This window comes from Diceros bicornis, chromosome 21 (assembly GCF_020826845.1).
Source record: "Diceros bicornis minor isolate mBicDic1 chromosome 21, mDicBic1.mat.cur, whole genome shotgun sequence".
In the NCBI taxonomy this organism is placed as follows: Eukaryota; Metazoa; Chordata; class Mammalia; order Perissodactyla; family Rhinocerotidae; genus Diceros; species Diceros bicornis.
In genome coordinates, this window is record NC_080760.1 from 36,471,827 (window position 1) to 36,760,184 (window position 288,358).

Sequence of the window (288,358 nt, forward strand, 5' to 3'; positions counted from 1 at the left end):
CCTAGAAAATGAAACTTGAGGCAAGGATTAGATGCTGATGCTTTGTTTGGGAGATCCAATTCCAGGGCACCGAGAGTGAGGAAGAAAAGGGAACAAAGTCAGGGAAGGCGGGAAAGCAAGACAAGGTGACTGGACTGCACTGGCCACTGCTTCCTGAGGCCAGAGACACAGCCAGGCTCCCAGCGGGCCTCTTCTCAGCCACATGGGATGTCTCTGAGGATATATGGTGTATGAAGAAACCATGTCTCAGAGAAGTACTCAGGAGGGAGGAAGAGGAGGATTACTTATCTCCTTGACTCCTTCCTGTTATTGTCTCCTGTTTGGCCCCACAAGGATTTAAAGCCCCTACAGTTCTGGGTTACTCGGCTTATTACCTTTAGCAGCTGCTCAGGATACCAGTTCTGATGCCCTACAATGTGGCTTTTCATCCAAGTCTGAAACTGATGACAGAACCAAAAATTCAGGTATGCATCTCCTTAGCCTGCCTGGCAGCAGCCAAGGGGGAAGGTAGGGGAAGCAGCATTTCCAGGCAAGCGATTAGTTGGCTCTAAGTGGCAGAAACAGGTCAAGCAGAGCCGGCTGTGATGTTGCCTAAGGTTGAGTAAGCAGCTCAGAGTCTAGGAGACCAGACGATGGCATTGAGGGAATCTGGGGAGATACACAGGATGAGCCCAGTACATTAATATAACCTACATGCCCTCAGGATTTTTTTTAAATTGTTATCCGCTAACTGTAAGATAAAGAAGTAATGATAATAAAATAATATGCATTTCAGGGGCCGGCCTGGTGGCATAGTGGTTAAGTTCATGCGCTCGGCTTCAGCGGCCCGGGGTTCCAGGGTTTGGATCCTGGGTGCGGACCTATGCACCACTTATCAGGTCACGCTGTGGCAGGCGTCCCACATATAAAGTTGAGGAAGATGGGCATGGTTATTAGCCCAGGGCCAGTCTTCCTCAGCAAAAAAGAGGTGGATTGGCAACAGATGTTAGCTCAGGGCTAATCTTCCTCACAAAAAAAATATAAAAAATAATCATAATAATATGCATTTCAACATGGAGATGCTGGGGTACGACTACCCTAAAAGACAAAAGAAATAGTCAAATATTTGACTTTTGCCTAGACTCAGCACGAATGCGGCACATATAAAAGTAGTCAGGTGTTTTGTGTTGGTGACTCAAGTACCATGCACACAATTGCTACCAGTGACTTGTTTTTATAAAATAAAATGCCCTGAGCAAAACAAAAACACAATCTTTCTTCCATATACAGGTAGTGACATACCTAGAAAATTCAGAATACAGTGAATCAGTCAAAAAATATTTTCAGGTGTAACATATAGCCAGGTTCTAGGCTGAAGATAACATAATCATGTTTTTCACCTACATGAATAACTCAGAGAACGTAAAAATTGTGTGGGCAATGGTTCCATTGGATGTAGGGACTGTCATCACATTGCAGGAAGTTTACCAACTCTGGCTCCTGTTCAGTAAATACCGATAGCGCCCCTCCCCCCACCATTGTGACAACCAAGCAGCACTAGCACAGACCGCCAAAATGCCCTGCCAGTGCCGCTCTTCTTGAGAACCCTCTTTAAAAAACAAATGGAATGTATATCAATATCTATATCTGCATCTTGCAGAACTTGCATTTAGAAATTTTGTCTGTATTAGCAGTTATAGATGGGCCATTCTTTGTAACAATTGCAGAATGTTCTAATGCCTCAGTGTGCCGGGATTTATTTAGCTATTGATGGTCACATTGACCTTTTCAGCTTCTTGTTACAAGCAATACTGCAAAGATTGCGGTACACCAGTCTTTGTGCACTTGCGCAGTTATATCTCCAGGATAAATTCCCCAAGTCAAAAAGTACATGTATTTTTAAATTTTTATAGATATTGCCAAATTGCCCTCCAAATTATTGCCAAATATATACCTACTAATGAGTGTATAAATGTGCGTTTTCCCATCACTTCCCACTACTAGGTATTATGGAAAGTTTTAATCTTGACCAATGTAAAGATGAAAATGAGGAATTTTAAACCTCCTATTTAAAGCCATCTTCAGATCATTTTATGTGACCTAGCTGTCCCCAGCCTTGGTTTGTCTTTTTATATAGGACATTCATGTGGAAAAGATATTGGACTTTCAGTGTTTTCTTGGGCAGAACAGGGTGGTCATTAGGCAGACATAAATTTTGGCCCTAAAGATGTAACAACTTTCCAACAACTCTAGCCATCCAGCAATGGAATGGCCTGCCTCAGGAGATAAGGAGTTCCCTCCCCATAGCTGGAGATTTTCAATTTCAGGTGGAATGAACAACTCCAAGGGATGTTCAGGAAGAGATTCCAGAGTTTAGTAGAATATTATACGAGGTCAACATTTCCCATATAGTACCCGGACCAGAGTGTATATGGGATGACTTTAGGTGGTACAAACTTAAAAAAGTTGTAGTTGGTGTATATCCATTTTTATATGTATATACTATGTTGCATATTACTAGCAAATCATATACCCTAAGATACTAAGGCAGTATTACTAAAATTATAAATAAACTTTGGGCAGTAATGTGCTTGATGACCTCCAAAGTCTCTTCAAAACTGAAAATCTACAGTTCTGAATGTAATCTCAACACTACTAAATTTTAAAATAGTAAAAAGATTTTTCAACCCAGCCTGTTAACATTTATTACAAGCAATTTAAACACAAACCAAGTTCTAGTACTACAGAGAATTCAAGTATTTGAAGCTTGGTGTACAAGTCGAATCCCATGAAAACTTAGTTAAAAATGAGATCCCTAGGCCCCAGGTGAAGACCCATCCTGAAACTGTACACAAAAAAACACGCAAAAAAAATTGCTAGTGGCATCCCCTTTACCCATTGGCACCTTCCAAGGCCAAGCTTGGAGGAAGAGAACAGCAGGATGTGTCTTCACACTCCCATAGCCCTCCATGGCTATCATGAAACCAACAGCCAGCCCACCATAGGTAGAGGTGAATATTTATTTAATTCATATATAAATTTTACATGATATCCATGGCGCTATAAACATAGGCACATTTTTTTTTTAACTCAGGGTACATTCAAAAATTACTCTCACCCCAGCTCACTCCAGTCCCCTTAAGATAGACTATCTAATATTTGTAAAACAGGAGCAGGAAAGGCCCTGCTCATTAATTTTAGGAGAATCCTTCTGACCGTTAAGACCAATCCTTCTGACCTCAACCAAGCAGGGTCAACAAGCTTTTCCGCAAAGGAGCATGCATTTTTCAGCATTTTAATTCCGTCAATTGATAGAATTAATTAAATGCCTCTGCCTGGGTATTTTTTAATAGATTTATGGTTTTGTTTCTCCTACATAGTTCAAGTCAGAAAAAAAAATTGGTCTATATTCCTATTGGTCTTCTTTAAATCCCTATGGGATGGTTTAAACAGGGGTTAGCACACCAAAGGGTTGGCCTAACCACATCTACTAATAAATGGACAGTTTCCCACTAAGTATAGATTAAAACATCATTCATTTGTATTGGTTTGCCCCTAAAGGGACAAACATTGTGAATTTAATAATTCATCGATTCAAATAAGAAATGAACACAGAGTGAATTATACAAAACCAAATTCCCCAAAATGACTCAGTTGATTCATTGGCTGTATCCAGGCATGATCCAGATGTATGAGTTTGTGTCATTCACAACATTCATAATACACATCAAGACGAAATTAAAATCTACAGTGTAAAGTCATTGTAACTTCTTGAATTCAGAATGAGAAAAAATGAGTATTTGAAATTGATTCATCATAGCCACTCTGATATGATACACTTTAACTTGGAGAAAAAAAAATGATTCATATACACAATTCTCTTAGTAAAATTTTCTATTTCTTGCTAAGAACACCTTTTAATTCAGAAAAATGCATTAATTTTATTCAAATATATTTTTTCTAAAATATAAATATTTAAATTAAAATTTTATAAATGCAGAGAATGTAGTTTCTGTTGACTCCCCACCCAGAAATTAATCAGTCCAAAACTTAAGTGATGAAGAAATAATATTTGTAATTATGATCATTTTAATTTGTCTATAAATATATATGATCTTTGCAACTTAATTATAAATGAGTAATTAACTCATACTTCATGTAGTACTGAGCACCTTAGATTACATATTGTTGAATTAAACTATTGGCATTAATATATGTATTTTAATATGTTATTTACAATACACAAGTGTAATTCTCTTGTATAAGAACATTCCAGTGATTCCGAAAATATATGATGAAAGAGTGCAGTATAATTTACAAATGCATCAAAGCTTTCCCACAATATTCAGTCTGGGACTTCACTCTTCAGCATTTTAAAATAGGAAACCAAAAAAAAAAAATTAATGTCTTAAAGCTGCGTTTTCCAACATGTTGTGTTTTGTTTTTAAACACTAGCTTCACAAGATGCTCCGTTAGATAGGAGTTCTGTAGGTAAGTGCGAGGAATGGCATACGGGATCCCGCCATGAAGAATCACAATGTGCATTAAAGTGAGGAGGCCTGCGATTATGAAATCTGTTGAACATTTCTTAACTCAGTGTTTAACAAACATTTTTGACAACCAAACCTCTTATTTCACCCACTACAAAACACCTCTCAGTCAGTGACCCTTGGAACTAATGTTACATGATACATACTTTGGAGAAACGCTGATCTAAAATAAAACTTTGCAAATCAATAAACACATATGTCTCAGTGAGCAAAATCACATTCCTTTAAAACAGTTTCACTTGTTAAATCTCTTTGCATAGGTATTTGCTAAAATATGATTCTGAAAAAAACACACAAATCTAACCTAGAACATTTGTCTATGTAAACTACAGGGGAAAGAAAGGTTACAAATGCTTACAGAAATTCTAGCACTAATTTTCAAGATTTGAAGAAAGTGACTCCAAAATAAAATAATAGATGTATTTTTAGTGCATTTGTTTTGAAAGACAAAGCAAAAGTATTAAATCAGTAATATGCTATATGGTGTCTGAAAATATTCTTGTAGAAAAATATCAGGTCACTATATTATTTCCCTGGAATTCCACAAGAGCTGGATGCTATCAATAGATCTGATCATAACGCTGGGTGTATCTGTAAAACCCAGCAGTAGCCCGAATTATATGAGGCTGCTCTATTACCAATTCCAAAATGCACGCACACAAGCAGAGGCAGAAACGAGGGTCAATAAATTGCTCAGTACTTCCACTGCAAAGCACGAAATGGGGATGATTAGTTAACCCCATGTGAGTTGTTATATATATATATAGCAAATGACGATCTTTTAAAAAAATATCCATAATTTGCTTTTTATAAATAAAGCTATCAGTCTTGGCTCTAAGACAGCAGACTTTGGTGTGAGTGCAGTCCCAGAATTAATCATCTTCCACGCACACCACGCTTCAGCAAAGCTTTGCAATTTAAGCGGTCTACTTTGGCTCGGATTCCACCAGCTTGCAGCTCAGATCAGTATCTGATGCTTTATTTAATTCCCGCTCAGCATATGCTAATGAGAACACTTCAGAATAATCATCCTACATCACTGAAAGATAATTCATTAAGAAAAAGTAACAGCTGCTTCATACTTAAATAAAAGGTGGGTTTCCATTTGAAATGCTTTTCTTTCCTTACCAGCTAAACTCAACACAATTAGAAGTAGGAAATAAGTCACAATAAACCAAGGGATCATTGTCATTGGGGGGGGGAAAGAGGGGAACATGTCCATTTCTCATGTCTTCAACTCTTGCTTACCTGGGTGAACCAGTTGCCTAGAAACTGGTGTGATTAAGATCTGCACATGCTGTTCTAATTTCATGTCCTTGATTGTCATTATTTAAAAGCTATGCTGTGTATTTCCAATCTCCCTCACCTCTTTTCCCTTTTACCGTTCTAAAAAGACAGTTTTAGTCTGATATTCCTTGCGGTGTTTTCTCAGGGTACCCCGTTGTAGTTGATGAAATTGACAGAGCAGTCTGGGACAGTTACACAGGACTCTTGGGATCTAAAGCTGACTGTGGCATGCTACGGCTGGTGCATTGCTCACTGCAAATGGTGTCTGATGTTACTTTCTGGCGGCACCGCAGCCTTCCTTTTCTCAAAGGCAAGTCGCCCCTCTATTCAGGCGACCAAGCCCAGTCTCGTAATCTTAGCTGACAGGAAGGAATGAATGATGAAAACAATCGGCTTGGGGCAGGAATGAAGGTCCAGTTGCTGAAATTGAAAAAGAAGAGAGCATGAGAGATTTTACATTAATGCTTGATACCCAATAACGATTTACACATCAAACGGATCTGTGCTTTTAAGTGTTAACGGGAGCAATTATGTTTTTAAGTCCCCGCCCCACTACCAAGGGATAAAATAACTCTGAACTTACTCCTTACATCTCATATATTTCTTTTCTGAAATAGGTTCTGTGAAGTTTATATATACCAATAGCATAAATATTGAAGTTGCCTTTCTTGACTGTCTAAACCATTTATTTTTGGTATCACAATAGTGATAGTATCTCTGTTGGATTAGGGACAGCATGAAGGAGTACTGAATTTCACATCTGATGACTAGGTTTGAGTCCTGGTTCTAACGCTTTTTAGGTGTGTAATCTTGGACAAGTCACTTAAAATTTTTCTCAGTCCTGCCTAACTCACGGGGTAATTAGAGTATTAAATGAAACGCTGTATGTGAAAATTCCTTATAATTTCTAAAACACAGAACCCATGCTGCTAAGCGGCTGCATCGTCAGTGTCCTACACCCTGGATGGTTGTGGGCACATATATCACGCGTGTACCTTCTAAAGTCTTATCCTTCTCAGTGTGGTCCTATAGAGCCGACTCATGGTCAGAGCATGAGAGTCAGCTTCCATTTTTATCCCCCAACCTAATTCAGGAGAACTGGGGGAGTTGTTCTCAATTCTCTTCTGCTGTCCCCAATTCTGCTCTGATGATGACACTGTTGAGGAATAACAACCTGAACGTATAATAACTTCTAGCGAAGTTAAGATTTTACATATCATGAACCAGGCCCTGTGCTAAATATATTCTATACACTATCTTATTTAATTCTCACAACATCCCTACGAGGTAGCTGTTGTTCTTATGTCTATGTTTTATACGGGAAACTAAGATTTGGAGAAGTTATAAAACTTCCTGAGATCATAGATCTTATGGTAAAGAGAAAGCGTGAAGTCAAACACAGGTCTGATGCCGGAGTTGTGGCTTAACCACAACGTTCTGCTTCACTAACACAGAATGCAACTTTTGGAAGTAACCTTAATGATTACCTACTTCAGTCCCTGTATTTTATGGATGGGAAGACTCAGATCCAAAGAAAGAAAAGGACTTACCCAAGACAATTGGTGAATTAGTTAAAAGACAGAAAGAGAACATGAGTCTCTTGACGGTCAATTTAGTCCATTTCCCACACCTCCTCTCTGCTCCCTTCCCCCACACCGGAAAGGCCTGGTGCTTGCCTCCTGGGGTTGCTTTACTAGACCCTGGGGAGCTGGATCTGAACTTGAGCTTATCAGCCTAATGTACTGTCAGCAAAAAGTCAGTCCTTCCTGAATCTTCCAAGTCGGGTTGTAAGTACAGGCAGAAAGGCTGAAATTTAAATCTAAGTGATTTTCCTTATGGGTAAAAAGAGCCTTAAATTTTCAAGTCAAGGATAAAACAGGATACTGCTCCTTGTTCTTTCCTACTTAGCCAGGGCATAGTCACCTTCAGGAAAAAGTACACAGTTGGGTGATTGAGAGAGCAGCAACTGAACTACAAGTATTCTCAGGAAAATGGACTTTCTAATCACTTATTTATTCCCAAACCGGGCTTCAGGCTGAACTTGGATTTGCGGATTGAAACACGCAAATAAACAACAACAAAATCCTATAAAATTCTGCAGATCCGTTTTAAAGGTTAGAAAAATGACTGCCTGGAAATTGTTCTTAGAAAGTGAGTTGAGATCGACTGTCAGCCACAGGGCATCGACGTCTTCCTGTCTGCCTGTGGCACCATAGTAAGAAATCTGGTCCCGTATTGGGCCCAGTAGTCCTGCATGATCCAGAACAGTGGTGCTGAAACTTTGAGATCAAGGGTCCCTACACTCTTCTAAGTGTGGCCCTTTCCTTCAGTCAACACCTACTATGTAACCTGAATGGTTTTCAGAGAATTATTGATAAAATCCCACAGGAGAAATGACTGAAATAACTGTGGAGAGACGGGGGGGGGGATTTTGGAAGGCTAGTAGCTGAGTTGAAATTACTGGATTTTTAAAACTGAGATTTATCTCTGCATTTTACATATTCCCCACCCCTGTTATCAAGTGAAAGTCAATAAATATTTGTTGATTAATCCGGTGACTAGGGAGGACCTAAGTTATTACAAAATCAAGGTCCTCTTAAAGTTCTACATTTGACAGCTTAAATGAGATGCTATGTCCTCCTCAGAAATGCCTCGAACTACACTTGTTAGAAAGCAGAACATGCAATTCTCACCCTTCTGTGGAACTGAAGTAATGCACTTTTTATTGTAGTAGGCAGTAAGGGTCCCAGGAAATCAGGAACTTAAACATACGGGCTATTTGCATTGACAGGAGACATATAAATGTTACCTTAACTGACAAATTTGCTAATTTTGTTGGACATTATTTGACATTAGCCTAAAACTACTGGGCCCTTCTCTGGCCCTCTCTCTACGCGGGTAGAGTTGACCAGTTTGTTTCCCCTGCTATCCTTTCTAGTCTGGCCTTGTCCAGCCCCTCCCCTCTCTCTGCTTTCTATGCTCTCTGCTCCTGAGACCTCCCAGAACACCTGGACAGAGTACTTTTCATCCCTGCATCCCTGACACCTAGCACAATACCGAGGTTGGATCAGATGCTTGATACTATTAAAAAATGAATGGGGGGCCAGCCCCATGGCGTAGTGGCTAAAGTTGGTGGCCCAGGCTCGTGGGTTCGTCTTCCAGGTGTGGACCTACACCACTCCACAGCCAGGCTTTGGTAGTGACCCACATACAAAATGGAGGAAGATTGGCACAAATGTTAGCTCAGGGTGAATCTTCCTCATCTTCCTCAGGGAACAAAAAAAAAAAAAAAAAAAGAATGGTACATTTTGAAGCTAGTGGGACTCTATTTGAGAAGAATTTGATGCTGGCTTGTAAGGAATTATTTCCTTTGATGCAAGTATTTATGTAGTATTCCAGTAGAAAACGAGACCAAAGTAAAGAACTGTGAAAAAATTGGATCTAATCACCGTTTTTCAAGAATCAAGACATGAACTTGCAAATACTTTAATAGTCAAATGCTAAATATACATATGGCAGCATTATGTTTGTGAGCCATTATAGGTGTGTTGCATAATGTAATATACGAAATTACACTATCTAAAGAAAACTGCACTTACAAGCTCTCCATCTTTGCCTCCAAAATCTAAATACAGCATCCTGATTCCATCATCTGAAGACATTTTCAGCTTTTCATAAGGAGACTGTATGATTGTCTTGGGAAAGGCACCCTCCTGTGGTTCAGTGGTAATAGAAAATCCATTCTCATAATGTATGGTCAAACGGCACTCCTGGTTTTTGTAGGTGCAAGCTGAAAGAGAGAGACAGACAGATAGACGGTATGAACAACGGAAGTCAATCCATTTTCTCAGGCACTTAACTTTCAAGTCTACTCAGTCCCAGGAGCCAGCCACAAATTACTAAGTTAAAAATTAGTAATTGTTCATGAAAATATTTTCCATTGATTTTGATATTGTAATTTAACGTGCCCCATGAAACTAAGGGAAATAAACCAAAAGAAATTCATTTTGCTGGGATTTATTGAATTTTATCTGGGCTCTAACCGTCATCTGACCATCTGACAACACATTACGTAGATAGGTGTACTTGCCTTCCAATGGCCTTGCCTTAAGCCTGAAAAAACCTGACATTTGATTTAGAGTAAGCTACCTCTGAATCATCACACACACACACACACACACAGACACACACACACAATCAATGCCACATCTACTACCTGGTGAAAGAAGCAAGCATTTCCCCCATTACATTACCAAAGTTAACAAATGTAATACACCTAAAAAGTCAGGAATGAGTAGTTCAAAAATGATCTAATCTTTAATTTTAAAAAAGTCAAACAAAGCTCAATTTATAAATAGAAAGGGATGCTTTTTTAATTTCTCTGATGATCTGATGATCTTAGGTCCTGGAAAGGCTACCATGTCAGAGAGATGCCAGATGTGGCACGTTCCATGCTTCCTCCCTCTGCCCAGCGTGGCATGTGGGAGCCCTCAGGTCCACATGGTGCCCTCTGATCCAAAGGTACAAGACGAAAACCTCTTGATCAGCTTTTTATCTGTGGTCCTCATTACATTTAGGAAAAGAGACCAGAGCTTTAAGCTTATGAGCTGAATGGGGGACTGACACCAAATCCCAGTTCCCATTCAGGAAGACTTGTGAATGTTTAAAACCGTTGAACAAAGAATTCCGAAAAAGTTATTAAGCATCAGATTGGATTTTTTGCCTCACAAAAAAACCACATTTAACAGACTCTGGCATGTAAATTGCCTCAGGCCTTCATATGCATCTGAAAGCTCTTTAGGGAAACCAGGAGATTTTCTTTGCTGGGAATGGGGATTGGGAGGAATAAGAGTAAGGACGTTATTGACTACTCTGTACCATCATTAGCTCAGCTCAGCTTTATAAACCAAACTTAATTTCACCTTACCACAAACTTCTGACGCAGGACCTTAGCTTAATGTTGTAAGTGACAAAAGCAAAGCTCAGAGAGGTGAATATGTCACAACTGAGGTGGTTTAGATTTCAAAATTGAAGTTCTTTCTACCATGTGCCATGTATCTTTCTCACGCTCTGGTACTCAGGATATGGAGGGATGTGTGGAGGGACTTGGGCAAAGAGTCTCTCAGAGTAGTAACAGTGGGATGGGGGAGGCCTTCAGAGTTTGGGGGAATAAACAGGGGTCTCTATCTGCTCACAGAATGAGGTGGCTTTTAATTGAAGCTCTGGTTAAAACATATACTCCTTCTATGAGTCTTTCTGGGCAAAGCCCCTGGGTAAATCTTAAGTTATCCTCTCAGAAGTACCCTAGACTTCTTCCGCCCCTCCAGTGCAAGGATGATCACGGACAGTGGCATAGACTTAGTTATGGCTTCCCATCTTAAATCCTCGGTGTTGACACCTTCGCTTCTACTACCTGCAGAATATATGGGCGAATGGGCTCTAAACATATTTTTTTTTCCCTCCTGTACGTTTGAACTTTAAAGCTAGGCCATCAGATATTGTGAATTAACTGATTGTGATTACTTTTAATTCTAGTTGACCTCAAATGGTATTTGTGGCCTTTAATATAATGGAATTGGTTATCTGAAGATGTTCTCAATCTACACAGGATAAGTTGAACACATTATCAAGTTAACTGAAGCTCTGATTAAAACATAAGCCTCTTTCCCCAACTCTCTGGAAGTATCTTTCAATTTGAAACTGGGTTGCACCTTTGGTCATTTCCATAATTTCTTCTCTCCCACCACCCAGCTAGCTCAAGTCACACAATTCCCTGTTATTCTCCTTTGGCTGGTCTATCAACAGCCTTGTTGTTTTCCTGTCGAAGTAGAGTTCAGTTTATTGAGAGAGAAGGAGTTTACAAAATTTGTGGAATGTAAACTAAACCAAATCCCTTTGGCCATCTTCATTCTTTCCTAGAACATGCCTGCATTTGTTGCAAGGAGTCTGAACTTCTCTGATATTACACATATAACTACATTAAATTTAGTTTTCAGGTGACTTGGGCCTTTTCCAACTCTAAGGCTCAAAACTCCACTTTATCTTGCCATACACAATAGACCAAAAATAAAAGTTTCAATGACACTCCAAAAAGGTTTCCAACAATGATGGAAAATATTTGGGGGCACTAATTAATTTCAGGATAATTTTTCTTTTTTGGGGGTGCGGAAGATTGGCCCTGCACTAACATCTGTTGCCAATCTTCCTCTTTTTGCTTGAGGAAGACTGTCCCTGAGCTAACATCCAAGCCCATCCTCCTCTGCTTTTTATATATGACATGCCACCACAGCATGGCTTGACGAGCGGTGCATAGATCTGCTCCCGGGATCCGAACCCGCAAACCCTGCGCTGCCAAAGCAGAGCGTGTGAACTTAACCACTACGCCACCCGGCCAGCCTCATTTTCAGGGTAATTTTAAAAAGACATTGATTATCTTGGAGCAGAAGTTCTGCAAAACATCTGGTTTTTCATATTTGCACAAGTAGAGGAAATGTGGAGAAACCTCGCTACACACAGATGTGTGTCCCTTATACTGCTGGGTGCCTGAGGAAGTTGCAGCCTAGTGCAGTACTGCTTGAAGAGTGGTCCATGGACCAGCAGCAGCAGCAACACCTGGTATCTTATTAGGTGCAAATCTCAGGCCCCATCCCAGAACTGCTAAACAGAGTCTCTGGATGTGGGGTCAGCAATCTGAGGCTTTTCAGGTTAAAATTAAAAAAAAATAGCATTATAGACACCATTAACTGTATATTGTGCTGGCTGATGAAAACCACTGGAATCCACCTTAGCAAATGTAGATTTTACAGCACATATTTTGTTAATTAATGTACCTCAGATTCATATTACTTTTCCAGTCTCCTATTTTGCCATTGCCCAGTTAAAAAAATTAAATTATCTATATGTATATATTTATATATGTATGTATTTATATCTATCATCTGTCTATCTTCTATCTATATGTATGATTTGGAGAGTGGCATGAAAATTATTTATCACAGCAGCCTAGACAGAATTGTGTTTTGACCACTAGTATAACAGTAAGAAGTTCCATGTCTCTGTAGACATTACAGTGAATAAGGAATGGACTTTAGAGTGATACAGCCAAGAAGTGGAGTCAGTTCTGTCCTTTATTTGTTGTGTGATCTTGGGCAGGTTACTTAACCTTTCTTAAGAATTTTCTTGCTGGGCCCAGCCTGGTGGTGTAAGTGGTTAAGTGCGCGCGTTCTGCTGCGGTGGCCCGGGGTTTGCAGGTTCGGATCCCGGGCGCGCACCGACGCACTGCTTGGTAAGCCATGCTGTGGCGGCGTCCCATATAAAGTAGAGGAAGATGGGCACGGATGTTAGCTCAGGGCCACTCTTCCTCAAGGAAAAAGGGGAGGATTGGCATCAGATGTTAGCTCAGGGCTAGTCCTCATCACAAAAAAAAAAAAAAAAAATTTTCTTCCTGACTTGTAAAATCAGGTTGAAAAGGGAATCATGAGGATTAGATGAGATGAGGCAATGTAGTGACCTAGGACACACACACACACACACCCCTGAATCAAAAGTTTTACAAAACAAAACAATATTTACACTGATATTTCTATTCTAATTAATTTCATTTTTAAAATGTTGGTCTTGCCTCAATTAATTTATTTTTGGACCCAAAAAGAGTTGTTTCTCGCAGTATGAAAAACACTAAAGACATTATATAAAATGCCTGGCATCTAGCAAGTACTCAGTAAGTAGTGTAGTAGAGAAGAGTTCTTCCTTCTACACACATATCCCTTTTCTACCCCTAACTAGTCCTTTCTCAGAGCTCTACATGAATGTGGATCGCACTCACTGCACACTCCTTCCATCCTGCCTCTGCCTCTCCATTCACACCAGGGGAAGGGGTCCCTGGGGACTCTTCCCAGGGCTTTTCCCTTTGCTTTGCTGACACTCGCCTAGATGCCTTTGGTTCATGCTCTTTTTCCCAGCCCTGGTTCTCCAGTTTTCTGATCAATTCTGTGAGCTACCTAATACATTTCCAATGATTCCATTCGGTGATAAATTCATTTCTTTATAACAAGAACTTTACTAGTCTGTACCTCAAAGTTCATTCCTCCAGGAAGCCACCCAGCGGTTTTAGGTAGGAAAATGACATCTGACTATCCAAATTACCAACTTTTCTTGAATGAAGATGGGATGAGGCTTTTCACAATCAAAACCTTAGTTTCCATTTTAGTAGGGCATACAGTGCACTGATTTAGAAGAATTTAAATTTACCCCTGGAATTTTAAGTACCCCTAAAGGACAGTAACGGAAACTACTTTGAGGCCAGGGTGGAGTAGAGGGTACATTCCTAGGAGTGTGACATCGGTAGCCCGTAGCCAACAGTGCTCACCTGTGGTGACTTCAGTAATGAGTTCAGCTGAGTTATGGCAACCCTGTACTATGTTCCTTGTCCAATGGGAGAGGTCCCTGCTGATCTCGGCCCTGAAGAGGTGTGTTTCAATCCCCTGCCTGGTGCCAGTTCGCGTTGCAAAGGACAGATCCATACCAGCCTGGGGCGATCCTTTCCCTGGACCTGAATGGACCAGCCTATTGAGAGAGAGAGAGAGGTATCGATCATCAAAATGGAAACTACTTCATTGACATGTCACTTGGTAAAAGCTCCCAAATTGGTGATTTGCTCTCATTTTTCTAATCTTGAACCAAAGAATCCACTATACCCTACTGTTCACCATGGTTTTCTGCCATCTCCTCACCCAGTTCCTCTCCAATGGTAGAATGAGATTAAGACATTGCCCGAGAACACTGCTTTTGGTCGATTATGTAGAGGAGTTGAAATATGACTTTAACTATAGTTAGACAAATTCAAGTATACTCACTCAGCCAAAAAGAAAGAGAATTAAATAAATGAGAGAGGGAACAATTTAAATAGTGTGTAAAACTGCCCCCAACATTCCATTCCTGGGCATATATATGTCCCAGTGTGAACATGAGATGGGAAAGGGAATCTGTTCTTTTCCCAATTAGGCTTAGTTCCCCTGTATTTTTTGCAGTTGGGAGCATCTGGCTGCATTGAATATACTTCCGGGTATGCATTTTTCATGCACACAGCCTCCAAAGGCAAACAAACAACCACGGGACTCAAATGAAAACGTAGCAATCTCTGTAACTCTGTTAAAGCTTGAGAAAGAACTGGTGATGCTGGACTTCTTGAGAAACAAAAGAGAACTGCACTTTATGGGAGATTTAAGGGATTTTCAAGAGTGATTTTTTACCGCACACCATTTTCACACTGACTTTAGAACTTAGGCTCATCATAAAATGTGACTCCCATAGTAAACATTTTCTGAAGGACCAGACTTAAAACATGAGGAATCAAAGTCTCTGAGTGCTACCTACTGAGCAGGCACTGGCTCCCACCTCTCACTTGCCCCCTTTAAACAATGGGATCTCTCCTGCTCTCTCCTACTCTTCAATATCTCAATCTCTTTTTGGGAGAGACTATCATATCAATAATTTGCGGGATAGCATGAGTATAATTTAATAAATGTTACTTCTCTCCAGAGTCTTTGCATTTTCAGCCTTATCTTTTCATACAGAAAGAAATTCTTTACCGTTTGCTACAGAAATTCCAGATGTCTATTCACTTAGTGGATGGGAGAGTTATTTTCTTAGGCAAACTACTTATTACCTCTAGATTAAAAGCTGCACAAAGGAAATCCAAAAACTTATTTTCTCTTCTAAGCTTAAATATCATAGAATTATCAGCGGAATAAAACATATTGTAGCCTGTTGAATTTCTATCAACAAGCTTGTTGTGTAACTTTGAGGAGCTTTGTTTTACTTATAAAGTTGGAGTTAGTGGTGTGCAATGCCAACCTGAAGAAAAAGGTTCATTGAGAAACCTTTTGGTTGTAAAATTCTTTGAAGACAGAGAAGTTCCTAAGAGACGACAAATGTTGGCAAGATGTAGAAAAAAAGAGAACTCTTGTGCACTGCTGGTGGGAATGTAAACTGGTGCAGCTACTATGGAAAATAGTATGGAGGTTCCTCAAAAAATTAAAATTCGAACTACCATATGATCCAGCAATCCCACTTCTGGGAATACATCCAAAGGAAGCAAAATCAGTATCTCAAAGAGATATCTTCATTCCCATGTTCATTGCAGCATTATTCACAATAGCCAAGATATGGAAACAACCTAAGTGTCCATTGATGGAAGAATGGATAAAGAAAATGTGAGATATATGTGTGTGTGTATATATATACACACACACACACAACACACACACAATGGAATATTATTCAGCCTTTAAAAAGAAAGAAATCCTGCCATTTATCACAACGTGGATGAACCTGGAGGGTACTATGCTAAGTGAAATAAGCCAGACAGAGAAAGACAAATGCTATATGGTATCATTTATATGTGGAATCTAAAAAAAAGTTGAATTCATAGAAACAAAGAGTAGAACGATGTTTGCCAGGGGCTGGGGGGTGGGGGAAGTGGGGAGATGTTGGTCAAAGGGCACAAACTTTTAGGTATAAGATGAATAAGTTCTGAGGATCTAATGTACAGCATAGTGACTACAGTTAATAACACTGTATTGTAAACTTGACATTTGCTAAGAGAGTAGATCTTAAGTGTTCTTACCAAACAAACAAAAGAAAAGGTAACTATGTGAGGTGATAAATGTGTTAACTAACTTGATTGTGGTAATCATTTCACATGTATATCAAATCATCATGTTGTACAATTTAAATATATGTCATTTGACAATTATGCCTCAATATAAAATATAATAAAAGGTAGAGAAATTCCACGAATCTCATCGAGAGGAGAGTCTAGGACAGTGTGAAGTCTGCTGACAAGGGTGCCCACACACAGGGATTTAACATGTAAGACTGAGTCCCATTCGCGAGGAGGGAAGAAAGCATTTTGTAATAAGAAGTGAACAAGAGTAACTGACAAGCTGCTGGAGGTTTCAAAATCTGTGTGAGGGTAAAGAAAACAGAAAGCATTTTTCAAAAGCCCAATGTAGGTTTTAAAGGGATTGAGGGTCGGGTAAAAATTCATTAAAAAAAGGTATGTGTAAACAGCGTGAATTTATATTGTGTTTTCTTAACTGCTCAAAAGTGTTTTTATCCTCAAAGGTGTTTAAGTTTTAGTTGCTTTAAAAAATACATCTAGCTCTTCCTTTTTAAAATCTTACAATCTGTATCAGTGTGGCACATCTGGCCCGCTACATGGTAAACTGAAAAGAGACATAGGTTTGGGAGGCATAAAAACCTGCATTAGAACCCCATTCTGCTATTTGTTAATGTTCTAAGAATCACTACCTCATAAGGTAGTATCGTGAAGATCAAATGAAATAATCTACATGCTGTACGTAGCACAGAACCTAGCATGTCGTTTGTACTCAATAAGTAATATTTCCATCCCTTGCCCCTACTCTCACTTGTCTTATTTTAAAAATATAATTCCTGCCTCATATGATTAGGATTAAACATAATAAAATCTATAAAGCACTTAATCCAGTATTCAGTGCATCATAGTAAGCATTCAATAAAAATTAGTTCCCCTATGCCTTCCCTGGCCTAACATGTTCTCACTTTCTATCCCCTAAATTTCCATCCAGGGGACATCAACCTTGTCACAATTCAGGGCCATGTAAATGTACCATACAGGCACAAGTGAAATGAGAAAAAGATATACCACTCTCATGGAAAATGTTGTTTTTCTGTGAATTTCCTATCAATATTTATTTTTCTCCAGAGAGACTATAAAATTGAAGCCAATAATAACTGGAAAATGCAATTCCTTAGAAAATCCACATTTGGTAGGACTGGGTATGAAGAATGAAATTACTAACAGAATGTAACAAAGTATGAGAAAGCCCTGTATCTAGCTAACCAACATCATGCCCAAGAAGTCCTTGATGGGAAAATTCAGAGCGTTATAGGAGGTAATGATGTAAAAAGAACCTTTGCAGGAATGACTCTGGGTATACTTTGTTATTAGCTTCATTACCAAATTCTCACTGATTGAAAAGAAAAGGGAAGAGGAAAAATTGATTTTTCAACTAACCAAATGTGAATTATCTAATATTTATATTAAAAAATAAGTTGATTTGCCATCTGAAGAATAGCAGGCACGCTGAATTATGTGTTCTTTTAAATAGACCAGTATTGGTTAATGAAACTTACAGTACTGTATGCAAACTCTGAGATAAAGCAAATTGTCTTTTCCGCTACCATGTGTGCGTACTGGTAACAAAAGGATACTTTTTCTAGATTAAAATCAAGTGAACTACATCAGATATCCACAGAATGCATATGGGTACACATCCACAGACCTTGAAAATTATTTTATAAATACATGTGTAAATGTGGGGAAATGCATATATATCTTTTGAAAATTTCTAGATATACAATTCAACTATGCAAACAAATGGAAACAAATCCATTAAAATGTCAAGCAATTTTATGGGTGATTTCATTTCTTCTTATTTTTTTTTATTCTTAAAATTTTCTGTAAGCAACATATGCTACACAATTTAAAGATTAGCTTTAAAAGGCTATGAGACTGAAATGAACCCAAATCTTTCGCTTTAATTTTTAGAGTCAGGACTTCCATTGCACTGAAAAATATATGCGTTCTGACTCAGTGTGGCATACATGTATTGTTTGTTGTTTGTTTAAAATTAGTGGCAATTCAGTGGTGGAATACCAGATGCACTCATCTATGTCCTCTTGCATTTGTTCATATCGGGGTTATTCTAAATTGTCTATGTCTAGCTCCTAACACCTGCAGGCTGGGCCTATGGAATAGCCTTTCTCAGAACGAAGTTAACTGATCCACATGGGATGAAACCTACGCCTGTGGCCTCATTAATCCATTACACAAACAAACTGGCCTCCAGCAAATGAGACAGGAGAGATGCTGAGACCTGCCACTTGAAGTTACACGATGCTTTTAAATTCAGGGGTGCTCTGAAGGGCCTTAGAGGAGCTTCCTGCTCTGTTCAAGTCTCTTCTCCCCTCCTTCCAACTGATCACCAAAAATCACTCACTAAGTCATTCATTCATTCAATCAATCAATAAAGATTTTGCCATTCACCAACTGATATATTCCACAAACATTTATGGAGCACTGCTATGGACTGAACTCTGTCCCCCTAAAATTTGTATGTTGAAGTCCTAATCCCCAGTGTGACTGTATTTCGAAATAGGGCCTATAAGGAGGTAATAAAGGTTAAGTGAGATAATAGGGGTGGGGCTTTAACCAATAGGATTGGTGTCCTTATAAGATAAGGAAGAGATTCCAGAGATCTCTCTCCCTCCGTGCACATACAGAGGGAAGGCCATATGAGGACAGAGCAAGAAGGCAGCTCTTTGTAAGCCAGGAAGAAAACCCTCACCAAATACTAAACCTGATGGCACCTTGATCTTGGACTTCCAGCCTCCAGAACTGTGAGAAAATTACTTTCTGTTGTTTAAGCCACCCAGTCTGTGGTATATTATTATGGCAGCCCTAGCAGACTAATAAAAGTACCTGCTCTATGCACACTCAGGACTAGGCATAGTGTGAGCAGAACAGACATGGCCCAAGCCTTGAGGAGACAGAGTTCAAGAGGAGAAATACTCTCCTCCCTTCTAATTCCTATAGCCTCTTCACTCCAGATTCAGGCCCAGTTCCTGGGAGACTCATTCTTGGAATAGAGAAGAGAGTCAGAACCAGCCTCTGGTAGATGACAAATGGAGGATATGAGCCAGGGTTGGGTGAGTGGGTGGAGAACCATTCCTCCTCATTGGGACAACTCGATTATTATGAAGATCTTCCTCCAGAGGGTGAATCTGAACCTCCAGGAAAAGCAGTTCTATCACAAGAATGGAGAGCAGTGGATTCTGGCATAAGAACAAAGAAGGACCTCACATTTATCAACATATTTGTTGTTTCATTCCTATCAAGATGTTGGAAATAATAGGTTTCCTTTGTTGCTTACATCATCCCCTACTAATTGCTTTTGATTGTCAACAGCAATAAGTTGGGAATGATACACAGAAAAGTGGACATTCACCACTCTGCCATCTGGAGGAGACCAAACAAAGAGTTGATTGTCTTATAAATTATGACATTGCAAAGGTATAGGCCACTGGACAAGATAAGAGCAAGGTCCTTTCTCTTACCTCTTTTTGTTATGCGGGCTGCCACAGTGAAAGGTGTGGCAACTACTAGGAAGAGACAGAGAAAAATACTGGAATGGTTACATTCATAAATGCTCTGTGAAATCTTTCTCTTGAGATGAATTTGTATTGGCATATTTCCAACTCCAAGCCAATAAAATAATATTGGATATACAACATCGGATACTATACCATCCAATAGTCTGCTCACTGAGCATCTCCACTCAGAGGGCTCATAGGCACCTCAGACTCAACATAAGTAAAAGCAATATTGCATAAGGTCCTTAAGATCTTAAGAACCCAATACCTAGGTTCTAAGTTAAGTAACACCAGGATCCACAAGGGCCATGTCCACTGCAAAGGACAGGAAGTTTGCACTGGAAGTCAAAACACTATTCAAAAGAAAATAGTCATTTAAATGCAGGATTGAGGGTCCAAATGAGGAAAGGTTTCCTAACAATGCCCGAGACAACATGAGTTGCTGTCTTTAGATGTCTATGGTGCAAGAAAATAAGGAAGAGGCAGCTCTGCATCTTCAGGCTAACAGTGACATTGATGGATGACTGAGAGAAGATATAACTTATAAGTTCTTGCTTTGTTGCTTTACAAAAAGAATGGTTTTATGATTTGGGTCTGAGTAAGGCGCAATGGAAGCTGAGAAGGGAGTGGCATTTGGAAGAGGGCAGGCTGCTGCCTCAAATGAACTCAGGTCCTTGCTGAGAAGATTACACACCAAGGTCCTAGAAGGACGCAAACACTATGTAAGTGAAACGCTGAGAGAATCTTTGGGAAATCAGGGAGAACAAGTGCGATGTTGGAAGACTGGAAAAGTGGAAATTATATCCTGATTTTCAAAATGTGGAATAAGGTAGATTCTGTGACCCTGTTCACAGGCAAGATTCTAGAATGGATTTTTTAAGTAATCATTTTTTTTCTTTGGAAAAGAGGAAACAGTAGTTCATGAGGGTCTACATGGCTTTCCTATGTCCAACTGTTTCATTCAGAAACAAAATTACTAAAAAAGTAATAGATAAAGTGAATATTCAGACAGAGCACATTGATGAAGTTTCCTGCAATATTCATTTGGACTTAAAAGGAATAAGTGTTGGGTACAAAGCTTATCAGTCAGAAGAGTGCTTTGTTAAGTGACCATAGCCATGATGAGTCCATTTAATCCGGGATGGAGGCAGAGCTATGGCCTCAGACCTGTCCTGTTAAACGTTTTTATCAATGACTTGCGTGAAGTTGCAAAGGACATGGACATCAAATCAGTGGATGGTCCAAAACTAGGAAGAAGAAGAAATATAGAATCAGGATATAAGATCATTAAGCACTGCTGTTAGAGCCAGAAACCAACAACAAAAACAAAACTAGAATGGGGGAGACATGGTGTAGAAGCACTACTGGAAATTTAGTTGATGGGAGACTCAACCCAGAGCTACTAACAACACTAATGTGAGCTTAAGCTGCATTAGTGGAATGAAAGCAAGTCATGGTCCTGTGTTCCCCTGCACTGATCAGAACATGCCTGAAATATAGCATTCAGTCCCAGGCACCAAGCTTTAAGAGGGGGCTTCTTAATCTTTTTGTGCCATGAATCCCTTTGGCAGTGTAATGAAGCCTATGGACCCCTACTCTGAATAATGTGTGTAAATTCACAAAGTAAACAGAATTACAAAGGAAACTAGTGGTAGTGAAACACAGTTCCATTCAAATATCATGATGTTAGAAGACAATAATCGGGGCCAGCCCAGTGGCAGAGAGGTTTAGTTCGTGCATTTGGATCCTGGGCACAGACCTACTCACCACTCATCAAGCCATGCTGAGGCGGCGTCCCACATAGAAGAACTAGAGGGACCTACAACTAGGATATACAACTATGTACTGGGGGCTTTGGGGAGAAAAAAGAAGAAAAGAGGAAGATTGGCCACAGATGTTAGCTCAGGGCCCATCTTCCTCAAAAAATAAATAAATAAATAAACTTAAAAAACAACAACAAAAACTTAAAAAAAAAAAAAGACGACAATAATCAAAAGAGCAAAGTACCTGAAGCTACTTCATTAAGAGCATAGTTTGGAGATATTTTGTCTGGAAAAGAGGACTTTGTGTGAAGAATAATAAGTAGGAAGGGGGTAAGCATAAATGTCTGCAGTATCTGTGGAAGTGTTCAAGCATAGGCTGGCCAGTGACTTCCCAGAGATGGTAGAGTTCTCACCTTGAGAGTCTATGGTTTGATCAAAGCCATCTCTGCACCTTGGCTCATCCAGGGAGAACCACACTTGGAGCAGATCATTTGCTTCTTGTGATCTAAGGTGAGGTGGGAGCACTTCCAGCAAGGCTGAGACAGCCTAGGCTGGCAGCCAGCAGGTGTTTTTGGGCGCCCACCCTGTAAGATTTGTAGCTTATGTGTCAAAGTTGACAACTCCTGGGAAGGAAGATGTTGGAGAAGACACACTCGCCATTGACCACACAGCAATCTCTTGGAGCTCGAGACCAAGCATAGCATGATCTCCTTGAGGTAGGCGCCCCTTCTTTGGACTCATACACATCATCAATCCATTTATCCCACTGTTTTAAGATGACCACCTCATCTCTCTTACTCATCCTGGATGTCCTTCAGGGTATGAGCCTTGTCCTATCTCTCATTGACTGTGTGGTATCTAGCACCTTACCTGACATGCGGTAGGTGTTCAATACATGTTGGCTGAGTAAGTGAATGAAGGCAAGTTTTTCAAAATATTTGTAAAATGTGAGTTCAATTTTGCAAAGGAAAGTACACACAGAAACACACAAACACACACACACACACACACACACCATTGACCTATTTTGAAATGCTTTGAAATTTGGGGCCAGAGAAAAGGCCTCCTAATGGGCTCTTCATTTATATACTGCATTTGGGAACACATACCATAGCCAGATTCTGGACACTAAATTCCAAATAAATGTCAGCTGGACATTAAGATTTTAAGTCATCATCTGGACATTTGAAAAGGTAGGGCTAAGGAAAGACTCTCTAGGCCTGAGTTTTTCCCGTTCTGCTAGGAACAGCCTTTTTACATTCCTCCCAAGATTCTTCCCAAAGATCTTTCCTGATCTGCTGTCTCAGGGGGGAACTCTGAAATAGCTATTATTTATCTTTCTATTATTTTACATTTTAAGCTATTTGTGTATCCTTAAAAATATGACGATCTGTCTCTTATCTGTGGCAGGGACTAAACTATAGCAACCAAGAAAATGCTGTCTCCCAAGAGAAGATAACTTCCTTTCCCAGTCAGAAAAATATACTGGCACCCTGGGACAGGCTTTCAAGCTGCAATTCACACCCAATTGCTAAGTTTTATCTGAAATTGTTTGAGAAGCCCAAGGACGTGCTTTGTTCCCTGGTTACAAAATTGAGATACACGTTCCCATGGTTGGAAGCAAAGCCACAAACTCCAGCAAGATTTTACATTTCCTATTAGCCAGGAGTGTGAATAAGTGAAGAAAGGATATAATATAATATTAGAGAGTGGGGCAAGAGAGTGAAGCCATCCATGGAAGGGGATAGAGCAGAGAGTCAGACACCCCAACTTGGCTACTTATCAACTGTGTGACCTTGGGAAGTTTCCTAACCTCTCCATGCCTCAGATTCCTCTAATGTAAGATGGGGATAACAATATGCCTACCTCATGGTGTTGTTGTGAGGATAAAATGAGTTATATGAATACTGCATGAAACAGCTCCTGGCACAGAATATATAGTAATAGCCATTATTATCATTAGTTCCATCAGGACAGGACTCTTTATTAGATTATTCACTTCCGTATGCCTAGCACCTAGAACAATTCCAGGCACATAGTGGGCACTCAGTAAATACTTGCTAAATAAATGACTAAAGGAATAGCTAGAATACAAGGAGGACTATCTTCCAAGAAGTTTGTGATTCATGACTGCTATAAGGTGTTATGAATTCTCTCCCACCCTCAGTCCCTCAACCACACAAAATGGTAGCTAATGCTAAATCCAAAGCATTTAGGTTCACATCCACTAAATGCTAATGTCCAGGTTAATTCAGCCCTGAAAAATAATGATCTTGAAAGGTAACTGGGATGAGATGTTCTATGAGGTTAGCCTAATATCCATTTCCTGTTTCTGCTTTCAAATCCATCTTTAGCAACTGGTGTTTTTAGGAGTGACTTGGTTATTTAGAGAGTCAGAGTTACCTTTTTTGGCCTGGGAGTAGAAGGTGACCATTTTATCAAAAAAGTGAAAGTCATTAAGATTTCACATTATGGATCCAGTATACATTTAAGGAATTGTACATAAATGGGTCCCTAACTCAGATAAAAAGAAAGGATGAGAGGCGTAGAAATTAATTCAGATGCCCAAAGTGGTGGATTCTAAGAAGCTCACACAGCCCACTTTCAGGTCAAATTCTTTGTCCAAGACTTGGGGGAACTTGGCAGTAGAAATACTCATTCCTGCAAGAGGCCAGGCGAAATTTTTCTCTATTGATAACTGAGCTGCTAGGCTGCACACTGTCTTTGGATCCTCAGATATGCCCCTTTGCCTGACTGGTTATGAGAAAAACAAAAACAAAAAACCTGTCTCACAAGGGATGCTTATACACTAATTTAATTCTGGATAGGTGTTAGAAAATGCTGCATAAAAGGTTCCATACAAAAACATTATTATTAATATCCTTAATTAAAACAAAAACAGTTGCAGCACACAGAATCAGCCAAATTAGTAAAATTACATATTAGGTAACTGGGTTGCTAAGCAATATTACATCCTCATTTTACTTAATTGCTGTAATTAGCATCTCCCAGCATATGCCATAATGCAAGCCACAAAGAAAGAAAGAAAAAGCAACCGGTCAGATCGCTTACATGGTGCTGGTGCTCTTGAATACTTTCATCCATTAGCCACCCCTAATGGGTTCAGTCAACAGACGTTCAAGGAGTGAAGCGAGGGGAAAGAATCACTAACAAGCACCAAACTGTCAGGAGGGGCTGCCCAGGAATCAGCATGCTGCCCCTCAGCCAAGAAGAGCTGAAAAATTGCCTCATTTGTATCTTCCAAACTTCTTTCATCTGAATATGGTGGTGAAAGAGGCAAGGTCCCATCTCTCGGAAAATTGATATCATTGAGGGATATTGACTGTAAGCAAAGACCAATTTAATATAAGAGAATGAACAGCAATGCAGATTGGACCCAATTCTTGACTATTTAGTAGTATCTTTTGGGTGGATTTCCAAAGACAAGTGATTTTCCTCCACACATTCTCCACGGCCTTATGACCTTTCATTGCCAGCTGCCAGCAGTAATATGGAGGCAGGAAAATCGATGCCTATTATGTGAAAGGTTACATCGATACACTATCTCATTTAGTCTCCACAAGGACTCTTGATTTATGAGTTCCACTTTACAAACAAGGAATCCACAGTGCTGTGTGGTGAAGTAGTTGCACAGGATCACATAGTGAGTGTCCAGAATTTGAATCCAGGTCCACATGCATACAAAGTCTATACTCTTTCCATCATTCCAGGAGAAGGGGCCAAACTCCAGCTCAACTAGAGGTAGCAAGGAAATTCAAGTGAGAGAGTATAATGAAGACTTCAGGTCATCCACGGATGTGACTCATCCATGCACTTTCCTTCTCCAGAGACAAACAAGACTTACAATCTATGGATACTCTCACATCATGATAGCCCAATGTCTTGGGAAATTTTTCCTTTTGAATTAACTGTCTTTGTATCATTTAGCAATCTTAGAACTCTAATTTTTAAATAAGTTCTTTGAATTTTCTGGCTATTTCTTACATATTCTCTCATCTTATCTATGCTTTAATTAGTTCAACATGTGTATAAAATATGTATTATAAAAAGATTGTCAAGAACTTCTTTATGTAAGGTAATGACAATTAAAATTAGTCCTATTTTACCGGGAAAATGAAACCATGAGTGAATAACCTGAACAATTAGCTCCTATAACACTTGGCTTTTATAGCTCACATTTTGCTTTTTTTTTTCCCCCTACCATCAGCTGCTAATACAATGTTGGCCCTTAACAGGAACCTGTTAAAAATTTTTTAAATTAAACGGAACATTCTTGCCCCCAGGAGGAAGCGATCAATAGGCAACCTCCCTGCGGTGTTGTTACAAGTAGCATTCAGAACTAGCTTTGTGGTATGAGTTGAGGGATCCCAGTTTCCCCATTTCCATCTCACACTTCCCTCTCCCCACAAACCAACCAACAACTCTTTATTAACCCAGTCCTTATATCTCAATGACTTTTATTTAAGACACTACGTGTCCCTGATAAATGCAATATTACATGTAGGATCAAATACGTCCAATTACTTAGTCATTCATACATTAATTTCAATTATTTTTCTCCAATCTTAACAATTGCTAACATTTATCAATCACTTATTATGTCTCAGTCATATGCTAAACATTTACAGATTGTGTTTCAGTGGGTCCTATCAATAACTGTATGAAGCAGAAGATAAAACTGGCCCCTTCATAGAGATGAGGAGACCTGGATTCAGAGAAAATGATATTTTGCCCAAGATCACGTTGCAAGCAGAGGTCTCAGGATTCAACTCCTGGTTTGTCTGATTCCAAAGTCCATGGATTTCCTCACTCTGCTAGCCTCCCACCCACCAACTCGGAGGATCTCCCAGGTTGGTAGGAGGGAGGGCAGGAGGTTGGCCGTCAGTGTGAGCACTAGGTATATGGAGATAAATGAGGTGGATGGATGTGTAGGCAAACCTCACACTTTTCAGTTTGATGGTATATGAATCCTTGGGTGTGTAGTCCTTTTATGCCACCCTAGGGAATGCCCTTGGAAGATGCCCACATTCCCTAAGAATGAGGAGGCAGCCCAGGCTTAGTGTGAAAACCACAAGCTGATGGGAATGTAATATTTGACAAATACAATTGGCCCAACTTTGCCGGTGGAAAGCATTCCTAAAATTTCTGAGGCTGGCCTGAGGCAGCAACTACTTTTAGCCCTTAGAAACAGGTTAGTTCCTTAAGCACAAAAGATTACCCAACATGTTTAGTGGACGTGCCCAGTATCTTTGGCTCCCAAGTGGTATCAAAGCAGAGAGTGCACATTCATCAGTTCCTCTTTTTCAGCCACCCCAAACCCTTCTCAGGCCCAGAGGTCAGAGAACTGGGCTCAGAGCAGCGTCACTTTTTACAAGTTCTGTGCTTCCAAAACTTTCGCCAACCAGTGGGACTGGGTGTGCAGAATTTCTGGGTTAAACCTCTTCTAGAATTCCAGAAATATTGTGACCTTAGTCCTCACTCTCTGTAGGCCTATCTCGCTTGCCAATTATGACGACAGTGAGAAAAAACCAACACACTTACTCCATATGGGCAAGAGTACCTTTTTTTCCTTTAATGTTCAGCCACATCAAATAAGCTTTGGCTAAGCAAAAAATGTTTTCCCAAGGACTCATAAAAAGCTGACGGATGAGAATAGCTAAAATTACAACATCTTTGCAAACTTCCCGAGTGCACCACTATAAATTGCACCATCGACGCACAGAGGCACCATTGAAGTTTGTCAGTGGGAGAAGTGACTGCTCATAAACGTCTCTGCATGGTACTCGACACCAAGAACATGTTGTGATCATTTCTGGCGCCACTGCTATGAAACACAATCAAATTTTTCATCTTCCAGAAAAACACAAATTAGATGTGCCTGGGCCTAAAAAAAAAAAAACAACTAAATAAATAAACAAATCCACTATGAACTCTCTAAGAGAGTAACTTGATTTTAGAAGAAACCTGTTTCTTACTGGCTATAGTCCCAGCCAGTTCTTCTCGTGCAAGGGGGAAAGAAAGACTGTCTCTGACATTCTGAACAACGCTTCCTAGCACTGCTAAGGCGAAAGGAAGGAGACTGACAGTGCCAGTCTTGCTCTGTGGCATTAGGCTAAATATGGCTGTACTTATGTCATTGCTATGGATTGAATTCTGCCCCAATCCCACCCTGTTAATTCATACGTTGAAGTCCTAACCCTCTCTGTGACTATATTTAGAGATGGGGCCAATAGGAAGGTCATTAAGGTTAAATAAGGTCATAAGGGTGGGGCCCTGCTCTGATGGGATTAGTATCTATATAAGAAAAGACATCTGAGCTTGCCTTCTCTCTCTCTCTCCTCTCAAGCACACAAAGAATTCATGTGAGCACACAGCAAGATGGTGGCCATCTACATACCAAGAAGAGAGCCCTTACTAGAAACTGACCATGAGGGCACCTTGATCTTAGACTTCCAGCCTCCAGAACTGTGAGAAAATCATTATCTATTGCTTATGCCACCTAGTCTATGGTATTTTGTTATGGCGGCCCAAGCCGACTAATATTGTCTTCATATTTTAATTTTTGTAATCAGTCTGTAGTAGATATTATGATCCTAGTTTTCAGACAAGGAAACAGAAGATCAGAAAGAAGTGATTTGTTCAAGGTCATATAGCCAACCTGTAAACTGGGACTTGACTGGGCAAAACTGGAGTGTGAACCCAAGTCTGTCAAATCCAATACTGTGATCTTTCCCCTTTACCAGTAAATGAAGTGGTTTTTTTTTTTAAGTTTTTTAAGCTTTTTGAGACTTTGTATACTTGCTTTTTTTTAATTACTTTTTACTAACAAGATGGGTTTTAAAAGATTTCTTAGAAGGTGCTATGATGATGGCCTGTGGATTTTAGGTGGTCACAGTGTTCAGTGTGATAGAGTTGTTTTGAAAATGTGGCCAATGCACTTATAAACCCAAAAGAAGAGAAAAGGTTAAAAACTAAGAGTAATAATAGCTAAATTTGTCTAGCACTCACCGTGTGTCAGGCACTGTCCTATGTACTGGTACATTGTCTAATGTAATCCTTATAACAACCCTCTTAGCTAGGTACAGATATTATCCACATTGACAGATGAGGGACACGAAGCAAAAAGAGATTGCAAAATGTGTCCAAGGTTCCAAAGCTGGTGAGTAGCTGGGTTTTGGAGCCAGGTTATAAGTTTCCAGAACCTGTGTCTCGGAGCATCCACGCTATGAGACGCTATGCCGTCATTAAAACGAAGCTGAGGTAGACTGCAAAATACCAGTGGAAAATGCCTACAAAATCATGTTAAGCGAAAAAAAGCAGAGTGGCCATACAGCACATTTTAGGAGCTGCTGATGACTCGGTGAACACCTGGACCCAGGAGACCCTTTGAACGAATTCATCGGTGGTCACCACAGCTTGAGGCAAAATGGTCCTTCTGCAGAACCACAGAAGAGAAAGAACCAAGTCCTTGCTGTGGAGTTTCTCTCCTACCACGAACGGTGGCAGTATGCGAGGTAGCAGAGCATAGTCTTCTAAACCAGTGGTTCTCAAACTGTAGCCTGGGTAAGAAAGCCTGGAGGTCTTGTTAACTCCCAGACGGACTGGGCCCCACCTCCAGAGCTCCTGACTCAATTGGTCTGGAGTGGGGCAGAGAATTTGCGTGTCTAACAAATTCCCAGGTGGTGATCATGCTGCTGGTCTGGGGACCACACTTTGAGAAGCCCTGGTCTAAGCCATGGGGAGAAACTCGAGGTTTCTGACAGCAGCCACAGCTCTGTCCTCACTCTGTTGTGTGAGCTGAGTGGCCATCTACTGCATGCTTAAATTGTCAGGAGAGCTAAGAAAAGATTTATATGATACACTCAGCAAATTCAAAGAGCCATTAAAACTCCAGGGAATAAGAAGATGTTCTTGGGAGGCTGCAGAGAGCAGTGGTTAAGAAGGTGAACTCAGAATCAGAATCTCAGGTCTATCTCTTACTAGCTGTATGAGTGTGTGTAAATTACTTAACCTCTTAGTTCCTCAGTTTACATATCAGTGAAACAGGAATAGGAATTCAGGAATAAATAGGAACAGAAATAAGGTGAAATAGGAATAAAAGCTAAACTTCACAGGGTTGTGACAGTTCAACGGGGTAACCCTGAGGACTACATTTGGCTGATGCTTGCCAAAAACAAATACTTCTGACTCCCAACCCTGGCCTGCTGAGCCAGAATCTCCAGGGCAAAGTTCTCAGGACTGGATTTGAATAAGTGGCCAGATGATTCTTAAATTGGGCAAGTTTTGCAAACTCAGATAGAATCCACGTAAACTACTTGACCTTGATCTGTGCTCCCTCCACAGAGGCCAGCCACTGGTTTATTACCACCTGGGTCTATTTGCAAATGATACTACCGTGGCCTTCTTGATAATCTCATCCAGGGTGATTAACTAGTAGATACTTTATAATAAAATTTTAGAACACATGGCTGTATATCCATAAGTAAAAATTGAGCTGTACATTTAAGATTTGATTACATTACTGTTTATCAATTATACCTCAATAGAAGGTTTAAAAAACAAATTTGGGGGCTGGCCCAGTGGCGCAAGTGGTTAAGTGTGCGCACTCCGCTGCGGTGGCCCGGGGTTCGCCGGTTCGGATCCTGGGTGCACACCAACGCACCACTTGTCAAGCCCTGCTGTGGCGGCATCCCACATAAAGTGGAGGAAGATGGGCACAGATGTTAGCCCAGGGCCAGTCTTCCTCAGCAAAAAGAGGAGGATTGGCAGGTGTTAGCTGAGGGCCTATCTTCCTCACAAAAAATAAAAACAAATTTGAAAAAGACATGACCCCCGTTCTTTAGAAAAACGCACTCAAAGACAAATAATGATACAAGACAGGCTATGAGCCTAAATGCTCATGTACAAAGGACACAGAGCCACAAGTGACTGTATGGAACACATGGGAAGTGAACAAAAGAGTCACTTGAATTATGCGGCTAGGGAAGCAGCCAATGGAAGTACTGGGATAACTTCTATAATGGAAGGATCCAGAGTTTTCCTTTGATTTCCACCACTTCTGGTAGAAACAGCCTCAGCCCAGCCTCCCATCTCAGAGAGCTGGCTTTACCTGTAAGGACAGAATTGCTTCAGTCTTCATCTGGGGTGAACCTTGCCTTCGCAGCAACTCATTCACAAGCCCAGCCTGGAACCACAAAGGGCCACATCTCCCCAGCATCATTACACAGGGAAAGGAGGGGTCCTTTTTCTCATTGTTTGTTTGCATTCCAAAAGTCTTTTTCTAGGCACATCCAGAGAGTCACAGAGTCATGGAGAGGAGGTGACCATGACCAATGCATGCAAACCATGGTGGCTGATGCACAAACCAAAAGATCAGTTAAAAATCTATTTTCCCAAAGTATATCTCCCCCTGGGCTTTGGAGACAAAGGCATTCCACCAAGTGCATTTAGCAGATGAGGACTCTGAAAGAGGAAGCTGGAGGGCTTAGCCTGCGGTTAAGCACCATCCTGGTGGGAGGAAAACCAGGATGTGAACTCCAGCTCTTACGTTTCAGGAGCAGGCAGCAAGTTACCTACTAGCTCGAGGGGATGAAGTAAGAACACAGCTAGTGCCACTTGAACATCATGCGCAGACTCTGCCCCACAGGCTACCAGCTGGAGATCAGGGGCATGATTATGGGCCTAATTTTACTATTGCTCATAGAGCTAATAGACACACACAACAATAAATTTTTAGTTTGCAGTTAAGTGGCCAGGCTGGGTGATTTGGGAAAGGGGCAGTGATTTGGGAGGTCAAGTATCACCATGGCTTCTCCTTTACGTTTAGACGGTAGACACTGATGTTTTTATGCTGCGTCTTCTGTTCTAAACGAGCACAGTTTGCACTGAAGTGGTTTCTGTTTCCTATTTGCATATCAGATGCAAGCGTATGGTTTTAGGCTATTCACGCGCTTTGCTCACGACCCAGACCTGGCATCCCTGTGGCTCGTGAGCCTGTGACAGACACTTTCGATGCCCCACCCAAACCTATTTGGATGCCATTTCCCGTGTCTGCCCACCCATCCTCTCTTCTGGGGAATTGCATCCCAGAAGTCAAATCCATGACCTTCTTTGGCAACTGCTTTGAGCCACTGGCGCCCTGCTTATGCTGACAGCCTGAAGAGCTTGCAAAATGAAACCCCGTCAGGCAGTCTGACTTGCGGGACTGTGCAAGTCCAGTCGCTAGCCCGAATTGGGACAAATTCGGAGGTGGTCATTTATGTTCTAGGACAGTGCTGTCCAATAGAACTTTCTGTGATGAAGGAAATGTTCTAGATCTGTGCTGTCCAAAATGGTAGCCACTGGCCACAACTGCTGAGTACTTGAAATGTGGTTAGTGCAAGTGAGGGAAGGAATTTTTAAAATCCTGAATGAATGCACGCACGTATGCATGAAAAAGCAGCCTCCATGAGTTGCAATACTCAGAATCTGTGAAGAGAAAGCTATGTCCTAGGGTAAGGTTCATTTTCAAGTTGCCTGAGGGTTACCTAGCAACTCTACCTTATTTAAACTTTTGTTCCTGGAAATCATTCCAAGAGGCATAAGTCCAATTTCTCTTCTTAGTAACTGAAATGTAGTGACTGTGGTCTAATTTTTCTTTGGTTTCAGTTGGAGGAATGTCTCAGAATCTGAACATCAGTGCCCGTGGATGAGCATTGTGGATGTAAACTGTAGGAAGTGTTGGAGATTGGGCTGAATTCGAATGGACCCCAAGGCATGGCCTGAATCTTCATATGAACATTTTAGGATGTTTAGATTCTGATTATTGAAGTTTTATTGTAATTGCCATCTTCAGGTCACCCTTGCTGTTCTCCATAATCAACCATGAGTGGAGGAGGGATTTTACGGAGTTTCCGCTCTATTCACTATTGTATTTTAATTTCATGTTGCCTCTTGCACTGCTGCTGGGTCTCATTCTCTTCCTTGCGCCTGAGCCTTGACTATAAGCTGTTTGGCACCTCAGTCCCTCCAGAACAGAGAACTTGTCTTGTTTCTGTCCATATTTTGCTCAGAACAGATGCCCCAAAACCTCAGTCCACTATGCTCTGTTAGACCAAACTCCTTCCAGAGTTTGTCCCACATTGTTCAACAACTCGTTCAACAGACATTTAAGGGCCCAATATTGCCAGGCACTGTGCCGGGGAGTCCACAAATCTTACATTAGCATACCTAGCTTCTAGGTAAAGAAAGAGAGATATAGAAATAATGAAAACTGTGTCCTATGAGAAAGCACATACAGAAAGAGCTGGCAACAGAAGGGAGGTCTGGGAGTTGTCAGCTACTTGAAGGCAAGACTCAGGTTTGATTCCCTTTTGTGTTCAGGATATAGTCTTTCAAAGAAGAGGGTAAGCATATGACACAGTAAGATAATATTTCACATAAACAATAAATGTACATTGAAGGTCCTAAGAAACAGACAGACCCTGGCAGCCCCAATTCCGTAGGAAGCTTCACATAACTATGGAAGAACTTGTTATGCGGTCTTCTGTGCTGAGCGAGCTTTAAAAAGTATAGTGGGACAGTCCCATATGACATTCTTTGTGCCACCAAGTGAAGACCCTTGCTTGATGATTCAACCTGAACTTCAAGATTGTAAACACATGTGTATAGTTTATCTCAAAGGAATGGGATGTAGACCTAGGAAGGTGACCAGGCTGGGATTGTCTCACAGACATGACTTTCCTTCATGATGGATAAGCAGTTTGTTCTTTGTCTCTGTGTTGCCCCATGTTTGGCCATAAATGGTAATTAATCTATCTAGCTAAAAATGTGTGGCTATATTCTCAAGGAGCTCTCAGCCACTGTTGTAACAGTAAGCAGTAATATAATGTGTTGAAGTAATCATAATTGATTAAAACTGCAAACACAGCCTACCCAAACACAAGGCCATGGCTACCTGGTGGCAAGAAGCGGGTATGTGTGAACTGGGCTGAACCAGGCTTCCTTCCTCCGGGGCATGCTGTCATAGATTAAAAGGTCCTTCTCAGTCAGTACAACCAGAGCTGGCTTCCACTGCTTCTCACTCTCCCCAGGCACCTGAAACAGAAAGCAGAGGACTGTCAAACAACAGCCTGAGAAAAGAGTGACTTAAGGAGAAGTTGCATCCCCCCAATCAGAGGACTCAACAACAGGAGTGTCTTTTGGTTCAGATTGTAAAACAAAAGTGGAAAGAAACCAATCATAGTGACATGATTCCTGATCCTTGAGAATATGTTTTCTCAAGGGCTCTGGTACGTACAGTTAGTGCAGCCAAGAAGCAGCCCATCTGCCAAACATCTGTCACTGTTTCTCACCTGCCAGTCACCACTGAAATCTTTATTTCACAGTGGGATGCAGATGCTTGGGGGAATAAGCACTCCCAGCTGGTTCTCTGGGAGAGGGTATTTGTTTTTATTATGAAATGGTCAAGTTGTAAAGCTTTTGAATAAATATCCAAAGGCTCTGAAAATGTATTATGGAGGTGAATGTCTGCCTGGATGGGTATGAGACATCACAGACTCTTCCCCCAGTCTTTCACTCTTAGATTATTTCTGTGTTTCAGGCACCATCTTGAAATTCTCTTGTTCTACTGAATGTTTAGTTCCAACATTCATCGCAGATAATTCTTTAACTCAAGGGGTGAGATTACCTGGCAGGGATACAAGAGGATTCAAACATCAGTTGGATGACTGGACCACAGGACCTTTAAGGTCTCTTCGAATCCTGAGAGTCTATGTAGCTCAGATCTTATCTCATGAGCCACCCGCCTCTGCCCAGTGTTGATTCTCCCAAACTCCCTAAATGTTCTTCCATCTATGAAAACGCCCTCCTTCCAATTTGAACTCTGGGCCCTGGGATAAGTCTTTATGTTCAGTTGGGAAAACCTCAATGCTCTAGACTTGTTGCTCAAAGCATGGATCATGTTCCAGTAGCATTGCATCACCTGGGAGCTTGCTAGAAACGCAAAGTCTCGGGACCATCCTAGACCTACTGAATGAATCAGAATCTGCATTTTAACAAGGTCTCCAGGTGATTCATATGCTCATTAAAGATTAAGAAACGCTATTCTAGATGAGGTTAAGATTGTCTTTGACATTGGCAATTAATTCAGCGAAGATTCAACCCTCTCATAGCAAACTACTCTCCAAATCTACTCAGAATTAAAGTAAAGTAGACAGTTAGCTAAATAAATGATAAAGCTAATTTCTTCCCTTTCTATTCTTATCATTAGCTTTTCTGAAGTGCCACAGTGAGATCTGTATTGAAGTTGAAAGCAAGTATGTGTGGCTTTAGGAATGAGTGATCATAGTAGAGAAGACGTGCAGGGTGGTATGAGGGTTAAGTTTTGTAGGTATGTCGTTTTATAGTCTGCTTGAGTCTGAGTCTCTCCTCCATTATTTATTGCCAGGGTGACTTTGGGCAAGTTATTATTCTCTGTGCTTCCGTTTCCTCCCTGATAAGGATAACATCATAGACAACCGTGGTTAAGAGTGCTGACTCGGGAGCTAGAATGCCTGAACTCCCAGTTCCACAATTGACTAGCTGTGGGATCTTGGGCAAGTCAGCGAATGTCTTTATATCCCAGTTTCTGTATCTGTAAAATGGAGAAATAATAGTACCTATATCACAGTGTTGTTGTGAAGATTAAATGAGTTAAAGTGCTTACAAGGCTAAGCATGGCACACAAGAAGCAACATTTAGAGCCTGTTAAGTAGCAGGTACCTCGTGATGCTACAGTGGAGATGAAATGAGACAGTGCATGCAATGTGCTTAGCGTGGTACCTGGCAGATGATAAGGCCCTCAGTGAAACTTAGGGTGGGAAAATTGCAGCAGACTCACCAATTTTTAAACTTGTCAAAAAAAGGTGTTCTTTAGAAATGGCAACAATATGACTTGGGAATGATTTTCCTTGGGAAAAATTATAAGGCAAGCCAAGAATATGTTTGGTGCTGACAATTTCCATACATTCTCCTCCCATCCTTTGCAAAGTTCTAATGGGAAGAACTCATTGCACAATGATTACCTTTATTTTTCAATGCCCCACTTCCAATAATTCCAAATAAAAACTCCCTTTCTAGAAGGAAGAAATCCCCTGTGAAGCTATTTATACTAGAATGTGAATGACTGCCTGGCATATTTCTCCCTCTGTGCATGTTATGCATATAAAAAAAAAATCTACCATTAGCCTATTACTTTTTCCAATAGAACAATGGTATCTTCAAGTCATCAAAATGGATTGTTAGAGAAGGCAATGTACCAGCCCTACAAGGTGAATAAGCTATGGTCTCAAGGCATAAAGTGTTTGGGGGGTTTGGAATAAATTGTTTCTAGCCTCTACATTAAACCTAGTAAATTACTTTTCCAGCTCATTAAATAGGACTGGAGAAGCCACAGATGATTCTCCCAAAGTGCCTATCTTACTTACCTATTCAGTCATTTAAACGTGAATACAACTAAGCATCATTCTTCAAAAACAGTATTCCATTTGCAAAATAAACCTCAACAGTAAATACCAACAGTAAAATGCAGACCTTTCTACTGGTAGAATCACTTGACCACATGTCAAGTGATATATAGGTTTGAACCATTCCAAAGCCCTGATACATTTTGTAGTTTATCAAAGAGCCCTGTGTGGATATGTTAACTCTGCTGTGAGAATATTCAGAGTGGGCATTTCCACCATTCCCATGTCCAGAGCTTTCATTTGAATACTATGTGAATGCTCAAAGGTAGAATTCTGCCCCTGAAATTGAGGAAAGTAGCTATAAATGTATGAAATCAGTACAAATGACTTTCCAAGGAGAAAAATTTCACTTTGAAGAACAGGTTTTTAAAACCATGCTTTGTGTTCTGTAGCTTCACATCACAAAGCTTTTCAAGAACACCTTTCTTCAGGCTCACATATTTGTGCTGTTGTTCTAGTGACAACTTTCATTACAAATCCAAATCTCCTGGCACCCAAAGATTCTCCAGTGTTAATGCAGCTGTTCTGAGAATGTCTACATTTTATTAAAACGTGACCGCTAAAACAGATGATTCAGGATTCTGTCTCGATCCCAGCTTCCCACCACTGGATGCTGTAGCAGGCAGTTTGTCAAGAACTGATCCTGTTTCTAACGGAGAAGGCAAAGGGAAGGAAACAGGAAAACAGACATTCAAGTCTAAAATTATTCTGAAGCACGACTGTGGTGAGCTGAAGCCTGTCCCCATAGGTAGACGCTTCTGCAGAGCATGAGAGAAAAGGTTTACCAGATGGCAAGAAGAATTTAAGAGAGAGTGGAAAGAAGTCACTGGTAAGAATTGAGGAAAGTAGCTATAAATGTATGAAATCAGTATATTGCACACCTTAAACTTACACAATGTCGTATGTCAATTATATCTCAATTTAAAAAAAAAGAATCGAGGGAAGTAGGGTCATTGAATACTTGATTTGAGACATATCTCGTAAGTCATGTAGTTCAGTGACTTTCAAACTTTTAAAATTCATAGGACCTTCTGATGAGATTAAATCACAAGTCATAGAACAAAAAGTAAAACAATTGAAAGAGGGTTTGCATGAGGTTATAGCCTGGTTGCGATCCCAGACTTTATGTCTTTATCTACCACCACCCACACCTCTGAGTGGGGCTCCTAGCAACCATTGGAATACAGTTTGAAAACTGCTGACCTCGGCTCCTCTAAGACACCCAGAATCTGCAGATTACTTTCAAAGAGACAGTTTCACCAAAATTTTTCAGTGCCTTTTTAAAAGTGTCTTCCAAAGAAAAGAAGGATACTGTTGCCTCTTAGGCAGAGTTGTAAGGATTAAATGAATTAATACACATAGAGGACTTAGAAACGTGTCTTGCATGCAGTAAGCAAGCAAGCCTTTAAAAATATTAGGTATTTTACTACTACATTAAGGTAAGACTAAGTGAATATCAAATTAAAGATCTGGGTGTACTTGGGCAAGAATTACATACCTTTGTGGGTCTAATGTCTGCAACTGCTCAAGAATGGGGTGAAACTAAATTATTGCTAACAGCTTCTCCAACTTCAAAATCTAATGATCTTTTTCAGTTTAAAACTCCCTGCTAGTAGGCTGGGACTGCTTTAGTTACTAGGACTCTTGCTTTATACTCCCCTCTTCTTTGCTCAGTGGACTCTGTTCATAGGGCAAAGAACAATGTGTGGGTCTCTTTTTCTCTCCTCATGCCAACTCACTCTTCCCAACATACTTATTTTCTTCCTTCTACTTGAGCACAAAAGCCAGCCCCAGTGGTCGAGAGGTTAAGATCTGGCATTCCTCATCTACTCTCCTGGATTTGTTTTTCCCTCAGAGAACCACAGCACCCATCTGGCTGTGTGTTGCTGTGATGCTGAAAGCTACGCCACTGGTATTTCAAATACCAGCAGAGTCACTCATGGTGGACAGGTTTCAGCAGAGCTTCCAGACTATAACGACCAGGAAGAAAGACCTGGCCACCCACTTCTGAAAAAATTGACCACGAAAACCCTACGAATAGCAGTGGAGCATTGTCTGACATAGTGCCAGAAGGGGAGAGGATGGCACAAAAAGACCAGGCAGGGTTCTACTTTGCTGTACACAGGGTCACTAGGCATTGGAATTGACTAGATGGCACTAATAGAAAAAAACTTGAGCACAGGGTGGCAGAAAGAGCTCATAGTCTTCACAGCCAAACAGCAATGTCTTCAAAATCTGGCTGCTGCTTCAAAATCTTGCCACTTCTCAGCTGGGGGATCTGAACAGATTACTTAACTGCTATTAGCACTTGCTCACTGATGTGTAACATGCTGATAATGGCCTCCTATGCATATTTTATGAGAATTAAATGAGACACTGTATAAAAAGCACTTCCCATATGGCAGATGCTGGAAATGTTAAACTATCCCCATCCCCCACCAAGTACACTCTTTCTTCCAGCTACCCTGCTCAGCAAGAAGGTCTAGATGGAGGGGGAGCAACTAAGAGCAGAGTGAAAAAACTTTGTGAAGGAAGAAGGTCAACTACAACTTTTGTTTTGGAGATCAGGGTTCTCTCAACAACTTTTTAAGTCTCTTCACCTCAGGATGCTAAGTATTTAGGAAAAAGGAGAAGATACCAGGGTAATAATAATTAGCAGTTATCAACTTCCAAATGCTTTACAAACATTAGATAATTAGTCCCTGCACAACTCTCAGAGAGGCAGATAAAGATCATCTCCACTTTACCAAGAGAAGAAGAAGAAGTTTAAATGCGGCCACAGGGAACATGGGGACGCGCTAAGCAAGTCCCGCTCAACCTGCACCTCTCTTCTAGCCAACCTAAGACCCAGCAATTGGGAGCCAGATGGGACATCTACACCCGGTTGCAAAGGAGAATGGAAAGAAAGAGAAGGCAAAGGAGAAAGGGAAAGAAGGCTAGAAAAAGAAAGTTCAGAACAGGGTTCTGTGGGAACCTCAGCTTCAGAGGACTAATTTCTCTCCTCTCACACAATTCCCAAATTGTTTGGCACCTGGATCACAGGTTGAATTTAAGGGTGGCTTACAGTGGGGAGCAGACTGAGTGATCCATCCTGTTTGATGGATGTCAAGACAATGATGAAAAATGTTAGAGAAAGCAGAGTGAAAAATATGGAATGAAAAATATGGTCTGACAGTGGGACACTAAAGGGGGTATCAGTTTTATATGCCTCTCCCAGCAACCAACTGAGCAGCAGTCCCCAGTTTCAAGCTTGCTCCCTCCTGCCAAATTCTGAAACTGGCTCTGGATTTCTATAAGTCACATGTAACAAAGCCCCAGTTCTGGGTATATAATTGGAATACTCATCAGAGTCAACACACAAGGTAGGATGGTGAGACTTTGGGCCATGGGTTATAGATAAAGCAGCTCAGATGTCAGCAGGACCATGCTTCCTGTAAATGCTCTATGGAAAAATCCTTCCTTGCCTCTTCCCAGCTTCTGGTGGCTACCAGTGTTCCTTGGTGTTCTGTGGCTTGAAGCAGCATCACTCCAATCTCTGCTTCTGTTGTCAGATGGACTTCTTTCTGTGTCTTCATATGGCCTTCTTGCAAGGATATCTGCCATTGGATTTAGAGCCCACACTATCCTAATATAAACTCAACTAATTACATCTGCAAAAACCCTATTTCCAAATCAGGTCACATTCTGAGGTCCCGACTTTTGAATTTTGGGAGATGGGGTAAAGACAAGAAATTAATGACAGGAAAGTGGCCAGAACCCACTACATTTTCAGTCAGTTTTCCAGTTTTCTTTTTCCCCTTTGAACACTTGCAGACATGGAGTAGATTTTTTGAAATTTATCTTATTTACTGAGCATGCAGGAGGTCAAGTGCTAATGTACTCTAATAGAGGCCTTTGATGGCTCTGTTAAAAGTAATGCCTTGGTCCCTGGGTTTCATAATGAAGCCAACCTTAGGGCAGATCACACATCCAAAGTGCACAGCCAGGGTTTTAAATCTCCTCTTATCATACAGCATTGTGGAAAGAGGAGGCGGAAGGCACGTGAAGCTCTAGGCCCCATCGCTGCACAGAGCATTTCAACCACAGGAGCCTGGCCTTTCAATTGTTTTGCCTCATTTGCTGACTGTTAATGAGACAGTTCTTCAAAATAACAACATTCTAATGTACAATCCAGGGAGTGATTCCAAGGTCTCTTCATGCTTTAAAAAGATTGCTGGATTCTACTCGGGTTACTCTGTATCTCTGTCTTACTGTGAGTTTAGGCTAAACATAATCAAGGTGGACTAAGAGATCAGAAGAACCAGATCCATCCACCCGAGCCTGTGCCTTATTAAGTTCGGGATGATTTTCCACTTTATGTCCTTCTCTGCCTTGTGAAAAGCAGAATGACAGCCTGGCTGGAGCCCTCTACTTCCTGCTACTACAGGATGGAGGAGCGCCATCCCATTCCCCTTTCTGCCCTTTTGTCCACCTCAATCTAATTAACTCCCTCTCCAAGGAAAGAGGTGCTATTACTCAAACTGTTCAGATCCAGGAACTGTCATTGGGCCTCTTTTAATAGCAGGCATGTGGTGTTTGTCAAAGGTGGGTGTCCATGGTCCCTGCCCAATCACTCCAAATCCCTGTATCTGCATGGTGAGAACATACATGCCAGACTGTTTCCAGGGGCTTTCCCTGGATTTGTTTCTCCCTCAGAGAACCACAGCACCTATCTGGCTGTGTGTTGCTGTGATGCTGAAAGCTACTGGCCATTTTGGTCCATACTGTGGACTCATTTCCATACCCAAACATCCTAGCTTCAAGAGAGGCCACAGGAGGCAAGGTGCATCACTTGGGCCACGTTCTATACAATCCGACATTTATCATAGTTTGGCAATGGGCTTACTGGGCACTTGCTCAGCTAAAAATAAATGTGTTTTTTTTTTCTTGTTTCCCACTAGTATATCATTCCCTCTAGCTCTTTGTTGGGACCCCCAGAAAGGAGAAGGAGTGAGTAGTAACAATACCCAAATCCTATTCTGAACCCTCCACTACTCAGCATTCTGGGACAAATCCTGGCCATGAACTTAGACCCTAAACTGGATTCTGCTGTGTGTGCCGGTTGTCAAGCCCACTTCGAATAATTCTGCCTTCTTTCCTCCCTGCCTACGTTAGTTTTTACTACTAGACAACTTATTCTCTCCTTCCCTCCAGAGAAGCACTGGCTCCATGACCATTAACTGTTCTCACGGCCCTCACCCACCTTTCTGGATCTAGACCTGCCCACTCTGTCAGTCCCTTCTCATTAGTGAGCCTCAACTCCTAGAAGGCTCTCTCACCAACCATTCCTTTTTAGAGTCAAAAGATTTATTTGTCGCCCCCCTCAGTGCCTTGGCTCAAATAGGAACATCCTGGGTTTTCCCCCAGGACACGGCAACTTCCTTTGGACCACTTCAAAACACCAGCTGTTTGAAATGGAGACCTGCTGTTTGTATGAAAATGAGTTTCTTAGAGTGCTTCACGAAGAGTGGTTTATTCTTCTAAACTTGTAAACATTCCCTTTCATCTTGTTTACCTGTTTGCTCAGCTCAACCTTTTCTGAGAAAAGTCCAAAAGAAAATTTCAACTCCATGCCTTGCCTGAATTATACAATATCATAATTGAGTAAGGTCAGAATTTTTTGAGATTTGCTATATCTTGAATCTCTTAAAAATAGTATTAAGTTAGCAGGGGCAGTTAAGAGAGAAAAGTTTAGAAAGAACGTGACATTAGATTTTGAGTCATTTAAATCTGATGATTTAAAAATCTACATGACAGGAAAAGAATTCTGTTTATTAAGGGAGGATAAGGCTGGGGGCGTAAATCTGTGTGGAGAGCCTATCCTGTGATGGGCACTGTTATGCGTTATATTGTACCTCCTCCTCCTCAAATTCATATGTTGAAGTCCTAACTCCCAGTACCTCAGAATGTGACCATATTTGGAATTATGGTCATTGCAGATATAATTAGTTAAGATGAGGTCATACTGGAATATGGTGGACACTAATCCAATATGACTGGTGTACTTACAAAAGGGGAAATTTAGAAGCAGACAGACACACAAGGAGAATGCCATGTGAACATGAAGACAGAGATCGGGGTGACGCATCTACAAGAGATGGAACACCTAAGATTGCCAGCAAACCACCAGAAGCTAGGAGAGAAGCGTGGAGCAGACTCTCCCTCGCAACCTTCAGAAGGGACCAACTGTGCCAATGCCTGAATCTTGGGCTTTTGGCCTCCAGAACTGTGAGACAATACATTTCTATCGTTTAAACCGCTCAGTTTGCAGTACTTTGTTATGGCAGCCCTAGGAAATAATACAAGCATCGTGCTATGTTTCACCTCCCTTAATCCTTTCCACACTTTGAGGCATTCATTATTATCCCCATTTTACAGAAGAAACTGTGGTTCTGAGAGGTCATGTACTAGCCAAGGATACATGATTAGAGTTATGAAGCCACTTAGGTGCCCTCCTGACTTCAAAGCTGTGATATTTCTAGATCACAAAGCTTCCTCGCATAAGAAAGGAAAAGGGGGATGATGAGGGAAAATGAGAAAGGCAGGAGGGGAGACAGCTGGGAACCCAGTGGCAATGTCTCCCGCTGGGTGGAGTGCACGGGGCCCTGCTCTGTGCAATTGTCCAGCAGGCTACGTCTCCCACTGTGGTCCTTCCCTTTTGCCCCTTTTTCCCACCTCCTGGTGCATGGAGCTTCACTCAGGCCAGACATCTGTTTAGTCCAAGTTCCTAAATTCCCCTTCAAATAACCAAAGCTCTTTATTCCCCAAGTCTCACATCTGATTAAAGTAATTCAAGACTAAGGTGTAAATGACTCATAGCCCTTAATATATTGTTCCACTAAGGGATATTTCTATTTATAACGAGTAGCTGGGACAAAATTGCTTGCTTATGTTTACTCTTCATTGCACAACTGAAGAGCTAGTAAATGAAACATAGTAAATTTAATTTGCATGTTCTTGTTATTTCAGCAAATCCTCTTTTTGGTGGTGATGCTCACCCCAGTATATATGTTTGCAAATTCTAAGACACAGAGAAATCCAGCTTAATGTGCTGTGCAGTTTTAAATCAACCATACATCATATGCTCAGCAATGTATAACAAATGAATACAGGAGACAATGAAATAGCATTTGGATATTTGTAACCACCAAACTTTTCTAGATATTTGAACCACTAGGAAGTTGTGGCTCCTGACCCTTCCAGCTTATGACTTAGAAAAGCACACGCTTTCAGCAACATTCTAATGGCTATATTAACCACAGAATCTTCTAGACAAGGAGTCACAAATTCAGAGACTACAGAAGACCGGATATAAGTAAAAAACAACCCACATCCCACGTATTGGGTAGCTTCTTTTCAGCACTAGTCTGTCATTACCAGGAATGACTGTGGGCACAGCATTGCCAAATCTTCCAATGTTTCAACAGAAGCCAGAGATCTGGATTATTTTTTTAGTGAACTCTCCCTATTTTTAAAAGTTAACATATAAGTTTCCTATTGCTTCTCTAAGAAATTACCACAAACACAGTGGTATTTATTATCTTACAGTTCCTGAGGTCAGAAGTCCTAAAATCAAGGTGTTGGCAGGACTGCTTCCTTCTGGAGGCTCTAGGGGAGAATCCATTTCCTTGCCTTCTCCAGTTTCTAGAGGCTGCCCACATTCCTTGGCTCATGGCCCCACATGGCCTTCTCTCCCTCTGTTTCTGTCATTGCATGGCCTTCTCTCGACTCTGACCCTCTTGCCTCCCTCTTATAAGGACCCATTTGATTAAATTGGGCCCACCCAGGTAATCCAGGATAATCTCTCCACCTCAAGATCCTTAATTTAATTATATTTGCAAGGTCCCTTTTGCCATGTAAGGCAACATATCCACAGGTTCTGAGGATTAGGATGTGGACCTATTTGGGGGGCCATTATTCTGCTTACCTCAGTTGGTAATTAATTCATGTTAGAAAAATAATGTGTGGAGTGAAGTAATGTAAAGTTTGGCAGTTGTTTTAAAATCTCCAGCACGCTCTCTTCCATCCCACCCCCAACCCTCTGAAATGGGTAGATGGAGGAAACAAGATGGACAAAATATTAATAACTATTAAAACTGGGTTATAAGCACCTGGAGGTTCATTATTGTTTTTTTCTTTTCTTGTATGTAAATTAAAAAAATTTCCGTAGTAAAAAAATTAAAAAGTAAACCATATGGAGACCATGGAAAATACACCTGCAAGTAAGACATGGCCCACAGACTGCTAGTTTGCAACTAAATAGTGAGCTTTTACCTGTTGAGAAATACACAACACACATAAACACAATCACTGCAAACACATTCACAGATCTAACACACAGGGTATCGACGAGTCCCTTGTGTTCCTCAAAGGCCCCATCATTCTGCTGAAATGCAAATGTGACGTGAATTAACTGAAGCCTGGGGTATGACAGTGAGTATTAGCTATTGAGAGAGACTGGTTAGGAGCAGCCTCCGTCCTCAAAACTCGTGTGCATGTATGTGTGTGTTTCACTCGTAGTGGACGAGCTAGTGGCTCTCTTAAAGGAAAACCATCTTTGTCTCTATATGAAAAGTGGATACCAAAAAAAGTGGATTTCTAGTGCAGGTGATACAAGTAAAGGGACAGAGAAAGATGTAAGTTAGTGATCCTTCTTGGAAAACTGCAGTTTACTGGAGAAAATTTTTATACAGTGGCTTCAAGATTTAGGGACTCTCAAAGCTCTTGAAACACAGCTTTCACAAATGACAAAGGTCTCTATAATAATCCTCTGCTTCTAACATGCTACCATTCCCACCCGCTTACTCATTCCTTCTAACTTTTGAAAAATCAGCCTCTGGAAATTCTCATCTTGTGCGGGATGCCTGTCCTTCATGTGCTCATGGTTCTATATTTTATCTAGGAATGCGTGGTACCTACACAATGCCTGGGATGTAGGGGGTGTTCAATAGATTCTGGCTGGGGCTGGCCCTGTGGCTTAGCGGTTAAGTGCGTGTGCTCCGCTACTGGCGGCCCAGGTTCGGATCCCGGGCGCGCACCGATGCACCGCTTCTCCATGCTGAGGCCGTGTCCCACATACAGCAACTAGAAGGATGTGCAACTATGACATACAACTATCTACTGGGGCTTTGGGGGGAAGAAAAAAAAAAAAAGGAGGAGGATTGGCAATAGATGTTAGCTCAGAGCCGGTCTTCCTCAGCAAAAAGAGGAGGACTAGCACGGATGTTAGCTCAGGGCTGATCTTCCTCACAAAAAAAAAAAAAAAGAACAACAACAAAAAAGTAGATTCTGGCTGAAATCTGAACAACTGTAGTCATACGTAACTGTCATAGGCCCCCAATAAGCACTGTGAACTGTATCTAACCAGCGTTGCCTAAAGAGCTCAGAGGCCTAGGACCTATGTGCTCTCTCATGGACGTTCTTCACCCATCCATGGTTCCCATTCCCTGTTCCCTTCACTAAGCGTGAGCTGTCCATGCTCAGTTTCTAGAAATGGATGAAAGGCTGCTTCTAATCTGTGACGCTCACAGATAATTAAATTAGACTCCTCTCAGTCTGGTGGGGAAAGCTATTTTATACTTTCTTGAACTCCAAAGGGCCATTTCAATTACAGTCCCTGTTTGGTAAATAAGTTATCTCTGACTTACAGCCTTTACTTCTGTAACACCCAGGAAACATGCCCTTTAAAGGGATGCTGATATACAGGAGAAATTCTAATTTTGTAAAAAGTTATCTTTTGAAAGGCAGTTGACATTATCACTAAATCCAAAAGGAGCAAGTTCTTTAAAAAAAAAGTCTCTGCTTCAGTAGTCTCTGTTTTGTTTTCACTGGGTATGTCTGTGAGTTTCCTTGTCGATCTTCTCATTTTATTTATCCTTCAAAGGAGAAAGCCAAGAGTTCTTTGAAGGAAGAGACTTTTAAAATATAGGGAGTTTTGGCCTCAATACATCAGCATTTTCTAGAGTTATGTCCTGGTCTAACAGCTATTCAGTAATGTCAGGCACCATAACACTATTTACTATTTGAAAGAAATATCAACATGTTTGCTTTCACTTGGAGTTATCAAAGTTTTATAACTAAACAAACAAAAGCAAAAAAGAATTCATTTTAGAGATATCTCAGAATTTGTGTGTCCAAGGACCAAGTGACAAATTTCAAAGTCCACTTACCCTACTGTTGTTTACATGCCTTCATACAACCTGTCCCAACTGGGAAGATTCTTTTTTTTTTTCCCTATGACCTCCTGGTAGCAAGGAGGCAATCTAGTATTAAGAACATAAATCTTGCTGCCAGACTGTTCTAGTCCACAGGTCAGCTCAGTTATTTACAGTGTGATCTTGGGCGGACTGGCCCGGTGGCTTAGCGGTTAAGTGCGGGTGCTCCGCTACTGGTGGCCCGGGTTCGGATCCCGGGCGCGCACCGACGTACCACTTCTCCGGCCATGCTGAGGCCGCGTCCCACATGCAGCGACTAGAAGGATGTGTAACTATGACATACAACTATCTACTGGGGCTTTGGTGAAGAAAAAAAAGGAGGAGGATTGGCAACAGATGTTAGCTCAGAGCCGATCTTCCTCAGCAAAAAGAGGAGGATTAGCACGGATGTTAGCTCAGGGTTGATCTCCCTCACAAAAAAAAATAAAAAAATAAATATTTACAGTGTGATCTTGAATGAACTACTTATCTTCACCACACTTTAGTTTCCTCATCTGTAAAACGGGTAATAAAAGTCCCTCTCCCATATGACTAGAGGAGGATGGAATCAGATAATGTGTATAAATAGCTTAGAGCACAGTGCCCGACAAAGTAAGTTCTCAAAAAGCAGTGTTGCTCAAAATTTGGTCTGCAGATCACCTGCTTCAGAATCAGCTGGGCAGCTAGTTACAAATTCAGATGTCTGTCCCTTCTAGGATCCAATTATTCAAAAGTGCTGGGGGTGGCACCAGGAGCCTGCATTTATAGCAAGGGCCCTGGGTAAACCTTCTGTATACTATTGCTTGAGAACATCTGCAGAGTCAATTACCATCACCACGATCATCATGTACATAGCACTCATTTCCACCAGTGATTTCCAAAGACCAGTCCCCTTGGATTTCCTGCCTCAGGATCACTGGGGCACACGTCAAAAATACAGATCCTTGAATCCCAAACCCACTGAATCCTGATATCTAGGGATTGAGACTAAACATCTCTATTTTTGCAACTTCTTCTGGAGACTCTGTTGCACAGCCTGCTTTGGGATTCCCCGACCCACGTAACTCATTCTGACACTGGATCATAGCCTTGTATTTTTTAACCCTTTAGTCAGTGTCTACAACACTATGATAAATGCTTGTTGAAATGAGCTGACCTGAATAAAGGTGTGCCTGCCCAAGTTAACCTCTAAACTGTGATAGGTTCTGCTCAGAGATTTCCTCCTCATTTCTTCCTAATGTCATATCCATGAACATGTGATTCCTGGATAGTAGTTTTTCCAAACTCTGGTCATTAATGTACCATTTTCATGATTTTTGTTGTATCCACTTGTACTATTATAGAAATAACTACTAGCTGCCCACCCAATATCTATTCTCTCCTTCTTTTTCCTAAAAGAACTCCAAAATTATCAGGAGTGACAATATTCTCAGTTAAAAAATTCTATTTCCTGGGGCCGGCCCCGTGGCTTGGAGGTTAAGTGTGTGCACTCTGCTACTGGCGGCCCGGGTTCAGATCCCGGGCATGCACCAACGCACTGCTTGTCCGACCATGCTGAGGCGGCGTCCCAACAACTAGCAGGATGTGCAACTATGACATACAACTATCTACTGGGGCTTTGGGGAGAAAAAGGGAAAAAAAGGAGGAGGATTGGCAATAGATGTTAGCTCAGGGCCTGTCTTCCTCAGCAAAAAGAGGAGGATTGGCATGGATGTTAGTTCAGGGCTGATCTTCCTCACAAACACACACACACACACACACAAAAATTCTATTTCCTGGGGCCGGCCCCATGGCCTAGTGGTTAAGTTTGGTGTGCTCTGCTTTGGCAGCCTGGGTTCAGTTTCTGGGTGTGGACCTACACCACTCATCAGCGGCCATGCTGTGGCAGGGAACCACATACAAAATGGAGGAAGACTGGCACAGATGTTAGCTCATGGTGAATATTCCTCAGCAAAAAAAAAAAAAAAAAAAAAAAAATCTATTTCCTAGGTCCAGCTTATCTTTCATTTCACTCTCCTCCAACAATTCTAACCCAGACAATCTTCCACCTCCACCCCATTAGGCTCCTTTAAATACCCAAGTTCACATGTACTTGGTTGGATCACATGTACGGGCACCTCCTACACTGAAAAGAGATCTCGTTCATGCCTGCTGGGGGACTGTTTGTGGTCATTAAACAGGACACAATATAAACGTTCTTTCTAAACAGAAAAGTAACTGTGAAAACACAGGGTGAGATGTTTTTCCTCCTCTATCTAGCCTCATGTTTTCTCTCTCTGATTTGCCTTACGCAATGAACAGTATATTTGTGGCCAACACGCTCCTTTCTGGAGTAAAAGAATCACGAGCAAATTTCCAAGGATATTTGAACATTCTTTGAAAGCTCAGCTGAATTAAATGAGACATAGGAAGACATTGTTTCAAATGTAATACCAAGTCTGAATTGAAATCTTTCTGAATATAGACATTTTTTGGATGATCTTGGACATGCAAAGGCTTTTAATAACAAGTTTCATATAAGCAAGGGCTTTTAATAACAAGTTTCATATAAAATTACCCTCATACTAATTAAATATGAGACCAAGAACTTCAGATTTATAAAACTGATAATGTAGTACACTACTAAGAACCTAAAAAGAACATTGCTTTCTGAAAAAAAAGTCTGTGATATTTTTTTCTGTCCTGCCCTCAGAACTCATTCATTTATTTAATAAATATTTATTTAGTATAAATTGTTTCCTAGGCCATGCACTCAGTGCCACTTGATAGCAGTAGAGGCAGACGAGTCAGGAAAGGGAGAGAAAACAAGCATCAAGTATAAAAAAAGTAAACTTGGCAAGCGTTACAAAGGGACACAATAGTTTAATATGGTTTAAACATGCTACAAAATATCATAAAAAATTTCATTTAGCAACAGTTCAATTGCTGTCCAATGACAGTTCAATGTTCTAACTCTGTGAAGGATTTTTTTGTGTGTGGAGAATTTTTTAAATCTAAACTTTGGCCTCCACAATATTAATTTTCCCATCCGTGTCACTTGCAAAAGTACTAAGCATTTCCTTAATGTTTCTAAAATAGTGATAAAAACGTGTGAAAGGACTATGTTTACTTTGATTTACTAATCTACAGTCTTTGGAAATATTTATTTGGAGAGTTTTGAGTCTACAAAATATTTAAACACTTGGAGTCTACAAAACAATATGTTAATTATCTTAATGGATGTATTGTCATCCATTCATTCATTCAATCACATAAGAAATCCTTACCAAACTCCTACTACAGGCCAAGCATGTGCCAGGCTTCAGGGAATAAAAACTGAGCAAGACTTTACTCTTATATGGGAGGAGTTAATATTCTCAGTAACACAAGCAGTAGAAGCCAGCAAGTGCTAGGACAAGGAATGTCCTGGGAGCTCCAGAGTAGACGACGTTGATACTTTCCGGGTAAGATGAAGAGATCTTGTTTGTCCTTGAGTGACAACTGGAACTCTCCCAGTCACAGAAGAGGAGGAGGATGACACAAGTAAAGCAGCAGTACAGAGCAAAGCTTGAGAAGAAAAATAATGCATCCAGGGAATGGCTGTTGGTTCTATGGGACAGGTATGTTGGTTGAAGAAGGAAATACAGCAGCCATCTCATGAACATCCTTTAATCACCACACAGAGGTATACAGAACCACTGAAGAGTTTTTTAAGAAAAGTGACTTATCTCCCTTAAAGCTATATACTATTCTTGATCCAGGCTCTCTTTCCTCTTAAGCCAGGCAGTTGTGCAGTAAGTTGGTCCTCAGAAGAGTGTTGATGAGAGTTGTCCCCTCTGTGCCCAGAGCACAAAGATCAGACCAACAGCTAAGAACACACGTGTCCCCTTCAACCCTGCACAGCAGAACTGCAGCTCATTAGAAGTGTTTCTACATCTTTATTACCTCAGATATTTTAAGTTCTGTTACCTCGTTGTACCTCATGTGTGTCTGGGAACCACCGGAAATTTCTTCATAACAAGGCCATGAATTCATGCAGATTACAGAGCTGAATCCCATGACGTCATCTGAGCCCTCGATTTTTTTGGCTATTTGGAGTGAGTGAAGAAGAAAATTGGCAGAGGGAAGGCAGGGAAGGCATCGGGCCATCCAAATAATTGGCCTTGATGCTGGGAAAGACACTGGCCCTGTGGCAAGAATCAGATCTACAGGGGTTTCAGTTCTTTCCCCTCCCATCTCTCACCCCCTACTCTCTGCCTTGCCTTTCTCAATTTGCAACCAGAATCTCTCACTACATCTTTCCACGGCAGGGCTCATGGTGCTGTTAGCCACCCCATTAGCTACCTGCTTCCTTCTCAGGTAAATGCTTCCCAAGCTTAGCCAGCACTTCCCACTTAGGCAACACCTTGGACTTTTGTGTACATTCTGAACTTGCAGCTCATCCGCTTTTGCTGTTTGTGGCATCATAGGTAAAGATTATTTTCATAGACTGACCCTAGCACTCACCCTCAAAACAAACCCTCATGCCCAATCAACATTATTCCTACCAGAACGAGCTGCACATGTTTATTTAACTGCTCCCCTTTAGCCCCACTTCATTCCATGTAACACCAATTTTAATGAATGAGCATTTCAGCACTGCAGTATAAAGAGCTCTCTTCTTTTTGAGAATTTATCTTGGGTTTTAATTTAAACATATGGTAAACTATCTCCATAGCACTATCTGAATATGCATTTATGCAACTGAGTCTATGGTTTCTTATAACTTCTGTGTATTTATGTTGCTGCAATAACAATACCCACAAGTATTTGAGTATTTACCAAGTGCCAGGCATTACTTTATATTCATTACCTTATTTAATCCTTAAAACAACCTTATGAGGTATGTGATTATCTTCATTGTACAGTTAAGGAAGCTATTGCTCAGAGATCTTAAGCCTCATTCCCAGTTTACACAGCTATATGTTCATGTTTATTACACCGCCATACTTGATAGTTTATTATTGATGGATACACAAAGGGTGCAAGATCCCCAACACCTAACACGGCACCTAGCATACAGTAGATGCTCAGGATATGTTTGGTGTATGAAAGACCAAGTGTTAATATATTATAACAGGAAAATCTCTCCCTGGGAAGAGGACCACAGTTACAGAATGGTCTCCCTCCGTGTTTTCTCCCCATCAGAAGTAGAGGACCAGAATGCTCGTATTTCTGTAGGGTAGTTGGACAAGGCCAAGTCACTAGAATCAGGGCCGGCTTCATAGGCAAGCAGCCCATGCTTAGAAGGGCCTCACACTTCGTTTAATACTTTCTATTGCTGTCTTGAAATTCTTAATAATTTTTGAACTAAGGGCCCCACATTTTTATTTTGCATTAGATCCCACACATTATGTAGCTGGTCCTGGCCAGACTGTAAGCTCCATGAAGACAGACACTGTCCGTTTTGTTCACTGCTCATCCTCAGCATCCAGGACAATGTTTGGTGCAGAGCTGGTGCTTTGTGTGTGTTTGTGTATATGTGTGTGTGTGTGTGATTTAATGAAAGACTACATTGAAGTAGAAACCAATGAGTTACTCAAGAGACTCCAAATTCTTGGTGGGAAGTTCAAATTGGATTGAAGGTTAGAGAGTCTAAAGTGCTCAGGACACCAGACAAGAGCTCTTGGCTATTATCAAGACTACTAGACAGCAGGGCATGAGTCCCCAATACCTGTAGGCTTTGCAGACAGGATTAGAACTCTACCATATGGTTGAAGCTGCCATTACAACTATGTGCACACATGTGCTCACATTGCTTATTTATTCCAGTGTGAGCATCCTCACCAGACAGTGAACCACTCATTTGTCTGTTCTCTGTTCTATTTCTTGCCCTTCTCCAGTGTGATGGTTAGTTTTACGTGCCAACATGGTTAGGCTATGGTGCCCACTTACTCAATTAAACACTAATCAAGGTGTTGCTGTGAAAGTATTCGTAGGTGTGGTTAACATCTATAATCAGTCGATTATATTATATTCCACTATCCTCTGAGCCACCCTTGATGCTCAGTGCATCCCAGCCCATCCTCTTCCTGCCCCTCCATCTGGATCCACACTTACTCCCCCACATACCCAAAGCCACAAAGCGCACCCTGAGGGCTCTAGCTGTGCCCTCCTTCCCTTCTGGGGAAACCCCACACTCTACCCACCTGGACCAGGCCCCCAGCTCACGGTTGTCCCCCATGAGGGAAAAAAAAAGAGATTATCCTTGATAATCTGGGTGGGCCTCATCCAATCCAATCCATTGAAAGGCCCTATCAGCGAAACTGAGGTTTCCCTGAGGAAAAAGAAATTCACCTGTGGAGTGCAGCTTCAGCTCCTGCCTGAGAGTTTCCAGCCTGTCTTTCTTGATGGTTTACCCTATTGATTTCAGATTTGCCAGCCCCACAATCACATAAGCCAATTCCTTGAACTAAATCTCTTTCTCTCTGGCTTCAAGAATATAGGTAAACACCTGTTTTCCTTGACACTACATCCAAAGTCATCTGGAAAATAGTATCTACATTGAACATAATATAAATCAGTTTACTACATATAATTCAGGGTCCAATCAAAAAAACAAAGCCTTGCCTGGTAGTTCAGAGAGGATTGAATATACAGAACTAGTTTCAAAGGCTTGGGAACAACTGAAAAGCCAAAGTGGGAATGAGGAATCAACCCTGAGGGGAGCATTAGCTTGAAGCTCTTCCCGTTGTAGAGCTGAAGCGACCAAGGGAGGAGGTGACGTTAGCAGAGCTCAGGAGTGAGGCCACCTAACAAGGACCAGAACTGTGGTGGGAGCCATAACTGGGAACTTGGCCAACAGAAGAAGGGCTTGTCACATAGGAGCTGGAACCAGATGAGGCACAGCTACTTCAGGAGATGGTCCTTCAAAGCAGAGAGGAGGGGCCGGCCCCGTGGCTTAGCAGTTAAGTGCGCACGCTCTGCTACTGGCGGCCCGGGTTCGGATCCCGGGCGCGCACCGACCACCGCTTCTCCGGCCAGGCTGAGGCCGCGTCCCACATACAACAACTAGAAGAATGTGCAACTATGACGTACAACTATCTACAGGGGCTTTGGGGAAAAAAAAAAAGGAGGAGGATTGGCAATAGATGTTAGCTCAGAGCTGGTCTTCCTCAGCAAAAAAAAAAAAAAAAAGAGGAGGATTAGCATGGATGTTAGCTCAGGGCTGATCTTCCTCACCAAAAAAAAAAAAGCAGAGAGGAGGAAGAATGGCTTTCCCCTTGCCTTCTCCCTGCTCCCATCCTCTGTCACCTACCAGTGCCTCCCACTGGCCTAATTTAACTAGACAACAGTATCTACATCACAGCATAACTGAGCGTCAAATGAGGTAACATGAAAAGTAGGAAGCACAGTAAAAGCATTGAATGGAGTACTAATTGGAATATGTGTTGTAAAAGTGTACACTGTTATTAATAATGTTTCCTGGAATCCCTACTCTCCCTGCTGGCCTCGCAGGGCTCATCAAATCTGAAATGACATCCACTGTCATATCAGCACATCCTTAACCATGTCTGATCCCTGCTACCCCTGTGCTAATCACAGGTTTCAACCTAACACAATGACGGTACCTTTGATTCTCTGGAATGCGTTGTCTGCAAGGCATTATACTTCCCTCACGAACGGATCTGCAGAAATGAGTAACACACAAAACATACACCATAACCAGCCTGAAACTCAGCATCACGGGTTCTCAGACACTTCTCTCCTGGATTTTCTTTGGTCCTTGGATCATCAGTAAATTCTGAAAATTAGCCATTCCAAACTCCTCAAGAACATACTTCTTGTCTTTTCATCTTTTGCTTCCAACAATTTACTTCTTCCTACAGCGTCTTCTTATCTGCTTTTCATTTACCAAACTCGGTTAGATTTAGTCCACTTCATCTCCACCTTTTGACCCTTAGAGAATTGGTGACCTTTTTCATTATAGTCGCTTTTTTCCTCAATCCATCTTAAGACCTGAGGGTCAAAGGCACACAGGCTATTCTAGATAGATTTGCCAGAGATGCATAGCAACTCCGGGACCTCCTCACTCTCTGCCAGGAAGGAACGTCTAAGAATAACTCTGGCCTTATACTCACAGCGTAGGGAGTGTAAGGTTTTGGATAGAAAACACATTAACCATGACAACGCGATGAATTGTAGATGTACTGCAGCTGGTATCAACAACTACCCTGTTTTATGTGTCTATAAACGCATTTATTCTGGCCTCTTCTTTTGCCTCATACTAACCTCGCCTCCAACAAATTTGGGGGTCGTTTCCAGCCTCATGCCCCTGAGTGTCCTACACAGTCCTATCAGTACCCTTTTCTCTCCCACCTTCATAAAAACTCAGTTCTCTTTTCATCCTTATTGTGTGCAAAGGGGTGTGACTTAGGTTAAAGAAAGTGATTTCCTTAATACGCAAGCTTCTTGGCCACAGTGGCTGCAAAGATCCATTCTCATTAAATTAAATTGAAAAAGAGATTGTTCAGTTGAAGATGATGATGATGATGAAAAAAGCAAAAAAAACATAGACCACTTAAGTTTAATTTTACTACCTTCTCATAAAGAGAATATTAGCAGGCAATGTCTTCCTACTGCTTCTATTAGGATAGTCACTAATTATCTATAGTTGATCCTATTCATGAGAAAAGCCAAGTCATCTATGAACATAGATATATTTTTTTTAAATGTGAAAAAACAAGGCTGAAAGCTTTGCAGGAAAGCCACTCAGACAAAAAATGTAAATAACAGTTCTATGTCAAACTAAGAAGCTGACCAATTTAAAAAAGTCCATTCACACTATTAGAACAGGCCATCCCAACTAAATGAGGTAATATCTATTCATTCATGTGACAAATATGTTTTGAGCACATGCTATATGGCAAGCACTGTGCTAGGAGCTGGGCATGTGTGAGAGGCAGAACCAGACAGTACTCCCTAGACAGAACTTACAGGCTGGCGGAGGAGACAGATGTTACATAAATCATCAAACAATAAATATACAATTATAAACTGTAGCAACTGCTGCCCCTCATCATAAGGCTTTTATATAAGATTTGGAATCTACTGAGTCAAGTTCACTTCCTCCTACTCTAGAGGCTTTGCTATTCTTAATTCTGAAATTCCCTTTGCATGAAATGCCACTAAAGGCAAGTGGTAACATGGTGAGTACATTTGATGCACACACCTGGAATAACAGGTGCACGAATGTTGCCGGTTTTCTGTAAATATTTCTGCAAACAGCAGATTCCTTTGCATAGGATCCTTCACCCACACCCTGTTCCCATGGCTTTTTTGGGGCAAATGTTTATACAGCTGTTAAAAAGGAAAAGTGGGGGAAAACAACTTTTGGGACTAAAAAAAAAAAAAAAAAACCCCACCCCAAACAGACACTCCTCTCTTGCTTTGATTTTCTATCTTCTCAGACATTTAAAAAAATCAATTCCAGAGAGTTTTGATTCACAGGGTGGATAAATAAGAGAACTATGAGGTCAGTAAAGTTTAATTGTGGTGCCAGGGGTGATATTCAAAATATTTAACAACCAGCACACCCACCAGTTGAAGTAGGAGCTATCAGAAAGCAAGCCCTTGATCCCAAGCAGTGCACACCAGCTGAAGAGCAGGCCTGGGGGCAGTCTCACCCTCTCACATCACATTTCCTTTGCCTTCCATTACATTCCAGCACCCTTATGTCTCATCTCTGATTGCATTATTTCAAGGTCTTCCATCCAATCAAATATTTACTGAGCACATCCTGCGTCCTTGTACCCCAGGAACTGGACAGTGAAGAAGGCACAAGTAGTCCCTGTTCTCATGGAACTTAAGAGTCTTCGGTGGTAATAGACGAAAAAACAAGGAAATACACAAATGATTACAAATTGTGATAATAAACAAAGGTGATGAGGTAAGGGAGCAGGGAGAGGGAATGACAATTTAAATAAACTCATTCTTATAAGGATTGTTAGGGCTTACAGGGTTAGTCTTGTATGAGGCATTTGCCTCCTAAGAAGGGGCAAACCATTAAGCCAAAGAAATGAATTGTGTTAATGAAGAGATTTCAGCCATAAAATGGCATAATGAGAAAATTATTTGGGGAGATGGCGCATTGGGCAGAGGTTTTTCCTAATCCCATAAATCACCTCATCTAGGAAGCCATCTGGGGAAGTCTATTTTTAAAGCTGGCCCAAATTCACAAACACAAAAAAGTCCTTGTTTGGAAGTGGGGAAATACTGAACTATTCAAGAGGTTCCTTCTTAGGATGGATCAGGCAGGAAAAGAGGAAGGACGTTCACTGTTTATTTTACCCAGTTCTCTATTATTTGAGTTTTTAATGAGTTTTTATTACATTTGTCCCTCAGAAAGTGTGTGGGGGGTTGTTTCTACTAAAAAGCTCATGTCTTAATGTATAAATCTCAAATGATTTTGACATTTCTGAATTATTGCAAACTTTGAACTTGAGGTTTGTGGTAATTTGTTACAGCAGTACAGGAAAGTAGTATGACATCTGGGATGGGGCATTAATCTGCCTCCCACAAGTCGTGTGATGGATTTTTATAAGCCTGTGTGATTCGCACACGCCTGTTTCATAGCCATAGTCAATTCTTGCTAAATTGACATTTTTACAGGATGGCAGTTTTCAGGAGAACCATTGGAAAATGAGTATCCTTCACAACAGAACCAAGAAGAAGGATCCTAATTAATGAGTTTGCTAACCGACCACCACTTTGACTAGTAAGCTCTTAATGAGCAAGTAAGTTATCAGCTAATTATACAAGGCAAGAGTTTGGGAACACCACCGTCAGAGGAGGCAGAGACCACTAATATGCTGATCTCTGCAGTCTGGAAATGGTCCACTACTGCTGAGCCACACGTGCAGCAGCAGAACACAGCCCCCTGCCGGGGATGAATCAGTGCTTCTGGCCCCTGGTGCAGTCCCAAAGGCTTAAGACCTGCAGAGGCCTAAAGTTCTGAAAAGATTGTGGTTCTACTTATTTACATATAATTCAAACTAAAATCAAGACTTAACTTTAAAACAGATCTATACATTGTATGCTGAAATTAAAAGAGTTCGTGGTAGATTTTCCAGCTGCAAAATTCTTCATTAATTCCTCAAAGCTAAACCTGTCTCTTTTTTGGAGGGGTGCTACTTTGCTGGTTCTTATCACTGCCCTCTGGGTAAACCATCTGCTCACCAGTCCAAGGCCATCCAGCCTTCACCACATCCCTTTCTACTCCTATTAGCCTCTCCTGATGGTTTTCAAAGTCCTTCCTAATCTGGCCTCATGTCATCCCTCCAGGGAAGAGTCTCCCGGATTCTCAGTGGGATCTCGGCTTATCTGGCCATTTTTTCATTGGGTCCCCCAAACCCCACGTTAATTCTTCATTCTCACCTTTGCACGTTTGCTTATAACAGTGCCCCCTATCTGTAATGCTCTCTCCCACTTTGTGCCATGCCAAGCTTTACCCATCCTTTATCATCCATGATCCTCCTCCAAAAAGCCTTCTCCAACGTGTCCTTAGCTGCAGAATCACTTAGTGTACATTCACGCTGTGCGAAGCACCCAACTGAGTACAGTGGATACAGCAGGCAAGACAAACAAGGTCCCCACCCCCAGGAGCTTAGTGTCCAGTAAGAGAGACAAGAATAAAAAAAGGTAAGCAAACAAATAATTCAAATTGTGATAGGTACTGTATTGGTTTCCTGTGGCTGCTATAACAAGTTACCGCAAAATTTCTGGCTTAAAACAACAGAAATTCATTCTCTTACCGCTTTGGAGGCTAGAAGTCTGAAATTAGTGACAGTAGGCTGAAGTCAAGGTGTCCACAGACCCTCACTCACTCCACTGGCTCTAGAGGAGAATCCTTTTAACTTTGCCTTTGTAGCATCTAGAGCTGAATTCTTTGCATTCCTTGGCTCAGGGGCCCCTTCATCCATCTTCAAAGCCACCTTCTCTCTCAGACTGTTTCCCTCTGCTTCCATTGCACCGCCTTTTCTCTTCTGTGTGAAGTTTCCCTTAGCCCCTCTCTTATAAAGATACTTGTGATTATAGGTAGAGCCCACCAGGATAATCCAGGATCACCTCCTCATCACATGATCCTTACCTTAATCACATACTCAAAGACCCTTAATCATATATTCAAAGACCCTTTTTCCATATAAGATAACATTCACAGGTTCCCGGACTTAGGACCTGGATATTTTTGGAGGCCATTATTGAGGCTCTCACAGGGGATCTGTAGATAACAAACAAGGTGGGAAGAAAGGACACTGTCTCTATGGCCAGGGAAGGTGAACGCCATGAGGGACCTTGAAGTGAAGTCTTGAAGAATGAGAACAAGCCTTGGTCCTTGATTCTTCACCACTGCCCATTTTGAAATATAAATGCACATTAAAAATGAACCAAATTCTCTGTAAATAATGTGTGATAATAGTGAGCTGTATAATTGTGTGATTTCTGTCTCATTAGAGTCTAGCTATTACCTCTTGAAATAGTAAGGGGGACAAAATGACACTATGTGCATGTACAGATTTTTTTGTATGTTTCTAAAGCTATTGGCTGGTCAATGCTTTTGCTAAAAACCTTGATTTTATATTTATTTACGCCTCATTTCAAAACAGATTTGAAAAATTAAATACCGTTTTGACAATAATAAAAGCTTAGACAAGAATATAGGCCATTGGTCAATTCACCGAACCTTCAGACTGGCCATTCAACTGTTGGGAAAACCCACTTCTATTCCTTTGTTGCAAATTGTTGGATATTAGTCAATTGAACCCTGAAATCTATAATTTGAAGAATAGTTAAGGGTTTGCGGTTATTTTACAAATGTCAAAGATGTGTTTTACTTGTAAAGAATAGAAGATTGGTAAGAACTGTTGTTGTTGTTTATAATAGATGATTCTCTTTAAATAATAAATGCTGTTTGTCTTAGCAAAAGTACTAGCTATTGAAGAAGCTCTCTGGGGCGCTGCTTATGTTCTTTTTCCTTGATCTGGATGCGAGTTACATAGGCATTTCAGTTTGTTAAAATTCATCAAGCTGTGCTAATAACATATGCACATTTATGCATGTATTATCCTGATTAAAGTTAAAAAATAGCGATTTATTTATTGCCAGAAAAATCAGAAAATGCAGCAAAGCAACGAGAAGTACATATAAACCACAATTACCTCTCTCCTCAAAATTTTAGTTGGAATGTTTCAATTCACCTATTCTTTATCCATCTGTTTATCTGTCTTGATGTGGTAGATTAAAGATGGCCACAAATCCAACTGGAGGTGGAATCTATTTCCCTTTCTAGGCTGGCCCTGTGACTAGTTTTGACTAATAGGATAAAGCAAAAGTGATGCTATGTAACTTCTGAGATCGGGTTTTAAGAGATCTACTTTTGCTTTTTTACGCTTGAACACTACCTCCTGGGATCCAGCCACCAAACTGCGAGAAGTCCAAGACATATGGAAAAGAGAGGACGCAGAGAACCAAGGTTCTCCAGTTGACAATCCCAGCTGAGCTCCCAGCTGACAACTAGTACGAATCGCCAGCCATAAGTGTGCGCCATCTTGGATGGGGTAGCTCCATTAAGCCTCCAGATGACTGCAGCCCCAGCTGATAGCACGTGGAGCAGAAGTATTTTCCAGCTAAATCTAGTCAGCCCACAGAATCAGGAGAGATAATAAAATGGTTGTTGTTTTTAAGCCACTACTCCAATTAAAAAAACATTAAACTTGAGCAATAGACAGCTGAAATTCTCTACATCTCTGTTATTATTTCAATTTGTCATTCAGTTTACCTATAAACTGTCTTGCTCAGTATGGTGTAGTGTCTCTACAGCCTGACCACATGGTCTGGTAGTCCAGTTTCAGGCTGGCCATGAGATGGGGGAAAACTGGGCTTGGTCATCGGGAAGTGGGATGGGCCACAGCTGCATGACTGTGGAGTGAAGGAGGCAGACATACAAGCCACAGGGCAGGGCCGTCCTGGGAAATCTGACTGGAGAGAGGAGAGAATGAGAGCCCAACACAGCAATGCCCAATCTGGTCCAGCCTGGGAAAAGGGGATTGGTTAGACTGAAGCTGGAAGGAAAAGCAAACAGTTCAGATAGAAGGCAAAACATGCCACCTCTTCCCCACACTCTCGTGGGTAAAAGAGTTGGGTGCTCAGGAGACCCAGACAAATGGGGAGGGGCATGGCAGTTAGGCTGGCTGCCCGTGGGGTTAGATCAAGAGGGGCTAGCTCATAGTAGAGGGGCTATCTCATAGTACTGCTTGGAATACAGCTGGGTCAGGCCCCAGGTGCTGGGCACTCCCCATCTGGGGAGATCCCAAATCTCAGCAAAGAATGGGGCCAGCTCCTGTTGTCATCATTAGACTGGTCTCGGGGGTGTGTGTGTGTAGGGGGTGGTGGCCAAGATGGTTGGGGGGTGCTCATTATATGCCCAAGGATGGCGAATTTAAATGTCAGAATTTAGATTTCACTAGTCTCATGAGGATGGAAGCATCTGATATTCTGACACAGCTTACTTTGATGAGATAATTTGAAATTACCTTAAAAAAACCCTTAAATTGTGTGTTACCAAAAATACCTCATAGATATCCTCACCTCATACTGAGCCTGACCCCATCTCTAATGCCGCTGAGAGCCTCACCTTATCCTTCGTGCTAAAAAACCAAGATCCTTCATTTTAAAGGCCTTATAAAACAAAAAATAGATAGTAATGTGTATCACGGACAACTTGGTGCACTTCCTGCGTCTCACCCCAACCATGACTCATATGGTGAGCCCTGCCTGAGATGTAGTGGGAGGTTGGGACCATCAGCTAGGCACATAACTAGTTAAGAAATCACAGTGTTTTTATGTTTTGAAGCTGCCACGTCAAAACAGCTTCCTCCAAATGAACTGCTTTGGTCGCATGTTAATGAAACACGGAGGCTCTGCTTAATCATCTTGATCTGTCTACAAGACATGTCTGCCAGCTTACACGTGTTTTCCACTTGGTTCAATCATCCCTGGCTTGGCATTACAAGCCCTCAGACAGTCACGAGCATATGGCTGTCTAGAGTAATAAAGGTGATAGCCAGATAAGGCTCCCGGAGTCTGGAGACTACTTTCTTTACCCTGGCTTTTAAAGGGTGGAGGCAAAAAAGACCTCATTGAATTCCATTTAGTGTGCTTTCACCAAAAGTATTAAAGCAGGTTTTTTGTTTATTTTATTTTATGAAGTTTTCTAAAGCACAGGCTTTTGTACTTTCTAAACTGCTACTCACAGTGATGAAGACATTTTGAATTACAATCCAGTTCACCCGATGCATGCTGTGTGTGTGAAAATGGAAACCACAGTTTCACAAAATGTTATTTTTACTGTGTGTGATGGTAAATTTTATGTGTCAATCTCGCTAGGCTATGATGTGCATTTGTTTGATCAAAAACATTCTAGGTATTGCCATGAAAGTATTTTTCAGATGCGATTAACATTTAAATTGGTGGTCTAGTGGTTAAGATTTGGCGTTCTCACTGCTGAGGCCCAGGTTCGTTTGTGTCTGTGGTTGTCACACTGTGGCGGCTGTGTGTTGCTGTGATGCTGAAAGCTATGCCACCAGTATTTCAAATTCCAGCAGGGTCACCCATGGTGGACAGCTTTCAGCGGACCTTCCAGACTAGAAAGACTAGGAAGAAGGATCTGGCCAACCACTTGCAAAAAAAATTGGCCATGAAAACTCTGTGAATAGCATTGGAGCATTGTTTAATATAGCGCCGGTAGGTGAGAGGATGGCGCAAAAACACTGGGCAGGGTTCCGCTCTGCTGTACAGAGGGTGGTAGGAGTCAGAATCCACTGGATGGCACTAACAACAACAATAAAACATTTAAATCAGTAGACTTTGAGTAAAGTAGATTCCCCTCCATAATATGGTTGGCTTCATCCAATCAGTTGAAGGCCTTAAGAGAAAAGGCTGAGGTGCCCCAAAGAGGGAAGAATTCTGTCTCTAGCCTGCCTTTGGACTCAAGACTGAAACTTCAACTCTTGCCAGGATTTCCAGCCTGCCCTGCAGATTTTGGGCTTGTCAATCCCCACAATCACATGAGACAATTCCTTAAAATAAAATCCATCAATCTCTCTCTTCCTACTGGTTCTGTTTCTCTGGAGAGCCCTAATACACTATGTAAAACACACGCTGATATTTTCTATTTCATTCTAATTAATTAAAAGAAAAATGTTGTTTGCAACCCACTCTAATAAGTTACGATTTTTTAAAAACAGTTTTATTAACATATGATTTACATACCACAACACTCCCACTTAAAGTGTACAATTCAATGACTCATTATATTTATAGAGTTGTGTGGCCATCACCATAATCTAATTTTAGAATGTTTTCAGCATCCCCAAAAGAAGCATGGAACCCTTTAGTAGTCATTCACCAGTTATCATTTGTTTTTGGAAAAGCATTGTTCTAAAGCAGTGTTTCTCAGAGTGTGATTTGGTACCAGCATCATCAGCATTGTCTGTGAACTTGTTAAAAATGGAAATTCTTGGCCCCCAACCCAGATCTACTGAATCAGAAACTCTTGGGGTGGGGCCCAACCATCTGCATTTTAGCAAACCTTCCAGGTGATTCTGATGCATATAAAAGTTTGAGAACCACTATCCTATAGGACATGACAGGAAGGCAGGTGGGCTCTATGCCCGTGTGCTCGAGTGTTCTTTGTGCTCTCAGGATGAGAAGGGGCATCTGCTGAGTCCAATGTTGTCCAGAGGTTCTGTAGGATTCAAGTTTCTTTCACAAATCATCTCAAAATGTTCAGACCTAAAATTCAGTTCAGTGATCAACTCACTAATCACTTGGGGGAACAGAGCTCTTTCTAACAGAATCAAAAGTGGTTGAGTCAAGTTCCCTTCTCCCCAGTGGGGATTCTGACCACAGACGACAGAGAAGATGTGGCTGCAGCCCTGCTTAGTAGGAACAAAGAGAGTTGTCAGGCCTGGGCTTTGGGTGAAAGGAATCCTGCTTCCCTGGAGATTCCATGTCCATGTGTCTGCGAGTGGCAGGTTGCTTTGGTATAAACACTCCAATTACGCAAATGAAAAATGACTCATATGGGCCCAAATAAAGATGAGGGTAGAAGGTGAAGAAGCAAAGGTCTCATGGAACCCAAACACCAGGAGGGAAGCCAAGCCAGGCCTCTTGAGAACTAGAAAGCCATCAGAGGCATAAGCAGTTAGTCTCTTCCTCTTCTGGTATCGCATCTGCTTCTCCCTCTGTGCGTTCACCTGTCTTTGCACATAGGTGTCCTCTACTTTCTCATGGCTCACGTGGAGCTCTCAGGACCTGAGTCTCCATCAACGGTCAGTTGGGCTTCCACAGTTAAGTGGCCCACTCTCATAGTCTCCCCAAAGATCGATTCTTCTTTTCCCATGCAGTCTTATCACGGGCCACTGATTAACCTATGGATTGGAAGCCTATGACTTTTGTGTCTTATATTCATACATCCAACTATTGCACAAATAGAAGCATTGGACCTAAAGACTTAACTATAGTAACCATTTCTGGGTAAGACAGACAGAAACCAGGATTCAAAGTCAGGCAATTGTTTCCAGTAAGATGTGCTTCTTTCTTCAAGCCATCGCTCTTCTCGAGATGATGAATACATGCAGTATGCATATCATAAATTGTTATTGAAGGAATGAAGTGTTTGAAATTTCACAAGGAGTGGGATCTTGAATCCCAAAGTAGAGGTCCATACTGCATTTTAGTCTCCACTCTCCCGTCAGCAAGTACGTGATCTTGGATTGGTACAGAATGTTCCTGCACCTACATTCCTTCAGGCGTGAGGGGTGTAGAGGGGATGACGTATAAAATTCCTTCCACCTCTATATTCATTTGATTCATCAGTGCTGACTCAGCAGTTGCCTTTCTCTGATGCTTGGAGAAGCAGCAAAAGATGGGTTGAGTCCTCTGTGGTGGACAAACTCACAGGACTTCTACCTGCTTTCAGGAGTCAGTATGCTCCTCCCACTTTTCATAACTTCCCTTGGAGGGAGTTCTTCCTTACTCCCTCCCATGAAGACTGTCAAACTTCCAGGAAGTAGCTACAAGGCTAACAGATGGGAATGTGTGGTTTCCAGTCATCCTTATCATGTCTGATCACAATGTGCATTCATAAGATGATCTGTGACACATAACCACGGTTACTGCTTGTTAGGTAGCCGTGCTACGTTATGTGTTCAACTCTTTTTCCATCTAGTGCTTATTAGTGATCCATGCTTAGTAGATGCCCAGTAGATGTTTGTTGTTGACAGCGATGAAGATGCATAGTGTTTCAAAAATGAGAGTTACAAAAAGGAACTTCCTGCAAAGATTATGTCACATTTCTTAAAACAAAGTCCAGATGAGGCAAAACCCTGGTGCAACACTAGTGTGAGGCTGCACTGTAATTCCCATGAGCTGTGTATGCAATTATGCTTTAGGAGATTGAGTTTAACCCATGACTTAAACTATGCGTTACACCTAACGGACTCCTTAAGCGAGTTGGTTTCAGCCTAATGGACTCCTTAAGCAAATTGGAAGAAGGTGCCCTCTTCTGGGAAGACGTAGTACTGCAGGCACACCATTTAGCTACAGACTGCCTTTGTACTGAAGAAAAAGGGACCCCTTCCTCTGGCGGGGTCAGGCCTCTGTCACAGCCCAAAGCACAGGGGTTGGCACATAGAACGTCAGTTGGATTTTTCCCCAACGAGTTTCCATTGCTGGGCACCTTTTTGGAGTACACAAGTTGCAGAACCTTACACAGCAGCCCTTAGTGAATACCAACAACGGTGTAAACACAGATCAGTCCAGGCATCTGCAGTGTTTTATATAAGCCTCTTAAAGCAACAGGTGTTACTCTAAAAGTTTATACCGCAACATATCAACCCAAAACATTACACTGCTTCTTGATTTTTCTTAGTCACTTTTTAGTTAAAGAAAAGAAGACCAGATTTGGGGTTTCAATAAGAAGTCTGTGGGTAAGCAGGTCTCTTCACTACATCTGGTAACCAGAGTTGATAAAACTTCCACCTGCAGGTACAACTGAAGGTCACTGGCCACTCGGGTAAAATTTTCAATAAGTTCTCTTTAAAAGAAAATTGAGCAAATTGGGCATTTTCAGTGTCTCACAAAACCAGGTGGTGGCGAGAATTCAACATGACAATGTGCAAGAAAGTGCTTTTAAATTCTGAAGACCTACATAAATGTCGGTCACTTTAATCTGCAAGTTAGCCAGTGTCAAGCTTAACGAGAAACGATGAGTAGCATTCCTGTTTAAGTTAGAGAAAATAAAAGAGGAATCTCTATCCTTACTATTACACAACACTGTTAAGAAAGTACTATCAAAAAGTACTATCAAAATACAGCAAAAAAGTACAGCAAAAGAAATAAAATAAGGGCATAAAAAATTGGAAGACGGGGCTGGCCCAGTGGTGTAGCAGTTAAGTTGCTCACTCTGGTTTGGCGGCCAGGGGTTTGCAGGTTCGGATCCCGGCACGGATCAAGGCACCACTCATCAAGCCGTGCTGTGGCGGCATCCAATATAAACTAGAGGAAGATGGGCACGGATGTTAGCCCAGAGCCAATCTTCCTCAGCAAAAAGAGGAGGATTGGCATCGAATGTTAGCTCAGGGCTAATCTTCCTCACACACACACACACACACACACAAAATTGGAAGATAGAGGTAAAATTATCATATTTGGGAGTTCAGAATTTTTTTTGTCAATTTACTCTGAAGCTAAAATTTTAATCTGATGAAAAATAACTTGATATAAGTGGCATGACAACCAATACAGTGAAATGGTCACTGTCACAAATGGTAATAAACAAGGATGTGAGGGTTCCACACTCAAGTCACCTAAGAGTTTGAATTACTGTACATATTGTGATTATAAACCTTGCAAACCCAAGAGAGGCAATTGGAAAACTGTTATAAGCAACAGAAGAATTCGACAAGTTGACTAGGCACAAAATTGATATATAGAAATCATAGCCTTCATATACACAATCAGTAAAAGTTAAAACTGAAAAGATCCTATGTATGATAGCTAAAAGTAAATTAAAAATAAAATACAAATCCACATAACGAAAATTCAAAAAATCTAATGGAGCGACACAAAAAGAATCTAAGCAAATACCCAGTTCTTGGGAGGGACTATTCATCATCATAAAGATGTCACTCCTCCCTAAATTAATCTATACGTTTAAAGCAATTTCAATGAACCCACCATTTAACTTTTCATTCCAGCAGTGGAAGACTAGATATCTTGAAAATGCTATGTTGTAAACACCTAAAAATGCCAGATAGAATCTAACACGTGTGCTTTTAAACAAATACCTGCAAGTCTCAGGTGCAAGAAAAAAAGAGGGAACTCTTGAGAAGCAATGAGTTGATGCTCTGGCCAAGCTAGGGTAGAATGAAGGAGAAGTCATTGGTCTCCATAACCAAAACCAGGTTTTAGCACCACTTGGGAATAGCTGGGTGCTGCACAACAACATGGGTGGCCATGCCTGCAAGGGGGGATGTTGGAATTGACATCCATGCATAAATCTAACACTTGAAGGGCGTCAGAGTCAATGAAAAAGTAGATAGAAAAATTTTCTTGACAACACCTTGTGATTTGAATAGGAAAAAAGTTCTCCTCTGATAATTTATAACTACAGGCTTATGCCCCATGAGGGTCTGGTGTTAGCATTTATACTGCCTACATGATCCGGAAAACCTCAAGCTGGCTAATTATCATAAACGTTGGCTTGAGCCATTGAAACTCTGGCAGCACCTGGCAGATCCCTCAGGATAAAGCTGCTTTGTAGGGACACGCCTCTGATCTAGGCACACAGTATTCCCACAATTAAACACCCAATGGAGATGAGCTCACGGTTCAAAATTTCAAAACATACGTGATAAAAATCTTCCATGAGAATGAGTTAACAGACACATCACATAGGGTTATTAGAACACTAAGAACTTATGTTATGGGCTGAATGGTGCCTCCCCTCACCCCCAAATTCATATGTTGAAAGTCCTAACCCCCAGTGTCTAAGAATGTGACTATATTTGGAGACAAAGCCTTTAAAGTAAAATGAGGTCACAAGGGTGGGCCTTTATCCAATATGACTTTTGTTCTTATAAGAAGAGGAGATTAGGAGACAGACAGACACAGAGGGAAGAACACGAAGACACAGGGAGAAGATGGCCATCTACAAGCCAAGGAGAGAGGCCTCAGAAGAAACCAACCCTACCAACACCTGGATCTCGAACTTCTAGCCTCCAGAATTGTGAGAAAATAAATTTCTATTGTTTAAGCCACTTAGTCCGGGGAGCTTTGTTACGGTAGCCCTAGTAAATAATGAAACTTATTAGAATATAATAAAAAGACAGACACTGTAATAGAAGTCTGCTTAAAATATTAGAAACCATAAACACAGAATGAGAAACTGAAAAAAAGAAAAAGACTCTTGCTAAAAAAAACAAAACAAAACACTAAAGAAGTACTTCACGAAGAAGGAAACAATTCTGAATGAAGGAGTGGGATGTAGAAAGCAATGGTGAGCAAAGAAATCAGTCAACTTGTGTGCAAATCTAAGCAAGTATCTGTTGTTGGATATAAAACTGACTAATTTGGGGAGTGTAAAATGAGATGGTAAGTAAGACAGTGAACAAAACAACATGTAAGACAGCAAGTCTATAAGATAATGTGCTTTCACTTAGGAAGCTAAAGCTTCCTAAGATCCTTATATTTGGGGGGGATGGGTTAGAAATATTAATTTTGTTAAGTCATAAATGTATATTAAAAATTAATGGGTAACCACTAAAAGAACAGAGAAGGACTATATAATGTCCAAAATAAGTATAAAGGAAAAATTTTTAAAAAGAAAAGAATAAAAAAAATAATAAATTCAGGAGCAGGCACAGAAGAAAGACTAAAAAATAAACAGAGAAAGCTAAGATCCTAACATAGGAAGAGATCTTTGTAGAATTGCTTACTTCCCTCTCGTGTAGTTCACATTCCATGTTCCTTACACTGAGGGAAATCACAGGGTAGACCACACGTACAGTTCCACACTGGAGCGTTTCTCATACCAGTGACCTAGGTGGGTGATCAAATAAATGACCACCCTACCAGCATTAGATCTGCCACCGAGAATCAGAGGCTGAAGCAGGACGCCCTGAGCCGTCAGAAGAGACTGCTGCTGCTAAGATGGAAAGTTTCAACTCAACCCACCTCCCATTATCATGGGAATATCTTTGGGGAGAACTGCCAGCGCTGCAGAGCCACCCTCGCAAAACCCACAATCACATTCAAAAATGAATGGGAAATAGTTTTTACAATGAGCACATATTAATTTAAAAAATAATTTTTTAAAAATCACCAGAATGAATAAAAAACAAATCATGTCAATCCTTTTATTCTTCCTCTTTTCCTGCTTGGGAGAGAGAGAAGAGAGATGTGTCTCACTTTATCTAATATTACACGTCTATGCACATGGATATTCCAGCAACACCTGGCCCTTGTTCTGCTTGATGTTTAGGAAATACTTGAAAAATTGGCCCAATACTGTCTGGAATCATAGCACAGACTTGCTGCCCCATGTGAAAATGTACAATCCCTAAGGGTACCAGAGGTGAGACTTACTAAATTCATATTTTGCAGTCAAATCTTTCCTTTTGGGATCCTCCATGAGACTGGCCAATGTTCTGAGCCCACCCAATCTCATATGTATCTAATTAATCACATAAAGACATACAGTTATTTAATCCAATAGGATTGGGTTTTGCTTTGCACATTTTCTCTGCTGATCACTATTTAATTCCTACTTTAACTTGCTACTTTGTTGCTTCCTCCATTAATCAGCTTATAAACTCGGTGAGGACAGGGACAATGTTCTGCATTTGTAGCCCACTAATGCCCTTAAGCAAGGCTGACCCTACAGCAGGCGATTAACCTAAATTTGCTGAATTTTCTTGATAATGCTAAACAGAGCACTTATGAAATTAATGCTGGTTGTTATTAGTCTTATCCACCACTAAGCTTGGAACTAATTAGACATTTGCTCGAGGTCACTTTTAGCCACCTGTTGGCCCGGTATCAAAGAGTGAGGAAAAGAAAGAAATAGCAAAATCAAGATATCAAATAGCAATCAGAAGCTCTAGGAAAAAAAAAAAAAAAGGCCAATAAAGTAACTGGAACTATTACTTTAAATTATTTTTGAAGATTTGCAGAGTTTTTTTTTCTCATGTTCGGTTTATGACAGTCTAAAGAAAATTAAATCAGAGAAAGAATAATTACCCCTGACACACAAGGTGATAGGAACCACCCCACACAGCTATCAAGAAGGCTGGGTCAGATATGTGGCCAATTTCCCTAGTGTTTGCCAGAAATACTCTTAGGATTTGTTTTTTTTTCTGTTTATTTGTGGGGCTGGTTCTTACCTAGAAGACACCTACTTCAAGGTTAGCTCAAATATCTTCTTCTTGAGTCCCTCCAAACAGAGTGAATCACTGAGTTTCCGTATGATTTCACTCATCTCTCTCCCACAGCGCGTATCATGCTCTCTGTAGTTAACTGCTAAAATCTAACTCCACCACTGGAGTGAGCGTTGGAGGAAAGTGATTATGTTTATTTTATATCTCCACCTTGTTTAGTGGTCCTAATAATAATAATAACAGTAACTATAATTATTAATGCGATCTTATTACATCAGATGTTGTTATGGTCTGAATGTTGGTGTCCCCCCGAAAAACTCATATGTAGAAAATCCTAATCCCCAAGGTGATGGTATTAGGAGGTGGGGCCTTTGGCAGATGATTACGTCATGAGAGTGGAGGCCTCCTGAATGGGATTAGCCCTCTTGTAAAAGAGGACCCACAGAGATACCTCTCCCCTTCTGCCACGTTAGGATACAAGGAGAAGTTTGCAACCTGGAAGAGGGCCCTCACCTGACCAAGTGGCACCCTGATCTCAGACTTCCAGCCTCCAGAACAGTGAGAAATACATTTCTGTTGTTTATAAGCCACCCGGTCTGTAGTATTTTGGTATAGCAGCCCAAACGATCTAAGATGTTGTAATAAGCACTTTGCATACATTATATCATTTAATCTTCACAAAACTTTTGCCAAGTAGTTATTATACCCCTGTCACAGATAAGAAAAATGGAGCTTAGAAACATTAGCCAGCCCAGGTCATGCAGCTAGTAAGTCATAAAACCAGGGTGACCTAACTCCATAGCCCATGTTCCTCTTTACCACAGTATACAGTGGTGGTTACTAAACTTCAGTGTGCATCCGAATCTCCTGGGAGCTTGCTAAAAATACATATTTTGGGCCGGCCCCATGGCATAGTGGTTAAGTCCAGCACGCTCTGCTTTGGTGGCCCGGGTTCCAGGGTGTGGATCCTGGGCGCAGACTACGCCCCTCATCAGTCATACTGTGGTGGTGACCCATATACGTGGTGGAGGAGGATTGGCACAGATGTTAGCTCAGGGCTAATCTTCCTCAAGCAAAAAAAGGAGGAAGGCTGGCAACAGATGTTAGCTCAGAGCGAATCTTCCTCACCAAAAAAAAGGCATATTTCCAGGCTCCACCTCCTAGGGTGATTCTGATTCATAGCTTTGGGGTAGGACCCCAAAATCTGCATTTTTAACTAGCACCATCCCCTTTCCAAGCAATTCTGACGGAGGTCCATACGACGCTCTTGAGAAACACTACACTACTGCTGCTTGCTCACCAGCTGCTCCCTCAGCGATGGTGAATGAACGAATATAATGTTTGTCGACATTTGTACAAAAGAGGTACAGGACATTCTTCACGTCCGTCTCTACAAGGGTAAAGGTGGAAAATGACAATGATGAGATTGATTTAGGAACCACTCTGTTAGACAAATTCAAATGGGTTTCTTTATGTCAGGACTCCTCAGAGCCTTAGGCAAAATATAGCATTTTTTTCAAAGTCATTTGATCAAGGATTCCATTTCTTCTTTTTCTCTCACATAACCCCGTTTAAACTGTAGTAAAAGAATTTGGAAAACAGTGTCTTGGAAAATAAATTAACAATAATCGCTTACATTTGTATGGGGCACTACAGTTTACAAAGGGCTTTCACATGCATTATTATTACCATTTCCAGGAATGGGAGCAGGAGTTTAGAGAGATTAGCAGTGTTTGCCCAAGAAGAAAGGCCTCTTACGTAAGAGCAGAGTCAAGATTAGAACTGGGTCTTTGGGCTCAGTATCCACCATTTATCCATGGCATCACAGGAGATACTCTTCTTGCCCATATAACCTTAGTGCTTAGAGGAAGCAGTGCAATAGAGTGCAAAGCCATTTATCCCATTTTTGCCTCAGTTTCCTCATCTGTAAAATGAAGAAGATGGAACAAATCTAAGAGAAGTACCTCGTCCTAAGTCAAATTGCTATCTTTAGTAGCACGGCTGAGTTTACAATCAATTTTCTCAACTCCTTAAGCAGTTCAACCAGTCTGCCTTGATCTAGGAGCCAGGAACAGCGCTAGGCACTCCGAGTGCAATAAATAATTAGGCAAATTCCTTCTCCGGCATATTACATCTCCCAGAATGTGCTGGTAGAAATTTTTGTACTCAACTGCCTTTCGAAAAATTGCTTCCAAGGCCAGAGTAGCATGCCCTTCTGTACGCTGGCTCTGGTCTCTGCCATCTCCTGAAAAAAAAAAAAAAAAAAAAACAGACAACACAGCACTGCTTTGAAATGTCACTAATGTCCTTGTGGTCAGTGCCACATGGCCATGCCTGAAGGTCTTAAATCTAACCGTTACTCAACAGCAGGGCTGGAAGTCAGCTTCGCTTTGGTAATAAAAGTTATTACCTGACTCTTTAAACATTTCAACTTGCCTCCCTATTTCACAGTACATAAAACACGTCTCTGATGTGGAGGGATTTTTTTTATTTAAGAGGAGATATAAGACAGCATGTTTTTTCCACCTCTTGATGGAATTATTACTTCACATAAGCCACCAAACGGTAATTCTGCAACACAGCTCTTCTAATTGCTTATGTCTGTTAAGATGCCAGTGCACTGGGCATCTTGCTGCCCTCTTCCCAACCCCATCTCATTGTGTGTCTGGCATTAGTACTGCCAGAGCCCGCGTAAATATGTACACCACGCAACTTATTAGCTGCCCATTAGCTTCAGAGCCAAGAATCAACATGATGGATCCAACAATATGTTGGAGCTTGGGTCAAAGTCTCAGCTGAGGACTCATCAAATGTAGAGGTCAGCAGCTTGGCGTCAGCTGCAAGGCACACACCAAGCACATCGTGCTCCAAGGGGCCATTGGGGAAGACAACAAATATGAGGCCTCATTAAAAACTGAGGGGAGGAAACATCCTTTTGCAGGACCCACAGGGCTTTATGGTTATCGATTTGCCTTTCCGCTCACATGAAGAATTTATTTGGTTTATCACCAAAATAAGATAAAACTGAACATTGAAGTGGCATTATCACATTTCCAGGAATCAAATACCATGCATCAGGGATCCAAGCGAGCAGCCCCAAGGTCGGGGCTGAAAGTTTGAAAGCACGTCTCTTTAAATCCAAATGTTATTTTTATCATCTGAATAACATAAGCTGGTTTAAATCCAATGGAGATAAAATGATTACAGCCTGTGTTTCTCCTTCTTTATTTCCTTCCTTCCTTCTTTCCTTTCGGTTTTCTTCCTTCCTTCCTTCCTACCAATTTCTTCCTTAACTGGATGTAGTAAAAAACAGCTCTTTAAAAACTAACTATTCTTCCCAGAGTGGGGCCTTTCAAGTCATCCCCTGCAATGCATCATTTGGCACACAAATACTGCTCACACACCTCCTATCACCTTTTCTCGAAGGACAACAAACCCTAGTAGTAGTGGAAAAATTATATTAGGGAAGAAAGGCTTCCTCACATCTCCAGGTCTGTTGTGTTTCAAAGTAATTATTTAATAGGACATTTAGGGTAGGACTGTCATGCTGTTACTAACAGTGTCCCATTTCTTTAAGGGTGGAAGAATGAGGTAGAGACTACCAGCAGTTGGTGACTTTAGAGATGATTACCTGACCCAGCATTGCTGTTTAAAATTAGCTTGATTTTTGTAGGGCTCGTTTGAAAAAGAGAAAAAAAACCCTCTACGTTTAAAATTACAGAGCATGCAGGGCTCACATTTTCATAAAACCACTTAAAAATGAAAGGTCAAACTAATCATTCCAACACTGAGGATCAGTTTTCTTGTCAGTACAATTCAAAGAGTAGCTTTTATTCTCAATGATCATAGCTTTTTTGGCAGAATCCCAATAATAAGCACTTTGCACCATGACAACCAGGAGGCATGCACAACATTGCCCATGGTGCCTGCGTTCTTTCTGGAAGGGAATGTGACTCCTGCAGAGCGCAGTGGCTCACCCCTCTAAACTAGGCACACGGCCTTGTGCACAGGCACGTATGCACTCATCAAGAGAACAGACTTCAACCGTGCTCTGGTCATTGAATGGTGCAGAATCAGTTCTCAGGAGTGTTAAAGGAAATAAATATGAAAATCACTCTATACAGCACCAGGTAAATATTTAATTGTTGCTATGGTCTGAATATTTGTGTTCCCCTGAAATTCACATGTTGAAAACCTAATGCCCAAGGTGATGGTATTAGGAGGTGGGGCCTTTGGGAGGTGATTAGGTCCTGAGGGTGCAGCCCAAATGAATGGAATTAGTGTTCTTATAAAAGAGATCCTTTAGTGATCCCTCATCCTTCCACCATGTGAGGACACAAGAAGTCGAAGTCTGGAAAAGAGCCCTCACCTGACCACACCTGCACCCTGATCTTGGACTTCGAGTCTCTAGAACTTTTGTAAGCTACCCAGTCTCTGGTATTTTGTTACAGCAACCCAAGCAGATCAAGACAATTGTTTATTAGAACTTGTGTAGTTCCTACAATTGAGACACGAAGGAAGAACAATTTTGTGGGAGAGACATTGGAGTGTTCACTTCTAAATCTATTTTGGTACAATATGTAAAGCCCTAGACCATATTTCATAAAAAGCAATATGCTACAGCTCTCTAACTTTTTAAAAGAAAGATAGTCCTGAGTTTACACATTTATATATACTGGGTAAAGATGGTATTAATATGTAAGACTCACTAGAACTAGTAGTAAAGTAGAATAGAGCACCTGGTGGGCCCAGTGGTAGGCACTCAAAAAATGCTGTTGAATTATCTTCCATAAGAATTTATAGCATTCAGCTTCCTCATGCATTTTGGATGTGGTGCCCCTGGTGGTCAGCCTTAGTTGGCAGAACAGCTTGCCCAACCACATTCCCTGGTCAAATCTCACCTCCAGGTCCCCAGCTCTGCAAGGAGGCTGGAGCTATTATCTAAAGGGGTGGAGGGTGCTGAGCTGAGCCAAGCAGGCTGAAAGTGAAAAATATAGAGAGAGAGGACACATTTGAACCAAGGGGGTTGCCCACGTAACTCTAAAGCAGATTTTCATACATTGCTAAAAAATCATCTTTGAAGGCAATTCCAAAGAATTCTAAAAATGCAATACAGTAGCATAGGAGTGAAGGTACAACTGCCTATGGGTGTTGCTAAGCAAGGCAGCACCACCTGAATATATATATTCAGTGCTCCAGTCACCCAAGATTAATGGCTATTCTTAAATGACGCCATGCCGTTTGCACCTTTAACTCTTTACACATGTTATTCCTGCCACCTGGAAAGTCTGTCTCTACCTGATCTTTAAGATTCAGCGTCATACCTTTCTTACCCTCCTATCCTAGGCCAAGTTAGCTGATTCCTTCTTATGAGCCCTCAGAAGATTTAATACAGAAATTATTGCAGTCATGGTTCTGTATTTGAAATTCTTAGTTTTCATGTCTTCTTCTGTCTTCCACATTTGTTAGTGAGTTCCTAGAGACTAGTTTTGTATGTCCAACCCACTGCTTTGCCCATTATAAACAATTACCTAAAATCAATTCCCTAGTCCCTTACATTCACATCACTCATTCCCTTCATAGCACTTATCACTACCTGAACTGTTTGTTTTCTTGTATGTTATTCATCTCCTCTGCTGAAATGTAAGTTTTAACATAGCAAGGACTTTGTCTGCCTTGTTCACCATCGTATTCCCAGGACTTAAACCTGCCTGGCATATTGTATGTACTCAATAGTTACTTACTGAATGAATGACTTATAGGTGCTGAATAATGTTTACCAAATGGATGAGCAAATAACTAATCATACATCTGTTTTTAAAAATCAATTGATTATTTATAATCAGATAGATGTTCAACTCCTAAAAGACAATGGAGAAATAAAAAACAGATTCCTGTGACAGCTCCATTCTGGACTTATGGCTGTTGGATTCTAGATAAAATTGCCTTTCAACCCAGTTATTATTCAAGCAAAAGCTTTAAAATTTGAAATGGAGGAAAAACAATGTGACAGAGAGTCAAATGGCAGAAAACCATATGCCAGGAGAAGTTGGCTTCTACAGTTCTAAGGTCCACTTTCTCAGAATAATATAAGGGGGCAGGGTGAAGCTTCCAGAAACCTGAATGACTAGCAGCAATTTTTAAGGTCCTTGTTTGCCATGAGAAAAGTTTAAAGATAAAATGGAGAAAACAACAAAATACAAATCTATAGATTAGTTTCTACAAAAGTCATCAAGAACCCTAGACTTCCTACAAATGATTGTTCCTTCAACTTCTGATCTCTTCCAGTGAAAAGAAAAACAGCAATTATGAGTTCATTATTTTATACTTTTGCTTGAAATTCATTTTTACACATTTAGATATAATTACTTTATTTAATCAAGTTTATGTAAACTTTAGAAAGGTGTTTTTATAATTTGTAGTTGATTAAATATGGAATTACTTCTGCCATCTTGATAGTAGAATCTTGGTTAAAATTATACCTATGTATATGAACTTCACATTCTGTTTACAGGAAAAGTGAAATTGATTTACGTAACTTTGACTTATGATATCTTGTCCAGCCATCACGTAATATGCTCCTTTATTTAAGGACTTTCTCTGTGAAATTAAGCAATGGGCCAAATACAACCCATTCAAATCTTTCAAATCTTTCCACTTTTTGAAGACCAGCTCAAGTCTGATTTTTTCCCCTGCAGTCTTTCCCTGGAAACTCCAGTTCACATTGTCCTTTATCCCTCCGTAATTTGGCAGCACTATTGGTGGGTATACATTTTGATTCAGTTTTTACTCTACCCCATACAGAATATCTTTGGCCTTCATGCATTTAATGCTGTTGTTACTGCGCATGACCTTGAATACCGATGATCTGTAGTCATTCGTAATTTTGCTAAGGGCCAGTTCTCATGTGTGTGGGCTGACACAGTCCCAGAAGAAGCTAGCTGGCTGCACTCCACAGACACGTCAACATGGCTCTGCTGTTCAGCCCTTACATGAAGTCATTAAAGACACACACACCACACATGTACACTCTATTCAGTTTCTTTTTGGATAATGACCTAAAAAGCCAAATGACAGTATTGATGATGGCAGCTCTGTGAAAGTGATAGTTCTTTGCCAGAAAATATAAGTTGGGGATAAGTTGAAGAATAGATTTTGCTTTAGTAGCTCTGAGCCATACGGTATGTCAATATTTTGATGAAAGGACCAGTGCAAATCTTTTTTACTGCATTTAATAGAAGAAAGTATATACATATATTTTAGTAGCATTCACAAATTTGAGGATTTCAAAAGGCCTCTATACAAATTCCACTTCAAAAATATTCCTTAGAAGAGAGTGCTACCTTTCCAATAAGATGTGCAAGCTAGAGAGCTGACTGCCTTCATATGTTGCATTAATTTATTGGCGGCTATGTGCCAGGCATTATACATAAAATTACTCATTTAAACCATACAAATTCTCTTTTGAGGTAGGTATTAACATCTCTTTTTTTTTTTTTACCGACAGAAAAACTGAGGCTTAATGACTTTAAAAAACTTGCTTACAGTCACCCAACCAGTATGTAACAAAGTGGGGATAAAAACCCAAGTAGGTCCCCGTCCAAAGCCCACGTTCCTCCTTCTAGATTTATGCTGTTTCACAACCCCACTGCCCTTCCCTGCCTTCTACATAATTCACTCAATTGGTAGTTATTGGATTTATTTGACTTCGACCTTATTTCTAGGTATCCCAAACTCATCCTAGCAAAACGCTTGGTGCTTGAATTCAACAGCTAAGATATATGCAATTAAATTGTGCAGTGTGTTCACATATACATACACACACACACACACACACACAGAGGATATTTTTGTGCTGGAGTGCTAAGAATATTAATTTCAGGTTTTCTTAATTCATCTGAATTTTTGTAAAACATAGAAGTGCCTACATGCTCCATCTTCACTGATGGAGCCCCCGACACATTTTTTTCCAATGTCTCTGACAAGAATCCAGTTGAGTTGATTTGCATTTCTCCCTCTTTCCCACTAATTAGTGGAGGTGCTAATGAGCAGAAAGCAGCCCTACAGGTAGACAGCTAACTAGGGAAAAGGATGTGCAGTAAAGAGTCTAGGAGACTTGCAACTGAGAAGAAGAAACACAGATTATAGTTCACACAAGATTTAGCTCATCTGTACGCAGAGCAGAGAATAAGAGAACAAAGAGTGAGGAATGGGGAGGGGGAGAGGTAAGAGATGGAGGTGGAGAATTAGATGAACCATAGCCACATGTTTTGTGAGCCAAAATAAAGTTGTTTGACAAGCAAGTGCAATAATAAGCATTGCTAATACTATTTTAGAAGTCTTTCAGGACAGGAGGAAGTGCCAATTCTACTTAGAGCAAGAGAGGCCTTGGCCAATGGGTCATCGTGGCCAGAAACCAACTCTCATCTCATCGTCTTCCTCCTCATGCTCCCTAAGGTTTCACTCTTTCATTCTCTTTCTCATTTTCCCAGAGGTCTCTTCCACTCTTTGACTCTTCCTGTCTACGAAGGACTCCCAGTCTCTATCCCAACCTCTGATCTCACCCAAGTGCCAGACCAGAAGATCCCCACACTCCCCAATTGCAAAACAGCAAGGAAAGGAACATATATTAGCATAATTCTGAATTGTTCTTACCATGCTTTACATGGATGGTGAGGTTCATCGGGCAGAGTGAATTATGCCCTGGACTGCAAGTCAGAGAGACGTGAATTTTAGTCTCACACCTAACGCAAACTAGCTGTGTGATTATGGTCAAGTCACATAAAATTTCTAATTCATACTCTATTATTTTTTCTGGCCCTCCCTAGCTCTAAGGCTCCATAAGAATTGATGGTTCTTAGAGCCCATGGAATAAATAAGGCATGTATCTGAGTTGTGTTATTTACTGGGGGTGACAGAGCATCTAGCAACCTGAGTCTAGAGTCCTCACTTTCTGACTTCAAATCTAGTGTTCTTTTCATTGAGAAGGATGATAAATTCATAGAAAATGAAGAACAGCTACTCAAAGACCACCACACCTGCACCTCACTCAAAAGAGAGAAACTTGACATTTTCAAGTAAGGAAATCCCTAAGTTACACGGAGTTTCTGGTTTGAGAGTTCTCCTGTGCAAGGATGATTGTTTAGAACACAGAAATGAGAGTCAGATGCCTGGGTTACCTCTCTCCTTCTCCAGCAAAGCCATTTTGAACATATAATGTGAGACTGTACTTTATTCCCAGAGAAAATGTGTTGCAGTAGTTGCTGGCAACAGGGAATAGGTGTTCTGGCTAGTACCACTCGTTCACTGACCCATTCGTGTGATAAACATAGATTGACCAACTCTTACTTCCCAGACACTGTTAGGCACTGGAGCCACAGACCTAAGTCAGAAATCACCTCTTTCCTCTACAAGGATACAACCTGCAGGGCAAAAACAGATCAAGGAATATTTTAAGGCCTCTCCCTGAATTGTTATGAAAGGGGATTGAGTGGGAGTAATTCTGAGAGTCCTGCCTCACCTCTAAGGCTCCATAAAGACCCTTCCTTTCATCTTGACATAGGCCGTATGTAGATATGGATGTTCTTAAATCGGATTCTAGAACTCTAGATACACCTCTATTTCTATCCCTAATTCTAAATAAAATCAATACAAAGAACTTCAAATTTACTCACTTTGATCCAGCTTACAAAACTTGAAAATACCAACGTGAAGGAGTTTCAGGATGGAAAATGAAGTGCGTTAATTTGCATCGTATTTGCAATAGTGCAGCCTAGTCCTACTAGAAGTAATAAAAAGCCCAAGCCAAAAATCTAAGGATGCAAAGAGACTCTGAAAACGACATTTGGGAATTTCACAGTGATAAAAAATAATCATTCCATGGTGTGAGAGAGGAAGGAGTGAGTAAATGCCAGGGTGAGTTACTAGAATTTGAATAGAGTTGTAAATAAAAGTAAACTTCTAGGTGGTGGCTATAACCTTCTGCATTTCACAGAACTGGCTACTCTCTCATCTCTCTGCCACTTAAAGGTCTTGTGGACATCTGCTAGATTTTTTCCCCCATGTGAACACACCAGTGATTATAGTAGATATTGTTGGTCCTCTGCCAAAATTCCGTTTACTAGGTTGGTGCACCCAACACGCACCTGATGTGAATAATGACTGCTCACAGATTAACCCTTCTCCTTCTCTAGAGCATTGCCCTTGGCTGACAGGAGTGGCTTCTCTCTACCTCCAAAGGAGCTCACAGCCAATGCATGCTACAGAGCTCCCTGTGGGATCATGCTGAGGCTAGATTTTAGCTGATAGCACATCTTGCTTAGCTTCCTCCACTGCCTATGTGGCTTCATTTACTTCCTTACAGGTTTCTCCCAAGAGTCCTCCCTCAGTAAATCACTCCCCAAGAATCTCCATCTCAGACCCAGCATCTAAAGAATTCTAACTAAGACATTGATCAACATACTGTAAGGCCTGAAACTTCATGTGCTGCCTTGACATCTTTGAGCCTCCCAGGGCTCCTGCTCTCATCTGATGTGCCTAACACCCAGCGGGAAAGGTTTCCCACTCAGCTAGTTCCCTGCACTCCGCCTGGTCCTCAACCTAATGAGTTTTACTTCCCTGACAGCCTGCAAAATTATTGCAACAAGCCAATCATATCCTCCCATGGGAACCAGGATGCACCTCACCCTCTTGTTACTACAAAGCTTGCCTCCCACAGCCCCTGCTGTTTCACTGTGCTCCCTAGTGCAACCCCCAGGTGGCTCTGCATGGCATGTGGTGTCCTCCCCAGGTACTGAGGATATATGACAAATGAACTGCTGCCAATCTCATCTGTCCAATGATGGGTGTCATGGGATTGGCCATCTCGTACTACTTAGGGTGGGGATCGCTCTGTCACCAAGGGAGTGAATAGGTGGTGATCAGAATAATCAAATAATGGAAATCAATTGGAAAATTGTTTTTTATTTACTAAAGCAAAGGAGTTTTCTGGAAGAAAACAAATTTCATAAAGGAAGGGCAATCTGTAACGACCAATAAGATAAAACAAAGTTTAGCAGAGCCTGCCAGCCATACAACCGGGCACCGGGAGCTTTCTATCTTGGGTCCCATGGTCCTCTCCAAAGAGAGCGAATCAGGCTCATGTGAATTTGTGGGAATCAGCCTATAAGAACACAATGTACGTGCCCCCATCTCTCTGATGTGGGCAGCTCTGATGAGCTGACTTGGTAAGAATGACTCACATCACTAAATTGCACAGCGAAGTCAGGCAGAAAGGTGGGCATATTTTCATGCTTTCATTATGGTTGCCTCTGCCACCCACCCACCCACCCATCCAAGTTTTAGATCTCTGATTTTTATTTGAGAGAACAGAAGATGGGGGCAATCTGAACTACACTCACACCGGCACGTTTAAACATTTGTAGTAAAGGACTAACAGGAAGAGAGCCAAGCTGTTGCCAGGTTTTCCTCAGTCCTGCTGCATTTCGAGGTGACTCACTCAGGAATTTGATGACTGCCTTTTAAAGCCACACAACAGGCCTATTAGCACTTAATTGCATTAACAGTCTGTGTTTCCTAGCATAACAAAAAGTCTTGATTTAGGGAAGATGCAAGTCAGGGGCAGCCTCGACAGTAGTTCTATTTCCATTTATCAGATGAGAGTTCCCTCAGGTCAGAGACTATTTTCTCCTTGGAAGAAGTGGTGGGAAATTCCTACTTAGGTGATTTTTAGGCAGATGGCAGAGCTGATATATTTAGAGGCTCCAGAAATATCATTCCATTAATTACACTGTCAAGATCTTGATTACCAGCAGCCTGTTTTACTCAGGCCAGGGCTATTTTACATTTACACTTGAGATTCTTCTAATATAGCTGGGCAATGTAGCTAGAGAATAAAATTACTTGGTTGGTTACATTTACCTGGAATTTTCGGGAATGAATAAATTGCTGTTGTTGGAACTGAAAATTAATGACGGTCTAGTGAATTATGTGAGAATATAGGAAAAAAAATATGCTGATAGATGGAAATAGAGACAGAGACAGACAGATAGACAGAGACAGACAGAGAGAGAGAGACAGATAGAGACAGACAGACAGAGACAGAGACAGTCAAATAGAGAGATAGAAACAGATAGCTGGATGGATGGATAGCTGGAGAGATAGCTAGAGAGATACTAGATAAATAGATAAGGATGAATAGATTGAGATGGATAAGGATAGACAGAGATGGATAAGGATAGATAGAGATGGATAAGGATAGATAGAGATGGATAAGGATAGATAGAGATGGATAAGGATGGATAGATAGAGATGGAGAAAGAGAGAGACAGCCCTGTGTTTGCAAAGTAGTGCTGGATAATAAAAATGATTGTGCAAGCTGAAACCCTACTAAGTGATCTCAATAATCAGAAAAATTAGTATTGTTCCATGAACTTTGAAAATTTTTACTAAAACATTAAAAATTGTCTTACTGTCAGTTATAAATGCATAGGGAAATGAAAACAATAGTAAAACTAATATGTACTTAGTAATCTATAATTTAGGATATTAGAAAGACCGAGAATTAAAGTGCTTTATTTCTTTGTAGAAAACTTATCAAGAGCAGTTTGACCAGTGCTTATTGCCTTCTTCTCATCATATATCTTATGGTACTGAGCGAGCATCTTTTCTGTGCCTTTGGAAGTTGTCATACTCCTTTCCAAGTCTGGATCAGCTAGCAACACTTTATACTTTGTATTTCCAGTGACGTGAAATAGCTCTGAGTTCCTTTCATATGAAGTTTTTCACTGGCATCACTTCTTCCAGGCCATCTTTATCCTTTCTTCACAGCTACTCTCTTCATTTATGTTTATAAATTTACCTTCACTGAGTTCTTCTGGCTGTGTATCGAGTCCCTTTAACACTATCAGTGTCAACACTCCCGTGGTCAGCTATGTCTTCTGTAATTCCATTTATGTTTGATTTGCATTTCACTTCCAGAATTCTTAGTTTTTGTTTTGCTGCATTTTCATCTTTTTTGGACAATTTCCCCTATCTATTATCTATTCTTGTAAAATGTCATCACTAGGAGACAAGGAGAAACACAACCACTCAGTTTGTTCTCTGCATGTGAAATAACAGATACACAATGACCCATCACCGACAGATCGTGACAGAAGTGATGTGACTGGTCACAGTCATGATTCACATCAGCTATTTACATAGTGGTTTGTGCAATGAAAAGCTAGGAGCAAAGTTTGTACTTCATAAAATTACTTACAGTTAATATACTATAGTAACTGAAATTTGAACTGTGCTGTTGAGAGACTGGGGTTATTTAATTAAACCGTGATAACTGAAATTCATAGATGTCAGAAACATGGAAAGCAAGGCCAACTGTGTGTGTGTGCACACGCGCATGTATTCTAGTCTTCCTTTAACCTATCCTATCAAAGATAATTTCAGTCTTTGTAGGACCTGTTCTTTGGGCTTTTGTAGTATAAAACAAGAAGAAAGAGGAGAAGCAAGGAGGACTATTGTGTGGAATACAAAGGGAGGGATCTAGCCAGAGAGATTGAATTGATTGACATACTCAAGAACGGACCAGAAGAAGAGAGAGGAGAAGATCTGTCCTCTGTCGCTCCGTCCTGGTATGTGAATTCTCCCTGTTGTGGAGTGAATGTTTGTGTACCCCCCTCCAAATTTATATATTGAAGCCATAATGTGATGGTATTTGGAGGTGGGGACTTTGGGAAGTAATTAGGTCATGAGGGTGGAGCCCCCCACAATGGGATTAGTGTCATTATAAGAAGAAGAGAGCTAGCCCTTTCTACATCTCTGCCATGTGAGGATACAATAAGAAGAGGGCTCTCATCAAAACTCTAACATGCTGGCACCCTGATCTCGGACTTCCAGCCTTCAGAACTGTGGGAAACAAATTTCTGTTGTTTATAAGCCACTCAGTCTATGGTATTTTGTTATAGCCGCCTGAACCGATGAAGGCACTCCTTATTTTCATAAATACAAACAAAAGATTTGAGTTATTTTGATATGTCTCTTCGTTCTGAAACTGTGCTTTTGGTATGTGATACCGCTCTGACACTGGGTTCTGGGGGGTTCCACTCATATGGACACATGTTCCCTGGGTCCCTTTATTAGCTCATTTTAGTGGAAAGTTCTGGGCTTTGAATTAGAAAGAGGAGTTCAAATTCTGGCTCTGCCACTTACTAGAGGAGTGATCTTAGAAAATCTGTTACTCAGCTTCTCCAAGCTTGCCTCATAGGATAGGGATTATTTAAAGTACATTGCCTGAGACAGACGAGACACATAATAAATATTAATTACCAACTTTCTGCCAATAACACCCTGGGGAGGCACAGGTATATCAACGCTCTTGTTTGAAAGAATCTGAAGTGGAAACGAGGAAATCTGAGAATTGAACTTACATCTCAGAGCTTCCTACTGAGTTTTTTTGCTTTGCTTTGTTGTGTTGTCTTTGTGTTTTTAATCTGACAAGAAATAGTTTGCAAACTGAGATAACCAGGTAAAGCAAAGGTAATGGCCGATGAACTGAACACAAAACAGAATTCAACAGCCCTGTCATGTCTGTGTTTAGTAACATCTTTCTAAGTAGCAAGACAGTCAGAATTTAGTTTGCGTTTCTCTGGTCTGAAATTGGACCATTGAAAACACCTCAATGATAACTGTAAAAAGATTAAGTAAAGAACAATGATGGAAAAAATGGGTTTGGGGGCATGATGGATTTTACAATTCAGGGAGAGATTAGCAGTCATGAGCCCTTTTGGGACAGACCAGGGCTTGCAAGGAGTTAAAGGTTTTGAGACTAATATGATTATGGGAAAGAACTTACATTGTGCACCTGGCAATCTACAGGTGAGGGCATTCACACGGTCAAGCAGTACAGGACCTGTCACTGTGGTGTGGTTCACAGGACCAGGAAGTCAAGGAGACAAGGAAAACAGCCCCAGCTCAAAGGCTATTGGCCTAGTGCTGACCTTGACACTGTAAAAAGTCCAGAGAGTGACTACTAGAGTTCAAGGAAAGAATAAAATGGATTGCAGTGGATGAGCTGCAGTGGATTCTTTAATAAATTAAATAAAAGAACTAATGATATCAAGCATTGACCCACTCTCTAATTATTCTTTTATCTTGATTTAGAGGGTGACTTTAGATAAAACACCTTCCATCCTCTGGGTCCAAGATTCCTCATCTGTAGAAAGAAAAGGTTGATTTAGATCACTATCTTAGTTCAGGCTGCTATAACAGAATACCGTAGACTGGGTGGCTTAAATAACAAACATTTATTTCTCACTATTCTGGAGGCTGGAAGTCCAAGATCAGGGTGCCAACATGGGGTTCTGGTGAGGGTGCTCTTCCCGGCTTGCAGACAGCTACCTTCTTGCTGTATCCTCACAATGATGGAGAGAGAGAGAGCTCTGGTCTCTTCATCTCCTCTAAGCGTACCAATCCCATCACGGGAGATCCACCCTCATGACCTCATCTACACCTAATTACCTCCCAAAGGGCCCACCTCCAAAGACCAACAAATTAGGGTCTCGAGCTTCAATATATGGATTTCGGGGGACATAAACATTCAGTCCATAGCAATTACCTCTAAGTCCCCTTCTCTCTGATTTTGTACATGAAGCTTCCTTACTGCTCACCAAATCAAATCATCTGTCTAGCTTTCAAGATCTTCTGTAAAAGATCTGGTGCACCCAAGGTATGAGATTTGCTTGTCACCTTCCTCCAGGATGAACCTTCACCTCCCTTTAGACTAGTCTGTGGTGTATCTTCCCTACAAGCTGTATTAATCCATTACCTCCACCTTTTTACTCACATTCATTCTCCTCTCTTGGAGTGCACTGAACTCTCTCTATTGACTGAAGAATTAGCCATTTGGTGGGAGCCGTTCTTCCAGTTCCCAGACCATTTCACAGGAAAGAATAATATTAATATAAAGTTTTCCTCCTGTGTAGTGTAGAAAAAGTTTTGGGATTTGCACTGAATAAGATTTTAAAAGGGAAGTCGTCGTTGTTTCATATTGTTTTAGCTCATGCAAATGTCAGTTCCACAAATTTGAAATTAAGATAATATGTACAAATCTTGTCCCAGAGCTACTGTTACTAATCCAAAAGATCAAAGATTAACAGTATAGGAAAAGACAAAGGACATCAATTTAAGGTAAATTACAGCTGAATATATATAGGATCACACTTTATATCTTTACAAATACCAAGCGAATTTGCTGATATTTGTGATAATATAAGAAAGCCACAGTATTAAGGATTTGCCATTCATTGTAACATTTTGCTAAAAACCGTTCATATGTCTCCACACTAGGATTCAGTATTAAATATTTATTCAAAAAAATTCCAGTTTGGTTTGTTCCCTTAGACTTAATCTATGGTAATCTTTTGAGAAGTTTTGAAGATGAAGGCCATAAAAGACATTCTTGCTTCTGATAATTGTCCATGATAAGTCATTATCGCTCTTATGGATACAATGCATAATACAATTTAAAGAAACATCTGTAAAGATTATCTGAAATTACATCAAAAGAACAGTAATGTTCTGAAAACAGAAAGAGCTTTTTAGGTGTCTTTATTACTGCTCCATGGGAATGCCTAATAATATGTCTATGATAATTTGGGATAAGCAAAAGGCATAAACAGACAATTTATAAGTGAGAAAATGAAAGCTTTGGGAAAAATTTCAATATCACTAACGACACAATACCATTTTTCAACTATCCAAATGGTAATGGTTTTAAATGTAGCTTGTATTAAAAGAGATGAGAGAAAAGAACCTTCCAGAGTTGAGACCATCTCAGTTACTTGGAAGGTGGAGAGATGTGTGTGCTGGACAGCCTCCAGATCCAGGCTCTACTCTTTTCCACCCTGCTCTGTGCCCTAGGAGGCTGACTTTAACAGAGTACATCAATGGGGCTCCCTTGCTTCTGGCTTCCAGTCAGCCTCAGCCAATGGGAGACACCAGCAGATCAGCGGGCAGGGGTTGGCAGGGGTTGTGTTTCTCTCCCAAAGACCACAGCTCTTAGTGGCTGGCCCTTTTCTACAGCTACAAGTCTTGCTAGTTTCAGATAATTGCTCCTTTTCCTTGCCATTTCAGGTTAAGGGATGGTAGTGGCCTCTCGCTGTTGCTAGCTCTGGAGTGCTTCTCCATCTCTTACTAGTTTCCCTGACCTTGGCCACACCTCATAAATTATTGCCTCGTTAAATCCTTTCCAATCATCCCTTTTGAGTTGGCCATCCATCTCCTGCCAGGACCCTGAGATACACAGTACATCTCTAAGTCCACTCAGGACCCTACCAAGCGAGGACATCTTCCATCCCAATCAACTCCTCCCCTCTTCCTTCTATAGCAAATGTCTGTTGCTTTTGCTCCCCAGAATCCATTCAGTCTTTTCCTTGCACAGCAGCCTAATTTTCCATTAGAGAACAACCTCTCTTTATCTCTCAGGGCACATGGCTTGAATAAGGCTGATCTCAGCCCCAACCCAGGGCTGAATATATGATCTAAGTCAGTCCAACGAGGCTTAATCTCAAAGACTTCTGTTGGAACTATGGGAGCAAAGAGGCCTCTATTCACTGAGATAGCCAGTTGTAAGGAAAAATACAACCGGGAACCATCAAGCCAAGGAAGAGGGGACTTGCCTGAGTGTAAACCAATGAAGTGGGCAGGGCAGAAAGAGTTGGAGAGGCAGGCCTAATATCATTATTTGAATCCCTGGATTCCACCATGCCTGAAGCTTACCCTTGGACATTGTAGTTATCAGAAGCAGACATCTCCTTTTTGCTCAAGCTGAGTTGAGCTTTCTGTCACTTGCAATTGAAAGATCCCTGACTAATAGGCCTTCTCCTAATAAAAAAACACAGAATTGGAAGCAGTAAAAAAGTAGGGAGTATTAGAGACTGTGAATTCTAAAATGATATCATCCAGGTTTGCAGTGTTGTTTTCATCAAAAACACATAATAAGGCCGTGAGAGGCTACCTGTGGTTTTTGTTTATTATGATCTTGGTGCTACCGCCACCTGCTTGTCCCTTTAGCCCTTTGAAATCTGTGACAGATGGGACAATACCAAACCAAACAACCTACTTTGTGTGGAACTTGGTGGCTGAGACCCATGCATGAACTGGTGTAAACAAAGAACAATGGTGGAAAAGAGCCGAATGCTGTGTTCAAGTGTTCTTTTCAAGTGCTATTTGACTGGGCCTTCTCAGGTGACACGGTTCACTGGCAGGAAAGCTGTTATTGTGACAATCATTCTTCCCATGTACTACCTATTAGAATCTGAGTCACTGGGAGGTCAGCCTGTCCCAAAAGCCCAGTGTTCCTGAGCACTCAAGGTCAAGTTCAAGGGACAGCAGTCAGGTGTAAGGACAACGGCTAAGGTGCAATCCTTTGAAATGAAGACAAGGGATAACTCCCAGGAGATCGCTGCAAAGTGAGTTTTACTATCTTCAACATATCACATAACTTGGGAAAAGAAATCAGAGTGACAGTGTTAACACAACCCCAGGTCCTTTAAACAGCAGCTGTCTTCCCTGGGGAAAGACAGTAAGTCTTATTCACCTTTATACAGCCCTCCCCACTCCTGCCTAGCACAAAATAGGTGCTCATAAATGATGACATGCAGGGCCTGCTGCTTTAAGAATACAGATAAAATATAATATATGAAAAGAATCAGCACATAGCAGTTGCTGAAGAAATCCTTGCTGTTATTATTATTGCTCTGATTTGTAAATGTATCTGTGTTATTAACAAGCAGTTCATCAAAAGCCACAAAAACCTTTTTTAATCAACAATTTCAACTTCCTTACTCCAAGGCAACAGCTCTGTAGTGAGTTTATTCTCCCTGCCCTTCACACATAGATGTGAGAATCAAATCAGTCACCCAATCGCTCACTCATTCATTCGTCCATTCAACACACATCTGTGACCACCTGCATTTTGCCACATATATGGAGGGATCAAGGTTGATTAAGACACAGCCTGTGTATAATGCAAAGGCCAACCTGTTGGAGATGGACAAGAGATCAGACCAGCCTGTGAAATGAGAGAATCAGGCTATGGAATGTGGGAACAGACTTCAGTGGTTGCAACAAGCGCTACGGAAACTCCAGGGGAAGCAACTATTTACTGGAGAGGCGTTTTCCTTACCTTTTCTGCGAGCCAGCCAAGATGCCTGACCTCTCGGCTCCCAGCAATGCCTGTTTTCCCCAGCTGCTCTCTGACCTCAGCAATCACTCGGGGCAGCAGGTCACTAACGTTGGAATGGATGGCACTGAACCAGGCCTGGGCAGTGGCTGAGTCCTTGCTCCTGAGGATCACCGTGTGCTTAGCATCTGGAGAGTGGATTTCCAGCTGCCTAGAGAAGCAAAGAGAGAAGGGTTAGAATGTTCCCTGGCAGACATGCTTTGTCACGTCCTGGGCCACAAAGGTGAATTAACTCTTTACTCTTACTTTTAGACACTGTCAGCTATGCGTGGTTTCCTTTAATGGTCCCATCATTTATTCATTCATTCGTGCACTCATTCATTCATCCACAAATATTTATCAAGTGCCCAGGCATTGCTCTAGATATGGGGGACATAGGTACGTGACCACCAAATCACTTGAATTAAGGACATCTGGTTTTCCGATTATTCAGCTGACTGGCTTATTAGTAGCATCATATTATAATTTTATTTATTTATTTATTTTTCCCCCAAAGCCCCAGTAGATAGTTGTATGTCATAGTTGCACTTCCTTCTGGTTGCTGTATGTGGGACGCGGCCTCAGCATGGCCGGACAAGCAGTGCGTCGGTGCGCACCCAGGATCCGAACCCTGGCCGCCAGCAGCGGAGCTCACGCACTTAACCACTAAGCCACAGGGCCGGCCCAGTAGCATTATATAAAAACTTCCAAACTCTGAGCTGATACTAATTTGCCTTACCTCTCAATCCACAGCGGATTTTAATAATATACTCACATCCTTGCCGCTGCTGGCAGGAAGTAGATTGAAATATCTAGCCACATGCTTCTCCTACTGCTCAGTGTTAATTATGAATATTTTAGAATCAAAGGTGGCCAAACTTTGCATTCTTTAGGAATCCTGTCTGTGGCACATTTACCTATCACATAAGCCTTAGACATGTGTAATGAAGGGGTAAATTGGCCGAGGAAGGGGTAACAATGGGGAGATAGATGCATTAAGCGTGTTATATTTAAAGTCAAACACCACAGCTTATGCCAGGACTCCAACTGGATTACCTCAGATACAGAGTGAGAGATCTGCATACTATAATTGTGGTAAAGGGGGGAAATTCTAGACAGATACTTTTTGTTTTTAAGTTATTTCGAACTATTTGTGGATTAACATGGCATTGTAAAAATAGTACAGAGAGGTCTGATAAACCCTTTCCCCAGGTCCCCCCATGGTTATATTTTATGTAATTATAGTACATTATCAAAACCAGGACACCAACATTGGTGCAATGTAAGTACGTAATTCTATGCCATTTTATCAGGTGTTGATTTGTGTAAGTACCATCGTAATCAGGGAACAGAACTATTCCATCACCACAAAGTTCTCCTTCCAGCTCCCCTTAGAGTTACAGCGCCCCCCCACCACACCCCAAATCTCTGGCAACCATTCACCTGTTCTCCACATCTGTAATTTTTAGACAAAAAATTTTTATTGTAGAAAGAAAAAAACATATTTTATTTATTTACTCATGTCTACACGCAAATAAATACCATTTATTCATTCATGTTTGCATTAGAAAGATATAGGGATTGGGAAATTCAAAACTGAATAAAATGATCCATTTATTAATTTCTTTTCGTCTCTTAATAATTATGCTACCGTTCATTGAATGTTTACTATTTATATATGTATTTTTCCTAATATCCCTATAACTGATATTATTAATCCCATCTAACAGAAGAAAAACACTGAAGTTTGGAGGGAGAGAGAAAGAAGTAATTTACCGAAGGCCACACAGTTGGCAATACTGGGATTCAATCGCATGTTGATTAGGCTTAGAAGCCCATGAATACGGATACTGTATACAATGTCTCTCCTATAGATTGGTGACATCCAACAGGGGAGCGGCCATTGTCTCCTCCAGTCGTCTGCAGTCCCGTCCTCATCACCAACAAATATGCCCAAGAGTGTCCTATTTAGCTCCTGAGGTCCAAAATAACGATTTTGCAGATCACCTGAAAATCAAATGTCCCAACACAACCTGGCCTCAGTTACGTTTGAAACCAACCTTTTAGAGTGAAGAAAACTTTTTACCCATAGACTTAACCAATAGAAAAGGAATGATTTAGAAAGTGGAATATCTCTAGGGGAGTTTCGTAATAATTAGCATTTTTTTGTAAGAAATGTGCAAAACAAGGCTTCTTACTAAGACACCAAAGGTTTTCTGTGATGAAACAGGGAAGTCTTTAAGTGACACTTGTCCTCAGCCAGAATAAAAAAATCACATGCCTCTTAGGCACTTTTCAAAGGAATGGGCAGTAAATCTAAAAAGAATTTTCCTTCCCTCCCAAAGTTCTTATTCTTCAGTAAAGGTGCGTAGTCGAACACAAACTAGGATTCTCCAAAAGCATTAATAATGCCTCATCTTGCTTTTCAAATTGTTCTATCAATATCTATTACTCTAGGAATTTAAAACATGCAAATATTTCTTTCACAATGTTTTCTTTTGAGGACCTGGCTTTGTTTTTATAGAAATGATAGCTGGAGAGGCAGCCACTTCCCAGGAATCACACACACACACACACACACACACACACACACACACACACACAAATGATGCCAGCAAAAAGGAAAGAATATTTTCTTTGTTGGGTTGCCAGCATACCCCCAGAGGAAAGCTGACTTGTAAACAGAGATACAGGCTAGTGAAGAGGAGGCCTGTTTCCCCCAAGTTTTGACAGCATTTATCATTGTTATTAATTTTTAAGTAAGCTTTTTAAGTATAACACATAGATAGAAAAGTGCACAAATTGCAGTGTAGAGCTCAAAGATATTTTCGCAAAGGGAACTCATTTGTGTAACCACCACTCAGACCAAGAAACAGAATATTAGAAACATTTCATGCTCCCTTTCCAGCTACTATCCCCCAAAATAACCACTACTAGGATTTCTATCACCATGGATTTCTTTTGTCTCAGGCAAAATGGATGCAGTTTTCTTTGTTTGTCTTCATTGGTTTTCATTGTTGCCTGCAGTATAGGGAGGATCTTAGACTATTTCTGAGGCAAGCCTGAGCACTAGGTCCTATACTTTTTAGTGATGGTTCTCAAAGTGCGGCCACAGACAAGCAGCAGCAGCAGCACCTGGGAACTTATTAGAAATGCAAACTCTCAGTTTCCACCCTGGACCCACTGAATTAGGAATTCTGGAGGCTGGCCCTGTGGTGCAGTGGTGAAGTTCAGCACGTTGCGCTTCAGTGGCCCGGGTGCGTGGGTTTGGATCCCAGGTGTGGACCTAAACCACTTATCAGCCATGCTGTGGTGGTGACCCATATACAAAATAGAGGAAGACTGGCACAGATGTTAGTTCAGGGCTAGTCTTCCTCAAGCAAAAAAAATAGGAAGATTGGCAATAGATGTTAGCTCAGGGCGAATCTTTCTCAGCAAAAAAACAAAAAATAAAAAGAATTCTGGGGGTAGGGCCCAACAATTACCCTCCAGGTAAATCTGATACAATTCAAGTTTGAGAAAGGCTGCTCTATGGGTTCATAAGAAAAAGCCCTGACCATGGTTGTTTGCCAGGGTTCCCAATGGCTGCGGTGGACATGGTAGAAGGTGAGCTGACCTCCCCCAAATCAGTCTCAAAGAAAGAACACAGACGACTCAGAATAGAGAGGCGTGTGGCTTTTTATGGTCAAATAAAGCAGCAGAAGTTCTCAATCAAAGTAGTCTTCAGAAACCCTTGAATAGTGTTTTTTTATTTTTAAATCATTTAATTAAATACAGATGCTTGGACCCCATCCCAGACCTACTGAGTAAGAATTTCCAGAGGTTGAGGCCTTGGTATATGCTTTAAATGTTTCACAAATTATATCGATTAAGGATCATGGTGGGCTTCTCTGAGCCCAAGCTCAAGCCCCCTAAAGAGCAGTGCCTTTAGGTGATTGTCACAGAGGGCTCTTGGAGAGTGTATTAGTTATCCACTGTTGAGTAACAAATTCCCCCACAATTAAGTGGCTTAAAACTCCAAACATTTATCTCACATTTTCTGTACACGATGAATTTAGGAATGCCTTAGCTGAGTGGTTCTGGCTCAGGGGTTCTTATGAGTTTGCTGTCAGGATGTCACCAGCAGCTGCAGGAATCTGAAGGCTTGACTGGGACTGAGGATCCACTTCTTAGATGGCACACTCACATGGCTATGGGCAGGAGGCCTCAGTTCATCACTACATGGGTCTCTCCAGAGGCTGCCTGAGTGTCCGCACACATGGTAGCTGGTTTCCCCAGAGAGCACAAAGGAACTACTCTTCCTTTTATGACCGGGTCTCTGACGTCATATACAATCATTTCCGATTCATTCTTTTTGTGAGAAGTGAGTCACTAAGTCCAATGCACACTCACAAGGAGGAGAATTAGGCTTCACCTCTTGAAAGGAAGAAAAATCAAAGAATTTGGGACATATCTTAAAACCACCACAGAGAGGCTTTGGAAGAAGCAAGGTTCTGGAAAGAACTTGTTTTAAATGTAGAGGGAGAGTTTTGAGGGCTGTGAACCAGCAGCCTATAAAGAACTTATAGATTTGGGTAAAGAGGGAGAAGACCATTCTCTCTGTCTAAGCTGTAGCTCCAAATTATAAAATAAGACACTGTGACTCAAGATAGGGGTCAATGACAGCAGGAGGGAGAGAAAGAGCCTCTTACTGACAGCATATGGGAGCAGCATGAAACCACCAAAAATGATAGTGGGTTAAGAATTTTGGCTGATCTGGCACAGAAAATGTGTTAATTATTTGTGCAATGAATAAATGAAAGAATTCAGGGATTTACATTCACTTCCCCCTCACCCCAACAAAACCCAAAGGGGAAGAAGGAAGAGGGGTACAAATTTTTTCCTTTAATACCAATGAGCTTTACTATGTAAAGCCAAACAGTTAAGTACCTAGCAGCACTAACGTCCCCAGAACCTCTGAGCGACAGCTCAAGATTCTGGAAAAGTTCAAGGGGTGATTTACAAAGGGATGATTTCTATTTATCTATCTATCTATCTATCTATCTATCTATCTATCTATCTATCTATCAATCATCTATCTATATTTATATCTATATCTATATCTATATCTATATCTATATCTATATCTGTATCTATATCATCTATATCTCTCTATATATCTAATCTAGCACAAACCTCAAATATACACTCTTTGGCCTAATTTATCATTTAATCTCATTAACCAAAATGTGATCCAGTGCAATGCATATTTTAGAGTAGAAAGAGACAGAGAGAAAGAAATTCTATCCCTAGGCTGGCTAGGCAGTGGTTCTTTTAGTAGCCCATTTTCTCACCAATTCAAAGCACGCGTGCCAGAAGGTAGTTGTTAAGCACATAGATTTTGGGTTCAGGCTGGCTTTAAAACTTGTTGGCTGTCAGCCATTAGACAAGTTACTTAACATCTTAAGCCTCAATTTCTTTATCTGTAAAAGAGCTCAATATACTTGCCTGTCAAGATTATTGGAAAGATTAAATGAGATAACACATGCATGAGATGTCACAATTGATCTCGCTCAATTCTAGTTTACAACGAATAGTCTTCCCAAATTTGTGTACAACAAAATGGTAGTGGTCCAATGAGGCAGGGAGAGTCCTCCAGGATAGGTTCTTGTTCAACACTTTTTCAGAGCACTTGGACTCAGAAGAAAATGCAAGCCCCAGGAAAAACCAAAAAGTTATACAAAGACTATTTCTAACATCCTGAAATAGAAAAAATAACTTTGGGGAGAGATGCATGAGTCTTTTGTGAGATATTGGAAGATTTGAGCATAAACTATATTCTCTTATGGACATCTGTGGTTCTGTCTACCCAGTTTCCATTCCCCCCTCTTCTAGTAACAGGCTTTACCCCCATTCTCAGTCTATGTGGTTTGGGGGCTTGATGGTTTGAGGGGTGGAGGTGTGATGCAATTTGGGCCAAGGAGATCCAGGCCCAGGACTTCTGCAGGAATAATTGTTGAAGAGACTTTTTTTCTCATCGTATATACTGAGAGAACAGATATAATCATGGATCTACTGATGGCCATCTTGCCATCAAGAGGGAAGGTCTGCCTGCAAATGAAGTCAACACAGAGGAAAGCAGAGCTAAGAGTCCTGGATCTAGTCATACCTGACACTCATATATCCTTGAGTTTTTCTTCTATTTTCCCCTTTTTGCTTAAGCCAGTTTGAGTTGTGTTATTCTCAAATACAATTAAAAGTCCTGACTCATACACTGACCACAAATAGGTCACAATTTCTATCAGTCTCAAGTTTCTTTATCCTCTATAAAATAAGGATGATGATGATGAAAGTGATAATGATGATTATAATGAAGGTGATAATAATAACCTTCAAGGGGTTACTAGAGCATCAAATGAGATAAGAATAGTGAAAGTACTTTGTGACTGATGTTAGCAGTTGTCACTTTTGCTTTGGCATTTTAAGACTCTTCTGTTGGCTCAGTAACTCGGAAAAGGAACTATAGTAGAGAATACAATGCTTTTGTACTATCTGTACATATGGGCACATGTAAGCAAGTTAGCTCTCTTTTAGCTACACTATTAGTAAAAGAGACAAGGCATGCATATTGAAGCAGAAAATCCTAGTAAATCTCTTGGGTTACAAACGGAGTTGGAAAAATGCAGCGATTTCTTTACACATGCACACAGAGATACGCTGTGAGTATTTGTAAGTATTCCAGAACATTCACAGGTGTTTAGCAGGTGTTGGGTGCTGCAGAGGCAAACAGAGTACATGATCCCTCTCTCCAAGAAGTCACCATATGTAGTAGGTTGAATAGTATCCTCCCAAATTCATGCCTACTCAGAACCCCAGAATGTGACTGATTTGGAAACAGAATCTTTGCAGAAGTAATTAGATTAAGGATGATGATGAAATCCTTATTTTATTAAGCTACCACTGGATTAGGGTGGGTCCTAAATCCAATGACAGTGTCATTATAAGAGACAAAAGAGACACACAGAGACAAAGAGAAGGCAATGTGAAGATGGAGGTGGAGATTGGAGTGATGCATCCACAGGCCAAGGAATGCCAAGAGTCTGGCAACTACCAGAAGTTAGGAGACAGGTATGGGATGGCCTCTCCCTCAAAGCCTTGGGAAGGAACCAACCCTGCCAACTCCTTGATTTCACACTTCTGGCCTTCAAACAGAGAAAATAAATTTCTGTTGTTTTCAGCTTTCCAGTTTGTGCTCACTGTGTTATGGTAGTCCTAGAAAACTAATACACCATGAAACTATCTTCCCAGCATAGCTGAATAAAGACTGCACTAGTGTTTAAAATATACAGATGCTTAAAGTAACTTGTAAGATGCAGATCACTTAGAACTGTGGCAAGCATGAGTCCATTTCAACACATGCTGGAGTTTAAAAGTCTTCTTGGCAAAAAAAAACTTGCTCCCACCAATGTGCAATTCTGTAACTCAGAAAGAAAAAAGGAAGCCTTCTGAGGTGAGGGACATACACAAAGCACCTGGAAGCATGCTGGCCCATAGTAGCCCTATGCTCAGTAAATCAGAGTGCCTTATACTTCCTTCTTGGCATAAAAAAAAAATCTAGACAACTCTCCTGCTGGCTGATGAGTCCTACATTGCTGGAACCGGGAAGGAGGAGGGAGCGAGGGAGTTAAGGAGCAATAAAGTCAGGACGGCTGATTGGAGCTATTTGCAGCAGGCCAGTCTATTATAACTCCTATTTTGTTCCCCAGTTGAACTGACCACTGCATGATGAATTGTGTTTATCTGTAGTTCAGCAATAAAGTTCTCTTTTAATTCCCTGCTGAATAGAAATATTTAGGGCAATGCCACAGCTGTGTTTATTCTCACACTCCACCACAGTTATGTAAATACTGCCTATGGAACTATTTCTGATAAAGGCCCATACCAACCCCAAGGAATTACACGCTCACTCTACACGTCTGCCAAGATGAGCAGTTTCGATCCAGCTTGGCACAGCATATGAATGATATCACTGCTTCTCAGAGATCATTTGGCAAACCTCACAATAAAAGAGTAATTTTCTTCCCCTCTCACTCTCTCAAAGGCTCCCACTGAGCCAAATAATATTTGTCAGCATTCTCTACTTCCCCTGTTTAGAAACGTGAGGCTGATACATAAAACTTGAAGCCTCCTAACACAAAATTAATAAATAAAACAAAACTTGCAACCTGGCAACAAAGATTTCCAGTGACCTTGCCCTTCCAATGGGAGGCTGGAGAAAACACAGATGGAGGTAGTAGTCAGAAGGATGAGGCCTGCGATCTTGCAGCCACCACCGCGAAATCAAGGAGAATTGAAACCACATGGTCATTATGGTTGCTTCCAGTTCCATAAATCTGTGATTCCTATGGTTGATAAAAAATACTTCCCAACAGACAAATATTACGGCACACGTTCATAGTGGCTCTCTTCAGATAGTGGACTTTTGAGGTGTTTTTATTTCTACCTTTCTGCTGTTCTATCATTTCTAAATTTTTTTTTGCAATGTAATCAGAAAAATATTAGAAAAAAAGTTTTTTAGGAAAATGAATGTGCACCTTTTGCAATAATGTTATTAGTAAAACAATTCACTAGGAGAAAATATTCTTATGTGAAAAAGACAACACTAAAGAAAAAAATAGATTCTTTTTAAAATCTTCAAATTGGTTGTAACTAAAAGACTTCAAAAGAGAGATGAAAAGACTGGTAGTAACGATAGTCATAATGAGGACGAGTACTTGTCCTGTGAGGATGTAAATTTCACCATCAAACGTGTTCATTTTTCTCATGTTATACTCATCACCATCTTATGAGATGAATGGTATTAATGTGTCTCCTTCAGAGATGAGAAGATGGTGCCTCAGAGGGGCGAGCTTGCCCAATCTTCCAGTCAATAAGAGGCAAAGGAACTGGAACCCAGGTTCCTCTGACTACAGAGCCTGTGCCTCAATCATTATGTTCCATTTAGTAGGATGTTTGTAAAGTGTGGTTTGTTGCTTAAAAGAGTAGAGAACATTTTTTATGTTGGTTGCTGCTCAATATCTTTCAAATACCCTTCCTGTGTATTGGAAAATCTTCCAAATTATGAACTGAGCTTCCCTGAGGTAGAAGCCAGAATTCAAGTCCCCAGCCTTCCTTGCTGCTAGGGTACAGAGCCACTCACTCAAAATGGCAGTTCTGAAGGAGGCAATGTCAGGAGGTAGATGTGTACGGAATCCATCTTCTGGCAAGTATGGCGCTGGACGCATCCAGCCCTTAATGGCAGCAGTGGCAGAGCTTGGCCAGTCTCAAGTTGTCATTGGTGCAAACTGAGGCAGTTGTGCAGGCTGTGGGACGGTAATTAAGTGGTGGCAACAGTGGTACTTTTCCTAGAAGAGCCCTCACAATGTGGTTGGGTTTTAAACCTTTCAGCCTGGCTCTCTGAACACTTGGAAAATATGTGAGCACCCTAAGATCCTTAGCTAGAGTTGATTCTATTCCCTGAAACCAAATCTCCAACTAAGTATGTAGATTTGGGAACCTGGTCGCCATGATGGGAGATAATGTGATCGTCTAAGGAATGTGTCAAGAGTGAGCAGTTAATGGAAAAGAAGCCAGAAAAGGTGTTCTGCTGTTTTTCTCAAAATCCCATTTCAAAAACAGGTCATGCATGATATAGTATTCTGCTAAGCTCTGAAGGGAACCTGACAATATCTCTCATGTTGGCTAGGTTTCAGTTTTTCAGTAACACATAAATTTATAAAATAGGTGAAGAATTTCAGCGCTTTGACCTTTCCTAGGGGAATGATATTGTTGTTAAAGTTTTAGAAGAAGAGTTAGCTGATGTCAAACTAGAGAAAACATTTTATTTTTTTACTACATACTTTATCTGTATTCACAAAATATTCTGTGGTTTGACCTTGCTCAACTGATTTTTTTTTTAAGCCATCTAAATATACAAGGTGCTATGCAGGTCAAATAAATATATATTTGCCTCTAGAATCTTAGGACCATATACTGACAAAATAAACAATTCATTTCACAGTCCAATCCAGATTGTAGCATTTAGAGTCTGAAGACCTATTTTTGGTTCTTTGGAATTAGATTATTTTGGGCTAGGGTTGCCAGATTTAGCAAATAAAAATATAAGATGCCCAGTTAAATTTGACTTTCAGATAAACAATGAATAATTTTTTAGTGTAAGTAGGTCCTATGCAATATCTAGTGGTAGAAATGGTATGAAGTACATGGATTAGAAAAATGCATAGAAAATAAAACTCATAAGACTTCATGATGTATTAGCTATAAGGGTGGGGAAGCGGGAAGTGTAAAAGATGTTGTTGGGTTTCTGGCTTAGACAACTGAATGAATGACAGTGCTAATTATTAAGATAAAAAATTGAAAGTGGTTCAGATTTTTTGAGAGACATTATGAGTTTGGGTACATATCTCTGATCTTCATTTAAGTGTCTTGTTACAACCTCAGACTTGTAGTGTATACATATACTAACTACTCCCCAAGAGTCTGCTTATTCTAAGGTTATTTTGTCTTAATAGCATCAACACCCTCCCAATAATCCAGGTTGGATGACCCAATCATTCTTGACACCTCCTGTCCTCTTCTCCTGGTACCACTCAGTCTTCAAGTTTTATCAGTATTATCTCGTAGTATCTCCCTTTCAGAAGAGCTAGCTAGATTGTAAGTTACTAAGTTATCTCAGTGGAGCTGGAGCAATCACTTATCTAGGATGGGATGTAAGTTTTATTTTATAGGCCAACTTTGATCAAATTGCAGTGATTGCCTATAATGGTGACTTGAAAAGAACCCTCAGGTCTCACTCTGGGCTCAACAAGAAATGTCATAATCATTTATTGTTGTCTGCCATGGGCATGGAAGAGGGAATGGGCAGCACTCATGTTGTCTATTTGGCATTTGTTGAAAATATTTTGACTTATAGTTCTCCAGAAATAGGCCACCTCTACTTCTCCTGATTGTTCCACCCTTAGAGAAAGTCCTGGCTTCTGGTTATCTGATAATTTCTCTTATTAGGCTTATTCTTTATAGTTTATCTCCCCCACTAGACTACAAATTTCTTGAGGGCATGATATATATCAGGATTATCTTGTTACCCCCATTACCTGACACATGGAGGGGGGACTCCCTAAGTATTTGCTGCCCTTAGTGAATGGACGGGTCTGTCTACTATTAAAAGCTTGTCCCATCTCTATGGTGGCTTCCTTTCTAGTCAAAATATCTATAACTGCCTCCTTTTACATTTTTGTTTTCCCCTTACTAGACGTTAACCCTTTCAGTCTTAAATAATGGAATTTAATTCCATGGTACGAAGTGCTTCAATTCTAAGTGGTAAGCTTGGTATATTAAGTAAAGTCAAACATGTTTTAACGTCCCATGAGAAGGCTAATTTCTACGGATATCGTGCAATAGTGGTCAACTCAGAAATATTTATTTTATTTCATATTATATTTATCACACAATTTGCCATACATGATTTTCTTGGGCTAAAATAATCAATTAGTGATCTTGAGAGCCTTACCCAGATTAGATGTAAAAGCAGGCAGCCTTGCACGTGTGCAAAGCAGGGTAAAAAGACGACACAGATTTAAAGCAATGAGGAATATCAATTTGAAGTGCTGATATCTGAGAGGTAAGAACAGCAGTGGATGCCATATAACTCATTCATGTCACAGTTTCACGTAAAATAGTAAGATTTATTTGTCTGACTCATCTACAAAATTGTAAGATGATTGTCATTCATTAACTTATCAATTATTTTTCCAGTGCCCAGTACCTATAGACATGGCATTAGGAACATGAGGAGAAGAATTCGACACAGATATGGTTCCCGTAATCACTGAGATCATGGTCTAGCAATCTTGGATAAGCCCACACTTTGTTAAGTTTTCAAATAATATGAGAAATTCCAAACATGAGAGAATAGTTTGTATCTCAATAAATTACTTAAGCAATAATTTACCATGTGAAGTTGGCAGCTGCTTACACACAGTAGCAGTATTTCACCAGCACCAAAATACTGTTCATCCATTCAGTTTTAATTTCTACTGTCTTTCTTTTCAAGGAGGGAGGAGAAGATGAGATCAAAAGCGTTGTATCTCTAGGGTCCCTACATAATTAAAGATGCATTACCTGTGGAAGGCAGCACATTAAGCCATTAATATCCATGAGCCCTTCAACAAGGATTATTAGTAGCCACCACCCAGTAGAGAAGAGGCCCCGAGAGAATGGCAAAGAGAAGACATAGTTGGATGGGACAAGGAGGATTTGAAGAGGCTCTACCACATGAAAGGACTAGAATAGGCAGAGAATTTGGGTTCAGGAAGTAGAAAAGACCATAAGGAATTTTAGTTAGCAGGAGAGAACTAGATATAGAGGAAAAGCAGAAACCAAAATTATTCTAGTTAAACATATGAACAAATGAATGATCAAAGACAGAATTAGCAATCTAGAAGGATCTTAGAGCTCATTTAATTCAACCACTCATTTCAAAGGTGAAAAACCCAACTTCTGGAGAGAAGTGATGTAGCCAAGGTCACACTTGCAGGTAGTAGTGTTATTGAGCCTAGAATGCAGACTTCTTAACAACCTCGTTTATCCAAGTTCAGAGGATGGGGACAGAGTGAGAACTCATGGCGTATGAGAGGCCAACTTAACTTTCTTTACAATTTTCCAGAGGGCTGGTCCTGAATTTGGGGCTAGTGGCTCTTTTTGTATTTGAAATACTCACAGTAGTACTTTGTAGATATTTCACTGTCAAGGTATTTATGGAAATGACGGCTTCATAATGATTTTCTCTGTAAAGGCTTTGCTCAAAGACACTTTCACCTCTTTTGTAGATAGCAGTAATCATTTTCATTACTTGAAAGATTTAAACAAGCACAAATAAATCAGCTACCCACAAAACTCCTCTTTTTAGAAAAATCTGTATCTGAACTATCTAGACAAGTTTTAAATTGTCATGCAGTTCTGTAGCAGTTGCAAGAGAGGGGGAAAATCATAATTATGCAAATGATCATTGCAAGTTTCAGAAGGTCATACTACATGAAATACAATCCTCCTCACTCTATTTTTTTTTTGTGAGAAAGATTGGCCCTGGGCTAACATCTGTGCCGGTCTTCCTCTACTTTATATGGGATGCTGCCACAGCATGTCTTGACAAGCGGTGCATCAGTCCACGCCCGGGATCCGAACCTGCAAACCCCAGGCCGCCGAAGTGGAGTGTGAGAAGTTAACTGCTACTCCACCGGGCTGGCCCCCTCAATCTTCCTCACTCTTAAAGTAGATGCTAAGGTACCAAACAAGTTGAGAAAAGAGTCAGTCTCTCTGCAAAGCAGCAAAGCTGTGGGTTAGATTTGTTTAATTTTATTTTGACTTCATTAGTTTTGTTTGTTTTTTTTTTTTAAAGAAAATATGTGTTAAAATAGTAGAACAGGAAAAATGTTACAAATGAAGGAAATTAACTCAAAGCTTTCGACTTCTTGACATGGAGGCACATGGGGGAGGAGGGCTGGGGAGGAGGGCAGGCTGTGGAGGAGAGAGGAGAATGCTGTGATTTCTCTGGTTGCTGCCAGAGAGATCTGAGCTCCTGGGCTGGTCAGATGCCTGCCTCTACCTCATAGTATTCCAAACATTTGTTCCCTCCAGATGGGCAAGTCCGTTGATTAAACTTTATATCCAGCTTCGCACCCTTGGGCAATCTGCATGAGGGCTGCTGATCAATCAGCCTAGACTGCTTTTACCAAGACTTCAATACACCCCCTCCAAAAAGAGAAACTGAAAGAAGCCAGATGTTGGGGTGAGGCAAGTACAGATAACCTTAATAATGTCTAAATCATTCATCCAAAAATATTTATTGAATGCCTGCTCTCTGCCAGGCAGTCTGTTAGGTGCTAGGGACGCTGAGTCCAACAACATGGCCATAGCCTTCAAAGAGCTCATTGTCCACAAGGGCTGAGCAGAGGTGGGGTTGAAGAGGTGGCAGACAAAGAACTGAATGACTGTTGTCCAGGAGAGGCCACGTAACACAGCGGTTAGAATATCATTAATGGAGTCAGTCGGTTTGGTTCATGTACTTAGTGGCTATGAGCTGAGCAGCCTTGAGCAAAGAACTCACGCTCTCTGCATCTCAGTTTCCTCATCTACAAATAGGAATAAGCTAAGTTATAACAAATACAATGTCTAGAACAGTGATGATCCTAGAGCTTACTTTTGAAGGAAGGGGGTAAGTTGGCTAGACCAAACAGGAGGAGTAGAAGCTGAAGGAAGCGCATCCCAAGGAGAGGGGCAGCCTGAGCAAAGCAGAGAGGTGGAAAACTGCATTGCAGGTGATGAAAACTGTGTATGGTTCTTTAATGGCTTAGATGAAGGGTGGGGGAAAGATGGGCAAGGGAGTGAGAGCGCAAACAGGGGAGAGAGTCTACAGGGGACCCACTGACAGAATTCCATTTAAGCAAGGGACATGATCAAACTCATATGTTAGTGAGATCATGCTGGGAAGATGAGAGTGGAAGGGAGAGAGACTGGAGGTGAGGAGACCTGCTAGGACATCTCTGCAGCAGTAGAAATGCAAAGAAGAGAACACTATAGATACTAAAGATTGGACCTACAGCAGAGTAAGAAGAACATTCTATTATGGCCGTTTGATTTCTGAATTAATACTTGTATCTTGGGGAAATTGTGTCCACTAAATATTGAATTCAAAAAATACCTACACGTGGATACAGGAGTTTGCTAGGCATAGGGGGGAGGCTGGGATACAAAGATCGGGTGGATCTAGTCCTAGCCATTTACAGCCTAGTGAGGGGGGTGGCAACAGAATAATTATAATATATGGCCGAACAGCTGTGCCATTAAAGAAGCACAGAGTACGCAAGGAAGGCACGCTGCAGTGTAAGGATCAGGAAATACGTCATGAAGATAAAGGCATTTGAGACGGGGCTTACGGAATAAGAGGATTTTGACGAGGTGGTGAATGGAGGGAGGGTGTTCCAGTCTGTGGGGACACCATGACCAGGGACAGACAGGCATGAAAGCTGAGAGTGTTCAGAAATAGCAAATAGTCCAGTTTATCCAGAAAACTTTTCTACAATTGCACTTATTTTTAACAGTATTGTTGAGGTATAATTGACATAAAATAAACTGTACATATTTTAAGTGTACAATAAGTTTAGACATATGTGTACCCACTGTGACTCTTCCTCCCTCCATTTCTCTTACTCTAGCTTAGCTTGCATTATCTAGAACTTTAATAAATGGAATCATACAGTATATATTGCCTTTTTCTGGATTCTTCTACACAGTATAATTATTTTGAGGTTCATACATGTTGTAGCATGTGTCAGTTCATTTCCATTTACTGCCAAGTAATAATTCATTGTATGGATATACCACTGTTTATCTACTCATCTTTTGATGGACCTGTGGGTTGTTTCTTGTTTTTGGTTATTACAAATAATGCTGCTATGAACATTTGTGGTTTTTTATGGACACATGCTTTCATTTCTCTTAGGTAAATAGCTAGGAGTGGAGTTGCTGGTTCATATGGTAGGTGTGTATATAATATTTTAAGAAATTGCTATATTGTATCAAAGAGGTTGTACCATTTTTCATTCCCAATCAGCAGTGTATGGAGGGTCAAAGTCTTCCACATCCTTGTCAACATTTGATATGATCAATCTTTTTAATTTTAGGCAGATTAATGTGCGTAGTGGTATCTCATTGTGGTTTTAATGTGCATGTCTGTAATGACTAACGATGTAGAACATCTTTTCACATGCTTATTTCCTGTCCATCTATCTTCTATGGTGAAATGTCTGTATAAATTTTTGCCCTTTTGAAAAATTGCATTATGCGTTTTTATTATTGAATTTAGAGAGATTTTAATATATATTTTGAATACAAATTCTTTATCAGACCTATGCTTTGCAAATATTTTCTCCTGGTCTGTGGCTTATGTTTTCATTCCCTTAAGAATAAGTTTTTAGGGGCCGGCCCCGTGGAGTAGAGGTTAAGTGCACGTGCTCTGCTGTTGGCGGCCCAGGTTTGGATCCCGGGCACACACCGAGACACTGCTTGTCAAGCCATGCTGTGGCAGCATCCCATATAAAGTGGAGGAAGATGGGCACAGATGTTAGCCCAGGGCCAGTCTTCCTCAGAAAAAAGAGGAGGATTGGCATGGATGTTAGCTCAGGGCTGATCTTCCTCACACACACACACAAAAAAACCACAATAAGTTTTTAATTTTAAGAAAATCCAATTTATCAATTTTTTCTTTTCTTTATGGATTGTGCTTTTTATGCTATATATAAAACCTCTGCCTAACCCAAACTCACAAAAGTTTTCTCTTATGTTTTCTTCTAGAAGTTTTAGGTTTTACATTCAAGTTGAGGATACATTTGAATTAGTTTTTGTATATGGTGTAAGATACGGATTGAAGTTCACTTTTTTGCTTTGGACATCCCATTTTTACAGCACTACTCACTAAAAAGGCTATCCTTTCTCCATTGAATTTCCTTTGCACTTTTCTTGAAAATCAGTTGTTCATCTATGTATGAGTCTGTTTCTGGACTCCCTATTATGTTCCATTGACCAATTCATCTGTCTTGCTGTCAGCACCCCACTATTTCGATTACTATAACTTTATAAAAAGTCTTGAATGAGGTGGTGTTACTTCTCCAACTTTGTTTTCTTTGAAGCTGTTTGGCTACTCTGGGTCCTTTGCATTTCCATATGAATTTTTTAAGCAGTTTGCCAATTCTATAGAAAAGCCTGCTGAGATTTTGATTAGTATGGCATTGCATCTACAGATTAGTGCAGGGAGAGTTGCCATCTTAACAATATAGAGCAACTCCTTTCTGTATATCCATATTTGTATTTCGCCTCATTTTCTTTCTGCCTGAAAAAACTTCTTTAGTATTTCTTGTAGTGCAGCCCTGAAATACAAGGTGATGTGTTCTTTCAGCCTTGGTATGTCTGAAGTAAGGCTTTATTTCACCTTAATTTTTGAAAGGTATTTTCACTGGATATAGAATTCTAACAATAGTTTTTTTTTTTCTTTCAGTACTTGGAAGATATTCCTTGACTATCTTCTCGTTTCCTTTGCTTCTAATGAGAAATAAGCTGCTGTCTTAGTCTGTTCAGGCTGCTATATCAGAATACCATAGACTGGGTGACTTATAAACAACAGAAATTTATTGCTCATGGTTCCAGAGCCTGGAAACTCTAAGACCAAGGCATCAGCAGATTCAGTGTCTGGTGAGGAGCTGCTTCCTGGTTCATAAATGGCCATCTTCTTGCTGTGTCCTCATGTGGTGGAAGGGGGGAAGAGCCTCCTAGGTTCTCTTTTATAAGGGCACTAATCCCATTCACGAGGGCTCCACCCTTATAACCTAATCACCTCCCAAAGGCCCACCTCCTAACACTATCACTGGGGATTAGGTTTCAACATATGAATTGGGTAGTGGGAGACAAAAACATTTGTCTGTTGCAACTGCCTTCTCTTTGTTTCTATGTAACGTGTCTTTTTTCCTTGGCAGTTTTTAAGATTTTCTTTTCATCACTGGTGTTGAGCGACTTCATGATAATGTGCTTTGGTATCACTTTCTTTTTTTCTTGTATATAGGGTTTATTGAGCTTCTGTGGATCTGTAGGTTTATAGTTTTTATAAAATTTGGATAATTTTCAGCTATTATTTCTTCAAATGTTGTTCTGTCCTTTGCCCCTTTTGAGGACCTAACTATAGGTATATTAGGCTGCTTGAATTTATACCACAGCTTACTGATTCTTTGTTCATTTCATTTTTAAAAATTATCCTTTCTCTCTGTGTTTCATTGTGGATAGTTTCTATTACTAGGTCTTCTCTGCTATTAATCCCATCCAGAGTGTTTTTCATTTCATACATTGTAGTTTTCATCTCCTGGAGTTTGATTTGGATCTTTTTTATATCTTCCATGTCTTTAATTAACTTTTTGAACATACAGAATATAGTTATATTAACTGTTTTAATGTCTTTATTGGCTAATTCTAAAATCTGTGTCAGTTCGGGGTCAGTTTCCATTGATTAGTTTTCCTCTTTATCATGGATCATATTTTCCCATTTCTTTGCATGTCTGGTAATTTTTCAGTAGATGACAGACATTGTGAACTTTACCTTGTTGAGTGCTAGATTTTTTATATTCCTAAAAATATTCTTCAGCATTTTTTTTTCTGGGACAAGGTTCCTTGGAAACCATTTGATCTTTTCAGATGTTAAGGTTTGTCAGGCAGGACTGGGGTGGTGTTCCGTCTGTCCCTCTGCTGAGAGGAGGTCCTCTGTGTACTCTACCCAATGTCCTGTGAATCATGACATTTTCCAGTCCCACTGGTAGGATAGGCATTATTCCTGGCCTTATGCGAGTGCTGAGCAAAGTTACCTCTAATCCTTTGGGGTAGTTTTTTCCTTGGCCTGTTGTAGTTTCCTCACACATGTGTGCTGATCAATACTCAGCTGAACTCAAGGGGATCCTCTTCAAATCTCCAGAATCCTCTCTGTGCGTCTTTCTCCTCTCTGCTATCTGCCTTGTGGATGCTAGATGTTTTGGTCTTCCCAAACTCTCAGCTCTGTCTTCCCAATTTAGGGAGCCTTTGGGCTCCCCTAATGTTCCCTCTCCCTGTGCCATGGCCTGAAAACTCTCTCAAGGCAGAAAGCTAGGGCAATCTTAGGGATTGCCTTGTTTATTTCCCATCTCTCAGGAATCATTGCCTGATATCCAAGATCTTAAGTGCATACTTTGCCTGTGTTTTGGTTGTTTCAGGTGAGAGGGTAAATTGAGTTCCTGTTACTCCATCTTGGTCAGAGTGGAAGTCTTGTCCCTTGCCTTTTAAGATAAGTCTTTAAGATATAGTCTTTTCAGCATGATAGTCTTTATTATGGAGGCATTCTGGCATTTGCTATCATTGATGTATTAAGTGACAGCTTAGATTGTAGCCGCTTCAGTCAGTTCAAAGGCATTTATTGGGCAGCTGCTATGTGCTAGGCACTGTTTTCATAAAGATGAACCAACCCTCTGCCTTCCTGGCATCAGTCTACAGATACAGCAAACAACTTTGGAAGGAATTGATGATAGGGCTTGGATATTATCCAAGCTTTTAATATTCTCTCCTTTTTTCTGGTGCCTGCCAACATCATCAAGAATTTTGCATCAAGGACAGCTGGAGGAAATAAGAAACTCAAGTCACACGATTTTACTAATTGTACGCAGCCCTGAGGCTTAGACTTAGGGACAGAAGTTGAAACTCTAGATGCTGATAAGCTGTTGATGTCTCTGTTTCACGCTATTACTCTACTCCCATAACTGTAACAGAAAGTTGGCTCTACTTCAGAGAGGAGAAAATGAAGCCTCTAATGGCTCCACCTTAGAACCTGAGGGAATGAAGCAGGCTGGGGTAAGGGTCCAAGGTTGATGGCATCGAGGAGCTGGATTACGTACAATCATCTCCATGGTGCTTCCACTTTTGAGATGAGCATTTCATAAAATGTTTGAAGCAATATGTTGACTTTTCATGAGTTGGAGCAGCTGACATTTTGGCTGGCTCTGAGCCAGGGTGGGTGCTATTCTAAACGAGAAATCAGTTATCCCATCTGTACTGAAGGAACTTTTTCTAATCGTTTGTTTAAAGCTTTATTTCCAAGGCACTGAGTGAATTTAATTAATTTCACCACCACCATCCCCTCCTTAATAAATTCCTCACACATGTGGATTCACTAGGAAATTGAATTTCACCTCCAGAAAACAAAAAAAAAAAAGGACATTCAACTAAAGGACGAGAGATGAGTTTGGTGAAAGCCCAGTGATCTAGTCAAAATGAAAATGCCTCTCAAACTGTAATGAGATGAATCATCTGAAAATGCAGATTCTGGTTCACCAGGCCTGGAGCGGGGCCTGAGATGTGGCATTTCCCACAAACTCCCAGGGGACACGCTACTGCTGGTGTCCCCACCCACCCTGGCTCAGATCCAGGCAACATGTCAACTGCTCCCACTCATGAAAGGTCAACATATTGCTTCAAACAACTTTTATGAAATGCTTATCTCAAAAGTGGAAGGACCATGGAGATGGTTATATGTAATCCAGCTTTGAGTACTTTTGAGTAGCAAGGAGCTAGAAGATATCAAGACATCATTCACATCTCATTTTGCCACTAAGTCGCTGTTATAACCTGGAAACCCTTCTCAATGGGGCTTCAGTTTACTCTAGAATAAATCATTCTCTAAGGTTCCTTCCAGCTCTTAAAAATGTATCATGTTCTCCAAAGTATAGGTCTAGCTTCCCTGTACTCATGATTTCACCCATTCTATTGGCAGACATGTATTGAGCACCTACTATGTGTCAGGCACTGAATAAGGTACTGGCTAATTAAGTATGCACTAGATCAAATGCCTGCACTGAGAACCAGTTCAGAGAGAGAATTGGGCAATGATAACATAATGCCATGCAGGCTATAAAGCTGCATGAGCAATGGCTGTTAAGAGTACACACAGGTCTGAAACTTTAACTGTGTTTTGGATACTAGGTAGGAGGGGTGTCATCCTAGAGTGGTTCTCAGACTTGAGTGTTCATCAGAGCCACCATTAGGACTTATTAAACACAGATTGCTGGATGCCACCCCCAGACCTCCAAGAATTTGCATTTCTACAAATTTCCAGGACATGCCGATATTGCTCGTCTGGGACCACACTTTGAGAACCACTGTTCTATTATAAATCAGGCATTGTGCTAGACTTCAGGACACAAAAATGAATGAGACATGGGTTTTTGGTTTGGAATGGATGACTAGAAGGAATCATAGTTCAGTGGAGGAAATAGGCTGTCTCTCTCTCCCCCCATACATTAGGGTTAGGGTAACTTTGGAAGGGGTTGAAAGAGAAAGAGAGTGTAAAGTGATGGTTCTATGCCCGAGGAGCATTGGAGTCAGAAAGGGTTGCGCTCCAATCCAGTTCTGTCTCTTGGTCTTAGTACAGCAAGTGCTAGAAAAATGATAGCTGGGGTTTCTCAGAATAATAACAACTATGATTCTGGCTTGAGGGAGGAAAACAGAAAAGACTGCCCAGAGTGATATCTGTGTGATGACTGAAGGATGACTAAGAGCTTGTGAAGTAGGTCTGCTAGGGTTTAGTAGGTAGGGAGGTGAGTGGATGGTTCTAGGTGGAAGATGTCACCAAGCGGTCAAATAACACATTGCTCTTTTCACTAAGTACTTTCTGGTAAGTGTGCATATATTATAGCTTAGTGCACAGAATCAAATTTAAAATTCTTTGAGGGAACATAGTTCTTTAAAGCACTCCTATGTACAATTCCTCTGTGAAGTCAAAAGGAAGACAGGTTTCAGTGGTAAGTGCAGGATGGACATGGACTCAGAAGTTCTGAGTTCAAGTCTCAGATCTGCCTCCTAGCAGCTCTGCAACATTTGGAGTTCATGTACACATATTCTTTCCATTTCTAGCAACCCTACAATGTAGCTACCATTATCATCACTACCATTCTATAGTTAGGAAGACTGAGGCCCAAACAAATTAGATAAAATGCCCAATACTGACACACTCAGTATTTGATCTCAAGTGTACTGGATCAAGTTTTATACTTTGGGATTTTTGCTTTTGTTTGATTATTTCTTTTCTTTTCTTTTTTTTTTTTTGTGAGGAAGATCAGCCCTGAGCTAACAACCATGCTAATCCTCCTCTTTCTACTGAGGAAGACCGGCTCTAAGCTAACATCTATTGCCAATCGTTCTCCTTTTTTTTTGGTCCCCCAAAGCCCCAGTAGATAGTTGTATGTCATAGTTGCACATCCTTCTAGTTGCTGTATGTGGGAGGTGGCCTCAACATGGCCAGAGAAGCGGTGCCTCGGCGCGCGCCCAGGATCTGAACCCGGGCCGCCAGCAGCGGAGTGCGCGCACCCAACCGCTAAGCCACGGGGCTGGCCCCTGTTTGATTATTTCAAAGGAGGATTTTCCATATTTATCCAATGATTAGACATGCTGAGAAAATTCATTAAACCCGTAGATTTCCAGGCTCCTTCTCTGGAGGTTCCAATTCTGTGGGTCTGGGATGGGGCCAGGAATCTGTATTTTCAATCATTGACTCCTCCCTCCCCCATATGAGTATTATCTTTAGGGAAATTTGAAAGCACATCCGGCAGTGGGTTGAACAATGTCCCCTGAAAATTCACGTCTATCCAGGACCTCAGGTGACATTACTTGGAAATAGGATCTTTGTAGATATAATTGGTTAAAATGAGGTCATTCTGGATTAGGGTGGCCCTAAATCCAATGACAAGCGTCTTTATAAGAAAAGGCAAGGACTCACAGAGATACACACACACAGAGAAGAAGGCCAGTAAAGATGGAGACCGAGATTGGAGTGATGCAATTAGCTATAAGCCAAGGAACACCAAAGATTGCTGAGAGCCACCAGAAACTGTAAGAGGCGAGGAAAGATTCCTCCCTAGATCCTTTGGAGGGAGCATGACCCTCCAGAACTGTGAGAGAATAAATTTCTGTTGTTTTAAGTCATTCAATTTGTGGTAATTTGTTATTGCAGCCTTACACACTTGCCTTCTGGAAATTTCAGGGAAATAATTATTGTCTTAAATTGGCATTTTGTTTTTTTTGGTGAGGAAGATTTGCCCTGAGCTAACTTCTGTGCCAATCTTCCTCTATCTTGTATGTGGGTCGTGCCCCAGCATGGCTAATGAGAGGTAGGTCCACGCTCAGGATCTGAACCCACGAACCTGGGCCACCAAAGCAGAGTGTGCCGAACTTAACCACTACACCATGGGGCCGGCCCCTTAAATTGACATTTTAACATGGAAAGTTGATAACAGCAGTTGCTTCTGGGGAGGAGAACCACGTGGCTTGGACATAAGAGTTAAAGGGAGACTTATTTTTCTCTGCATGTCCTTTTGTTCATGTTAAACCATATACAAGTATTATCTATTGAAAAAATAAATAAATGATTTTTTTTTTTTTTTTAAATCTGGGACCAGAGCCATCAATCAAAAATGTATTGGTTTCTTACACTCCACCAAAGAAATAAACAAATCATATTAAAGCCACTTAACATGAAGGTCTCATTCAAAAGAGTGACTTCCATGGTCAGTCTTGGGGGTCAGGGTGATGTAAGCCACTGATTGGAGAGTCTTGTACAATGAAAATAGAAGCTCTGCAAGATGACACAGAGCTCCTGCCAGATGCTAAAGATCAGAATCCTCTATTCATTAGAATAAGAATGAGGAAGCTATATTATCTCTATTTTATGTCCAGGAATACACTCAAAGAGATGAAATGACTTGCTTCATGTAACACACAGAGTTATGTATCAGAGCCACGTACTGATCATTCATTCCATTCAATGTAATATTTATTGGGTGTTTACTGGGTGCTAAGTACTGGAAATATAGAGATGACTCAGGTGCCTTCCTGGGCCTGTCTTGAGACTGTTTGCCCTCAATTCCATTCCTTGCACTTTCCCTGACTTTGCTCAGTATCACAGGGGAGATGATTACTTGAGGCTTCTGCGTCACATGGCTTTTACCCATATGAGGCACCAGCAGAGACTGGAGAGCAGAAGGAAGGAAAAACCCCTGTTGGTTTCTTCCTTTACCATTATAACTAATCCCCTGCATTCAATTCCCTCTGATTAGAATGCCTAAAGTAGTCTGTTTTCCTGGTTGGACCCTGACTGAAATGCTTCTGCAGGCTGGATTTTGATTTCCTGTGGCTGTAAGCTATTCTCTCTGCTTGGGCTATGTAGGGCAGTGCAGGGATGGCTGGACAACCTGGAGGAGTACCAACTCTGTCAGATTCCCAGAAGTGCCTGCAGCTGGGGCCCTCTAGCTCCATTATGACTGGTTAGCGCCACAGCCTCCTAGAAGGGGAAAGATGCTCACCTCCCCAAAGCCACCCCTCCTCCCAGCCCCCCTAGGCTTGAGTTCACAGCTCTTTGGGACAAGTACTTCTAAGCTGAAGGGCTGTAACTACAATCAGAACACTGGCCACGTGGAATTAGGGAACCTACTTGGAGCTCATGCCAATATTAAAGCTATCCAACTCTTACAAACAGGCCAACAGAGGTCACAGTTCTGGTTGCCGTGAAAAAAACGAATATGCTGCACTGTGGTCATAGTTGGAGGCCATTTTTCCTCTCATAAATGGTGCCTCATGATTTTTGCAACCTAATATACTGACTGAGGCAATCATTGTAAAGAAGACTTTTTCCATTTGGGGACCAGGAGTATCTTGGGGAACTTCCAAGGCACCATATAGATCACAGCTAAAGAAATTCTAACCATCCGTTTGGCCCTGCCAGTGGTAACACGCAGACTATAGGAAGGCTGAAGGGGAAGGCTGAGAAGCTCTTCCCTATCTCCTGGGTCTTTCTTCTGTTCTCTTTCCCTCATCCACTCATCAGTCCATTTGTTCATACGTATATTCATCCAATGAGTATTTATTCAATGCCTACCCTGAGCCAGTCACTGACTGGGCTGGGCTCTCGGGATAAAATGATGAGCAAAAGAAAACAAGGCCACTGTACTCATGGAGCTAGTGAGAGAGTCAGATGTTAGTCACATAAGGACACAAACAAATGTAAAACCACCACGTGGTAACAGCTACAAAGGGTGATACAGGGAGACTCGAGTTGGGGAAACTTTGGGTTTCTTGTGGGCCCCAATGAAGGGGTGATGAAGGGTAGACATCTTCAGAGGTTTGGTTTTTTTTTTAACATTCTTAAGGCTTTATAGCTTATGAAATACTTTTAACATACGTTATCTCATTTTATTTTCACACCAGTGCTACAATGACGAGATTTTACAAAGAAGCGTGAGCATTATAGTAGTGGAAGCTAATTCAGATGAAAATATGAGAGAACAGGTCAAGGGGCGAGGGTAAATAAGAGAGTAAAGCTTTTTCAAGTCTTTGTTTTTCGTTTGTCAAAATTGGTGGTCTTTTCTTCAAGCTCAGTAATTATAACCTAGAAAGACAGAAGAAATGCCACAAACGTAGACACGAATTCTAGCATTAGCTGTGGCAGAATTTGGTTACACCATAGTTACATCTAGTTTTGCTGAGGCAAACAGAGGCAAGGCTTCCTTTGAACAAAGGTGTCCTCTAGACCCAGAGGGAAAGAGCCTTAGCCACAAATAATAACACTCCAAAAGCAACAGCTATAATTGCAATAATGAAGAATGCTTTTCACATGTTCTGAGTGTGAAAAGGCCCAGTGGTCCTTCATCTCATAACTTTAGGTCATGCTTATTCACTTGGATGACTTCAGCTAAAAGGAAGCAACATGGTTGTTTTTAGGCTCTATATTAAAACCTATATAAAGTGGGAGAGAGAGAGGAAAAATTTCATTTACTAAAGACTCCTAGCTTCATGATAATTACTAGTGTCTGCCAGTAAATATTAATCATCTTGACTAAATGATGAGTTTATTTACATGATGCTCGTATTAGTCACGATAGGATAGGATTATGCTGTGGTATCAAATTATCCTGAAATCTCAATCATCTCACATAACCAGACTTTATGAAAATAACATGCTATATGTCCAAAAAGAATCTGAGGTAGGTGGAGTGGGGATCTGTTCCATTAGGTCATGAGGGACGCCAGGCTTAAGGAAGCTCTGCCATTTTGTAGTTGCACCTCCAAGAACACAGGTGCCCATTACTGCCTCAGCCCAGAAGTGCACACATCATTTCTGCTCATATTTCATTAGCCAGAATTAGTCACAAGGCCCAACATAAAATAAGAAGGCCTGGAAATTCAGGAGAACAAATGGACTATTTGGTGAGCACTATTGTCTCGGCCACTATAACCTATTTCCAGAACTCTAAAAAGTGATCCGGTAGGGGAGGTACTATCTTTGCCACAATTCTCCAAACTATATCAAGGCATAGAGTTTCCTTTAAGCTCTTATATTGAGTCATTACGGGAGAAGGGAAGAGAATTAGCATTTCCTGAGCTTCTACCACACAGCAAACACTTTGTGTGATGGATACTGTGAATTGGATTACTCAACCTCATTGTACTCTCTTTATGATGTAGAATGCTAAAAAAAAAAAAAAAAAAAAAAAAAAATCCATATATCCAGATTCCCTTGCAGCCAAGGTTCCGGAGACATATTAGGTTCTGCCAGATATATGGTTTATATAACCCCATGAGATTTGGAAGATGGAATTGAAAAGAAGGACATACTCCTGATGTTTTGACTATCACTGCTGGCAAGCAAGGCTGTCAGTGTCAAAAGGAAGAGGTGATGGCAGCTGGCTTGGAGCTCCAGTGTCCAATCACCAGCTTTCTGGGTGGTACCCTCATCCCAGTTTCCTGATTCCTAGATCACTGCTCTTGTGCTGTATAATTTCAACAGTTCCAATGGCCACCGCCTGGTCCTCTACTTCCCTGATTATTTCAATTTTATAGAGTTCTGAGGGTCATTAACGGAGACCCAATCTATAGTCTTCCCATTTTTTTGTAAGCAACTAATTCCTTATATTAAATCCCTTTCTGCTTAAGTTATCTGGTAGTTTCTACTTCTTTCACTGTAACATGACTGATATTTGCTAAATACTGTTATATACATAAATTCTTCTGCGAACCTTCTATCTGGGAGCTCTTAATTGTTGAAATGAGTGAAGTTGTATGTTTAGGGAGTCTAAGTTAGAGCTAAAATAACTACAAGCATAAATTTGCCATGTTTTAGCCTTAAAATTCATGAGAATGAACTCTATAATAAATTCTATTCTCTCAAAATTCAGAGAAAAATTCTTGTTCCTGGAAGGTACACCTTTTCATTCAGAGGCTTTATATATTCCCTGATAAAACCCACCTTATCCAAGAGGTTATGCATACCTCATTTTGAGAGGCATTCAATCTGTGTAACAATTCTGAAAAGTAGGCCTTATTATGCCCATTTTATAGATGGATTAACTGGGGCTTAGAAAGGTAAAATAAGGTGTCCAACATCACAAGGAGCTAGGATTTAAACCTAGGTTCTTCTGTTTTCAAAGCTATAAGTTCTTTCCCCTACAACACGCAGACTTCTAAGAGGGCAACAGTTCATAAGTTCTCAGCTGCTCTGAACATTGGTCCATAGTGGAAGTTTGGTTAGTTCATTTAGCTCAACACTGGTATGTATTAGTTAGTTCTTCTCTCCTCCACAGACATCAAAAGCTATAAGCATCTGCCTTGAAATGGTATACTTCTCATCTTATGAAGGATTCAGAAATAAAAGATGAATGGAACACAAGAGGAAAATCTGCAGAACTAGAAAAAAATGACTACACATTCTGTATTGCTGGTCGCCCATGAGCGACCATGACTATTATAACTTTGTACACAGACATGACAATAACAGATTTGTGATGCCCGGAAACCTGATGCAAATTGAAGTCAATAGGATCCTGGGATTACTATGGTATTAGCAGAAATACTTTGGTTTGAATTCCTACTCTGGCTCATGCACACTGTTCTATCTGTCACTCTCCTTCTGTACATAGCTGACAGCAGGCTGGAGAATTCCGCCTTCAAGACTTATTCGAATATTTCCATAAAACTGGATGTGGCCTTGGTAGGAGTTGACCCCTTCTTAGTGATTCAAGTCCTGTCTCTGTCTTCCCTGGAGAAATTAATCTAAAGATGCTATTTGCAAATTGACCCAGTTCTTCAAACTGTCAGCTAGCACAGATGCAGTGTCGACAAAAACGTATAAAATCATGATGTGGTTTTCATCTACCCAAACAGCTGTTTTATACTTTTCAACACAATATTTTACCCAGGGCTTTCCCAGCACTTAATAAAACTATCTAAAAAACTCTTAACACCTCTTGGGGAAGGGCAAAAGGGGTAAAGGGGGGCACATGAGCACAGTGATGGATGGCAACTAGACTTTGGGTGGTAAACATGATGTAGTCTATACAGAAGTCAAAATATAATGATGTACACCTGAAATTCATAATTTATATAATGTTATAAACCAAGATTATATCAATAAAAAAATATTCACGACACTGAAAGAATTATTTGATAATATTATTAGGAATAGATATTTCTGGAAAAAAAAAAAGTAAATGAGAAGAGATTACATTTGCTAAGTGCCTCTTATGTGCCAGGCATTAGGCACATATCAACTTATTCAATTCTTAAAATAATACATACATAGAGATACTACCACTCTCATTTAATATAGTAAAAAAAAAACATTCAAAGAAGTTAAGTAAATTGACCAAGGTAACTCAGATAATAAGGAGAAAAGCTGGTAATGAAACCATGTTGGCCTGGCCTGAAAGTCAATCATCTTTTCAAGACTGCACAATGCATCCAGTAAAAAACATTGTCAGGGAGCTTGAGAAAACAGCTCCAAGAATTCTAAGTTCTGGGTCTAGTGTTGTGTTTCCAGGTAACATGAAGAAACATTTTCCGATTGCCTGAATATTTAATAATACAGGAAACGAAAACAAATTGCATGACTTGGCCTTCACTGTGAGTTAGTTTCACAACAGAAGTGGAGGAGAGGGTTTTATTCAAGGAAAAAAGAAATGCACCACATTACAAGTGAAAGTGTGTCTATAAATGGTAGAGGATTTGGCATTTTAGATGAGAGCAAATTAACACTAAAAAGAGTTTGCCTTTTTGATTCCCACTGACCAATGGTTACTGCTCAAAAGTACTCCTTCCTCTCCTCACATCTCTGTCTCTCTATCTTTGCCTTTTTATGGATATTTCACTGTCAAAACCAGCGTGGTATGGTGACAGCAGCACTCTTACCAGCACCTTCTCCAGTCTCCAGCTTTGTCATCACGGAAGAGGACACTTCCTCTAGACCTCTGCCACCTTCCGAGGAGAGGACAACAATCTATCATCAAGGCCATTTCTTAGCTGAGCTGCCCTGCCCATTCCCTGTTGCACTGCCCTCCTGCCGCTTCCAGCTTGAGTGAAATAAACTCTTTTTTCCTGAGCCTCTTGATTGTCACCTCTATACCCAACTCACATCACCGTGGCTAAAAGAAATCTTGATCAAAACTCTAGTGGGGCATAACATTGTATTAAGCAGGAACTTATAAATATTGACTTGGGGCTGTCTGAGATGCTTCTATCCAACAGGTCAGGAAATGAAGTGTTTGGGTTACCATATTTTTCTTATAACTAGTTATCACTTGTCATATACATACCAGACCTATTTTCAAAGAGGCAGAACGTAAATCCACACTTGTGATTTTTTTTTTTCTATTTTTGCCTCCGGACTCATTCCCTGCCTTTCTCTGCCCTGCTCTGTGCTCCAAGATGTCATACTCTATGTACTAAACAGCATCACACAGGCTCCCCAGCCTCTGGCTCCCAGTTGTGTGCAGCCAATTGAAAGTGTCGACAGGAGATTCTAGGGCAAGAGAGGAGAAAGGTTGGGGGTATCGACCTACCTCCAACCCTCCCTGGGCTATGATCGTCTCCTGGGGCTCTAGTCCTTACCAGGCTGCAGCAATCTGCTGCCTTTGCCCCTCAGTCCCAGGGGTGGGAGCAGCTTTTCACTGTTGCTAAGCCTTGTTGCTTCCTTCAACACAGCCCACTCTTCTGTAAATAGTCTCTTCATTAAACGTTCTCCAGTTAACCCTTCAGGGTGACACCTGTGTCCTGCCAGGACCCTGACAGACACCGTTACAATGGTTGTTCTGTAGTTATTGATTTCTACCTGCTGTTCTAAGAACTGTGGCAAATGCAAAGGAGAAGCAAGACATGCTGCTGTCCTCACCGTGCATGAAAATCCAGTTGGGGACACAAAACTATCAAAAGGCAGTCATACTCTGACTCTCAGTCAAGGCAGTATCTCCAAAGGCCTAAACTCATCCTATGCCTCCTACGCCCAGCCTCCACCAAGACATACCTCTCCTCAGTCCCTTTCATTCAGGGCCAGTGTAATAATCTGGGAAATAGTGGCCAGGGGTGTGGCTGCCATGGCTCTATGTCCACGGATGACAGAGCAAAGTTAGTTTTGGACTCCTTCTTTTGTCTCATCCCTCCAAGTCCCCCGCCCTTTTTTTGTGTGTGTGTGTGTGAGGAAGATTGGCCCTGAGCTAACATCTATTGCCAGTCTTCCTCTTTTTGCTTGAGGAAGATTGTCCCTGAGCTAACATCTGTGCCAGTGCACTTTGTATGTGGGATGCCGCCACAGCATGGCTTGACGAGTGATGTGTAGGTCCACACCTGGGATCCGAACCCACAAACCCTGGGCCGCTGAAGTGTAGCATGCAAACTTAACCACTACGTCACCAGGCCGGCCCCCCTCCAAGCCCATTTTATCACCAACTTCTGCAGATTCTCTCTCTTAAAAGCTTTCAAATTCATCTAACTTCTCTTTAGTGCTACTGTCCTACTCTAGTAGAAGCCAGGATTATTTCTCATCTCGATTTCTGCAATAACCCCCTAATTGTTCCCCCGACCTCTAGTCTCACCTCCTTCCAGTCCATGCTTTATCGTGAAGCCAGAGGGATCACTGTTGAGTTCTTCCACTGCTTCAGACCCCTCCTGGGATAAAGTCCAAACCACAAAATGGCTTAGCTCTGATCGTGACAACCTCTCCAGACTCTCGACACCTTCTTCTTATAGATTCCTCTAAAGAGACTGAACCTCTTTTGGTCTTTTAACAGAACCATGTTTTTGCTTGCCTCAATGCCTAGACTCATACTATTTCCTTTGCCAAGAATATCCCCTCTGTCTTCCTATCCCAACCTGACCTGGTGAACTTATATTGTATTATTCAAGTTTCAGCATAGACATCACTTTTTCTGACAATCATTCCCTTTTGTCACCACCCACCCTTCTCCAAAAACAGAACTTTGGATTGGGTAGTTTTCCTGCAAGGGAGTTTCCATAGCATCCTTTCCTTCCCTCATCACCTTCCTATAGCCTGTTCTGTAATTGCCAGCTTAGTTGTACATATTCCCTACCTGATGGTGAGCTGTATCAGGGCAAGACCTCCATCACTGCTGTAGCCTCAGCATCTAGCAAAGAACCTGAATGATCAAAATTATCTATTTAAAAGCTGAAATTTAAGAAAAGGAAAGAGGGGCTGGCCCGTGGTGTAGTGGTTAAGTTCACGCACTCCGCTTTGGCAGCCCAGGGTTCACGGGCTCGAATCCCCAGTGCAGACCAATGCACCACTCATCAAGCCATGCTGTGGCAGTGTCCCATATACAAAAAACATAGAGGAGGATGGGCTCAGATGTTAGCTCAGGGCTAAGCTTTCTCAGCAAAATGAGGAAGATTGGCAGGGGGTGTTAGCTCAGATCTTCGTCACCAAAAAAACAAAAGAAAGGAAAGAAATCTCAACCAGGTTTAACAGATGGGCAATGTCAAAATTCCTGTTCTAGTATTATTGTGGAATAAATGGAATATCTGTCAACAGACACAAGCCCTGTATGTCCAAGTAGGTGTTTTTCTAAATTTATCTGCAGCTCTCTGTGCCCCAAACCCATCTTCCACTAAGGAAAATAAAATTCCACGCATGTAACAAAAGAAGGGAGGGCAGGGGCTTCTCTCTGAACACCCCCTCCCTTCTCTCCATCCCTGTGAGAGGTGATGCCTGCTTGAAAGAGGATGCCTGCATGATAGCACCAGGGTTATTTTCAGAGGCTTCATTATCTCAGCTGGAAAATCCTGGGGCAGCTTTTTGCAAACCAAATGGAGTTCAATTAATGTATCAAGAGCAAAGGATCAAGACCTAAATATTGAGAGTCAATGTTAGCAAAAATCTCTCAGCACCCAGATGGTCAAGTTCAACCTCTCGAAGTGCTCTTAGAAGACGGGAAACTGAGATTTTCCTAGAATGGTGCTCAGAGGCACGAGAATGGACTAAAATAAACTCATTTTACTGCGTATTGATGCATCACGGAACCATGCTTGGTGAGCTCCCTCCTCAACTCTTTTTCTCAAGGCTAACCAGAGATATTTAAATTCCTTTTTTTAACCAGCTTACCATCACCAGGGAAACCTTACTAATTCATATCCCACTGATTAAAAATGTATGATAATTAGGATGAATACCTAAGTTTATCTATGGAGAAAATAGATTTTCTTAAAAATAACAAGGCTATGAAAATGTTTTTTAAGCTCATTAAAATGAACCTTTCGTGCACTCTGTTGTCTACAAAGATGCCAATTATGCAACGGTTCTTATCGGGAAAAACATGGAGCCTTGGCCATTCATGTTCATCTCCTTTCCCTTAAAAGATCCCAGTAAAAAAACAGTAAAATAGGTAAAAATCCACACGAGAATAACAGAGGCAAGAGTTCAGTACGTGTTTGCAGGACAGACAGCAATGGAGCCAGGCAACTGGCTGCAGAGTGGAGGAAGAGCCAAGGAAGTTACAACCTAGCGGGCTGCAGAGCAGATTCCAGCAAAGCGTTAGCCCCTTGGAACCTCCAGAGAGAAGGTTAGGGGTAACGTAGGGCTGAAAACAAACGTCCTATTTGAGGGCTTCAAGTTGAGTGGTGGGACTCTGAAAGCTGGGAAGCGGTCTTCTCCCACTCTCTCCCCACCACCCATATCCAAGGAAAGAGACTGGATGGTTCTCACTTGAGTAACTCAATGGACCCAGAGAAAACTTCCAAACACCAACACTCAGAATCAGAAGGGCTCTCTTAGTAAGGCTGACATGCCAAGCAATAACTGTAGATGAATTCTCACCAATTGATAAGCACCCCCTCCCCACACACATAGGTTACAACAGGTTGCTTAGTCTCTCAATGTAAAACATGAACAGATAGAAAAGGATCACCAGACATTTGAGGAAAACTTCCAGCAAGGAAGATGAAGATCCAAAACAGAACAAAGGTAACTGGAGAAACAAAGAGCACAAACAAAAAAAGTAAACAAAACTAATGAGTAGGCCCCAAGAATTAAGAGAAAATACAGCACTCACAAAACAAGAACAAAATTCTATGAAAAAGGAACATTCCGAGAGCAAAAAGAGCTAAAATATAATAGCTGAAACTTAAACAGAATATATTCATGAGAAGGGTCAAAAAAATAAAGTAAAAAAATGTGATGGAAGTAATAGAGAAAGAAACAGACTTAGATAATCAATCCAGGAGGTTCAACATCCTCCCAACAGGGGATGCAGAGAGAGAGAACAAAGAAAACAGAGGAGGACATTATCAAATAAATAATATGAGACAATTACCCAGATCGCAGACATGAGTCTCTAGATTGGGCTACAAATGGGCTCCAAAATGTCCGATAAACATTCATTGCTTTTTTTTAAATAAATCTTTTAGATTTACTTGACTTTAAACTATCTTTATTGTTTTGATAACATTTAAACTTTCATTTAAAATAACTTTAAAAAGGGAGTCTCTTACCTATTTTCTTAGATCTGTTATGAATGCTACAAGGCATGCCTCATTACTTTGTCTCACTATGTACACTTAAAAATAACACAACTGTCTAGGACTTTATTTCCTATTTCAATTTCTGACTAATTCAGCTCAACTTCCCTGAAGTTCCCCTTCCCAACCACCTTTAAACAAGTTGTTGAAATGTTACTATATATTTCACTTCCTATATCTCTCAAATGCAGAATGTGAGCGCTGTTGAATCAAATACGAAGGTCATCTCTCTTTTTATGCATACCCTTTCTACAATAACAAAATATTTTACTAGTGGTTTTCTAGGTAAGAAACAAGAAGAGATAAATAGATAGATAGATAGATAGATAGATAGATAGATAGATAGATAGATAGACAGATAGATAGATGATAAATAGATAGATAGATAATATGATAGATGGAGGTGACAGGTAGATAGATATAGACAGATGAATAAGCATGACCAAAATGGTGCTCCTAGTGGTAGAGGGAAGTCCACACTTTCAAATCAAAGTGGTAGATCATTCCAAAGATAAAACTCATGATTTTTTGTTTGTCTGTTTGTGTTTAGTTTTAAACATGATGGTAAAAGTTTAACTTATTTTTTTTTAATTACAGTTGAAAAAATAGAACCCTGACTTTTGTTCATGATATACATAGCCAGTTACAAGCTATTCCATAGCTATGTGAGGTGGCTTCCAGTTCCAGCAAAATGGTAGTCCACACAAATTCAGCAATCTTTCTGCTATGAACACCTGGACATGCTACACAAGATATAATAAGAAAAGTTTGCTTGTTTGTGTTTTAATGTAATCCTGAGCTTGCAAGAAAGAAAACTCCCAGTTGTCAACAAAAGGGTGGGAGGGCACTCAAAACCAGGGTGGTGAGTATTCAAGCTGATCATAAGGCCTCCCTGGGAAGGTGGGATGGGGGTGGGGTCATGGCAGGTAGTGGGTCTGGTGGTGGCGGGCGGGCTGTAGACTTGGAGTTTGATACATAGATGATAGTTAAGGCTTTGTGAGCCCGTGAGTTGGGAAATTGGTACTGAGGTTCCTACAGAGAGCCAGAAATCTCAAAAGGCTAAAAACATCTATGAAAGAATGTCTTATAAAATAATCTCTGCTCAATAGCTTAGGGAGATGACCTGGAAACTTTGCTGGGAAAAAACTCTCTCCACCACCCCCTTGCACCCAGGAATGAGGATATGTTGATTGAAAGCTGCATTTATGTCATGGTTATGCTGCCAGGAATGAGAGGATGTCTACATTAAGTCATCCAATCATCACAACAATTTTACGTGGTCAGTATTATTAAGCATATTTTATAGATAAGAAATCTGGGAATCAGAGAGATTAGATAATTTTTCTGAAGTTAAAAGGAATAAATGACAGAATTGGGATTCAAACGCAAATTTTCTAACTTCACCTCTAAAGTTTTATTCACTGATACTGGCACATAGTTAATCTGGGCCTCTGTTTTAGCTATTTAAACTGTGTCCACCTACTACAGCACCATTATAAATTGATTTTACATTCTTGCTTTGTTTCCAAAATGTAATGTCAATCATGATCTGTTGGCAATAATTTCAGTTATGGATGTGTCCAACCAAGAATGAAGAAAACAGAACCAAGAAAATACATATTTTGTGAGCCTCTTAACAGGAGAAGCACTTTTCACAAGCAAGGACTTACTGTGGAAAGAAGACAGATATAAGTATCTCATGAATCTTCATTCTGGATGTACTAACCGAGGGGATTTTTCAATAATATTCCAAGTTTAAAGAGCACAGTTGAGAACTCTACAAAAGGTATAGGGGGTGGGGGTGGGGAGGTGGGGAACAGGACTGCAATAATATTCCCCAAACCCTAGAAAAGGAGGAAATGAGGCTAAACTAGTAAAACGATTACTTTTCTGCTAGTGGTCACCAAAAGATCATCTGTTTAGAAATGTGTAACTGAAGTATTTGGGATCATCTAAAACTCCAAACAAGGTGATATGTAAGCAACTTCAGGGAGCCAGGACTGGAAACGATTTAATTTGATAACCAAGACTAAGTCCACCATTATGATATCCATCAGGAATAAGATCATATGAACCAAAGGGGACAGGGGAAACTCACACGGGAGCACCCCGGCTCATTTACATACAGCCCAAAGGAGATGGGAGTCTCAGTAAAGCAGAAATTAACATAATGACCACCTTGGCAAGGCTCTCCTCCTCTGAGAAGGGACGGCTTCCAGCTTCCTTGTCTAAAATATACTTCTCGGGACCAGCCTGGTGGCGTAGCGGTTAAGTTTGCGCACTCTGCTTCGGCAGCCTGGGGTTCTCGGGTTCAGATCCCAGGTGCGGACAGACGCATCGCTTAACAAGCCATGCTGTGGTGGTGTCCCATATAAAGTAGAGGAAGATGGGCACAGATGTTAGCCCAGGGCCCATCTTCCTCGGCAAAAACCAGAAGGATTGGCAACAGATGTTAGCTCAGGGCTAATCTTCCTCACACACACACACACACACACACACACACACACTATATATATATCTATATACACACACATATATACTTCTTAAGGTCTATTAGCATCTCCTATATTGCTAACCTTGGTCACAATTTAATTTCTCACATAGCTGGCCTACATGGAGAGAATGCATTGCTTAGGCTGCCTTAAACGTCCACGTTGCTTTTGTTACTTGGTATTCTGATATTCTGCCTATACTCACACTTATCTTCCAATACAGCCTGCCCATAACGGGAGGACGCACAGATCCTCCTATGTGAGCATTTCCACCTGCTTGACAATTATGTTGCCCATTACAAGTGAATCCTGGCTTGTTTGGTTAATACAAGTCCACGCTTTAGAGATGATCCAGTGTCACTATGTCACTAATCAGGTTTCTGATCCTCTGTGGCTGAAGCTTGGGCACTGGATTGTGGTGACATTACTGAGGGCACTTTGTGGGAACATATCCACATGTCCTATAGGACCTACCAGATCACACCCCTCTGAATCACAGTGTGCTGAGTGGAGCTTTTCCATCTGAAACCACAACAGGGCCTTCTGTGAATCTTTCACTTATGTACCATAAATAGAGATGTGCACTGTTGAAATTTCAAGAAAGGTTGTGAGCATCACTCCATAATTTAACCATAAAGGTCTACAGTGGGGTCTGTTACTGGCATACAGTCATAACGAAAGCTTCATACACCACCCATATTGGTCCATCTGCTTTCAACCCAGTAGCAGGCTTAGTTAATGGACTGTCCTGGTTTCTTTAAGTTTGCTGAGCCTGGCAGAACAGAACTGTGTTATTATTTATTCTCTTATTCCCAAGGCTGTTTAGTGGGAGATTTTTTTGAAAAGGTAAGAATACCCAAAATGGACAGATAAATATGCCATTCATCATTTATTAATGGATCATATATTTCTGAATGCCTGCTTTGTACCAAGCAAAGTTCTAGAAAGCTGGAGTATTAAAATGAAAACACGGGGTACCCCAGACCTCCGGTGTTTTATGGCTGTAAGAATTGGGTAGGCATGTAAGAAAACAATCACAAGTCATTTGATGAAGGATGCTATAATGGACGGATAGCGGGACCTGTGCTACACCTGTGCTGATGCTTAAAGGGTGATGAGGAAGTCGTCAGGGAGGCAAGTGTAGGATATGCACAAATTGTTTAAAGGTTGCTGGAGCAAAAAGGATGAGATGGGAAGGAGCCGGACAGTCAGGGATGATCCAAAACCTCATGAGGTTTTTACGCAATACTGAGGAGTTTCGATATTAAAGAAGGTGACAGGGAGGCATTTTGACCAAATGGGTAAATTTTGAATGTTTCACACTCTGTTGGCTAGCCGAGTGTAGGGTAGATGGTAGGGGCTGGGGAAGGAGCACACTAGAAACAAAGCATCCGATAGGAGATACGTCCAAATAGTCTGCAGGACTGAGGATATGGGCCTGGGCTAGGGCAGTGGCTGTGAAGGCGAAGAGCTGAATAATGAAAAACAAGAGGTATGTAGGAGGTAGAATTTAAAAAAGTGTTGTAATCATTGACAACCACTAGCAGTGACATATTCTTGTGGATTCAGGGCCTGCTGGGTGACCTTTTCCACAGAAAGAGCAGCAATCCTGCCTGCTGTTCGATGGCTCTTTCTCTTTGAGAAATTGAACATTAGAGTTTTTAATGCAAACTCTAAGTAGCTGTGTGTCACCAACTGAGAGGATTAGCCCCAAGATGCTATGGCATTTGTCATCGGTTCTCAGGTTTTAGCATCCAGGAGACCATTATCTCCTGGCCATGGTGATTACAGGTCGGGTGAGCTGTTTTGCCAGGTGCTAAAGTCGGAGGCTTTATGTCATGATTAAGAAATTGGGTTTGGTGTCAGCCAGGCGTGGGTTTGAACCCAGATCTACTGTTTGCTTCAACTCCCATTTCTGGACTAAGTTCCATTGTCTATAAAATAGAGATTAGAGTACCTCTTACCTAGAATTGTTATTTGGATTAAATGAGATACTTCCTTAATTTCACGCATAAGTGGTAGAACTAAGATTCCATCGTGGATCTAGCTGACTCCAGAGTCGACACTCTCCCTTTCTCCTTCTTTCTCTTTTATGTTTAATATATGCAGTAGTTTCGTTATTATTATTTTTTTAGAAATGCTACAATTTCAGTTTCTATTTCCCCTTTGACCCAAGAGTTATTTCATAGAGAGTTTTTAAAAATTCATGAAGAAAGACTTTCTGTGGTTTGGTTTTATTATTAATTTTCTAGTTTTATTCCACTATCATCAGAGGATGTTGTTTGTATTATTTCTACTGTATCCATATTGCATTTTCCACCTTATCCTTATTGCATTTTTTTAATGATCTAATCTAGAGTTAATTTTGTGAATGTTCTAAGTGGATTCGAAAAGAAAGTGCATTCTTTATTATCAGAGTACAAAGTTTGCGATGTATCCAGATCTCCCTTATCGATTATGTTTGGGTCTTTTATAACTTTAATGTCCACTTGCCCTGTCTTGGACTGAGAGTGGTATGTTAAGTTACCTGATCTTAGTACGTTTCTATTTCTTCTTGCATCTTCTGCTCTAATGGTCGCTGCTGTGTTATTTGGTGTGCATTCAGAACTGCTGAATGTTCCTTGTGAACTCTGGCCTTTAGTGTAAATCAGTCCTTCTTTGTCCTGTTTTGTGCTTTTCGGCCTGCATTTTCCCCTGTCACAGATCAAGATCAAAATCGATATTTTCTGTTGTTGTTCTTAGTTTGCATTTGCCTTGTGTGCTTTGCCCATCTCTATATTTTTTGCCTTTTGCAATCGCTTTGTGCTAGGTGTGTCTCGTATGCAGCAAAGAGTTGGGTTTTGCAGAGTCCATGTTTCTGACTGGTACACTATACTGTGCCCGGCATGTAACTGGAGTTCCAAAAAATACTTGTTTCTTTTTCTTTTCGTCTGTTCCTCAATCAGGGTCAAGACTCACCTAAGCCTCTAACCTTTTTTTTTCTTTTCAGCTTTATTGAGATATAATTAATAAAATTGTAAGATATTTAAAGTGTACATTGTGGTGATTTGATACCTGTATACACAGTAAAAAGTTAATCTTATTATCAGCAGTTTGGATCTGTCTGGACTGAAGTCCCTTCTTGGACCCTCTGGCTTAGCTCGATTCTCATTTTCAGTCTTGCTCTGCTGGTTCTCACACCCTGTAGGACAGGCTTTCCCTCGCCACCTGGGAGGCCCCACATACACTCATCAATGGGACTTGAAGAGCACCAATATAAAAGCTTAAAAATGCATTCCCTCCACTGGCTTGACAGAATGAAGTTTCCAATATTTGAACTCAGGTCTGATGTCTCCCAAAATATTCTTTAAAATATAATTAAATGCCTTGGGAGAAATGTTATAGCATGTAAGTCCATAGCTGGAAGGAATCCTTGACATCATCTACTGGAACTCTCTCTCCAATGCATTAATCACTTCTGCAATATCCCGAGTTTTCTAGTCTCTGTTTGCATTTTTCTGGTACAGGTAAATGACACTATATGTACTCTACAGGCATAAGTTGGAAGCTCAGCTATACCACATATTAGCTAAATGATTTTTGGAACTTATATAACCACCGAGCCTCAGTTTTTTATCTACAGAATGGGGACAATGATAGAAACTCAGAGGGCTGTTAAAAGAACTAAGCAGGGTTACAGGGTTACAAATTCAAGGACTAGGCAGGAAATGTGAAGGACCAGGCATGTAATTAATTGAATCCCCTAAGTGTAAGGCAATAGAAGGGACCGGGAGAGTTCGTTCCCTTGTCAAAGGAGAAGCCTTTCCTGGGCTCATGTAGATTGGATCCCTGCCTGCAGCAACGTGGGGCTAATAATATCACCAGATCTTCCAATTTTTCTAGAAAAATTGGCTTTTTAACGTAAAATTTGCCAGCTATTCAATGTGGCAACTAATTGAAATTCCCTTAAAACACCAGATAGACCATTAAAAAAACATATCTGCGGGCTGGGTACACATATCTGTAGGCTGCCACTTGGCAGTCTCTGGTCTGAAGTAATTAGCATAATGCCCAGCACAAGAGAGGCTCTGGATAAATTATGAACTCATCAGATCTGAAACCTTAGACATCAGACTCTTGGGAGACAGGACTTGTCTCATTGGTGGGTAAGAGGCCAGGAAAGAGGAAACTCAGAGAAACCGGGACATCAACTTCAGGCCCAGGAAATCAGCAGAAATCAAGGGGACAAAACAGAGAACAGGCAGGCGGGAGTGGCTTATGGAAGAATCCTGCCTGCTTCCCAGTCTGTCTGCCCTGACTCATCTTTTGCTGATACTCCCCGGCTCTCTGAAACAACAGCGCATCTCTGATCCCCGTACAGCTACAACTGACATAGGAGCGGGGCAGGGAGTGGCGGAGATCCTGCAGCTGGCTGGAGTCAGAAGGGCTAGCAGCTTCCTTAGAGCGAGCTTATTGGGAAGAGAAAAAAAAAGTCTTGAGCTGCGAGCCAAGGAGGCAACTTTCTCCCTGCCCCTATTCCCTTTGGCTTTTCCCCATCAGCAGCTCTGAACCCAGCCAAACACTTCCTACTCCGGTGGGTAGCAGCTGTCCCACACATGTTATAAATAAGAGCCAGCAGAGCTGTTCCTATTTTTAGCATTTGAATGTGGATGCAAAGGTCACTGAGATTCCCCAGTTGCTGGCTCACTTCCTCCCTCTCTTCTCCACACAGCTCTTATTTTCCTCCAAGATGTATGTTTTCTGTTCCAGTGAGTTAAAGTAAGACTTTTGGGGGAAGGGGGACCCGAAATATTTGCTCGTCTTGGCTGGACTCCTTTTAATCGCCATGGTTGATATATCTCTCCTTGGCATGAGAAGTCACACACAGACTGGAAACAGCTCTCCAGGCTTGGATCAAAGCCGCTCCTTTTTCTCTTGAGCGTAAAGAGCGGTTTAGAGCAGAAAACAGTGTTAAGGATCCTCGTATCAAATCCTCCAAATACACAGTTGAGGGCACTGAGGCCCAGAGAGGCTGATTTGCTTATTACTATCTAAGATTAATAATGAATATTATTATAGCTTATATTCACGGAAGGTTTTCCTGTACTAAGCACTTCACATAGATTTCCTCATTTAATCCTCACAACCCAATGAGGTATCTTTCTCAATTATTCTCATTGTATAGATGACAAAACTAAGGTTTACTGGTTTGAGAAACTTGCCCAAAGCCACATAAATGAGCAACGGCAGACCCGGGGAAGGCACTTAGGATCCTGACTCCAATTCTTCAACTCTGTGCAGAACCAGAGCTCAGTATACAGATTCTTCCCGAGGATAAAGACAGGAAGAGGAAGGATGAAAGAAGAAAGGTAGGGAGGCCTGGCTTGAACACACACATCCTCTCAGCATGGCCCTTGCAGGCTCTTTTTCCGACACCACTGAGTGTTTTCAGAACAGGAGCACAGCCCTGGCAAAAGCCCCGTTTTAACCTCTGGGACCAAAGAGCTGCCGAGATACGGAAATCTTTGACCCTCTTTACCTGTTCTCAGGGTCAGCCAAGGCCATACTCCGGGTGACGTAGCACATCTTCAGGGGGATGCTCTTCCGATCTCTATGGAAGGAGAAGGATTGCGACGACAGAGGGTCTGAGGAGCCGCCCCCTAACCGAGGGGATTCAGGCGGAGGCGTTTCCCACCCAATCTCGGACACTGGGGAGCCTTTCTTCACGTAGGGCGTGGCCTCTCGCATGTACTTCACTGCAAGCAGAAAGACAAGAAGCGCTTTTAAGTACATCAGGGCTGAAGTTCCGGAAAGTCTGATTGCGTTTTTGAAACTTGCATTAGACAAGCTCTTAACACTCAACCTCTAAAATTCTGAACAAGATTCAGAATTTCTGCTCCTCTCAAAATAGATATTTTGTTATTTAAATTATATACCAAAGTGGTTTTTAAAAGTTACTATTAGGATGACCTGAACTTGAGAATTACTTTCAGCTTTTTTCAACTATGATGACTTTTATCTTTTCTGATTTTAAGTTGCATTCTGGGAAAGAGGCTGAAAAACAAACAGGCAGAGAACGAGAAAGCGTGACTTAGGCTAAAAGACACATAATCATTCAGTCTAGAAGTAGGGAAGCTGGTAGCCACATTCACTACCCGTGTCACCATTTTTCTGTTGAGAAACAAAGATAGGCTTTTCAATTTCATTGTGCTAAGAACATATATGCAAAGAAATACATCGATGAATACTTACTTATTCATGGCAGAAATCTGTAAGAGCAAAAATATTGTACTTAAGAGCTGAAAACTAGGGATAACCTAAATGTCCACTAAAAAAGAGACATTAAATATATTGTAAGACATCTACACAGTGACTTTAAAAAATGAGATAGATATAGATGTATCAATGTAGAAAGACCTATAAAAGGCCTATAAAAGGCCTATTTAAAACTATTACTAGTTTTAAAAAAAAGTCGAGAGAAGTACATATACTGTAATCTTTTTGTGTATAAAATCATAAATATATATGCGTGTATATCTATAACTGTTTCCGGATAGAAACACAAAAAATCTTAACAGTAGTTAGCTCTGGGGAGTGGAAATATAAGTCAAGATGATGGAGAAATAGACTTTTACTATGCATTTATTACCCTTTTATACCATTTTTATGTTTAGCCATATGTATATATTACTTTCATAGATTTTTAAAAAACAAAAATAGTTTAAGAGCTGAGTGGAACAGACTTAAATTCTGCTCTTCGATATGTTTGCTTAGTCTTAAGAAGTTATTTGCCTATTCTGAATTTAAGCATTTGGTCCTTAGACAGCTTTTGAGTTGATAGGGCAACTAGATTCTTGGAACATGCAACATAAACTTCCATATCCTTCTCTCCATCACTCACACAGTCTGGTTCTCTGCTGCTTAGGGGGATCTGGCTAAGTCCCCTACAGGTATCTGTTATTGCAAATGGCAGTGGATTGGAATGGGTGCAAACTACAGGGCATTTGCTCCAGATCTTTGAGGACTGAATTCCACAAACCAGCACCTTCACTGTGCAAGACATGGAGCCTGGTTTATGGAGACTGCAGAAATAAACAATACATACTTTCCATACTCAAGAGTTACAAAATCATGGGTGATTATAGTGGATGCTGTTGCTGTCCCTTTTTACCAGCCAGAGCACCTATTTCCTAGCTGCTGTGTGTTGGCTAGAACAACTCTTAGCTGCCCCCCTGCTCTGGAAAACTGCTCTTGGCTCAACAGAAGCCACCAAGCCTGGGAAGCTGTAGAGTTGTTGCCCGATCCCCCAGACAGAGGCTCTGCTTCTAGGGGACCCCACCTACGACAGTGACATAAGACAAGTACATAAACTATGGCACCAAGCAGAACGAGCTAAGTTTTATAACAGGAATAAATTAAAGTACCTTGGAAGAACTCATGAGAAAAATGGATCTGGGAGCATGAGTGACAGATTAGGTCCACAATTTAAGAAGCAGACCAAACATACCCAGATGCATGCAATATGGATATATACATTGGGGAACTCAGTCACAGATATCAAAAACAGCCATATTGGGGCCGGCCCGGTGGTGCAGCAGTTAAGTGTGCGCTCTCTGCTTCGGCTGCCTGGAGTTTGCAGGTTCGGATCCCAGGTGTGGACCGACGCACCGCTTATCAAGCTGTGCTGTGGCGGTCTCCCCTATAAAGTAGAGGCAGATGGGCACGGATGCTAGCCCAGAGCCAATCTTCCTCAGCAAAAAGAGGAGGATTGGCAATGGATGTTAGCTCAGGGCTAATCTTCCTCACACACGCACACACACACAAACAGCCATATTAATTCAAGACAGAAGAGATGTCATTTAGCACCAACACATATTGAAAACAAGATTTCAGGGTTTTAACTGAATATAAATGCAATTAGAAGAAAACAGTTCCATAGTTGCTGCAAACCTGTTACCACAGGTTACAGTTACAGAAAAAGAAAGGGTGTCCATGGACTGTGTATTTTAAGGAATATTGCTTATTTCTGAGCAATATATTTAAAGAGAAACACAGACATACCTAACAACAAATGCAGAAAATTTAGGGGAACAGATTTAAGCTGTCCAAAGCTGGAATAAATAGATCTCTTTGAACATACTGAATTTTTCATCTCTAAAAATGCTTTAGTAGAAACTAGAACACTGCTTAGCTTTGTATATGGTAGAATTATACTTATTGATATACAGAAAATTCAAGTATCCGCTGAGATGGTGTGAAGACTTTCCTTTGATTGCATTATTATCCTTCTGGCTGGAGTAGGGGATGAGTGTTGCAAAAGTGAGAATCCAGAGATGCTTCACGGATTAGGTGGCATGTGAACTTGGCCTTAAAGGGTAGATAGGACTTTAAAAAGTAGACATGAGAATAACAATCCCTATATAATGTACTTTGACTTATAATTTTTACTGTAATTCCATAGGAAATGAAAGTTGGACCTCAATTTGAAGAGGGATAAAGAAGGAACATTTATTATATACTTAATGATATGCCAAGTATGGGACCAGGTACTTTACATAGTTTCTCACATTTAAGCTTCAAAATGGCTGTTTAAGGTACCACCTTATACATAAGGAAATTAAGGTCCAGAGAAAAAAATGGGCAAGGGATTTTTCATTTATTGAGTATCCACGTATCCACAAGCAATGAAAGAAAAAATTGCCATCCCTTTCAGACCCTGCTAGAAAGAAATGTCTTGTAGGACTATTCTAATTCTAGTGGACACCAGGAGCTTTCCGTAGATTATCCCTTGCAAGACTAGTATTATTTTACACATCAGCACAGCAATGCTCAGAAGTTTAGCTTATATGGAGTCACATGGCTAGGAACTGGTGGAGCTGGGGTTTGATTTCCCAGAGATCTCATTCCTTCATGAAATCTGGCTACCCCACCTAGATGAAGGATGTAAAATGACAAGCTAATAGGTTTGGACTTTATTCTGCAGGCAGTAGTGATAGCCATGGTGGTCTATTAGCAAGAGAATGGTACAATCAGAGGGCAGCTGTACAGAGAACTCCTGGAAAGTGAGATTGGGTGCCTTAGAGGGAAAAGATATTAGCAGTAGATCTACCAGTTATAGGGCCATCGGGGGTTACTGTCAGAGATAACCTGAACAACATTCAGAATATCCATACAAGGTGTGAGGAATCCCAGAAATGTGTGGTTTGATCCACTCCTGGGCAGAAGCATGGGAAGTACAGCAAATCTTAGCCTGGAAGCAAATGTTTACCAAGTAACCACTTCCTATGTGGCAGAACTTGGGGAATTTACATACGAGAGAAGGCATAGCAATGCCTTGAATAAAAGACACCCCATTGGAAATGATATTCGATACAGAGTAATCCTTTTAACTGACCAACTGAAAATAAAATGGACAATATATGTTAACAAGGTAGGTGTGATAATTTAAAGATTCACTCATTCAGCCAAAACTCATCAGTTAATTTTCACGTGCTGTCCATGAAAGATGATAAGAAATGGTCCCTGCTTAAAGGAAGAAGGGAAGTGAGGTGATATCGTGAGTTCTTGTGTTACATCTTAAACCTGGTTTAAGGAGGTGCCAAGCTGGACAGGTCTCCAGAATCAAATGCAAATCCTTTCTGGAGGATGGCAATCTCATCCTAAATTTCAAAGAATCCCTGTGAATCAATTTCAAGGGCAATGAGCAGCATAAAAATCTAAGAAAATGTTGCACACAAAGAAACAAGGTACCCTGAGCGAGTCCTAGTAAAAATAACTGATAGCAGTAACAGTCCCACACAGACTACAAAGTGACAAGTATGTTTATTTTACCATGTGTAAAGAAACAAATGAAAGCTTGAGAGAATCTTCCAGAGATTATTTTTAAAAAGTGACCTAACAGATTGGCAAAATAACCGAATAGAATATCTAATAGTAATAAAAATAATAATAAAACCAGAATGAAAACTTCAATAGATAGACATGTCGGAAGAAGGAATTAGTGAGTGAATTGTAGATCAGAAGAAATTAGAATGCAGCACAAAGATACAAAAAAAAAAAAAGGAAAATATGAAATAGAGATTAAGAGATGTGGAGGATGAAGTGAAAAGGTTTAATATGTGTCTAACTGGAGCCCTGGAAGGATAGGATAGAAAGAATGTGGCAGAGGCTAAGAATTTTCCTGATGGAAAGACACCAACCCACAAGTTTAAGAAACCCGACTTGATTTTGCTGAACAACACCTTTGGTCTTCCCCATCAAGACAAACAGAAATAAGGTGTCATCCCTGGGTAGGTTAAACGGCTTAGCTTTTCCTTAGAACCCATGCTTCTTCTGAGAGTTTTAGAGATCACCTCTCCCTTTTACTAGTTTTGTGAGGAAAACTCAGCAAAATCCCTAAATGAGTCCAGAGATCTCTGGCACCACCAAAAAAAACAAGTTTCAATTTCAAGGATAAAAGGGAGACTAAGAGATCATCATCATTGTTCCTAAGACAGATACGCTGAGGTCACTGAACTGTTTCCATATCTGTCCTGAGGAAGAACAAGTAACATCAACGCGTCCCTGCTTCGTGCCCCTGAACCTCAGGGTTCAGGAGTCCTTCTTCTTTTTGATATGTATAGAAAATGGAGCAACTTGTTCTTGTGTGTAACAAACAAGGCAAAAGAAAACTGCCATGAGATTTCTCTAAGGGCCCACAGTTTCTGGTGCAGAGGAAGTAATAAAATTGTCAGAATATCCCTTTTTGCTGGAAGAGATTCTAAGTAATTTCTACAAGGCTCGGCCATCACTTATGAGCAGTCGCCTCCCGCAATCACAAATTGAGGCCTCAGGCTAAGTCCCCTCAGGCAGAGAGTAAGAGCAGCGCAGCTATGTCTGGGGGTGGGAAAGCAGTGCCTATGTTTGTTTGTTTTTTTTTTTTTGTGAGGAAGATCAGCCCTGAGCTAACATCCATGCCAATCCTCCTCTTTTTGCTGAGGAAGACCGGCCCTGAGCTAACATCTATTGCCAATCTTCCTCCTTTTTTTCCTTTTTCTCCCCAAAGCCCCAGTAGATAGTTGTGTGTCATAGTTGCACATCCTTCTAGTTGCTGTATGTGGGATGCGACCTCAGCATGGCCGGACAAGTGGTGTGTCAGTGCACGCCTGGAATCTGAACCCGGGCCGCCAGTAGCGGAGCGCGCACACTTAACGGCTAAACCACGGGGCTGGCCCCAGCAGTGCCTCTAATAGGAAATAAAGAGTGTGCGAAACTCTTTCATGATTCTTTGTGAATCAGTGTCCTGAAATTTCTACACATTGCAGTCAAAATAACGAAAATGTGGTCTAATTCAGGGAGGGTAAAGTGTTACTTAATATTAGATCTGACTGCAATAGGTACCTCAAATTACAGTGTACTAAATAATATAGAGGTTTTTTTTGTGTGTGAGGAAGATCAGCCCTGAGCTAACATCTGATGCCAATCCTCCTCTTTTTTCTGAGGACGCTTGGCCCTGAGCTAACATCCGTGCCCATGTTCCTCTACTTTACATGGGATGCCGCCACAGCATGGCTCGACAAGCAGTGCATGGGTGCACGCCCGGGATCCGAACTGGTGAACCCCGGGCGGCCACAATGGAGCGCGGGCACTTAACCGCTTGTGCCACCAGGCTGGCCCCATAGAGTTTTGTTTTTCTTTATCAAAAGTCTAGGTAAAAGAAAAAGATTGCTAGGGCAGTTCTGCTCCCTGAAGTTGTCAGGGCCTCAGGCTTCTGCTTCCTTCCTGCTCTGCATCCCTAGTCTGCCATCTAATGACCCAAGATGGCTGCTTGAGTTCCAGCCATCATGACCAAATTCCTATCAGTAGGAAGGCAAAAGAAGTGAAGGACACACTATCCTTCTTCCTTTAGGGCCATTTTTCAGAAGTTGACACACTATATCTACTTACAACCCACTGGCCAGAATTTAGTCATATGGTCACTTCTAGATGGAAAATAAATTTACTCTTAACTCTGGACAACCCTGTGCCAACCCAGCTAAAATTTGGTGGGGAGGGGAGGCTATTACTGTGGAAGAAGAAGAGAATAGATATTAGGAGACGACTCAGCTTTTGCTGTAGGGAGGCATCCCTAATTCTGTCAGCTTAACACAACTAGATTTTATAACACATAAATACAAGTAAATATGTCAGAGCAATCAGTAAAAAATGCGATGACTTTGCTAAATGCTTTTTGTGTAGTAACTCATTAGAACCTCACATCAATCCTATGAAACAGACATTGCAATCATCTCCATTTTACCAAAGACACTGCAATAGAGAAAAGTCAAACCATATGCCCAAGTTACTGTGCTAGAAAGTGGCAGACATATCCAGGCAGCCGGACTCCAGTGTTATTACTTTTAACCATGAAGCAATATAGTTTCTCACACTTTTTTAAAAAAAATTAATTGTATATGTGTGTGTATGCGTGTGTATTTAAGCCAACATTTTTATGTACTGGGAGAAAACATCCAATTAAGAGGCTATTGCCTGTAACATAAGACAGCTTGATTTTGTAAGCCTGAACTATTAAACTATGGCATTTCCATAAATTCCTTTTAAGACACTATAATATGTGTTCATAATAGAGGGTTTAACCCGGCAGAACTGAACAGCCAGTGTCTGCATAATTACACCTCCGTGTGCTTACAGACAGTCATTTCAGGCAAAGAGCTGTTGAAACTGATCAAGAAGCAGCCAGGCCCAGGTTCAGGGCGCCTCGTAATCAGAACTAATTAATAAACCATGCCCTTTCTGGGCATCATGAATTAAAAACTGTGGTCGAGCAATTAAAATTCCAATCTTCACTTGCAAAGAAAGGGGTGGATTGCAGAAAGAAGGGGTCTTCAAGCCAATAACCCACCAAGTCACTTTCAATATGTCTCTAGTTTTTCATTTGAAGGACAGGCAGTTGTGAAGATTTCAAAAAGAACATTCAGTGAAGCCCTAGTTTGCGAAGGCCCCAGGTTGCCACAATTAGATCTTTGTTGAGGAGGACAGAAGACATTTGAAAGGAAAAGCGCACACAGGCTACTAATGAGGAAATGCTTTAGGCAAATCCAATCAGCCTTCCTACCAGGCTGGTTTCTGAGGAGCCAGCAAGTCCCTCTGATACGTGCAAGTTTTCTTAAAAATAACAACAGAGACAACAAAAAAAGGATTTCCAGATTACAGGAAGGAAAAGAAATATTTCATTATGTTAGGGGATGTGAACACAAAATGGGAATTTTCTGATGTGATTAAGGGGAAAGGGGATCAGGTGAAGGCAAGAAACCTGGGTATTTAGACCTTTGGTGAAACTTTCAAGTTGGGGAAATGTTGGTGACAGTGGGGTTTGCTGACAAAATGCCATGTAAGACGTACCCTTAATGGCATTTTCCTAGGTCATCTTAGAGAGGAAATATGCAGAGGGAGATCATCAGTATTTCCAAAAAGACCAAGAAACGATGAAAGAGGTAATATAAGCTTCTCAGAAACTATAGCTAATCTCTCAGGAGGCTGAGTGGTGAAGTGGAAGGATAATTGGCCCTGGGAGTTGGGGACCTGGATTACAGTGCCAGCTCTGTCGCTAACTAGTTCTCCAGCCCTGGGCAAGTCCATTCACCTCCTGGACCTTATGTTCCTCACCTGTCAAGGGAGGGAAATAAGGTCGCTACCCTTCAAACATTCTATTATTCTTTAGGAAGCTGCCTCTTCTGACAACAACAAAAAAACCCAAAAGAGTATTTCTTACTCACCTTGCTATTTGTGTCATCACCAACACCATGTTAAAATGTGTGCCAAATTCTTAGGCCTTAGGCAGATGTGTGTTCTGATTTTTACCAAACCCTACAGGCACCTGACAAATATGAAAATAAGCCAACATGGAGATTATGTACTCAAGTTACTTTTTCTTTGGTTTGGCAGAATTGTCTAGAAGAATCATTGTTTTCATTCGCTTACTGATATCTATTTCTCTTCCATTCTGCCAGGTGGGTCCTTGAAAGTAGAATTTTAAGAGACATTTGAATGATGATCAAAAGGCTCTCATGAGGTCATAAGGACATTCTGAGTGAGGGTGCTGGGTTTTAATATGTGGAGTCAGGAGTAAAATAAACTGGGTATGAATTTGGTGAGTAATATTGGGCCTCCAATGAAAAACTATCTCAAATTATCCTATTTTAGATAGTGCTATCATTTGATGTGATCTGCCTTGATTCTTCAACAAAACAAGATCCTTGCCCCCAGCAATGCCTCTGGAGACCCAGGGAGAGTATCCTATCCCATGAGTCCTACAGCCACCCAGAAGCACGCTGATTGGTTTAGTTATCCATTAATTCAACAGACGTTTAATGAGCTCCTGCCACGGGCAGGGCCCTGAGTGTTGGAGTTATCCCAGTGAACAAGACAGACTGGGCCCCTGCCCTTGAGGTGCTTACATTCCAGTGTACACGTGCGTGGTGGGGAGTAGAGTGGAGACATTAAACTGATAGATACATATAGGGCACTCCTCTGAAAGAGACACACACTCGAGGACTTGGGTCTGTCCCAGTTCACACAGAGCCATTCACCATCTGGCCCCTGCCTACCTCCTGTTCTCATCTCAGCTGACTACCTCTCGGTCCCCATAGTTCACATGCCAGCCATAGAGAAATACTGTTTAATTCTCTGAACATGCCGTGTTCTCTCCTGCCTCTGTTCTTTGTGCATGTGGTTTCGTCTACATGGAAACCTTTCTGGAAAACTCCTCCCTACATCCTATAAGTCTCAATTCAGGTAAGACCTCCTTCTGGAAGCCCTCCAGGGATGCCTCCCTTAAGCTCCAACCCTGCTTTATGGCGACCTCCACTCATACCAACAGCATCAGGACACAAACATTATGATGATAGCTTATGCCGTGAAGGCACTGTGCTGATCATCTCACATTTAAACACTTACACATCACATGTAGTTATTTGTCTGCATGTATGTTTGTGCCTAGTCATTTACATCTCTGTTAGAATCACAAAGTTGAGTGACTACAGTAGAAGTTAAAACTCTAGGCTCTGGAGCCACACTACATAGTTTCAAATCTTGCCTCTGCCACCTGCCAAATGTGGCAGTTAACTGTGAGGTTAAATTTCCTTAACCTTTCAATGCCTCCCTTTCTCCACCCGTAAGATGAGGATCAACAGTAGTGCCCATCTCAGAGAGTCGCTATGAGGATTAAATGAGTCAACACACACCAAGGGCTTAGAACTACGTCTAGCACATGGTCACTGCTCATTAGTGTTAGAAAAAATAAAAAATTGATATTCACATCTATATCCAAGCAAGCAACACAAATGTCTGGCTGTAAAATATGGAATTGTTGAGCAAATGAATGGCAATGTTAATAGGATCTCCAAGATATAATTTTTCACAGATTTGTTCTTTGGGAGGAGGTGTCTTATAAGTGAAGCGGCAGAGGCCAGAGAGTATCTGTCACTTGTCCAAGGTTTCAAGACAAAGAAGCAACAGATGAGGGTCAGAAATCCATTTCCTCTATCCTGTTGAATGGGCGTTGGCAAGCTTTTTCTGTAAAGGGCCAGATAGAAAATTTGGAAGTCTTCGTGGACGTTAGAGTGTCTGTCACAACTACTCCATTCTGCTGTTGTAGTGTGAAAGAGCCACAGATAATATGAAAACAAATGAGCGTGACAGCATTCCAACACCACTTTATTTACAAAAACAGGCAGTGGGCCTGATTTGACCCATGGGCTTTACAATAACTAGTGTATAATAATAACAATAACTAGTAATTGTTGACTACTTACCATGCATTGGGCCCTGCTCTAACTGTCTGAAGTAGACTAGCTCATTTAAAAGCAATGAAGTAGGAATAGTATTATAACCACCTTACAAGCCAGGGGAGTGTGGCATGGAGAGTTGAAGTGACTTGCGCAAGGTCACACTGCAGCGTTGGCAGAGCTGGGATTTGAACTGAGGCAGTCGGCTCCAAGCCTCCAGTCCTGCTCCCTTTCCTGGTACCCTGGATGCTGCTCCTACTCATGGGCAAATACCCATGCCTGAATCCTGTTTGTCCAACCCCCAACATTTTAGATGTCATGCCTTTACAAAGACCTTTTTTTTCTGAAATATTTTTCTTATATTCCTTTTCTTATATTGAACTCAAATCTCACCCTTATAATTTGTATTCACTGTTCATGGCTCTACTGTGCAGAGATACAGAAAGCATCTTGAGCATCTTATAAACTGATCAAATGTAAATGTGTGGCTTTACATAAAGAAAATGATGAGCCCGGTTAAAAGGAGGCTGGAACTATTGGTACGTTGCTCACTTTGCATCCTGATTTTATAGGGCTCCTGGCCCACATTCTCTAAGACCCTAAAGGTGGTAATGGATGAACCTAACATATGACAGGCATGAAAGATGTTGTTCTTACTACTTCAGGCCCCTACATAGCTGCTGAATGATGATTTAGATGACAAAAACTAAGATTTTAAGAGTTTCACACAGGCCCAAACTAAAAAGATGAAATATAATGGGAATAAGATGAAAAATTCTGTCATTGTGTATTCTAAATAAAAATCACTGACTCTGTGTCACATGTAGGACACAGAGAAGTGTATTATAAGCAATCCGTGTGAAGAAAGGTTCTAGGGGTTTCAATGGCTATAACTGCCATAATAAAGTAACAGGATGTTAGGATCCACTGATAGAAGTATGGTGTTCAGAAAAGAAGAAGTTGGTTCCCCTCTTTACCCCCTTGATCAGCCTATACCTGAAGCCCTAATAGGTTAGACAATATTTAAAGGAGGGTAAAGAAGGTGACCAGGTTGTTGAAAGGTTCAAGAAATAAAGAAAAAAAATTAAATGAAGGGGTTAGAGCACAGAAGTAAGAGCATAAACTCTGGAGTCTGACTGCTGGGGTCCAATTCCTAACTTTTCTATCACCTAGCTCTGAGGCCTTGAGCAAATTACTTAGTTTCCCCATGTGTTATTTATTTCACCTATCTCATAGAATTGTTGTGAGGATTAAATGAGTTAATATAAATAAAAAATTTATAAGGAACTTGGCATAGTAAACACTATAAGGATCAGTTACTGTTATTAGGAGTTAACCTAGAGAAGAGAAGATTTATGGGACCTAAATAACAGAGGGTTGGGCTAAACTCACTTTGGTATCTCTGCAGAGTAGAGCCAAAATGAATACAAATTAGGGGTAATATTTGAGTCCAGTAAAAGAAAACATTGTGAGGTAGTGAGTTCCCTATTGCTAGTGACATTCAAGCAGAAAGTGGATGAGGTATCACCTAGCCATGCTGCAGAAAGGATTCTTCTACTCTGGAAAAACACATTGTTTCTAAAATCCCTTCAAGCTGTCATGTTCTATGTTCCTTCTGGAATGTGATTGATTAAGACACCTAATCCAAAGACTCCAGTCCAGTGAGGGCAGGTCATGGTGTGTACCATGTAGAATCATGCTGTCCATGTCTTTATTATTATTATTAGCTACGTGACAATGGGACAGTCTGTTAAGCTATCTGACTCTTAGAATCCTCATCTGTAAAATGAGGAAAACAATGCTCTCCACAGAGAGGCAATACAATGTAGTAATTTAATAAATGAACTCCAGTGTCAGAGGATCTGGGTTAGAATCACAAATCTTCCACTGACAAGCTGGGCTTCTTTGAGCCAGGTGTGTAACCTCTCTGTGTCTCAGTTTCCTTACCTGATAATAACAGGACCTATCTCATAGAATTGTTACCAGGATTAAATAATTTTTAAAAATGTATACAAAGCCCTTACAACAGTGCCTGACACATACTTGGCACTCAAATTTAACTATTGCTATTCTTGTTGCTGTTATTGTTATGAGATTTAAATGAGAAAATGCATTGCAAGGATACCAATCACTTTTCTGACTCTAGGAATTATCAAAATCATAAATGCTTGAAAGTATCATTTCATTCATTCATTTATTGCACATAAACTAAGCCCTGACTCTGTGCACTGGAGGGGACTAGACTCTGTAGGGTAGTCAGTTGCACACATAAGTTCCTGCTTCTGAGGATTTTATAATCACGTGAGGGAGAAAAGACATACAAACCTCAAACCTGGGGATTGCTATAGAATATAATTCAATACACACACACACACAAATAGTCTACAGTGTATTCATCAGATATTAGTAAATGCAGAGAGGACGTCGATTAATGATGTCCACAGACTCAATCCCTCAACAGTTTGCTAGCACGCTCCTCACCATCGCAAATAATCGTAATTTCTCTTCCTTGGGAAAATACATTAACTATTTTAACAGCTCCACCCCAACATGTGAAGACAGGAAGTGAGGAATGGGCAGAAAGGATGTCTGAGTACTCAACTCCTAATATTGTTTTTACTCTTTCCTCGGCAGAAGATCGTACGTGAATGGGACTTGACGTCAAGAGGCAGGAAGTGCCGCTCTCACTTCCTCCTTACAGGTATCTCCAGAAAATGAACCTCTATGATTCCAGGTGTAGCTTGGTAATAACATGCTGCAAATCAAACTTGGGGCTCCGTAAATTTGCAGTTACTTTTCAGCGGCATACGCCCAGAGTCATAAAGCTTTTCTAAAGGAAATCACATTAAGTAAACAAATCATTAGTGAGGCAGACGCAGGCCGGGTCTGAGATGTTTTTTTTCACCCTAGCCCGGATATGCTGCAGACCCAAAGCAATCATAGAGGCATCTGCAGGTAAAGAAGGTGGTGAGGGGGGCCTTTGAAGCATCAGCGTCCATCACGCTAGACAATGTTATGAATACCTACTATTTTGAAAATGCTTTACAATTTAAGACACTTCTATGTGCACAATCTCATTTCGTGCTCATTGTCATCCTCATCTGAACTATGCATGAACTAAAAGTCCTATAAGAATCTGACTGTGCATTTATTTGCTTAAGACTTCCACGGCTCAGGAGGCAAGAACCTAACAACTTTCCCCATCAAATTCTACCCCGCCCCAAGCTCGCGCGCGCGACACACACACACACACACACACATTTCGCTCTAAAGAACTAATGCCTGTAGGACTCACCTGATGCCCTGGGCTTTCTCCTCAAAGCCAAACTTAGCTTGGCCTCGCTTACAACTCTTTTGGGAGAGTAATTGCCAAGAACTACAAGAACTAGATCAGGAGGACAGAGGAGAGGCCTAAGCAAGCTTCTTGGTTCTGACTGTAAGAGACAGGAGAACAAAACCTCACAAGTTTTTCCTCCAAACTTCCAGAATCTTCACTTGACTCTGAGCAGTCAAGATAGAAGGGCTTATTTTTGTTGTTTGTTTGTTTTGTTTTTTAAGGAGATAGGAAGGGGATGGTGATGAGCATCGAGAAGAGATACAAGTGCTTTATAATAAACAGACCCATAGGAAAATTTAACAATTAAAATTTAACAATGAAAAAGGGCAAATTGGGGTTCAGAGAGCTTAAATATCTTACCTCAAGTAAGCAGCAGACCTGGAATTTGATCCCTCATGTTCTAAATCTTATATCTAATCTGATAAATCTAATAACCACAGCTGTAACAATACATCTGGTTCAAGTGACATAAAGACATAGGCTAGATTATTGTGGCTAATGAGTAATGAGTTGCTATTGATGCTGGGAAAATCTATGGCTATTGGGAGGGAAGTTAAATTAATAAACATACTCTGTAATGATTATATAAGAATTTGAATTATCAAAATATTCCATATCTGTCATAAGGGAAAAAATCTAAAGGTAGGAGAGGACAGACTAAAAAAATAGACAGCCTCCTGGCATGTGTGGTGAAATAAAAAGAGGTAACAGAAAATCAGTATTATAAAGAGAAGAGGAAATAACTACAGATACAAAAGAGATTAAAAAGATAATAAAGTAACACTTTTGACACATTAATGATAAATTTGAAGACTTAGATGAAATAATTTCCTAGAAAAAAATAAAGTTACTAAAGTTGACCTGAGTAGAAATAGGAAGCATGGCTAGTCCTATAACTCTTAAAGGAATAGAAACACTGGTTAATATTCTTCCCACAAAGAAAACACCAGAACCAGAGTTTATTAGTGACTTCTACCAAATTTTCAGAGTAGACCATTCAGATCTTAATTAAACTATTTCAGAAAACAAATAAAGGAAGAGCCTCCCCAATTTATTCCATGAAGCTAATATAACACTCATAACAAAACCAGACAAAGAAAATTTCAGAGAAGAAAATTCCCAACCCATTTCATTATAAACATAAGTGCAAAAATTCTAAACAAAATAACAGCAAACCAAGTCCAACAATATATACAGAAGACAGTACAGCTTTAATCTGGGGGATCCATGAGACCTTGTCTCAGAGGGTTTTTGGGTAGACTCTGCCTTAGGGCAACAAAATTTAAAATATATAAAGATTTTTTTAATGATTTTTAAAATTATTTAAAAATAACTTTTTTAATTTAAAGATGTTATTTACATTGACACAATTCAAGCACTCTTTCAGCCTATAGAAAACTGTTGAATTTCATACCTAGAGTCAGTAAACCATATTACCGTATTAGTACTTGTCTATAAGCAACATTACGAATCACAAAATTGGTTTGAGATGTTTCTCAGGCTGCTTGCCCCAAGCTTGTTAAAACTCTTGTTTTAGTCTCTGCCAATGAATATCTGGGTTCCAATGTTCTCCCACAAACAATGGTTTGTCCCTTGCACAAGCCAAAAAGATTTTTGGTTTAAATTCTTCTCTAAGTGCAGGCAGATATGCCTTAAAATATTTTCTGATGATTGTTTTGAGATTCAAAATGGTACTTACACAAAGCTGCCTTTTAGAACCTTTCTGAATATGTGCCAAATATTATCCAATTGAACATTTACAGCAAATATACGGGTCACGTGTTATTAGCCCCATTTAACAGTTGCGGATATTGAGGCTTAGCGAGGTCAGGGAACGTTCCATGTAGCCATTTGTGGAGGAGGCAGAAGTGTAAACCAGACTGGTCTGACTCAAGGTCTGTAATCCTTTAGCTAAACTATATTGGTTCTTGAATAACCCAATAAGCTTCCTGTTTAGTTTGAGCTTTCCCTTCACAACACTGACAACATCCTCCCTCTTCTTTCCTGCTCCCAGGTTAGAGGAATGTAGATAGTGTTTTAGAACAGGAGGAAGAGTTTAAGTCATCTCTCCAGCTCTCCAGCTACTTCCCTTTTGAGCTTTGATCTTTACCTTTTGCCCTTTGCTTGGCCCTGGGCTGTCTGCAAAGGAGCTGGGAGGATGGTGGAGATATGGATATCCTGGAACATAAGAAAGTATCACTAAGGTTGGAATCTCTAAAATGGTTCTAGGGTGTTACACACCTGCCCTCTCCCTCTTTGTTCTCTCTGTCTGTTTCTGGGAAGTTTGCCTTGGTCAAAAAGCACAAAGGAAGCTACCACTTATGATAGACTTTTTTTTTTATACCAGACACTATACATATATTATCTGGTTTAATACACACAAGAAGCCCATGAGATTAGTATTGCAAAATGGAAAATCCTGGCTGTGAATTGCAGACTGAACACTGTCACTGTCATCTTCCTGGGCATCCAGGCTTTCCTCCACGCAAATATGCCATGGAAATAGTAGCTGCAGGTGTAGTTGGGTATCTTGAACCAAGGAGTTCGAAGTATTTTTGCATGGAAAAATATAAGTGCTTTACTTTCTATTAGGCTCCAAACTTTTCACTCCTTTTTCTTTTTTGTTCAACAGATAATGCTTATCTAAAATATATTGCCTTTTAGGATAAGCCTACAAGTCAAGCAGGATTTGCAACCTGAGTAGGCTCAAGAGGGCTCTGATATAAAAGAATCAAATATTTATAGTCTAATATGCTGTCTACAATAACAGAAGCAGAACCCGAAAAACAAACTTCTACCATCGAAGCAATTTATTCTGTTTGTCAGGTAGTCAAAAAAGAAATAAAAAAGGCTCTTTCTTTCTTCTTCCTTTTTAATCCTTGGGTAATGCCCAAACACTATTAAAATGGATATTCTGCTTTAAGAAAGTCCACCCACATTTAACTGTATACTATACTAATTACTTCCAAGTAATTTACATTGATCTACAATCATTTACAAACATTAAGACATATTTCAGTGAATCATACCCGGAGTTCATGGAATTGTAGATTTATAAGTGAATTACACGTGGAATGAATTTTCTACCAGAACTTAGAAATAACGTGACATTATTCATACAGCGAATGAAGTACACACAATTCTAAATTGTTCAACAATTCCTGTTGCCAAAACAAAGTCAGAGAAAGAAGAACAGGAACTACCGAATCTTAGCTTTATATGCATTTCTTTTATATGATAATGAATTAATTATGTAGCCACTTGGAAAGGTACAGTGCGGACAAAGATTTCACATTGTAAGACATATAATGATGCAGTAAACCTGTTAATACCACAGGGGCATTTATTCCTCCTTTAACCCAAGTTGTGACTAATAATAGGAAACATGGATTGATAATTCATAGACACTTATAAACTGTCTATGAATGATCACATTTATGTCTCACAACAACCCATCTTACAAAGAAGCTGAAGCTCAGCCAGGTTGACTTGCCCAACATCACATGCATAGTAAGTTCCAGAGTGGGAATTTGAACCCACTTTATGAGTCCAGCATCGGCCATTAACCATCATACATGCTGCAGATCTGTGACGCTGGCCCCATTCTCTTTGCTCTTGCCACTACTGACTCACGTGCTTTCAGAAACCCATCTCTATTCCCAGGAAGAAAAGCACCTGAAAATGCACTGACCCCATAGTGGAGTAATACAAATATTATCATTCTTGGAAATTGTTTTAGCCTGGAAAAACATGGACTTAAGAGTTGGTTTGAGGCACAGCTCTCTCCTTCAGCTGCACAATGATGGACAACTCATTCAGTCTTCCTAAAGCTCAGCCTCCTCATCTGTGTAGACCAAAAAATCGTGATTTTTAAAATTTAGGCATAATTTACATAGAATGAAGTGCTCAGATCTTAAGTGTATCATTTAGTCAGTTTGGATGAATGCATATTAAGACACAGAACATTTTCATTGGCCTAGAAATTTCCCTCATCCTCCTTTTCAGTCAACCCTCCCTACCCCTATCCCACAGAAAAGGAACCTGATTTGCTTATTCTAGAACTTTCCATAATGGAATCATGTAGTATATCGTTTTTTGTGTGTCTGGCTTCTTTCACTCAGCATAATATTTTTGAGATTCACCTATGTTGTAGTGTGTAATAATAGTTCATTCTCAATAATAACAATTTGATATAACATTAAAAGAGATAATGTACATTATTACCTATTAAAGGCTCTACCAAAAAATAATTATCATTATTATTCAAAAGAGGAAACCCAGGAACAGGAGAGTAGAAGGGCCAAAAGGAGGAATATCTAAATCTGTCACAAGCTGGAGTATATTTGGAGAAAGGGGTTCCTTATTAGTAGCTCTCATATCACATTCTTTACATGTTTAAGGATCTCGATGCCAGAAACACATATATTTGGCATTTTGGGTGGAATTGGATTGAATTTAGTCTACCAGACCAGAAATTAACTTTTTGCTGTGCAGAGATAATTTTGATAAAGTACATTTCCAGTGTATTTTTGAAACATTCCCTTCTGTCCACTACGGAGATGGAGGCCCACCTGCATCAGAAGATTACATTTGAGAGACCAGCATGTGAAAAGCCATCCGTAATGCTAGGCTTCAGCAGGAGCCAAAGCTTGTGCTGTCAATTCTGGCCAGCTGTGTAATTCAATTTTTCCAAGGGAACAGGAGCCTGGCTCTCCCAAGTACGATACCAGTACTGCATTTCACAGAAGGCTATTTGGCCATAATAAATAAATCTGCACTCTAGAAGGAAACAGAATTATTGAGATGGATCTCTTAAGTCCTTTCTTTCTGGCAGAGGCATTCTTCACTAAAAGCATGGTCTTCAACTCTAAATAGGAGGCAGGTACCATTCTCAAAGAGTTTTCCCAAGAATCAATCTTTACAGGGTGAGGGGTAAATATACATTTCAAATTCTCAAGCAAAAAGTTCAGAAGCCTCTGTTAACTGAACTAACAGATGAGCTTTGGAAATGACCCTTTGTCCATCAAAGTATACAAAGTTTATTAAAATATCAAGTCACATTTAGAGCAAGGTGGAGAAAAAAGTCTCCTCAAAGTTACTGCAAGCCTGTGGTTGTCAGTTTCTACCCTGCTTCCTGCAAAAATAACATCTGTTCTTACATTCAACACAAGCCACCTCTGATATTCATTGCATTTGCTGAATGCTGAAAGGATCTGAAATGTTAAACCTCTTGATCTGTCAGCAGTCTTGGATTTCTGTGAAAAGATGAGCTACATAATAGCACAAATTGGAGAAATTTCATGTGCCCAAAAGACATAAATCCCCACCACAATCCAATTCTCTTTCAATACACAACTGTAGAAGTCGTAACAAATATATCCAACCTTCATCTTGTAACTTTCTCTTCTTTTCATTTTCTTCTATATACATAGCTCCATTTCCTTTAATAAGGTACATTCAAGGTCATTCAGTCTCAACTCATTCACTTCTCCAAAACAAGTTTAGATTAAACTCACAAAAGTTAAAGCACGTGTTTGGTCTCATTAAGCTCACAATATCCTTATAAGAGAAACAGGGAATTTGGTTTATTATCCTAGCTGCTAATGAAGGATAAATTGCTTGTATTTAAGTGGGGTTGACATTGTATTTTTATCCAATGCACAAGTATCTTGATTCTCATCAAAGTGTGAGGCTGGCAGTTACTCAACAGAGCCCAGGAAACAACACCAAATTAGTTTGCATCACAGGAGTTGTGCATCTGAGGGAGAAAAGTGGTTCAAAAAGAGAAAAAGACAGAGTTGGGTTTTACGATTTAAAGATGTCTCCTTTAAAGGAGTGATAAACAAAAGAAGATGTCTAGAAGGTATGATAATCAAAGAAGGTGGATAGGACTTGATTAAATTTCTACGCAAGATTTCATGTGATATCAAGCACCGAGCTAGAGTTACTTGGCACAGACCAGAGTGTCCCATCACCAGAGGCTGAAATGACAGGTCAGAGAGATTATTCTCTTTCCTTTCTTCTCCCCCTCCTCATTTCATACGTATTAAGCATTCCCTTTATTCATGATACTGTCCTGTTTGCAGAGCAGCGGGGGAAATACTTTGAAAAACCAAGCCAATGGTGAACATGATGCAATCTATGCAGAAATAGAAGTACAATGATGTACACCTGAAATTTTTACAATGTCATAAACCAATGTTACTGCAATAAACAAAAAATTAAAAAAAAAAAAAAAAGAAACCAAGCCAAGTCTCTCACTCATCAAGGAACTAGGGATTCTTGAGAAAGCAATGACAAGAATCAGCTGATATCAATCTGTGATGTTCCATTTACCTTGGGAAATTCCTTCTGATTTAATCCAGATGCAATTCCTCAGTCCTGGTAGAACCCTGGGAATACTTTTCTCGGTGAGTCATAATGAATAGTTTAAGTCATCATCTCTCGCTCTAGACTTTGGGCTCCTTTGTATGGGAAAAACCCAGGCCTTTCATCCCTGTTGTTTTAGGGCTGAGCTCATAGTTGGTGTCCAATAAATGTTTGATGGATGTATAAATAAACAAATGAATGAATAAAGGAATAAGTTTTCCTACCCCAAGTATGTCTGCCACAGACTGCCTGAGGATAAAGAATATACTCTGTGCAGAATTCTATTACTATTATTGACAATATTTACCCAAAAAATACTTCAAAATGTTTTCACATATTAGTAACCTTAAGTTTTTATCCCTATTTGAGCTACTCACATAATATAATGTTATTTTCTTCACACATCCACACAGAACAAAACTGATTCCTCAGCCAACATTCTAGGCAAACTATTCTACTTTTGTGAAGGTCAATAGTTAATCATCTATTCCAGCGGCTGACTTTGCAAATATATGTCCTCCCTCCTTTGGGGAGGATGCTAGAGGTGAAGACATAGGTGTCTGTTTTTGGACAGCTGATGTTCAGGATTTTGATAGGTAATAAGAAGAACTTTTAACCATCAGACATGCTCACAACTACAAACAGTGAGCACCCCCTCATCGGAGGTTTCTCGCGGAGGCTAGAAGTCCACTAGGCAGCACCTTGGAGAGGAACTGAGCGTCACATTACAGTTTAGATACCCTTGACCTTCTCTTCCTGAAATTCTAAAATTTCGTGATTTAGCACTGGAAATAGAAGATTTTGCTAGTACTAGGAAGTAGTTTGGCGACTGCTAAATAATTCACAGGAGGGCAGAGGCCAAGAGGACCAGAGCCTGGGCTTCTCTGAACAGCAATTTCCTTCCTGATTTCCTGCTAGTAGTTTTCATGGATTTTAATATCCTAGCCAAGAGAACCAATCCTCTCTGCAGAAATCCTTAGGTTTCTCAGGAGTGAGCCTTTTGTTCATAGTGCAAGCCCTTTAGCTTGTCAACACCCTTCAGGCATTCTTGTAGATGGCCTTGTAGATCTTGTAGACTCTTTCCCCTATGAAAAGTGGTTCAAGCTTCCTGTGAAACTAATCATAGGTCTGTAGGAGGCTTCCCAGGAAAACATTAGGCAGACTGATTAGAATGATCCAATTTGATCCTCAGGCCACTAAGGACCTCACTGATAATGGAAATGTAGTTTCATGGTTCTTTCGGTTCTCCCTAGATGATATGAAATATCACCCGCTATCACCGAGCCTGGGACGTAGCCCACTGAACCCCACTCAAATGGGCCCGCTCTATATTAAGACTGCTTGCCCAGTGCACAAGTCAAAAGCTAAGATACTGAGCCCTTGCAGAAAGGTGGCCCAAGCCAAAAGAATGCTTGGGAAACTCCACTGGCCCAGGGAATGTGACTAAAACTCCTGCTCATCAGCTGCTTTTTTGTTCCATCTTTGCCACACCATACTGTCTCTCTGATTTCAGTCTTACTGATGGAGACTCTCAGCTAGCAAACAATGCTAAGCCTCCTGAGCACTGAGGTTGGCCTTTCTCCAACATGGGGAAGTTTTCGGCCTTGCTGCAGAGGCCAGGAAGGAGTCTACAGAGTTGGTTTGCATTGTCTGATGGGTCCTTCCCCTGGTGCAGATGGTAAATGGCCAAGAATGATGTGCAGGGTGGAAGGGAGCAAGGGAAGGTCAAGATGAACTTTCTTTAGTGTGCTCCAGACATGCAAATAGGGCCAGGGTTAGAAGCTGTATATTCAATCCCCATATTTTAAAGAGAGGATCTTCAGGGTATTTTTAAAGAAAACAGAAACGAAATGGAAAACAGAGCCCTCCTCCCTCAAGTGGCTCAAAGAAGAGAACACTTCAATGTGCCTGAGGACAGGCTTTAAGGTGGAAGAAAAAAGATACTAGATGTGTCCATCCATCAGCCCAGAGCAGTCCTGTCCTTTGAACTAGGCAAGACAGGCTGTTGCCCCAAGCTCCACTCAGAAGGCTCTGCTCTGGTCCTTCTCCAGCCACATCCCTTCCCATGGGGTGAGGAGTCCTCCTGGACAAGGGGATGTGCCCAACTGGAGCCTGTGTGCCCCTTCAGGTCCCTGGAATTTTCTGTCTAAATGGCCCTAAGCCAGCTCCAGGGCATGTGGGCATCTCTCCTCCCTGTCTGTCCTCCTGAGGGTCACTGAGCCACAGTATGTCAACCTCTAGGCTCAAGAGGAGCAAAAAGGACAGCTGTTTGCAGGGGCAGGGCACAGACAGAGCTTGTGTGGGCTGACGTGTCCATTCACGTGAGCACAAAGCGTGCTGTGGCACCTGTGGAGCCAGGAGTGGGGAGAGAAGAGGACGCAGGCTTCAGACCAGGGCCACTTCTCTGCCTGATCTCCCACCAGCTTTCCCTCCACTAGTTTCTGGAGTGGAACTTGAAGGTATCTGAGAATTCTAAATACAATCTAGCAAAGGAGGTGGCCGAATAGATTTTATTTAATGTTTACAAGTTTGATTGATAACGTTAAACTATTTAGACCTATAGTATGTGGACCTCCATTTGTATTCATGCCCAGGACTCTGAAAATAGTAGGAGTGGGCCTGGGTCTGACACAGCCCCTGCCCACTAACTGCTTCTTGGGAGGGAAAGGGAAAGAAAGACTAAGCATTTTTCTGGAGGTGGGAAGTTAGAGTATTGGGAATCTGGGTAGGAGGCACTATGGAGCCACTAGAACCAATGAAGAAGTTAAGGGAAATTAAAACTACGAGGAAGAAATCAAAATAGAGCACGTTTTCCCCCTGAGGTTCCCTAGAAACTCCACATGTTACAGGCACTCAGGCAAAAGAGTGTCAATTCTGTACAAGAAAGGAAGAAAGAACACTCTCTTCTGCCTTGGCTTTTATGATTCGGGAACTCCTTGGATACCATGAATAGGAAAGTGCAGTGAAGGACATCAATCAGGCTCTATTTCAAACACCAACACTCTCACTATCTCAGGAGCAAACAGCAGGGTAAAACAAAGCCTTGTCCAACAGCGGAGGGGTTGATTAGAGAAGCAACTCATTAACCTGGTAATTCAAGTTTTCCACAATTGGGTTCCAAGCCGCCAGTCCCAACTCTCCTCACTACACCCCGCACCAGTGCCCTGCTCCGGGCACACTCCTACTTTCTCGGAAGCACAGACAGTTTGCTGGGCTGAGTCTCTCTGGTTTGCTCAGGTTGAGATGGCTGATCCGGTTGATGTTCCTGCCTTCTGTCCTCACCGCATGCAATGCTCTCCTGAAGCTATGGCACGTCAGGTGGAAGAAGATGGTCTCATTTTTGAACTCACTGTCTTAGTTTAGCTTCTCCCCAAAAGCAGAGCTTGAGACAAGGACTTGGGTGCAGGTGGCTTGTTTGAGAAGTGATTCCAAGAAGCATGAACAAGGATGTGGGGAGAGAGAGACAGAGAAGGGAGAAAAGCCAATATGGTGCGCTGGGGTCTAAACATAATTATTCACCCAGCTTTCAACTTTGCCCACATCATTCCTCCTACCACGGGATGTGCTTGACCTTTTCCTCTCTCTCATGCAGGAATCCAATTACATGAGTAGTAGCCAAGGCTCAGAAAACCAAAAGCTCTTATCTTCCTCTTTGTAAAACAATTTAAAACTATCCATATATTTCAATAAAAATGTCATACTCACTACCAGGGTTAGAACATAACTACAAATTCTCTTAGAAGTCTGGACTACCACTACACCTTCTGGCTACAGGTGATGTAACAAATATACGGGCGAGAGGAAAGGGGCAGGCAGCAAAATAAAGAGCTCACTAAAAACTTTGAATCACCTCCTGGTGTGCCACGTCCAGGATAGCCCCCGCTATACCATGAGACTCTGGGGGCAAATCCCCATATGCTCTTTGGGGTGTCCCAATGCTAAGTGTTTTAGACCTTGTCTGGCACCCAAACTCTGAAGTTTTCCTCTCTCCCAGGTCCCCACTTGTCCGAGGGTCCAGCATCCTCGTTCTCACACAAGCCTGACATGAACCAGAAGGGACAGATTTAAGCACCCTCAGCATAACACATAGCCAGTCAGTATCAAGTCCTTTTGACTCTCTGATCTTGTGACCCCATTCTGACAACTTGGTCTTTTCCTTATTCCTCAGCTCTGCCTACCATCTCTGTTCCTATTCATTGCAAGTGAATCCAGCTTCCCAAACAACTAGTTGGCTCAGGTGGACAGGTCAAATTACTGGCTTTCCCTTTTTGCCCGACCCACTGCAATCACCTCCATCCCAGACTGAGTTAAGACAAGATGTATTAGAGACACACATAAGTGCCATGAAGGGCATTGACCAGGGTCTTTCACAAACCCAAACTCTGAAAATTCAGCGAGTCAAATGTCTTCTATGCAGAGGTGACTTAAAGAAGCCATTACTGCATTGTCAGGACATTAGGCTAATCAGAAAATGATGCTGCCTAATCACACGTAATCACAATTCCAAGTCAGGAGTGGGAGAGACAATGTATCATATTTATTTGGTGAGAAGGAAGATGATCAATTACCTTACCCCTCCACAGAAGCCTCCATCTATCAGTCATCAAGTATTTTCCAAGAGCCTTCTATATACTTTGCTAATCTTAGGCAGCAGCTTAAGAGACTTGAGTCAGGCATGAGGAAGAATTTTCTGACCATTATTAGGGGATTTAAATACTTGGGTGTATTCCTAAGGCAATCTCGGGTAGCCTCCCTGTTTTCCAGCTTTATAAGTTTGTTAGACTTTGTGGGGATGCTAAATCAGTGGTTTCCTAGCTAAATTCCAGAAAACCCTAGAGTGGCATGGAATCCCAGATTTCTATAAAGCATGATTTAAGAGGTTACACAAATATTTGGTTAAGATTTAATTTGTACTGAAAATTTACTTTTGACTATTTAAAAAATGGCAATAAAAAGTGGTGCTCATGTATTTAAATGTGTCTTATAGGAAACTTGGGCATGTTGGAGCACACCAAGGTTTGCCTGCTGCAACAAGGTGAATTCATTTTTGTACAGACCTTGGAATGAAGCTTCTCCTCCAGCATGTACTAAGATAATTGCAACAGCATCTGTTAAATAATGATGACCACTTGCAAATACTCACCTGTCGGGCCATGATCCTCCCATCACTACACAATCAATCAAGATGCTTCAGCATCTTTAACTTCCAATTAAAAAGTGTTGTCTAATTGAAGCAGCCTTATTACTCCAATTGGCTGGCTTCTTAATAAGAAAATGTGTAAAGCTGCACTTATGAAGTAAACTCATACACATATACCCCTAATTCCATTTATTGATATTCTATATAGATTTATTTTGGAAAAAGAAAGTCATGGTTAGAAATAAGTTTGACGAAAAGACAACCTAACAATTGGGAGAAGATATTTGCAAACCATACATTGGATAAGGGGTTAATCTCCAAAATATATAAAGAACTCATGCATCTCAACAACAAAAAAACTAACAACCCAATTAAAAAATGGGCAAAAGACCTGAACAGACATTTCTCCAAAGAAGATGTACAGATGGCCAACAGACACATGAAAAGATGTTCAACATCATTAACTATCAGGGAAATGCAAATCAAAACTACAATGAGATATCACCTCACGCCCGTCAGAATGGCTATAATTAACAAGACAGGAAACAACATGTGTTGGAGAGGATGTGGAGAGAAGGGAACTCTCATACACTGCTGGTGGGAGTACAAACTGGTGTAGCTACTATGAAAAACAGTATGGAGATTCCTCAAAAAATTAAGGATAGAACTACTATATGATCCAGCTATTCCACTGCTGGGTATTTATCCAAAGAACTTGAAAACACCAACGCGTAAATATACATGCACCCCTATGTTCATTGCAGCGTTATTCACAATAGCCAAGACTTGGAAGCAACCTAAGTGCCCATCAAGGGACGAATGGATAAAGAAGATGTGGTATATATACACAATGAAATACTACTCAGCCATAAGGAACGGTGAAATCCAGCCATTTATGACAACATGGATGGACATTGAGGGTATTATGCAAAGTGAAATAAGTCAGAGGGAGAAGGTCAAATACTGTATGATTTCCCTCATTAAGTAGTAGATAATAACAACAATAAAGACACATAGAGACAGAGATTGGATTGGTGGTTACCAGAGGGGGAGGGGGGAGGGAGGAGGGTGAAAGGGATAATTCGGCACAAGTGTGCGGTGATGGGTTGTAATTAGTATTTGGGTGGTGAACATGATGTAATCTACGCAGAAATAGAAGTAGAATGATGTTCACCTGAAATTTATACAATGTTATAAACCAATGTTACTGCAATAAACAAACAAACAAATAAATAAATAAATAGGTACAAAAGCAAAACAAAGAAATAAGTTTGAGACCAGTGGTTTAGATAAAGATGGGTGGTGACTTCAAAAAGTCGCTTCCAACCTGATTATTTTATCACACCACTTGTTCCAACTATGTCAGAGAAATGAAATTTTAATATGTAAGAATATTCATGGCGTTATGTTCTTGTTAAATGAACAAAGGAGATTCAACTAAGCTATACACAGAACGATATTTTATATGTATACACACATATACATGCCATATTTATATGCTTAAAAAAGACTTAAAGTGTATATGCCAATGTTACACACTATACAAAAATTAGAATTGTTTTTAGAAAGCAAAGCAAATAAACATGACACTTCCTAAGCGTAGAAGGATGAGTGTGATTGGCATGACTTCCAAATGCAGAAAGTAAATAAATGTGTGAGATGAGCCTGGGGTTTGCTAAGTCCACTCTGTGTATCCTTCATTCACTCCTAGTCGGTTACTTGGCAAAGAGACACGTGTACATAAGCAGTGAGGCCATGCAGCGCACTGGTCATGTGCACTGACTTGGACACACAGGCAACTGGGTCCAAGTTCCACTCTGTCCCTCAAAAGCTGTATATCCTTGGGCATTCTTGACCTCTCTCAACGTCAAATTTTCTCATCTACAAAATGAAAATAATATTACCTACCCAGCAGGACTATTGTAAAGAAAATGAAATACTCTTAAAGCCCTAGTACCATGCCTAGCTCATACTGAATGTCCAATAAATGGCAACTATAATCATTACTAGGACATATTCCCTGTCATATGTTGCTTTCAGTCTAGTGGGGGAGGCAGCAGCCATGTGAACAGATAAATTACACCACAACCCATCATCACTGCTACAGAAGCATGAACAATGTGTTTCGGGAACTCAAAGTCTACGTGCTTGATGAAGTTAAAGCCGGGAAGTCTGAAGCTCTTGCTCATGCCCCATGAAGGAAAGAGATTACTGGGCCGGCCCCGTGGCTTAGCGGTTAAGTGCGCGCGTTCCGCTGCTGGCGGCCCGGGTTCGGATCCCGGGTGCGCACCGACGCACCGCTTCTCCAGCCATGCTGAGGCCGCGTCCCACATACAGCAACTAGAAGGATGTGCAGCTATGACATACAACTATCTACTGGGGCTTTGGGGGAAAAATAAGTAAATAAAAAAATTTAAAAATAAATTAATTAATTAATTAAATTAAGGAAAGAGATTACTTCAGGCTCTGTCAAGATCTTTTGGGTCTCTGAAGCTGGAAAGGAAACCCACAGAAGACAGCAGAAGGCAGAAGGCTTCGGAGATTCGTCAGCCTTTTTGCTGCAGGTTCAGCCTGGGTGCCCTGCAAAGACACGCTGTTTCAGGGGACACTGAACGGCATGTGTGTGGGTACTATGGCCAGCCAGAGCTCTTGGACACCCTGACAAGGTTCAGGCTTAGAGAGGCGGCCGTGGGCCCAGGCCTGCCTGCTTTAATTAGTTGTAGTTGGCGTACATTCTTCACTGCTGCTATAGAACATGGAGTCCCATCATCTTGCGTCTCCTGCTAAGCAGGGATGTGTGTCTCCTGTAACTCTCAGAATAAAGTTTTCTCTCCAAGAGGCTGAACTCCTCAACCCACACGACATTTCAGCTTTCAAATTCTGAAAACTATTTTCAGTAGTGATTCCCTTCCAGGAAACATGGAGTAGGGAAGAGGTTTGAGTAATCTGATGGAAAAGAAGCACTAGATTTTAAAGATACAGCTGCAAATTAGCTCACAATATCTTGTACAATCTCCAACGCAATGTAAGATCCGAGCCTTGGAAACCACTTTTTTATTTGGTCTTTTGTTGTTTTGATGAAATGAAAAGCAGATAAGAAACATAAGGCCCCTAAACAAGGATGATATCAGCTAGAGAGGGAGAAGAGCAGGAGTGTCAAATGGGCACAGTTGAATTAGGAATACAGCAGGAAGATAAGAGATAGAGATGAGGAGGAATGCAAGAAGCCTTAAGGACCACTGAAGCCAGAGGAACGGAAAGTGCAAGGCAGAGAGTGAACAGTAGTGAAGCAGGTTGGGTGATGGAGATGAAGCGCGGCTGAGTAGAAGGAGTTAGAATATTGTGGCAGCTGCTAATGGGGTACCAGCCACATCCTTTTGGCCGCTTCTGACTTGAACTACACCTAACATCAGCTCCAGCAGTGGTGGACAGTTCCTTTAGACACTGAGAGCCTCCTGTCTTAAGGCTTCTCAGCTCCTCTGCCTCAGAATTTTCTCCAAAGCTGCAGAGCCCATTCAGCCAAGTGTGGAGGAGTTAAAGTGAGGCAGGGAAGGGGGAGGTAAGAAGAGGGAGCAGGGACGGGGTGAGGAGTTGGTGAATAATGCTCCAGCCTTCAAACCTATGGAGGGAGAGGGGGAATTATTCCAGGTGCTGTTCTGACCACTTCCTCAAAAGGCCACCGGTGAGATTCAGCCCCAGCTGCCCAAAGTGGTCACCAGCTCAATATTTCCATATTACGCTCTTTATGGACTTTCCGCTCTTCCCTGCATCCATCTCTGCCCTCATTCCAGCTTCTTCAGGTCACCTCCTAAATAAACTACCTGTACCTAAGTTCTTGTCTCGGACTCTGCTTTCAAGAGATTCCAAACTAAAAGAAAATTAAAGGAAAGAAGTTGGTGGCAGCAGCAGCCACAACAGAGAAAGAACAGATGTTATGCCCATGAAAAGGTCCCAAACACGCAGTATTAATCACAGTAACATAGGGCTGAAAGCAATTTTTCGACACTATCTAGTCTGTCTTCTTACCTGAGGCCGCTACTTCATCATCCCAGGCAAGAGAGACTTTCTTAAAAGTTGCTATGTGAAAATTCCTCAATGTCATTAACAAAACCTATGAAGTTAATCATCATCATTAACACTGATAATGAATCGGACCACTAGTACTAAAAGCCTAAAAAAAGATATCACTGTTGACTTGTTATAAACCAATCTGATCAATCTGATCAATGATCATGTGGGAGGTCTGTGTGTGAGTTCAGTGCTCATTATACTGACACACTAACTCTCTCTCTTCCCACCTCAATGAGGGCTTCTGTTTTCACTATGTATTCAGCCAGAACTAAAGTTTTCCCTGCTCACTGGTGTAGGATAAGCAAAGGATTATCCTTAGCTCGCCCTTGCTTAAGGACTCCGTGTTCATTCAGTTTTGAATATCTATATTTTTTTTTTTGGTGAGGAAGATTGGCCACGAGCTAACATCTACTGCCAACCTTCCTCTTTTTGCTGAGGAAGATTGGCCCTGAGCTAACATCTGTGCCCATCTTCCTCTATTTTGTATAGATAGGATGCTGATGCAGCATGGCTTGATGAATGGTGCGTAGGTCTGTGCCTGGAATCCGAACCTGTGAACCTCGAACTCTGAAGCAGAGCACGCAAACTTAACCACTACACCACCGGGCCGGCCCCTTGAAAAATTTATTTTTTAACATTATATTTCTTAAAACATCATTAGCTATCACTTAAAAATCTAAATATTATTTTAGTCCTCAGATTATCTCTTCTAGAGTTTCTTAAATGTTCTCAGAGACATTGCTGACCAGTGAGTATAAATTTTATTGGAGAAGGATTTGATTTGCCCTGTAAAAGAGAACCAGATATTTCCACAGCAAAGCTATTTTTTTGATAAAGTTACCCTCTATGCATTAAACTCTTCTTTCAATATCAATATCAAATATGTAACTCCCAGAATTATTCAAACGGTTAATTAAATTTATGAATGAATTTCAGATAACATGTAAGATGAGAGCAGACATTGTGAAACAGATGTCTGTTTAAATAATCGTTACAAGGAAAAAATCACTTTTCAGCAGAAAGAAAACAGTTCCATCAGATTTTTTTTTCATGGGACACAAGGGAAAAATATATGAGTTCAAGGAGGGAAAATTAGAGCTGTTATCTGGACTGTTTGTGACAGTGCTGCAGAATGAAGAAAGCTATTAAAGATCCGCAGTGTGGAGACTGCACGTAGCCAGTTGTAATTGACAACGAACTTCCAGTAGTGTCTGGAAGAGGCACATCCTGGCAATGTGGAATAGTGGTGGTAATTAAACAGTCATAAAAATCTGAAACTGGAATGCCGACAAGAAAGCATCCTGGCATCACCAGCACTAATAGTCTAATAGTCAATCTGCAGCGCTCCTCTTCAGCTTAAATAATGTTTGCCAGAATTCCCAGTCAACGCTTTTCTTCCTTTCTTTTTGCATTACACTGCAGGAATTGTATGGAGCCTGCTGTGATCAAGAGACGAAAAGGCACAAAGGCTCTCCTGGACAGGGTGCTGGAAGACGGGATTAAGAGAGATCAGAAAATGCACCTCAATACAAGCCCTTCCCTGATGCCCAATCCAGTGAAGAAAAATATGGGATCTCTGACATGTGGGGTCAAAGCGTGCCTCATCTTGTTATTTGCGTTTGCAACAAATTAAGAAGGTGCATAAAGCTGCATAAAACTTCACGGATGTGTGCTGAGACCTGGGCTGAGGCGGTAACAAGTCCATTTCTTCTCTGTGATGTCCAACGGCTGTGTCTACAGAAGGTGAAACCACGTCATGCAAACAAGAGGCAGGCGAGTGTCTCCGGAGCATGCACACTGGTGTCAGGCAGATCAGGGTGTAAGTCCTGTAGTTGTCATTTACCTGAGGGGTGACTGTGAGAAAATTATTTTCCAGTTTCCGGTTTGAAAAATAATGGTAATAACTTTGTAGAGTTGCTGTGAGCCTTAAGTGTGATCGTGAATGCAAAGTGCTTCAGACAGCACCTAGAACGTAGTAATACTCACTAAATGCTGGCCACTGCTTTCAGAGAGGAGGAAACTCCTGCCAGATTTTTTTCACAGTATGTGGAATATTGCAACAAGACCCAGACTGAAGTAGAACCAAAATACTGCAGAGGAGATTCATGACAGAGTAGAAGTTTCTATCATTCCTGTGTAAAATCCACCCTGTGCCTAGTACGAGGCTGGGTGGTTTCCTATGGGAATTCTCAGTTTGCTGACCCCTGGGCGAATAAATGGCTAACAAATTCTGTGTGAGTTTGATTCGGGGGCCCTGTGGTCTTTTAGCTACACCCCATAGCTTCCCACTGTAGCACGGAGGAACGCACCAGAGATTAGAAGCCACCTTCCTGGGAAAATCTTCATGAGCTTTACTGTGGGATGGTATTACCATGCAAACATTCTTTCTCTCATCCCTCTCTCTTGCCTGTTAGCTTTGTGAATTAATTTGTTTACCTAAATATTTTTTAACTCACGTTGGTGTGCTGGGCACTTTTTTTTTTTTTTTTATAGAAAGCCCCATTCTCCAAGCAAGGTACAGAATTGTGTAAAATGTGTTACTTTTTGTGGAGAAAAATACATAAGTATCTAAGTGCTTGTATATGTCTAGAATATATCTGGAATATTCTGGAAGAGACTGGTTACTTCTGGGAGAGGAATTGGGTGAATGAGAGTGAGGACTGGAGGTGGGACTTTGGGTTTGTGTTGAATGAGGTACCCCATGCATCCATTAATTATTCAAAATTACTTCTAAAAATATTTTTCCCTATGTAACTATAATTATCATCACTAATGATTACACACGCTCTGCCTACATGCTCTACGCTTATCAAAGATCCCCAAAGTGAAAGTCCTGTCGCTTGCGGAGAAGGCTGACGAAAAAGGGCAGAGACCGTGCCTAACTTACCATCAACCTCACAAAAGAGCAGTGCGACTGAAATCATGTCTGACGTGAAATTCGGTTTCTTAGATCCAATCTTTCCACTGACATATTTTTAAGCAAAGAGTGTGGATTACTATCCCAGGACTCTGAATCCTGTGTGTGCTGCGCCCACAGCCACCGTGCCAATGACCACGGCATCAGGTCAAAGTGCAGGAGCAGTCATCTCGATTCAAGACACAGCAAACGCACTGCCAGTTCTATCACAAACCCCATGGTGATGTTCCGTACAGAAATCTCATCTTCATAAATCCAAGTATCTGTTCAACCAAACTGAGAACCTCCCGTCTGCAAAGGACTGTCGTAATGAACTCTAAATAGTCAAGTGGTAAAGCTTAACAGGGACTTCAGACTGAATTTCATTTTGCGACAAACTGTTTTACAAATGGAAACATTACCCCTACCTACATCTCTCCAATATGTTTTATACCTACACACACATGTGATCTCTATATAGTACATTGTGGTTAGGATCACTGGGATGAATCGGAATCTCAGTTCCATCACAAGTTGAGTGACTCTGGGCAAGTTACTTAATAGCTCCGCACTTCAATTTTGTCTTCTGTAAAGGGCATAATGACACCTATCTTTCATGGTGATTTAAAAATTTTATTTTATTATTTTATTTTTTTTTAAGTGAAATTCATGTATTTATTTATTTTTTTTTGTGAGGAAGATCAGCCCTGAGCTAACATCCATGCTAATCCTCCTCTTTTCGCTGAGGAAGACCGGCTCTGAGCTAACATCTATTGCCAATCCTCCTCCTTTTTTTTTTTTTTTTCCCCCAAAGCCCCAGTAGATGGTTGTATGTCATAGCTGCACATCTTTCTAGTTGCTGTATGTGGGACGCAGCCTCAGCATGGCGAGAGAAGCGGTGTATCAGTGCGCGCCTGGGATCCGAACCCGGGCCGCCAGTAGCAGAGTGCGCGCACCTAACCGCTACGCCACGGGGCCGGCCCTGATTTAAAGATTTTAAATGGTATATATCTAGAAAGTGAGCTTAGCACAGTGCCTGCCATAGGGTGGCTTAATAAATAATAGCTAAGAAGAAAAAGTACAGGTGTTTTCAGTTAACTGAATAAATTAACTGACTTATAAATTTGACCTATAAATCCAGGTCAAATTATACCCTGTCTATTTTAGTTTGCTAAAGGAAATAAAAAAAAAAGGTTAGCTCTCTTTTTTAACTTTCTCCAGTTAGTAAAGAAACTACACAGTCACAATATTATGGAACCACACACGTTTCATAAAATGAGATAGCAGCTCCTTATTTTCTGACTCAGAGAGTGAAAGATGGTTAATGGCAGAGCATTAGAAATGGATCAAGAGGATCAATATCATGTCTCTGGGCCAGTTTATGAAATCTTAGATGGACTGGGTTTGGAAAAGATGACTGCTGAGACTTAGAGTCCTGATCGCTTAACATTTCATTAGGAAAGGTTAGCTCCCTTGCCTTGCCAGGAGTCACAGAATGTCAGTGCAGGCAAGGACCTCGGTGAGCATGCAGACATCAGGCTCATGTCACGAGGGAGGAGACTGGAGCCCACTGAGAGACTTGCCCTGAATCACTCAGTGAAAAGTACCAAACCTGGAATCAGAAGCCAAACTTGCAGATGCCCGTGGCAGAACTTCCCTCTCCATCACTCAGCACGCCAGCTGTTACTAGATACCATGGGTTTAATTCTGGGTAATGATTATGACTTGTTGAATTTTTAACTCCTCGTATAACAAACTACAACTGAAAACACTCAGCATTCCCAAATGCTGTATAATTTCTGCAAAGGCGACTAGTATGATGATTTTATTTCATGAAAATGGGGGGACTGCATAAGCAGTGAGCAGTGTTTCAAAACTAGAGCTTCCTCTGACAGCCAAATGAAGCAATTTGGCTCTTTTCAAGATGCTTATCTTTCCACGAGGGTATGAAAATTAAAAGTTGAAACGCTCAAAACCTTTGTAAAGATTTTATTACTGACACTTTTAATAGGCTACGGTGGCTGTGTTCTTTTCTTCAAAGCGCTGATATGACTTGTTGATAAATCAGCAACTTTTTTTCCAGTCTCCTTTGGTTATCAAACAGCTTCCTACAACTTGTATGTTAACTCTACTCATTTCTGCAACCTTGAACCACTGAGAGGAAGACAACATTTCAGTTATAATTGAAAAAAAAAAAATAAGCAAAGACATCCAAAATGGTGTTTGCTGCCTCTAGCCAAACTCATACTTGAAAGTAGACTTTTCCGGTTACTCCTCACATTTAACCAGAAAAGCAGAAACCTCACTCTGAGGATGTGGGTTCTGGGCCCTTGAGCATGAAAACTTTTTCTTTTGCTTTCAGATCATTATGCCTTTTACTTCAGTTCAGAGCTGATCATTTCTATTTTGATAAAAGGAATAATCTGTGAATAGGGAGCACATACAACATTTCTTAGAGACACTTGCAGGCTGACAAATAGCAAGGGCATGGCAGCCAACATAACAGGCATGAGTCAAGTCTGTCTGCTTATGCCTGCAGGAGTTTGCACTTTGGGGTAAAACACTTCTGTCGCAAGGGGCAGTTAGAAATATAGTTATTAGGCAATATCAAGAATGCTAGTTCATGTGACAAACATCACCAGGGTGACAGAGAAAACTAGTTTTACCCAATACACTCCCACTAGGAGTAAAATTATATGTACGTAAAGTATGAGGTAGACAAACAACCATCTCTGAGAAGTACTCATAAAGTGGTAAAAAAAAAATACAATAATTTATTTCATAATCATTGAGTGGCCCTTTCCTTCCTCTTCCTGGAGTGAGTCATCGTACCTGAGGGATCATGTTGTATGGATAAGAATTCCTATCCACGTTAAAAATCTGGCTGCGGTTTTTAATTGAGGGCTAGGAAAGGTATCAGTGGCTGGCAATTGGTGGTACATGCACAGGCATCTGTATCATTTTTCTCCCTAAAACATTAGTTCTGTGTTCAGTACATAGCTCCATGAAGTTGTGAGGCCCAGGCTCAGTGATGCTGGATCTCCAAGCAATAGACCTGTTCTAAACTCCCATTTGGCCAACCAAGTAACTTTTCTCTTTCATCAACCACCTCCTATGAGGATGCCGGCTGGGAATTCCAAGCTCTTTGGTCCCTTCTGAAAGAAGGAATGGAGCAAGGGTCTGTCTCTCTTGTTTACTAGGTAATAACAAACAGTCAGCTCTAACCTAACAAATACAAGCAACCATATCCTTTCCATTCTCTTCCATATCTAAGTTTTCAGGATTTTCATTGATAAGACCCCTAAGGGATGCAAGAGTTTGGTGATATAATTTCACAACATGCAGCACTTAGCAATAGAAAGGCAAAGTCGATTTAAACTCCAGGATCCAGTAATCACTATCTAGAAGTAGGCACCGCCTCAAGGAGGAGCAGGCTGGTGTGATTACTTTATTCTAATGACTAGTTTAACATCTGACTTTCCCACTCTACTGGAAGCTCTGGCAGGAAGGTACAATATCTGTCTTGTTCAAGGCTATACCCCCAGGACTGTAAAGTTCTGTTAGTAATAACACCACCCTCCAGGCTTATTGTGAGAAATTAAACAAGATCAGTGAATGTAAAGACCTTAGCATAATGCTTCACACATACTAGATAGTCAATAAATATTTTGTTGAAGAAAAAAAAATAGAGGAGCACAAAGAGGAGGAAGGAAGCGTATAACTTAATAAGTTCAAGACTGTCACTAAGTTTTAATTCCATAATAGTCATGAAAGCTAGTATTTATTGAGTGCTTACCATGTGCCAGGCTTCATGCTACCTTATTATTATTATTATTTTTTTTTGGTGAGGAAGATTAGCCCTGAGCTAACATCTGTTGCCAATCCTCCTCTTTTTGCTGAGGAAGATTGGCTCTGAGCTAACATCTGTGTCTTCCTCTATTTTATATGTGGGACACCACCACAGCATAGCTTGATAATTGGCGCGTAGGTCTGTGCCCGGGATCTGAACCTGTGAACCCTGGGCCACCGAAGCAGAGTCTGCAAACTTAACCACTATGCCACCGGGCTGGCCCCATATGCTACCTTATTTAATGCCTGACAGCAAAGCTAAGAAATAGATTCTCCCATTATCACCACCTTATAGATGAAGAAGCTGAGACCTTTGGGAAATAATACTCCTTAGGTTATCAAATGAGTAGATGGAAATTCTGGGGTTCAAACTAGGATTTACCCCAGAACCAGAGGGATGAAGCCCTATGGTGCAGGCTCTGATCCAAGTTGGTGGAACTTCCAAAGAGAGAGCATGACTGGAGTATTTGGACATTGTGGCCAGCCCTCAACTGAATGAGTACCTTTTAACTGTCTACGAAGTCTCAGAGGAAAAAAGAGCCCCCCAGCATAGTGATTCTGAGAGTTTCCAGATGATTCTAGGATGACTGGCAATAAGTTGACAGGGAAGCTTTGGAGCTAAACACATCCCAATTGTTTTTCAACCCAGCTCATAGAGAACTTGTGAAGTTCTAAGAGGGAGAGTACACAAAATAGAAAGAGCGAGTCAGGAAAAGCAGTCAAAATACTTGGGAACATCTAAGAAAGAAAATGCCAGTCTGCCCATTTTATCTCTTAAGAAAGAATCGTTACTCTGGTGGAAGAGGACCATAGCCCAACTCAGCAGTGGCGGTAGCCATGTTGACAACATGAGGTCAGTGCAGCAAAGTTTCCAGAATAAGACTGAAAGTTGGCAAACCTTTGCAGGGTCCAGAGCATAGGAGAGGGGCTTGGAGGACAAGACAAGAGATCTCCATGAGACAATCCCTAGGGTGAGGTGAGGCCACAAGAAACCAAAGGAGCAGAAAGCTGAGGCAGCAAAGCATGAAGATTCAAGGGCTGAATTGTGTTCCCCTCAAAATTTATATGTTGAAGCCCTAACTCCTAGTACCTCAGAATGAAACTATTTGGAGATAGGGCCGTTAAAGAGGTGATGAAGTTAAAATGAGGCTGTTAGGGTGGACCCTAATTCAATCTGACCAGTGTCTTTATAAGAAGAGGAGATGAGGACACACAAGAAGAGACATCAGGTTACATGCTCACGGAGACAAGACTGTAGGAGGACACAGCAAGAAGGTGGCCATCTGCAAAACAAAGGAAGAGGCTTCAGGAGAAATCAAACCTGCTGACACCTTGATCTTAGAATTCTAGCCCCCGGAACTGTGAGAAAACACATTTCTGTTGTTTAAGCCATCCAGTCTGTGGTATTTTGTTACGCAAGCCCCTAGCAAACTAATACACAAGGAAACAAATGCGTCTCCCTGGGATTCTCCTAGGATGGAGGAAGAACTGGGAGGAGGCAGGAAGAGACTGGCTCAAGCAGTTCCAAAGGTGGTTCACAATATTCCCCCAAGTATTTTTATTGTTAACTCTGTTCTTTCTAAGGTAGCCCTTAGACTGGTGGACCACGGGAAACTGGAAATATAATAGCTAAGGCACAGGACAAAAGTGGATATTCTGAAGAGGCCTTAGATAAGGATAAGGCTTTGCAGCAGGAAGATGTCAGAGAAGATGGCTGAAAGTATGGTAGAGGGGCCATAAAGGAAAGCTGCGAACCAATGAACAGGAATCTGCTTCCGTCAGAGTTCTATCAACGGCTGGTTTCACTCGAGACAGAAACTCCTGTGACTGGAAATAACATTTCCATGATGTTTATTGGGAGGTCAAGAAGCAAAGTAGATATAAAAAGCCTTCCCAAACACCTTCAGCTGAACCAGCTTGGATTTTATTCCAGGCCCTCTCCCTGACCCTGGGCCCCTCAGGGATTGCCATGCCAACCACCTATTAATATGCAAGAGCTGATGCGGCAGGGCTAAAACATGGAAGCTTTAGAAGACAGACGCTGGAGGAAAATTAAATGCACTTCATTCCCATAAACCCTTTTGATTACATTACCATGCCTAAGCCACACGCACACATATTTTTTACATGATATCCTAACCGCACCTGGGTGAGGTACGCATTATCTCTCACCTGTGTCTTAACAAGTCAACATTTTTAAATGTCTCTGTCTTAGTTCAGACTGCTATAACAAAAAACCACAGACTGGGTAGTTTGGAACAACAGAAATTTATTTCTCACGGTTCTGGAGGCTGAAAGTCCGAGATCAGGGTGAGAGCATGGTTGAGTGAGGGCCCTCTTCCAGGGTCACAGACTTCTTGTATCCTCACATGATGGAAGGGGCTAGGGGACTCTGGGGGGGTCTCTTTTATGAGTGTTAATCTCACTCATAAGAGATCCACCCTCATTACCTAGGCATCTCTCAAAGGCCCCATCTCCTAATACCATCACATTGGGCATTAGGATTTCAACATATGAATTTGGGGGGGACACAAACATTCAGACCACCGCACCCTGTCCCCTCCCCTCCTCTCCCCTCCTTTGTTCTTTCTCTTCTCTTCCCTTCCCTTCCCTTCCCTTCCCTTCCCTTCCCTTCCCTTCCCTTCTCTCTTTTGCTCTCTCCGTCTCTCTCTTTCTCAACAGTTTGTAACATGGAATCCCAAACTTAAATGGTTTAACAGTTCGCTGACATGTTAGCATGGTAGAGTGGCAGTCTGAATGATGGATCCACCTTTGACTTGTCCTGTGGCCTTGAACACATCACATAACCTCTCTGAATTTGTTTCTTCATCCATAAACTAGGGGCATTAGAAATAAGTGTTTTCTATATGCCAGGGGGCTGTGCAAAGTCCTTTACAAATGTTGTCTCATTTAATCCTATCAATCTTATAAGGTAGGTATATATTATTACCTTCATTTCCCCCAAAATACTTAGGATACCTACTCCAAAGAGTTAATACTCTAAATAAGTTACATAACATGAGAAAAATATTTTGTCAACTATGAAGCATCAAAGAAATGTTATTTAGCTATAAATTTGTTCTCAGTTTAAACAAATCTCATGACTTAGTGTATATTCCTATTGATACTTTCTAAGAGGGGAAGAAAAGGCAATTTGTGTTCAAACTTGACATTATCTCCCATAAACCGGCAATTTTTAATGGAAGAAATGAAAACCAAAGCAAGCTCAGAAAGACCTAATCACAAACAACATCCAGAGATTTGGGGGACACGAGTTTTGAAGTCACCTAGGAGAAGAGCAGTTGCTGACTTTTTGGCTAAGGGCAGATCTAGGGCCAGCTCTGTCAAGGCCTATCTTCCTGAAGTCGGCTTCAGTGTGCTCCCCGCTGCCCTCGCAATGCAGTCCTCATTTCCTCCTTGTTATTCTCCAATTCAGAACTTTTCTCAACCCCTTCTCATTTATCATAATGTATAATCCCATTTTTCATCCCTACCAGGTCTCCCTAGAAGATAATATGTAAGAAGCTAGACCAATCCAGTTGATGAGTTGATGAATGCTATGGAGTTAGTCTGTTACCCCTGAAAGTGGGAACTTTACAGAGCGTTAGGCCAGTGAACAAAACAATTTTAAGTGGACCAGCTTCTCACGAATCATAATAATATAAGCAACAACACCCACTAGAACTTCTAAAGCACTTTTTGGATGAAGTAGGACTTTCATGTAGAGTCTACTGCAGGTAATATAAGACTTTATGTGACAAATAGAATAAAGATTATTATTATCTTCATATTCCAGATAAAGAAAGCAAGTGTTGGAGAGGCGAAGTGACTGACTTCTCTCATTCCCTCCCTCCGTACATTGTTTTCTTCCTTCTTTCTTTGTTTTTTGTGAGGAACATCAGCCCTGAGCTAACATCCATGCCAATTCTCCTCTTTTTGCTGAGGAAGACTGGCCCTGAGCTAACATCCGTGCCCATCTTCCTCCACTTTATGTGGGACACCGCCACAGCATGACAAGCGGTGCGACGTTGCGCGCCTAGGATCTGAACCCCGGCCGCCAGGAGCGGAGCATGCACACTTAACTGCTACGCCATGGGGCCCGCCCTCCTTCCTTCCTTCTTAAATGTAACAGAAATACATTTACCCCCAACAATTCCCAATCATTCATCCTAGCTCTGTCCTCTACAGCTGTCACTGAACATTATCAACCAAAAGCCTCAAAAATAGTACTTTAAAGCTGAGAAGACCAGGTACATAAAAATCCTATGCAAATTGCATAGCTCAATGTAAATATAAGCTGTCTAGCCTCAAATAGCTGCATGCATCACCATTAAGCTTTAAAAACAAAAACAAAAAGCATAGGGTTTTATTGTTTTTCTTTTTTTCACCAAACACATGGCAGCCTCAAGAATTCCTGAATCTATGCCCCATTCTGTTCCAATAAAAAGTTACCAGAAGACTTCACTCATCAACCATTTCTGCAATTTAGGAATAAACTAAAACTGCGAAGCAAATCATTGTTCATAAGAATTGTTCTTCTGTGTGGCAGCGGAGGTGGGTGTGACATGAGCATAGCAACAAACAATAGAGGCAAAAGCTATCCTCAGAGTGTGGCAAAGCTCCCTTGTGAAACTGTGTCCAGACAAGTGTTTACTGAAAAGCTCTTGTGGTTTCAAGAGAAAGAACAGAGTTAATCTGGAAAGATCTCCATGCATTATTAAATGTATTTTTAAAATAATCTCTCTGCCTCTCCAATTTACCTCTACCCCTCCTAACCTCAGTCAGAGAACTTGCTGCAGTAGCAGGTACAGGATCTCATTAGTTACAAGGACCCAGTAGGGTTATGAAGTGGAAGGGCAATTATTGTAGCCTATCCGTGGAAATAAGCTGGCCTAACGAGAAGAGAGGACTTCCAACAGTGGGGGCTGTTCTGGGACAAAGGCATTCAGTCCAGTTCTAACACAAAGGGGCACTTCTGTCAAAAAAGGGAATCTCCCAATGAAGCCTGTTTTTCTGCATAAACATTTAGGAAGTCAAGATGGAGAGCAGCACATCGGATTCCTAATGAACTGAAATTACCTTTTGCAGAAGAATTAGAATGAACTGTTATTGGATGTTGGATGGGAAATATTTGGGGATAGTGGAAGAAAAAATATAAGAAAAGGAGAAAGGGTCAGAAAACTTCAGGGTCCCCTGTGTTTGGATTGGGAAATTAAACACACCTAAAGAGCTGTCACAATAGAAAGATTAATGTTGGGGTCCATACTCTCCTGACATTTACCTCAACTATTAAATATTAAATATTTACAAAGCACTTGGGCTTGTAGAGTATTTTCTAATTCTTCTTCAAATTTTTGCCTTCTGCCCAGATGGGGAAGTGTTGCTATTACTCCTGTTTTATTGGTGAGGAAGTGGAGGATCATAAATGCCAAGTGACTTACTCAAAATTGCAAAGTTAATGAAGAGTTGGGGCTAGCATGAGTGAAAATGATACAGCCATGCGTGAACCCACATCCCTGGAGTAACCAATCCAGACTCAGGGGAAATCAGTCAATGGTCCTAAAAGAAATTCAACAGGAAAGCAGTTGTCTGCTTCCTTTCTATAAAAAAATTTCTATGATCTGTGTGTGCCATAGGCAAGATACTGGATTCTTTAACTTTAGTGACGTGAGGAGAGCTGAAAGGGAAGAGAAGTGATGTACCGCTTATAAAAATGGCTGAAGACAAGATGAATTTCATAGCAGCTGCTGCCCTGATCACTTTCTCTACCTTCTGAGCCATAAAGCTGTCACGGTCAAGAATTTGGCACATGCTATATTTCATATTTTATATAGAAAAAACCATCCAAGTTCAGGTTTCCCATCACTTCCACATCTTTCTTCTATAAAGTGATCTTTCAGGAAGGCATCTACCATTTCCTTTATTGGATTTTGCAGTCAAACAATAATAGTCACAATAACAATAGCTAATATTATGGAGCATTTACCATGTGCCAGACACATTTCAAGCACCTTAAATCTATGTACTCACTTAATCTTCACAGCAGCACTATGAAGTGGCTACAATTATTACTGCCATTTTACAGATGTGGAAACTGAGGCCCAGAGAGTTTAAGACTGGTCATACCACAGCTAGATAGTGGCAGAGCAAGGATTTGAACCCACAGTTCATGCTGTTAATCAGGCATAATAACATCACATCAGCCTTCAGTCCACACCCTAACATCCGGCAGTGAGTTTGCACGCCAGGATGTCCCTTCTTGGTGTTCAGTGGATCCACCTCAACTTCTCACAGCTCTTTTCCTTTTGGATAAGGCAATATCCTTGCATGACCATAAGTCCAGACTTATGTCCAAGTCTACCAAGTCTTGGTGGCAACTACTCATTGATTTCATTTCCTTGTATTAAAAATCTCTAGGTAACTTTGATTCATGTTCTATGCATTGGTACTCAGATAAATATGGTTAGAAATATAGTATTTTACCCCCTCCTAATTTTAAAAAATATGAATCTGTGCATCTTCCCCACTTTTATTCTTCTATATCAGGAGTCTACAAGCTATAGCCCCTGAGCCAATCTGGCTCTCGGCCTGTATTTGTAAGGCCCGAATGCTAAGAAGGAGTGTGATAAAGACTGTATGTGACCTACAAAGCCTACAACATTTACTATTTGGTCCTTTGAAAAAAAAATGTCATCTCCTATTTTATATAATTTCTAAAGTTTACCAGAGAAATGTATTTTCTCTGGGTATTTTGCTCTGTCCATTGCCACAAGCAGATGTCCTCTTCATCTGATTAGCTCATACCTGAGGAAATAAATCAGAAGGAGATCACACAATTAGTGATGTGCTGGGAGCCGGTTTGTACCACCAATGATGCGCACATCTTCCCAAATCAGCATTTGACGATTTTGCCCTGGTAGCCTGGAATCGGCCACGGTGGGAATACTTACACCACGGAAAGTAGCAAACATCACCACATTTTACCAAACTGTTGTGGGAGAAAAACGCATCATATTAACTCCTCATTCTCTGAACATATTCTAGGGTCAGGCCTGAAGTAGAGTATGGGTAGGAGAAGTAGAGGTGACCATTTAAATCTTGTCTTTTATGAAAAAAGTTGAGAAAGTAAGAGTTTAAGTCAAGAGTCACAAACCCAAACATCCACAGGGGCTGGGGAGGTAGAATACACAGGTGAATGGGCTGGATGAAAAACAATAGGAAACAACAGGGCCTGTGGGAACAAGAGAACAGAATCAAAGAGATACAACTTAAAAAAAAAACAACAACAACACAAGCCCTCTGCCAGCCAAGCAAAACAATGCCTGCCAATTTACGGCCCCTGGCTTAAGGGAAAGCATTTTGAGCTAGACAACTGTGCCTTTAAGAGATATTTTCCTACCCCTCAGGGGTATTGTATTGAATTGGTTTGAAAAGCAATAGAAAGGATTTACATGAGGTGTAAGGAAAAGTGTACCAAACCAGGATTATTGAATAAGGGATAAGTTATTGAGGGAGGTGACTGGCTCACCTGTTTTAGAGGATATTTCCAACTGAAAGCATCATATTCATCTGAGGGCATTTATTTTCCTAGAGAAGGCAGACGGATTGATTGACAGGATGGAGCATCCCCTACGCATCCCTGCCCTAGATGTCTGACTCCAAGATAGAGCTTCCTCCTACAGTTGGGGGAAGACGGATCAATTCACACCTTGAGGGTGGAGGGGGGGGTGGGGGACAAGTAAATACCCCAGGGATCAGTCCTATGCCAAGTGTCAATTCATAGTTTTAAAAATGATTGGGAAGAGAGAATGCATAGAGATTTCCAAGTGTGTAAAAATAAGACAATCAAAAGAAATGTTAAGTGAGGTGGGGGCTAAACTACAGGAGCTCTCTGGAGGTCCTGCAGAGGATCACCAAAGGGGCTGCATGCAAAGTAATGCATTTAGGGAAAAGATGATGAGATTGCAGAGAAAGGATACTGAAGCATCATTCACAGTCACAGGAAGGCACAGAGGAAGCAAGGAGGCTGTATCCTAAAGACACCACCCAAGGTAGGCACAAAGTTCAGCACAGCAAATAATCTGTCCTGTTCTTTTAGTCCCTCATCACTGATACTATACCTATTATGTGTTGTGATCACAAGATACTGTAACTAAAGTGGTTTAAAATGAAGTGACTAAAAAGTCTTTTTTTGTTTGTTTTTACAATTGCTACAGACTGAATATTTGTGCCCCCTCAAAATTCATATGTTGAAATCTTAACCCCCAGGGTGATGGTATGAGGAGGTTGGGGCTTTGGGAGGTGCTCTGCCCTCATGAATGGGATTAGTGCTCTTATAGAAGAGGCCCTGAGAAATCTCTCTTGCCCCTTCTGCCATGTGAGGACACAGTGAAAACACGTCCTCTAGGAACCAAGATGTCGTCCCTCACCAGACACGGAATGTGCCAGCACCTTGATCTTGGAGTTCCCAGCCTCTAGAACCGTGAGAAATAAATGTCTGTTGTTTATAAGCCACCCAGCTTTTGGTATTTTGTTATAGCAGCCCAAACAGACTAAGAGAACAATCAATAGTTACTTACCAGGGTACTAGAGACCCTGAAGTGTATACACAACAAGGTTACAGAATTATTCTGCTGAACAAGGGTGAAAGCTCATCTTATATCAATGGTAGGGCTGGCATTTGGCTCTAACATATAAGGCAAAAATCCTGAAGGGCCAAAATTACTGCTGGGAAATTTCTCAAAGCGTCCTACATGGTATTATGCATGCAAACTTCTAAAGTAATTCTTAGGCATGTTCACGTCCTTATAACAACAGAACTCCTAAAGGAAAGGTCAGAAAATTCTATAAGCAAATGTCTGGACAATAGAGTATTCTTCCTTTAGGACAACTATCAAAACTCTAGCTGTTCTTGGAAGATAGGTCCAGTTTAAAATGTTCTGACTTGCCTTCTGGGTTTCTGGTCATTCCATTAATATAAGCCCAACACAGATGAATAGATTTGATTTTCTCTTGTAAGTATTAAAGAAGATATGGTGTTGGCAACTTGCTCTTTGGGGTTCTAAGTCACTAACTATACAATGGAAGCAGAAATTCCTCTTTATGCGTCTTTCGGCTCAATTATACTGCAACGAAACCTCTGATCAGTGGGGACGAAGTATGTGAGGGTAATCTCAATGAAGCTTAATCTTCAAAGGACACGGATCTTAAAATGACACCAAGTGTCTGACTGTGTTTCATTATCACGTGGAGTCTGGAAATTGCATGTAACACAGAGGTAATTACAAAAACACGCTCGACATCCTTTCCTTGGCTTCTTGATCAATGTTCCTGATACCTGGCCAGCATCACTCTTGTTAAATGATATCCATAACGCAAGCAGGAGTAATCAGACCATATTACCAGGAAGCCGAGTGAAGGGTCTGCAAAGGTCTATGTTTAAGGGGCCGTGCATCTGCAAAGGAAGTTGAAAATCTAATAGAGTTAGATTTGCAGCAAAGGTACAAGTAGTAAATCCTTATCTCCTGATAAGGTAAGGCCCCCTTGTAATCTATGAATAAAACATTAAACAGCAGGTAGTCTAGCGACTGAGGCGCTTTTGGAGGGGTGAGGCTTTTGTGGGGGTCATCATTATTATGTTGGCGGATGGTGCTGAAATAACCTGTCTGTTCCTAAACTTGTGTGTCTCAGACTAAAGCACAGAACACACTACTGTTAGACAACAGGGCCCAATACAAGAAAGTGTCATGCCTTTTTTTTTTTTTTTTTTTGGTCAGGGAATCCCTCTTGCAAGAAGCTAATGTTAACCCTTGGAAGAAGGTGCGTCACATCTCTTTCACTAAAAATTAACTAGTACCTCTCACTTCCCTTTAAAATCCAACAGATCCATTTAAGTGAAGATCAATGCTAACAAGGCGATTCCCTGCAACAGAAAGATGTACGTATTCCTTGAGCTACTCAAGAAAATGATTACAAAACATCATGGTCTTGGACCCTCAACCAGCCCTGGAGGCTGACTCTTTTGGAGAGGATGGATCAATCTCACTCCCTCAGAATACAAAGCTAAACTTTTCCGTTACTCTTAATATGTTTGATGTGGCACAAATTCAATTTTTTACCAGTGAATATAACATGTGGCTATATTGCAGAGAAACTCAATGGGCATAATATTTTCCTTTCATTTTAATATTTTATTATTATTTTTTAGTGTTGATAGAGTTTTCCCCAGACAAAGGAAACTTTGAATAGTTGCCACACAGAGATTAATTTGGGGCATATTTCAGCCTCCTTAAACCAAAACAAGAGCAAGCAATCCATGCAAATCACATACATATCTGCCATCCCCTCTTTCTACGTCCAAAGCACCTAGTATTGTTGCCATGTTTAAAAAAAACACAAAAAACATAGAATTAAAGTAATATGGTATCATTTTCCATTAACTAATTCGGCAGATTTTTAAAAATCCAATAGCCCCAGCTTTCAAGCTTTCTGACGACGTCCTTTCTTTTATTACCCAAATAAAATGCCTGGTTATTCTCCATTACAACTCCTTGCCTCCAAGTCCACTCTGCCCTTCTTGGTGTCCTGGGAGACTGCATGTGTGGTTTCCTCTGCCCATCTCGTTGCCCGCCGACCTACATTTGATCTGGCCACTGGGGGCACAGGCAGGAAAACAAAGATGGGAAGAAAGAGGTCTGAGTGATTATTTTAACAGCCTGTCCACCTAGATGTCGGATCTGATCTTGGCTGTACACAGCTACAAGTGCCAGCAGGGGGACCTCTTCCATGGCTCCAGCTCTCATCAGCTCCTAGTGACAAGACTCTCTCCCCTACCTCCCCATGCCTAGGGGTGTTGATGGCTCCCTGCAGTTACTAGTCCCTGGGCCCATCCCCATCTTGGTTGATTCCCTTAACTCTGCCCACGCCTCTGCTTCAGCATTCCATCTGTTTCCTGCCAGCACCGTGCCGGATACAGCTCCATCCCACAGCCTGAAAGAAGTCCAGCATTCCCCCAGGACTTCTGAAGATTCCGGAGAAGAAGTGGAATTACACTCTCCTGTCTCAATTGTCTTATTCCTTCTCCCGGCTTAATTCTCAAACACTCCATTTACCATGGCACCCCCGGCCCATGCTCACTTCTTTCCACCTACCCTACCCATGGAACCATTCCTATCTCTCTCATTCCTCCAAAGCACACTACCACAATGAAGCAAATGTAGCAAAATCTTACTGAAGCCTCGAGAAAGATGGAGGAGGACTCCTGCTTGGAGCAAAACAGGAAACAAGTTAAAATTAATCTTAGACGTGATGAAATTCCTCAGCCAATTTTATTCAGCCACCCACATCATAGGTAATTATTCTCTGGCAGGCTTCTCCTTAAGGCTTGCTAGCTGCCATGACACTGGACTTCTTCTCTTGCCCCAGAGCCCTAGTCCACCTCCCCCAAACCTTCACCCCCTCTTACCAAGAGTTTGCCAAGTTACTCCATCATGCAGGGAACTATTGCTCTGTCTTTGTCTCAATCTTATCCTTCAAGACCACGCCCAAGGGTCTAGCCCCAGATTGGCAAACGATGGGTGAAATCCACCTGTGTTTGTACATAAAATTTTGTTGGAACACAGCCACACCCATTATGTATGGCTTCTTTGGGGCCACTACAGAATTGAGTAGTTGTGACACAAACCTTATGGCCTAAAATATTTACTATCTGATCCCTTACAGAAAAAGTTTGTCAACCCCTAGTCTAGTCTTTCACAACTAAAAAAGTCAAGCAAGTATCTTCCTAAATAAAAGTTGCCGTCTTTTTTTTTTAAATCTTTCAATGGGACTTACAAGCCCTTTTTTTTTTTTTGAGGAAGACTGGCCCTGAGATAACATCCATTGCCAATCTTCCTCTTTTTCTCTTTTTTCCCCAAAGCCCCAGTACATAGTTGTATATCCTACTTGTAGGTCCTTCAGTTCTTCTATGTGGGATGCCACCTCAGCATGGCTTGATGAGTGGTGAGTAGGTTCATGCCCAGGATCCGAACGGGCAAACTCAGGGCTGCCAAAGTGGAACATGCCAACTTAACTGCTACGCCACCGGGCTGGCCTCAAAAGTTGCAGTCTAAAGATAAATTTTGCCATTTGTCAGGATACCAACCAAAATGAATAAATAGTCAGCTTTTAAAATGATGATTTTCTTTTTATTATTCAGTATCATAGATCCTCAGTGTTAGTGAAGATTAGAGAAATGGTCTTTCCTATATGCAGACTGTAGACCTTTCTGAGGGCAGTGTAATGTTGAATATGTGCACAGATTTTAGTGCATTAATGCCACTTTTATTAATTTATCCTAAGGAAATTAGTTAGTATTGAATAAGAATTCAGCTACCAGGATGCCAACATAGATAGTGTGTAATAGGTAAGTAGAAAGCAACGTACATAGCCAACAACTGTGATATATCCACTCAAGGAATACCCTGAAACAATGAAAAATAATCATGTAAAATTTTTTTCTTCTTTATTTTTTTTACCAGAGAAAGATGTCCATGGTGTATTTTCAAGTAAAAAAGGCAGGTGAAAATACAAAATATGTAGTATGGTCCTATTTTTATTTAAAAATATATACAGGCATACCCATGCACACATATGTATACATACAAACAAAATAATCCAGAACAATATACCAATTTGTGTGTGTGTGTGTGTGTGTGTGTGTGTGTGTGTAAGATTGGCCCTGAGCTAACATTCATTGCCAATCTTCCTCTTTTTGCTTGAGGAAGATTGTCCCTGAGCTAACACCTGTGCCAGTCTTCCTCTATTTTGTATGTGGGATGCCGCCACAGCACGGCTTGATGAGCAGTGTGTAGGTCTGCACCCAGGATCCAAACTGGCGAACCCCGGGGCTGTTGAAGTGGAGCACACAAACTTAACCACTACGCCACTGGGCTGGCCCAACCAATTTTTAAACATGGTTGTCTTTGGGTGGAGAGATAAAAAGTTACTATTTTTCGTTTTTCTGCCGTCTACTTTTTCCCCACAAGAAATACATTTCACACATTACTAGGCATTTTCTGTTTGAATGGACATGTTTGCCAGAGTTTTAGCTGTTTGATGCCTTTGAAGAATAACCGTTGGCTTCTCTAACTAACCCAAACCTTTCACTCCCTTTTCTCGGCTGCGATCAGATGTTCCCTCAGATAAATGACACTCTGACTCTATCCTAACAAGCTCTGTTGTGGTAACAGTTGACATCCTGTCCATTCTACCGAGCGTGAAGACTCCTGCAGTCTCTGTATTAGATTAGGGAGTTGTTTGTTTGGGAGTGGGTTTTTTCCTCTCCCTTTTAACTTGCTCTAAAAATATGTCTATCCACAAAAATAGAGATGACGGAACACAAAAAATTTGGTCCTCATCCTTCCGTGGTCTGGGAATTGTGGTCTGGAAATTCAATACAAAGGATCTGTTTTCTGAAGCATCTGGCACATGCAGGAATGGTAAAGACCAGAGAGGAAGGGGGATGGTAAAGTCATTTGCTGTCTGGAAAAGTCAAATTCCTGCATCGCGGGCCACAGGACCACTTCGGGGCTGCCCAGAGAAGAAACATGTTAGTTCTTAAATTGACTACATAACTTCAAGGTAGAGAATTCCGAAGGAAAATAAAATATGAAAATTTCTTACAGGGGTAATGCTGTTAATACTTCAGTGCCCAGCAAAAGACTAGAATGGTGCTAATGACATATCTTTGTTTCACTGCATAGGGCAGTGTTCTGGTTTTCTCGAGCCCAGTGCGGTGGAAACAGCCCAGGCTTGGGAGCTGCACAGACTCAAGCATTAAGTCTCCAGCCACGTAACTTCACAGCTGTGGGACTACGACTAAATCATTTGCATCTCTCTGGGCCTCAATTTCCTTTTCTAAAAATAATAGAAATGGTGCCGGCCCAGTGGCGTAGCGGTTAAGTGCGAGAGCTCCGCTTCAGCGGCCCGGGATTCGCAGGTTTGGATCCTGGGCACGGACCGACGCACGGTTTGTCACGCCATGATGTTGCAGTGACCCATATGACGTACAGGAAGATGGGCACAGATGTTAGCCCAGGGATGGTCTTCCTCAGCAAAAAGAGGAGGATTGGCAACAGATGTTAGCTCAGGGCTAAACTTCCTCACAAAAAAAAAAAAGAAAAGAAACAATACTACCAATCTTGTAGTGATTTTGTTATTGTTAGTAATTATGTAAGTAATGGGTAGTATTGTGCCTGGCACCCAGAAAGGAAATAATAAAGGCTAGTTATTTAACTAATGATATAAATATAATTAATAAATATTACATCAAACACTGGTTATAATAACAATAATCTTCTAGTTTGCTTGACTTTTCAAACTCTGAATCAGAGGAGGGTCTGCAAAAAATTCAGAGGATAGCCTTCCAGGGATTAGTTAGGCAGTCTGGGTCAGAGCTTATTTCTAGATAGTTCTTCCCATGACCTGTTCTCCCCAACTTTTTAAATTAACTGCTAGGGCAAACCTTCAACAGTCCACTGGTTGCAGGAGGAAGCAAAAGAGAAAGGAAAATCATTCTCTTTCTTCTGTGCATGTTTGCAGAATCTAGTTGTAACTGAGGCTAAGTCCTAAATTATTCCTTTCATTGCATGCTAATAGTTGACCAGACTGTTTACTGAGAAGCCAAATCTCTTTTTTTACATCAACTTAAATTTATCGATTTTTTCAGGTCTAGGAGTCAGATCAATAAAGTCTACATAAACCACTACGGCCCCTCTATGTATCCACCTAGTACATTTTATTCTGCTTCTCTGGTAGCATATTGTGGTTGTCTGTACGCTGTGAGGAGGCCTTCTCTTGTGGTTGACTGTTGAGTTTTTTGGTTATTATGAAAGTCCTGTGAAAAAATGTTGATAAAGGTTTACAAAGAAGAAAACTGAAACAGACTTGGGGAAGTTAGGAGGCAAATATCTTTCTCATCTTTACATTTCCACTAAAAGCCCAGCTATGTGCAGCTCAGCAGCTCTAACACTTGGGTTGGTTGACACATTAGTATGGAAATGTCTGTGTTGGTCTTAGAATCCCAGTCTGCTAAAGTGCCCATTTGTGAACTTCTCTAACTCCTCATGAGTCTAGATTCTGTTTCTTCTTTGGGTGAACAGACTGTCCAAGTCTTTGTATCAAAGCCATCATATGGTTCTTTCCAAGCTTTAGAGTTTTCACTTTATAAATCTCTAGCAACCACGGGATGTGAACAGAAATTTCCACTTTCCATTTTTTAATTGAATCAATAGTATACATGATTATTTTCGTTATTAAGAAGCATTAAGAAAGCTCATTTGATCTTTCAAGGCCAGACTTCTCTACTGGAGACAAATTATTCCATTACTTAAGGCTAATAATTCTTTCTTCTTTCTTTCCGTCTTTCCTTCCTTGCTTCCTTTTCATCCTTTCTTGCCTCCTTCATTTATGCATTCATCATTGCACACTCCACAAAGGCCAAGACTGATCTATCCCGAGCTTCTAAAACAACACTATGCACACAATGAGCCTCCAATATATACTGTTTGAATGAATGAATAAATAAGGTCCCTTTGTTCAGCCAGTCATTGTTATTACTACTCAGTAATAATATGGCAGTAATTATTACTCTACAGTATTATTACTATGTAAAACATTTTTTTAATAGTTATTTTTATAAGTATTACTCTACAGTGATAATGTGACTACTACAACATGGCAGTCACTGTGCTACCTGCTTGGGGTTGGGGCAGGTGATGCAATGGGCAAGACAGATACAACCTACCCCTGCTACTTGGAACTTACAAGTTGAATGATAGTGGCAACCATTGAGCAGATAATTACATGAGCAATTAAATTTTTATATGTTCTCTGGCAGAGAAGCATAAGGACATTTTGAGAACGTATATAAGGAGACCTAATCGGGCCAGGTCAGGGCAAGGTACCCTAAGTTAGTGACAATTAAGCTGCGACCTGAAGGGTGGGCAGGAGCTTGCCATAGGGAAATTAAAATCTAGGCAGGGACACAGAATGTAGGAAGCCCTGAGGTGAGAAGAAACACATCTAGGAACTAGGGAAGGGCCTGGAAGGAATGCAGTGAATAAGAGAGAGAGTGATGTGAGATGAAGATGGAAAGGAGTGGAAATTGAGGAATATTTAGAAGGTGGAATTGGCAGGGCTTGATAATAAATTCATGAAGGGGTAGAGACAGAAGAATCAAGGGTGGGCTCATGGCTCTGGCCTAAATAACTAAGTGGCTTTATTTTTAACTCATTTTTAGAATTTTAATTCATTGTATTAGTGTCTTTGGGCAGAGGGTGCTGTAGAGAGAAAGAGGCTATATAGGTATACAAACTCCTCAGCTTGCCAAGCAAAGTCCCCCATGATCCTGCCTTTCCCTATCTCCCTAATCCCTTCCCAACACTATGCTTCAGGCAAAACCTCACAGCTCCCCTAATAATTTATGCATTTGTTTGCCTTTCCTTTTCTATCCCCTCTGCACGGACTGTCCGTCCACCATTTTCCACCTAATTAACATTTCAGCTTTTAACAACACTGAAGAGCCACTTCCTCTCTGACACCTTTCAAAATAGGACTGACACCTCCTTTCTTCATTCCCCACTGCACTCTACAGCAGCATTTTCAACCTTAAATGCTTAGAGTGGCAAGGAGGTATATGTACAAAAGAGGGTCACTTGTGTAAATGTGTGTCTGTATTGCGCACGGGGTGGGGGTGAGAAGCCATGGCTAATCAGAGACACATTGCCCTATCTAAAAGGCTACCCAGCCTCAACTAGTTGTTACAATGGGAATTAGGGGCTAATGTTACCAGATTTGAGCTACTCAAAAGAAGCTCAAAATCTGATGGGCGTGCTTGCATGCATATGTGTGTGTGTGCGTGTGTGTGAGATCTCCCAATTTTTCAATATTGACTCAAAAGAACATTTTTTAAACTCTGAGCAGGCCATTATAACTACATCACTTTGTTACCTCTGCTCTATAGATTTCATCTTCATTGTGCTTATTTGTCTTCTTGTGTCTCCTGCTCATCTTTATTATGTGTATTTTTGTTATGTGTGTTCATATAAGCTTCTTGAAGGCAAGCACCGTGGTATATTCATTCACTACTGCGTCCTACAGCAGCATCCCCAAACCTCTGTATCCTCAGGGCTGAGCCCAGTGTCTGACACATAGCCGAAGCCCAACAAACATTTTGCATTAATACATTTATACAGTTAATCATTCAATAGAGATTTACTAAGTGTCCACATTGTGAAATGACTTGCTGGTCTCTCAACTGCCCCCAACACCAACTGGCTTGCCTGAAATTCCTTCATTAGTGATGTATTTGCTGACCTGGTTTCTCTAGGTGTCACCTTATGTAGGTAACACACAGAGCACTTATCATTCATTGATCAAAATCAAATTTGTCATTTCATATTCACTCGCTCCTAAATCACTGTCCTAGGATGCCTGTCACTGTGCTCCAAATTGTGATAAGGTTGCCAATACAGTTTGTAAAGTGCTCTCTGACCCTTGGAATAAAGATGCTGCAGAAAAGGGAACTGATTATAAAATAATTGAATACACTGTGGTGTATCTGGCCTTCTGTTTAAATGGACTTGACCCACTAAGGGTCACGAATGCTCATTTGTTCAGAGAAGAAGGATGCTGAGGGATAAGAAAGAGAAGTGGAAGGGACATTTCCATCTGTCTTGAAGTGTCAGGTGGAAAATGAAGGGCTGGCTTCTATTTTACAAGCAGAACCAGCTCTATACATAAGCAAAGGGACTTGTGACTTAAGAATGTGGAAAGGCTCCTGGTGAATTTAAAAGAACCATGTTCAAATGTTGAACTACAATTCAAATTGTAATATACTACAATTCAAATGTTGAAAACTCACAAAATCAGCCTGATGCTTAAATATTACAGTACGGTTTTCCAAGAGGAGAGGAATCACATTATCTATGGCTAAGAGATTTCATCTAATACATGACCCATTATCACCTACTGTCAGCTTTGGAGAACAAAGGAGTGAGGGACAGAGTCACAGAATGGAGACAATGCAGTGAGTCTCAGTGCATAAGCAAAAGATCAAGTGAGGACACTAGGTTATCTCAGGGTAGCAAGTAGGAAGGAGTGGATGTGAAAAGACAAACTCTGAATTTCGATGAAATCTGATAGGCTATGAATGTGTTGCCCACATTACGAGGACACCTAGAAAAACTGGGCAAGGGTATTAGTCAATAATGAAGGAATTTCAGACATGATAACTGGGTAAAGGAGATAATTTGGGACAGGAAGTTTTTATGAAACCCCTCAAGTCACTTCTTACACGCATCTATTTCCAATTTTTTTTTCCAGCCCCTGCAGATATCCATACAAGTTAAATCTTCAAAACTAGATTTTATGTACAAGAAGTCTGGTCCCATGAACGTGTCTCTACCTGCAGCGGTGACAATATTGTTATTGGCACTGGAAGACAATGTCTGTTCTTACAGCTGGCTCCAGTTTTTCTTTTCCCTTATGCATTTGGCTCATGATTAAAGGTTTCTTCCCTTGGGGGCCAATGAACTATTTTATTAAAACAAAGTTCTTGGGGCTGGCCCAGTGGCATAGTGGTTATGTTTGCGTGCTCCGCTTTGGTGGGCGGGGTTCGGAGGTTGGGATCCCGAGTGCAGACTTATGCACCACTTATCAAGCCATGCTGTGGTGGCGTCCCATGTACAAAAAAATAGAGGAGGATGGGCACGGATGTTAGTTCAGGGCCAATCTTCCTCAGCAAAAGGAGGAAGATTGACAACAGAATTAGCTCGGAACGAATCTTCCCAAAAAAAGGAAAAAAAAAAAAATAAAAATAATAAATTAAAAAAAAAAGTTCTCAACCCAGTAGCTTCATACCTTATTAGTTACATCATCTTGAGCTACCTACTTAAACTCTATGAGCTCTCATTTTTTTTTTTCTGTAATGTGGGGATAATAATAGGTTGAGTCAAATCATAGAAAGAGAACAATTATAGTAATAATAATCATAATCAATAACAAGAGAAAAATCATGTAAGAGAAAAAAAAATCAGCACCTGTACACACTGGGTGCCTGATAAATGTCAGACATTATGATTAGGTAGCTTTTCCAATCCATTCTCATCTGTTCTTGCTCTAGCTTAAAGCAGTTAACCGCAAATGTTGCAACTCTGCACATGGATCACCATGTCATTTAAAATGTTTTAGGGAATCTTGACATTATAACCTGCGACCCATTGTGGGTGATGGCCTTGTTTTTTTCTTGCCTATAAACCTCCCCAAAACACTGCCTCACGTATTTGTCTCATTAAAAATGACAAACAGAGTGAGAAAAGAAGAACATCAGATTGAAAGAGATAATTAACAAAAGCTAAGCCAAATAGAAGGGCAGGTTTACTTGGTTCATTAGACAAAAAGGCAAGGAAAAATCCAATTTGATTTCAGGTCCAGCAACTTGGCTAAGTTAAAGTTCCCAGAAACACTGGAGTTAGCAAAAAAAAAAAAAAACCTATCTAGATATAGATGTATAAATATATATACGCACATACATACATATGTATACATACATTATATATAACTTTAAATAAATATTAAATACATATCATTTAAAAATCACATCTCTGAGATGGTAGCAAGTGGTTAACAAGTGGTTGACCTGGAATTCAAACCCAGGTTAATCCAACTCCACGGCCCGTGCTTTTGAGAGCAATGGTGTATTGTCTCTATGGCTAGTCGTCTTTCAGAGGGATCTCTAAATTGAGTGGAATTCTGGACTACACGACCTTCCATTTCCCAATCCTTCAAATCATTAAGAGTCTAGGATCCATAATGAACTTATCCAACATAGTCATTCCCTACCCTCCCCACTCCCAACAACACCTTCTATTTCCTTTTTGCTTTAGTTTTCAATACAATACTTAACACACCTGGCATTAAAGTATCTATCTATGTGTTTGTTTTCTGTTTCTTTCACTAGAATGTAAACTCCATGAGGTCAGGAACTTGGTCTTGTTCACATCTGTATCCTTAGTGCCTGGAATAGAACAATAATAGAATAGACAAATATTAATTTGTTCAACGGATGGATGGATGAGTGGATGGATAAGGATGTAAAGATGGATTTAGTTTGGTATAGGACACCCACTTTAATGATGTAGGAAAATTTCAGAGGCGCTTATTCACAGGGCAGGATTTGGGGACAGTAAATCGACCTTATCTGAATGGGTAGAAGGTGAGTATAAGAGAGTAAAGAGAGTTAAAGCTGGAAAAGTAGGCTAACGACAAAATTTGGAGAGACTCAAATGCTAAGGTATTTAGCCAGAGTAATGGTATGAAAACCATCTTTCCTCCATTGAGTTGAGCAAATTGAGCTGGCACTCTGAGTAAAGCCCCAGAGAAGAATCAGCTCTACCTTTGGGGTCTCTAATAGCTGACCTGGATGGAATTCACATTCTGTCCCATTCTCAATAGCTTGGGATAAGGGGGCTTTTATTTCCCTCAAGACAATTGGCCTAAGATTTTAGGTAAAAAATAAGAGAAAATCAATGGCTACATTCCCAGTGGCCTAAGCACTGAAATTGAAATCTAATGCCTGCAGGAAAAAGAAATTGAAGTCCCAAGGTCTAATTTTTGCCTGCCTATGCAGTCAGTCCACATCTTCAAGTTGTCTTTTCCAGGATAGGAGAAGTCTTATCTTTTTCTCCATGGGCAAAAGAATGGAGCATAAGGTCTCTAACCACATGTCCCTTTCCTGTGGGATGTCAGAATTGAGATAACACTAATGAGGACAATGACCACAGCTATTGTTTATTGAGTGCCTACTCACATGCCAGGCTTTGGGGTAGGACGTAGGTGCCAGGTATGAGTCCATAATCCTTACAACAACAATGCAAAAGGCTAAGGCAATTTCTCAAGGTCACACTTTTACTCAATGGGAGAGATGGAATCAAAACAGATCTATCAGGTTCCCAAACCTGTTTTCTACTGAAAAGGCTGCATTGCTACATGATCCTCGGTAATAGGTCTGCAGCTGCCAAGGCCAGCAGGGAGATATATTAAGGGGAACTCTGGGGACTGGAGCAGGGTGAGTGGAATGGCAGGGTGATCAAGGAGGCTAAAGAAAAAGAGTCAGCAGGGAGAGATCCAGGAGGGTCTTATTGGAGCTGAAAGTGAGAGTGAAAGGTAACTCAGAGACAGGACACCTAGGCCAGGAGACTGCCCCTAATAGGCCAAGTGGTCAGACATGGAAGCTGTATTTAAATATTTGAAAGGTCACAAAGAAGAAAGAACTGATTCATTTTGTGTTTCAAGAGAAGGCAAAGCTAGGAAGTACAAGCATTCAGTTTTAATTTACGAAAGCGTTCCCAATCACCCAAGATGTTTCTAGTGTCCATCTCTACTTTCATCAGCCTAACACTCTTCTCCTCTTCCTTTCTTCTGTAAAAACCTTTCCTCTATTACAACCATAACATTCTAGTGGAAGTGTCCTTCCTTCCTGGCCACTGTGACCACATAGGTACAGACACCAGATGGAAGTTAAGCTAACCAGGTCACTCCCCCACACAGGGAACATGGGAAACAGAAAGAACAAATACCAAACCCTCTCTAGTTGGGAAGCAGGGATACGTGAGCTCAGGAAGTTACTGGTGGCCATGTTTTCCACTAAGTGGAGAAAGCAAATCTGAAAGAATGAAGGAAAAGAACAGAGAAAATGAGAGATGGAAAGAGGAAAGTAACGGAGGCAGGGAAAGAGATAGAGAAATTGATTGATTTCTAGTTTTCAAGCTTAGTTTCTAGTCATCCCTGAGACCTGGCTCTTCCCAAGTTTTGTCAAGAGAGCTTACAAAACGTTGCTTTTTCCTAAAACTAGTTTGAATTGAATTCTGTCACTTGCAACCACAAGATCTAATGCAATCATTAGTGAACCCTAATGCATGTGAGCTGAGGAAAGGGCATGATTTCCCCACATCTGGATGTATTCAAGAAGAACCTGGATGATGATAATAAGACACAGTTTTCATTAAAATGATCTTTGTATTGAATGGGAGGTCCTCATCAAGTCTAAATTCCACGAAACCTTCAAGCAAGTCAAGAACATGCTCTTTATTTGTGTCTCAGTCACTTCTGCATGGGTCATTTGCTTCATCATGTCTCCAACTCCATTAAAATGCAATGTGATATGTTGATGGCTCACTTACAAGACCTCCTGGGGGGATTTCACAATCACCCCGATAAAGAATATGAGAAAAGGCACGGGAATATACTCTTGTTTCCATGCCAAACCACGGCATAGCGTGCAATCAGGGTTGCCGTTTGAGGACATAGCCAGAAAGACTCAAAGCTACTACTCAATTGTGAACTAAGCTGACCTTAATACTATGGCCTCCAAAGGGGGCCCAAGAGGCTAGTGTGGTCACCTCACTTTCCTAAAGACTCTGGGCCTCAGGGAAGTTGACTTTAATGAATAAGGAAATCCAGATTGTATAACTACTTATTGCCTGCATCCATCATATCATATAAGCCCAGCACAGACCCTCCTCAGCATCAACCCACCTAAGATAAGGAAGTCTTTCTGAGATCTTACGGCTGTTGTACATAACAATAAGGACTGAGTCTACAACAGGTCATGGCCAAGAGCTCTAAAGTTTCTATTCTCTATGGAGATCATAATAGACCTAATCTGTATTATAGGATATACACGAGCTCCTAATCTGTATTATAGGATATACATGAGCTCAACAGTTTGTGGTTTAGCTTCTTTTCTAGATGAAATCCAAAACAGGATTCAGAGGACAGAGAGAGCGGTAATCACTACCAACAGAGTTAAGACCAACCCAGAAATGTTCAAGCATTTCTACCTGCTTATATATGTTAAGGAATTTTTCCCCAGTCATTGGTCATTACTTCCCGAGATTAGGGTGGTGGTCTGCTTTGAATACTTTTTGATAAATGAGCCCACTCCCTTCCCCAAAGTAGTATACTTCTTGGTAACTTAAGAATTGAAAATCACATTGAACACAGTTATGCATATTTGAAAGTGGCATAACAGTACTGAGGTGGCCACAGCAGTCACTGGGTGTCCATAACTGTTAAGGAGTATTGCTGAGTCAGCAAGTGCAGCACATCAATGTCCTCCTGACCTTGACACTCCGAAGAAGATCCAGCCCTTGGCCCATCATCAAGTACTTCCTGTTCTACCAAACAGACTGAGCTCCAATGACCCTCTCTTGCCCAAGACTAACTCCAATGTCTTTCATTCTGAACCAGTCCGGTAAATGCTTATTTGGTTGACCCTCCAAGTCTCTCTCACAAACCTCTAGGCCCCTTGCAGGCAGGACTATGTCTTCACTCATCTCTGAATGTGATGATCCTCACCAACACTGGATAGGTGCTCGATTTGATTTTCCACTCAAGTACAGCGTCAAAAAGGATTTGAACTTCACCAGGACTGGTGTCCAGAGTGTGCTAACCCAGAGATCAGCAAACTTTTCCTGGAAAGGGTCACACGCTAAACATTTTTAGGAGAAGAAACCCTGCTGGCGCCAACATTGGGTAGAAATACTTAAAGGGTAATTGGCTAATTATCCTTTAATTTCCAATTACTGGAAACTGAGCTCAGCCAAAATTGAGAGATTAAAAACTCCTGGGGGCCTCGCCTTGAGGGGCCCTCACACTTTCCTGAATTTATCTCCAGGAGCCCCAGCAGGTTCTCACTGTGAAGACTGGAGGAAAATCCCATCATATTTCCAGCAGGGGGAAGGAAAAATAACCATTTTTGAAATACACCCAGATTGTTCTGTTCTTCTTAACAAGACCTGCCCTCAAAGGAAACTATTTTACCAGAGCCTAAACTCCTGGGCTTTTATCAGAGCCTGACTGACCCCGGGGGGGGGAATACTCAACTCCAGCCCTTTCTAGCTTCCTGTCTCACCTAAGGGGTGAAAAAACTCCTGAAAACCACTTGTGAAGAGTTTTATATAGTCAAATTTCTCTTTTTTCATTTTCTGCATGAAAAACAAAAGACCATAAACAAAGTCAAAAGACAAATGGGAAACATATTTGCAACTAATGGGAAGCTAATTTCCTTAAACTACAAAGAACGCCTACAAAAGTTAATCAACCCAACAGAAAAATGGGCAAAGAATATAAACAGGAAAAGAAATTAAAAGGCTCTTAAATCTACATTGATAGAGACTCACTAACGACTAAGACCTAATCACAGGATAAAAGGGTGCTTCCCCTCCCCCGACATCTGTCGCCACATCAGTAGGGCTCCTGTACAATAACAGGGGATTACAGCGCAAAAGAACTGCAAGGCTCAGATCCTATTTATAAAGGAGTCTCTAGGGAAATCCAAGACAACAAGGAAGACAAAAACAAGGACATCAGAGAAAATTTAGCCTCTGACACCTACAGCAACAGCAAACAATGAACATAGCCTAACTCCTGGGCAGATAACCAAAAAATGAGGTGGTAGACCAGACTTGAACCATAGGCCATAGTTAACCCACCTCTATGCCAAACTCTAAGTTGGTTTCAGCACCTTTACAGTCACTGTACCACCTCCCAACAGCTCCAGGCATTCCATGCCACTCTCTATGGTAGCAAGCAGGAAGCTCAGGCCCATATGGGAAAACTGGCCTAGACGCTGACAACAAGAATGATGGGGGGCCCGTAGACATACCCAACCACAATTCTTTTACTTTTGAACACATTTTATTATTTTTTTTTACAGCACATAAAATGTAAAAAGAAAAAGAGAAAACTGAACACATTCCGTTATCCAAACATAGCCAATATTTTTAATTGAAGAGACCTCTTCCAACTCTTGTCCATATGCACACAGTGGTGACTACAGGTAGATGCAGCTGGAGTCAGCTTTTTTTAGTCATCACTTCCCAGACGTTTTTCCAAGCTACTGTACAATCTTTATACTTATAATTTTGAGTAGGTATAGGACATTCTGTAAAGCAACCAGAGACTTTAGTAGACATGTTTCTTCTTATCAAAATCATAACTCAGACCATAATACCGGATTCACATAAAGGTTGGGTTCCAGCTATCCACATTGCAATGGTCTGACTGTGTCCCCCCAAACTTCGTATGTTGAAATCCTAATGCCCAAGGTGATGATGTTAGGAGGTGAGGCCTTTGGGAGGTGCTTAGGTCACGAGGGTGGAGCCCTCATGAACATGATTAGTGCCCTTATAAAAGAGATCCCTGAGAGATCCTTCCCCCCTCCTTCCATTATGTGAGGATACAGTGAGAAGTCTGCAACCCAAAGAGGGCCCTCACCCAACCAGGCTGGCACCCTGATCTTAGACTTTCAGCCTCCAGAACTGTGAGGAATAAATTTCTGTTGTTTATAAGCTACCCAGTCTGTGCTATTTTGTTATAGCAGCCAGAATGGACTAAGACACACGTCCTTCAGTTCATGGATTATTGGTTCTTCTTAAAAATAAAACCACTGGAAAGAACCCAAATGATTCTTTGTAAAAATATCTCTGATACATTTTCAGGAATAACCTGTTTTCCTCAAATTCTCAGAAGTTTTCCACTTTCCGTGGGACAGATACCCCCATTTAGAAGCCACCACTACTATGGATTCCAGGGAAGTGAATTTGATTACTCATTATGCCCTGCCTTTACGTTAAGGATGGATTATAGTGAATTTCAAGAGTCACGTCAAAGAGCACTAACAGCATCAGCTGGCATGGGGCATGAGACCCTCCAGCATTTTTATAAATGTCCTCCCTGTCACTACAGCTCTATTCACGGACAAAGGCCCTGCTGTTTTCAACCAACTGCAGGTCCAGCAAATTGAACTTAACTACGGTAGTGGTTCTGCAAAGCACGCAGAATGTTTACCAGGATGAGACCAGCCAGGAAACCCATTTCCTTTATCCCCTAAGCAGGATGAAAAGAGGGGCTGGGTTCATGAAAGGCTGTGCATTAGGACCTGATCCTGTGCTGTCATCTCTCGTTACCTGCATGAAAGAAGCGGATTGTTTAGGTTTGGAGGGTGAGAGGAAAGCTTCCCCTTGATTTTCCAATCCAGCTGCTATTCATTCATAGGCTCATTGCCAACATAAATTACTTTCCCATATGCACCATTCATTTTTTGGTTTAGATTAGAATCCAGAGTTTGTACAGTGCTTTTGGCCTTATTGATCTAAGAGTAGATTTCATTAGTATTTTGTCCCTAAACCTCTGTACAACCAAAGGCTGTGGTCTTTGTGAACAGGTTCCCTGTTTAATCTTCTTTGTTTATGCCCCAGAATCCAATAACAGTGTTTAGTACACACAGTGGGTGCTCAATAAATGCTTGCTGGAAGAAAAAAATACTAGGCAATGGAAATTTGCCTAAAGAAAATGATAATACAAATAGGTAATATTTATGGAGAATTTAAACTTTCAAGAGTGCCTGACAACAATCCCTTTTGGTGGACAGTATTAGTATCCCCATTTTATAGATGGGGAAACTGAGGCTCAGAGGCACACATCTGAGAGTGAACCGGCCCTCTGACTCCGAAGCCCAGTCTCTTACCACCACACCGAACTAGCTCAGAAATTTCCACCTCTAATACAATGTACATGGCTCCCAAGAAATTTCTTTTGATATTTAGACACTATGAGTCTGCCATATCCCATTACTACATGTGCTTATCTTCCAGGAACTGCTTGGTAATGATGCCCATTGTACACGTGAAGCTTTTCTTAAAAAGTAGGCAGAGAGCTGCAGAAATAAGGAATGCAGGCTTCCTGGAACGCTCAGAAAAATGGTGAGCTTCCTAAGCCACAAAGAAAACCACAATGAGGAGCCAATTCCATTGCCGGACTCGCTAATTCTTAAAATGTTCTTTCTTCCTGGAGGAGCTGAAATCGGCCCCCTTGTAACTCGTAGTTACGCTGCTCTTTGTCCTGCCCTCTGGAGAAACGGAACTGACATGCTCCTTCTTTCTGACAACCACCCGGCTGATATCTGGAGCTAGCTGCCTGGTCCCCCTGTGTTTGTTTTAGACACCAAAAGGCATGGTATGAATAGAACAACTTGTTTTTATTTTATTTTATTTTTTTAGTTTATTTATTTATTTATTTATTTTTGTGAGGAAGATCAGCCCTGAGCTAACGTCTATTGCAATCCTCCTCATTTTTCTCCCCAAAGCCCCAGTAGATAGTTGTGTGTCATAGCTGCACATCCTTCTAGTTGCTGTATGTGGGACGCGGCCTCAGCGTGGCCGGACAAGCGGTGTGTTGGTGCGCCCCCCGGGATCCGAACCCGGGTCGCCAGCAGCAGAGCGCGCGCACTTAACCGCTAAGCCACGGGGCTGGCCCCACAACGTGTTTTTAGTACCCAAAATTTATAGGTCATTTTAAAACAATGCACCTTCAACAAAATGACATAAATTACAGATGGATCCAGATATGGATAATGGAAACGTAAAATATTAGAAGAAAAGTAACCTTTTAAAATAATCTTAAGATGAGGCAGGCCTTTCTACATCTGACATAAAACCTGACTGCTATTTTTAAAAAGATTAATAAATTTGGCTATATAAACATTTTTTAAAATTTCTGCATGAAAAAACTACTATTAGACGAAGTTAAAAGACAAATGGAAAATATATTTGCCACTAATAAGAGGCTAATTTCCTTAATCTATAAAGAACACCTACAAGAGTTAACCCCTCCAGAAATGGGCAAAGAATAGAAACAGGAAAAGATAATAAAAGGCTCTTAAATCTACCATATGATAGTCAATCTCACTCAAAATAAGTGAAACGCAAATCAAGGCTACAATCCTGATTTTTTAAAATTTTTAACGATTAGGTGAGCAAAGATCACAAAGCTTGGTAATACAAGGTCACGGACAAGGAATGTATGAAGAAATAGACATTCTCAGTACTTTGCTAGTGGAGTGTAGACTGGCACACTACTTACGGAGAGTAATCTGGCAATAATCTCAAAATCATAAGTACACATATTTTTTACTCAGGATAAATTCTAATTTTGAAGTACTTTTACACATACCCAAAGTAACATATTTCTAAGAATATTCCTTACAGTCTTGTTTATGACAATAAAATATTGGAAATTACCCAATGTCCTATTTAAGGTGTGGTTAAATAATTTATGGTATACACAAACCCATCTAGAGAATAAATAATGGTACATCCGTGCAGTGATATACTGGGAAGCTGTTAAAAAGAATGAGGCAGCTTCTTAAGGATAATCTGGAAAGATATCTAAGAAACATTGTTAAGTGAAATAATGTGCAGGGCAGTGTGTCTGTTATGGTCTCACTTAAAAAAAAAAAAAAACTAGAATGCATACTTCTATGTGTCTGTATACAGAGAGACAATATCCAGAAATCTATATAAAATCCTAACAGTGGTTAGCAATCATGGTTGCTTCTTGCAAATGGGCTTAAGGCCCGGGAGCCAAGGGTAGGAGGAAAACTTACTCTTCACTTGTACTTCTTTTGTACCTGTTGAATTGTTTACGTATGTTTCATACAGTCAAATAAACTAACAAATACCCTTCAATAATCCCTAGCCACCCTTAATTGCTCTGTGACCTCTAAAGTCAATCTCTTAGAGAATATCTATCAGGTAGAAGCCACAAAAGACAGCACCATGGTCACTTCTGGACTTCACTCCAGGCCCTACCCAGTTGGAATAAACCTACCTGGAGGCAGACCAATAAATACATAAGTGTGGAGTTTCATATGTGATGTGTGAAATTTCCATCCAAGAAAACCATCAATCCTTCTGACAGATAGTTTGTTGCCTCCCCAGTATCAATTCCCCCTTTCTTCACTAACATTAAAACCTCTATTTTATTTGAGGTGGCCAAGCACACAGCTAAAAAACAAAACATTTCCCTGTCTTCCTTAGAGAGAGCGGCGGATGGGATGAGATATAAGCAGAATTTGTGGCTGGGGATTCCAGGAGAGCTTTTAAAGAGAGAGAACTCAGGCTGGAGAAGTGTCTTTTACTGTTCTCCTTCCCCTTCCTCTGACTTGGATTGTGGATATAATGGCTAGAACTTCAGCAGCCATTCTGTGACCTAGAGCACGGAAGGAAAGTGCTAAGGTTGGTAGAACTAAAGGAGAGAAGGAGCTTGGGTCCTTGATAACTTCATGGAGCCATCCCTGGACCATCAACGTCTGGACTTTATGTAAAAAAATAAACCCCTAATTTTTAAAGCTACAAGAGTCAGATCTCTGTTACTAAGCAGGCAAAAAGAGTCTAAGTGATACACTCCTTTTAAAGATTATTCAGTATTCAGCAGACATCTGAATGTCTAATAAGGCTTTATACTGGCACTGGGGGACTGTGAAAATGACAAGGACATGGTGCTTGCCGCAGGATATTTATTGACCAAGTGCTGTATAACCACCGAGAACAGGGCTCTCTCTCCCCTTCTCTCCCTCCTCCCTCCCTTCTTCCTTCCTTCTTGCCTTCCTTCCTTTCTTTGTCCAAAGTTAAAGGACCTGGTGAGGAAGGAAGGCTGAGTACCATGGGCCAGTACTTTACCTACATCCCCTCGCTTAATCCTCACAACAATGAGGTTATTCGCATTTTTGCAGATAATGAAAATGAGGCTCAGAAAGGATAAATAATTGGCCCAAGTGAATAAATAGCAGAGCCATGATTCAAATCCAGGTATCACTGATTACAAAGCCCATAATCTTACTACCAATTTATCTTTGTATTTCTAACAGTTTTTGCTGCATATATTTTATAGTGATGCTCTTTGGCACATAAAGTTTCGAATCCATTATGTCTTCAGCCTTGATTTTACCATTTATCAACGTGAAACCACCCACTGCCTTGTGTATAATACTTTTTTATTAAATACTATTTTCCTCATCTCTTATCCATTTATCATTTTATTATTAAATCATTTAACAAATATTTGAGCACCAACCATATACCAACTATACACTGGCAATACCAAAGTGAGTAAGACATAAAATCTGTCTTCAAGGTAATTAGAGAAGATATTAACTAACAGAATACTGTATAATGTGATAATTGACTACATGATTTTTATTCATTGAGTAATGGATGCAAATTACTGCATATTGCTTTTAAATCCACTTTGAAATATTTTATATTTTAACAGAATATAAACCCATGTATTTGCTGTAATGCATACACTTTGAGGTTTATTCTTGGTGTTCCTTTGTTTCCTTGCTTTTTCTTTTCCACTATTTTTTTTTCCTGTATAGACTGTGTTTTATATCCTACATCCACTTAGAAGACAGGCATCGTATTTCTAATTATATGAATGGTTATCAAGAGTTTTTTCACAAACACAAAAAAATCTTATCTAACCAAAATGAATAAACAAAAAAAAAAAGTGTCTGACAACATTTCATAGATGTCCAGAAGTTTAGTGCTTATATATCTTTCACACACACTCTGCTCCATTATCCAGCCTTGATTAATTTATTTAAGTTCCCAAACCTAGTCATTTCCTTGTGCGTGTTTTTAATTCTCTTTTAAGAAACTTTTTTGTCCTTTGTATTCCAGTGTGTTTCCATAGCTATAGCAATTATTAGCATCAGTTCTTATGCTGGCCGTTAGTATTTTTATTCACCTGACCTTAAAGTTCAAGCAAAGCTGAATGATGATTCTCTGGGGATCCCTGCACTGGGTGGGAAGCTGGAATAAACTGCTTCTAAAATCCCTTTCCACTCCAATGCACTTTATAACTGTACACAACGTCTGTATATTGTTCACACACATACCATGCTTATATATTTCAATAATACAAACAGCTTTCATGTGAGGTGTATTAGTTGGCTTGCTGATATACTTTTAAGACCTTGAAAATGCTAACAACAGAAAAAAACAAAAAAGGCAGTAAAGGGATCTAGTGCTATAGCTGTTTAGAACACAACCTCTACAACTAGACTATCTTGGTTCAAACGTGGCTTCTGACACTTATTGTGTGACCTTGGGCAAATCACTTAGCATCTCTGTGCCTCAGCCTTCTCGTATGTGAAATGGGGATAACAGTTCCTCAGAGCATTGTTCTGAGCCTTCAATGGGGTAAAACACATAAAACCTTGTTTTATAAGGTGTTTCAATAAAAAGTCTCTTCAATTACTTGGCTTTTATCAGGCGTTGTTGTTTGATGAGCACAGTGGCATTATAATTAATATACTAGTGACTACAGTTTATATCTTTATGTATTTTCCAATACTAACCTCTCTCATTCTTGATAAATTGTAAGTAATAACTCTGATGATTGAAAAGAGAGATGCTACTTCTCCACTCCCCCCCAAAAGTCCTGCAGGGGTCACTCAGGAAGATGGTCACAACCCAGCCAGGCTGTGGTATCTTTCTAAGGCCTGGATTATTTAACTGCAACTGCATTCAACTGGTTTGCGATCTGCCCAAGAGCCAGACAATCGTTTTGATGTTCTAAGCGCTCTGCTGGAAAGAAAGGCAGTTGTTCCTGTCTGTGAAATGTGCCACAGAAAACAGCAGCAAAGCCAGGAACAATTAACCTGACACCGAGAAGACTCGGCCTGTCATGACCACACAACAGTTTCCCATGGAACACACTATCCTCATGCTGCTCAAGTTCCAGCAAAACAGCACCAATCACTAGCCCCTCGGCCGTGGGTAAGTACCCTATAGCCAGGAGCATGGCAGCCCACATCCTCAGAACTTCACCACGGGGATATTCTAAAGGCAGAGGTACTTACTGACTACTATAGGGTACACAGTGGTATATCCTGTGTGCAAAAAACATTAGCTATATTTGTACCTCTTCTATACTCCAACAACATGTTTACATTTGATCATATTATAGTGAGAGGGGCAGACGACACGTACATGAACAAATACACACAGACTATGGAAGATGATAATAAGAAATATGGCTAAAAATAAGTAGGGGAGTGTTTTAGGGAGTAGTGCATGTTGAGGGTGGTGGTGGTGGTCGTAAGGTTTGCCACACATACATTTGTTCCATTTGAGAGATGCTGAAATAGAGAGAGTATGATGCCCTGAGAGCATGGCTCTACCCGTTGTCAGCTTGTGACCCTTGGGAGGTGGTGAATTTATTCTGAGTTTCTACTTTCTTGGTTCTGGACAAAATATATGATTTGGCGGGTCAGCCAATTTAGACTCCTGGGCTCCTCTGCTTTCAATTCAGGGGGAAAGAGGTAGAAAGCCCTCATTTCAGCTGGAGCAGGTTGTGGCTTTCAACACAGTTTTCACAACAACATCACGGCTGATATTTTAATCATCATTTGGCAGTAGTTCCTTATAGCTATCTTTTCTTGAACAGATTTCTGGAGAAGAGGACCTCAGTCGGAACTTTAACAGGAGTATTAAATAATGTAGTGAAGTAACAATGGCCACATATTCTTTGACACTCCTCCCATTGAGAGGTGGGGTTGATGTCTCTTCCCCTTTAATTTGGGAGGGGGGACTTTGGAACTGCTTTGACCTATAGAGCATGTGGCAGAAATGATATTACGCCAGTTTCTGGGCCCAGACTGTGAAAATTAATAGAGGAAATCTCAACTAAAATTGGAGTTGGGAAGGCCTGTTGATGGAGCTTTCATGCCCTACCACTCATCCTCAATTACCCCAAACAGGAAGAGACATACCTTACATCTCCAACAGGAAGTTGCCTACTACTTTACTACTCCAGCAGGAGGAAGGAAGATTTTCTTCTTGCCCAGCAACAAGCCCAGCCAATGGCAAATGCCATAGCTCAGCCAATAAGGACCCATTGCCACCCTGAACTCTTACTCTCCTCCAATGAACTTTCATTTAGAATAGCCCCTCCCTTTTTCTCTATAAAAGCAAGCTCCCTTCCTTTGTTCTCTGGACTTGCCTGTGGTTTGCCATAGTTTGCATGTCCAGAATTGCATTTTTTTTGCTATTCCCAAATAAACTCATTTTGCTGGTAAAATAACTGGCTATTTTATTTTAAAGTTGAAAGACCTAAGAGACTTGAAGCTTCTACTTCCTGTCTCTTGACAGGAATGCTCGCTCTAGGGGATGCCAGCAGTCATGAAAGAAGTCCAACAATCTCAGCCCACCACATTGTGAGGAAGCCCAAGCTAGCCACATGGAGAGCCTTAAAAGAGAGAGCTGCCCAAAGAATCCTCAGCTGATCCAGCCATCTCAGCCCAGGTTGTAGACATGTGATTAAAGCCTTCAAATGCTTTACAACTTGACTGCAACTGTATGGAGTGACCCAAAGAAAGAAATGCTCAGCTGAGTACATCAACCCCAGAAGTGTAAGAGAGAATAATACTTTTTTTTTTAAGTTACTAAGCGTTGGATGGTTTATTATACAACAACAGATAACCAGCACATATAAAATGCCACACAGAATGCTCAATATATTCCTAATATATCATGTTATTATTATTATGTGATTTTCCCAAACTCACATAGCAAATTTGCCGTTGGGAAGAACATAACACACAGGCAGGTCTGTACTCGTAGTCCAGTGCTCTCTCTGCTACACAAAGTTGTTCTCACTGATCGGTGGACAGTTGGTTATAATCAGCCACAGTATTTTGTGGAAAACATTTCTATGCACCCTACCGGTCTTTTCTATCATGAAATATGTCTCTTCCTACCAATTTATGTCTATAACTATTTCAATATCTGACTCTACAGTAATTGTGCTTGTGATGTCTTTTCCTATTAATCTTACATTGCCAGGTGGCTTTTCTTCCCAATAAACATTGATCTTGGTGGAAGGATTGACACAAAGAGACAAGAAAACAACCACCATTCACTTTGCAGAAAGTGAGGTCAGTGAGGATTCTTTCCTTAACTTCCCTCTCCTCACTTCCTACATCCATCCCTGCCTTCATGACATGAGCCATGCCCAACAACAGGGCATTTCTTTGCCTGATTTCAAATGCTTACTGAAAATTTGGACCTTAAAACAATTTAGCCTTCAGTATTAAAAGGGAGAATATAAATCCTATGTGTAAGATGCACCTCTTAAAATACAGACCCTTAACTACGGAATCACATCATTTAAATGGACATGCTTGTTTTCTTAAGCAGTTTATTTCTGGTAGCAATCTTGGTCTATATTTAAATTTAGCTGGGGAATAGGAAAGACAGGCAGAGGTATGGAGTAACGATCTCGGAATTCTAACAAGAAGAGTCACTGTGGATCGCTATTTCCAGATTGTTCACTCAATGGAAGGGTAAGAGAAGTCATTCTGGGGGGAGATCAGGCAGATTTGACAGCCGCAGTGACACTGGATGTGTGGCTGGACTAGAATGGAGCCAGCAGCCCAAGATCCCCAAGAAAGGAAACTGCTCTGTCCCAGAGGGAGGTGAACAGGTTTTGGGAAAAGAGAAAGGTCCAGGAACCCAGTCAAAAATTAGACTCTCAGAATCCAGAGAATGAGATAAAAGAAGATAAGAATTTAGGGAACTGAAGGAAACCTGGGTGCTGTTCTCTTTTAGTCTCTATTATTTCTGTTATCTGAAGAGTGGAGAAATAATTATTCTTCAGGAAAACGCACCTAAAAAATTTGTTTGTGTACAAAAGTCAAGAAAAAGACAGATTTAGGGGAAAATGTATAAGTAATTTCTGTTCCATTAGATCACAAGTGTTTAAATTTCTTTGCTAAGAAAGTGAATACAATTAAGATTATATAAATGCAAGTGGACTATGCTTACATTTCTTAATAGTAGTCAGTCAGTTTGGACTGGAGAAGTCCTTTATTGGTTTCTGTCTTCTTCCCAGTCAAGATTCATTTTCAACTTGAGGGTTTGACTTGAAAACAATGGAAAAACATGCTTAAAACAGAACAAAACCATATCTTCTTTTCTTTGAAACTTAATCTCAAACAGAAGTTTAATCAAGCTCTCTAAGCATCTTTATAACCAAATTTAGCCCCACTAACTGAAATCTTCCCAAATATGCTGCTCTCAGGAGTTCTGTTGGGTAAAAATGTTACAATACATGTTTATCTCTGTCCTATACCTGTCCTGTCACGAACCTTCTGGATTGCCTCACAGATATGAGGTTAGGGACACATTTTTTTTTTTTTTAATATAAAGTATAACAAAGGAGATTGATAAATGTCTCCTGGCATCTAATACCACTGGAGTCAACTAAGCTGAAATGAGAAGGATGAGGCACACCCAAAATTGTGTGTGCCTGCCGCAGATAGGACGAGGAAAGAACAGGCCTTAAACTGACAGATTCTGGGATCCAGAGCAGGAGTGGAAGTTCTCTAGTCTAAAGCAGCGATCAACAACATTCATTCAAGGCTGGAGGGGCCCTTGGAGGAAATGGGAAGAGAAGAAAGGGGAAAGGAATTGGAAAAACAAAGACGCAGCCACATAAGCCAGCCTGATAGGTAATAGTTTGCATTGAAAGCACCCACAATTATGCCTGTTGGTGGTACCAACACCACTCACAGACCAGGGAAAAAGGCATCGCTGTCATTTACATGTCTACAGTACCACAGAGGATACACAATCAAAATAATAATTATTTCTTTAAAAACTAATAAAGCAACAGGCACTGAGATCTAACGGAGAAATCTGAAGGGACTTGGGGTAATATGGGGCAAAGCTTCTTGGAGGAGCCTATTTTGAATGGCTCTTACAGGATGACTGCATGGATATGAGAAGGGGGCAGTATCCTAGAAGAAGCCCAGATTGTGTTGTTAACTGTGGTACAGAATGCAAATTTCATATGAAATGTTCCTGGCTCTATCCATCTGAAGAAACAACTTCTGAATGCTTATTCTGTGTTTCATGGTGGTGGCTGAAGATACAAGTATAACTAAGTTACAGTCTGGTCCCTGTAGGAATCCTGAAGTTAACAGGGAAAGAACCATGTAGACAAACAATTATGATACAGTATGGCAAGTGCCATACTGTAAAAATAATTACAGCCAACATCCATTGTGTGATTACTGTGTGTCAAACACAATAACTTTACATTTATCTCATTTAATATTCCCAAGCTCCCTACAAAGTAGAGACTATGTTCATCCAGATGAGGACACTGAAAAGAGAGTAATTTGCTCAAGCATATGTAATTGCTCAAGGTCACTGATATCAGTAAGTGGTGGGGCCAGGCTTTAAAGCCACATGTTCTAGATTCAAAGCCATATTCTTTTAACCACTATGCCATCTCTGTACAATTTGCTGCAGGAAGGAAACTAATATTTATTGGAAACTTAGTGCTATTTTGTTTAATTGTCTCAATGATTCTATGAAGTTGGCACTGTGTCTATGTTACAGATGAGGCAAGTGAGATTCAGAGTGGAACAGGTCCTCAAGATCCGTTTGGTCTAACTCTGAAGCCCACGTTCTTTCTAGTAAGCCAGACTCCAGGTAAAAGGATGAAGCCACCAACTAATTGGGAGGTCTCGGAAGACTTGATAACAGTGGAGAGAGCTGAGCTGAATCTGGAAGAAAGCATAGGATGTGATCAGCTCTAAAAGAATATTCCAGGCGGTGTGACTCACTGGAGCGAAGATACCGAGACATTTACAAGCACACCCCATGAAGACATGGTCAGACATTCGCTGTGGCTGCAGAGGAGGCTGTAACAGGGCTGCCTTGGTGAGCTGCAGCCAGGCTGTGCAGGACCATGTGGCTACAGCATGCTTAAGAGAATGGATGTGATCCTCTGAGTCGGGGGGATCTTTGGAGCTTTCTAAGAAGGAGAAGGGGACAATCAGATTTGCATTTTAGACAGATCTCTCGTAGCTGAGTGGAGTGAGGAGTAGAGGGGAGGCAGTAATTGGATTCACAGACATTTAGGTGGTAGAATTGACAGAACACAGTGAGTCAGAAAGAAGTGTAGGATAAATTGAAGGTTTCTAGCTTGGGAACCTGGTGGCAGATTACGAAAACTGAAGAGGAAGAGCAGGTTTCTAGGAAAAAATGGTACATTCAGTCTTGGCATGTTGAGTTTGAAAAGCCTTTGGCACATTGAGGGTGCTATCCATAAGGCAGCCCAGACATAATTCTGGAACTCCAGGGAAAATACGGAGTTAAACTTTTGTCATATTGCACTTGTCTAAAACCCAAAGACAAATAAATAATAAGAACAGGAGAGGCAGGTAAATGTCACTCTGGTCTAGTTCGTCTTCTGTGTATTTTGGAGGGAGAAAGGAGTTGCTTCTTTGTATGGGTTTTTTTCCTCCCTCTCTTCCTCAGAGTTGGGATTTACTGAGAAAAACTGGTTGCAGGCTTTTAATCCAAGTAATACTGGTTCTGCAACAGGCTAACCGCATCCTGACCATCCCAGCTCCAGAGAGGAGAACACGAGGCCTTAAGTTCACTGTTGTGGTGACGTCCTGCTCTGGCCTTAGGCAGGAGAGTCAAGATCAAAGTTCACAACACAAATATTGTTCTGATTAAAACCAAACTTTCTGCTTTTGATGTGGGTCAACCTCTATTGTTGGTAGGAACAATGGAGTAGTTTAGCAAGAAGACACTGGCAGTTAAGTATAAACCAGGATGTACTCAATTAAAAAAGAAAGAGAGAGAGATAGAGAGAGAATGAGAGAGGAAGAAAAGAAGGAAGGCAGGAAGGGAGGAAGGGAAATAAAGAAACTGAAGTCAGCTTATGTTCCAAGGATGGATGCAGGGGACCATGCAGCAAGGTAAAGCACGGTATCTTCTGTTGAAGGTCCCCTTCTTCAGAGGAAAAAGCAGAGCACACTGGATTAGGAAACTTTTGCTCTATTCTCACTGTGCCATAAACTTCCTATGAAGCTTTAGAATGTCCCACACCTTTGCAGGTCTATCCCCTAGAGGCTGTCTCTGGCCCCTGTCTAATGTTTATATTCCATGGCTGCTCCCAGGAGATGCTCTTGTATCTCAGCATACCACCTTCTTTCTTTCTTGGGAGGAAGGGTGCCTGATCTCCTGCGAGGTAATGAAACACAGGGAAGTGTCTGAGCCATTTCTAAAAACTCTCAGAGGTGGTAAGGGGCCCACATCACTTTCACTTTTTTTTTTTTTTGGTGAGGAAGATTGGCCCTGAACTAACATCTGTGCCAATCTTCCTCTTCTTGCTTGAGGAAGATTGTCCTTGAGCTAACATCTGTGCCAATCTTCCTCTATTTTGTATGTGGGACACCTCCACAGCATGGCTTGATGAGCGGTGTGCAGGTCCACACCCGGGATCTGAACCTGTGAATCCTGGGCCGCTGAAGTGGAGCGTGCGAGCCTAACCACTAAGCCACCAGGCTTGCCTCCACTTCCACTTTTGAAACTTCCAATATGCTATGAAATTAAGAAATGCCAAAGCAGGATTACCAAAATTCTTGTATATTCTAAAATGCTTATATTTCACAAATTACCCTTATTTACAATCAAAATAAAACTTCATTTGGGAACAATGTCAAGAGTTCTCAATTTGAGGGCTTTTATGAATATGAGACCTAGGGTCAAATGGCCCAGCTGCTCTTCTCTCATAAACCTGGTCATTTCACTACCCCCAGGAGCTTAGCACATCATTGTCACATGGTAGATAATAAAGGAGTACTTGGTCAGTGAATAAATACACATATCGATGAATAAACAGTCTGCATGTCCTTGGGCTCTTATACTTCATTAGGAAAATAATAAGATGGCAATATGTTTATCTGAGAAGCATGTCGATTAAAGTCAGGCCCTATGACTAAGCAAATCCTCAGGAATCACCCTCAATCTATAGATCTAAGGGCCAGAAAGGAAACTCTTACCTAAAAGTAGGAATAATATCCCAGTTTCAGCTATAAGCATCCAATACCAATCTTCAACCAGGATACATTTCTACCATTCAGATTTAGAATGAGGAAGGATAGAACTTTCCAAAAGCCAGACACTGGTTCCCTTGAAAGAGCACCTACCATGGTTTTATTCATAACTGTTTTTGAGGGGATTAGGAGAAAACAGTTGGTTAAGCAAACTCTTACCCCAGGGATAAACAGGAGACTCAAAAGACAGACGAACATGTTGAATTTGGCAAAACTCCAAAATCATGCATCGTCTTGATGTTACAAGTATCCATTCTCCACCCAACCAAGCAGTGCTATTGCTCTCAAAGTTTTATTTTTCCGCCAATGTCTCCTGCTAGGTTTACCCAATGAGGACTTCTGATTAGTGCCTACTGAGGCGAGCACCATATGGGAGTTATAGAAAAAAAAGGAATCAGCTGCTAAACGTTGGTTTCAGACACCTGAAAATAGTAGGATCACTTCTCAGGATTTGCCACAGATGTGCCCAAACAGCCTGTACAAATTCGTGCTTCAAATTCACAGCCCTTGGAATGAACAAAACACGACTTGATATCTACCTTCCTCCTAGGGTTCACGGAAAGGATTAATGAGTTAATAAGCATTAAGTACTTTGCAAGCCACAGGTGACAGGCAAACATTATTAGGACCACATTTTTGCTACCAAAGTGGTTCATGCTTTGAACAGAAGGTTAAATCCCAGGAGGAATGTCTACTTCTAATATAGAAAACTAGATACCTACTCCCAGGTAACAGGATGCCTGTTAAAATGCCCTAGGTTGTCCAGTCACTGGTGGAGGGACAGATTTAGACAATATGAAGGCAACAGTATCCCCCAAAGCACTATCGAAAGTAATCGAAGTAATAAGCGATTCCAATTAACAGTAGCATCTGCAGCAGCAGAAGAAACTTTGGTTAGACTGAAGTTTCTCTGAACTTTCTCCCTTCGTCCAGTCTAAAACTTATTTAGCTGTTTTGCAAACTACAGCTCTGTTAACAATGTCCAGTCATTTGCTTCAGCCACATCCAGCTGTTACGTGCGCATGAACATAACCTAGTCAAACTGCAATTATTGTATTTATCTGATACAACTCAGGTGGTTTCCAAGACTTCTGTTAGCAGGGAAAATACAGAGTTATTAATTTCACTTTGGGCTTAGGATGTCTCATTCCTGTTCCCAGAACATTTCTTCCTGACTCTATATTCACTCTCAAAGTGCAAATACTGTGAAATGGTTAGGTAGCTAAAATTTATTGAAACATCTCCCCCATCCCACAAAATGACATTCTATTTATTTTTCAACCTAGGCTACCTAAAACTCTAAAATGATCTGTTACGAAAAAGAGAAAACTTCAGATGCTTTTAAGAAGGCACTGACATCTCAATCAGGAGTCCTGACCCCTAATTTCATCAGTGTTCTAGCATTTTTACAAACTAGAAACAAGTTTCCTTTGTAGGACATAAGGATTAATCTAGAAGGGCTGGGAAGAGTAGGTTTTAGGATGAGAGAATGGAGGTGAGGAAAACACTTATGAAGCTATTGTAGAACTCCAGGAGAAATATAATGAGACCCTGAAAGAAATTAGAGGTGGTGGGAATTCAAACATGGACTAATTTCCTATGTATGCCAGGCTTTGTGTTAGGGACTAAGCCTCATTACCATAAGGGTCCCAGTCTCCGTGAACACCCAAGACACACATAAATAAACATGACATACATATATATTTGTGTGTGTGTGTGTGTGTGTGTGTGTGTGTGTGTGTGAGGAAGATCAGCCCCGAGCTAACATCCATGCTAACCCTCCTCTTTTTGCTGAGGAAGACCAGCTCTGAGCTAACATCTATTGCCAGTCCTCCTCCTTTTTTGCCCCAAAGCCCCAGTAGATAGTTGTATGTCATAGCTGTACGTCCTTCTAGTTGCTGTATGTGGGACGCGGCCTCAGCATGGCCGGAGAAGTGGTGCATCAGTGTGCACCCGGGATCTGAACCCGGGCCGCCAGTAGTGGAGCGCGCGCACTTAACCGCTATGCCACGGGGCTGGCCCAGCATGACATATATTAACTGCTATGACTACAGCGTGAATAAAATGTCCCAGAGTGACAAATTGAGAGGAAACTGATTGAGACTGAGATAGTCATGAAAAACTTCACCAAAATGACATTTTGAATAGGATTTCATCCATGTTATAAGGAGGGAAATAGCTTCCCTGGCAGCATGAGACATATGTTTGGCAAGTTCAATACCTGTTGAGCCATTCATTCATTTATTCATTCAATCATTCCTTTATTCATTACTCATTTATTCATCAGGCCTCTACCATGTGCCAGGCTCCACGTGGGGCCCTGGATATATTAAATTGAGTAAAGCCCAGTGGGACAGACGAAAAAGTGGCAAATGTCAGGTGATGAAGATTTGATTGTATTCTGATAGTCATTAGAACCCAGAAGTTCTATGCAGGCAAATGACATGATCACAACTTCTATTAAGTAAAAAGCTCTGGCCAAAAATAAAACTTTAAAAAGGAGGGGTAGGGAAGCTGACCACTGACAGCCCAAATATGAAGACATTGCTACAGTCTACAAACAGGATGATAAGACCTGATGAGGACAAGAGTGGTGGGCACTGAGAGAAGCATAAGGATTTGCAAACTGTGTGGGTAGAAGGAACAAAACTCTGCGAGAGGGGCAGGGACAGAGCCCGAGCCTTGGTTTCCTAGCTTGGGTAAGTGGATAGAGCATGAACTTGTTACCCAATTGAGGGGCGCTGGGAGGAGGGAAGTTTGAGGAGAGTGAAAGATGATTTTGGTTTAGGGCATGTCAAATTTTAGAAATTTCTGGGTCATTCATGCAGGAATATCCAGCCATCAAGCCTGAAGTTCAGGATAGAGGCAACAGCTAGAGAAAGGGATTTGAGAGTTGTCTGCAAACAAGTGACAGCTGAAGCTGTGGAAGTAGAAAAGAAGCAGATTACAGATGGAAACTTACCAAAGCCTATGAGAGACATATAGGGGATCATGGCGATGATTATCTAGAGAAAAAAGATCTGTGGCAGAACAGGAGAACCAGGAAAGACTGCTATTACGAAGTCAACTTGGCAAGAGAGAGTTTCCAGAAAGGGGGCTGGTAAGCAGCAAAAAGTGCTGAAAACACAAGCCCTTCTACATTTCTTTTCACCCCAAATTTGTTTGTCCCATTTGCAGACACATCTTATGATAACTCCTTTTAAGCTATGCCTTTAATATTTATCTGTGCCTATGGTATATATAATAGTTAAATCTGAAACTCCATTAACATCAGTGTTTCCTGTCTCCACTTTGGTGAGGTATCCAATGTGATCAAGAGATAGAAATGAGTAGTGGACATGTGTCAGATGATTTGAGAAGTGGTCAACATAAAAACCATCGTAAAATATATTCAATTGTCATCATGGTTGACAAAGAGGTTTTCTACATTATAAGTCAAAGTCATTTACTTAACAGCTTTTCCAGAAAAATCTGAATTGCAGAAATGTTGTGTTTCCAAGAAACAGTAATGGTTTCTTCAACTCTTTTCCCTCTTGTGTCTTACTCTTTGAATAACAAATTGGAATTTTCTGGAAGAGGAAAGCTGCTAGTGCAAATAAAGCTGGTACTACAAAGAAACATCAATTGACACTCTCACAGCAGTTGGGTTAAGTATTTAAGTTCAAAGAATGGAGCATCTTACCTGTTCAGCAACTCTTAATTTTTTTTTTAAGTTATGAGCTAGCAGGGCAGATATTTTTCCTTCTTACAGTAGTAACGTACACATTTTAAGTTCTGCTTTTGTTTGATTTTATTTCATTTAAAATAAATATGCAGATAGAAAAACATAGAAGAGTAGACACATAACAACTCGGGCCCAATTTGAGCTTGAGTAATTAAACCAAACTCCTTCTCATCTTGTGTTATGCCCCATGGAACTCATCTAGTCCCAGGTTTCCCTTTGACTGAAGCTAAAGTTCTTTTCTCAAATTAGATCCACAGAGAGTGAGACTCCTAAAGAGGCCCGTTGACCTACAGGCTATCAGGAATGTCTACTGAATCAGTGATTCTCCACTTTAAAACTAGTAAGTGGTGGGGAATGAAGAGAGAATGTTTAGAGTTGCTCATCAAGGAAATGTACCATAAGCATATTATTAAAGTTAGGGTGGTAACCACTAAAAGAGCTAAATATGGAAACTGTTAAAAGTGGTTTCCTCTGGGAAGTGAGCTGGGGGTTAAGAAGGGTGCGGATGGCTGAGGCAGAAGACTGTGCTTTTCATCATAAGACGCTCTGTAGTTTGCAATTTTTTTAACCAACAATATTTTTATTTGGATACTATGAAAGTGGAAAAAAGCAATTAAATGTGATTGTTACATGTACGCTTACTTTGTCTTATGTAATATAGACTTTTGGATTTATATTCACAAAAGCACAAAAAGATAGAGATTATCTTCTGTTTTCTAAATAAAAAGACTGAGACCCAGATAAGTTAAGTGAGTATCCAGCCCAAGCAAGAATCCAGCCCCTCTACTAGGTCTGTATTTTATCCATGTACTCCCAAGCTGTGTCTTTTTATGAATATCACAAAACAGGGAAGGGATTCGTTCTTATTCAGAAATTTTCAGACTATACTACAGGCCCTCCTGTAAAAGTATTACATCACAGCTCAGTCTCATTAGACATTATAAATGTCTGACGTTAAACAGAAAAAGAAGGAAAGTACCAGAAGCTGGGGTATGGAATTTGGATTTCCAAAATGAAAGTCTAGACAGAGTGTAGGGACAGAGAAATCATGGCCACCACTGCTGGTGTGATTACATAGCCAGGTGTATTAGTTTGCTAGGGCTGCTGTAACAAGTATGATAGACAAAGATGATAAACAAAGATGATAGAAATTTATCATCTCCCAGTTCTGGAGACCAGAAGTCCAAAATCAAGGTGTTGGCAGGGTTGGTTCTCTTTGAGTGCTGTGAGTGAGGGAAGGATCTGTTCTGGGCCTCTCTCCCTAGCATGTAGAAAGCTGTCTTCTCCCTGTGTCTCTTACGTGGTCTTCCTTCTCTGCATGGCTGCACGCCCAGATTTCCCCTTTTTATAAGGATACTAGTGATATTGGATTACAGGCTCACCCTACTCCAGTATGATTTCATCTTAACTAATTATATCTGCAACAACTCCAGTTTCCAAATGAGGTCACCTTTGAGGTACTGGGAGTTAGGACTTCAACATACAAATTTGGGGGCGGGGAGCAATTCAACCCAAAACACCAGGAGATGACCAAATCCTTGAAAGCTTCTCCCAAACATTTACAGAGTTTGCTGAAGATTTTCTTTTTATGGGAATACATCCCATTAAAAGTTAAAATCAATTGGGAAACAAGATTTTTTGGTTAGAAATTCACTTCACAATTGCCTATTTTTAAATACTCTGCCAAATAAAAAGAAGAATGTTAACAGTAATATTTATCTCCTCTAAATGAATATATGCTCTAGGATGCTTTAGGATCAAAGAAAGCAATAATAATTTAAATTATAAATAAATATGTATACATTTATATACATATAGAAAATGTTATGTTATAAACATAACAAATGTTATACAACAGTCATCACCTAATAATGTAAAAGTATTCCCCTAATAGCTACATTAGAAAGTTCAACCCTCACATAGATATGTCACATTTAAAGGGGTCTTGTCAATTACAACGGAACAGCTGAATGAAGTCTGACCGCCTCAAACTGGGAAAACACACATAAAAATTTAAAATCCAATTTACTTTTCCATTCGACCATAATATTTACCATTTGCTTTTTGCTCAGAAAGAAAAACAAGGATAACAGGTTTCCCTTTGATTTCTAGTCAATTCTTCTTTTACAGCTCTTTACAGCAAGGACACATCATAGGAAGCTTAAAAGGGGAAAAATTTCCTCTTAGTAGGTCTATCTATTCAACAGTTCTCCTATAATATGTAATTGTATATTAGCCTACAAAGCTTTTGCAAATGCGTCTATCTAACTCGGGACAACTATTCTTGGTTAATTTTGAAACCAAGTTTTGGCAGCAAACTAATAGAGAGTAGCAAATATTTCTTATGAGAATAAATTATATAAAGCTGACAGTTTTCCGAATACACTGACTTCTCACTAACTCAGTCACTCACTCACTCACTTTTCACTGAGTCATTCAACAATCATGGGTAAATTCCAACCGAAAAGTCGGTTGCTTTCCTTAAATTTAGTATTGCTGTTTGGAATTGGAATGCATGATTTAAAATAAAAGCAATGTTACACACGTAGACTTGGTCTTGTGTATTCAATAGTAAATGCATATCTAATCATAGTGAGATATTAAGGATGTCAATACTTGTTGTTAAAGCATAAAATAAAATGAATTATGTTTTCTTAAGAAAAAAAATTCTTCCTCCTTATCTTTAATCTTTCTTAAACACTCTCTCCTGCTCCTACTTGCCCCAGCGGAAGCCTGGCTTTCCCCTGAAAATACCACTTCCTTTGTAACTTTTTCCAGTACTGGCCTCTCCTTCAACCTCTGTCCAACTTTGAGGGTAAAGAAGAAAAATCAGCAAACTCGGTGTTCCCCACTGCCCTTTCCAGATACGTCATCCCCTAAAATCTCTCATGAACTCTGCTCCTTGGGCTACGCAGAGGTGTGGTGGGTCATACTCATGCCACACTTCCCAGAGAGTGTGCTCCGAATCCCTGCTGAGGGAGCAACTGGCCACGTGGCCCGATTTCTTGGACACAGATGTCTGGACAAAGGAGAGACGCCTGACCCGAGTAACAACAACCAGATTCCCTCTCTCTCAGGAACTTGAAATTGGAACATTCTTGGTGTAGAATGCTGTGAAAAATGGTGTTAAAAAATAGCATGAAGAGGAAATACATACATTCATATTGATTCATTCAGTCTTCATTCATTCATTCATTCATTATTCATTCTCTAAATATTTACTAATTGCTGCTGCTAGCTAAGTACTGTGGCAGGTCCTACAGTGTACCGTGTTTTCAGGAGATAAGAAGTAGAATAATTCAGCTAAAGTGTAGCACTCACGTGGGCAGTTAGAAAAGTAGGTTGAGGCTAAAATTGTAGCAGGTTCTGATGGCAGACCAAAGATATGGGGTTTTATCCTGAAGTTAAAATAAAAAGGAAGCTGCTATTACGAAATGTTTCTTAACTGATTCACATCAAGAAGTCCTCTGGGGCCGGCCCCGTGGCTTAGCGGTTAAGTGCACCCGCTCAGCTACTGGTGGCCCGGGTTGGGATCCCAGGCGCACACCCACGCACCACTTCTCCGGCCATGCTGAGGCTGCGTCCCACATACAGCAACTAGAAGGATGTGCAACTATGACGTACAACTATCTACTGGGGCTTTGGGGGAAAAAAATGGGAGGATGATTGGCAATAGATGTTAGCTCAGAGCCGGTCTTCCTCAGCAAAAAGAGGAGGATTAGCACAGATGTTAGCTCAGGGCTGATCTTCCTCACAAAAAAAAAAAAAAAGTCCTCTGTTTCTCCATCGCTTACCTTTCAAGACTCATACTTTGAATGTAACCAAAATCGACTGAAATACAATTCCAACCCACCCTTTTTATTACTAGGACTGAACTCTGTTACATCATGGTTCTCCCTGATGCAATGTAACGCAAACTCTAATGGAAGACTCCTTTGTCAAAAATTAGCTGTCCATAGATGTGTGGGTTTATTTCTGGGCTTTTGATTCTATTCCATTGATCTGTGTGTCTGTTTTTGTGCCAGTACCATGCTGTTTTGGTTACTATAGCTTTGTAGTATATTTTGAAATCAGGGAGTGTGATATCTCCAACTTTGTTCTTTTTTCTCAGGATTCCTTTAGCTATTCGGGGTCTTTTGTTGTTTCACATAAATTTTAGAAAACACCAATGTGTAAAGATACACGCACCCCTGTGTTCATTGCAGCCACAATAGCCAAGACTTGGAAGCAACCTAAGTGCCCATCAAGGGACGAATGGATAAAGAAGATGTGGTGTATATACACAGTGGAGTACTACTCAGCCATAAGAAACGATGAAATCCAGCCATTTGTGACAACATGGATGGACACTGAGAGTATTATGCAAAGTGAAATAAGTCAGAGGGAGAAGGTCAAATAACATATGATTTCCTTCATTAAGTAGTAGATAATAACAACAATAAACAAACACATAGAGACAGAGACTGGATTGGTGGTTACCAGAGGGGAAGGGGGGAGGGAGGAGGGCGAAAGGGATAATTCAGCACATGTGTGTGGTGATGGGTTGTAGTTGGTGTTTGGGTGGTGGACAGGATGTGGTCTATGCAGGGGTGGAAGTGTAGTGATGTGCACCTGAGATTTGTACAGTGTTGTGAACCAATGTTACTGCAATAAACAACAACAAAAAAACTCTAATGGAAAAGAAGAACATGGCCTCTCTATAGGTCTTGTCCCCCAGTGGATTGTAAGCATCTTGCGGACTGGTGCTTTGTTAACATGCTTCTACCTCTGGAACCTGCTATAATGCTTGGTTCATAGGAGATGCTCAGTCAATATGTGCAGCCTGAACTGAAAGAGAAACATGCATTGTGAGTTTGCAGATGCAACTGGGATGGAATGAGTTAAAAAAAAATCACTCAGGATTTCTGAAAGAATACCTGACTGGATGTGGAGAGTAAGTTGGGAAATGTGCCTTCTTTGGCATAAAGAGGGGGTGGGAGGAAAAAGAGTTGGAAGGAGAGCCAAATACTTTCAAAGAACAACGTTATGTCCTAAGGATAGAGTGATTTAATGGTATGCAACACACCTGTGCTTGCCCGACTGCACAGTGATTAAGAAATACTGTTATCGCCTTCAAAAGGAAGTTTTCTGAAACATTAAATATGATAACCTCCTGGTGGATTTTTCCACAGGAATTGCTGCAGCCACTTCTAATCATGCTGCTAAGAAGATAAGGCAAGTTGAAATCTAAGAGAGGGGACACAGGCTGCCCATGAAGAAATGCTGTTCCCAAATGTAATCTATCAGCATATAATCTATCAAGTGTCCCACTCAAGGGACCAACTCCAGTTCAAAAACTTTTTTTTCTTCCAGAGTCCTGGGCTTCTGAGAACTCGAATTATGAAGATTTGGGTGGTTAGGGTGCAAGGAGTTGTGTAATTGCAAATCAGCCTATATAACTTCAAACCCTACATTGTTTTACCTAGTCAAATACGGATTTTTCTAAGGTGATTAAAAAAAATCCTATTTACAAGATTCTGGAACACATTAACAATCAAAGATTTAATCTGAATTTTAACGCTGCTGCCAAAGAACAAAAAATTATTAGAGTTTTTTTTCATCTTCATATATTTGTTATTTGAAGCACATGAAAGGACTTATAAGTATGACTAGCTCACAGTGTATTTTTCAATGATAAATATATGATTCAACTTATTTTTAATATAGGTCAAGCGTGATAAATTTTTTTTATGCCATGGAAAGGAAAAAATCCTGCAACTGGTTTAGTTATGACAATAATAAGGTGAGATCAGGAAATGAGGCCTTCTTCCCATGTGTCTCTGTCCCCCCTCATGAATCAAACTGGAGGAATGCAGAAACAGCTGGCAAATTCAGTATTAAGAAGGTTAACTTCCCTATCAGTTAACAAGAAACTGGAGCGACTTCGAGAAATTCTTTAGACCATACAATGTCCTGAGGCCTGACACAGCTCGATAACAGAACAGAATGCTGAAAATTTTTGAAAAATGGATCTTTCCCTCTCCATACCTCTCATACCTTCACATGGAAAGTTCAGAGGGTACCCTTTCTTTCAAATTGACTAACTAGAGGGTCTTCTGTAAAGCCTTAGGTTACTTACAGAAAGCTATTCATTCATTCATTCATTCATTCATTTGTTCATTCAACTAGTATTTATTGAGTGGCCACTAATCCTCTAGGCAATGGGACTATAGCTGTGAACAGAGGAAGACAGATAAGAAACCAATAAATAAAATATAGTATGTGCACTATATTTATATATACTAGAGTACATAAAAATTGGTACTATAATGTGCTAGAAAGAAAGCAGGGTAAAGATATAAGGAGGGGCTGTTATTAATAACAATCTTGTTAATTCGTTTTAGAACTACATCATCAAGATGCTAATTCTTCAATTTTCAGATGACAACTACTTCAAGTCACGTTGGTAACATTACTGTTTATTAGTAACTCAGTCAGTGCTGATTCTAGATTTACGGTCATCCTATTCTGGCCCCTCCCCCATTTCTTAGTTGCTGCTCCCAAACTCTGATCCCTCTAAAATTGGGATGAGGAGCAAAGGTTTCAGAGAAGGAATGCCACCCTCCATTTGCTGCTCTTGTCTTCTCCTGAGAAGGGTCACAGCCACACCTTCTGAGCAACTTCTGGGTTTCCTCTATATTTACAAAACCATTTTCGAATGATCCACCCTCTGATTAGTCTATCTTCAGTGACTCATGGTTTTGTCACTGGCTGGCTGCAAGGCCACGATTTTGAAAGCCATGTAAGTAGGGTTGTCAGCTTTAGTAAATAAAAATGCAGGATGCCCAGTTAAATTTTACTTTCAGATAAACCACAAATATTTTTTAGCATAAGTATACCCCATGCAAGATTTGCATACTTATACCTAGAAACATCTATGCTTAGAAAAGTATACTTATACTTAGAAAAAGACTTATAAGTGTTTTATACAAACAAGGGTTATAGCACTTAGCAAAATTGTTTGTGTCAAATAACTGTATTTTATCCAGCAACCCTATATGTGAAGATTCTGGGAACACTGTTAATGATGGTAATTGCATGGATATTAGGTTTTGATTCATCCAGAAGTAGAGAAATTGCTCCCAAGTAACAGTACTCATGGCAAGGCTGACATGCATGAGAGCAAAATTTAGCAGTGCTGGGGGCACCATAACCGAGACTGGTCCCCACCTAGTTCAGGAACACAGATCAATGTGTAACAACCTTTGCCACTGCCCAGCGTGCTCGGTGCTGACTCACACACCTAGAGGTGATGAGGAATTTATCTGAATGCTTAGTTAGTAAAGACAGAAGGTCTCATTAGACATTTGACAAAGAGAAAAAAATGTGCTAGAAATTTAATTACTATTCAGTCACTCCTTAAACTCCTTGCCAAATTTTTATGAAATTAATTCTAAAGCCTCCCATAGGAGGTGTAATTTTTTGCTAGGGCTGCCATAACAAAGTACCACACTGGGTGGCTGAAACAACAGAAACTTATGCCCTCACAGTTCTGGAGGCCAGAAGTCTGAAATCAAGCCATTAGCACGGTGGCTCCTTCTGTGAGAGAGAACCAGTTGCATGCCTCCTCCAAATTCTGATGGGTTCCTGGCAATCTTGGGAGTTTCTTGGCTGATAGATGCATCACTCCAATCTCTGCCTTTGTGTTCACATGGTATTCTCTGTGGGTGTGTGTCTGTGTCCAAATTTTCCCTTTTTATAAGGATATAAGTCATATTGGACTAGGGGTGCACTCTACTCCAGTGCGACCTCACCTTAACTAATTACACCTGCAATGACCCTATTTCCAAATATGGTCACACTCTGAACTACCAGGGGTTAGAACATATGAATTTGGAGGGGACACATTCAACCTATAACAGGGGATAAAATCTGTAAAAGTGTTAGAAAGACCAGAGAGGAGAGCCAAAAATCAATAAGACAGGTCTGAAAATGAAAAGTGACAGGAGGAATGTGTGAAGTGCGGGTTTCCGGGGGCCTGGGGCCTGCCCCCAAGAGTCTAAGTATTCCACCCTAGTGGGAAAGGGCCGGTGAGGAGACTTAGATTAAGGCTCCTCTGCATTTCAAGCATGCTGTTTTCACACAGCGTGGAAGTAGGCAGTGGCATACAAGAATGAATTATGCCATGTCTAGTGCAGGCCCCGGCTCTGCGAATGCTTTCCTTACTGTCCCCAACTTTCAGGATTCCTCCCTCATTATATGTGTAGCATTTACTATCTGTAACTCCCATTTAGCAAAGGTGTCATATAGTGTCATGTGCATTTTCCATGTATGTTCTGTCTCCACAACAATATCTTGGAAACTTTCAATTATCCCGAAGTATATTTTGTACACAAATATATAAATATGAACACTAAAAACATATTAAGTAGCTGAGAATGAATTTTACAAATCAGTGTCTAAGATTCATTCTTTAAAAAATTTCTTCTTTCGCATGATTCTTCCAGGCCTTTGGGGCATTTTCAAAGGATACACAACATAATTCAGTACCTGGAACAGTTATAAAGTTATGTTCATTTTTTTCCCTGATAAATACAGATTGATAAGCATACCATCCTGAGAACATGGTCTCCTGTCATTTCATAATTATTGAGGCAAAGATGAATTTGTGGAGAGTACATTTTCCAGCAAAATGCGAAAGAACAATTCTGGGACACGAGTTATAATTTAATATAAAATGCACCCATATGAAAATCTTACAGTGCTGAAAATATTTGAAAACCAGTAAATCCACTTCAAATCCATTTTCCAAGTGTTAGAAGTAAAGATTGGGATAGCACATCTGGCTTTGTTAATTTAGGTCCTCTTTCAACCAGGAATTGATACAATAAAGGCCTACAGCCTGGAGACATTCTTGAGTAGTTATTGACCCAACGCCACGTACATTATTTAACAGTCAGTAAATCTCACCAAGCAAAGATGCTTGTCTCTTACTTTTGCCCAAATCCTGCTGTGTTAGGGCCACCACTAATGACCAATAGACAATTGCCAGTGGATCAATTCTGTTCAGTTCACTGAAGTTTTTAAGAAGGAATAAGACCTGATCCCTTCTCTTAGGGTCATATAGTCTAATGGAGAAAGACAGACATATCATAATAATCACCAACACACTGTGAACTCTTTGTGCTGGATACTGTACTAAATTCTATAATAACTCTTTTAATTCTCACATCAGCCCTATAAAGCACTATTGTAATCCCCATGTTATCAATGAGAAAACTGAGTTCTAGACAGGTAAGGCCATTGCCCAAGGTGACAAAGCTAGTTTGTCCACTTGCTCATGCCTAGTCCGAGCTTTTGACTGTCACTCTGTGACTCAATAGTTTCTTTGTTGCCACAACAGGATTAGTATTCTCAAAAGAGAGGTGTTGACTGGTCTTCCTCACAAAAAAAAAAGAAAAAGAGAGATGTGCTGTTAATGTCTTTTGTGTGCTCCAAAGCACAAATAAAGGAAAATCAATCTACAAGATCCAGAGATTCTGGGCAAAACAGAAAAGAGATCTTTTCATTATGGCAACAGGAGCTTAGGTTGCCCACCTTAGATGAGATCTACTTACTACAGTTCACCCATCGCCCCTGATTGTCTTAGACCCTGTCTGTTTCACTACTTTACAGTTAATGACCAGAGATTTTTGGTCAGTAGGTCTCAGCTCTGATTGTATATTAGAATCACCTGCAGAGCTTGTAAACAAACTAATATGCAGAACAAATCCCTGACTAATCAAAATCAGGATCTCTTGGGGAGGGAATCAGTCATGAGGGTTTTTAAGGCTTCCCAAGTGTCTCTAATGCATGGCAAACTTTGTGAACCAGTGCTATAGGCAGTACACCAGTGCCTCTCAACTGGGAGCTATTTTGCCCTCCAAGGGACATTTGGTAAAGTCTGGAGACATTTTTAGTTATTACAACTATGGGGAGAGGATGCTACTTGCATCTAGTGGGTAGAGACCAGGGATGCTGCTAAATATCATACATTGCAAAAGACAGCCCCCTCTCCCCCGACAAAGAATTATCGAGTCCAAATGTCAATAGCACGGAGGTAGAGAAACACAATACTCCCCTTCGGTTCAATTAATCTAACTTGTGCATAGCCTATTCACGGGAACTGTGCAATCAACTAACCGGATCTACAAGACTCTCTGCTAACAACACATTCAAAAATATTAAAAATCAGGTATAGGTGGCCAAATCTTTGCCTTGCAAGGCTTCTCGAGGATAATATACTCAATCTTGATCATGTCTGAACCAGCCTTTACAAAAGATTTGGGATGGAAATGTGTCTGGGCCTGCGTGCAGTACATCATCCACCATGATTTCCTCTGAACACTTTTAAATTAGGAAATGTGGTTCTGATGAAGCCTAAGCTAGTGCATATGTCTCCTCTGCAGTCAACTCTACATGTAGAAGGCTGCTTACAGTGAATACATGCAATTCTTTGCCTAAGGGCATCTTTTTGACAGGGAAGTACTTGTCACCCTCATAGAGATGCCAGCCAGATGCCTGAGAAGAAATGCCCTAGCAGTAACCCTTAACGAAAGGACTGGTGGAGAGCTGGTGAATAAGTTTTACCTGCCTCCTCACCCCTCAGTTGGGATATGCTAAACTTCAGACTGACTGAGTGGTTCAGAGTGGGGCTCGTATGGGTTCATTCCCTTCACCATCTCATGTTCCCACTCCACTACCAGCATTTTCTGGGATCATATCCCCAATAAACTTCTTACACTGAGATCCTCATCTCAGGTTCTGCCTCTGGGGGAACACAAAAATGGAACAAATCTCAAAATAGATGAAACTATCAGATATGCATAACACACTGAAAAATGAAGTAGAGGGAAAGGAACTTGGAGACATCTGAGTCACTACTCGTGCAAAAAATATCTCCAAAAAACTATTATTAATATATTCAGAGAGATCAGCAAAGATATTGCATCCACAAAACAACAAGAGGGTGCTATAAAAAACAAAGGAACAATGAGAACAAGAAAACGTTCTTGGAACTTAAAGATATGACAGATAAAATGAAAAACAAAACAATACAAGAGTTGTAGATAAAAATCTAGTAATTTTCTACGAAAAAGAATAAAAATAAAAAGATAAGGACAACCAGAGAAAAAACAAGACAACAACAAAAATCAGTTTATTAGCATGTCAATAAAGAGGGCCCAAGACCCAACTAAAAAGATTTCTATACACTGAGAGCCAAGAAAATGGAGGAGAGGAATTGTCAAAGAAATAACACAAGAAAATGTTCCAGAACTGAAGTGTAAGAGTCTTCAGATCACAGGTCCCAACCTTCTCAGTAAATGGCACCCTTAATGTCTCAGTTATTTTTTTTCATGACACTCCTAGGCCCAAAGAAATACTTATCAATTCAGTTTATTAAGTAGTTAAGTCCGAACAATGTAGTACATCTTCATATCCCCAAAACTTAGTACCTACTGGGCACCATACCACTTCTTAAACCTTGGAATCATACTGGATACTGCCACCCTTATTCCTCGTTCCATGATAATGTTTGTGATACCTTTTTTTTTTTTTAAATCACATCCACTGCAGAAAACCCAGCCTTGCAAAGATACTGACATCACTGAAGGAATGTAGCAATGTAATATTGAAACAAGTTAGCCGTTTGCCTGGCATCCAACAGATGGTGCTATGTTTTCCTAGAAATTTAAAAATATTCCATGGCACCTTTGTGAGTTCACTGGGGCACCCTAGCGCACTTTGGCACACAATTTGGGAACCATAGCTGTAGCCCATTAGAGTGCATCAAGTGCATCAAAATTGATTAACAAAAATCCCACACCAAGGCAAATCACTATGTACAACCGAGAATACAGTGATAAAAAGAAGTTATTAAAACTTTCCAGAAAGAAGAAACAGGTTACATAGAAGAGAAAGAGAATGAGAATAGCATAAGACGTCTCACCAGCAACGCTGAAAACTGCTGAGGGAAAATGATAGCTAACTTAGACTATTATGCCCAAAGTATCAATCCTGTAAGAGAAGAGATTAGATATTGTCACACATTTACCTCCTACATATTCTTTCTCAGGAAGCTACTGAAGAATGTGCGCCAGCAAAACTAGAGAGTAAACTAAAAGTGAAGGTGACACTGGATCCAGGAAAACAGACACAGGAGAAAGCCAAGGACAGCCCGAGGAAGATGGCGTGCACCAGGCCAAGACAGAACCAGTCCAGAGTGGCAGGGCTCCAGGAGAAAAGCAAACAGATGGGTGGATTACTTGATATGTGTGAGCATTTGAAAAAAAATTATTGCTAGAAATTTGATAAATCTAGTGCTGCATTTGGAAAAAAAAGTTGAGATAGGTATAAGAAAACTAAGCAAATGGAAAAAAAAAAAGAGAAGCTGTTGGTAACTGCAAGAAACCTGATCATAAAATATTACTTTGCAGGAAAGTGGAACAATATTGGACATGACCATAATTTTATAAAGATATACTGATTTAGTCAATAATAGCTAAAATTGATATATCAAGAAATAGCAATACAGGCATATTATTTAGAATATTAGAATTTATATATTCTATATACCTATAGAATATATATCTAACTGTATAATATAAATATAAATATATTTAAATATATATTACACTGCTATTAGAATTTATATTTAATATGAATATATTATATTAATTTTAATAAATATTAAATATAATAAAAATATATATTCTAATGTTCTGGGGAACAGGAGAGAAGATACAGGGAAGGGTAGGCATACGAATGCTATAAGCATATATTTTTTTGATTTAGACAAATTCTAAAGATGAAGTAGAGAACAGAGGACAATATATGGATATTGCAAGCAAAAAAGAAAAATCATTAACCTGGATTTTCATTGCAGATGAAAGGATGTTTTAGATGAAAGTATTTGAAATGCAGGGCCTCGAATAGCCAAGTAATTACCTATATTTTAAATTTCCCTTTGCTTATGTAACCCTACTGTACAAGTCACCTCTTCTGTGAAGCATTCCTTCCCACTTCTGAGATCCTTGGTACCTTCAGATAGTCCATAAGTTCTGTTATAGCATTTACTCCTTTAAATTTATTATTATTATTACTATAGAATTTATTTGTAATTTACATAAATGTAACTTATTACTCTATACCTATCTCCCCTCTGGACTTGCTCTATTTAAGAAGAACAGGAATTTCATCTCATTCCTCTACAGAATTTTGCTTCAATCTACCAACAAGGTTTCACCTTACAAACATTAAAGAAAAATTATTTTAATCTCTAATTGTGTAACTATTATACACCATATCTCATCAATTCAAAGTGCCCATTTTTTCATATTTTATCTTCAGTTTGGGCTGGAGGCCTGGATAGAAGCCGAGTTCTTGCAAAGTATTTACAACTGCTCCTATCATTCATGGGGACCCTCCCAATCTGAGACCATTTTAGATTAAATTACCTGCCTAAGGATTTTTTTAAACTCACACTGACGTTGTCAATTCAGACCTAAATAGTTATTAGAACTGACTTGCAATTCAAAATCTCAGGGAATATATTTTTTATTCCTTCTACCAGTATGAAATTTGAGAGGTGTGAGGTCCTTTATTGTCCCTTTCTGTGTGATGGGTTTATTTCTCGTTTATCCCCCCATGGAAAGGAGAGCCTTTTGGTGTTCCAGCTTTAAGGAGATAGACCATTTGACTCCCTATCTTAGACATTTTTTCTCTCTTAAGGGTACATCAAACAATGATATATCTTCCACTGGATGGCCTCTTGGAGTCCATGAAATACAGTACTAAACAACAGAATAAAAAACCAAAATCTAATGCCAGCTTAGTAACAGTTATGTAAATATTTTATTTTTTTAATGAAAGAAAAATTTGGGCTTCTTGGGCCGGCCCCGTGGCTTAGCAGTTAAGAGCGCGCGCTCCGCTGCTGGCGGCCCGGGTTCGGATCCCGCGCACACACTGACGCACCGCTTCTCCGACCATGCTGAGGCCGCGTCCCACATACGGCAACTAGAAGGATGTGCAGCTATGACATACAACCATCTACTGGGGCTTTGGGGAAAAAAAAAAAAATTGGGGCTTCTTTTAGCTAATAAGATCTCCACATTCCTATAACTACTAGAAAATTTTTCAAAGAATTTTGAATTTTTCCATGTAGGTTAAATCCTGACTTGCCTGCTTTCCCTTTACAAAACACTTTTCTGCATGTTCCTGCATAATCACCGTTTTAAAATAGTTCACATTTGCCCACCAAAAACCACAGCAGCCTACACTGCAGTTTGGTTGATGGAAAACACCTGATGCTACTAAAAATCATCAATGAAATACACCCTTGTGGAATTAGAATTCACTCCTACAAGGCAAATGAACTTTCCTAGACCATCAGTTACATCGTTGGATTCCCTAACATGGCAAATCCCAAAGAGTCCATTGTGCCCCCAAAAGACTTTATATAACATATGATTGAACCCTTCATTTCACTTATATGATTGAACTCTCTATCTGAAAATAATACTTAGCCAAGCATGAGATGTGACATATTATATAGTTAGTAATTATTTAGCGCTTCTTCCTATATTCCAGGCCATGAGCTAACGACTTTACATACGTAATCACTTTACTCCTCACAATGAACCTACTGATGAAGAAATTGAGGCTTGCAGTTAAGTAACTTGTACAAGATTACCCAGCTAGAAAGACGTAGAATAAGAATTTAAGCCCAGACAGAGTAAATCCAAGGCCCACCCTCTAAACCACCGCACTATACTGCTTTGAGAAAAAAATGGCGACGGGCAGAAACAATGGCAGTTTGTACAGCAATGCAAATAAACTGCATATGTCAATTGCAGTAATACTCAGCAGCCAGCCAAAGTTTAGCTAGAGCTTCCCACATTTATCAACATGCTAAGAACGAGGCTTCAAACCACAGGGTGGAGAAGTAGTTTTAAAAAGTACCGAGCCCAAGTATGGGTCATCATTTTAACTTCCATTATAATCACTATTAATCATGAACTTTTCCATCTTGTCTATTCCACTTTGCGAGTGGGGCTCATTTGCATGGGTCTGTTGGGACATTTACTTCGTGGTGTGTATTACATATTTTCTCTTAAGTCTCACTCTGCAGGCCAGAGCTAAAGGCAAGCCTTATTATAGATCAAAGCCAGTGAAGTGGGTAATGAGGTTGGATATATAAAACACTTGGTATAAATGCAGGGGAAATTCTGGCTTTCCTTTAACATTAACTGCTTTGAAATGCATCATTTGAAATAGAATTCTTAGTAGGCCACTAGCTGCCAGAGAATAATTTCCCTTCGCCAAGTAGACCACTGGTAGCTTCAGCTAGATGCCTCTTACAAATGCAGAGCTGTGTGCAGTGAGTTATTTTTAATGCATACTCCATGGGGTGACTGTTAAAACGCACCGCTGAGCATGAAGAGCATCACCCACCACAGCAGAAATAAGCACCTAAGGACCCGTCCGATCAGCTTCACTTAAGGAATATGGTCTGAAATCTCAGGCTGATACATAGGCTTAAAAAAGAAACAATTAAAATATCTATGCCAACAGTTTTCATCTCCTTAGGTAGAAAGGATTCTTCCATATACAGACTTGCAAGTCCCTGAGTCACAGGGGGGCAAAGGAAAGGTGATTATAAATATAACATTAAAATGATAATCACATTTTCCAATAATTTTTAAAATCATGCCTGACTCCTCTTTGGTCGACTGTCTTTCAAGCCTGGTCTATGTTAAGGAGGCGCTTCATAGATCTATAAAGTCATTTCTTTATTCATCTTCTCTACCGAGCAAGCTACAGTTTTCATTTTCAGATGCCAAATGTGTATCACCATAGTCCAATAGCACAAGTGGTGGGGGATGGGGGTCACAAAAAAAGGATAACTAAATTCCCAAATTTCTTTCCCTTCCTCCCTTCCTCTCTCCCTCCTTCCTTCTTTCCTTCCTTCCACCCTTCCTTCTTTTCTTCCTTTCCTTCTTTACCTTCTTCCCTTCCTTTCTCCTTCCTCCTTCCTTCCTTCCATTTGTCTTTCCATTTTATCCCTTTCTAACACATTTTTAACAGCCTAATGTGTGCCAGGTACTATGCTATATATGCTGGGATAAAAATCACACTAATTTGTATTACTCATCTCAAGTACTTCACAATCAGCCTCAAATGCCCTACCTCCTTAATTACTATAAGTTCCCTGAAATTGGAGGCCAGACCTTATACCTCATCGACTTTTTGTCCACGGCAAGATGTCTTGAGTTTGTGTGGTATGCAGCAGGAAGACCTTGATGGGGTGTTAGATAATTTGAAGCCCAGCTCTCTCATTTACAAGGTAACCTCAGACCAGTTACCTAATCTCTGGAACTTCCATTTCCTCCTGTGCAAAGGGGGGTCATTACACCAGTCCAACCATCCGCAGAGGGTTGACCTGGTGAAAAATCCTAATGTGAGTGAAGCCACTTTACAAACCTAAGCCTTGCTCGGGAAGGTGCTCAGGGTTAAGTGGTTGAATACCAGCGCTGCTGGGTGGGCACAAGGAGCCGGATCATTTCACTAGAACCTTGCCAACCTCATGATGGAAGCATGGCTCTAGAGAGCTATCTTCTTGAAATGTGAAACTGAGCATGACATTTCCCTACTTAAGACATCTCACCCTGAGAATGAAATTCAACTCTGTCTCCAGGCCTACAAGCCTTGGTCCCTGCTCAGTTCTCTGGTCTTTTTTCACTCTCCCCGCCTCAGCAAGGTCTGGAGGTCACATTCTGTGCTCTAAGCCACACTGAGCTACAGCTGATGCCCAAGCTCTTTTATGGGCTGCCTTGAGACACTTGCCTTCCATAGCCCTGTCCAGGAATGGACCAAATGCCCTTCTCATGGGCTCCCCCAACATGCCATAATGCCTTTGATGTAGCACTTTTTACTCTGTGCCATATTTGCTGCACAGTGCTTATCTGTGTCTACCACTAGACTGTTGCTTCTTGAGGGCAATGCCTTCTTGGTGTGTGGCACACGGAAGACACTGAATAAATAACCTGCTAAATGGGTAAATAAATGAATGAATGAGGAACTCCTTTGCAATGAGACAGGAAGTGATTATTTACTGAGGTTCAGTATATTCTTGAAGTGCTACCTGGGAACTCTGTATCATTACAACTTCAGCAAAACCATATGTGGTAGGCAGAATAATGGTGCCCCAAAGATGCTCAAATCCTAGTCTCCAGATCCTGTGATTATGTTACCTTATATGGCAAAGGGGAATTGGGGTTGCAAAATGAATTAAAGTTGCTAATCAATTGATTTTAAAATAGGGAGATTATCCAGGATTACCTGGGTATAACTAATGTAATCACAAAGGTCCTTAAAAATGCAAGAGAGAGGCAGAATAGAGGTTAGAGTGATTCAATGTGAGAAGGATTCAAGCTGCCATCACAGGCTTAAAATGGAAGGGAGCCATGAGCCAAGGCATATGAGCGGTCTCTAGAAGCTTCTGGAAAATGCTGTCCTAGGGCCTCCAGAAAGGAATGCAGCCTTGTGGACACCTTGATTTTAGCTCAATGATACCTGCATCAGACTCCTGACTTTAAAAAACTGTAAGATAGTGGAGGGCCGGCCCCGTGGCGTAGCGGTTAAGTGCATGTGCTCCACTGCTGGCGGCCCAGGTTCAGATCCCGGGCGTGCACCAACGCACTGCTTGTCACACCATATAAAGTGGAGAAAGATGGGGATGGATGTTAGCCCAGGGCCAGTCTTCCTCAGCAAAAAGAGGAGGATTGGCAGATATTAGCTCAGGGCCAATCCTCCTCACAAAACTGTAAGATAGTAAATTTGTGTTTTAATTTACTAAGGTTTTTGGTAATCTGTTATAGCAGCAATAGAAAACTAAAATACTAGACAAGAAAGTGGAAGACCTAATAAGGACAAATCATTCCACCTCCTGGAGCTTCACTTTCCTAATCAACAAACTGAGGATAAGCAACCCTAATCTGCTTATCTCATAACACTGTTTATGAGGATCAAAAGCTATAAGGCCTGTGCTTGAATCGCAGCCTCAGCACTTATTCCCTGTGTTTCTTTGGCAACTGACTTAAATGATCTATGCCTCAGTTTTCTCATCTGTGAAACAGACATACTAATAGTTATTGGGTTAAAAAATCCAATGATCTGGTCCATGTAAAGTGCTTAGAACAGCCTCTGGCACAATTTCAGAATTATACGAGTGTTAGCTATTATTACATATGTAAAAAGAGTTTCCAAAGGGTTAGGCATTACAAAGTAGTTAGGTAGAATTAGCATTCTTATATAGAACACTGGTTCTCAGGAAGGCAGAGAGTCAAGATGCCCCTCCCCAATAGCAGTTCATAAATTTATGGAGTCATTTAGCATTTAGTGATAGGAGCCAGGAATCTGAGACATCTTGCAACCTCTGAGGCAGTTCTTCACAGAGCAAGATTTTTCCGGATCCCAAATGAGACCACACACCCCTATCCATCTTCATTTGTGCTATGCATTGATGGTGATATCACATACAAGTTCTAGTATCTACTGCCTTCATTACGACCTCTGGTGTAGTTGTACCAGGCATTTATCTATTGAAACATTTTTTTTTTTGTAATTCACTTCATTTCTCCATTTTATTAATGTTAATTATATAATAATAATAGGGCATTATATTGATTTTTAAATTTAAATTAGAGTGAGGTTATATTATTTAAGAAACTAATTTCATGATAATAAAGGGGTATCAGAAATATTTGCTATTAAAAATGTGCTGAGTCTGAATTTATAGGATTTAAGGTGAAATAAGATTTAGAGATGGCTTAATCCAGCTCCCTATCTTTCCAATGAAGAAAATCAAGGCCCAAAGAGATAAAGTGTCTTATAAAAATGTAACTATTAGTTAAAAGATAAGAACCCAAGTTTTAAGACTCTAATTCCAGGGTTCTTGGGTATTCTTTGAGAATCTGTACATCCTAAACAAAGTAAGTTTCCTTAATGTTTGTATTCTCATCCAATCCTGTGATTTTATGCTGGCAAAATCAATGCCCCTCCCTTGCACCCATCTCCCTGCCCCACCATCTCCACTTCTACCACTGGAGAAAATGATTGTGAAAGTGACATTTTTTGATGATGTCAATAGCTATGCATTCCTGGGAGCAGTACTGGGGGAAAAGCTTTGATGCACATGGTTAATGTCAACAACCGTCCCTGATTTTCTCCTTCAAGTTTCCACTTTTTCTGGCCCAGTTCTACAGGAGACCTTTTGGACTCAAAGATGATTCTTTCCACACCCCACCTCCCCACCCGGATATGAGTCTTCCAGAATATTCTGCACTCCTCGATCTTGACAAAGGTATGGAGAAACTAATTTTATTGTAGCTTCAGTCACAGAAAGGTCGATATATTTCAAATTACTATTTTGCTATTAATATAAGGGCAAAAAAACTCCTCCCTCCCCCCACCCAGAGCTGCCAAGGATGTTCATGTGGGTGTCTCTGTGCAACTCCAGAGGGTGCCATTCACATTGTAGTCTATGTGAATGGTGTCTCCTGGAGTTATGGGGTTCAACATCTGCAAGGCTGAATGCAGGGCTCCTACTCTCACTTTCTGAAATGGGAAATGAGTTCATAGTGCGAGGATTTCTGATCTTAACCTTAATGTATATTTGATTAAACACTGATTTAACTGGCATAGTTTACTCACTGTTTATTTTAACTTTGAATTGCAATTTAAGTTCCTTGCTGGCCATGTGTTCAACGACGGACGCCCTGTGACATTGTCAAGTTGGGCCATATCGCAGCAGCTCCCTGTTGATAGCCAGACACTTGGTGCATTAGGATTTTAAGCGTCAGTCCTCTGTCCTGTCCCTCCCTTTTGAGCAGCCCACACAATTGCTGTTTCCTGCTCAACATTGTCCCAAGCACTTCAGCATATTTGAGGAGTGGGGAAGAACATCTTGAGCCCAATAACTGATGAAGCTTCAACTGACTCGAGTACACAGTTGAAGTAGAAGCTCAGAGTATCAATTTCACTGAGAGGTTACAAGTGCAAACTTTTAAGTTGCATAGACCTGGAAGCCTTTTAGCTATGTTACTTTAGGCAAATAACCTACTGTCTGTAAACTTTAGTTTCCTCATTAGTAAAATGAACAACAGTAGTACAGGCCTCATGGAGTTCTAGAAGTATAACATGAACAAACCCAAGTAAAGCCTGGACATATTAAGGGCTCAAGAAATGTTAGTTATTGCTATGATTCTCTTTCCCCAGAGGAATAGTCTCCTAACATTACAGTTCTATAGTACCAAAAAAAAAAAAAAAGTAGACTAAAATTAAGAAATATAAAATAGAGGAAAGGAGTGTCCCTTAGAAGGGGCAATTTCATCTTCTTTACATTTGAATTGTAAAAATAGCTATCACAGCAGGCGTTTCATACGTTTTTTTTTTTCTTTCATTCTCAGAGTGCTCTTCATACAGCAGCCCAGTGAGTAAGCATGTCCAGCAGGTTTCTTTATTCCCATTTTTCAGAAGAAGACATTGAGGCTGGGAAGTTAAGATGATTCTGCAGCGGAATCGACGACTAGAAGGCAGGCATGGCAGCTTGCTGTTCAGGGTTTCATTTCACAGGATGTTCCACTAGTAGAGGTAGTGACTCTTCACTAGGGGGCGCATATCACGCAAAGGGGTGCGTATTGGCAGCGGTGGAGGGACTAAACCAACCTCCACCGGCTCCCTCAAAAAACAAACCAAAAAAAGCAATCTAAGTAAAAAACTGTGTATTTGCCATATAAATATACCTTTAAAACACCTCCTTTAGTTCTCTCATCCAACTAAATGACAAAGCCTGTCCTATGTAAAAATTCTGGAATGAAGGCTGCGTTTCAGAATATGAGCAAGTGGGTACGTGATTTAAAAAGCCGTTTGCGTGATTCTCAGAAGCCCCTCCAGGTGGGAATCCATGTACTAGGCCAAGTTACGAAAGAGAGGATGCGCGATATTTGACTGGATAGTATGTGATTACTTCCATCGCTTTTAGGACCAACACTTCGCCTCAGAATATGAGACACTCTTTTGAATGGGGCCGATGCTTGCTTCTCTTAATAGCAGTGGATTTCTGAAAACTCAGGATGGGGATAAGGTAAGCCCAGGTGCTTCATGTCTAGGAGGCCCACAGGTCTTTCCCAGATGTCCTGCTTACAACACATGACAACGTGTTGTGAGAATGACATGTTAGACGTTTACAAAACTCACTTTTCAGTTGCTGCATCAATACTCACATAACTGCTTGATTTTATTTTTCTTTAAGTTTATTTTCAACTGCAGGGAGTCATCTTTTCTTCCTCTTTTTTGGGTGAGAGATATTTTTCACCTCTTTGCTAAGTCATTATTCATCAAATTGAAACCAAGGAGAAGAAGGGAAAAAAGGCACATAATGAAGGGCAGTGCCTGAAATAAAAATGACCTGCCTTTCATCCCCCTGATATTTTACAGTAAATATTGAAGCTGTGCAGGTGCCCAGTAGTTTATAGTCCAAACTACACTTGCTCCAGATCCCACCTGCCCCTTGTCACACAATCCAACACACACTTGAGTCAAAAAAACTTTTTTATGTTTACTTATATTAATCATAAGCCAAAGCAAATAGCTTGCCACTTTCTGGATCCAGGGTAGCAATTAAATATGAAGACATCGCAAATCCTCTAGACCAATAAGGGGGAGAAAATCCTCTGTATTCTAGGCCAGGAGGTGGGCCATCATGTACCAGACAGTTGCATCAGCTGTCATATGTAACAAAGCTGGTTTCCCAACTTTGAATTTTCTCAGTTTCACAGCCAGCACAACTGTTGAGCAGGAAATTGATTTAAGTCCTTAATTTAGGGACCTAAATCAACCACCAGTTTACAAGGGTCTCTGTCGAAACATTGTTTCAATGGCTATGGGTTCATTTATTCATTCACTCAGCATGCATGTCACTGAGCACCTAAGCTCAATGGAGAGGACCCATAAGCAAATAAAAGACCCCAGAACTCAGTCTACAGTTAGAGGGAAGATGAAATAATTACATGATATTAGTGCTGACAGAGTTTTGTACAAAGTGAGCTAAGGGGCAGAGAGACAGATATCAAGAGAGAAATACAGCTGCAGTGGAAAGAAGGCATTACCCACAACTTCCCCACTGACCTTCTCCGGAAATAACCACACATAACCACGAGAGGGTACAAACGATGCTACCTATTCTACTCACACGCAGTAATTAGGGGATTGGGGACATCAGATCTCAAGAGAGTAGTTTCTAAGATGCCTCACACACAGGGAAACTGTTTACAAATGCAAAGTTGTTTCCACACCACTCGGGAAGAATCCCCGGAAAACTCTGGCAGAGAAATCACTTCACCAGCCCTCCACCCAGCGCAACCTGGAATCCAGACTGACGGGCCTAAAACCTGGCAGCAGAAGTGAACGTCTGCATAAACTTCCCAGCCCGTGGCACAACTCCCCAGCCATCACCCCAGCTTCCAATCTGAAAGGAGGGAAGTCTTGAAGGGTGGTCGGAGCTTTAGCCTTCAAACACTGCCAGCGCTCTCCGGCCCCTTTATGTTTCAACCCTTTTAGTTGAGTTGCCCGGGCTTCTTTGGAGAAAATTATGCCAAAGCAGAAAACTATCCGAGTTGCGGTTACTCAGTGTGCTCGCTTCGTAACGTGGACGTCTACTCTTCATTTTCAGTTCCACTTCCCAGCCCCTACACGACACTTGGATTATCCGCGGATAAAAATGAGACAACGTGCACTAAGCATGCAAACCGTGCTTGGCACATAGGAGCTCAAGAATCCCTGCTCGCCTAGCCTTTTCATACACCCTACTGGATCAAAGCCAGTAACGACTCTAAGTGGGGACAAGTTGCCCCCAGGTGGGTAAAAGTTGTCAAAACTCCAGGCCGCCCCCACTCCCGGCCCCCTGGGGTGTGAGGCACGTGGGTGAGTGTGAGAGTGCGGCGGGAGGGCGAGAGGGTGTGTGCGCGCCCGGCGCGGCCCGCGCGGCATTAACCCCTTACCTTCCAGCAGCACTTCCTTGCCAGCGCGCTTCAGCGCCTGCACCGCCTCGTCGTGGGTGGCGTCCCGCAGGTCGGCTCCGTTCACCGACAGGATGGCGTCGCCCACGTACAGGGCTTGGGTCTGATCGGCCGCCAGCCCCTTGAAGATCTTGCTGATAAGGATGGGCATCTTGTTCTCCTTGCCCCCCTTGATGCTGATGCCCAGCCCGCCCAGCTCCTGCTTCAGCACCTTCACGCCACGCTTCTGGTTTGAGATGGACTCGGGCACCTGCTCCGGGAGGTCGGTGAAGGCGGTGCGGACCCCGGCGGGCGAGTCCGGGGGCTGCGCGCCGCCCGCGCCCGGGTGCCCGCTGCCGGCGCCCTTGCAGAACGAGCCATTGGTGGCGGTCCCGATGCCGTTGTACGCCGCAGCGCCCTCCTCGCAGCTCAAAACCAGGGCGTCCTCGCTCAAGTTCACCAGAACTTTGTGCCAGCGATCCCGCACCAAAACTTCCAGCAGCCCGCTCCGCTGCGCGCGGCCGCCTCCCCCGCCGACCGGCCCTGCCGCCGCCGCCGCCGCTACCGCCATCTTTCCGGCATTCTTAAAATGCCATGTGATTGCAAAAGGGGGGAAAAGTGGGGAAGGGTTGCGCGGGGAGGACGCGGGCCCTGGGGGAGCGAGGAGCGCGCGCCCCGCGGGCAGGAGGCAGGACGTGGGACTCCACTCCGGGAGTTCGCAGACGCGCTCGGCGCGAGTTGGCAGCCGCAGCCAAGCCGGTTCCCCCTCGCCTGATCCTGGGCGGGGTGGAGCAACCTAAAAGAAGAAGGAGAGACAGAAACAGGGGACGGGGAAAAAAAAAAAAGCCAGCTGCCAGTTGCAAAACCCCAAACCAAGGGGAGCCGCGGAAGAGCTAAGCGCCGGGGAGAGTCGGTAGGAGGAGGCACGTCGCGGGGAAGGGCGGGGACCCGCCACCCGGCGGCCGCTCACCTGTTCCAGCCGCCGCAGCCTCGGCTGTCACACGCCGCACGCCGCCCCAGACCCACCCCGCCTCCCTCCTCCGAGCGCACGGCGCTGCAGGGACAGCTTCCCAGCGCCTTCTCTCCACCCCGCCCCAGCCCTCTCGTCTCGACTCTCCCTTTTCCGCGGGCGCCCGCACCTCACCTTTGCCTGGTCTGTGTGTCCTGCCTTGATCCCCTCACTCGATGCTCCTGATCCCCCATCCCTTTCATACCCTCCACTGAATTGTCCCTCAGTCCTAACCCCCAACTGTATCTAGATCCAGGTCTCCTCACTACCAAGGCTTGGCTTCTCCCGCTGAGTTCTTACCTGTCTCTCCTTTCCGCGAGGACTCTCAGGTAGACGCAGACGGAGGCCCTGGGTTCTCTGAGAGTCAAGAGGGAAGGCTGTCCCAAGAACCCAGAATGAAACGTCAGCATAACCCGAGTGCCCGAAACTTCCTGTCTTCAAATGCAAGACATCTTTCTGCGGGGTCTCTGGAGAGGTGTCTCTGCTGGCCGGGGTATTCAGCAGCTCACTGCCTGGCCCACACCCCAGGGACAAATGTTCTTCCAGCTCCAACACATTATGTGCTCTATGCTTCTGACCTTTTTTCCCCAATGCCACACCAAATGCTTCCTGGGACTTTCTCTTTCTTCCCAAGATCTGATATAGGAAGTCCACTATTTAAGAACTCAGTTACATGGATTGTATCTCAAAAGTTCCTTTACAAGTTATGTATCGGGAGTTCAAGCTGCATTTTTCCAGGGCAACAATATTATAATCGTTGGTTACCTTCCCAGGCCAATCCGGAAATGCCAACCTAACCCATGTCATAGCTGAACCTCCCACGGTCCACCTGGTCCTTGAACCTCTCAATTTCTCCCCCCACCCTGAGCAGGTCTCATGGACCTCTCTAAGTGTTTCAGCCTTCTCATTTACCTCCCCTTTCCATCTCTCTCTTTCTTCTCTCCAAAAACAAAACAAAACAAAACTCACAAATCTTCGAATTCTTAGAGGTAAACCCAATCCAGCAAGGTGTCAGGAAGAAGGAAATCTTATTTGAACACATTCCCACTGATGTGTATCATCTCTGAGAGATCTCTAACCCTTCCAGAATGACTCACACTTTTAACTGAGAATGCTTAAAATGCAGACAAATCCCTAAAGGGTGGTTGGTGTTCCAGGTAGGGTCACAGAATAAAATGAAAATATTTGGACTTTTTTTTTTTTTGTCAAGGAAAAGTCACTGCTGGCAGGTCAGCAGGAACTCTTGGATTAATGCTTCTGCTTGTATCATCCTCCTTTCCTATATTTTTAACCCACTAGTTTTCCAAAAGCTCTTTGTTCTTTCACATAAAGTTACCCACGGCAGGGACAGCAGCCGCTGTGTGCAGGACTGGACAGGGAGCTGATACAGGTGGCACCACTGTGGGGTGGGAAAACCAGCTGGGACTGCCCTCTGCTTTAAGGACTGAGGACTCGGGCATATGGCTCATCAGGAAAATCAGAGCCTGAGTGTCTGCATTCTAACCCAAGCACACTAAGGTAGAGATAAGCACCAGAAAACCAGTGTGTTGATTTGGAAATCAAAACAGATCTGCCCCTGGGCCAAAATCCTCCATTCACATCATGCCTGCATCTTGCTTCTGTGGTCAAGCAATGTGGGAGGCCCAGGCATAACTGGAAGTAATTTATCGATTGGCCATGAGATATTGCAGGCTCTGGGATGCGGATTTCTCAGAATCTCTGTGATAAGCACATTTTTTCTGTGTAAGCAAACCTACACAAGAAGGAGTAGGTTGCTTGTTGAAAATGACATCAGAAGGAGGAGAAACAAATATTTAACATCATTAGGCCCGAGGCATGCATGCTAGCCAGAGATGACTTTGCCAATGAAATTATAATAAAGCCCCTATTCTAAGTGCTATACATATATTAACTTAATTCCTCCAGCAATTCTTGGGGATACTTACTGTTATCATCAGTCCCATCTCACAGGTGAAAAAATAGAGATACAGGTTTAATAACTTGCCCTGGTCATGTAGCTAGTGAATGGAAGAGTCGAGATTTGACGCCAGTTTTGAAGAGTTTGGACTTTTAACTATTGTCCTACACTCTCCTGAACATACTCAGAACCTATAAGCTAAAGTGTTCATCTTACACCGAGGCCAGCCTTTCCACTGGGAGGGAAGCCCAGAGAGTGAAGACCCTTCCCCTAGACGGCACTAGAAGTGTAGAGCCAGCCCTTGCCTCTGGCCTCTCCTTCTTTCCAAGGTTAGAGAACACTCTGCTCTCCCCTAATGGACACAATTTTTTTCTTTAGACACATTAATATGTTTAAACAGGTGACTGTTGTGGTCTTGCTGGCCTAGAGACCCTGTCTTATCCCTCAGAGAACTCCGCATATCTGACCTCTGATTGGTAACGCTGACTCTCAGAGGTAAACCTTACTTACCTCCTTTCTTAGTTCTTGGTGGGAATTGGGACTACTGCACTATAGCCCCTTAACACTTACAATAGGACAGATCATATTTTCCTAGGGCTCTCCTTTTAAAGAATGGTCACTGGAAAGGACCAAAAAGACTTGCAGCTTCCTCATTTTATAAGTGTGGCATTTCAAACCCAGAGTAGAGCAATGACGAACCCAAGGCCACATAGTGAGTTTGTGGCAAAGTTCTCAACTGGGTCATGGTGACTACCAGTCCAATTTCAGTATTCTAGCCTTTCCACCTGAAGGGGCCCTTACTTTTTTTTTTTTTTTTTTTAACCACATTTCTTTTGCTTAGCTCTGTCTCTGGTTCTGTTTCCTCCTTCTGTCCTACACTTTTGACTTCCGTTTCCTACTCAGCCAAAACTGGGATCCTCCTGTGTGTGCCCCTTTCCTGTGGGAGGTGCATTTCCCTACAGAGGTTTGGGTGGACTTAAAACTACAAGAGCCGATCACACAGTTCTCAGCTCCACAGAGCTGAGGATACGTGAGTGAGCCGCCACATGCGACAGAAGGGGCAGTGTCCATCCATTCATTCCACAGCTTTGTTGTGCACCTACCGTGTCTCAGGCACTGTTCTAGGTGCTGGGGTATGGGAGCGGACAAACTGGCAAAAATGTGCTCTGTGATGCTTCCATTGTAATGGATGGTAGGTTGAGGTGGAGAAAAACTGTGAACATAAGATACTTTGTGGAGAAGTAAGTACTAGGAAGAAAATAAAACAGAGTCATAGGGTCAAGAGTAACTAGGGGCAAGGGACATCTGGAGGTGGCAGCTGTTAAGGAAAGCCTCTGTGAGAAGGTAAATTTTGGGCTGAGACATGGATGATAAGAAGATGAGAGTCTTGCAAAGATCTAGGGAAGAGGGTTCCAGGAAGAAGGAAGAGCCAGTGCAAAGCACTTAAGAGAGGACCAAGCTTGTCTAGTTCAAGGGACCAAAAAGGGGTCGCCGTGGCTGGGGCAGCCCATGGGAGGCAGAGAGAGGTAGGAGGGGAGATCAGAGAGATAGGCTGGACCAAATCACAAGGCGCAGCCGTGGAGGATTACAACACAGACCATTCTCCTTGTCCTCTTTGAGCTTCAACAACCATACATTTTGGATTGTCAGGGGCAGTCTTGTTTCAATATTACTTCCTATTAGCTACTGAGTAAACTTCTACTGGTTAGAACACATGCTCCAATATTTAGATTTGGAAAATATGAGGATTGTATTTTTGGTACTGTTCCCTAAAGAGTAGGTTGAGCATCTTTAGGGGGATTAGTCCATATACAAGATGGAGAGTGGATACAAGGGCAATAGTGAAGAAGAGAAAAATGGAAAGCTCCTTGATATCTGGGGGAGAATGAGAGAACAGAAGAAGAGAGGAGCAAGAGGGGGGCTTGAAATGCAAAACTCCTAAGATGAGGCATACCTATGTGAATATGTATTGACTAAACGCTTATTGAGTAGCTACTCTTCTAAGTAACTGAGGCAGGTGCTGGGGGCAGGCCCATCCAAAGATGCAAAGGTAATTAAGACAGGAAGACAGATATGTACACAAAGAGCACATGGCGACAATGTGGCGGCTGCAATGCTGAGCGTGAAATGCGTGGAGGTAGCCAGCCTTTAATTGCAAATCATAATGTTGGGTTAGCGATTCTGATTTGAAAGATGAAGCCCTGAGACAGGAGGATGGCACAGGAACAGAGGCTGAGCAGCTGCTTCTCTGGGGTTTCCCACTTGGCTAACAGGTGCATCATCAATTTTAAGTGGGTTTGCAAACAACTTCTATTGCAAGTACGTGGCATTTGCCTGGGCGGATCCTTGGTAAAGTAGGTAGACTACCACCCAGACTATCAGCCATCCAGTCAGTCGGGTGAGAGTTCTTTGAGTGCTCACTGTGCTTAGAATGTTGTAGTGGGGAGCAGGACTAGCCCAAGGCAGAATTTAAAGTACTTAGATGTTTATCTTCCACCTTCTCTTATAGAGTTCCACTTCTTTTACTTCCCTTCCATAACTACTGTTGTTGAAACAAACCTTACACCAGTCTTTTAGTATCTATGATATAAATTTAAGTGACTTTTCCTAAGGGATTATGCATTTGATCCTTTTTTAAAACTGTACAGTGATAGGTTAGATCCCATATTAAAGACATGAACAAAATGACTCTGAAATCCTAGTAGGCAAGATATCCCACCACATACTAGAAACTTCAGCAAGTTGGCCTTAGCGGGCCTAGAAGATGTCCTGGTGTGATGGTGAAGAGGAATAAGAAATCAGTTTCTTCCATACACATCTTTAAAATATGGTAGCAAGAAAATGAAAAGTTAAGGATGATCTTGAAAAATGTTGAAAGCAGAATTGATAGGGTCTGGCACTCTATTTGGCTTTGGGGAGCAAAGGAAAAGATTGATTTTGGGGAGAGAAATTCATAACTATATGCCAACTTTTGAATTGCTTCTATGCATAATTAAACTAGAACTATACAAAAATAGCCCCGATTAATTGCAAAACTTGGAAGCCCAGAGGCAGAAGACACATTTATAGGCAAATGTTCCTGCCCTACTTCTAGAATGAAAATTTAAGCCCTCTGAGGCATCATAAGACACTGTATTTACGTATTTACATACAGTATCCACTTGATTAAACTCTAAGGAGACATTGATGCCTGCAAGCTCTGGTCTGCCTGGTAAAGGGATGAAGAAAACTAGAGCAAGCGAAAGGCAGAGCCTGGAGATAATCCCAGGCAGCTGCCTCCTTTTCCCTTTTCCATGGGTGTCAATATTTTGCACTGCAGGGGCAGGGGACTGTGGTGGAAGTAAGGGCGAAGGAGTTCTCCCAGGACCACGCTGGAATAGAATGGCAAGTTTCAGGAGTAGCCAGAATGACTGGTGTAGAAAACAGTAGGAAAAATACTTTCAGAAGTATTTTAAAGGAGAAAACAAATTGTCACAGGCTGAGTAGAATTTCATGTTTCATATATTTCTGTTCAGTATCCGTTTTTCCAGGGCAGGGGCTACATTTAAGATTTCATAGCTATTATAGCATTAAAGAGCTTCAAGGTAACAGCTAGCAGTTGTTCCCAAACTTTGGAGGGAATTAGAACCACTTGGGGAATGTGTTAAAAAAGCAGGTATCGAATTCAATAATTCCTTCTACATTTATTAGCAGACATACTTCTGAAATGAGGAAATTTCTTCCATATACTCTTATTTCTGTTGCTGTTGTTTCTTAATTTCACTATGCTATCGATGCTTATTTAATGTACTATGATCCATTACTATTATTATTCTCTTTTCTGTTTAGACATACCGAATTTGGCTGGTATGAGCCTCTTCAAACTGACTCCTGGGTTCTTTCGACAGGTCTCCGTTGTCTTGACGCACATTTTTTTTCTTTCTGACATAACAAGCTAGTCCATGATCAACGTGTATTTTATCTGCCTAGCCCTGGAATCAGTCATTCCTTAAGGAGCCCTGGTTCCCTTTAGTGTGAAATGTTATTTAAAAACCAAGATCTGAAGACCAGATGTGCTTATTTCTACTATGGTAGTAGATAGAGTTCATACTCATATCCCGAATTCAAATCCAACACCATAGGTACTTTCTTACTTTTCCTTATTCCATATTTTATCACCCAATATATGAGAAATTTGGTTTTCAAAAATGCCAACGTATTTATTCATTTTGCTGTCATACATAGTGTCCTACAATACAGAAAAAAATTGTTTCAGAATTACTATCACTATTCCAGTAGCAATACCAACAGCAAACCTACTTAGTAAGTTCAAAATTTCTTTGCAGTTCATTTTGCACTTAGAATATATTCCGGTAAAGGTGCACAGAGTACTGTATAGATGCTTGATCTAATTACCATCTAAAAATCTACATATGGGCAAATGCAGATCCAGACAGAGGAGCATTCTACAAAACCAGTGGCCTGAGCTCCCCAAAAATATCAACTCGTGGAAGACAAAAATTTTTCTAAACAAAAGGAAGCTAAAGAGACATGAAAATCAAATAAAACACAACATTTTGGATTAGATCCTCAAAGAAAAACTTCAAGGACATTTTCTGTAGCAATTAAAGATGTTTAAATATAGACAGTATATTTGATAATATAATTGCCTCAATATTAATTAAATTCCTTGTGAGTGGTAATGGTGTTATGGTTGTAGAATGTCTTTGTTCTTAGAAGATATGCACTGATGTGTTCAGAGGTGAAATAATGACTGTAACTGACTTTCAAATGGAGAAAGAGAGGAATTACCAAGAAAATGTGGCAAACTATGAACTGACTTTCAATTATAGAGACAGAAAGAGAGAGAGCAAGAGAAAAAAGAGATCTATGAAGCAAATGTGGCAAAATTAACAATAATTGAATCTAGTGAAAGGTAAATGGGGGTTCATTCTATGATTCTTTCAACTTTTTTGTAGGTTTAATACTTTTTTTCAAAATAGAGTTGGGGATAATAATGCAGAAACCTAAGCCCCACTCCGAAAGATTCTGATGATTCTGGTCTTGGGTAGGGTCTGGAAATGTGCATTTTATCAAGGGGGTTTTGATGCAGATAAGATAGCACCATAAGAAAGGCTGAGCAGATACCTGTCATTCTACAGAGTGGAAACTCTACACCAAAGACCCTCTCAGGTCACACATCCTTGGAGGCAAAGTCAGGACTAAAACTTCTTTCTCTTAGGAAACAGTGGCTCTAGATCAGTCAAACTTGAGAAAATAGTGGGTAAGCAATAAATATTTAATAATTGCTGGATAATCCCAAATGGTAGAGTAGAGAAAGAAAAAAGAACTGACTTAGTGCTCCCTGATTCTGACCCAGGCACTTTCAGTTAATTTCACAATTGTACTCTTTCCAAGAAACCGAGGGTTGGATGGATAAGCCACTTTTTATGCGTGAAGAAAATAAGGCTGAGAGGTTAAGCAATTGTGAAATCCAACTGCCTAGATTTAAATCCCAGATCCCTAACTTACTAGCTCTGTGACATCAAGGAAATTATTTAACTCTCTTAAGCTTCAGTGTACTCACTAAAATATGTGTTTAACAATTATTTTTATTTCATGGGATTATTGTAAGGATTTAATAGACCAGTGCATGTAAGCACTTGATACAAAACCCACATCAAGTAAAAAAAAAGTGATCAAGAAATGTTAATTAGTGTTACTAGGTCTGAGATGACAGAGGTAGTGGCAAACGCTTTAGTCAAGGTGTATAGATTTAAGATAAGTGGAAAAAGAATCTTCTCTACATGTAGTTAAATACAATAGTATACAGCGTATAAATTCACCTTGAATTCTCTTGCTGTTTCTTTCCTCCCTTCTTCTTATCTTCCTCCCTCCCTCCTAAAACAAACTGAAATTTTAACTATGCCTTAGGATAGCAAGAATTATGTATAGGATGCTGAAGCTGCATAGTCCAGTGCAAGAGTCGGCACACTGTGGCCCTTGGTCCAGTTGTTTGTTTTTGTAAATAAAGTTCTATTGGAACACAGCCACATGCATTTGCCTGCATCTTGTCTATGGCTGCTGTCATACTACAAGGGCAGGCAGAGTGGGTAATCTGACAGAGACTGTAGAACCCTCTGACCCTTGAGCCCTTTGACTGTAGAGATAGTCAAAAATATTTCTAACCCGGTCCTTTACAGAAAAAGAATGATTCTTGGTCTAGTGTATTAAAATGCTGGGAAAAGCATTTTAAAAGCAGGGGAAAACTGGAAGTCACGTTAAGGGGCACTTGTCCGGCAAATAGTAGGCATTTCAGTCCATGATAGCTATTATTACTGTATACAAAGAGAACACAAAATAGCATCAGAACTAACATTTGATAGTGCTTACAAAGGGCTAGTTTATGTTTTCTCATGCAATATTCACATCAACTCCGTGAAGCAAAAGTCATCCAAGTTTCATAAATGGGAGTGTGGAACACAGAGAAATAAAGAAATGCACTCAGGATCACATCAGTATGGGGATTCAGACTCATTTTGACAAACTCTGCATCATGTCCCCTTTCTGCTGGGTCACCCTGCCCCTTTGCGACATTTTAGGCTCCAGTTGATTGAAACTCAGATTTTACATCTGTGGTCCTCTGAGTGGGGGCCTTTAAAATCACTTTTAAAGGGAAGCCCCCAAGAGGATCAACCTTCCTTTCAAAGAGCGAGTCTTTGGCAGCCCTAACATTGCTGTGTTTTAAACTCTGTCCCACAGGCTTTCTGAAAGGTTAAAAAACTGTGACTGTTCCTCTTGGTGTCACGAACACCAATGTCCCCAAGTAAAAAGCGGCTTTAGATTACAGCCAAAGCGAGGAAGCCCGATTTTTGCATGAAGGCAAAAAACACTTTATTACCATTTTTTTCTTTCCAGAAAGTCAAGCAACTGAAAAATTTGTCTTGGGATTGTTGGGGATTTCTTTCTTTTTTTTTAAGAGAGAATTTTGTTTTGCCTGATAGAATCTACTTAGAGTGAACTTAGATTCTGTCACAAGAAGTCCATTATAATCAGTGAGTTCTGAAATTCTTTCAAGGCTAAAATTATTGTGTTCTACTTTGGGGAAAGGAGAAGCTTGTGACAGTAGGATTCCAAATTTTGGTAGAGACATAGGTATCAAAGAGATATTTCTCTATTACAAGAAAAACAATACAAGTACTATGATAAATGGCCACAGTGTTGGGTAATAAATAATCAATGATGAGAGAGATGCAAATCTGGAGAACACAAACTTCCTGCAAAGGGCCAACTGTGCTCCCCAACAGCCAGCAATCATTGCCATCTGGGAAAGCACGGGAACCAGATCTTATGATTTTCCAAGACAATCCATAAATCTACTTTTAAATGATTTTTAAAATTTAGCTCAACCTGTTAGAACGGCTATTATCAAAAAGACAAGAGCTAACAAGTGCTGGTGAGGATGTGGCAAAAAGGCAACTCTTATGCCCTGTTGGTAGGAATGCAAATTGGTGTAGCCACTCTGGAACAGAATATGGAGGTCCCTCAAAAGGTTAAAAATAAAACAATCATATGATCCAGAAATCCTACTTCTGAGTACATATCTGAACGAAACAAAATCACTATCTCGAAGAGATATCTGCACTCCCATGTTCATTGTAGCCAATGTTTGCAATAGCCAAGACAGGGTAACAGTACAAGTGTCCAGGGGTGAATGGATAAAGAAATCTTATATATATACAATGGAATACTATTCAGTGGGAAAAAAAAGAAGGAAATCTTGCCATTTGTGACAACATAGATGGACCTTGAGAGCATTATACTAAATGGAATAAGTCAGACAGAGAGAAAGATAAATATTCTATTATCTCACTCCTATGTAGAATCTAAAAAAACTGAATTCATAGAAACAGAGAGTAGATTGGCGGTTGTCTGAGGGGTGGGGGGATAGGTGAAGGTGGTTAAGGGGTACAAACTTTCTGCTATAAGATGAAAAAGTTCTGGGGCTCTAATGTACAGCATGGTGGCTATAGTTAACAATACTGTATTATATACTTGAAAGTTGCTAAGAGAGTAGGTCTTAAAAGTTTTCACCATAAAAAAAAGATAACTATTTGAAGTGATGGGTATATTAACTAACCATATTGTGGTAATCATTTCACAATATATACGTATATCGAATCATCATGTTGGACACCTTACACAATGTTACATATCAATTATATCACAATAAAGCTGGAAAAACGCTTTGGCTCTAATTTGCATAAAATATCATTTGGCCCCACAAATAAAATAAAAGACAAGCAAACCAAAGACTTGTGCAGGTTGGATTTGGTCTTTAGGTCATAATTTTGTACCTCCCACTATAAGTAACTGAATTGAAGGTCTGGATTTCCATATCAGTCTCTGGGAAGTTTGCATATTTTAAGTCTGTCCTCAGTACTCTGATAAAATCTTATGTTCCCATAGAATGAAATCTCTGAGCGCCAAGGACTACCCATCCCTGCTCACACAATAAATGCAATGCTACAAGATAGGTTTTTTTGGCAACTAGCCAGCTGGCCTTCCATTTGCTTCATGGTATGCTCCTTCAACCTACACCAGTGTCTAAACTAGTGACAGAAATAAGAAGGTAGATATTTGTTTTCTACAACACCAGACTAGATGCTTTTATATTAGGTTCTTGCAAAAAAGAGACAGAACAGCTATCCGATAGCAATTTTCCATCTCTTTCCAAACTCCCCGTTGTCAAGAGGCAAGCACTTCCACAAACTTGCTGCAAAAACAAATGAAAAGAAACCAAAGGAACGTGATCCAAAAAGCACTAAAAATGGGACTTGTATAGAGATGAAGTTGGGTTTATCTGACTCTATAGGAGTTCCGGAATTCTCTGAATTTTATATTCTCTGTAATCATAAGTCAACCCAGAGAATATTTCTGGGTAAATACCTGGACTTTGCTCCTCATAAATGCTCCTAATATTTTAGAAATTAGCTTTAGCCACTATAGGCTTAACTCAGGTGCAGGAGCAGAGTTTATGGAGCAAGCAGATCCAGTTCCGAGCAGCCTTGGGAAGTACAGCCTGACCCTCCGTCATCTGGGGGAGGATCAGATTATGAAAACATTTCAAGGCTACAAACTCTAACAATGTCAGAGATGGGGCAGTTTCCAGGAGACATAGCCTGCCTCTTTTTTCCTTTCCTAAGTAATCATTTACCAGCCAATCTCAGAGGTCTTTCATTTTTATATTATATTACTGTTTGAAAATATTTTCATATGGATGATGGCAATTCATTCTCAAAATGTCCTGGAAAAGTAGGCAGGTCAGATATTGTTAAGCATCATTTACTGACGAGGACACAAAAGCTTAGCAAGCTTGTATGACTTTACCAAGGTTACTATAATTCAGGTTTTCTGAGTCAAACTTAAGCATTTTTTTCTTCGGTATCCGGAGAATCATTGCTCTATGTAATACTGTGCCAATTCTGTTGAGGCCATCAGCTTTTAAACCTGATTCATGTGTCCCTCTCACCTTTGACCTCAATGTTATGTAAATATTCCAATAATTTCAGAAACAATTATTGACTAATCCATAAACTGCCTGTGCTAGACACTTTTTATGGGATTAAAAAACACACAATTTGGTTTCTGATCTGAAGGGATGGACAATTTGGATTTTAAAGAAAAGAATTAAGTGAAACTACCCGAAAATAGAGGTAAAACTAAGAATAATAAGTCTCATAGCATGAGTCAAGAACAGAGCTAAGTACTTTACATATATTATCTGATTTATTCCCTAGAACAACTCTCCAAGGCAATTGTGATTATCCATCTGACAGTGTAGGAAACTATTAAGTAACTTGCCCAAGGTCATAGCTGGCTAACACCAGAGCTGGGATTCAACTGCACTTCTGCCAGATGCCAAAGTCCTAGAGAGTTTTGCTGTGCCGTTCTGACTCCCTGAACACACACAGGAGCCCATTGTGATGAGGACTGAACACTTCAGTGTCCAGGAAGGTGGGCATTCCCAGAGACCGGCAGGGCCAGAGACATGAGTGTTGAGTTAGAATTTGAAAGAAATGGTGAGCATGGATTGGTACAGACCTGGTGGTGGTGAGGAGGGCACAGGTGAGTTGGGAAAGCATAAGTATTGGATGAGTGATTGCTTAGAGCTGTGGGATGCAGTCATTCTCAGAGATCAGATGGCTTACCTGGCTGGAGGGCTGTAGGTTGGCACAGTGTGTTCTTGGAGCTGGGTTTATAACTGTGCCTCTTTGTTCTGAAAGGGAATTTGTTGCTTTTGCCAAGTGCCCTAGCTTCCTGAGTTCAGGTACTCCCTGGAGTGGATGAAAAGCAAGATTTTGCAACATCCGTGGGAGTAGAGGGAAGGGGCTCCCCTGAGTAAGGAAGAGTGGGTTGAACTATGCCTTTTCTAGGGGATGCTGAAGGAGAGTTTGCGAGACTTCTGGAGGGTGTTGTACACACTTGTTTCACAATACAGGACTTTGCACAAGTTCTTGAAAAAGTGATTCAAATTTTGTACCTACCAAAATCATGGCCCAGAGATGTATTTTACTTGATCTGCCTATTTTGAAAAGCTAGAACATGATTTTTCTGGGCTCCACTTTCTCTATTATTTCCTCTGTCTTCCAAAGCTTTCATTGGTGCTGGGAGGTGATGCCAGAAGGACTGGGGAATGTATTAGCCAGAGTCAACCTTTTGAGTTATAGACGAATGCAGGCTGGAGAGACTTTATTGCCTGGAGGACTCTGCCCCTCTCAGCGGTACCCAAAGGGATTCAACTCATATTGATACAGAATAACAGTAGGATGGTAGAATTGTTGGGCTTTCTGCATGTTCCTCACTAAAGAGTAATGATTTTTCACCAGGAAAGGAGATGCTATTGGAGACCTTGGAACTCTGGGTGAGGACTCACACCAGCTTAGAGAGGCCTGGGGTTATATAACCTATCCCTCTGTCTCATGGAGGAGACATGACCTAGGAAGAGCTACAGTTTTTCGTTCTGTCACCTAACTCTCCCGGATGGTTGTGACCAAATCTGGCCCCCACCCTCACTCCGAACCCCTCTCCTATCTACTTAGAACAGGGCAATAGGAGCCAGGACTCTCAGGCCAAGATGCCAACTGAATGGCTGATGTCAGAAATCAGGATTGAATTATAGCAAGTGTCTCTATGTGAAGTAGCCTACAGCACAGAAAGCCAGAGTCCTTGAAGAAATGGCAAGATTCAAATACTGGAAGGACATACACAAAAGACATCCCATAAAAAAACAAAGAAAACAGATGATAAATTTCCAAAAAGCTTCTCAGCCTTGTTCACAATAAATATTAAAATAATAAAGCATAATTTTTCATCGCTCAGGTTGGCAAAGATTTAAACAGTTTGATAATATCCAATCTTAAAGATAGCATGGGGAGATAGAGCTTGAATTCCCTATAAATGGACTGTACATTAAAAAACTTTTTGGAGAACTTTTCAGCACCATCTCTGATGTACATACACTTTGATCCACCCATTCTGTTTTTGGGAAATTTTCTGACAGGTATGCTCACACAAGCGCACAAAGGTACCTTTGAAGGAACTTCATTTCAGCATTTTTTTTTTTTATAATTTTATTTATTTTTTTTTTCCCCCAAAGCCCCAGTAGATAGTTGTATGTCATAGCTGCACATCCTTCTAGTTGCTGTATGTGGGACGCGGCCTCAGCATGGCCGGAGAAGCGGTGCATTGGTGCGCGCCCGTGATCCGAACCCGGGCCACCAGTAGCGGACTGCACGCACTCAACCGCTAAGCCACGGGGCCGGCCCAGCATTTTTTATTATAGTAAAAAACTGGAAACTATTTAGATGTCCATGAATAGGTAACATCATGCAAACATTTTTAAAAATGTCAAAATAATATTAAGTCAAAATGTACAAGCTTCCAGTTGTGAGATAAATAAGTTCTGGGGATGTAATGTATAGCGTGGTGACTATAGTTAACAATACTGTATATTTGAAAGCTGCTAAGAGACTAGATCTTAAGAGTTCTCATCACACACACACACATAAATTGTAACAATGTGTGGTGATGGATGTTAACTAAACTTATTGTGGTAATCATTTCACAATATATACATATATCAAATCATTATATTGTATACATGAAGCTAACACAGTGTTATATGTCAATTATATGTCAATTTAAAAAATAATAATATTAAGTCAAAAATAATAGAATAGTAGGTATAGTATAAGCTTTTTTGTATAAAACAACAAAAGGATGTATGTATCCATATATGTCGCTCTTTCTCTCTGCATATGTCTATGTAGGCTTCTCCAGGCATAGGACATATCTGAAAGGATGCACGTGCAACAGTTAATAATGATTGTCACTTGGAATGAGAGCTGGAAGACCAACATGATAAGGGGCCTTTCCAGTTTTACTTTGTTGACTTAGGTACAACTTGAATGTTTTCAATAGTGAATGTCTATTTCTTTTATAATTAAAACAGTATTTTAAATGAACTTATAAAGGAGTAAAATAAGCAACAACTCTATAGTATGAAGATCAAGTGCTATCAATACCAAGTTCAAAGCATCAAAGATACTAATGATAATAATATTAATCATAATAGCACACACACAGCACTTCTTTGTGCTAGACATTGTTTACACACTTTGCATACATTAATTTATTTAAGCCTTACAATAATCCTATGAAGTAGTGACAGTAGCCCCCCTTATCCGCGGTTTTGCTTTCTGAAGTTGCAGTTATCCATGGTCAACTGCAGTCAGACAATATTAAATGGAAAATTCCAGAAACAAACCATTCTTTTTTTTTTTTTTTTGTGAGGAAGATCAGCCATGAGCTAACATCCATGCTAATCCTCCTCTTTTTGCTGAGGAAGACCGGCTCTGAGCTAACATCTATTGCCAATCCTCCTCCTTTTTTTTCCCCAAAGCCGCAGTAGATAGTTGCATGTCATACTTGCACATCCTTCTAGTTGCTGTATGTGGGACGCGGCCTCAGCATGACCCGAGAAGTGGTGCGTCGGTGCGCGCCCGGGATCCAAACCTGAGCCGCCAGTAGCGGAGTGCGCGCACTTAACCGCTAAGCCACAGGGCCAGTCCGAAACAAACCATTCTTAAGTTTTAGTTTGCAGCGCTGTTCTAAGTAGTGTGATGAAATCTCCCATCTTATCACCTGGGACATGATTCATCCCTTTGTCCAGCGTATCCAACCTGTGTATGATACACACAAGTTAATCACATTAACCATCTAGGTGGTCAGATCAAGTGTTGTGGGTATCCCACGCAGTGCTTGTGTTCTACATAGCCCTTATTTTACTTAATAACAGCCCCAAAGCACAACAGCAGTGATGCTGGCAATCAGATATGCCAAAAAGAAGCCATAAAGTGCTTCCTTTAAGTGGAAAGGTGAAAGTTCTCAACTAAATAAGGAAAGAAAAAAATTGTATACTGAGGTTGCTAAGATCTACGGTAACTTTTATTACAGTATATTATTATGGTTGTTATATTTTATTATTAGTTATTGTTGTTAAACTCTTTCTTGTGCCTAATTTATAAATTAAACTTTATCATAGGTACGTATGTATAGGAAAAAACAGTATATGTGGAGTTTGGTACTAACCGAGGTTTCAGGCACTCACTGAGGGTTTTGGAACAGACCCTTGTGGATAAGGCGGGACTACTGTACTATTCATATCACCATTTTAGTGATGAGGAACTGAACCATTGGGGGTTAACTTACTCCAGGACACACAGGTAGTAAGTGGTTGAGCAGGTATGGGAGAGGGAAGTCCTGAGTTTCTGCTCTTGACCTCTACCCTATCCTGTGGCCCTAGATAAGACGGAGTTCAAAGCTGAGCTGAGAACTGATCTGGAACTGACAAGTAGGAGCCAGGAAATTGTTGTAATAGTCTTGGAGGTGCCCCTGGTCACCTTCACTGGCCACTGAGTACCTGGTGGTATATGAGTTGAATTGCCTCAAAAAACCACAGAGACAATATTTCTGTTCATGTAAGTTTGGCTAAGTAGGGGGAGCTGTGTATAATAGGAACCCAAGAAAGTGATTGCTTAAATAAGATAAGGATTTGTTTTTTGCCCTTGTATGAGAAATCCAGAGATAGTCTAGAGCTAATTTGGTGGCTGTGTGAAATTAGGGACTGAAGTTCCTTCCAGCTCTCCAACCACTATCCCTTGTGTGTGGCCTTCATAGTCATGGTCGAGATGGCTATTGGAGCTTTAGCCATAGGTAGCATCCTTATTTCAAGGAGAAAGAAACAATAAGAAGGGACAACAGGGGTGCATACCAGATACCTAAGTATGCTTCTCGAAAGCTGCTAAATGGCAGTTCCCCTTATACATCATCGTTCAGAATGTAGTCATTTGTTCACAGCTGGCTGTAAGGAAGCTGGGAAAATTAGTCTTTATTCTACACAGTCAATCGCCTCGATAACAATTTTGGGTTCTATTCCTAAGGAAGAAGGGGAGAATAGATATTAAAGTAGGCAAGTAGCAGTTCTGCCAAAACTTGTCCATTTCTGAGTGTCTGGAAGGACAGAGTTCTCATCCTATAGTTTCGAGATACCAAAGGCCATTCTGCCACTGACTCTGATCTGAGTGGCTAAGCAAATGATGTTTTGAGGACACTGGACACCTAAGGTTGCAGGTAGGTAAGCAGATGCTAAGCAGACATAAAGGATTCTAAGAAAGGATGGAAGGGCTCCAAAAATAAGTTCTACTCCTTTACAATTATTATAAGAATCAGACTTGAACGTGGACAATTTTACTTTATTTGGGCCTTTCCTACAAGAAGCCTTTCACACCACAGTGTCTACGAGAGAGCCTTTAACTTCTTATCATTGGAAAACGGAAGGAATGTTCTAGGGCTCACCCAACACCTCTATGTGGTAAGGAACTGAAGGGTCATTTTCTTGGCTTTACTCATCAGTCTCCCCACCTGGACTTATAAAGGAATGAATCTCGTAACTCAGAAGGATGTGCTGGGGAATAGAGAGGAAAAAACAAAATGGGCTGAAAGAATAAGAAGTAAAGTTCTTCCAAATATTTCAGAGTCATAGCAGAGCAGACAGACTGTAATGGGTTCTAATTGGCACCCACATAAGCCGTAACATTCTTACCTTTGGCTAAGTGGCACTCCGGGAAGGTAAGAAATTATTTTCTACCTTAGAAAACATCAAAGAAAATCCAGTAACTCACATTTTAATAAAAACAAAATAAAACCAACAAAAGTCCCAGCCATCACAAAGGAGGGGAAAACAGCAAGCAAGAATCAGAGAGGAATTCAGGCATAAAATGATTTAAATCAGGAATTGGCAATCGATGGCCCGGAGGCCAAATCTGGCCCACCACCTGTTTGAATATGGCCTGTTTTTATAAGGCTAAGAAAGGCTTTTACATTTTTAAATAGTTGAAAAAAATCAGAAGAAGAGGAATGTTCAGTGACACAGGAAAATTATATGAAATTCAAATTTCAGTGTCTGTACATAAAATTTAATTGGAACACAGCCATGCCCATTGATTTATGCATGCTCTATGGCTGTATTCGTTCTATAACAGCAGAGTAGAGAGTAGTTGCAAAGTCTAAAATATTCATTATTCAGCCTTTTACAGAAAAAATTTGTTGAATCCTGATTTAAAGTACAAAAAATTGCGTGCCTCCATTCTCATCACTTACAAGTTGCATGAGCTCAAAAAAATTTACTTTTTGAGTCTCCATTTCCTCTTGTTCAGATGGGAGTAATAACAATCTACTTCTCAGATTGTCATGAGGATTAAATGAGATAATTCATGTAAAGAACTTACCTGGAACATAGCACGTTGTTGATAAATGGTAGTTGTTTTGTTATTTATTGTTTTGATGGCTAAATTTTCATTTTCATTTAAGACTCAGCTTGTTTCTTGTGCTTTCCTTGAGCCCCTCAGGTCGGATTAGGTGTCTTTCTTCTGTGTTCTCATAATACCCAGTGCTTATCTCAGTCATTACTTATCACGTTTTGTTGTAATTATATGTTTATGTGTCTGGTCCCTCCCATGAGCCATGAGTTTCTTGAGTGAAGGGACTGTGACTTCCTGGTACTTGTCTTCCCAATGGCTGTCACAGTGAACACAACATAGTAGTGTTGGAGTTTTAGGGGCAGTTAGGTTGGAGGATGTTGCTTTCTAACACTGAACTCCAGGGTTGGACACAGCTACCCACTCAATCATAGGGTCTCTTGGGCCAAGACAGGCCCCCTCTCACAGAAGCAGAGCTGGCTCAGTAGCTCTTATGGAATGAAGTTGTCCTATCCCTTCTCGCAAATTCCTTAGTTAGACAAATCACTTCTCTCATGGAGAGGAGTGAGTGAGAGGGTGGGGAAGGAGGTCATGAGTGTTACTCTAGTGGGGCTACCTCTCTGGAAACATGAAGTAGAGGAGGATAGTGTTCCCTGTTAGCAAGTGGCCACTTTTTATATGAAAGCCATATGAATGACTCCCATGTGATGGTGCTCTATTTTACCTCACTGTCTTCACTGTGTTTTAGAAACTTGTCATAATTGCCATGTGAAAACCAATGATGCCCTTTAGGCAGTCACCTAAGCTATACAATTGTATGGAAAATATTGGGAAGGGCTTCTTGTCTATGTAGCAATAGAAGTATAGTGATGTACACCTGAAATTTATACAATGTTATGAACCAATGTTACTGCAATAAAAAAAAAAAAAAGAAAAGGAAGGGCTTCTCGTCCCCTAATATTTTCACAACATGTATCTATTCAAATGCCAGAGCTTTGCCTAACATAAATGAATATATTCATATGTGTGTGAAGACACACACACAGAAAGTAAAAAAAGCTTTGATCCACATGGTGTGTGTGTGTGTATATATATACACATATACCCAATTTTCTTTTACTTTTTACTTTAAAATTTTTACTTTCATGATCTCTTTTTAAAAACAAATACAGGGAACCGTCTAGATTCTTATGTTTAGTTCTCTTTAGTTTGATTCACCTACTGCTGTGTAAGTGCTGGGCTCTGACCAGGCCACATAGAATTAAGAGCAGAATGACCCCTTTCTATGGATGGCCCCTGTCCACAGGGGGAGTTATTGTAGGACAATAAGAGAAGTAAGGAAAAGAATAGAAGTGTTATATTAGAAGGAATGGCAAAATTCAGAAAAGATTTCACACACCAAATAATATCTGAAAGGAGTTTTGAAGGAAAAATTAGGAGTGACATCATGGGGCTAAGCTGGAAAGGACATTCCTGAAAAGAAACAGATTGTTGGTGACATGAATGCAAGAAACAGCCGGGACATTTCAGTTAACTTGTGCTGGGATGGCAGTAAACGCTAAGGGCGGTGCTAGAGGAAGCAGGACCCATAGGCAGGGGTCTGTATGCCATTTCAATTCAACTCAAGTTTCTCCAGGTCTCATTTAAAACAGGGGTAAAACAGTTAAATTAAAATTAAAACTGAAATTTTCTACTCATGACACTCCTTTTCATTTCTACAGGACCTCAGGTCTGTGAGCCAAACTCCTTCAGATTTTCAATGATTTCTCAGAGTATCTCACAAGAGATGGACCTACCATGTTCTGCTTCTCCATCTTTCACCTCTATGTCTTGGGCACACTCATGAGAATGCTACTTCCTTCCTCACCGACCATCTTGTGGCACTCGAAAGGTTGCAAAGCCATGAGGTACCCATTGACAAAGTTCTCCTCACTGTGCCCGGGCCCCTCCAAGTCCCTTGAAGAAATGGGAAGATTGCCTATTTCCCTAATCCAGGACCGTACTTTCTCCTGTGCTCTTACAGCCCAACTGCTTGTTCCTGGGATTTAACAAAGATTCAACGAAACTGTTCCTTTACTTTTTACTTATAGCCCCCTTTTTCTTGGGGCTCAGGCCAAGTGTATGGTGTTGGATTGCCTTTTTTCCCCACAAGTACCTTCTCATACTCTTCCTCCTTAAACATGCCTGACTCCTAAAGAGAATAAATTTATATTATTAGAATTATCAGTGTTCAGGTGAGAGTTGAAACCAGGTGAGTGCATTAAATCATGCAAAAAACATGTTGAGTTGATTGAGAAGAAAGTGGAGGATGAAGCCTTGGGGAATATTGATGTTAAAGAAATGGGTGCTGTCGGGGGCAGAGGGTGGGCTGAGGACAGAATCTCCTTCCTTCTCGATCCGATTTCCATATTGTGGAAGTTCAGTTAGAGTAACAGAGCTGACCTCTCACTGCCTTGTCAATCAGAGGATAGAGGAGTGATTTATCTGATTGGCAACTTTGGAAGGAAGAACTTAGCAAGGGAGATTCAGTCATTTTTTTCCCCTTCTGCTTTGGTATCTGCCTTCTTACAGAAAGCATTCTGAAAAGCAGTAAAAAAAAGTCTGCCGCTAGGTGTAGGCCTGTGAGAGTTCACCACTGCCTGTGAGTAAGTCTACTCCTGAGTTTCAGTTTTAGGAAGCTCATTATTGCTGCACATCTAAGCCACATTTCCAATGTAGCTTTTATCAATAAATGTAGCTTGCTTTTTTATCTGCCTGACTTCCCTATCTTCCAATTGGTTCCAAAAGGATGCAGGAAAAGGGGGTATTATTTATCGAGCCTTCACAAACATACCACAAGAGGAGAAGGCGTTCTCAGAAGATACTTAGAGTTAATGGCCAGAAGGATGGGAAGAAAACTAGGAGAGGATGTATCAGAATTACTAAACGGGGTGGGAACCTCAAGAGTGGTCAACAGTGCCCTCATCTTGGCCAAGAAGTCAAGTAAGATGAAGACTGAAAAAGCACTCATTGGAGTTAGCAACTAAGAGGGTACAGCTAACCTTGGCAACAGCCACTTCAAGGTTTTGTGGGTAGGATGGGAAACGCCATAACGCAGTGGGATAAAGAGGGAATAGAGGCAGCAGACTTTAATTCCTCTTATAAGAATCTTGGGGAAAAGAGGAGTGATTGGATAGTAGATGGACAGAACTTGGATTTGCAGGATAATTTGTTGTTTATTTTAATGAAAAGGACATAAGCTTGCTTATACACAGAAGAAACAGAGCGAGGAGAGAGATTGAAGATATGGGAAAGAGAGAGGGGATCATCAATGCAGGAAGTTTCACAGGAAGCAAGAGGGATCCTATGCTAAATTATATTATTATTCAAAATTGTTCACTTCCCTTCCCTGTAAGACAATTATACATCCCCATCCCACTAACTCTGGTCTTGGGTACTTGACATGCTTTGATCAGTAAAATGTGAGTGGACTTGACATACGTCATCAGCTCTCTCGTTCTTCCTTTTCACTCCAAAAAGCAATGTGTTCTATGGAGTCTGCATCCTGGAGTGAGGAGACTTGTGGAGTAGGAGCTGTAATCTCAGGTGAGCCATAGTTGGTCAACCGATGACAAATAATGCGACTGAGAAGTGCACCTTTGATGTTGTAAGTCACTGAGATTTTGGAGTTTGTTATTACAACAAAGCTGACTAATACACATCCCAAGTATAGTGAGAGGGACTTGCTTTTAAAAAGAGGGGAAAAACATTCGTTATACTGAAGAGGATCAAAGGATGGAAGGGTAGTAATGGATACAGATAATTTTTTAGTGAGTGAAGCAAAAAATTGAGTTCTGTCAACCTGGGGACATGTTGAGGGCACCAGAGTCTCATCCACACTCTGTCTTATTTTTTTATTTATTTTCCCTTAAATGAAAGCTGATTTTGCAGGGCTTGTTGGCCTAGCAGTAATTTGCAGGCTCTTTCCACATTAGAATTGGTAGGGGACTTAGCAATCTTGCCATCCAAGTTTCTCATACAAAAGTGGAAAGAAAATAAGCCCATGAACTTTTTGCTTGATTGAAAGAGGTTTGAAATGTTCTGGATTGCATTCTGCTTGTCTGATGCATACACCATTGAAGGTTCAGACCATGACTATAAGGTCTGGTTTTTTTGCTATTGAGATAGTTGCCATGTTGATATACTAATTCATGTGGGCAGCCTGAGAAAGTGATGGAGATAGCTCAAATTTGGCAGATCTTAGGAAACGTGGGGTCAATGTAAATCTTATGGAATATTCTTCATGCATTCATTCATTTATATAATCTATATTTATTGAGCCAAGTACTATACTAGTTACTAGAGACAGATTAAAAACAAAGAAGCCATTATCTGAATCTGTGGTTTTCTTGGTGTTTGTCCCTGGTTAATTGGTTAAAACGTTCATGTATGTTTTTTTCTCCTTGTATTTCCCGTTCTTCCCTGTTGTACCACATCTCGCCTCCTGTACCAGGTAGAAGCCAGAGCTTTGGTTAAAGCAATCTGGAGTCACTAACTCTCTCTGTCTCTTATAAAATCCTTTGGGTGTTTAAAAAGATTATGTCCCAGAGAAAGAGGTGAGAGTGAAGGCTTTTGAGGGTGAGGAAATGAGAGAGATTCCCCCCAATGGGGAAAAGGGAAGAGATTTGTGTGTGTACATACTACTCTGTGGCCGCCCCTGAAGAGGAGACAAGAACTTAGAAGTTAAGACTGTAAAGAATGCCTAGGGAGGTGGGACCTATATTGTGAAGGTTCTCAGTTTTAGAAAGAGTTCCCAGACCCCATGAGTGGCACGGTAAAGGCCAGGGGGCTACTGTGGGCTTGAACTCTGAGACATCAGTGGTCCTCATGTAGACTGGCGATGAGAAGACCTTCCCTGTAATATTTAGATTTTACTTGCATATCCCATGTTGTTGTGCAAACCTGGGACAGAGGGGGACCCCAACAAAGCCTGAGATTGAATAGTCTGCCAGCCTGGTAGGATGGAATAGAGAATCAGAATTAAGCTGAATTAAAGAAAACAAGGGGAGTGATATTTTTTATAGTTCTTAGTTACTGCATTCTGCATCATGTAAATCTTCTTTCTCAGCATCCCACTCTCCTGACAAGTAATCTGAAGAACAGGTAACTTTTTATATTCTCAGTAGTTTCCCAAAGCTCCTAACCACCATGGATTTCTGGGCAGAAATTGTTCCCTCTTGTAGGGAGTATGACAATGTCATCTGTGGAATCAAGTGGACTCTGAAGCTGATACTCTTTCATTAGGAATAATTCATACTGCCAAGGCAAAGAGCTCAAAGCAGTAATCTCTCCTCAGTCTAACACCTTGTTTCTGTGGGCACAATTTAGAGTTAGCTGGGAAGGCTAAGAGGCGAAAACTGAGATAGGATTCCTCCTGCCCAAGGCCAGAGGAGGAAGACAGAACCAACATCTGTAGTGGCATCAAACATCAAAGCTAGCAAAGTCAAATATTGACTTCTGACCAAAGGGCAGAAGAGAATTCAAAACAAGACATGAAACTAAAGATCAGAAGCCAAGAGTAAACTGGACTGAAATGGAAGATGTTTGGAAATAATTTGCAGAGGAAACTGGAAAACTGTTTTCCAGGGAAGCTCTCAGTATTTGGTGAATGTGGGCTATTTTCCAGTTTTTCCATTGATCACACTAACTTCTTACTTATTTATTTTACAGCAGAAAAGCAGCAGCTGGTAGCAAAGGTCTAAGAAAAATTCATGAACAAAAAATACTAGTTTAAGAAAATTTTTTCGTTTGACTTTCCCCCTCTGAAAACTGAGAAGAGACCATTATTATATTTGAGTGGTGAATCACCACCATCTAGTTCCAAGAACATTAGAGTTTGGAGAGAAATTTTGGTAACAACTGTCCTTTCCTGTGTTATACAGTGCCAGGTGGCCCTTCTGTCTCCTTTTAATGCTTCCTGATGGGTGTGTTGTAAACTATGTGACAGGCACCATTTTAGGCACAAAAGATGCAGAAATGAGAAGCCCATAGAGTAGAGTACTGTCCAATAAAAATATAATGCAAGCCACAAATGTGAGCCACATAAAAGAAACAGATGAAATTAATTTCAATAAAATATTTTGTATAAACATATTTATTTAACTCAATGCATCATATTATTTTAACTTGTAATTGATATACAATTACTAATTAGATAGTTAATATATTTTTTGTAGCAAATTTGTGAAATCTAGTGCATATTTTACACTTAGAGTACATCTCAATTCTGAATAGCCACGCTTTAAGTATTCAATAGCCACATGTAGTCAGTGGCTACCATACCAGACAGGGCAAGTCTAGAGGAGCTCACTTTATACCTGCACATTACAAGGTCAAGAACTCCTTGAGTACACAGACCGAGTCTGCCTTGATTGCCATCTTATCCCCAGTGCTTTTTACAGTGCCTGGCATGTGGGAGGTGTCAATATTTGTTGAGTGAATGAATGGAATTTTCAAATTTCTCTTCTCTCTAGTTTTAGTAAATGTCACTCCATGTAATCACATTGCATTTGGAATTGCCACTTCTCTTGCATTATTTCATACCTCACTCAATTGTGATCATTCCCAGAAGCCAAATAGTTTCCACAAAGCTCTCAGCATCTGTTACTCTGCTGTGGACCATGGGAGGAGGGGTTGTGATGATGGAATCTAATGTGGGACTGTCGTTTTTCTTGCCTTTGGATATTTAGTTTGCTATATAAAACACAGAATTAATGCTATTTCTAGTGTGTGAAATTTTGTGACTTATTTTGTACACTATTAGTTAATCAAATCTTTATTTTCTCTCTATTATTTTGATTTGAGAATTTTTGCTGTGTTTCTATGTGTCATCTCAAGGCCAATCATTTTCCAAAGGAATTTACCTCCAATTTTATAATACGAGTCATTGGAAAATTAGGAATTGAGAATGATAATCAAAACAGTTTAGATACTCTGTTTCTGTTTGATTCCACTGAAAGAGTCCATCAAGCCCTCCAAGGTGGACACCACCTACGGTGACCCCTCAATGAGTCACACTCATATAATTCCCTCCCCTTGAGTGTAGGAAGAACTAGTGGTTTTCTTATAACACATAGAATATGGTAATGGTGCTGGGATATCACTCTTTTGATTAGGCTACATTATATAAGACTCTGTCTTAAGAGACTAGAGAGAGAGACTTTCTTGCTGACTTTGAAGAAGCAAACTTCCATGCTGTGAACTGCTTAAAGAGAGAGCCACATGGTGGGGAAGTGTGGGTAGCCTCTAGGATGTGAGGGCGACCTCTCGCTACCAGCCAGCAGAGGGGGGACCCTTACTCATATAACCACAAGGAAATTAGTCCTACCAACAACCTGAATGAGCTTGAAAGAGAATTCTTCCCCAGATAAGCCTCTAGGTAAGAACACAGTCAATAGACATCTTGACCGTATCCTTGTGAGACCTTGAGCAGAGGACTCAACTAAGCCATCGCCAGACTCAAGACCCATGCAAACTGTAAGATAACAAAGGTGTGTAGTTTTAAGCCGCTAAGGTTGTAGTAGTTTGTTACATAATACAACCTCCTTAACATAATCTGATCCGTGGGCACCTTTTTAAAATGGCTGAAATATTAAAGTGTAAATATATGTATGTGTGTATCTTTGGAATCTTCAGTTCCCACTGTTCTCCTGAATATATGTTACGCTCCAATCAAACTGAACTTATACATTTCTCCAAATCTGCCATCATATTTCATACCTCTGCTGGGATGCCTCTTGTTCCCCTTGTCTACGAAGAGTACTCCTACTCAGCTTTCAATCTTAGTCCAAATAACTGCTTTAGAAAAGTCTTCTCTGAGCTTCCCAAGTGGAATTGATCACTCCTTCCTTTCTGTCATCATTGTTTTATATTCTTATTCACCCAACACCTAGCACAATGTGTAAAGGTAAACACCCAAATTTTAAATTACAGACACACCTGCAGCCCCTTAAATGCATCTGTTAACTTCCTCGATGGTAGAGAGTTTGTTTGCCCAGCTATTTAAAATTTCTTATTTAGACACAGTGAAGCTTGTGTAGTACAAAAACTCGTAAAACGGGGCCGGCCCGGTGGCGCAAGCGGTTAAGTGCGCGCGCTCCGCTGCGGTGGCCCGGGGTTCGCTGGTTCGGATCCCGGGCGCGCACCGACGCACTGCTTGGTAAGTCATGCTGTGGCGGCGTCCCATATAAAGTGGAGGAAGATGGGCACCGATGTTAGCCCAGGGCCGTCTTCCTCAGCAAAAAAAAAAAAAGAGGAGGATTGGCGGATGTTAGCTCAGGGCTGATCTCCTCACAAAAAAAAAAAAAAAAAAAAACTCGTAAAACAATCTGATCAATTTTTGAAATTAAGAAAGAAAACTTGTGTTTAGAAATCAGATTCTCAGCTGTATATGTCATCAGATTTTCAAAAATTTCTGTTGGATTCATTTTGTGTATGAACCAGATAGATTATCCTGGGATAAAATCTGATTGCTGACAATAATTTAGGTGCTTTTCGTTGTTTGCTTAGCTCTTCTGACTCTGTGGTGCCATTTTAATAAATGAGTACTCAGCCCAATCCAGGGCGCCTGGATTCATGAAAGAGTTCACTTAACATCCCCAAAGGCCTATTTTACAGCTAGCGAATTGCTCATATAAGAGGCTATTTCATTATGGAACAAAGGCTTCAAAACTAAAATTTTAAAAAAGAGACATTTGGATTAAATTTATTTCTAGAATATTCTCTTAGAACAACTCTTTTTTCAAACAAGTGTCATGAAAAGGTTTATTTTTAGATTTAAGGTTTATAAGAGCTGTGGTGTACTTGGCTCTCCATGCTAGATTTTTATAGTCCTCTCACTTTTCTCAGATGAGAGGGCTATTAATGTTGCCTTCCAAATAGTTTTGATTCTGTAGGGAAGATTTCTAAAAAATCATTTTAGCCCTTGGGAAAAAATTAAGTCAGTGCAAATGTCATATCAAACATTTGATATCCAATGAAATACAGTGTGGGTAAAAATATAATTTTTAAAAAAATGCCAAGGAATATTTGGGTAACATTATAGAGAGCATAATGTTCTCTCTTTGCATGTTAGAAAAGAACCCGAGAGAAACCTTCCCATTATGCTTAGTTACTCGTTACTGTTATTTTCATTTAAGTGCTGAAAATATCATTTAATAATTCTTCCCCCTCTGTAGAAATACAATAGAAATAGCATAAAACAATATTCATAGTACAGGTGTTGAGAATGGACTACATCAAAAAAGTCTAGTCTGCTGAGAGATATGGACATATTTCTCATATATTTAGAAACAATGATATGGAAGCAATGAGAATAATGGGTTTTCTCTTGTGGCTCTCACACAAGTAACTTTCTATTTTCAGGAGGTACTCAGCATTGCCAGAATGTTCACTTTCGCTGCAGTGAATTTTCATTGCTACAGTAAAAGTGTATATTTCTTGCCTGTGAAGTCTTCACTTATGAATTCATAAATAAGATGCCTAGGTATGTTGTTTCTAGTCATTAATGCAAAGGTGAAATTGTTCTTCCATGGCAGGTGGGCCAATTTGCATCTTTAAAAGGAGCCATCATTGGGGCCAGCCCGGTGGCGCAGGCGGTTAAGTGCGCACGTTCCGCTGCGGCGGCCCGGGGTTCGCCGGTTCGGATCCCGGGTGCGCACTGACCCACCGCTTGTTAGGCCATGCTATGGCGGCGTCCCATATAAAGTAGAGGAAGATGGGCATGGATGTTAGCCCAGGGCCAGTCTTCCTCGGCAAAAAAGAGGAGGATTGGCATTGGATGTTAGCTCAGGGCTGGTCCTCCTCACAAAAAAAAAAAAAAAAAAAAAAAGGAGCCATCATTATGATAACAAAAAACGTGGATTTGCTGATGGATAAAGATTTCATTTCAAAAAGCACTTTGAAAACATTGACTAATTAATATGACTGAGAAGACTCAAATAAAAATATATTCTCTGCCCTTAGACTTTTAGTTCCACAGAAGCACTTTGGGAAACAAAGAACGATCAATAGGAAAATTACATTTCTCTTTTGCCAGTTGTAATGCCAGTTGCAATACAGCTTTTTTTACAACTGTTTGTGTCAGAATGAGGAGAACCTACATTTTACTATTGGAAACATTTTAAAATAATAGTCATACTTTTATATCTGGAAACATGGTGGAATAGATAACCTAAACTCTCCTAACAAAGACAGCTCAAAATGCCATTTAACTTAAAGACAACATCCTTTTGAATGCATAGCTTAAATTATCAAGAACTAAGGGAAGATGCAGGGCACCAAGAGAGCTATAAAAAGTGAGTTGATATTGCATTACTGTGGAAGTCCTGGAGTGGGTAGTTGTCAGTCTTCATAACCAAGGGTGTTAGGTGCACACACTGGGACAGGAGAGAATGGGCCCACATGAGACAAAGGATCGTAACCAAGACCTTTGTGTTAAGCCTGGCTCCTTAAAGGCTACCATTTTGCTGAAAGGGTAGACTAGCCACAAAGGACACAGTGACACAGTGAGATAAAAAGGACCCTGTCTGTCAGCCTAGACTCTGAGTGGGAACAAAGTTTCTCCTGGTAAATTTAACTACTGGCATGTTCTCGCTTGGATAAGAGATTGTGCTTTTTACTGTCTGTGTGGTTTGAGAATTCCATGGTGACAAACTAACATAAAAATGGAATTTTTCAGAAGGACAAAATTTTCTCTTGAAGATGTACTCTCAACTATGACACATAGGTTATTTACCGATAAATCCTATCTGAAGAAAAACTTACAATAGAAAATTACAAAACAATCGAAGAAAAAATTCACCATGAGAATCAGTAGACATGATAAATAGCAGGAACCCCTGTTGTATAGAAACTACAGGATAAGTGCACTTAAAATGATTAAAGAACTACAACAGGACTTTAGTAAAAGATAAAAGAATAAGAAACTATGGGAAAACAACAGACAAATTTGAAAATGAATCAAATAGAACTTCTGGAAGTGTAACCTGGAGTCATTTATATTAGGAACTCAATGGATAGATGAAATTGCAGATTAGATACATTGGAAGAGAGAATGGGAAGAGTAGAAGGTAGAGCTGAGGAAATGATCAGCACAGAGTGGTAAATAGATAATACGAAAGAAAGATTAAAGAGATACAGGTTAGAATGAAGAGGCCTAGCATATGTCTAAAAGAAGTACAGGAGGAAAAGTTAGGGAAAATAAGAAAGAGGCAATGCGTGAAGAGAAAATGGGTGAGAATATTCCTGAATTGCTGAAAGGCATGGATTCTCATATTTGGAAGTGCAAAAAGAACCTAACAGGAGTGGGGTGGGGCTAGATATATCACTGTCAAACTGCAGGATATCATAGACAAAGAGATGATCTTCAAAGCACCTAGAGTGAAAATGACAGAGTACTTTCTAAACACTCCAGGGTGCAGAGGCAAGCAGCAGGCATATTGCAGGTGGTGCCAGGCACGCCGGCACCACAGTGGCAAGAGATCACTGTGTGTTGCACACTGTGTATGGTTCCTGTTGGGAGGGCTGTAGCATCAGGAAGGCTGCAGGAGCAAGCAGTGGGAGTCAGGACGCGAGAGCGCACAGGAAGCCTGGAGCACAGGCCTCAGTGTCATGGGAGACAAACCTCTAGGGAGGGACGGGTGTGCAGAGGGAGTTGGGGTGCCAGTGTGAGCAGAACTCATAGTGTCCCTATGGAGAGGAGCATGAAAGGTGATCACCAGGCTAGGCTGCAGCTACAAGATTGCCAAGGTATCATATGATCTGGGTGTGCAGCTGGGGCAAAGCACTACTGAACATCCTCACATCCACACTGCTGACTGACAGTGCATCCAGAAAGAGCAGCAGAATTCCTCCCTACTGCAGTGCCCCTCCACACGCTCTGCTGAGAAAGCTGAACATCACACTCACTGTGAAGAAGAAATGCTTAAAAGAATTTACCTATTATCACAGAGCAGATGTTGAAGGGTGAATTTGACTCTGAAAAGCAATAAATTGATAGCTGACATAATAAACTTTAGATAAAAGCATGTTGAATACAGAAGGAAGGAGTGTGATACAAGAAGTTGGCAAGTTAAAAAAAAAAACCAGATAATATTGTGGGCAAATCGAAATGGCAAGGTCTATGTATGAAACAATAAAGATAATAATGATTCATTTTGGAGGGTGTAAAGCAAGATGGAAGTAAATTACTAGAAAACTAACACATATAAAAAGGAGAGGCAGGATTAGAGTGGAAGTTTTCAAAATCTGTTTAGTGTTGTGGAAGGAGGCAAGAGATTAACTTCTCTTGGAGTTATTTCTTACTCCTTTTTTTTTCTTATACGCTAAGTCTGATCTGTTAGCAAATCTTGCCAGCTGCATCTTCAAGCTGTTTTCAGAATACATTCACCTTACTGCCTCCTCTGATACCATCCTGGGTCAGGTCACAATGGTTTTTTGCATGTACATTTCAATTACCTTCTAGTTGTTCTCTCTGGTGCTGCTCTTTGCCTACTAGAGTTGGTTCCTGCCCCACCTCCAAAAAATGATATCCACATGACCTGGTTATGATAATATTCAGATTTATCACTTTGCATCCCTCCAATGACTTTCCATATCACTTAGAATAAAAGCCAAATTCCTGAAAATAGCTAAAAGACCCTACACGATCTCCCTCCCCACCACAACGCAAAGCCTTTCCTGGCTGAACTCATCATCTCCTACCCTCTCCCTTACTTATTCCACTGTAGCTTCACTGGCTTCCTCATGTTCCTTGATCATACTGAGCATGCTCCCACTTTAGGATCTTTGTGTTTGCCCATTCCTCTGACTTCAGATATGCAGATGGCTCACACCCTCACTTCCTTGAGTCTTTACTCAAGTGTGGCTTTCTCAGTGAGTCCTTTCTTTTCAATCCTACTTAAAATCCAGCCCTCTTCCCTCTCCCCCTCTTGCCCTCCTTGTCTTTTTCTTCTTTATTTTTCCCACTATACTTATCATCATCTGAAATGCTATACGCTCCTTCATCCTTTTCCTCCTTTGCTCCCTCTTAAATTGTCAAGATATTAAATATCTTACTTCTCCCCCATAGGAAAGTAAGCTTCATGATGACAGCAACTTTTGTTTTTATTGTTGTTTTCACTGTATCTTGAGGTTCTAAAGTAGTGCCTGGCATGTAGCAGTCACTTAATAAACTTTGTTGAGTAAATGAATGAGTGCATGAATGAATCAAGGTGAAATAAAAATGAGGAGAAATACAGAAAAATTAAAAGATACAACTAACAAGCTTGATCTAATAGACTTATATAGAACTCTGTATTTAACAATTATCAAATATACATTATTTTTTGTGCAAATGTATTAGTCATTTGCCAATCATGAATCTACCTCCAAAGCACATCTTAGTGAAAACCACATTTTCAGTTGTAATACACTGACTCCTTTCTATAACCACAATGCAATTAGAAAACAATAACAAAAAGAAAACTAAAAAGTTACCAGATGTGATTGGAAAGCAAAACAAACAAATCAAAAAATTAAGCTTCCTTATTACCCTCTGATTGAATAGTAGTCGTTATGGAGTTCAGAAAATATTTAAAACTGAAATATAGGAAATTTTTACATATCAAAAACCTAAAATAGTACTATAGGGAAATTTGTAACTTCAGGAAAAATCCCCAGCAGTTTAAGCACAAAATAAGCAGAGGGAAAGAAATCATAAATTTAAAAGCAGAAATGAGTGAAGTAGAAAACAAAAAAGTAGAGAGGATCAATAACCCCCAAATTGATTCAATGTAAAGAGTAGTAACATAGACAAACCTATGAACCAATTGATTAAAAAAGAGAGAATACACAAATACACATGATTGGGTTACATAAGTATACACAACAGAGATTTAAAAAAAATTATAACAAATATTTTTATGCTGATGTTTTATAAATCAGAGAAAATGGACAATTTCTAAAATGACAGTCAAATTATTTTTCCAAGTTAACAATTTCGTTAAAAATTTAAAGTATCTCTGTATATTAAGTTTCTAAAGAAGGCAAACATTTAGTTTTCTCCATCCAATCATCTTTGGCAAAATGGTAAAATGATATATACTTCAGTTTCTTTATAGATATTTAGAATTCTAAAGTGCATTAATCAAAATCCATATAGTTGAAATCTCATATTGAACTTCTCTAGGTGAAAAGGGATTTATTGGCTCAAAGAGCTAGAACTTCAGAGGGTTTTTCTAGCTTCAGGACGGCTGAATCCAGTGGCTCAAATAATGCCATCAGTAAATTACCTTGTTCTTGCTCTCTCTATCTTGACCCTGTCTTCCTCAGTTTTGGATTCATTCTCATGAAACTACACTAATGTGATGGTTAACACGGTCACTAGAATTTCAAGGCTTACATCATTCTCATAGCTAGTGATCACAGAGAACAAAGAACTTCTCTTTCCTGTGAGTTTCAACAAAAGTCCTGAGGGTTAACACTCACTAATTGACCTGCTGACTTCATGCGCTATCCCTCAATTGAACCTTTTGACCAAAGAGGGGAATTTTCCAGCAATGTGTCCCCCTCTGAATCAGGGGAATGGAATTCTTTCTTTCCATACCATATGGACCCAGAGTTGAGAGAAGGCATGATTCTCCAAAAGAAAGAGATGCTGTGAGGGGCCAAAAGAAAAAGAAAAGTTTCCAACTGTCTTCTACAGATGCCACATTAGTAAAAGTGACACAGAGGTTACCAGATAATTATTTTTGCATGCTTTATCCTTAATCAGGGAAACCAGGGACCAGCACTGTCTACAATATAAACTGGCAGAAGACAATTACTCTTTTGCCTTCTTCTCTTGTCCAACAGCAGCAGTGAAGCTGGGATATTAATCTAATTTGAATTTACCTTTATACATATATTGTCCTGATTTGTGGTTATTTTTCCTCAGCATTTCCAAGTGCTGGGAGCATGGTGCACACTCAACATCACTAACTAATAACTAATAACATGGTGCCTACTCAGCATCAGCAACTAATATATAACAACATGGTGCATCTTCAACATCAGTTGAACTAATAACTAGCTGCACTCCTAGAAGTCCCTTCTCTTTAGGATCCTACTGGAGGGAAGAAAGTGCTGGATCCGTGGTCCAGGAGGAAGGAGGTGGCTTTCCCCTGGCCCTGTATCCAGTCTTTGGAGAAAAAGGAGAGAACATAGGAATGAAAAAAATGGTAGAATTTGGAGGGAGATTGAGAAAGAATTCTGCTATTGTTTGCGTGGGTCACAGCTGTTTTAATGGAGAGCCATATGGAATTAGGTAAAATCCAAGGGGGCAGGAGCCGACAACATCATATATGGAGATTATGTCAGTTAAGTATTTGAGAAACTGTAAGTTACTATGTGCATGTAAGAAATTCCACCATATTTTATCTAGAGTTCTTATCTCTTTCACTTTTTACAAATGTAACTGAGCAAATTGTATTCCACAGAACATTCTGTGACATAGACTGTGAGAAAATATTTCCACAATCACACAAATTTGGGAAATCCAATGTACTTTGTACTCATCTTGCCTTACAATTCCCATTCACATATTAAAGTTCATAAATATAGAAAACTTCAAATTTTATTTAGCCCAGTTTTGACTATAAGACCTCCTATCCCCTTCCCCCTTCTTTTTTTTTTTTCTTTTTAATGTGGTGAAGCCTGTTAGCATCATGTCTTTACACATACTTTGGGATCTTTATACATACTCTGGGAAAAACGAATTTTTCTCACTGCAAGGAGGAATTAAATGTGGAAATCGGTAATCGACTTACAGGAAGATTTTTGTGGTTTCCCATGCTACTGTTTCTCCTTTCTCTTTCTCCTTTCCCTCTCCATCTCCCATTTCCACAGCCCTCTGACCTCTGCTAATGATATTAATCATAAAAATGCTGATTGCCTTTAGAAATTCTCATTCAGGCTTTACAATGAAGCAATTGATATGTATCTTCATTTCATGAGTGAAGGATGGAGGGTCAGAAGCTTGCCTGAGGTCATGTGATTAAGGACAACAGTAATGATTGCATTATTGCTGAAAACATAAAACAGTAGCTGCATTGTGAGGGTGTTTAAAAGAATGGTGGGCTTACTGGAGACAAAGGAGTGACCTCTATCTCCTCCTTCGTTAAGACTCCAGTGAGTTGTACTCAAATATGCAAATATGCTCGGTTTTGTATTACCCCAAATTTTGTAGCCTTAAATCATTGTTCTCAAGGATAGTTGGAGACAAAAGAATACTTATATGATCACAACAGACACAGTTGTGGTGCAAATTATGGGCACCATTAAACAGTATCCATGTTTATCCATATTAGCCAACAAAAATACCTAGAATAGCTGAGATGTAAGGTAAGGTCATCACATTTGGAAGATGTGATCAAGCTAAAATTTCAAGTTTGGCACAGATCAGGTTTGAGATTTTGCTTTTGGATTATTGGAACGGGCATATGGCCACAAATTTGCCAGTCAATGACTGAGCTAAATGTCTGCCTGACTGAATTCAAGGAATTCGATAGTTAGTGACTACTAGGAGAAAGGATAGAAAGGAGGGATGGAGGGAGAGAAGAAGGAAAAGCAAGTGGTAAGTCCAAGTGGTAGGTCTACTCAGCTCCAGAGTCCATGCTATTCCTACAACATGACATTGAATCCATTAGCCTCTATCAGGAGAGTCAGTTATCCTCTTGGAGTCTTAGGTTTTTCATAGGTGAAATGGGAGTGATGGCACATTTTTGAGTTACTTTGCAGGATTATTTTAAGGCTAAACGGAAAGAGACAGGGGTTTGCTATGAGTGAAAAGCAATATAGATGTCTTTATACATTTCACGGCACAGTGATGAACACATTTATATCCAACTTTGGACTATGTAGCATGAGAAATATAACACACGTGGCATATGCACGGGCCAAGTGTGAATTTGTGCCTAAGTGAGCACTTTCTCTGCAGTTTGGAGGATGGACTACACAAAGCACAGAAAAAAAAAGTCTTAAAAATAGGAATCTGAAAAATAGTGTAATTGAATTATTTTAATGAATTAAATAAAAGCTACTTTCAGAGTTGAGAAGGTGTTAATATTGGTTCTGGACAGTTATTTGGAACCAAGTTTAACTATGGCTTTGTAGCCTTACCCCTCAGCTTTGGTTTTTGCTGGTTTTCTTTTCACTAGGTGCGTTCCTAACTTGATGGACACACTTCAGGCGCTCAGAGGAAGCCAATTGCTAGATGGCCACATTTGATGAGTTGATTTCTGGCCCCTAACATACCTCTTCTACCTGAGACATACTGGGACTAACATTTCAAGATTGCCACAGAGCGGGATTTGGGTTATGACTTGGGATCAGGAGCGTGGCTGCAAGTTTGCCAGGCAGTGATGGAACTAATTGTCTCCCTGACATAAGTCAAGGCTGCCTGTGGGGCTGATTTCAGTCCTCTTTTGCAGATGACCACGGGTGACACCTTAAAGGAAAGATGAGAGCAAATTCACAGAAAGTTTTGTTCCTGATAATTCTTTCTGAATGTCTACTGTTCTAAAGAAGAGTTATTGAATTAAAAATTTTTGTTGTCAGTTTTCCAGGCTTGTTTGTTTTGTTTTGATTTTGATTTTTTGCTTGTGGTTGAAAAAAATAAGTGTCTAGGCCTGCAAAGGTCAGTTCCTGAAGTTCTTTGTAGGAGCCCCAGATAAACTTTATTTATCTGAGTTCATTGTGCTGAAGTTACCTGGGCCTAGATACAAAAAAAAATTTTGACAGTAGTGACCACACATCTCTTGATTAAGCTGTCAAATTTGTAGACTGATTGACCTGGAGATATGATTTCAATTATTGCTTTTGATGGTTCTGGAATTTGTATCAGGAGATAAGACATTTGGCTCTAGGAGACAATTTCTGTTGCTGGGGGCTGGGATGTATGTCATTATAAGTGCATGAAATTTTACAAACCAATTTAGTTAGTTTTCTCCAAGAGTTTTACAGCCATTTATGTTTTTTTCTTGCTAAGTTGAAGTCGGGTCTGTTTTATAGAAATCACATATGCATGGCCTTCACTTCCAAGCCTTCTGAGTTGCAGACATTGTTTGAATCCCAGACCCTCCAACTCCTGGCCTTGGGAACATGGGCAAACACTTCACCTCGCTGTGCCTCAGTTACCGCTGGTTGTAAGGAAATAATGCTGCCTACCTGGCAGGATGTTGAAATGATTAAATGATCCTAGTACAGTGCCTGGTACATTATTGTTATTAACTAGCATCTCTCAAAAGCACTGTATTCAAAATCTTTGTTTGCATTTGAAACGTGATTCACGGTGTATAAAGTATTGATATTTTGTGTGTGAAGATCTCAAGGCAAGTAGTAAAACTTCCCCGTCTAAAGATGAGAAAACTGAGGCTGAAAGATGTAAAATGGATTTTTCAAAGGTCACATTGCAAATCATGGCAGAGCAGGAAACTTGTCTTAGCTCAACCTTGTCCCCTATTACCTATAATAAAGATTGTCTTCTTGACCAAACTCTACTCAAGCTCTCCTGAACTCTTTTTCAACTAGGCCTCAACTTTTGGATTTCCATGTTTGTTTCTGCGTTGTTCAATTTTAGCAAGAATCATGCTACACTAATTTATCCAGAATCCCCCATCTTTAATATCTGATCATCCTCTATCATCCCCCAAGTGATGTCTGGTCACCCTGACCTGAATTCAGCAAGAATCCTGTTGGGTCGATTTAGCAAGAATCCCCCCCATCCCCTTAGGCTTCCTCTTAGTAATTTTATATCTACTGACTGCCCCTGCCCCTTTAGCCATAAATTCCCCCTTGCCCATGCTGTGATCTGAATTGAGCCCAATCTCTCTGTCCCACTGCAAGACCCTATCACAGTGGTCCCTATACCTCTGTAGCCCCCCTTTGAATGAAGTCTGGCTTCCATCTTTAATAAGTGTCATGAATAAGTTTTTCTTTAACATCTAGTATAGGGCTTGGCTTTTAGCAGGCCTTAACAACATTTCTGGTGAATAAATTATCTAACGAAGTACCCGAAACAAAGATTTTTTGAACTCCAAGTTCATTGCTATTTTTATTGTGCTAAAGATGCATATCTAAACCAGGGTTGGATTTTCTGCTATTGACAGCAGAATTAGGGATATGCAGATAAAGTAGAGCTTGCCTAATGTTAAGTGTGAACTGAATCACACTTGCATTTTCCAGGATGTTAGAAGGATCCCCTTTTCAAACGAAGCTCATTGAGTATGCAGTCTTCAGGGCACTGCACTGAGATGGCAAAAGCACTCTAGCTATCTGAAAAGATTGATTTACCAACAACAAACCTCTGATCAGGTCATCTGAAAGGGACAAGCTGTTGATATCTAAAGTCTACACAAGCCACAGAACGTGCTGCTTCAGGAAACATGCCTGTATCTGAAAGAACAACACATTCTTTTCTTTGATTCCCCCAGGCTGTCCAGTGTACAGGGCCTTCCTTTCCTTGAGTGGAAAGGTAGCATTGATTCAACAAGAAGGCCATGAGAAATCTGACTGGACTTCATATTTGACTACTAAGAAAAAGTTGCTGGGAGACGATTCTTGCTTGGCACTTATTAGCAAAGAAAATTTAATGGTGAATTAGAGCTCTCTCTTTTTTTTGTTTTTATAATTTTATTTATTTTATTTTTTCCCCCAAAGCCCCAGTAGACAGTTGTATGTCATAGCTGCACATCCTTCTAGTTGCTGTACGTGGGACTCGGCCTCAGCATGGCTGGAGAAGTGGTGTGTTGCTGCGCGCCCGGGATCTGAACCCGGGCCACCACTAGCGGAGCACGCGCAATTAACCTCTAAGCCACGGGGCCGGCCCTAGAGCTCTCTTTAACAAAAATATTTCTGATGACACAGCCTGGTACAGTAAAAAAAAATGCTGGGTGGAGAGTGAAGACACTGGATCCTAGTTCCCAGTCCATCATTAAGTAGCAGTGCTGCTTCAACCAAGTTACGCAGCCTTTCTGGGCTGCATTCTCCTCTATGAACGCGTTGGTTAAATAAATAATATCAAAAGTTCCTAGATGTTTTAAAATTCTGAATCTGTATTTTTATGAGAAATATTTTTGATCCACTACGATTAAAAAAGAAAACCTGCTGTGTTTAAAAAAAAAAAACTGGGTGATGATCAGCATTGAAAGAGCAGTTAATTCATTAGCATTTAAAAAAAATCTTGGTGGCAATATTTCCGGAACAATGACTCCCATTGATGGCGTGAGTGGGCCATTATGCCTCCTGCCAGTTAAACAGACACCACTTTATTCTTAGCAGCTGTGATCCCTAATTGGAAAGGGGACTGGTCCAAAAATGATGACAGGAAATCACATCACAGTGGTGCAAATCAGCATGGAGCTTAGCAGCTTCTGCCTCCCTGGTCACTGTTCTTCCCCTGAGCCCTTTCAAGGAACTTGCCCTTTGGAGATGGAAGCCCTACAAGGACATAACTTTGGCTTTGGGGGTACTTGTCTGAAAAGCTTCCTTTTGCTCTATTTATTGCTAAAAAGGATAAAGAAGGATCTTATTGATAGAACCAATTCTTCACCAATGCAGTATCCCCTACACTCAAGCTTTATTTAAACAGATTCTCATATTTTCCATTTCCAAATAACTTTGAAATAGGGCAAAGCAGAAGAAAATACATTGATTCTTTTTTTTTTTATTTATTTTTTTGCTGAGGAAGATTAGCCCTGAGCTAATATCTGTGCCAATCTTCCTCCACTTTATATGTGGGTCACATCCACAGCACGGCTGACAAGTGGTGTAGGTCCGCGCCCAGGATCTGAACCCACAAACCTGGGCTGCCGAAGCAGAGCACACTGAACTTAACCACTACACCACAGGGCCGGCCCAGCACATTGATTCTTTGATCAAATGATCAAGTTCTGAGAAGAGAGGATTCTCTAGATTTACTGTAAAAAGTGGCCATTGGTTTTTGCTGCTCTCTTTGTCAGGGAGGGTCTTTAAGTAAATGCCCAAGGCTCTTGCTCTCACTCACTTTGGGGCTTTGCTCAAATATATCTCCAGTGACCTTTCCCTTTCCAAACATGTGTACTACCTCCCAGCCCATTCCCTGTTCCCCACCCCTGATTTATTTTTCATTACAGTGCATTTTTTTCCCCAGAACCTCATCAAGGATAGGATCTTTCTGGATTTTGTCTGGATCTTAAGTACCTAGAACAGTACTTGATACGCAGTATGTATCCCATATCTATTTGTTGAATGACTGAATGTTGAATGGCACACAAGAAAGCACTTTAATAAATATTTCATAAATAGGTGAATGAATTGTTAAGAAAGAGAGTCCTTAGATTTCCTTCTGGTCCTTTGATTTTTATTCTGGCAGAGCACAGAAGTAAATTGGCCTGTCATTTGATGTAGCCTTTCTGAAAGTCACCTACGTCTACCGTGTTTCCTCACTGCTAGGGGGTATTTCACCCTCCGCAGGAGAGGAAGCTGCAGAACACCAAAAGGACACGCTAAAATTTGCTGTGATATCCCTCTGGCTCTCTTTCAACCAACTCAGTCTGGTCTTGGTGTCTCCTGGAGGCTTTCTTTCCTCTTGCCCTCCCCAGGGATCTCTTACCCCACATTCAAACAGTGAATTGTGTTAGAGTACAAAGACATAGACCAAAGCACGTTAAATTTTGGAAGAGACATCTAGTCTAGTGGCTCCTAAGTCTTCCTGCACCTTATAACCATTTGGAGAGCTTTTATGAGTACTGATACTCAGACCTTACCTCGGATTGTTAAATCATAATCTCTGGAGCCAGATTCACATGAGAATAATTTAAAAGCTCTCCTGCTGATTCTATTGTGTAGCCTGTGTTGCGGACCACTGACTTATTCTGCCTCCCATCCCCAATTCAACAGATGAGAAACTTGTACTTAGATGTATTGTATTAGTTTCCTATGGCTGCTGTAACAAATTACCACAAACTTTATGGCTTAAAACAATAGAAATATATTTTCTCAGAGTTCTGGAGGCCAGAAGTCCAAAATCAGTACCATTGAGTCAAAATCAAGCTATCAGAAGAGCAGTGCTCTCCCTGGAGGCTCTAGGGAGGAATTCTTTTAATTGCCTTTGCCAGTTACTGGTGGATGTGGACATTCCTTCCATCGTTGGCTCATGATGACCTCTTCCTCCATCTTCAAGGTCAGCAGTGTAGCATCTTCAAATCTCTCCGTTCCATCTTCACATTACCTTCTCCTTTCTGTGTATCTGAAATCTCCCTCTGCCTAGCTCTTACAAAGGTACTTGCACACTTATACAGTGATGTATGTCAATTATTTCTCAACAAAACTGAAAAAAAAAATCATAGGAAGCAACAACAACAAACCTGCCCCCCACACCACCACCGTGATTGCATTTAGAGCCAGATAACCCAGGATAATCTCTTCATCTCAAGGTCTTTAGTTTAATTACACTTGCAGTGATTCCTTTCCATATAAGGTAACGTTTACAGTTTCATGAGACTAGGACTTGGTATCTTTGGGAACTTATTCAGTCAGGTGTTCAGTGACCAGCCCCGGATACACAGCTAATACCAGCAGAGCAACATAGTACCTGGGTTCCTGCTCCCCATTGAAAGCCCTTTTGACTACTTTTACATTAAATGACCTTCACACAGTGAATGTGACCCTGTGATTTTGCCTTAATGAGGCAGAGGAGTCTCCACTATCAATTATGTATTGACCAGATCTTTGAATAATAATAATATTTTTGAGTTGATATATATGTTTCACCCAGTCCACTTTCCTTCTGAGGCCTGAAGCCCTTCCTATTACCACACAGCTAAACATCTATTGTCTGTTAACTTGGGGAAAGTAAACAGAGAGGAGCAGAGAAGAGAGTAATCAAACTCTTGACGCTTTAGCTTTGAAAATTTCAGGAAGAAGAACTGAAAGATTATTTGATCCAGTATAACTTCTCCTGACCATATTGAACCTTTCGCTACTTTAGATTAGATGAAGATTCCGTTATGTGAAGGCGAGAGAGAGGACTGCATGGATAAGATAGAGTTACAATGCCAGGCCTGAGCGAAGAACGTCTGGCGCTAGTGTCAGGAAGCAGCATGGGGACCAGTCGTTGTTCCCAGGCCATTTGCTCTGGACAGATCCTCCCATCCACAGCTTCCTCATCACATGCTGGTCATCAGCAGGATTGGTACCCAGCTGTGCCTGGGATTTACTTAGTCCTCCTCTGACCTACACCATGTGGATAACAATGGTGAGAGGGGTGTGTTCTAAACACCTAGACGGTTGGAGATGCTGGTAGGGCCAGCACAGCTAGCTCAAGTGCTCAGCGGGACAGTAGTGAAATGTATCTACTATTACATGAAGAACTAGCATTTGTATAGTGCTTTATGATTTATAAAAAGCTTTTACATGCACTTTGATGAGTACAATTATACTACTGAGATTATGTTATTAAGTCTGAGTTGTTACAGCTAGTATGTGGCCCTGAGGCAACTTTAGGCAGGTCCTGCCTGACTTGCAATTGTTGGCTTTTGTGGTTTGCCCCCGGGGAATTGCAGAGATTCCATCAGCCATATGCCCAGGGACACTCCCGTGACACTGAGGAACCGAAGCTTGCCTTGAAGTTCAGGGTCGTGGACCATCTGATTTGCCTCCAGGAAGACTCAGAACTCAGTGTCAATCTCTGTGAAAAGTTTATCTTGTTCTTCAGACCAAACACGATAACAAAGGATCAAGTTGGAATTTTAATGGGCACAGAAAACAGGCAAGGCTAAGTGGCTTGTAAACATTCAGCTTGGATGGGAATTAGAACAATAGTAATACAGGCGGCTTTAGAAAAATAAATCATGCATGGAGAAGAGGCAATATAATCTAATCTTGGAGTAAAATCACTGGCGTAGAACTCAGGATACTGGGAAACTAAGTGTTGGAAACAATTGTGTGAATTTAGGAATGCCACTTACTTTCTTTATGCTCCTCTTACCTCATATCTATAAATGGAAAATGATAACATGATCTACCTGGAAACTATGAAGTTTTTAGAAAGGGAGAAAAGTACTATGTGAATGCAGCATAGCAATATGTTTAAAAATAGAAGAATCTGGAATGCATGTGTTGTGGGTTGAATTGTGTCCCTCTCAAACTCATATGTTGAAATCCTACGAATCAGAACTTCAGAATATGACCTTACTTAGAAATAGAGTCTTTGCAGTTGTAATTAGTTAAGATGAAGTAATGTAGTAGGGTGGGCCCCATAACCCAATATGACCGGTGTCCTTATAAAAAGGGGAAATTTGGACACAGACACATACACACACAGGGAGAATGCTGCATGAAGATTGGAGTTATGTTGCCACAAGCCAAGGAACTACCAGAAGCTAGGAGAGAGGCCCACAGCAGAGTCTTCTGTAGTGTTTTCAGAGGGAGCATGGTCCTGTCAGCAACTTGATCTTGGACTTCTAGCCTCTAGAGCTGTGAGACAACACATTTCTGTTGCTTAAACCATTCAGTTTGTGGTACTTTGTTACGGCAGCCCTAGCAAACAAATATGGTGTCCCTGAAATGGTGTTCCTGTAATGAGGAATGCCCAGATGTACCATTTTTGTAGTCATCTCATGAGACAGACTGAACAATTCTGTTAGAAGCCCAGACGGTGAACATAACAACACCTTAGTAAAGATCAAGAAGATGGATTCTTTTTCCAATATGAAAACCTCGATTTACAGATAAAACTGAATCCCAGGAAGGTGATATAGTTTGCCAAGATCGTCTCAGGACTATAGCTAAATGTGTCAAATTATTGGACCCCCAAAAGCAACTGATTGCAAAGCCCCTCCTAGTGTTGGTGGGAGTGGTGCATATGGATGTGGGCTTTGTTCATTCATTTAATCAATCATTGCTAATTGAACATTGATTATACAAGGTCCTGGCCTCCTCCCTCGGAATAGTGAACATTTTCATGGAAATGAAGTTATGGTCAGAAGCTGCCAATTACCATTTCTCTCCATGTTTGGGCATCCTGAGTAGAGAAAGCAAGAGAGAGAGCGGGGTAAACCAATCTCTGTGTCCTACTGTCCTTCCTCTTCTCCCCACCTCCTTTTTCAACTCAGGATCTTCCTTTTCACCCACATGCCTCACCCTAGATTTGGGCAAGAGGAGCCCTAGACCTAGGACTCCATTTTAGAAGGTCTCAGGTAGCACAAAATCCGTGCAGGCCCCAACAAAACACTTCTTCACATCTTTGTCCTGGGAGGGACAATATGGTGGAGACAGACACTATACCAGAGCATGAGAATAATTTGAGTGGCGGAAGTTTTAAGTAAGAGAAAGACAAATTAATTAAGAAATCCTTCCTCTCAGATAGCATGAAGTCAGTAGATTTTGCATAATGAAATAGAGTTTCCAAGCAGGGAGAAGCAGGCATTCATTAATTAGTACAAGATTGGCAACTGAGAAATATTTTCAATGTGAAAAATTCATATTACTTTTAAATTTATTTATATGTAGGTCAAAGTCTGTACTGTCCAATACGGTAGCCAGTCTCATGTGACTATTTAAATTTAAATAAACTGAAATTAAACAAAATTAAATATCCAGGTCCTTGGTTGCATTCACCACATTTTGAGCGCTCAATAGCCACAGGTGGTGCGTGGCTACCATATTGGACAGTTCAGATATAGAACATTTCCATCACTGCAGAAAATTCTATTGGACAGCCCTGTTCTAGATAGAACAGATGTGGAGCATGATACTGATTCTTTACATCGGCAACTAGATCGATACTGAAGCTAAGATAGCAGACAGTTTTATTTTTATAAAAATGTTTCATACAATTTAACAAATTCTCAAAAAAAATATTCAGCTTATTTAAGTAACTAAAAGATCACTGAGAAATGGCTTAGGCACAAACTTGGTGGGTAAGGAAAAAAGTGTGTGAAGTAGAATGTCGTCTAAAAATACAGAAACATTTTGTGTGCCACGTAAAGTACATAATTTGAATTTGTTACTAGGGAATGGTCTCAATGACGGTCTCATAGCAATGACATTGGGAAGAATTCACAGATTATATATAATGTTTTCTGGATCTAGTCAAAGGAGGGATATCTTGATGAAACACGTATCAAGTCTGATGTCATAACTACTCTCAGACACGTGCTGAGAATAATGACTAAATCTGTTAAAGCTACTAAATTAAATTTAGACAACATGAGATTCACTAGAAGAGATAAATGAAACACAAATCTTATGAAGTTGGATATTTCATGAAGAGATGATAAAATTACAATGCAATTGTGTCTTATGTGCTAAAATTAAGATATTTTATGACATTTTTGTGATAATTTGTTATATGTGACCACATTAAAATGTTTTAACATGATATGTAAAATTAAGGTTAATTTCTGAATCTAAATATTGCTTAAAGAATTTGTTGACAATTCCAATTGCTATTGCCTCAGAAGAGGAAAATTTCTCTAAATTGAAATTAATTAAAGAAACTACAATGACTCAAGAAACTTTGTCTGATTTGGCTTTGCTATCAGCAGAAGCCAAATTATGTGAAAAATCTTTAACAATGTAATTAGTGATGTGCTGAAATAAAGGCAAGAAAATATTTTTGTGAAAAAATATAATAATTTGTGAATTGTATGTCTTTACTTAGGAACTCAATCTAACATTGGCAGCTTACCAACAGAACATCCCAACTTGAATGAAATTCAGTTATCTTTGATATGCTGACTTTCAGGCATTTAAAATAAACAGAATTAGAAATATTTTTCAATTTTGTCATTATGAAGATATACCTTTCAAGGAAGGAGGATAGAACATATTTTAACGAACAATTTGTTAGCTTGATTTATATCTTAGAAATATATTCATATGTGGTATGTTGGCCTCCATTTGTCTCCTGGCCTTTGGTCCAGGAATGATGAGTGGATCTGGCCCTGTCAGTCCTTCTGGAGGAAGTAAAAGCGCCTTTTCCCACAGCCTCTGTTTCAGACCCCCAGGGAGCTCACTGAGACAAGTGCACTGGATTCTAGTTCAACTTCATGGCTCACCTATAACAGCCACATAACTCCAGACATTAGAGGTTGAGAATATTTAGAGAAGAGAAGATTGTGTTTAAGTGTTTGCAATGGATTATACTTCAGTGGATAGTGACCAGTCTCACGCCATCTCCACAAACAGAAAACAAGAGGGAGGAGAAACTAGTAAGCTCTGATTTGAGGGATTTCACTTATGCCCCAAGAAAAATGTGTTTCATTTTTAAGGAACCAGTATCCGTAGGCTTTTGACTGGTTGATGGAAGGAAAAGGTGGGAGCCTCCACCCACTCTTCCCTTGGGCTATGACTAGATTTCTCTGATATGAAAGTTATAGTTCTGGTGTAGTCCTGTCTGAAAGTAGAGGAATGGGCTGTATGAATTTTTTTCCAGCTTTATTGAGGTATAACTGACAAATAATAATTGTAAATATTTAAGGTGTACAACTTGATGTTTTGATAAATGTATACATCATGAAATAATCAATACAATCAAGCTAATTAACGTAGCCATCACCTCAATAGTTACCATTTTCTTTTTTTTTTGTATAGTCCTTACAGGTCTAAAAGGTTAGGATTCCATGGCCTACTGCTTAAGCATTGCGCGATTACATCGCTTCAGCTCAAAGGCAGGAAATGAGCTTTATCACAGTTTCCAAGGAAGTAGGGAAGTAGTCTGCATGAGCCATAAAGGTATCCGCTCTTATTTTGCATTCTTGCTTAATGCCAAAGGGAGCCCTTCCACAGGTGGACCACTGGGGGGCCTTTGGGTTCTGTTTTACCGGTGACCCAATCCATGGTGAATGACCACCAAGAGAGGTGCCTGAATTAGGCTCATACTGGACACGTAGCTGTGACATTTTGTAATAAAGAACAGCTTCCTCAGACGTGTGTCCTAAGTGAATGTTGAGCTGTAGCCTGGGCTGACTTTCCGTCTGTCTCAGGCCCAGCGTGCACCGGTTACCAGGCGGGAGGGGCGTTCATGGAGCCAGCTTGAAAGGGCTCCTGGCTCAGGTTTCCCTAGGGTAGCTGCTAGTCATTTAGGCATCTGAAACCTTTGAATAGAGCGTGTGAGATGTCTGACTTACAAGGAAAGCTCTGCAGCTCTGAACTTAGGGAGTGAAACGGCTTTGGAAGGGAAAGACAAGAGAGGGAGCAAGAAATGGCAGAGGCCACTGGATAAAAGCGGCAGGCATTTGTGGGCTGAGATGGCAGAAAGAGGAACACGCATCTAAAAAGAAAAAGGAAACTAATCGGCCTTTCTTTTTTTTTTTTTTTAAATATTTCAGAAGGAAATGCTTGTGGTGACAACTGGCTAAAATGAAGGTCTGGGGCCCCTTAGAATGTGAGCTGCGTGAGGCAGAGACTAAATGAAGATAGAACCTGTTTAGTTCCCTGCTGCATGGCCAGGGCCTGAAAGAGTGCTGAGTGTGTAGGAGGCGATCAATAAATACTGTTCAATTAACCGATGAGTGAATGGCTCAACAAATCTGTGAATTTCATGAATGGCCATGTGGGCTAGTGGAAAGAGCCTGAAGGTTCGAACAGTCCTGCGGACTTGAGACTAAGTGGCTCCTCTTATTGTGTGATCTCAATGCTTTCAGCCTCAATTTTTTCATTTTTAAAATTTGTTTAACAATAACCACTTTACTCAGCTGGGTGAGAATTAAATGAACTGTCATATATAAATTCCAGGTATACATTTTTACTGACGACTTAATTTCTTTAATCCCTGTTTTTCCTTTCCTGAACTTGTAGAGGTATAGTTGTGAAAGACCAGCCCATAAAATCTGCTTCATGTTCTCGAAATTATCTGATACTTAGAAACAAGGCAAAGAGGATTGCGTGTCCTTTCAGTGTCATTCTGGAGCATTATCTAATAGACCTACCCAAGGACTACTCAATAATTGAGGAGAAAATGTCTGTTTGATATTCTATTTTTTATGGATCAGAGCCCCGACTCTGTGATGTTACATTTTAACTTGTAGATTTTTGTCCAATACAAATGCAAATTTCTGTCTAGTAAGAAAATTTAACTGCAAAAACAGCTTATTTGTTTTATATCTAACCTAGCAATTTTACTCGAATATTCTTTCTTTAATCCAGATAAATTCTCAGTTCCCTAATGCTCTTCATTTTATGATTTTATGTTTTATATAATTCTGCTGATTTCCTCTTAAATTAGTCAAATAAATGTATCATTCTATATTAGTTAAATTGATCATTCTATATTAAATTTATTAAACAAAATTGATATATGAGTCATGTTTTTAACTTTTTGAAAATCATACTTTGACAATATTTAGAGACCTCCATCTCTTGCTAGTGATTCCTAGAACATACTAGGCACTCAACGTAGGTTTGTTGAATAAATGAGTGACGAATAAACTGAAGCATGAACTACTAAAGGGAGACTGAAGAAGCCCTGCCATCTTTTGATCCCACCCACTCTAATATCTTTGTTGGTGACTTCAGGCCCAATCTTTGCCTTTCACATCAACCACCAAACCAGAGATTTGGTTCACACTTAAACTTTATATCAGTGTGAGTAGAAGTTGCGAGTATTATATGCAGTTGAAGAGTACTATCAGTTGAGTTCATGCTGCCCCATCAGATTTAGCTTGGATGGGAAGCCTCTATCTGCCCCTGGACTCAGAAGCCCATGTTAATTCAGCCTAGACATTGATCACTGAGGTTCTGTGTTTTCAGCTTTTAATATTTACCATCTGGTCCATCTCTTGACCTTTTCTCCACTCAAATTCACAGTTTCCTTTCCTCCCTCCCTTGCTCCATGTTTCCACCTTGGAAGGCATCCTACTTACATCTCTTGGCAATTCCCAGTGCCTACAGTTGAGCATCCAAATTCTTTACTTGATACCCTAATAATTCCTTAATATACAGCCACATTTTAAATCCCTTTATTATTTTTTTTTAAAAAAGACATGTCTGTATCATTGATCAGTTAGGGATTGAGTTCTGCCACATGTACTAAGAATCTGAAAAAAGTGGTTCTTTAAGAATGAGAGGATCTATTTTTTTCACCCAACAAGGAGTCTTGATGTGGGCAGTCCAGACCTAATCTGGTAGCTGAATGACACTACCAGCAACACAGGTTTCTTCTGTGTTTCTACAGAGACTTCCTTGGCATGTGGTTTTCATTTACAAAAATATTGTTTTGTGGTTGCAAGACGAACGCTCCTTTTCCAGCACCAAGTTCACAATCTAGGTAGAATGAAGGAAAAGGTGAAGTGCAAAGAGCGCATTTTAGCTGAATGAGTTTCCTTTTAAAGAGCTTTTCCAGAATCCCTTCCTGGTGACTTCCAATCACATCTCCTCAATCACAACTGTATCGCATAGCTACCCTGAGCTGCAAAGGAAGCAGAGAAATACCCAACCATCCTAAACCAAATCTTGGCTCTTTTACTAAGGAAAAAGGGAAAACTAAATATAGTTTGAGTGTCTAGTGGTGCCTTCCATAATTTTCCTTCTTTTCATTTTAACATATTTGATTTTATTTTAACACAGAGATATACCGCGTATGTCTGGTATATCTCTCAAAATTCACAATTACTAGACAAAGAAATAAATATTTATAAGTCATTGTTTTAAGTTATATGACTATATTATCAGAACAAATAAGTTGGGGCATTGAGAAATAGCATAATGATCAGACATAATAGGCAAATTGAAGTTGAATCCCAATTACGCAGTTTACTGTCCACGTAACCCTGGGCAAACTTAAGTCTCCTATGTCTTAATCTCTAAAATGAAGATAAAAGAATAGCGCTGTCTAAGCACAGGTTTCTTAGAAAACAGAGTCTATGTCAAGGCTCACATATTAAGGCCTTACTGAAAGGTCTAGTGTCAGGGCAGCTAGAGAGGGAGTGAAATGAGGAAAATAATATTTAATGAGTTTTTCGTAAAGTAAAGTTTGTAATAGAATTTTAGAATTCTGAGATAATTTCTTTCCCACTGGGGTTAAAATGTTCTTTGTATTATGACATTATGGTAGTAGTAGTTTGAGTTTACTTTTGAATGCTTTCATTGGAAATAAAAAATTGGAAATTTGGTATCTCTGTGTTGGCTTCTAGTTTTTAGAAATGCCCCTGGCCCTTGTAATCCACTTGATCACCAAGATTTCTTCTTCTCTTGATATTATCATTATGGGAAGATGAGATCTTGTTTACTTTGAGTCATATAGCTTCCAGCAAGATTTCCAAGACTTGTTGTTATTAAGAGAAATGGCTGTTTTTGAAAGACATTGTGCATGCAAGCCCTGTTATTTTATTCCCATTAACTCCAGTTTTTAAGTAGCTTCCAGGATAAAGGAGAAAAAAACCTTTGTTTTCATCATAAAAAGAAGAAAGACTCTATAGCTTATGTCAAATATCCACATAATATCGTGATACAGGTAGAATGCCTGGAATATTAGGTGCTCACCGTTATGTTTGTGGAATGAATTTAGACAAGATTCCTTCTTGTCTCTTGTCTTTTGTTGGTCAAGGCTCACTTAGGGCTTTAACTCCCCAGGATTTCACATGTTTGTAGAATGAATGGAAAATATAGGCCTGGTTTGGGCATCTATAATATCTCTACGTCATAAAACATAACCAATAATAATCCTATGGGTATTACATGAGAAAATTATGGGACATATTTAAAAAAATCTCTTTATATCATTGTCACTCTTAAGGAATGATAGGAGTGGACTGTAGCAATACCAAGTAAAGCAAACCTTCTAAAAGAGGAATCACACATGCCTCACATTTCCTTAGGAGGCTGAAGCAAAGATAAAAGTGCCAACGGATGAGCGTTAATTCTCTTTACCACAACAGATGACAGGCCTTTGTTCAAAACAGTTGCTGAGAAAAGATACTCCATCAGGAAGAACACAACAGAGTCAGAGGGAAAGCAATAAACCAATTGGCAAACAGAAAAAACGACAAGTGATTACAAAACCCCTTTATGTCTCATAAAGTAATGATGAGTTGACACTGAATTTCCAGTTGAAAGGTGAATTGTCTACAGATATGTCTGTGTCACTGATGCGTGTTCCCAGTCACCTGTGACTACCCATCTTTTGGGTTTATTTTATTTAGGTCACTGCAGCATCCAGAACTTGAATCCAAGTACGTCTGTCTTTTTTTTCCTGGAAAAAATGGTTTAAGTTGGAAGGTAGGAGCTGAACAAATAGTTGAAGTTGATGAAGGTGTGGTGAGTAGAAGAAGAACCTCAGCTAGCCTTTGACAAGATTGGGCATCAATCGATGTTGAGTATCTAAAGCAATGGTACGTGTGTGTGTGGGGAGGTACACTTTGAACTTGGTTCACATGATTGGATTGTAGATACTTTCCTGCTTTTCAAGAAAACGGAATATATACATGGAGCTTTCAAACATGTGTTCTTCCAACTTGATATTGCCCAGCTCAAGGAACACCCACAAGAAAACCCAGGCTAAAGTAAACATTCAGATGTTTCTACTGAGTAGCTCATATCTTGTGCTGATTATGGGTTATTCTGTTCTGTGGCTGCAATTCTGTGTGGGTAATAGTTGGAGACATTTTACAATGTTGAAGTATTCTATGGAGAATTTCGCTCCCTTTACATTCAAGGATCAGTACCACCCGAGATTGTATTGCTTCCAGAAATACAGTCATAGTTATAAAAATTATGGCTAAATTTTGCATAATAATCTTTTTCCTTTTTATTTTTGATTTATCTCTAAGTAGATCATATGTTTATGGATAAGAACTTTTTGAGACACTTTACTTGTTCTATTACTTCATTGTTATCTCTTTCAAGGTACACATTTGGGTGAGTACTGACAGGACTTGAAATTTTTGAGCAGGCGTTATTTTTTCACTCAGAAAATAATATGTGCTCATTATGAAAAGAATGATCTTATGGAAAGAAAAAAATCACCTATATTCTCATCATTCAGTGATAATCAATGTTAGCATTTGAGTGTATTTCCTCAGTTTCATTTCTTAAATGAATCATCTATTTTTTAAATATAGTTGTGATCGTACTGAATATACAAGTTTGTGCAAGACCTTGAACTAGATGTTAATGAGTCATGATAAAGAATGCTAGAGGGCCCGCCCGTGACTTAGCGGTTAAGTGCGCGGGCTCCGCTACTGGCGGCCCGGGTTTGGATGCCGGGCGCGCACCGATGCACCGCTTCTCCGGCCATGCTGAGGCCGCGTCCCACATACAGCAACTAGAAGGATGTGCAACTATAAGATACAACTATCTACTGGGGCCTTGGGAAGAAAAAGGGAAAAAAAAAAAAAAAGGAGGAGGATTGGCAATAGATGTTAGCTCAGAGCCGGTCTTCCTCAGCAAAAAGAGGAGGATTAACACGGATGTTAGCTCAGGGCTGATCTTCCTCATAAAAAAAAAAGAAAAAAAAAGAATGCTAGGAAAAAAAAAAAAAAGGCCAGGATAAATAAAAACAGAAAATAGATGAAAATTCACTGTAATCAATGATCTAAAATTCTTCTTCCACCAAACCTTTCCTTAAAAGGCAAAAGAGCACCTTCTTTAAACTTCTATTACTTTTCTTTACTTCTTTTTTTAAATAAAAGAAATAATTATGTTGTTACTGTGATTAGTTCTGCATTATCTAATGTGAGCTTCCCGACAAAAATAGTAAGTAGTAGTTGTACCACCATTTAACATTAATTGATACAGTTGGGTCTAAAACCCAGGTGTCTGAACTCCACAGACAGTATTCTTTCCATTACATCAGGCTCCCACCCTTGGTATTTGGTTGGTTCCAAATCCTCTTGTGAGCTCTGCCCTGGCCACAACTGTCTTAGTCACCTTGTTTGGCATCTGAACTAGAACAAGGAGAAGAGGTCTGAGAAGCTTGGTCTAAACCCTGAGGGTCATGCCTGGACCCCAAGTCCAGAGGTTCTCTGGGAAGCTGGTCGGTTTGCTCTGTTATGCCTGCAATATGAACATGAGAATATCTGAAAGCAAGACGTTTTGATTGGATTCTATGTTCCATTATTTCTAGTTGTGTGACATTTGAAAAATTATTGCACATCTCTGAGCCTTAGTTTTCAGATCAGTAAGATGGGGATGTTACTCTCTTAGGGCATAATATTATCTCATGAGGTTTGAATATAATTACAAACCTTACACTGATAGGAAGTAACTGATCATCACATGCGCTCATCACATATTAGTAGGATAAACCCTACCAACAAGAAAACATAACCCTTAGGATTATGCCAATAAATAGCGAAACCTCCTAAAGACCCCTCAAACTAGGGGTTGGAGCATTTGGCTCCACACTTAACTTTACATACAAGGAGAGATGAGGAGATATTCAGGACTCTGGATGGGAAAAAGGATGGAGGCAATAGAAACAAAGACTTTCTCATTGCTTTCCAAAAACCTTCAGATAGCAGTGACCCATCATATTTGTCTTTGAACCTCCATTACCCAAACACTTATTGAGTGACTAATATGTTCCAGAAACCTTTCTAAATGCTAGGGATGCCCTACCAAAAAATAGAAAACTTCTCATAATGGTTTTTCAAATGAATCTGTGTATGGCGGGGATGACTTGTGTATGTTGTAAAGGCATGTTTTGAAACAGTTTTTATCGTTTTTCTCCCTCATTCTGCCCTTCAGTTTGGACCAACCTTCAGAGAATTATATTCTGACTTAACCGATATTATTTAGTCCTGTGATATGAACTCAAGTTTGCCCGGTTCCATATCTGTTTCTTCTTCTGCTATGAAGACCTATCGTGCATCCACCTCCATGGTACCCTCAGAAGGGATCCAATAAATGTAAATCTTTGATCTCTACACTCAAAGAGCAGAGGAGACAGGACCAAATGATACTGACCAATGTAAGACAGTATGTTAATTCCTTAATTATCTCCCCGCAGCAGAATGAGGCATGCCACATGAGTGAATTTTCCAAGTAATTGAGGTAATACTTCTTTAAGGTTCAATACAATTTTGATTTTCATCATTTTTTGAGAGAAACCATATGCTAGGACATTATATTATTTTCTGCATTCTTAACCAGATAACTTTGAACAAAATTTTATCTTTGTTCAAGGATTGGGATGTCATTATTTTGCTAATGAATGTCCTTGGGACTTCTGTTTGATTCTTTTGTCTCTCTCTTTCTTCTTAGTCTGAATCTCATTCTTCACTTCTGCCATGTTTGTGGATCTCTTCTTTTGCTTTTCCCATCTTGGTGTCTTCTTCTCTGTTTGCTGGTGCTAGTCTTTCTGGCCTGAAAATCAGATGACTGCACAAGTTAAAACTGTGGTCAATGCCTTGTGTGCACAGAGTAAAGTACAAGTATTAATAAGGGTGCTATTTACTCTGTTTTGCCTGAATTCATCCCTTTCCCATTTATTTCAATTGTGGGTGTGTTTAGGGGAGGGGGGAAGGGGATTTAGCCAAAGACAGACTGACCTCTAGGAAATGAATGGGATTCTACAGTTCTTCAAGAAAGGCAAATATGTCAAAAACAGATGGGGTTAGTAAAGGCTGGATGATCAGGGCTGGAGCCAGGCCTCTGGGAAGAATTAGACTTGGGAGAGATTTGCAAGAGGAGAAGAATGACAGGAAACAAGGCTGTTAAGTGCTAGAAAGGAAAGGGAAATGAGCTGCCACATATTATGCATCCACTATAGCCTGGCTATTCCATTTAATCCTCAGAGCACACTGTGTAAGTACCGTGCTATTTACATGCCCCCCTCCTACTCTCTACTCTTCTACTATTCTCTACCCTTCTCCTTTGTCCTCCAGCTTCCTGTTGAGTTTGGTCTATGGGACGTACTGACATGCAACTTGAAAGTGAGGGGAGAGTGAGGTCAGGGTATATATTTGCCCGGTCACCGTGGGTTGGCTGCATCCCACTTCCGAAACATTCAGCTTCTGTCAGGCAGTCTTCTCCATACAGTGACTTCCCAGGAACTCTCCTGTCCCTTCAGGCCTAGTGTCATAATTGCTCCACATTGCGGGTTCCCCTGAACCCTGTCCACACCTTTGTGAATAGTCCTTGTATTAAATTCTCATCAATTAACAAATTTATGGTGTCATCAGTGTCATGCTCTTACCTTGACTAATCCAGGCATTATGTTTTTATCCTCCTTTAGTAGAATTGGATAAGTGAATTTTAGAGATTATTTTTAAAGATTTTTATGTAATATGCCCGGTTAGAAATAGTTGGTTCTGGGGTCTGAAGCAAAATCTGTCCAATGCCTGCATCCTTTGCACGATGGCAGCCTATATGAGTATTCATGGGAGAAATTAGGGGATTAGTATCTTTAGCTGGGAGGGATCCCACTGTGAGGTGAAGGAAAAAAAAGTTATATCCTATAAACTTTAATTGACTGCCTAACCTGGGCAAGATGCTGTAACTATACGGTTACAGGATATTACACCTGGAATGGTCCTTATCTGTAAAGAGTTTTCATGTTGTGCTCAGTGGAGCCCTAGCAGTTCTACATAGAAGCGTCTGGGATTCCATGAGGAGCAAAGGGATATTGGGCTGGCCTTAGACCTCCTCATCTGCTTCATTGAGAGCAGATATACCTTAATCAGTTTTATTGTTTTTTTTTTTCTGTGCTCACTGAATAAAATCATGAGAGAGAATTTTCTAAAGCTTTCCTTGGTTTCTTCTTTAAAATGAGGCTATCCTATACCGTAAGATTGTTGGTGCTATTGTCAAGATTGCACTTATAAAATACCTGGCTCTCAATAAATGTATGTTTCCTTCATGTTTTCGTCTTTTTTGAGTATATTCAGAGAAGAAAATCCAGTTTAGGATGTGAAGTCTTTTAATTCAATCCCTGAGTCAGTAGAAGTGGATTAACCCTCAATAATTCCCCAAGTGTGGCTTTGGTCTGAAAAACAGCAGCAACTGGGGAGTGGAGGAGAGGCATATAAGCTCTCCTCTGAGCCCAGGCACGCCAGACATACCTTATCTGGTAGGATTCAGTTGTAGCCACTGTGACTCACACTAATGAGCAGATGATCAAGTGGTTAATTCATGAAATATAGGCCCCTACCCAATTACAAACAGCTGCTCCTAATGGCCTTCTGTAACTTGAACAGCATTGTGTACTCTTTTTTTAGGGCTGGCTAGGCACACCCTGAGCTGGAAAAATACCTTTCTGTAGGAATTTATCTTGAGAGGCGTTTCTTTAACAATAATGTTTAAGAACTACTGATCTAGAGAGCTAGGTGGAGGGCGTACTCCATGTATATATATATACTCAGTTGTGTGTGTACACAAACACCCCCCCTACACACACACGCACACAAACACACTGCATTTACCCCTTTGTAGTATAATATCAGTCACTAAACACTGGCTATACCAAATCAGTGGTTCTCAAGATTGGCTGCATAGTAGAATCACCAAGGGGGCTTTAAAAATTT

At 40.7% G+C, this 288,358-nt stretch overlaps 1 protein-coding gene across 1 annotated transcript; it reads right to left on the reverse strand.

The window, feature by feature from the left end:
* Positions 1 to 5,300: 5,300 nt before the first annotated feature.
* SNTB1 (syntrophin beta 1) lies at positions 5,301 to 233,135 on the reverse strand. Its single transcript, XM_058564867.1, has 8 exons — positions 233,103 to 233,135; positions 232,136 to 232,928; positions 130,641 to 130,857; positions 89,151 to 89,358; positions 33,735 to 33,874; positions 14,185 to 14,381; positions 9,416 to 9,606; positions 5,301 to 6,236 (listed from the first exon to the last, which is right to left on the reverse strand). Exons 2-8 carry the CDS (start codon positions 232,701 to 232,703, stop codon positions 6,144 to 6,146), a joined length of 1,614 nt encoding a protein of 537 aa, XP_058420850.1. The 5' UTR covers positions 232,704 to 232,928; positions 233,103 to 233,135; the 3' UTR covers positions 5,301 to 6,143.
* Positions 233,136 to 288,358: the final 55,223 nt, after the last annotated feature.

What these genes read in the sequence shown, in the direction of transcription:
- SNTB1 (XM_058564867.1), bottom strand. Translation starts at nt 232,703, where the DNA reads ATGGCGGTAGCGGCGGCGGCGGCGGCAGGGCCGGTCGGCGGGGGAGGC. An exon ending in CAAGGAAGTGCTGCTGGAAG is followed by an intron (nt 130,858 to 232,135) that starts GTAAGGGGTTAA and finishes TTCTGCTTGCAG; the next exon opens with TGAAGTACATGCGAGAGGCC. An exon ending in TTGGCTGGCTCGCAGAAAAG is followed by an intron (nt 33,875 to 89,150) that starts GTAAGGAAAACG and finishes TTTCTGTTTCAG; the next exon opens with GTGCCTGGGGAGAGTGAGAA.